The following is a 283,033-nucleotide window of genomic DNA, read 5'->3' as shown; positions in this document are numbered from 1 at the left end:
CCTTGGCTCTGGGGGGTGTGCTCTGGCTTAAGGGAGAAAATGGGATTGTGTTCCCACCCATCTGAGAACCCAGACGAGTTGTCACCTCTTTTCATGGGCCACACTCTCCAAGGCCTGGGACCTCCTTTGCTTCCCCACACCTTCTTTAAAGCATCTCCCGTGACTGCAGCAACAGGACAGGGCGTGGGGAGCCGAAGGCCTCATATACCACATCCCTGTCTCCATCCTAGTTTCGCCCATACTGTAGCAAAGATCTGCTCAGAATTCACGGTTACTGGGGCTCATGAATTATGCACAGAACCAGATCAATTCATCAGCAGCTGTCAGGGAGGAATCAAAGGCCCTGTGTGGGTGACAGCTTTTTCTGCGGAGCCTAGAACCCTTTGTGGGAGTCACCTGAGCCTGCAGTGCTCCACTCTCCGCCCCTCCCAGATGCCCGTTTCTCTGCCGTACGCAGGTTTGATGGTCTGGGAGGGAGCAAGAACAAAAAGCCTGGCCCGTGTTTCTGAGTGCGTGCAGGAATGCTCAGACTGCACAACTGATGCCAGCGCTGTATTTGTGAGGGAAAGTCACCTTGGGTATGGAAGTCTGGGCCACTGCGTCAAAGCCTCCTTTGGTCAGGCCATGCCTGGTGGCACATGCTTGTTATCCCAGTATGTGGGTGGTAGAAGAAATAGGATCAGGAGTTCAGGGTCAGTCTCAACTACACAGAGACTTCAAGGATAGCCTGAACTATAGGAGACCCCATTCAGGGTTGGTAAGGGACCCACGAAAGGAAAGATAAACAGAGCCACAAAACAGAACAAATCCAGATGCAGGTATTCCCTGCCCAGAATGCAGTGGGGCAACTCCACCATCATAGGGCCAGCATTACCCCAAAGCATACCTCACAGGCAAGCAAACAGCCAGCCTGGAAGGACTGGAGGGCCACCTGTGCAAGAAGAGGAGGAAAGAGCTTAGAGAAGTTTAGTGACGGCGTCAGCAGCGGGACTCAGACAGCACCAGACACAGGAGGGAGAATGAGCACATTGGGCTGTGGTGAGGTCTGTCCACCAGAGTGAAAAGGTGGCCTGTGGTGAGGACGCTACCCAGAGTAAGGAGTTTTGTGTAAAACAAGCCTACAGACAAGTCGGTGAGAGTCGTTGATCAGGGTTAGAGATAACCAGGCTGGACAGGCCTTTCACAGAGGCCACAGGATTCCAACACAAGACCTACTGGTCATCAGGGAGATACAGGCACAAGCCACAGTGTGACACCAATCAGAGCCACCAGGATTCCTGACATGGGAAGGACCCGCGGAGGGCAAGGATGAGGACCAAGCAAAGCCCGCTCCCTCCACAGCAGGAGGGATGTGGAAGGGCCCACCCTGTGCAATCCACCCGTGTGCCGGACAGACAGGCTTCAGTGAGGCCAGACATACATAAGAAGGGTCCACCCGCGGGCGTTGGTGGCCCACGTCTTTAATCCCAGCACTTGGGAGGCAGAGGCAGGCGGATCTCTGTGAGTTCGAGGCCAGGCTGGACCGACAGCCTCCAAAACAGAGAAACCCTGTCTCGTAAAAACCAAAAAAAAAAGAAAAGAAGGGTCCACCCTGTGCAATCCACCCATGTGCCAGACAGACAGGCTTCAGCGAGGCCAGACATAAGAAGGGTCCACCCTGTGCAATCCACCTATGTGCCGGACAGACAGACCCCAGGTGGCTTCTAAGGTGTTGGTGGCAGAGGCCCTGGTGTTCAGTCCGTGAGAATCCACACTTGTGCATACTCACAGACAACCGAGCCACATTTCTTGACCCATGCCCCAGCTGGTTTTTAGGAACATTCAAGCGGGGTAAAGCTACCAATGTTTCCCTGGGATCTGAGCAAGGATCTGTGGAGGGACTCATTTTTACCCAAGAGCCCACACTGTACCTTCAGAACATGACACCATTCTGAACCCGAGTCCAGAAGAGTCTGTTGGACGCTGCATGTGCAGAGCACTGATGATGTCACCTTTCCTAACCTCCAATTGCCTCCTTGCCTCCCAGAAATACCCCCTTGAGCCTCCCTGCGGAAGCTGACACAGTCTTGGCCACATTGTACCTCTCTCGACTCTCTTTTGTTTTTTCCCAACTCTGGCTTCATTGACTGTCATCCGTACCACAAGTAAAACAGTCCTGGTTCCCCAAGGCACCGTCATAGAAATGGCCCAGCCCTCATCGCACAATGGTTCCTCAGATACCAAGCCCACCCTGAAGTCATTAGGGTACCAGCTACCAGCCAAACTATGAGACATTCTCAGAGACAGTCTGCCCAGGCCAGAAACTACCTGGGTCTCCAAATGTCAGGAAAGGGGACTCAGACCCCTAGAGTCTAAACGCATATGTTACCCTGTCATGGTTGCCTTTAGATAGCACTACATTTAAACATTTGGGCAGTGAAGTGGGCATGAGCCCAGCTTACCACGTTGGCCTTTGTTCTCGCATACATTATACCCTCTCTCACCTAGGCAACTCCAGGGCCCCTTCACCTCAGCCTGGACACCTCTTGTGGAATGTACCGGACGCAAGCCGCATCCCAGATACCATGCCAACAATAGCTCCACACACTAGTGTGTCCTGATGTCTAACGATGGTTCTGGAAGCACAGGAGGGGGGCTTCGAGGAAAAGAGCATCAGACTGACAGTGATGTCTACTGAGAACAGTAACAGGGGAGCTCTAGCAGGGACCCAGCCCTGACTCAGCACCACCAGAGCTCTGACATTGGAGGAATGGAGGCAAGGAATTGAGAAGACAGACCCCCCAACATGCACATGCACGCACACACGCACACACGCCATCCAGTATGTTTTAAAGAACATCAGAAACTTTATTATAGAAAAAAGTTGCAAATTAAGAACTTAAAGACTACGCAACTCAATGAATGTCTATCATGTTAGAGTGACCACTTGGAACATAAGCTGTGGGCTTCATGATGGATTTTACATTTTCACTATCGAATATGTTTTTACGCACTTATCCACCATTCAAAACAAAAAAAATCCATGAAGCATTAGATCTAGGAAGACAATTATCTTTCTACTCTCTCCAACTCATGTCCATCACCTGCATTTAGACCTTCTTCATCCCCTAATACTAAGTTTCTCTCGTTCTCTTTCTGCGTGTTATACCGCACCAGCACATACATGCATTAGACATGTTTTTTTTCCTTTCTGAGATTGCGACCTTACTTCATGTTATACATTCCAAATTCACCCGTTTTTCTGCAAATGAGTGATTTAATTTCTCTCTAGAGATGAAGCATCTCTTGCTCCTCACACACACACCCCCCCACCATCACTATTGTCCCTTCGGCCTTCACTGAGTTTTCCTGCCTTCTCCACCACTATGGCTGTGAGACCTGGGGACAGAGGCACCGTGTTGTTTGTGCTACCCTCCCAATCCCATGGCTGGCTTCTTCCTGCTGGGAACCAGAAGGCTGAGGCTGATCAGCTGTAGGGTCTGAGCTTAGTAACCCCCGCTTTCCAATGACCCACAGCCTTGGGCAGGGACACAGGAGCTAGGAGGCTGTGGAGTCAGGGCTCAGGAGCCCCCCACTTCTAGGTATCCTCGCTCCTCCTAAGAGACTTTGGAAGCTGTCCGTGGGTGACTGCCAGGTGTTCTGTGTGGAGTGGCAGGTTGGCCAGGGTCACTGCTCCTGCAGACAGGGGCTGGAAAATTCCAGCTGTCTCATGCTCTGAGTTTCTGGACATCCAGAGGACTCCCTGCCTGCTGCTCTCCATCTCCCTGGCCAGTTCCTGTCACTTGGGCTCACAGTGTTCCCACTGGCTAGACCCTGGGAAACTCGGGAAGCTTTGGGAGGAGGAGGTTTGGCACAGGAAGAAAGGGAGGTCCTGGGACTGTGTGACCTTGGCCAAGTCTCCTGTCCTCCCTCTGGAAACTCATTCAGCTACAAACTTGGTTAGCCAGAGCAAGTCTCAAAGAAACCGGATCGGCAGGTATCTGGACACATGTGCCTGTCCCCAGGCCTCTGTTGAGTCCTCTCAGACATGCTCTGGGAGTCAGGTTTCAGGAGATGAATTTGTTGACTGTGCCACCAACCTCTTCTCATAAGAACAAATTCAATGGAGGCAGTGCCCACAGTGCGCCCAATCCCTCTGATATGATGGGCTCTACTGAGGGACCTCAGAGATAAGAATTACCCATTTATTACCTGCGCTTCGGAGACCATGAGACTCAGAGACGTCAAGAGACTTGGACAATGTCATACAATCTGGCAGAGAGAAGCTTCCTGTGGCATATTCTGGGGACCCCAGTTCCTCCAGTTTCTCCTTCCTCCCACCATCCCGTTCTTCGCCCGAAGCTCTTTATTCTCAGTCAGAGCATCTCCAGACTCAAAAGCTCTCCCCACGATTGCCAGTGCTTGAGGTGACCGTCATCACCCACTTTCTTTGTCAAAGATCACTCCTACTGGGGAGTGTGTCTGTCAGGTACCTTAAATCATCAGTTTGTCAGAAGGGCCCGGGAACCCACTTCTAAGATGAGGGGAAAGCAGGGGGTGTGCTTGTAGAGTGGAGATGATGGGGCCAATGCTTTGGAAAAGCAGCACAGTGCAGGGACAAAGAAGAGAAGTGACAATGTCAAGGCTTGCCCAGGGCCAGACACTTTTTAAAAAGACTTATTGTGGAAAGTGTTGGTGTTTCTGTGTGTAAGTGTGTGCACACACATGAGTGTTGGTGTCAGTGGAGGCCAGAAGAGGGCGCCAGGTTCACCTGGGGCAGGAATTACAGATGGTTGTAAGCTCTCTGATGTGCCTAAACTGAGGTCCTCTACAAGAGCAGTAAATGTCTTAGCTAACTGCTGGGCGACCCCAGCCCTGCGAACCATGTGTATCGTCGTTGCACCTGTCAGGGGCTGCTGTGCACCGTGCACAGACAGGGAAACTGAGTGTCTGGTCTCAAGTCTGATGCTCAGCCCCTGCTGATGGTTAGTGCCAGCCAATGACCTAATGACGGGGGAGGATGTGGGAGAGCCCTGAGTCCCCGGAAGCACCGGGAAGGTTTCAGGTCCTGAGGAGACTGCAACTCCCTTTGGTGTTCCCTAGTGTCTGCTGCCTAAGGACACAGTATGGCCAAAGGGGGTCACAGGCAGAGGTCACTCGGCTGGAGCAGAGCCTGCCACCAGCCGAGCCTCGCAAGCCTGTGGCCTGAATGCCTTCCAGGTCCCCACAGGACCTCACCACCCTGCCAGCTCGAGGCAGCTGCTGCGTTGGACAGTTCTAGGGAAGCCGAAGAAAACCCTTCACCCCGCCTCCAGCTGGCCCCTCTCCAGAACCGAGTGGCATTCAGACTGCAGAGAGACTGGCACTCACTAGTCACCCTTGCCCATAGGGCACCTGTGCCAGGTGGGGTCCACAGCCAGGCTCTGGGTGCCAGAGTCCCCCTTTCCTCCTCCTGTCACTTTGTCTGAGATACAGCCGACAACACACACAGGGCAGAAACCCACACGGTTTTCCTAACCAGAGCAAGAGGCCTGGGCAGCCCCAGAGACGTAAACTGACGGTCAGCAACTGGAAGCAGAATGCAGTAGAGTCTTGTGGAGCAGAGGGCGCTTCCTGTGCGAAGGCCCTGGTGCGATACGTATGAGGCACGGGGGCTTCTGGGAACACGACCAGAGTGGCTGGAGGGAACCTGAGATGGGGCCGGAAGGGTAGGCAGGCCAGGCTCTTATGCAGCGTGGTGAAGTCTGCCAGACCCCGGAATCGATGGTGTGCACCAGGGACCCAGAGAGGAGTAGGTGGGTACTGAGATGCCTTGGCTGGGAAAGGCAATAACCACCAAGCCCACGTGTTGGAAGGTGAGAGGACCCACACGGTGCTGTCCTTGCCTTCACACCCACACCCCAGCTCTCACATGCGCGTGCACGCACGCGCACATACACACACACGCACACATATCGATGGTGAAGAAAGTTTTGAAAGAAGGGAGCATCAGGATAAGCAGGTTCATTGATGTCCCGCTAGGGGTTGGTTCCCCTGTGCTAAATGGTTCCCAGAGGCATGGTCCAGTCCCCGCTTCCTTTGTGGGCAGCTTTCATCTGTCTGCCCAGGGTCACCTATGACGGGCGCTCCCAGCAAATCTTTTGCTCATGGTGGAATGGACACAGTGCTCTTACTTACCCTGTAAAGCGCTTGGAAGAGACTTTTGCTACAAAGACTGATTCCTCCCTCAGACAGGCGGTGGAGGCACATTTGCCTTTAACGCCAGCACCCGGGAGGCAGAGGCAGGAGGATCTCTGTGAGTTCGAGCCCAGCCTGGTTTACAAGAGCTAGTTCCAGGACAGGCTCCAAAGCGACACAGATAAACCCTGTCTGGAAAAACAAACAAACGATGAAGACTGATTCCTCACACAGACCCAGGTAAACAAAGGCCAAAAGAGTCTTTGTCTGCGCCTCTGCCCCATGCCTGTCAGTTTCACGTGGGTCATGTGCCTGCAGACTTGTTAGGCACTCACAGAATACCTGCCTAGTCCCAGGAGATGACTAACTTCAAGGCCAACATCACAAAGGTAAGGGCATTGTACTATTAGTTTTCAGTGCCCTGTCCCAGGCACCATAAAGGTACCTAATAGTCCGCAGCCATTGTCCTCAACATGCAGTCACCGAGGATAGTAGAAACAGCAGAGCCCCATAGGATAGAACCCTACTAGATGATGGTGATTGCCCATGAGGGTGAGGATATACCCTGGAACTGAATGTCCAACTCCTGAGAACCGGCTTGTCCCCTCAGGCAATAAGGATTTTCTTCTTGGAGCACCCTGCAGATCTGAGACAGTGATAAGCAAGACCACACCTGGCCAGGGCTGATTAAGCAGGCACACTTTATTTTTTTATTTTATGTGCACTGGTGTTTTTGCCTGTATGTGTGTCTCTGTAAAGGTGTCAAAACTCCTGGAGTTGCAATTACAGACAATGATGAGTTGGCATGTGGGTGCTAGGAATTGAACCCAGGTCCTCTGGAAGGTCAGCCAGTCCTCACAACTGCTGAACCATCTCTCCAGCCCCTGGCACGCTTTTAATAAAAGATTTATTTTTATTATTTTCATTTATGTGCAAGAGTATTCGCTAGCCAGGCAGTGGTAGTGCACACCTTTAATCCCAGCACTTGGGAGGCAGAGGTAGGCAGATCTTCTGCAGAGGGAGTTCCAGGACAGTCAGAGATGTTACACAGAGAAACCTGTCTTGAAAAACAAGAAGTATGTGGCTGAATGGATGCTGCATGAACAAAATCTGTGGGAATCAAAAGAAAACATTGTATCCTCTGAAGCTGGAATACAGGGGTTGGGAGCCACCCATTTTGGGTGCTGGGAACTGAACTCTTGTCCTCTGCAAGAGCAGCATTAACTCTTAGCTGCTGAGTCAGGCACTGGTCTTACGTCTTCTCCCAATTCCATTTGAATCTAAAGCTCACATCAGTGCCCTGAAGATGGACCTGGGACCCTTTATCTGCATTTCACAGTGTAGACACGTTGAGTCAGTGGCTTTTTTAGCTGTCACACTGCAAGTGTTAGAGCAATGGCCTAGCTCAGCCTGTTGGAGCCTCTGGAGCCGGGGCTTTTGCTATCAAAACCACCACCCAGGTCTCATCCTGAGCAGCTCTGCCCTAGCCATGCACATGGACAGTTCTCCCAGCTTTAAAGGGGTTTGCTAACTCCGCTCAAACCTGCCTCAGGGTGGCCACCCTCAGGGACGCTGTCACCTGTCGCCAGCAGCACTCGGGTGACCCAGCCCATGCCCTTGGCTTCAGCAGCTTGTTCAGCCTCAAGCAACCCAGGGACAACTGTCTGAGAGGCACAGAGATTGAAAACGCCTTTCGTGTGTGACCACTCCTGGTGACCCGCCTCGCCCCCCATCCGGTTACGTCAGGAATGAAGCCCAGAGTACCTCCAGGGTGCCAAGTACCAAAACTCAATCAGACACAAGGACAGTGAGGTATCTACTTTCTGTCCCATACAGACACCTGTTGATAAGACCTATTTAGCCTGTTTAGCCGGGGTCCATCCCCTTGCAGATTGCTGCCTCCTGGTCCTAAGCTGGACACCACTGGAGATTCTCTCTGTCCACACAACTTGAGATTCTCTCCAAGGCAGGATCTACAAGGGCAGCCAAGAGGCCTCCTTCCGTGGAGGCAAAACATTGTTCACCAGGACTAGCTGTTCAGTAGATTCATACAAAGCAAGTTGGGTTTTTTTTTAATTGGCCAGAGGCCTAGAAACCGACTGGCAAGGATGGAACAGACAGATGGGATCCTATATGAAGTGACTGACTCATTCGGCTTAGAAAGAGAAGGAGATCTTATTAGTCAGTGTCTCAAAGGGCTGCGACTTCACAGGAAGCCTCTCTGGGTCAGCCAGCTGGGACTGCCTCACCTCCTTGACTGGCACCGTCTGGGTTTGCCAAAGACTCCACAAGCCCGGGCATTGAAGCTGCGTGACCACAGCCCTGCCTTGTCCCGAGGTCGGCCCTACAGTCCCTGTTTGCTTACCTACAGGCTGGACCAAGGCCATCTTTACAGTTCTACCTGGGCTTCTGAAGTGGCGTGTCCCAGGAGGTTCCACATCGCAGGGACTCCAGACCATGGCTTGGGATATGGACATCTGGCCAGCCCAGTGGGGCCGTCTGTTCTGCTGACCAAGGACTGATTCTCGGGCTTTTTCTCTTTCCCACCCGTATCTCCCTGCCAGAGGGTTAGCTGGGCTTGACCTCATCCACCCTGTTACCTTCTAAAAGCTCAAGCCAAAGCCCCAGAAAAGAGCCAGGATCCCTAAATGGGCAGACCCCCGGATCGCCTGGAGTCTAAAGTGTACTAACACAGCCAGCACCTGCATACTGCCCACATCCCAGGCACCGAGCAGCGCCCTGGTGGTGCTGGGATGGATCGGCAGATGAGGTCCCTGTAGCTGTGGGGCTGACAACTGCCATTTTTACATGTTTGCAAAGAAGGTACCTGTGTATGGGGAGGTTGACTCGGCATGCATAGTCCTCTTGCTGAAGTCCTAGGTTCAGTTGTCAATGCCTCCCAGCACCTGTGAGTCCAGCTGCAGAGGATCAGATGTGTCTGGCCTTCCAGGAGTCATGTGCACACACACACACACACACACACACAATTTAAAAACAAGTCTTTGAAGCCAGGCGGTGGTGGAGCACGCCTTTAATCCCAGCACTCAGGAGGCAGAGGCAGGCAGATCTCTGTGAGTTCGAGACCAGCCTGGTCTACAGAATTAAAAAAGATAAGAAAAGAAACAAAACAAACAAACAAAAAAACCCAAGTCCTTGAAAGCTAACTACTAAGAGACCCCACACACCATCACCACCAGTGAAGGTCAGCCTGGCCATATACTCAGTCGGCACAGGGGACAGGAGAAAGGCTAAGACTCACCCAGAGACTCCAATCCCACCCTTAGGACTCCAAAGCCCTCGGTGGCCAGGCTGGATGCCTCCCCTGACCAAGGCTCTGGGGATGCCCACTCTACCAATTCCCAGTGTTTCTGGGTTTTGCTTTGTATGATAACACTGCACCCTTTATGGTAACTAAGAAAACAGGACTTTGCCTGGCACAGACAGAAGCCTCAGGTTGTATTCCTCCAGAGGCTGAGGGACCACTATAGCCCCACCCAATCTCTGTTCATGTGAAGCCACAGACAGACCAAGTAGGATCCAGACATTAAAAAAAAAAAAAGTCCCAAGCCCTGAACTGTTTCAGTTGCAGAGTAAAGACTGAAGAGTCGGAAGGGACTTTCAGATGTGAGCCCCACCCACCCACCTTGGGTGGGTGGAGTCCCTCTATTCCCTCACTGGCCAGGCTCCCAGGAGGCAAAGCATCCCAACCCCCCCTTCTGGAGGAAGCCAGAGCATGTTTGGTCTCCTGCAGGCTTGCTCTCCAGCTCCCACCCCACCCTCACAGGAGGCCCTCTCTGTTCCCAAGCTGAGTTCCTGACCTGAGCTGGCATCTTTCCACTGGTAGTGGATCCATTCAGGTCAACCCAGGCAGCAGGCCAGGCAGAGGGTCACTGCTAACTATATGCTAATGAGAGTCGAGGCCAATCAATCCACCTTTAATCAGGCAACCACTGAGCTTGGCAGGTGAGTGCAATTCTGGCCTGTGGAACGAGCAAAAGAGGGGAGCACAGGGGAAGGGGAGGGGGAGCAGAGAGAAAGAAAGGGAGGGAGGGGAAAAGAAGAGAGGAGGAGAACCAAGAGAGAAGGAGGGAGGGGGGTGGGAGGACAGGAGCCCCGTGGACCCCACCTCTATCCCTTAGGCACAGCCTTGCTCGCCTAGACTGGCTGTGCCCCCAGGGACCACTGGCTGAAAATTGGAAAAAAAAAAAAAAAAACAAGGGAAGAGAGAAAGGAAAAAAAGTGTTAGGGGATCATCTTTTTAATCAACTCTCAAAGCTGCAACAGCTAATGAATTCACAGTCTTCAGGAACCCCAGGGCACGTCTGTGAGAAGCCAGACCTCCTCCCTCCCTGACTCCCAGCTCCCACCTGCCTCCTCTGCCTCCCTCTCTCTCTTCCCAGCTGCTCTACTTCACAGTTCAAAGCTCAGGGAGAACAGAGGAGCCAAGCAGGATACAGATCTCAGTGGTTCCTGGGAACTTAAAGACGGGAGTTCTATGGGTCTCACCCTGACTTTCAGCAATGCATCCCCCCCCCCAGGGAAAGGCTCCCCCAAGGTCATCACTTCTGCAATGCCAAGGCCTTGGATTCCTCTCAGCTCAGAGGATATGGTAAAAGAGGACTAAACAGACACCTTGAAGGTCCTTTTTCTGATGAGCCCAACTTTACAACAGTTGAGGTTATTTATTTAGCATGAGCTTTAACGTTGACTGTGTGGAGAATGCTACCACACAGCCTCTGTAAGCTAGTTACTGTGTTACAGATGACAAAATGGAGACTAGGACACGGACACAAATCTGCCAACATCTCACGGTAGAAGTGTTTTGTGATACTGTTCCTGGGGAAATGTGAACAAACTTACCCCAGTGATCTCAGGATAGAATAAAGCCCAACTTGATAAACCAATGAGATTATTAAGGTTACTCATCAAGCAGAAATAACTCAAAGGCAGTTGTATCAGCCCACCCCAGCATGGAAAACAGAACTGGGACCCTGGAACTCTCTGCATGACTGACAGGCATGACTCAACAGAGCAGAGTCTCCTCTCCTCCGCAGGCCTTACTGATTATGTAACCTTGGACAGGGAGGAAACTTGCCATCTGCTAAGTTTCAGGGATTTCCTGAGACTTACCTGTTGTTTACTTCTGGAGTTCCCCTTCCAGATGGAATGTTTCAATTCAGAGGAAATTGCTATACCTCAGGGAGATGTGAGTCCTCACAGCAGCTCTGGCTACAAGGTCCTGGTGAGGCCGGTTTCTACAGGAATTCTGAGGTACCCTGACCCCCTTGCCCTCCTCCTCACAGCTCCACTTAGCAGAGCCTTTTGTCTTTGAAGCTTTGACTTCACATCTTCTCTGGCAGTTTTTTTCCCCTCCTTTTAAAAAAAATGCCAAGTAGTCAGTTTTGATAGTTAAGCTTTATTCATGTTCGTCCTGACTGGCAATGTGATTAAAAGCAAATTGCTGGCTGTCTCCAGGCTCCTGGGGCGGTATACGGCATGGCACGCAGGATACAAATACCTTCCAAGGCCTTTGTGTACCTCACTTACTACTGCCTCCTCAGCTGACTCAACTAGAACCCAGAGATGTTAACTAACTTATCTGAGGTCACCCAGCAAACCAGCACACACACACACTGCTTTGGCAGCCTCTGGTCTAACCTTAGCACTAACAGTCCAGGTTTCCAGGGAAATCCTATTTAGGTCAGCTCAAGTGGCAGAAGGCAGAGGTTGGGAAGGGAGACAGCCCTATTCTGCAGGGAAGGAAGGGCTGGAGAGTGGGCTGAAGACAAGGCTCCTCTACGCACTTTCCAGGCTTCAGCAGTCACGTGTTGCATGCCCAGGCTGAGGCACGGAAGCAGCTAGCCTTCACTGCTGCTGCAAGCACAGCATCCAGAAAGTTCCGTCGGACCAATGGCTCCCAGAGACACGAGTCTCCTTGAGAATACAGCCCCCTGTGTGTGTGTGTGTGTGTGTGTGTGTGTGTGTGTGTGTGTGTGTGTGTGTCCTTCTTTATATTGCTCTGACAATTGGCCCGCTATGGCCGCCAGTTCCCCCATCCCTGCTGGGCTCTTCCACCACCTCAGTCCTGCTTAGGCCACAACCTCCAGAAGGGCAGCGGAAGATAGTTTATTCCTATCTGCATTGAGCACGTTGCTCCCAGGTCCAGGCAGCTGTGCCGGGCCATCAAGGTGAAGCTTTGGAGGGCTTCCTGGGAACAGACTCGGGGAATATGCGTCCACGGGTGGCAGTCGAGGGCAGTGGTGTATCTCAGGGCTGGAGGCCCTGCTATTTCAGCAGCTGTAGGCAATCCTGATCACATTTCACAGGTAGTAGCCTGAAGCTGAGGAGAGACGCTACCTGACTCGTGTAGACGGCGCCAGGTGCTAATCGACAAGCCCCAGTATTCGACAAACCCCAGGAGAGCTCAAGTTGCCAAGCTTGATGGGCCTGGAGACTGTGATGCCAGCAGGCTGGCACCAGAGCTGGCTGCCCGGGACGTCCTCTCCCCTCTGCCCTCCTTGCTTTGTGTCTTCTCCACTCTGTACAAGAGGCATCGCCCAAATGACAATGCAAGGTCACAGGGTCTGGGTGACCAAGCAGTTCCAGTCTGGCTCCTTCCTGGACCCCGACCTGCAGACGAGTCTCATCCCTGGGTGAGCTGGCTTCCCAGAGGTAGCACCTTGGTGCTCTTCCCAGAACTGGACTTTTAGAGTAGGCTGACCTCAAGATCAGGCAGGTCCCACACCTTGGGACTCCACATGGGAAGGGTATCTTTCTTGCCTATGTCTTGCTCAAAGTCTGCTATTGGAAAGCCAGTACCTCAGGCTCCTTCCAATGCTTATCACGCCCTGGAGCAGCACCAGACAGGAATACCATAAGTATCGCCAGCCAGGTAACAGCAACTACCCATTTCTACTACTATAACAACAGCAACAAACCAGCTATAAATACAACAAGAGGAATTGACACCACCATGTTCCAATAAAGTTTTATTTCCAAAAGCAAGGAGAGGGCCAAGGTGTTAATTTCCTGACTTCTACTCCACAGCCATGAAATCTCTCACCAGACAAGAAAGAGTGATGGGATCCCTGGGAGAATCCCTTCCCCGAGGAGACTAAACAATGCCTACCTCCTCTTCATAAGATCCCAGTGACAAACCAAAGTACAGAGTCACTAAAATTCACCCCGAGGAGAACCAATGACTTTACTGGGCCTGTTTATAGAACATGGGTGGGGGATTAGTGACCAGAGCACGGGGGACCCCGAAGCAGCTGCACTGGAAATCTGTGCTCACGTGATGATCACTTCCTCATAGCAGAACAGAGAGAGCCCCTCAGTGACCCTTCCTCAGACTAGATACCTCGTGGACCTCCAAAGCCATGTGCAGTTAGGGATGGACTGCGTATAGATGACTGGAAGGAGATGCTGGACCCTCAGGAGAGAGTCAGTGACCGTCCCCACCCCTTCATCTATGAGGGCGTGTCAATAGTCAGTAAGCCCCAATTGTGGATGCACTCTTGCAGTCAAGAGTAGCCGACCTGATGAAGATGGCATCCGTTTTGCTTGGACCGCACTGTACAACACGGACTGCGCAGGAGCGGACTGCACCCCAGCCTAGAAGTGGCGTAAGTGCTTTCTACCACATCTTGTTGGCCAGATCTCAGGCTACCACAAAGGAGGCTGGGAAATATCCATTGCATTCATGAGAAATAGACCAGAAGAGGCTTCAGGGGCCACCTGCTCCTCTGCCTCACCTCTGGTCTTCAACAAGTCACTGACATGGAGGCCCCCTCCTCCCTCTTGGGAAGCTTTGTGTAGCCATTTCTCCTCTGTGACAAAACACCTGCCAGGAGCAACTTAAGGGAAGAAAGATTCACATGGGCTCGTGGTGGTTTTGTTTTTGTTTTTGAGATCTACAGCCCCTCCGGATGGTGAAGGCACAGTCACAGGAGTGTGTCAGATGCTCTTTCATTGTGACCCACCAGAAAGGTAAAGATACTGACTAAAACCTCAAAGGCCCACCCCTCAATGACCTCACCCTTCGACCAGCCGGACCCTACCTCCTCAAGGTTCCACCCCCTTCAAAACAGCATGAGTGTGGAGAAACGAGACCTCAAAGCGTGAGCCTTTGGGAATATTTCACATTAAAACCATGACATTTGGACAGCAAGAATGCTTTCACAGCTCGTGCCTGGAGCTGTTGCTAGACTCGATGGTCCTGAAGAGTTGAAGGTCACCAAAGTGGATACAGTTTGACTCTAACCAGGGCCTCCAGCAGGTGAAATATGATGGATTCTAGAACCAGGAGGCTGTATCCCCAGAACAGCTCACCTTAGAGTCTCCCCCTCTCATTTAACAACAAAACCTACCTGGACCTTGTCCTTGTCCAAATCTCCATCCTTTTCGTTTGGTGCCCATTGTTCGGTATTACCAGGAGCTGGTGCGGCACTAAGCACTTCAGAGCGTTCTCCTCTCACCCCTTAGGAGCCCAGAACTGGAAGGCTCAGTAGATGGTTAGAGAGCTGGCACCTCACACAGCCCTGCGCCCTGACCCCTTCGCTGTGCAACTGTGCAGTCCCATCCAGTCCCATCCAGTCCCACTCCAGAACCATCCGAGAAGCTCTCTGTGGCTGACGCAACGCCAGCACGAAAGTCATTTGAAGGATCTGGGCTTCTCACTCCTGTGCCTCTGCCGTCACCCTGAGCACACACCGAGCTAGTCTAATGGAGGATGAAAGATGTGATAAGCAGATTCAGGTCACTCAAACTACCTCTGCTGACAGCCTTCCTGTCCCCAGACAAGAGAGTGGGTCCGTCAAGGCTGCACAAACCCTGACCCTTCCTCTTAGCTGACTCCAGATGTGTGAGAAATAATGTTCACTATCTCAGGCCACCAAGATTTGGGGATGGTTTGTTATGTAGCGCTATTGTGTAGCAATAAATCACTATTGCACTCCGGCTGTCTCCATTTTAAAGGCAAGAAAAAGTAAAGCCAGGAGAAGCTAAGTGCTTTGCTCAGGGTATTATAGCTGGTAAATGATAGCACCTGGGTTTGCCCTGAAGCCTCTTTAATCAGTGCATAGTCTATCAGAGCCCAGCCTCTGCTCAGGCCAGGCTTTTGTTCAGAGATCTGACAACTGCCTGATCCCGGAACTGTAACGGTACCCACATGCAGTAGTCACTAGTGGAAGGACCCTACTTTTGAGTGGCAGCAACTAAGAGGCCCTTCTTGCTCTCAGGAAGCCCACAGGCATGGACTTTCCCAGAGAGTGGGGAGAAGGAAGCCAGTAAACCAGCGATCAGATTTCTCCCCAGCAACAGGAGCCTGGACTCGGGGCAGGCACCAGGGACCCGTTACCGCTCAATCATTCCTTTGTTCTCTGGAAGACCTGGGGGAGACAAGGGCAATATCAAAGGATGTAGAGAATGGTTCTTTAGAAACTACCAGGTCTTCTGATGTGGTGACAGCCCCCATGGGAAAGATGCTGGGTGGGCTTGGGGAACTGGGGCCACTGTGTCAGAACATGAAGCCTGCCTGCTTAGTACTGGCTAAGATGAACCCTGGTTGGCCCAAGAAACTGCCTGGGGGTACATCTCGGGGAATGTGCTCTGTGTGTGTGGGGGGGGGCTGGAGAGGGCAAGCTTTGCTGAGCATCCTGCTAACCCTGCCCACCCATCCTGTAAACTCTGGGAGCTGATCTGTCTAGGGAGCCCGTGTTCCGCCCAGTCTGCTCCAGAGCCACTCAGAGGAAGCAGCGCTTTCTCCCTGGTTGGAGTTTTGCACACACAGAACCAGGGAAGAATTGATTTCCGCTTATCTTATTTCCCCATCAGGCATCCACGCCTCAGTAGCCTTATGATTACCCCGTGTTACTGCTCCTGTTCCCTGTCAGCACCAATATATTTCTAATTGAAAAGAAATGCAGGCACACAAAAACTGTGTGTGTGTGTGTGTGTGCACGCGCGCCTATCACCATACAAATGCATGCATGCACACATGCATTCACACATATGCATACACATGTACATATACACAAGCATACACATTTGCACACACATGTACATACCAGCATGCACACACACTGGTACACACATGCATGCATGCCAACCGGCACATACACAATCATGCATGGCTTTTCTTGGTCTCTGGGTAACATGTCAGATGACACCTTCATAATGCCAAGCAACCCCTAGGTTGTCTCCTGAAAATTCCAGAGCCATAGCTCTGGACGTCCCTTTGTCTCTAGGGAGTCCGTACAGCTTTTAGAATACTCCAGGGTCTTTCCAAAAGAAAGCATAGAAGCTAGTGCCATCTATTGGTGGGGACCCTGGTCTGGAGCTGAGCTGTGACATTATGTGCTAATTCTCTCTCTTAAAGTCTCTGTCATAGACTGACCTGCCAGCTATGTGACCCAGTCCTCATCATAGTTCATAATGCAGGGTAGGCTGTGGTGCTCAATAAGTGTTTGTAGACATTAATGCCATTCCTAAGAAACGAGAATGTTGTTCAGGACAGAAAAGTGATGCAGCCCTCTCAGCTCCCTCCTAGTAAAAACTCAAGACCCATGCACACACACACACACACTCTCTCTAACGCCGGTCCCTTGGTGGCAAAATTTCACCCTAAGTAAGCAGCAGAATGAGTTTCAGTTGTGGGTCATGGCCGTGACTCAGATAGACTAGCTGGTGACTCAGAGCTGGCCTCTGGGGCCAGACAGACCTTCAGCTGAACCCTGGTTCTCATGCCTCTGTGGCTTGAGCAGGCTGCTGGATTCCCCCCCCCAGCCTCCTATTATGATGGTGACACAATAGGACCAGCTTTGCGGATTTCCTGTGAGTCTCCAGTGAGATACAGCGCAAAAAGTGCCTGCACAGCAGCGGCCCTCGCTCGTGGTGGCTGGTGGTGCTGCCTGCCACTGATACTCATGCACACAGCAGCCTTGGCTCTGCTGCAAGGACAGAGAAAGCAAGAGCCAGGTCCCCTGGGAGCGTGCAGCTGGTGGGGAGAAAGAGAAAGCTGAGAAGGAGTGCCTTCAAAAGCACTGCTTGCTAAACTTAGTTCTGAGGTCAGAAGGAGGTCAGAGGAGTGAGAGGCCAGGCTGGGCTGAAGTAGTCAAGAGAGGTTTCCTGGAAGGGTGTGGTGAGGGGGGCACTCGAGGGGTCAGGAGGTGAGGTGGCAGGGCACCGGAGTACGACAGCACAAACCAAGCCGCATGCAAAGAGTTTGCAGGCAAGGGGAAGGAGGGCTGGCCTAGACAGAGGGTGTGGAGACCCAGGCTTATTTGACCTTTGCTTTTAGGATAGCGTCAGAGACATAGTGGGAAAGAGAGTGTATGTTCCCACAGGCAATAATAGTTTAGCAATGGCAATAGAGTGAGAACTAAAATCACCCTTCCCCCAAGAGTCAACTAGCAGCTGTGTCTGATCAACAGCCTCCGTGGGGCGAGTGACTCTCACCCTGACCCCTGACCTCTGCCACTTTCTTCTTCGGGTCAGGACTCTTGAGAGAAGGTGGATACGCTTCCACAGCACTCACGGGGGATCCACACATCTGAGCCTCACCAACAGCAGAGATTCAGAACCATGGACAGCACCATAGCCGGGCAGTCCCGGAAGGTGGCCCGCCTAAGCTACAGGCTCGGCCCCACAAACACTTGCAGTCCAGCACCACAGACAGCTTCCAGAGCCCAGGCCTCTGGGCTCCAAGGCTTCAAAGGAATGCGAGCAATTTTCCCCCACGCCATAGGAGCACCCCCAAGCCACCTTCCAGGAGCCAATGACCACTCCTGTGGCAACTTGCATTCTAGAAACTCTTAAACTACTCCTTCTCCACCTCCCTGCACAATCTACTTCAGAAAATCCCATTCCACTGGCCTGCGGCTCTCACAGGAGCACAAAAGCCTGCACATCAGAAATCTCGTACGGCTCGGCCTAATATCCACTCCTTTGAGAGCAACCCTTTCTCCTGCCAGGCGTCTGCGCCCTCCCTCAGATTCCACGCCACCAAGTCTGGCCAGCAGTGACCTACCACCCTCGACAGACTGGGAGAACTTCCCTTCCAGGGAAACTGCCTGCTCCGAGGCGGCCCCACTGAGCCAGCCCAGACCTCATGACCTCTGCCACAGCTAATGAATACAAGCCACAAAGAGCAAAGAGGCTTTGAAATGATCCAGGACACAGAGGCTGCTCGGCATGGACACAGAGTTCTCATCAGAACGTTCATGGAAGGGAATTAATCAGGAGGCTCGATGGAGTCTCGAGTGGTGGGGAGGGGCAGGAAAGGTGATGGGGCCTGGGGGTGGGGTGCTCTGTCTCAGTAATCAATGCTGGGAAGACTTCTGTGAATGCCAATGATCTAACTGCACATGGAGGCTGGGAAAAGCGAGACGGAGCAGAAAATGCAAGGCCTAACAACACAGCAGCCTCTGTGGCCTCAGACAAGAAAAGCCACTGCATTCATTCATTCATTCATTCATCCATCCATCCACCCACCCACCCATTCATCCATCTGGCCCATCGTCTATGGAGAACCTCTCATATGCTGGGCTCTGGCTGTGGTAGTGACCGGATAGGAATGAACTGCAAAGACGTTGGAATGGAGTTCAAAGAATCCGAAACTCTTAAACTACTACTTGGGTTCCTTCTGTGTCTCCTGACCTTTCTCACTTATGACCAATTGTATGTTTTGTACACACACACACACACACACACACACACCAGAACAGCTACATGGGGCAGGGGGACTGAGTGATACTGTCCAAAGCCAGCGGTTGCAGAGCCTGAGGATAGCAAGGAGGCATAGAAGGTTCTCTGAATCACCCGTTCAACACCTTGCTTATATTTTATTTCTTCCTATTGTTTGGGGCTGGAGAGAGGGCTCAGCAGTTAAGAGCACCAGCTGCTCTTGCTTTGGTGCCCAGCACTAACATGGCAGCTCATAACCGTGTGTCACCTGCAGCTCCAGGGTATCCAGTACACTCTTCTGACCTCCTCAGGTACCAGGCACACATGTGGTGCAGACAAAACACTCATATACACAAAAAGGAAAATCTTTTTTAAATTGCTATTGTTGCTGGGCGTTAGTGGCGCACACCTTTAATCCCAGCACTCAGGAGGCAGAGGCAGATGGATCTCTCTGAGTTCCAGGTCAGCCTGTTCTACAGAGTGAGTCCCAGGACAGCCAGGACTGTTGCACAAAGAACCCCTGTCTCGAAAAAAAAATGCCATTGTTTTGAGTCATGCAGTGTGAGTGGCCATTTGTGACAGTGAGGCTAGAAAATGGAGGTCTGTCCGAAGCTTTGCTGTGGCCTAAGGAATCAGGAGGAGCCCCCTGGAGGAAGTGACATTTGATCAAAGACCTGAAGCCTAAAGGTTGGCAGCTGAGACTATTCTCAGAGAGGCTATAGGTGCAAAGTCCTGAAGCAAGGAGAACCTGAAGAAAGGACCCAGAAGGCTGGCACAGTAGGGGGAGGAAGAGGTGCCAGATGGGTCTCAAAAGGTGGGCAGTGGGGGACTTCGTGCCCAGAGAATAAGATGCAGCTTCAAGCCGGGAATGCTTAAGCCTCAGCCCCATGGAACCAGAGTCCTACTGGTCTTTGCCCTGCACACACGCATGCTATATAAATATTAGTTGATGGGTCCAGGTGTGCACCTGTCTGCGGAGGGCGTTTGACTCTGAGTATCCTCTGGAATGTGCCCACTGCCTCCCTGGATAGTTGAATCTCATTTTTCCCTGCCCCTGCATCTGTCCTAGGTCTGTGTGAGGTGACACCCCCCCAAGCCTGAGTTCTTCAGCATTCCTGTCCCCCAAGCTTCACATTCACAGACAAGCGGCTTTCTCCCTTTTGGTCAACCTCAGACTGAATTAAAATAGCACTGCCACAGAGCGTGTCTGGTTCGCCCAAGGAATTCCAAGTCTCCGGTGACTTCATTAACTCCAGTGCCTTCAGTCATTCAGCCACGGTGCTTTCTGTCCTGCAACCCCCCCCACCCATGGAGGGGTCTCATTAGCTGGGAAATATGAACCACTTAGTAGTTCCATTAACTTCACACTTTCAACACATTTTATCTCAGCCTCTCTTTCTGCACTGCCCTTTCCTGTGATCGCTGGCTCTCCACTCATTAGCTGAAGGGCCACTCACCTCGCCGCGTCTCCCTCCTTCTCTCAGCCCCTTCCCTTCCTTGTCTCTCCTGCCCCTTCAGAATCAGAGCACATGGACTCCTTGAACCAGGACCTTCAGTGAGTATACGATGCTGCTTGGCGGGGGGGGGGGCAGGAGAGGGCCATGGGTCCAGGATCCCAACCCCTCACTGTCTATGGCACCGTGGATTGCAAAACCCTACACAAACTACCAGGGACACCGAAGAGGGCTTCTAGAACACCTGCCCCTTACAGATGCTCCCTTGGCCCCGGGAACTTTCGGGTACTATAGAGCAGGCATGTGACTGGCGGGAAGGTGGGGGCTGCCTGCTCCAAAGACCATTAGCTGACTCTGCTTCCTTCTCCCTTCTCCTTTGAGGCAGAGTTCTCCCCCATACCTTCAACTTACTCTGGGGTCTGCTTTCTCTACAGCAAAACAGAGGCAGTGATATCCACAGGTGGGCTCAGCCTCAGAATGTAGGGAAAGGTGGTTGCGGAAGCGGGGGTAGAAGCTAGATTCTGAGTGAGGACTCCGAGATTCACAGAAAGAGATGGAAAACAGACTCAGTCAAAGCCGGAGGCTGCCCGGTGTGCCTTTAGCCTCACTTTTGGCTCCTGAGCTAGCGCCAATGAGATTGTACTGAGCCAGTGTTTGGGAAGTGACCCCGCAGCTCCCGCATGCCGGGTCCCGTGCTAGGCGTGGTGAACTGGAGGTCTTTGGAAGCTGTAGGTGAGAAGCAGCGTGGTGGAGACACAGATGGAGCGTCATCCCTGTGCTGGATGGAACCGGTGTGGCCTATAGGGAGCGGCACTGTTAGGAAGTGTGGCCTTATTAGAGTAGTGTGGCCTCGGAGGAAGTGTGTCACTGTGGAGGTGGACTTTGAGGTGTCGCATGTGCTCAAGTCATGCCCGGCATGCAGATGCTTCTGCTGCCTGCAGATTAAGATGGAGAACTCTCAGATCCTTCTCTAGCACTATGTCTGCCTACACGCCACCACGAAGATAATGAACTAAACCTCTGAAGCTGTAAGCCAGACCCAATGAAACGGTTTCCTTTGTAGGAGTTGCACGGTCATGGTGTCTCTTCACAGCAGTAGAAACCCTAAGACAGTCCCCAAATTCTGAGGGGCTGGGTGCTCCCTGGCCCCTGTGCTCCAGGCCTGAAGAACACAGCCAGCCCCTCCTCTCCCCCTCCCTCAGGGAGCTCCAGGCCGATACGCAGAGCCTGCACTCGTCCTTGGGGTCCAGCTCAGTACAAGAGAAGGGCGGCTCTGGGGAGAAAAGTCTGCATGGAGAGGAAGAGGGCCCTCACCTCTGCTGCCTTCAGACTGCGTGACCCAAGACAAATTGCTCCGCTTCTCAGGACTGCAGCTTTGTCATTGGAGGCTGAGCCCACAGAGCTCACCCCCACTGGGTTTGAGGCTGAAACCAAGCTCAGGAAGTGTTGGACCAAGTGTGGCCCTGGAGAGTTGGCTGAGCTGGTATCCTTGTTGCATATTGCATATTGACTGAGGTCCCAGCAGGGGACTGGGGGCTGAGGGTGTGGCTCAGTTGGAAGAGTGCTTGCCCAGCATGGAAGCCCTGGGTCTTACCCCAAGACTGCATAAGCCAGGTAGAATGCTTCATGCCTGTTATCCTAACACTTGGGAGGTAAGGGCAGGAGGATCAGAAGGTCAAGGTTGTCCTTGGCTATATCGTGGGTTGGGGTGAGTGGTTGGCAGGGTCAAGTATTAAAGCTTTTGTGGCACACAAGCCAGAGAGGGTCCACTCACACAAAAGCCCAGGGAAGGCTTGTGTGACATATACATGTCCCTAGACTGGTTAAGCACCCAGGACAGCAAAGGATCGTGCAGTACAGACAACCACAGAGGAAGCTTAGAAGTTCCACATCCAGGAAGCCTACAGCCCCGTCCCTGGGAGTTTCTGTCCTCTCCCTGCAGAGATGACAACTCTTGTTGTACTTGAGCTCAAAGGTCTTAGTGAGCCAGGGAAGTAATAAGAGAGGCCACCTAGATTATGACTCTTTGAAGCCAATTAAGCCTCATGCTAATCACTGACCCTGAAGACAACAAAGCCAGGCTGGCTGGAGCAAAAATGAGCTCCATTGTCAGGAAGAGAGTTCTGTCCCAAGCCTGGCTCATATGCTAGCGCCTTCTGGGGAAAGTTTACTGTGCAAGGATTGGGCAGCTGCAGCAAGAATGGGACCACCAAGTTGCTACAGTGTGCAAGCATCCATCCAGCATCAATCAATCATCCATCCAACACTGGGGGTATGGGAGATCTTCTGCACCAGGGGCAGGGACATAGACCCACTGCTGCACAGGGTCCTCTTCTAGCAAACAGATCATACAGAACGCTGAAACAGAGTTGGTGCCCGTGGTAGTTTGAATGGGATTGACTCCCCCACTCCCCATAAGCTCATAGGGAGAGTGTATTAGGTGTGGCTTTGTTGGAGTGGGTATGGTCTTGTTGGAGGAAGTGTGTCACTGCGGGGGTGGACGTTGAAGTTCCCTATGCTCCTCAGGATACCAGCCAGTGTCTCAGTTGACTTCCTGTTGCTTGCAAGATGTAGGACTCTCAGCTACCACTCCAGCACCAAGTCTGCCTTCGTGCCAGCAAGCCTCGCACCGTGATGATAATGAACTGAACGTCTGAAATTGTGAGCCACCCAATTAAATGCTTCCTTTATAAGGGTTGCTGCAGTGATGGTGTCTCTTTACAGCAACAGAACCCCTAAGACAGTGCCACTGAGGGAATGCAAATCCAGAAGGTCAGAGACATGGAATACTACATGTGTTGAAGAGGCTAAAGAGGAAGGGCATCTCTAGTCCCAGTAAATACCTGAAGAGATGAAGGTGAGGGCAGAGACATGCTGGCTCTGTGTGCGGCAGTGAATTTCCATAACACAAAGGAACCACGTTTCCCCACTCAGGAAGCCAGAGGCTCAAAGTCAAGGCACTGACAGGCTGGTTCTCTGAAGACTCATTCATGTGAATCCACAGCATACACATGTATGTGGAGCCAGAGGTCAGAGTACGCAGTGCCTGAAGAGGCCAGAAGAGGGCATCAGAGACCCCTGAAACTGGAGTTACAGACAGTTGTGACTCACTATGTGAGTGCTGGGAATCAAACCCAGGTCCTCTGAAGAGCAGCAAGTGCTCTTAACCACTGAGTCATCCCTCCAGCTGTTCTCCATTTGAAACAGGTTCTCTCAGAGCCTAGAACTCACCAATTAAACCAAGCCAGTCAGCCAATCCAGGGACCTCTGTTCCCAACCCCAGCACTGTGGTGATAAGCATGCTGCCATGCTCATCGCTTACTTGGGTTCTGAGGATGGAACTCAGGTCCTCATGCCTGCACAGCAAGCCCTTTCCTGTCTGTGCCACCTTCGAAGTCCCTACTGTGGCCTCATCTGAATTAAACTAACTGCATCTACAAAAATTCTATTTCTGTTTTTTGTTTTGGTTTTTGGTTTTTCTAGACAGGATCTTTTTGTGCAGCCTTGCCTGTCCTAGAACTAGCTCTGTAGACCATGCTGGCAGCAGACTCACAGAGATTCACCTGTCTCTGCCTCCCAAGTGCTGGGATCAAAGGCATGCACCACCACTGCTCAGTCTAAGATTCTATTTCTGAATGAGCTCATATCCACAGAATAGGAAAATGATAGAACCTTGGCATATCTACTGGGGTCACAGCTCAATCAAAAGCACCATGGCTTTCCTGGGTGTGGTTTCAGTACGACCTGGCCAGCTGAGCATCCCGAGTCCCTGCTGATGGGGGCATGAGGATGATGCAGGCGAGAAGGACTCCATGCTAAGCTCCCCACTGTCTGGACTCAGTGTTCACGGAACTCCCCATGTCTGCATCTCTAGAGAGACAGAATCAATGTCTCCTAGATGAAGCCCCAGTCCCACCACCTCATGAGAGCCTGCATATCAGCCCAGGTCCTGACTGTCAAGGTTTGCAATCATCACCATCACCACTATCATCACCACCATTACCACCCCCACCGCCATCATTACCATCATCAACACTAGCACGGCCACCATCATCACCAAGACCATCACTAACATGGCCATCACCACCATCATCATCACCAAAAACATCACTATCATCACCACTATCACCACCAACATCACCTTTCGGTCTTCTCAGTTCCTGAAATTTGGCTCTAGACCCAGTGCAGCGTGTCAACACTCAACACCAGCCAGACCCCAGTAACACTGACTTCCTGCAATGATGATTTCATCCAGACAACTTGAATGCAAGCCCCTTGAGGACAGGACACGTGTCTTGACATCATCCGTCTTCCCAGGGAGCTGGGTACAGTACGGTGCATAGATTTTTATCAGACAGAACAGGAAGTCTAACGAGGGGACCTCCTTCTCTGTAAACTGGGACTGGTCACGCTGGCCACATTGAGGATCAAAGAAAGTCCTAAACTGTTAAATGAGTCCAAACCCTGGACTGTATGTATGGTGACCTTCGTGGATCCGGGCCCCGTGGGAAGCATTAGGGTGCTCACAGGTGGCTCACACAGGCCTGGCTGCCCCCACACCCGCCTGTGGCATTTCTTACCTCCATGTGTAGAGAGCCTTTCTGGCCTGCATTACCTGGATCAGGGAATGCTCTGTGACTCCACTCAGCAACCTCTGCACTCGCTAAAATCCAAGACTGACAACATCAGACGCTGGTGAGGGGCGGGGCATGCGGACTGCATACACTCTGCCAGGGGTGTGAATGGCGAAACCACTGCACAGAATGCTTTCGCGTGGGCTTTTCTGTTCTTTGCTCTTGAGACAGGCTCTCACACAGCCCAGGCTGGCCTTGAACTCCCCTAGCGGAGGGTGACTTTGAACTTCTGATCTTTCTGCCTCCATGTTCTCAACGCAGGATTTATGAGTGTGTGCCCACCACCACTAGTTTTCTGCGGCGCTGAGAAGTGAAACAGGGACTTCATGAAAGCTAGGTGCTTTGGCCCATACTACATTCAGCCCAACGGATCTCCAGGAGATATGAAACACATACTCCTTCCTGGGGACGGTTCTCAGGGGATTTAGAGACCTTTGTTCAGAATGGCCAGAACCAACAAACAATCCCAAGTGTCCATCAGTAGAGCCATGCGGAAACCAACAGCCTGTATTTATGGGATGTGGCCCAGCTGCGACAGCAGACGGGTTCACACAATAGCACGAATGGCTCTTGAGGAAATAGATATGACTCATCTCAGTAGTACCCTAGAGCAGGCAAAGTGGTCCGTGGTGGTATCAGAGGATGAAAGGGACCTTGCCTAGGATGGCCCATCCCATGTGTATGCCTCCTGCAACCGTGGGCCACATGCATCCTAGGACAGCGACGTATGCAGCCCAACACAAAACTGTACACTTACCTAAAACGTGAGTCTTTTCTGTAAATGTTTATGTGTGTGTGTGTATCTGTCTCTGTGTGTATGTCACATGTGTGAGGGTGCCCTCAGAAGCCAGAAGAGGAGACAGATCCCCTGGAGCTGGAGTTACAGATAGTTCTGACCATATAGGTGTTGAGAATTGAACCCACATCTTCTGGAAGAGTATCTAGTGCTCCTAAGCACTGAGCCACCTCTCCAGCCTGACTTTTTTATTTGTTTGTTTCTTTGTTTAGGTAATTCAATCATATAGTTCTCAAGAGGACAGTAAACTTGTAGATGACAATGTCCTGTGGTGTAAACGGTTAGAGAGACTCTACCTGAAGCTGGAAGGGAGCTACAGAATTTACAAAATTTTGTTGAGCCCTAATTATACCTCCATATTATATGCCTGTAGGTGGGTGTGTGGGGTGTGTGTGTGTGTGTGTGTGTGTGTGTGTGTGTACCAGAGCTCCTCAGGCCTCTCCCCTTCCTTCTCTATCCCACCTGGAACTGTGTCAGGGCCTCCCTCTGAGACCATTTCTAGCAGGGAGCATCTCCTGAAGGAGCTACCAGCCCTGCCCTCAGCCCTAGGGCTTCCCTTGTGGTCACAAGTGGGAACTGCATCTCTTTCGTCTGCTTATCCCCAGAGCCCAGCCTGTCTCCACAGGGCTCAGTATGCATTGCTGAACGGACAAATGAGGAGATGATTGCTCTGTCATTATCTTTACAGCTGTAACTACATGTTTATGTCTATAAATTCCACTTCTGCCTCCCCCAGTGTCCTCTATTAAATCTGTATAGATCTGCAAACTTGTTTTCTTACGTGTGTCCACGGTTCTGCAAGCCCCCTGAGCTCTGGGGATGCCTGTGAAGACGTGACCCCCAGTCAACTCACAGGTGCTCAGGTCCCTTGTAGGGTGACTCACAGCAGCCTCCACCTTGTGTCCCCAACAGAGTGGCTCTCTTCCTGCTTCCCCTGCCTTCCAACCTGGGCTTCCCAGTTCAGGCTCCAAACCCAGGCAGCTGAGCTCTGTTCAATTGCTTAGCCTCTCCAGGCCTCAGTGTACTTATCTGTGAAATGGAATGGTGCTGTTCCAGCTTCACTTGTGTATAGAGCACCAAACCTGGTGTCTTCAAGAGAACTGACCAGCCAGCCAGAGGTTTTACAAGCAGAGAGGGGATCCAGTGGCAGTTATAAATTCAGCCCCACCCACCCCACGCAGGTCAGCCCCCAAAGCCCTCCCCAGATACAAAGATGTTGTCAATGAAGAGGGAGAACCCTGGACTCCCTTGAAAAGGAGGGTTACGTGAGGCTGCAGGAACACATGCACCTTGGACATCGGGTTAACTTGCAGAAGTGCCCCTCCCCCATGCTGCCCGACAGGAGGGGAGGTGGGAATGAAGGCCCAGAAAGGAAAAGGTGGGTTCAGGAAAAGATGGATCGGTTCCATGGGGAGGGTGGCCCTGAACCTGACAGAGGCTACAGCTGCAAAAGCCTGACTCTCTACCAGATCACATCACCATGACTGGGCTCCTGGCACACCCGTGCTAAAGATAGGAAGAGAGCCGGCGACATCAGCCCACAAAGCCAGGACAGGCAGTTGCTCCCCAGGCCCCTTTTACTGACTATGTGATCTTGAGTGAGTGACCCACAGAACATCTTCCTTAGAAAAGGGATGTACAAGTCCCTCCTCCCCAACCCCCAGGATTTTGACGCAAGCTTGGCAAAGAAGGAAGGACCATTCCGGTCAGTCTGTTCTATACTGGTAGGGCGGGCAGGGAAAAAAACATCATGAAGGGATAACCTGGTGTGGCTTCTGCCAAGGCAGTGCAGAAATTTAACACTGGGAGACTAGGGAGATGTCTCAGCCCGAGGACCTGAGTCTGAATCCCGGAACACATGTAAAAATGTTGGGCATGGCAGCACAAATGTAACCCCGGTGCCAGGGACAGGCAGACCTCTGGGGCACTGGCCAGCCAGACTAGCCTAATAAGGCAGCCTCAGGTCCCAATGAGAGACCCTGTCTCAAAAGACAAGGGGGTAGGGTGGCCCTCATAGTGACACAAGCCTCTAATATATATATATAATATGTATATATATACATAAAGAGACATAGACAGATAGACAGACAGACAGACAGACAAAGAAAACCCCTGGAGAACCCTGTTCTGTCTCTCTAGAGAACTCTGACTAATACGAATACATAAAACACAATGTTGGTTTCTCATCAGGGACTCAGGGTCCCAAATGGAAGGCTTCTGCTCCCTCTGGCTCTAAAGCCTTCATAACCTGCAGCAATGACTTCCTGCCAGAGACTGACACACAAGAGATGCTGTATGGAAGAAAGTGGACCACTCATAGCAGACAAGATGGTTAAGTGGATAAAGGGGCTTGCTGCAAAGCATGACAAACTGAGTTCAATCCCAAGAACCCATGTGGTGAAAGACAGAACTGACTTCCAAAAGTTGAATTCAGACTTCCACGTGCATGCTACAGCACACACATCCTACCACCAAAATCAATAAAATGTAATCAAAATTCAGAAACAGAGATTAAAGAATGATTAGCCCAAGTTGCACCATCTCGAGCCACCAGCTAGAGAGACATTGTACAACATACTGCTCTCCTTTCAGGGTGATCAGTATGTCCTTGTGTATGGAAAGCATCCTTTTACTGGCCGTGTTATAGTCCATCATATGGGGAGACGCTAATTGAATCAAACTCACAGCTGGAGCAGAGAACTGTCACCTGGCTACAGATGACCCTTGGCAGCAGACTACAGCTTTCGTGAAATGCCCCCTGGTGACAGGTGCTGACTGCTCACCAAACAGTCATATCCCATTTTCATAAGGCTCTAGGGCATCCTTCCCAAGGTCAAGACTGACTTGTGTTTCCTAAACTTCCCCACACCAGTGTCCATTCTGCACTCAAGGAGCATGGACTGTCAGCTCCTCAGCCACAGCCACCTCATCTCCACCCCAAAGCCCATCTGTAACCACCTTCCCAGCGCCTGGACCAGAGAACAGAGCAGCTTCCCCAGCAGCAGGATGAGCTCCTCAAGTCTGCAGGTGACGGGAGCTTTGCAGATTTTGAGCCTGGCCTGATACCGAGTCTACACAGCAGATCCTGGCTTCATCACTTCCTGGCTGTGTGCACTGTGAAATGTACTGGCCTCTCTAAGCCTGTTTTCCCAGCTACAAAATAGATTTAATGTGAGCATCCAAGGGTTCCCTCAAGACTTTATGCTAGCTTCCTTGCAGACCACTCAGTCCAGGACAAGTTCTGTCAAGGATAGACCAAATGATAGGGAGCATCCCTCTATGGTTACCCTAAGGATAGGCTCTGTGGGGCTCCTGAGACTTGTTGAGGCGTACCCACCCTGCCCCCACCCTGGCTGTCAAAGGCCTGTGTAATCTCATCCCTCATGGACTCCAGGACCCGAGGGAGGGGCCAGAGCTGGAGACTCAGAGACCAATCGATACATTATTTAACAGCAAGAATGCAAATGAGGACAAATTAATTAAGGCACTCCCTCCCCTGCTCCCCCTCCTCTCCCGCCTCTATCCTCTCCCCACTGTCCGATTGCTGACAAATTCTCTAGAAAATATCAAAACAGCCTCTGGCTGGAACCTGCCATGGTGAAGCCCGTTATCTATTATTGATGCAGACCTTGACAAGCTCTCTCTTTAAGGGAGATGCACGGAGAGGGAGAGGGAGAGGGCTGCTAATCTGTGTTTAAAGGCACAGCCTCCCATTCCCCTCCCCAGGACACTGCATGGACACCAGCTGCAGTCTACACTGCCTGCCAGTCAGTCCTCAGAGCTCAGGGCCCGAGGATGCGTCTAGCCACAACAGAACATGAGTAGCCAGGGCTAGGTCTTCCGACTCTGGCCAGCTTTCCCTAGATTGATCTCGGTTTCCCTTTTGGGAGCACTGCTCAAAGCTAGCCATTCCAGGATGAGCAGGAGTCAGGCAGGAATCTCAAAGAAAAGCAGAGTTCTGATCCCGGCCTCGGTTACCCAGAGGTGATTTTAGGGCAAGGATGACCCACAACACATTCCACATCATGAGAGATCCCTAATGTCATCTCTAGACCTTGGGTAATAGCGATATATCCTGTGAGTTCACACTGTACCAGGTCCCACCTTGGCAGGGGAGACCGACCACGGGGGAGGCTGGGAATTCAAGAGACCACAGGAAGCCTCTCTGCCTTCCTGTCCATCTGCTGTCAACCTAAAACTTCTCTAAAAAGGAGGTGTATTTAAAAGCTCTTACTCTGAGTGTGAGGCTCTCACTATATCACGGTAGTCTGGAGGCTGATAGGCAGGACAGTAGAACATTCAAGACCACCCTGGTAAACACAGCAAGTTCCAAGGTAGCCTGGGCTAACGAGTACAATCTTATAATTTTTTTAAATAGATGTGATGAAGTTTTTGAACTCAAGCACAGGCTGAGTTCATCCTTAACACCACATGGAAAGCAAATGCAATCTCCAAATAATTAATTCATAGGTCAGGTGCACTAGCTTATTCCTATAATCTCAGTATTCTGAAGGCTGAGGAAGAAAGATTGCTTCTGGTTCAGGGCCAGCCTGGGCTACACAGTGGCTTCCAGGCAAGCCTGTGTTGCCAAATAAGGACATGATTAATTTATTAAATTGTGAGCTCTGTCACAGACAGGCTCCCTGGTGACATTCTGGAAGGGAAGAAGGACATGGGACAAATGGAGTCTGTGACCAGCACGACTGATGGGACGCAATGGGGGGGAGGGGCAGATGGCAGATGCTGGGAGCTGCAAGGATTGCGGCTGCCGGCACCTGGGGAGCTGTGTCCAGGCTGCGACGCTGTGGGACCACTGGTTTGGTGATGGGAGCAAGTCTGGGTGTTCAAGTTTAAAGCTCCCAAGAGAAACAGAGTCCTTGGGAAGTGGAGGACCCCAGCTTCATTGCCTGCTCCAGCGGAGAATCACGGCAGTGGGCACAGAGGTTAAGGGTCACAAAGCAGAATGCCTTGATGGGGACAGCAGGCCGCCTAAAGGAAAGGAGCAGGAAGGCTCTGGGGGAACAGTAAGGACTATCGCAAAGAGGACCACAGGCCGAGTCCTGAGTGGGCAGCTGCTCCTCATCCCCTGATGGGGGAAGTCCTGTGTATATGTCAATAAAGCACTGTTGGCCAATAGGGAAGCAAGATAGGTGGGACTAAGAGTTGAAGAGAACTCTGGGTAGGAGAAACACAGGGAGTCAAGATGTAACCGCCATAGGGATAAGAAGCCTGGAAACTTCTCCGGTAAGAGAAATACTTAGATTAACAATTATGGGATGAATACTTAAGTCAGAGCTAGCCAGTAAGAAACAAGCAAGGCCAACAGCTTCATAATTAATACAGCGTCTTGTGTGTTATTTGGGGACTACAACACGGCAGAGCCCAGGCAACTGGCGGGGGGGGAGGAGCCAAAAGCGGCTGACGAGGAGAAAGCCTCACTTTATACCCCACCAGTGTTGTGATTTAAGAAAAGCAGCACTCGAAAGAAACACCATGTGCCAGGGTTCAAGTAGAGGGGTTTTTTGTTAGGGAAAGGGGGCATAAAAAGGGGAAGTGGGGAGACCGGCCTATGGAGACAGGAGCAGCAGGAGAGAGGAAAACAGAAAGAGGGGGAGAGAGAGGAAAGAGAGGGAGAAAGAGATGGAGGGAGGGGAGCAGACAGAGAGGGAGAGAAGGAGAGAGAAGGATGGGAGGTGGGAGGGTGTAGTGACGTCTTACCTTGCCAGTGAGCCTGTAGTAGCAGCTCCTCTACCTTTAAAGGGTCACGTCTGCACCTAAAACTACGCCCAAATGGTGTGGCCGCTACTACAAGTTCACTGGCAAGGCAAGATGCCACTACAGCAGGGCCCTTTTAAAGGGGAGCATAGTGAACATGCACGGGTGATGTTCTCAGTGGCTGCAGCTGAGGGTATAGCCTGTCAGAACCCCGAGGACAGGCCAGATGCCTGAATAGTAACAGCCAGTCCACACTGGAGAAATTGGGGCCTCTGGCCTCTGGTTCTTTCCAGTCTTTGAAGAGAAACACAAACTGAATTTTAACCCAAGATTACTCAAATTTAATGCATTGCCAGTAAATCCTTATTTTACAAAACAGTATCAGGCCAAGCCAAACCTGTTGGCAGGCTGATCCTTGCCCAACAGCTATAATAAGCAACTTGGCCTTCATAGAGGTGGGGTGGGGCTCTGAGGGTGCCCTTGACCCTGCTGCCTGGCCCTATGTTCCTCAAACGCATTGGCACTTTTACAGATCTAGCAGAGTCAGGGCCTGGGCACATGATCAGAACACCATGTGGGAAAGGTTCAGCTGGGAAAGTGTTTGCCTTGAGTTTGGTACCAAGAGGATGGGCTGCAGGATGGCTTAGAGGTTAAGAGCACTGGCTGCTCTTCCAGAGGACCTAGATTCAATTCCCAGCACCCACATGGCAGCTCACAACTGTCTGCAACCCAAATTCCAGGGGGGCTGATTCCCTCACACAGACATTCAGGTCAAACACCAATGAACATAAAAAAATTTTTTAACAAAGGAAAGAAGAAGAAACTACATGGTGGTGGTGCAGGTCTCTAATTCCAGCACTCGGGAGGCAGAGGCAGGCGGGGCTCTGAGTTCAAGATCAGCCTGATCTTCAGAGCGAGTTCCAGGACAGCCAGGGATACACAGAGAAACTCTATCTCAGAAAACAAAAAGTAAATAAATAAAGGAAGGAAGAAAAAAGGGAAAGAGAAAAAAACCAAGTGTGATAGTGCACACCTATAATCCCAGCATGCAGAGGCAAAGGTAGGTGGATCTCGGTGAATTCAAGGTCAGCATGGTCCACAGAGTGAGACTATCTCAAAATAAATAAATAAATTTAATAGTAATACCTTTTTAAAGCCATTGTACATCAAGGGCTACGAAGGGGACAAGCAAGTGTCTGACTTACTGACTCTGCCTCAAAAACAAGGAGGACAGCACCTACTGAACACTGGAGGTTGTCTTCTGGCGTATCCTCTCTCTTTCTCTCTCTTTCTCTCTCTCTCTCTCTCTCTCTCTCTCTCACACACACACACACACACACACACACACACAAATGCACAGATGCACACACAGAATACCTTTCCTTAACTTATGTGAGCTGGGTGCTCCCCTTCAGTCGAGGAGGTGGTTCAGTGAGGTCAAGCATCTTTCTAGGAAGAGTCAGAGCTGGACTAAGGAGCCTTGTGTGAAGGCAGAGTAGCCCCCGCTTGGCTCCCAATGCTTTGCTAGGAGAGTCTAGGGAGTGGACTGATCATTAAACTGACTTTCTACATAGCTGCTCAGACAATACCTGACCTGTGACAGCTCTAGGGATCAGGAGGTCCTAAATCACAATACCAGTACCCATGCTGCAGGCCAGGGAAGCTGCCCATACCCTCCCTCGTTCCCCTCCTTCTGTCTTCAAAACCAGCAAGGTCTCTGACCTCTGTTTCCACTGCCCCATCTCCTCCCATTGTTCATTTGTCTTGCTATGAAACTCAGGTTGACCTGGAACTTGTAATCCTCCTGCCTCAGCTTCCCATGTGTTAGGATTATAAGTATATACTACCATCCCAGCTTCTTTCTCTAATTTGACTCCCTGCCACCCCACCCCACCTTTGAAAGAGTTTCACGTAGCCCAGGCTGACCTGGAATTTGCTATTCATCTGAGGCTGGCCTTGATCCTCCTGCCTCCACCTCCCAAATGGTAGCATCACAGACGCTGGCCACAGCGCCCAGCTTTGCTACTCTCTTACAGGAATCTCTGTGTTCCGCTGGGCTCAATTCAGAGCCCAGGAAACTCTCCTGTGTTCGTTGAGTGTCTCATCACTGTGACAAACCGCCAGAGAGAAGTCACTTAAGGTGGAGAAAGATATACTTTGTCTCCGGGTTTCAGGAGAAGGCAGGGAGCAGAAGTGCCTCGGTTCCTGTCACCAGCAGCTGGTCACAGACTGGTAGCTGACCAAGGGCAGAAACCTACCTTTGAAGCCCACCCCTGGGAGTCTACTAGCTTGGTCAAAGTCCCAGAGTTTCATAAGCTCCCAGCTGGGGACCAAATATTGAAACACATAAGCCGGTGGGGAGATTTCACCTTCAAACCAAACCCCACAACTTGACATCCTTGATTTAACCTTTCTGCAGAGTGCCTTCTTCTGTGTTACGAAACACACTCCATTCAAGAAACTAGGACACATTCTGCCTCCCCAAAGCCCTCCCCACAAAGACCATGCTTGTCATCACTGAGGGCCAAAAAGTAACAGAGAACAGAAGGCTTCCAGAAGCCCAGGCAAGTGGCAAGTCCTAGTGACCCCGGGAGCAGCAAGGAAAGCTGGGAAAAGAGATGCTGATGCCAACCATGCTAGTCCCATTCCAGAGTCAGGGTGGCCCTTTGTCACATTTACCCCTAGTGACCTGATAAAATCCCCTCCTGGGGCCGGGCGGTGGTGGCGCACGCCTTTAATCCCAGCACTCAGGAGGCAGAGGCAGGCGGATCTCTGTGAGTTCGAGGCCTGGCTGGACCGACAGCCTCCAAAACAATACAGAGAACCCCTGTCTCGTAAAAAAAAATCCCCTCCTGGGGATTGTACTGGACACCTCCTGGCTGGTGTCCTAATCTGCCTGGCTTCATGGTCTTGGAGGGCTCTGAGATCTACAGAGGCAGGGCTAGAAGAGCCCATCAGCAGGGCACCACATCCTTTCCCCCATCCACTCCTTCATTCTGGATGTGATCATATCCCTCCTCTGGTCCCAGCCCCAGCCCAGGCACTCAGCTGCAGCTGGAAGGTAGGCAGATGGGTCCTGCGCCCTTGGAGAACCTTCAGCTTGGCACAAGACACAGGAACTGAATACACAGTCATTTAACTATAGGTATAGAGAGTGGTTTGAGGACATGGCATGTTGAGGAATGAGAGGCCTCGAACAGTGCTTTTTCTTTTTCTTTTTTAGGAATGGGAGATACATTCTTAAAGGTATAAAATGAAGGTATTGAAAGAAGAGAAGAGGCAGAGAAAGGAGGAGAGGCAGGAGGAGAAGGCAGTGAATGGAGAGGGGGAGATGTGGGAATCTGTCTGAAGTATACCACTGATCATCTCTTCTAAGGAGTCAGCTCTGTGGCCCAGCTTTAACCTCCCATTCAGTCTTGCTGAACCAAGGACTGACTTGTTTCCTTCTGGGACCTCCATTTCTTAGACCTCCTTCTCTTCCCTCAGCCTGTCATGAGTACTTCTCCAGAGAAGAAGGCCTGGTCTTGGGATATGGCCTCCATTATTCTGCTGATGCAACCCAGTCACTGGCCCCAAAAGTTAGCTGGAGCTCGCAGAGCCAAAGGGATCTGGGTGTTTTCCAACACCTTGTTGGAATGTGGCGCTGAGAAGGTCCCACCCATCTCCAAGCCCAGCCCCCTGGCCGGTGGGCACAGACAGTCTCCAGATCTCAGCCACTCTGCCCTGGTAGCATCCTGGCATTCTGGAGAGGCTCCTGTGTGTCTCGGGCTCTTTTCCTGCACTGGACTGTGGGCATTTCAGGGACAGGGTCATCACCAATAGCAGGTCTGGGCCCCGCGTGCTATCCCACAAGAAGGCTGGTTTGAGCAGCTATGGATGAGCTGCAAGGATCCAGGGCCTTGCTGACGCTTTCAAATGGTGCCTGTGGTAGGCCCAAGGCTGCAGGCACCTCACAGGGGTGTACCATCCTGCCACTCCATGGGAGACTGTGGGTTTTCTGTCCTTGTCTGTAGTGGGGAGGGAGTTGATGCTGCCTCAGGACTTCTAGGTCTGACACCATTAATTCCCAAAGTGTTTGTAAGCCAGGTGCCCATTCTCTCAGAAGAGAAACCGAGCACTGGAGACTCTAACAGCTTGTCATGCACAGCCATCTCTCTCTCTCTCTCTCTCTCTCTCTCTCTCTCTCTCTCTCTCTCTCTCTCTCTGTGTGTGTGTGTGTGTCTGTCTGTCTCTGTCTCTCTCTCTATCTGTCTCTGTCTCTGTCTCTGTCTCTCTCTCTCTCTCTCACTAGCCAGTGACCTTAGTCAAGTAGGTAAGTTACCTCTGAGGCCTCTGCCTTCCCATCTGCACACAGAGGGTACACACTCCACAGAGTTATTAAAGTGAGATGCGCATCGACTTGTTTTAGAACTGCCACCCACTCACTCGGTGACCTTGAGAAGTCCCTTCCACGGGGAATTGAGGGAAGTAGTCATAGTGGCCTCTCCTGTTCCCTCCATGCTCATGCTCTGCGACTGACATGAGCTATCACCTTCCCGTCACTCCGTCTTCTGGCACTTGGTAGAGTGTGGCCTTCTGCAAGGCCGGGGCCACCCTCCCCCCCCCACACTGTGAAGAATGGCAGCATGGCCAGCAGAACCCAGTGCAGGGCTGGAATCCACCCACTGAGGAAGGAGTTGTGCAGTAGTGAAGTCCCTCCACCCCAGGTCAAAGGCCATCCCGTCTCAAAGTCAGAGATGGATGGAACCTGCTTTCAGATTAGCCAGGAAAGCTCATGGATTTAGGAGCTTATGGAGAGTTTAATTAAAGAAGCCTGTTATTTTTAAAAAACTTTCCCTCTCCCTGTATTGATCCTGCTTTGAAAGGTGTTTGCTCTGATGAGGCATCAGGGGAAGGTTGGGGAGGTCATGAAAGGGGACAAGAAAAAACGAGAAGGAAGAAGATTCGGCTGCAAAGGTGGGACCTAGGAGAGTCACCAGCAAGCTGCCACGTGACATGACGCATACAGACGCCTCACTCCTCGGGGATCTGCTGCTGGGGTGGCCCAGCTCTGCCACTGGGGATCTTCTGCCAGTGGGCTAGAGACCTCCACCCTGGACGACTGCCCCACCATGTCCCGGTACCATTCTGTCAGTGTTCTCCCCCCAGGAGAAGCAGCTCCGTCTGGAGTGACAGCACAGGCCGGGCCCCAGGCAAGGAGCTTCTGGGGTAGACAGCTCTATCCCTCGGGAAGTCTCCCGAGACTTCACAAATGGCCACAGCTTTCCGCCACTCGGCCGCCTGAATGCTGCCTCAGCAAAGCTGTGTTTGTTCCTGAGTTTTGCAGATGGGGAGCAGACACTAGCTCTCAGTCCTCCCTGACTGCTCCCTTGGCACCTTTTCCTCCACAGGACCCCGCTTCCCCAAGGCCCCTAAACTCCAGCAGCTGCCCACCATCCCCAAACAGAAATATCACCACTTCATAGTCCTGCCTTCAAGTACCAGGATGAGAGAATCAGATTGCTAGGACCTATGCCCATCTTGTACAATCAGTCGGGACCAGAGCAAGAACTCCCAGGGCAGAGACCTCAACCATAAGAGTGAAGGCACAGGGTTCCCAGACTCCTCACCACTTGCCCTGGGGTCCCAACAAAAAGCCCGTGGCCACGAACGAGTCAAGGAGGCTGGGTAGGTGATCCAGTCCCATTTAGCACCTTGGACAGAACAATCAAAGTGGGTGGTGCTGACAGCCCTGCTGCCCTGTCTTCCTCACAGTGAGGTGTGTCAGTCACCACAGAACCATGAGTGGGGCTCATACCTCGGAGTCCCAACCCTTGCTGGGCTTACCTCTCTACTCCTTCCCAGCAAAAGCGGGCCCTTCTCTCAGACTGCCTGTCCCAGGTAGGGGCTGACCCAGGTGTTCCTGATTTAAATGCAAGCTGTTATTGTTCTGGGGTGGTGGGGCCAGCAGATCAAGAGATGTCAGTGTGGAGAAGACGGCTGGTTGCCTTGCGTGTGAGGCTCAGTGGCCTAGCTTGCCTAGCATGCCCGAGGCCCTGGGTTCCAGTCTCACCACTAAAAATCGGAAGGAGGTACAGAGGAAGGGGAAGGGAAGAGGAAGGAGAAGGGGAAATGCAAAGAGAAGGGGAAGCAGAAGAAGAAGGCAGATCGTTGTGCCCACAGATGCTAAGATGAAGGGCTTCGTCATGCAGGACCATAAAGGGAGCAACCAGGGCAGGCCACCGAGGGTAGAGAAAAAGACAAGGGCGAGCCTTCCTTGTGTTCCACCTGGGAAGCAGCAGGTGAAGCAGGATGAGTTCTCCGGATGACTTCAGTGGGTCTCTGTGATTTAGATGGGGTACTCCCACACGGGAACAGTGGAGATGAGAGCCAGACACTGAAAACAAGACGGGCAAGGCTGTGTTGAGACTTCATCCAGAGAACAAAGGGGTCGGCGCTAACCAAAGAGGTCACCAGGCTGCCCTCTAAACAAGCTTTCATTGATCTGCTAGGGTGGGTGATCTGGTCACTTTCGCTGGTTATAGGCACAGACTCCAAAGATATTTTCTCTCTTGTGCATAAACATCTTGGCCTTGGGGGTGGCAGGCTAATGGGCACTGCCGAGTCCCTCCTGTCGCTGCCATCATCATCTGCTTGTCTAAATGTCCTGGCCTTATCATTTCCTCTGGGCCTCATGACAAGGCTGAAGGTGCTGAGCCCCTGAGAGGCATGGGGTAGACCAGGAGAAACACACCGCAGCTGCAATGGGCAATAGGCCAAATTCATCCTTCATTACAGTATTGGTCAAAACATTTTAACTATTATTTTGTCTTGCATATGTTTGTATGCAAGTTTATGTGTGCATGCATGCATGTGCGTGTGTGTGTGAATGTGCACATATGTGTGTGCATGTGGTTTGCATACATAAGGAGGTGCGTGGGTACACACAGAGGCCAAAGAATTCCAGGAGTCCTGATCCATCCCTCCCCTTTATTCCCCGATTTATACAGGGGCTCTCGCTGAACCTGGAGCCAGGCTGGCATCCTACAAGCCCTAGTGATCCTTCTATCTCTACCCCCCATAGTGCTGAGATCACAAGTTCACACGGCTATAACTTGTTCTTTTATGTGAACGTTGGAATTCGAACTCAGGTCCTCATACTTGTACAGCAAGTGTTCTCACCTGCTGAGCCATCTCCCCAGACCCCCAAACATTTTAAACTATTAATTTTATCTATATGCACATGTGTGTACCTCTGTGAGCTTACATGCACAATGTCTGTGCAGGAGTCTGCAAAAGCTGGAAGAGGACGTCAGATGCCCTGGCACTGAGTTACAAATGGTTGTGAGCCACTGTGCAGACACAGAAAACCAAAATCAGGTCCTTTGCAAGAGCAGTGAGCATTCCTAACTGATGAGCCAATGTCTCAATGTCTCTCTGGCCCCTCTCCAAACCATTTTTTAAATGATCATCGTATATACACAGAGCTAGACCTATTCTGACCCAAGGGTTAAGACAGAAACAACCTGGAGGTGGAGATGCCAAGGCTATTTCCAGCACCACCTGGCCCAAGTAAAGTCAGCATTTTTTTTAAAGCAGGCTTTGTATTTCATCAAAGTAACTGAGGCAGCTGTTACCATAGCCCACACACTGGACAATGCTATGGCAGTGAGCTGGTGGGGACTAAGAACTATGCCCAGCTGCGTGGGCGCCAGAGTTGGTGACTTTAAACCCAGTAAGAGCAGGTGAGCTGAGTGCCCTCTGACAGACTGCCCGGCACTGGGGCTGGGTGAGGACATTTCATTTGCCTTTTTGTCCCCTTGTCTCAATTCTGAGCTATCTCTCCCCGCTGTCTGGTACTTGGCCCTTAAAGGCATAAGGGCAGTCAATAGTATCTCAGGGTGTGAGGAAGGGAAAGGGGGTGTTTGGGAGCTTGAGGGTGACTCCATTGGCAAAGCGCTTGCCACACAAGCGTGAGGGCCTGAGTTCAAGCCCCAGAACCCACACAACAACCTGGCATGATATCATGCATTTGTAATCCCAGTGCTGGGGAGGCATGGGGCAGGAAGATCCCAAGGGTTCAGTAGGTGGGCAGCCAAGCCAAGCTCCGTTTGTGAGTCTGAGGGCAGTGAGCGACTCTGTTTAAAAAAAACAAGGTGGGGTGGGCTGACATGGAGTCACAGCCTTTAATCCCAGCACTTGGGAGGCAAAGGCAAGCAGGTCTCTGTGACCTCAAGGCCAGCCAAGGATATATAGTGAGACCCTGTCTCAAAAAAAAAACAAAAACAAAAACAAGATGGAGAGCTACTGAGGAACAACATGCCCCCACACACATACACACACGTGCATACCTATGTACACACACGCATGCACAAAGGAGGTGGTTTGGGTATGGCTCTAGATCGGGGTTCTTAGCTCACTGTCAAGCCTTTAGTGACTAGGAAGAAAAGTCCATCTCAGGGTCAGCAAAATCCCAAGATATCAAAGGATCCACAGTATGGAAAAAAAAACCATTAACACAGAGGGACACAGGTACCAAGCTTGTGGGCAGCAGCTGACCCCTCAAAGGGTGGGTGGAATCTGCAATCTTGTGAGACAGGGTGCTAGTTAGCATGATGGACAGCCCAGCTGGTTTCCAGGCCCACACAGCCTACCTGGTAAACTTTCATCTAGCTCCCTCAACAGACAGCTTCCAGTCCCAGCCTCCTCTTCCCTGATGAGAGGCCGGCTCTGTGGACCCCAGGCCAGTGCTGGGCAGGGCTTAAGGAAAAGAATTTGCATGGCCCAATTGAACCCTTCTTGGGATCAGGAGCTGGGTACCTCTGCTGTCAAACTGGCAGGCCTGAGGCAAATGATAGAGAATTTCAGAAAGTTCTTTTTTTTTTTTTTATTCCGATCTCTTCCGTTTTCCCCTCTCCTGATGTCCAGAGAGGTAGAGACATGCCCCCAGGCTCCAGAACTAATTGGTGCTCCGTGTACCAGAGAACAGAATTCTGGTTCTGAGAATCCACATTAGCTCCTTCCGCTAAAGACTGAAAACAGCATCCCCTAAACTGGAACAGCCCAAGCCCCAGCAGCCAAGCAGAAGGAGTGGAGCCTTCCACAGCCCCTCACACTGGCCTCCGTGGGTCTCTGAGCAGCCTTTGTACCTAGACTTTGGGAGACAGTAATCTCTGCAGGCATGCATATTTGTTGGTCAAGCTTTTGTTTAGATACGTCCTCTCAGAGACAGCCTGGGGTAAACTTAGCATCCTGCTGGTCCCGCCTGAGGGGTCTCCTGATCACAGAGAAAATCGGGGAAGAAAGGCAAAACCCTGGAGGGACCCCGATCCCTAGCAGCCTTCCAGTACAACAGCAAAGCGCCCGTCCAGGCCGAGGTGGGGGAGGGCTCCAACCCGCTTCGCTCAGCGTTGGACGCCACACGGGGAAATACCGCTTTGAGAGAGCAGAGCCACAACCTGGGTAGAGCTCAGAGGCCACGGAAACTCCAGTGCCAGTGGAGGAGGGGAGGACAGACTGGGGGGCGGGGGAGCCTGACATGGCAGTATCCCAAGGTAGATGCCGCTGCCCAGAGTCCTTCCAGCAGAGCAGAGCCTGCTCCGTCAAACGGTCACCTGAAAGGGACGGTGTGTTCTGGAGTCAGGTTGGCTTGGGTTGAATCCTTGGGCATGCCACCCTAGCTACGGGTCACACATCCCCTCTGGGTCACCTCAGCTACCCATCTATGAAACGGGACGCAGGAAGAAAGGATGAGATGATAAATGTAGCCTACTCACGGAGAAGGCCCAAGGACGGCTTCCGCTAAGGTAACAGCTCCAGCCTATTGTTTGCGGTGTCGAGTACTAAGCCCTGGGCTTTCCGCTTGCTAGGCAAGCACTCCAACGCCAAGCTACATGCCCACTCCTCCAGCTGTTTAAGCAGTCTGACTCTTGCATTCTGCACTCTAGTGAGACTCCACTTCCCTCTGCTTCCGGAAGCTTCTGCGCATCCTCGGTCTCCCAGGCTTGTGTCCATGCTCTGGCGTATTTCCCCTCACCCACTCGTTGCCTGGCTAAGTTGTGCCCAGCCTCTAGTCCTGTACCTCAGGCCTCCCTCCCCAGACTCCAGTCCTCCTCTCTCCACTGTATGAGCTCCCTGGGGTGGGTTCCCTTCCATCCGGGAGTCTCCAGCATCCGCTGCCTGAACGAATGCATGAGTTGCACTGCACATGAGTGCAATTAACAAGCTGGAGCGCTCCATCCGGGACATTAGGATCATGGTCACCAAACAGGGGTTGGCAGGTGTTAAAACTATGAGATTTGAGTTCTCTTGCCAGACACAGGCAATGAGACTGGCTTGCTCCGGGGCTCCAGAGGGAGATATGGTGTTCCCCCGGGAAATGTGGTCTTTTAAAAGAGAATTAAAATCCCAATTCAACCACTTCCTCTTCCTGACTGGTTCCCCTAAGATTAAAATATACATCACATGACTTGGGGAAAAAATAACCAGGATACTCTAGTCCCAAGCCCAGGCCAGATGATCAATATTTTAAGACCAACAAATGTTAATTTTTAAAAAGCTATTCTAAATCTAAAACATGTTTTACATCTCTCTGACTTTTTTTAAGCAATCCCCTCTGAGCTGTAGTTCATAATTCCTTCCCCATGGCATTACCTTCATAATAATATTTTCAATTTATAATTTATTGAGTTTTTTCCCCTTGAGATGGACATCTCCCAGTTTTTGATCTAAAGAACACAATCAACAAGATTAATATTTAAGTCTAGAATGATCTAATCTGCAGGAATCGCCTTCACAGAGGACATTGAGCCCTGAATGGGGCATTGTGCTTTATAACTCCCTCTGGGACTGGGGAGGGAGAAGAAATGCCATATCACACACACCCCCAAAAAAAGAACTGGTAGCAATCACTTGGGTGACCTCACAGACAGCACCCCTTTCTGACTAAAGAGTCTCAGTCTCCTTCCTCCTACTCCCCACAGCCACCACCCCCAAACAGTCAGACTCAATCCATCCCACCAATCAGGAAGTCTCTGTCCACTGTGTTTACAGCCCAGAATGAGGCCTGTCACAATGGTAGGCACTCAGGTAACGTTTACACTGGCTTTGTCTACATTGACTCCCAAGAAGCCTCGGTCTGATAAGCATTCTTCTTTGAGTCTCTCTACTTGGCCTTCCAATATATCATGCAAATGAGCGTTAAGGGAGTGTTCCTTCTTGTGCTGTAGAGCAGAGCTGTAAGAACACGGTGAGTTAGTGAGGTCTGAAGAGCTCACTTAAATCCCAGGGCGCCAGAGAAGCCTCCGCTTCTGCCCACTCCTCAAGGAAGGCGTCACCTTCCTCTGTTTGTAGACTTCCCGACTAAAACATGGGGGAGGGGTGCAGATGCGCACATGCCACGGAGCACACGTGCAGTCAGAGGACAGCCTCGGCAGTCAGTCCTAGCTTCCACCGTGCTTGAAGCAGCCTTTCCTGAAGTCTGCTGCATATGCCAGGCTGGACTGAGAGCTGGGGGGTTCTTCTGTCTCGGCCTCCCACCTCGATATAGAGGTGCTGGGATTACAGAGGTGTGCTACTGTGTCCAGGCTTATGTGGATTCTGGGGATCTAGACTTGGGTTTTCAGACTTTATCCACTGGGCTATCTCCCCAGCCCATAAAGGGCTTCTTGCATGTGAGGGTTTATTTACTTATTTATTTGTTTTGTTTGTTTGCTTTGTTTTTGTGGCTTTTTGTTTTGTTTTTAGACAGGGTCTCTTGTAGCCCAGGCTGGTCTTGAACTTCCTGTGTTGCCAAGGATGACCTTGAACTCCCGATTCTCCTGCCTCTACCCCTGAGTACTAAGATTGCAACATTTCAGAGACTCACAGAGGGTTACTTGTCAGAAATAAAATGGGGACTGTGGTGCAACCCAGTGGTAGAACACTTGATTAGCATATACCAACTTGGGGTTCCATCCGCAGGAACATACACCACTACCACCAACCACCACCACCACCACTCAGGCACGTCAGATCCCAATCAGGACACCTGAACAGCTGCCAGGCCTGCCGTCACAGGGCCGAGGTCACGGGAGAGGGACTGCGTGTGATGAGAGTTCCTTTGGGGGATCTGAAGAGATGACCACAAAGACAAGAGCTGGGGAGAAGCCGAGAGCTCAGGATAGAGGGGGGGGGGGCTGGAAGAGTCCAGTGCAGGGGCTGAAGGACGGTGATATAACCAACGATGATGGCCACAGGGAGAGAACCAGGGGAGGACAAGGGACACAGGTACACCTTGGGAGCCAGGACCAGCGCATGGGTGTCATTCTAAACTCTCTTCTAAGCCAGGCACAATGGAGGCAGAGGCAGGCAGACCTCTGGGAGTTCAAGGCCAGTCTGGTCTACATAGTGAATTCTAGAACATCCAGAGCTACGTAGAGAAACCTTGTATCAAAAAATAAAATAAGGGCTGGAGAGATGGCTTAGAGGTTAAGAGCACTGGCTGCTCTTCCAGAGGTCCTGAGTTCAATTCCCAGCACCCACATGGTATGGCTCACACCCACCTATAATAAGATCTGATGCCTTCTTCTCAAATGCAGGCATACATGCAGATAGAGCACTCATGTACATAAAACAAATGCATAAATCTTAAAAAATAAAAATATACTCTTTTCTTGCTGTTCATGCAGGGATTCATGTAACACCCAAAGCTGAGACTGTCAATCAGAGCTGGTCTTTGGTGTGAGTCTATGTGCATGTGTGTTGTATGTAAGTGCCTGTGTTCAGGTAGGTGTGCATTCATGATGTATGTGTCTGTGTGAGTACATGTGTGTGACTGCGTATGTGTAAGAGTGATTGTGTATGTGTGCATGTGAGTATGTATGTGTGTGTAAGAGCAAATGTATGAATGTGTGTGTGTGTGAGAGAGAGAGAGGGTGTGTGTGTGTGTGTGTGTGTGTGTGCACGCGGGCACGCATGGGGAGCCCAGAGGTTGATTTCCTGCATCTTCCCCAATTGCTCTCCACTTTATTTGCCTAGATAGGGTCTCTCGTTGAATCTGGAGTTCACCAGCTCATGGAGGCTGGCCAGCCAGTGATGAGGGTTCACCTGTCTGTCTCCCTAGTGCTGAGACCACTCACCATATATATCACATACATTCACCATGCATACGTTCACCTCCACATATGTTTTTTACATGCACGCTAGAGATCCAGACTCAGGTCTTTGTGCCTATACAGCAGAAACTTCAGCAGCTGAACTATCTCTCTAGTTCCTTGTCTTGAGTTTTTTGAGAGAGAGGATCTCATGTAGTCTAGTCTAGCCTCAAATCTTCTATGCATCAGAGGCTGGCCTTGAACTCCTGATGCTCTTGCCTCCACTTTGCAAGTGCTGTCACAGGTGTGTGCCACGATCGCAACAGACTTATAATTTGGATTTCCTTTACATGGAGAGTAAGAGTTTGTGGGGATGGTACTTGGTTTTCTCATGCTCACCCGCGTGAACACACACGTAATCTTAACACTTAAGAAACAACAGTGTTCCCTGATTGTTTATTGATTGACTAATGACTAGTTGCTTCCCTGATGTTGGCTGACTAACAGTCTCATGCAGGGAAATGTGTGGCTTCCTTCTGGTGGGCACAGAGTCAGCAAGAAAGGGGGACAGGTTGAAGTAATGTCTATAGAAAGCACTGAGCTCGCCTTCCGAGCCCCGCTGCAGGCTGGAGTGCGTTTTCCAGCAAAGTGATGTTTCTCCTCATGATGCATGCTGCTTAATATGCTTGCCGATACGCAGGAGTCAAAACCCACCCTTTCTAATACACCTTGGAAACACTCAAAATGTAGAATTTATTTTTAAAAAATGGGTTTATCTCTGCGTTCAAAGGAGACGCTGGGCAAAGAGGCCCACTGTGGATGAAAAGGCGTGCATTTACGCGGCCCTGCCATTTCTTTTCTTGCCCCAGAGACAGCTCTTTTTCTCTTGTTACTAACAAACGGGCTTCTACTGGGCTCCAGTGACCTGTCCCTGGGATGCCCATGGTCTTCCTGGCGCTGATTCCTTTGAGAGACATCACAGATCGGGTGCACATGAGGCCTGGGGAGATGGTGCTGGCTGTGTGGTAGAGCCCCAGAGAGAGGGTTCCATGCTGATTGGAAGAGGAAACTGAGGGACACACTTGCAACTGGTGAAACTTGAAACAGAGCCCAAAGCAGGGTGGAATTAAGATTTAATAGAAAATCTGGAAGGAGAAAAAAAATCAAAAACAAAAATAACGGGTGGTGTGGTGAACACTTGAAACTGGATAAAAATCATTTTAGGGTTGAAAAAAAACTTTGCCTACTAGGGGAAAAAATGAATGCAACATCTAAAAATATAAACAGCTCCAGAAAGGTCTTCATAAAATATTTAGGACGAGGAGGGGCCTTAGGAATTATCTAGTCTGGTGGTTTAGAATTTTTTGTTGTTGTTGATGTTAAATTTAGCATCAGAATGTTGTTGTTTTTTTTCTCTTTAAGAATAAAACGGCAGAATCTGAGAAGCCCACTCAGCAGGAATGCGGAGGGGGATGGATCCCCTGTCCTCTTGCACCCCTTCCAACTCTCCATTCTTCCGAGACCTCTATTAAGAGGCTACTATTGAGAAGCAAGCCTCTGTCTTCCTCCCCTCACAACACAGAGATGGAGGGAGCCAGAGGGAGCCTAGGAGGTGGAGCGGACTCAGGGTTCCTCGTTCTGAGAACTACAGCACTACAGCACGTGTATGCAAGCCTCAGGCCATGGTGATGACCAGCCAGTGCTGCTTGGTGACTTCACAGGAAGAACTCTATGGCCATACCGTGTGGGATGAGCTGGAGGTCCTTGGCCTGACCCCTGCAGGTCAGCTGGCCCCATTGCCTCCGTCCCTCGCTGTCCGGCCAGTTTGCTCCTCTGCCTAGCTCAAACAGTCAAGAAGGCTGCAGGATTGGAGCAGGCTGTGCCAAGAGCTAAGTGCACTGAGCAAGAAACAGAGCATCTATCTGCTAGGTGTTGACACCGGTCCCATAGGTTCCTGGGGGTGGGGCAACTGAGAAAAACTAGAGGAGAGAAGGTTCTGGAAGCTGCTGATGTCCAGCCTAGAGTAGGTTTCGCTATTCATATTAGCCAATATCATCACTAGAACAGAGGGGAGGGTCATTATTGCTATTTTAAACGTGCAGAAACATCCACAGAGGGGTTGGATTATTTTCCCAGTCTCAAAGCCACTAACTGGCCCTGATTGGTTCTCTGGATCCCTCTCCCTAGGCTCAGACGACCCACCCAGGTACCAGGTGAGGGTGAGGTGGACTCCGGGCCACCCAGCAAGAAGAAAGGCACACCCTCCCCGGTCCTCTCCCAGGGACCCCGGCACTGGAGCCTGGTGGGACAGTGCTTCTGTGGACTCTGCTGCCCTCTAGTGGTCGCACCACCATCACTCTGCCAGCTGCAGGCCATGTCAGCACCGTGTGAAATGAGGGCAGAACCACGCAATGACTCTTTACCCAGAACAGATGAAAGCCACGGAGTGGAGCGGCCAGCGGTTCTCCTATCATCGGGATGAGGATGTAACCGGTGGTGGGTCCAGGGATAGCCTAGCATCTTTGTTCAGGTACCTTGGCTGATGCGTGTGTGCACGTGGATGTTGCTGTTTGTTGGGACCGTGTGCAGGCAGCCTAAAGAGATGTGAAAGAAAACGGAAGATTCGGTCCTAGAATGCACTGTGCACCTTTTTGCCTGCAAATCCAAAGCAACGCTGAGGCGAGGGGTAGGGAAATAGAGGATTCTTTCCAGATCTGTTTTACAGCCATCCACAGCGTCTTTGCACACTGAAGCCCAGCAAGAGGCAGGCGTGCAAACTGACGGAAAACACTGGGCAGCACCTGCAAGAGTGGATTCTTCCCATTCTGCCTGTCTGAACAGGAGTGACTTTCCCAGAGCGGTACCACGACACAGTCCCGTTCTGCAGCCCATCTGCTCTCAAGGCAGTCAATCCAGGACCTCAGCTGTAAACAGTCCTCCCAGGGACTACCCACTGTGGGACAGCTGGATGCAGCCTGCTTGGTGACCCTGCTGACTCCCACCTCCTGCATGTCCTGGTCATCTGTGCTCTGTGACCAATTGTGACTGCCTGGAACTTGGCCTCTCTGCTCCACCTGCTGACCTCAGGACACCTGTTTGAATAAAAACCCTGGGTCCAGTAAAGGCTAGCAGCTGCTGATGCCAACTGAAGCAGCACCAGAAATTGGGGTGTCTGAGCTTAGAGAACCCCCTTACATGACCAGAAGACACAAGGTGGGACTCGCCGGCTGATTAGGCACCCCTGGAGGCCATGCACATAGAGATCATGGAGTGAACACCGAGAGGGACAAGGAGATGAGCCCATGGGTCCCCAGGGAGAAATGGTCTCCACAGGGAGGGCTGCATAAGGCAGACACAGTAGTCAGACACACTGAGGAGCTGGGGGAGGTGGGAAAGGAGTAGCTACCAGGGGTGAGGGAGCTGAGAAATCCCAAAGTCATATAGTAATGGTGATGTCAATCACTCACCAGAGAGAGGGCTCGCCTGGGGTACATGAGTCCCTAGGGTCAGTCCCAGCACTGCACAGACCAGGCATGGCGGGGCATGTCTACAATGCCAGCACTCACCTGGCAGTGGTGGGACACACCTTTAATCCCAGAACTTGGGAGGCTGAGGCAGGTGGATCTCTGTGAGTTTGAGGCCAGCCTAGTCTACAAAGTGAGTTCCAGGACAGCCCAAGACCATTATCCAGAGAAACCCTTTCTCAAAAAAAATTGTTTTCACTTTTGGAGCTTGGAGAGATGACTCAGAGGTTAAGAACACTTGCTGCTTTTCCAGAGGTCCTGAGTTCAATTCCCAGCAACCACATGGTGGCTCACAGTCATGCATAGTGAGATCTGGTGCCCTCTTCTGACCTGCAAGCATACATGCAGGCAGAACACTGTATGCATAATGAACCTTTTTTCTTCTTCTTCTTCTTCTTTTTGTCCCCAAGTGAGAAAGTCCGGGCTCTCAGAAGCTCCCCAGTGCCTTCTCCACACAGCTGAATCTTTTTTTTTAAAGGGTATGTTACAATGTCAGCTCTCAGGAGGTGGAGGCAGGAGGATCAGAGTCCCAAGATCATCCCGTGTTGTATAGTAAACTCAAAGCTAGCCTGATGAGACCAGCACAAGAGAGCTCATGACTGCTTCAGGAACAACAACTTTGCAGCTGATGCGACCCAGCTCAGCCTTGACTTCTTTAGTCCAATTGGAGATTGGCAGGAATGAAGCCATATGTTGGTTTATACTGGAGAAAAGGGGAGAGAATGTGGAGAGTGAAGTGATTGGTCTGGCTCTCCCAGGGAGAGAAGAGGAACACTTATCAGATCTGGTCACACCACACAGGTGGGGTACGCAGGCCCCTCACAAGCTTTGAACAGTAGGTGTCATGACTAGGAATGATCTGTCTGTGACTGGAAGACAGAAACCAAGGTTGGGACGTGTGACCCCTCTTATTCTGTCTCAATCCAAACCTGAAAACAAACAAAATGGCCATAAGAGAGGAAAGAATAAACAAATGACAATCATGTGTATTGCGTGTGGTGGGATATTACACAGGCAAGAAACAGCTACATCCACAGAATAGCCACATAAGACAATCTTACAGATACAGTGTCCAGTCACTGATGTCAAACCCAAACTCTCCGCTACAGGCTGTTTAAAACCAAGCAACCTATGCCTAGAGAAGAAAACAGGGGTTGTATCCAGCAAGGCATGGGGTGCTCTGCCTGGGAGGGGTCTGAGGGAGTCTTGATGTGGGTGGGAGCCTTGGTACTGTTCTGGACTCAGTCCTTAGAGGTGACTGTTTACTTGTGAAAAAAAAGCAACGAAGTGTAAACTTCAAACGACCCTGTTTTATGTCCTCTAAATACACACAAAATCTAGAGCAAAGATGAAAGGCAAGAGCCCAGGAAGGAAGGGAGAGGTGACGACGGCCAGGTGCTCCCACCATGGCAGGCAGACATGTTTCTGGGAGGTGGGCTTGAGCTGTTGAGGGGCCTGGGGGATAACACACGTGGAATCCAAGGCCACTGAGAGTCTGGGTACACTGCCTTTCATCCATTGTTCCCCAAACCCTGAGTCGTCCTCTCGGGTGTCTTCCTCCTATGATCCACGCTTAGGTGATTTCCTGGCTCAACACTACAGAGTAGGATGGCTGCTCTCTCCCACCTTTTCCTTTTTTTCCTACACTTAATGAGTTACCAATTTTGCAATGTGGGAAGGCAGCAAGAGCTGTGTTAATTAAAAGGAGGAACTTATGGGTGCAGATTCTAGCGTGTGCTTTACAGGCAAAAGTAGCTTTGGTAGCAAAGCCAGACTCTGAGAGCATTGAGGGTATTTGAGCTGGGGAAAGGGCTGGGATTTGTCAGGGGCCAAAGCTGTCAAGTGACTGCCTGACCTGTCTAGGAGGCAGTGGGCTTTTTAGTAACACAGAGGCAAAACCCTGGCACAGTTTCTTGAATCATCGCATGGGGGTGCTACTTAATTTCTCATCTAGCTAAGTGCTTCACAGACCCTCCCTCCCACAGCTTCCTACTGAGTTAGAAAGCTGGCAGGAGCTCTTGTGGGTTCCACTTAGAGAGCTTGGGGGTGGGGTGCCTCGGGCCAAGTTCAGTGGCTTTGGTGACAGTGACTTCAATGGCCACAGGCAGGAGTCAGGAGCTCTGCCTTCCCTGCCTGTGACTTCTCTAGTCTAGACGATGATGTTCAGCTGTGGCCCCGTCCCTTGCCTGGCCCATTCTTCTTCATCGGGCCGACAGTGGGTCCATCTATATCCTTCTCGCTGGTTTGTAGTAAAAGTCATAGGCAGAAGAGCATTTAAATAATTAGCCCCAATCACTTGATGTGATGGTGCAAGCCAGCCCGACAACCCAGCATTTGGGAGGCAGAGACATAAATGCTACCGGGAGTCCCAGGCCAGCCTGGCTTACACGAGGAGACCTGCAGAGAGAGAGAGAGAGAGAGAGAGAGAGAGAGAGAGAGAGAGAGAGAGAGAGAGAGAGAGAGAGAGAGAGAGAGATTTGGGAGCCCATTTCCCATGGAGGTATGCTCTCTCAGCCTGGACACATGGGGGAAACACTAGGCCCTGCCCCGGATGACATGACAGACTTTGGAGATCCCCCATGGAGGGCCTCACCCTCCCTGGGGAGCAGAATGGGGATTGGGTGGGGGGCTGGGGGGATTGGGAGGCAGGAAGGAGGGAAGGGATAGGGAGCTGGGATTGACATGTGAAGCGTGTTTCTAATTTAAATAAAAAAGATTTCAACTAAAAAAACAAGAGAAAAGAAAGGAAGGAAGGAAGGAAGGAAGGAAGGAAGGAAGGAAGGAAGGAAGGAAGAGGAGACGTGGTTCAGCTGGTAGAGTTCTTGTCTAGCTTGCATAAACACCTAGAATTCATCCTCGGCTCCATATAAACCAAATTTAGTGGCTCACATCTGTAATCCCAGCTCTAGGGGAGTGGAGACAGGAGGATCAGACGTTCAAGGTCATCCTCAGCTACATGGTGAATGCAAGAAAAGGGAAGAAAGTATAATAGCTGTTCTTGATCGTTAATTTGACTGCAACTGCTTCTAATCCAGATCTTCGAGTGGGAAAACACATCTTTAATCTGGATCTTTAGAGGTGGGAAAAGCCACCTCTAATCTGGGCCACACCCGCTGGAAGCCTACATAAGGGCATGGGAGAAGGAAGCATTTGTTCTTTGCCTGCTTGTTCTCACCTTGCTAGTAAGTCCATTTCTTCACTGGTGTTAGAGCTTGCTTCTTCAGAATTCCATCCCATACTGAAGACCAACTGAGACATCCATACTGGATCCTTGGAACTTTAGTTCATAGGCAGCCATTATAAGATTAGCTACACCACAGCATGTAAGTCTTTGTAATAAATTCCCATATATAGATAGAGAGATTCATTCTATAAGTTCTGTTGCTCTAGAGATCCCTGACTAATACAGAGATCGGGGGAGAGAGAGAGAGAGAGAGAGAGAGAGAGAGAGAGAGAGAGAGAGAGAGAGAGAGAGAGAGAATGAATTGTCCAAGACCAACCTGCTCACAAATGAAGTTGAAGAAGGCCAGAGTGCCTAGCTTAGAGAAGAGCTCCCGCTCCACCCAAGCCCACCTCCCTCTGACTCTGCCTTACGGCTGTTTGTGTTAGACCTTGAGAACCAATTTTTGTCTCCCTAAAATGTAAGGGTCACAGAGTTTATTACAATAAGAAGCAAAGGGAAGCTATATCTCAAAGGCTTCTAGGTGAAGACAGAAGGAAAGTTTGCAGCAAAAGTAGGAATGAGTGATCTTTTTTAAGTCTACAGCACCCGATTTTCGCTGCTGGGAAAGAAAGGGGACTGAAGAGACAGCTCAGGGTTAAAAGCACCAGCTGCTTCTCAGAGGACTTGGGTTCTGTTCCCAGCACCCACAGTGTGGCTCACAACCATCTGTCACTCCAATTATATAATGCCCTCTTCAGGCCTACATGGGCACTGCACACACATGATACACAGACATACATGCAGGCAAAACACCCATACACATAGGAAGGATTCATGAAGGAAGGACAGACAGACATGCCAAGGGCTATGCTGATGAATTTGCTTTTTTAGTTCAGTAAACAAAGGACAGTTATTTTCCTTGCCTACACTACCTAGCTCATAAATGATATAAAATTTGCCCAAGACTCTTATTGGCTCCATTTCTCTATACTGAACCCCAGGCCACAGACAAGTGTCAGTGAGCTGTGTGTCCTAGCCTGGATGTGCCTTTCTTGATGTAAAGTGTAGATTAATGGGGACAGAGGTGGAAGACAGAGCCCAGCACATATGGATACATAGTCTTTCTAGAGGACAAGATAGCAACTCCTAACAACATTCAAGTTGTTCCTTTCTCCACCCCAGGACTTTCACTGCCTGTGATCTCAGCAGGGGAGGCAAAAACAAGAATTCAAGCCCCAGATTGGGAGTATCTAATCCAAACACTGACTCAAAAACAAAGACAGGAAAAGAGACAAAGATGCAGATGTTAGTAACAGTAGCTGCTCCCCAGGAGTGTGAAATTTACTTTCTATGGTTTTCGATTCCCCGGTTTTGTTTTAGACAGGGTATCACTTTGTAAGCCAAGATAGCCTACATCTCACGATGCTCCTGCCCCAGCAGCCACATGCCAGGATCACTGGCATTAAAAGACGTTTGATTTCAAGGTGTTGTAGACTCACATGCTGCTATAAAAGTTCTAATAACAGAGAGAGACCCCTAATGCCAATGGTGACAGCTGTGCAGAACCAGTGTGCAGCTCTTGTTTGTTTGCATTTTCATGCAGACCCTGGGGATGCCTTGGGCAAGCTCTGGAAACCGGTTACCACTGAGTTTCACAGCAACCAAACTGCATCTCTCAGACAGGATGGTCACACCATCACAGATAAGATGCAGAACATTCCATCGCACTGCATTTCCTGTTTTCTTTTTATTGTCCTACCCACTTACGCCTCCCACCCTATCTTTAATTGCTGGCCATGAATCTTTTTTTAAGATTTAAAATATTTATTCTTATTTTTAATGTTATGATTGTTTTGCCTGAATGTGTGTATTACACCGTGTGTGTGTGTGTGTGTGTGTGTGTGTGTGTGTGTGTGTGTGTGTGTGTGTGTGTGTACCTGTTGAGGTCAGATGAAAGTGTCAACTATGTTGGAACTAGAATTTTAGATGATTGTGAGCCACTCTCTCAGTGCTAGACACAAACCTGAGTCCTCTGTAAGAACAACAGGTATTCTTAACTGCTGAGCACTTAAAATTTTTAAGAATTAATATATTCACGAGGGGGATATTTGCACATGAGTGTGGGTGCCTTCAGATCCACACGATCTGGAGCCACAGGCAAGCACTCTTGAGCTGACCCATCCACCTCCCCCTCGTTTCTCTTTCTCTTCTTTCTTTTTGGAGGGGGGTGTTTTTGTTTGTTTTTTATTTTTAATTTTTGTTTTTCAAGACAGGGTTTCTCTGTGTAGCCCTGGCTGTCCTGGAATTTGTTTTATAGACCATGTTGGCTTCAAACTCAGAGATCCGCCTGCCTCCACCTCCTGAGTGTTGGGATTAAAGGCGTGCGCCACCACCACCCAGCTTGTCTTCTATTTCTATAATGTTATCCTCCTTCTCTTCCTCTCTACCTCCCCCCTCTCTTTCCCTCTCTTTCTTTTCTTCCTTCCTTCCTTCCTTCCTTTTTCGGGTTTTCAATACAAGGTGTCTCTCTGTAGCCCTGGCTGTCCTGGAACTCACTCTGTAGCTTGTATATATATCGGCATGAAAGATGACCTGCAAATATATCTAGTGAAAAGCACGGGCTGAGACACATTGGGAAGAGTCCAGCTGCTGGCTCACAGGCCTGTGTTGGACAGGCCCTTGGGAGGGGCCGTGCCCTGGTCCAGGCAGTTACTCAGGATGCCAGTCTCCTTCTCCCTACATCACATCGTAGAAGGAGAAAGAAAAGAGAAGGAGATTAGACAATGGGTCAGGCAACGAAAGGGCACTCATAATTTTATCCACATTCTGTTGTTATCCAGAATTTGAACACCTGGCTACACCAAAGCACCAGGAGAATCAAAAAGCGAAGTCAACTCATGGGATGGATTTGATGAGCATTTAATGGATGAAAAGCAGGTAGAGACCACTGTCACAATCCATGTAAAATGACAAGAGTTTGTGCTTAGAGTTTTAATAGGGAAAAATCTGGGAGGGTGCTCAAAAGGAAGCTTTTACTTTTTGACTCATATACCTATATGATTTTATGTCTTGTTGAATGATGACCACATGTTTTCCATGAGATTTAGCAATTTATAGTTCTTAGCCCAAATGATGTGCTGGTGGCTCATGCCTTTAATCCCAGCACTCAGGAGGCAGAGGTAGGCAGATCTCTGTGAATTTGAGACCAACCTGGTCTACAGAGTGAGTTCCAGGGCAGCCAGCACTACACAGAGAAACCCTGTCTCAAAAAGCAAACAAAAGATCTGTAGGCCAGTGTGGTGGCATACACCTGTAATGCCAATGAGTGAGGCAGGAGGATTGCTTAATTTGAATGATTAGAGGCCAGCATAGGCAATGGGCAACACTGGGGGTGGAGAGAGAGAGAAGGAAAAGAAAGTGCCTGCGGGGGGCGGGGGGGGAGATCGGTATACTTGTAAATGTTAGAGTTCTAGCTGCTCGCTAGGGGGCAGAAGAGACAAGTTCTCAGTGTGACTAGTGACCACAGAGTTTGCTAACTGCTTGCACAGTTCCCTCTGCTCCTCAATCTTGGGGTTACCTGCAGCTATGCTGACTCATTTGAGGAAGTTACAGCCCCCAGGCCTGTCATGCTGGCAGGCTTCAGTTGTGGCACCAAATTTTAACCAATCTCCTTTCAATTGTCTTGACATACACGTTGCTTAATTAAAAAGGACCTCCTCAACCATTATAAATGGGGCAACTCATCAGTTCTTTCTACACAAAGGTCACCCCCGTCTCTAGAGTTCTGACCCTGTGAAAGGTTCCTCCTTCATCCTCAGCCAATACCCTTGATATTGACCATTTCAGACTCTCATTCTGAGTGCTCCAAGTGCCCCACTAGAGTGGAGTCCTCCCGTTCTGTCAGCTTGTAACCAGCATTTCTTTAGTATAACATCCTCCAGGTTTGTCCATATCACAATGTGTCAGAGTTTCCTGAGGCTGGATATTTCATTGTATACATGTGTTTTACTGACCACTTACCTGCACTGAAGTGTTGGATGGCTTCGATCTCTTAGCAGCTGTGAACAGCTCTGCTCTAAACACTTGTACTCTGCTTTCTGTGTTTTGGAGTAAATATCCAGAAGGAGACTGCTGGATCATCTGGTAGTTATGTTTTACTCATTTATACTTAGTTTAAATTTTATTTATTATTCTTACTGTGTGTATGTAAAGATCATAGGACAACTTCCAAAAGCCATCTTACCTTCATGGGCTCAGAGCATCAGATTTGTATGGTTAGGTTTGGTTGGCAAGTGTCTTTTCCTGCAGTCAGCTCAGCCCTGTCTACTGTTTTGTTCGAGCTAGGTCTTACCTGGCCTGAAACTCCTTATGTAGACTGAGCTGGTATTGAACTTACTGCAATTCCCCTTCCTCTATTCCTGAGTATTGGGATTATAGGAATTCCACATCACAGCTGGCTACTTGGACTTTTCAGACTGTTACCCACAACAACCGGGCACTAGGATTCTGTTTACTCCCCGTTCTTGATAATAGTCTTTATTTCCCGGGGAATTTGCTAGCAGCTACATTCTAATGAAGATGAAGTAGAATCTACCTGTGCCTTGACTCATTGTCTCCTAATGATTCATGATGTTGTCCAACTTCCTGCGTGCCTTTTTGGTCATTTGTAGACCTCGTCTCAGAGATGTTTACATAAATCCTTTCCTATTAAAGCTATTCACTTATTGACCTAATTTATTTAATTTTCTTTTTGGTGGATTGAACACAGATCTTTACCTAAGCATATAGTTTACCACTGTGCTACATCTTTGTCCATTTTTTGCCGGGGGTGGGGGGTGGGGGGATGGGGGGTGGGGGTGGGGTGGTTATTTGTTCTTCTGATGTGGTGGTGGTGGTTTAGTATCAGGACTATGTATTCAAGAAAATTCTTTGATGCATAAAACATTTGACATCTCTCTCCTACTCTGTGCTTCCTGATAGTATTTATTCTGCTAGTAGTATCTGTGTGTGTGGTGAGATGCAAGTGTGCATGTGTGTGCGTGCGTGTGCATGTAATGCAGGTGCATGTGTAGAGACCAAAGGCTGTTGAAAGCTATCTTCCTCCATTGACTTCCACCCTTTTTTTGTTTTGTTTTGTTTTGTTTTTCAAGACAGCATTTCTCTGTGTGGCTTTGGAGCCTATCCTGGCACTCGCTCTATAGACCAGGCTGGCCTCGAACTCTCAGAGATCCACCTGCCTCTGCCTCCCGAGTGCTGGGATTAAAGGCATGCGCCACCAATGCCTGGCGACTTCCACCTATTTTAAGTGTTTATTTTAAATGTATTTGTGTGCCAGGGTGTACATATGTGTACCGTGTACATTCAAAAGTCTTGGAGGTCAGAAGACCTCCCCTGGAACAGGAGTTACAAACACTTGTGAGCCTTGATGTGGGTGCTGGGAAGCAAACCACAGCCAGAGAAGGAAGTACTCTTAACCAGTGAGCCATCTCTCTAGCCCCAGTCACCTTCACTTTTGAGACAGGGTCTCTAACTGAACCGGAGTTCATGGATCCAGCTAGTCTGGCAGCAGCCAGCTCTAGGGATCCTCCTGTCTCTGTCTTCCCAGTGTGGAGTTACAGACACACATTGCCATGCCCAGCTTTTTATGTAGTTACTAGAGATCCCGATACAGGCTCCTATACTTGCACATATGTCTGTGTGAGGGTGTCAGGTCCCCTGGAACTGGAGTTACAGACAGTTGTGAGCTGCCATGTGGGTGCTGAGAACTGTACCTGGGTCCTTGGGAGAGCATCAGGTGCTCTTAATGGCTGAATCATCTCTCCAGCCCTGTATTTTTGTATTTACATTTCCTTCAGACACATTTTGTAGTGATACTTGTGTTTCTGTCTTTTGCTCTTCATTTTGATCAGGGTCTCATGTCTCCTGTAGCCTAGGATGGCCTTGAACTCAGTTTGTAGCAGAGACTGGTCTCAAACTCCTGAATCTCCTGTCTCCTATTCCCAAGTGCTGAAACCACTGATGTGCTCCAACATATCTGGCTCAACTTTCTGTGGGTTTTAGTGGGCAAGTCTCTGTCTCTTTGGTTAATTTAATACCCAAGTATTTACTTGTTTGTTTGTTGTTTTGAGATGGAGTCTTGCTCCATAACTCAGGCTGGCCTTGTACTCGTGATCCTCTTACCTCAGCCTCATTCATACTCAGATTGCGGGTACGCTCCAACACATCTCTCTGCGAGTGCACGTTATGAATTGCACACAAGCAAGTGCACACTCGGGTACAGGTGCACATGCCCTTGTGCGTGTGTGGATGCTAGAGGTCCGTGTTGTGTCTTCCCCTATCCTTCTCCTTGTTCTGAGACAGGGCCTCTCATTGAAACTGGACCTCACTGATTGGCTAGACTGACTGGCCAGTGAACCCCAGGATCCTCTTCTCCACCTCCCCAGAACTAGGATCGTAAGCTTGCACCGCTGTGCCCAGCTTTTGTGTGGGTTCTGAGAGTCTGAATGCGGGTCCTCATTCTTACATGACAAGCACTTTACCAACTGAGTCACCTTCCCAGCCCCTCACATCTGAATTGTAAAAATTTACATCGGTAACTTAAAAAACAGCATTTGTATTCTGAGTATATACATTTGTGTGTGCATTGGAGGGTGTCAGATGTTCTGGAGCTGGTGTTATGGACAGTTGGGAGCCCAGACATGGGTACTGGGAACTGATAGACAGCAAGAACCTCCGCAGGGCTGATTTGGGAATTATGGGATTGTCAAGAGGACAAATAACAGGTGTGGGGCAGTCAGTGTCCAACTTTGCTTTTGTCAGTGTGTAGAGTGGTGGCCTGAGCCAGAGTATATAGCCATTGTTCATACATTGGCTATCTGCATTTTGTTCTGACTGTATCCAGAGTTCCTTCTCTTTCTTTCTCTCCTTTCTTTCTTTCCTCCTACTTTTCTTCTTTTTTCTTTTTTTTTTTCTAAGACAGTCTCTTACTGTGTAGCCCTGACTGTCCTGGAACTCACCATGTAGGCCAGACTAGCCTTGAATTCATAGAGATCCACCTGCCTCGTTCCTCTGAGTGCTGAGATTAAAGGTGTGCGCCACCACACCCAGTTCCTGTCTGCATTTCTGATAGCTAAAGCCAGCAGCTGGGTAATAACCAGAAGGGAGCTGGTGCTGGGGGAAGGGGGGGCCCCGTGAGGTGGGGGAGATTCTGAGAACAAATAATAATGAAACTGGGACTCAAAAGATGATGGCGAGGAGGGGCAAGAACACTCTAGGCAGTACAAGTAGCATATGAGAACAAGCTAAGGCATGGAAGATCGAGGCTTCAGCAATGGATTAGTTGTGTCTTAACCCCGTGTGTGTTCTATTGTGGCTATGAACACCTTGGACCCTTAGGAAGCAAGTTCTGTGAGTCTGACTGGCATCAATACATTACTCTTTGTAAATCGCTCACTATCTGATCAGCAGTAATTCTATCACACAGATTTGATTTTTGTTCTCAGGAAACTTAAACTTGACTGTGCCTATATTCATTCAGTTTGATTTTCTACTTTGCTTCAGAATTCGGATCTTGAAATAGTGGCCTTCTAAGCGCAGAGGCCTAACAGACTGAGCACTTTGGGAGGGCTGGGAGGCGGGCCTTGAGCTAAGTACCAATTTCCCCTGCTGATACAGCTTCCACCTGAGCCGAGCACAGCCTTTCGGGCCCTAAGCAGCCATTTGTCAACTCGAAAGGGAAATGGATTTGTCAATCTTTGGCTTTGCCTTTGACCCCCAGAGAGCTTGGACTGATGGCTCTGGAAATTAGGCTGCCGACAGTGGGCAACTCTCAGCCACAGAGTCCGTGACCCGTTAGAGTGTGGGGAGATGGAAACAGAAATCTTTGGTGGTGTCAGTCACCTTCTCCGTCTCCCTGCACACCCCTCAAATTTTGTTCCTACCGCTAGCTGGCATATCTAGAGGGAAAGATGGTCTAGTTATAGTTAACTTTTTTTTTTTTTTGGTTTTGGTTTTTCCAGACAGGGTTTCTCTGCATTGCTTTGGAGGCTGTCCTGGAACTCCTGTCCTGGGTGGCCCTGAACTCACAGAGATCGGGGTCTGCCTTTACCTCCCAAGTGCTGGAATTAAAGGCTGTGCCACCAACGCCTGGTCCTTCTAGTTAACTTTTAATGTTTTAAAATTACTAGTATGTGCATGTGTGTGTGAAAGTCAGAGGACAATTTGCAGAAATTGATTCTCCTTCCACCATGTGGGTCTGACCGGACTCAGGTGGCCAGGCTTGGCAGCAGGTGCCTTTACCTAAGCTATCTCAGATGGTCCCTAGCTTAGCACTGTCTTTGTCTTTCTCTCTGAGATGCTGATGTAAATCCCATCTTAGCTAAAAAAAACACAGCAAGTTTCCCTGCGTCTGAACACACTCTTGAGTTGCTAAAATTCATTGCTCACTAATACTTAGTGATATGATTACACTCTCCAACCCAGCTGTGTGGAGGGCTTGTGTGGAGGGAAGAATTCATTGTGTTTGTCTTGGTAGGTTAGGACAATGTGTAGCTCTAGAAAGTTCTTGGAATCCCCAAAGAAGAACTGTAAATGAACTCATTAGCATAGTAGGAAAGACTGCTCTCTAAGCTATATGTTCCCATGGGAGGGTTGAAATCAGGCTTGCTGTATCCCTCCAGGGTTAGTCCTAGCCTTGGCTTAGAGGATCAGGGCCCATACCTGACCAAAAGGTTCTGCCTTTCAGTGATCTCTGAGTCTCACAATGTGCGCGTGCGTGCGTGCGTGCGTGCGTGCGTGTGTGTGTGTGTGTGTGTGTGTGTGTGTGTGTGTGTGTGGTGTGTGTCCCAAGACTTGGCTTGGACTATGCATGAATGGAGGCCTTGGATCAAGGATATGGGTTGAAGGTGGGAGGGGTGGCAGAGGGAGGTGGCAGAGGGAGATGTCATTCCCTGGAGGAGTCTGGACAGGTGGGAGGGGCTTTAGGGTCACTCCCAGGCCTTTGTGTGCAGGCTCCTTGCATCTTCAGTGAAAAGCTGTTGAGTTCAGGTTAAGGTCAATCCCAGACCCTAGTGTGGAGCCTTGGACCAGCAGAGGATGCTAAACTTGGGTGATAGACACGGGGAGTCCACAGCTTGAGATGGAAAAGTTTGGGTTGGCAGAGGGCTCTGCATCTTCGATGAGGGTCATGCGAGAATCCTGAGTTGGGGGTGTCAGTCACAGACCTGGTCCCCCTTTTAGGAAGAGGGGTGGGGTCCGTGCTGGGCTGTGGCGGGGGACTCCAGGCCGGCAGGGGGCGCTGCGTCTCGTCTCTCGCCAGGCTTAGCTCGGCTCCGGGCCAATAGGGGGGCGCTATGGCGCGGGCGGCGCGGTGGGCTTCCGGCAGGTGGCGCCGTGGCCGCGGGGCCCAGGCCGGCGGGCGAGCGGCGGCGCGGCGCTGCGGCCGGCGGCTCGCTGCCCCGGAGCAGCGGCTGCGCGGGAGGTAGAGCGGCGGAGCGGCAGGCCCTGTGCGGGCTGAAGCGCGGTCGGCGAGCGCACGGGCCGCGGCCGCGCGGAGCCCGCCATGCCGGCGCGAGTGTGAGGCGCGGCGAGCAGCGGCCCAGGAGAGCGGCGGGCGCGCCGGCCTGTTGCCCCGGAGCGGCCCGGCCGGGGCCGGATGAGCAGCGGCCTCGGCCTCCGGCGCAGCCCGGAAATGTCCGGCAAGATCGAGAAAGCAGGTGAGGCAGACGGGAGGGAGGGCGGGCGGCGCGCCTCCTGGCCTCGTGGGCAGGACCCCCGGCCCGGGCCCCAGCCTGGCAGTGACGCCGCGAGGGCCATCTTTGAACCGGGCCCGTCCGGCTCCCCCGGCGCCCGCGATGCCAGTGGGATCCTAGGGGGGGCGGCTGAAGGGCCCGGTAGCCTTGTTCGCTGGAACCTCCCACAAAGGCAGGAACCCTGAACCCAGAGGAGGCCCGGCCCCGACCACATGTGGAAGGGCAAGCGCGCCCCAGAGGTGATCGGCAGCCCAGTTATAAAATGTGTCACTCCTAATGAGCCTCGAGTTTAACCACAAGTGTCTACTTCGGTGGCTTCAAAGGAAAGCAGGCTGGGGTGTGTTGGAGTGATGTTTCAGGGCGCAGCCAAATTGTCCTCCCGGTATCCTGCCTTGCTCTGCAAGCGGAGCGGTGGGGAGCCGCTGGGGTTGCGGGAGAAGGTGGATGCGATCTTGATGCAAACCTCATCTCTTTGTGTGTTCCTGGAGATCTTGGGGAGTCGCCTCCCGATTTCCCCGGCTTGCATATTCTAAAAGGAGTTAGACACTCCCGAGAGTCAATTACTGTTGTGCATATGGGGCCCAGAGCTTAATTAGCCGTCAAGCAGGGACTCCTTATAGGGGAGGGCGGATTCTTGGCTGTTAGGTGAGGTAGGCAGTGGTCCAGGGCCCGTGTTGGGGGTTGTCACAGTGGGGATACCCAGTTAGCCAGGAAACTCCATAAAGAAGGCGGACGTGTAAGAAGCTGGGGGTGTTCGGCAGCACTGATTTTTGGAAGTTCCGATTTCATAGGCAGCCTTGGGGTTACTTGGCAGGGTTGCATATTAGCTTTTGCAGCCCTGGGTTTACGCATAGGAATAATGTTTTGATACTCTTTATTGAACTTCTGCTGCGTGTCTTCACTCTGTGTGTGATCCCTTGGTTGTGTTGTTTATTTAAAAAAAATACTTGAAGGTTGCCTGCGAGAATTTGGTATCTTTTTGAGGATTCAGAGAGGCTCAGTGAATTTTTGTAGCCCACCTAGCAAGGGCCAGTAGGCTGGGTGTTGACTAGGAAAGGTACTATTCTCATGGCTGGACTGTTCGTTTTCAGGTGCTGTTTCTGGGGTGTTTCTCCATGTTCTCTAGCCCTAGGGCTTCGTCTAGTGACTGTGAGTCGCTTTCCTGAATACGTGCTGCTCCGGAAATATCTCTGGTCTATCTGCGCAGCACTGCTTAGGAACTCCTTACAGTGTCTCGTCCGAATGGCACTGTTGGGAAACTTGGATAATTCATTTAAAAATAGCATTAACAGGCTGGGGAGGTGGCTCCGCAGACAGCAGCACTTGTTGCTCTCCAGCACCCAGGTTGGCTTTGCGGCACCCACGTGGCAGCTCAGAACCATCTGTAAGTTCCAGGGGCTCTGACCTCCGTGGGCACCAGGCACATATGCAGTGCAGAGGCTTACAGGCAGGCAAAACAGGCATGTCTGTGAAATAAATACATCTAAAATGTGTGTTAAATAGCATTGACTGAGTTTTCTTTGTCAGAATAGTGTATGTTCATTGTGAAAAATTTGGAGACCATGGGAGAGTAAACAGGATGAAATGAGCTGTCATCTTTTTTTTTTTTTTTTTTTTTTTGGTTTTTCGAGACAGGGTTTCTCTGTATTGTTTTGGAGGCTGTCCTGGAACTCGCTTTGTAGACCAGGCTGGCCTCGAACTCACAGAGATCCGCCTGCCTCTGCCTCCCGAGTGCTGGGACTAAAGGCGTGCGCCACCAACGCCCGGCGAAATGAGCTGTCATCTTACAGGCTCCTTTTACAGTTCAGACTGACGTGATTCTCCACCCCAGTCCCTTTCAGCAGAGGTCATGCTGGGGCCTTCTCTGGGCACTGCCTTCTGCTAGGGTTAGGGCAGTGCCCTCTTCAGAGGAGTTTGTCTGGGGAGCTGGTAGTCATCGTCGTGCCTATGCTGCCAAGCCCCATGGATGTTCTGTGAACACGCCCCAGTTGCCAGGGGTCCTTGATGGCGCTATTCATGAGGCTGGGAAAAGAGGGTTAGTCTTTCTATGGTTTTTCCAGGCAGGGCTTCACTGTGTAGCCCTGATCATCCTGGAACTTGCTCTGTAGACCAAGCTGGCCTCGAACTCAGAGATTTGTCTGCCTCTGCCTCCCAGGTGCCGGGATTAAAGGTGTGGCCACCACTGCCCAGCTTAGGCTCTTTTAATGGACCGAGCGATGGCAGGAAGATGGGTATGGAAGGATGAGAGGAAGGTGCATGTGGGGAGAAGCAGCTAAGGGTGAGAGTGTTGCGGCTGGCCATAGCTGCCTCTTGTCTGGGTTCTGGGGATGACAGTGAGATGACAGGAAGTGAACCCTCTTGTGAAGCTGTTTTGCTGTGGTCCATTACACCTGCCCAGGAAGACTGGGGTATGCCTGGAGTGAGAGCTTGCCCTCTGGAGCTTCTGTGGGTCATCCTAGGTGAACTGGGTGTGCATTCCTCCAGATTTCCTGTTTGGTTTCTGGTGGACTTTGCTAAGTGGACCTGTTGGTAAGCTTGAGAGGTGGTGTGACTGGAAGGAGAGACCTTTATTCAGCCAGGTCCAGTCTCCAGTAACAGTTGTTGCTGGTTTTCTGTGCTTCAAAGTGACATGTGTGTTTTTAAATATGCTTGTGGTCTCATCTCTCTGTAAACAGGACTGCTGTTTTGCTTCTCAGGGTTTGGGTGTGGGGGAAGGGGTTAGGGGTTTTTGAGTGAGCAGAAATCTTACACCCCTACCCTGGTCTTTCTGGTCAGTTTGCCCTCCCTGCTTGCAGCTAGCAGGCTTTCACGTAACCTCTAGATCTGTCACTCAGTCATCCAGCCGCCCCTGCCTGCAGCAGTCATGGGGGCATAGGAAGGGGCAGTCTAAATGTTCTGCTTCAAGTGTCCAGGGGGATCAGGACAGTCTGAGTTGAGGGGAATCTTGCTGGGCTATCAGCTAGGAGGATCAAGAGGAAGCTTGGGGAAGAGGTGCTGTCCGCCTCCTGTGATCAGGTGGTAAGGGCCATTCTCTAGGAAACCGTCGCTTTGAGTTTGCATGGTGGGATTGGGGGTGAGGGGCAGAGGCACTTAGGGGCATATGTTAATGGTTCTAGTTGTGCAAGAAGATATGGTGGTTCTGCTTGCCCATCCCTTCCTGCAAAGACACAGTGAGTTGATGCTCTCAAATTTATGGAGCTTAATGCCAGACTAGGAGTAGTCAACTGGCTTTAGCCCACTGGCTCATGTGTATTCCCAAGGAAGAAAAATCATTGGTGGTTAATGCTTAGAAACCAGGAAATTGCTAAAAAATCTCAGGTTCCTAGTTCTCCCAAAGGATGAGAGTGTCTGGTAACTCAGACTTTTCTCATATCTGTACCCATATGTGGGAGCTAGGTGGTAGCTGTCTCCTCAGTGTCCCTGCCCCTTCCCCTGCCACATCACTGAGTCCCCTTGCCCACTTGGACTGTTGACATTTTTGCTCCTGACTGGCAGAAATGATTCATGTCTGTTTGCTTGTGATCTGGACTTTGACTCTTGCCCCATTCCTTCATTGATTGGTCCCTCCATTCCTTCATCCAGCGGGGATGGAGTGCCTGCTCTCCCAGGTGCTATGTGGCTCTGGAGATTGGCATCCACCATGAGGATGACACTGGCCTGTGTCCCGTGTGCCAGCCAGGGAGTCTACAGAATTGGACTCAGGGTGTTAGTGGTGACTGTAAACTCCCACTACGACAAATGGATACATGAAGGACCTTGCTGATTTCAACTGGGTGGTGAAGCTGAGTGGTGGGAAGTGGTCTGCCAGGCCTCTGTGCTAGAGGAGGGAAGTCCTGGGCTTCAGTCAGCCCTACTCCTGCCTGCCCAGCTCTGCTCTGCTCCTTTCCTTCAGAGTTCAGAATAGGAAGGGTCCTGTGGTGTTCTAATCCCTTTCCTCCCTCTGCCACCAGCTAGACCAAAGTCTGCCTAAAATTTCATTTACTAAACTGTCTGGCCAGTGCTGGCATCTGGGACTGCAGTGAAGTTTGTTGGGACTGATGGGATAGCTCAAGCTCCTGCAACACACAGACTGACAGGATAAACATGGGCCTCAAAGTCCAGGCGCTGTGCTTTCCAGATGTTTATGGGTACTTACGATACGAATGGGAAGGAGATTACAGTGGAACTTGCTATTATGTATCTTCTCAGAGCAGATACTGGGAGTCAGGCTCTGCACTTTCTGTGGCCTGAGGGCCGTGAAACGGGCAGTCACTGGGTGCTGGTCACTCTTAACCACTCAGCTTATACTTCCCTTTCCCCCAAGTTAGGCATCTTTGTGGTTGCAGGGTTTTCATAAATGTTGAAGCCGCACGCTCCTTCACTGACCTACCGATCCAACCCTTTCTGTGCGCCTCATTGGCGGCATCCTGTGATGCGGGGTGGTGTCTGAGAGCCCTCTGGAGCATGGTCTTCCCGAGGGGGTAGGCAGCAGTAACAGCAAATCGGACCGTGTATCCTCCCACTCACTGCAGCTTTGTCACAGGTGGAGACTGAGGGTAGACGTCCCCGTGTTGCTCCTGTGGGCAGCAGAGGCCTGGGGGATTTTGGTACTGCCCAAGATCACTGTGTTAGGGAAGTGAAATGGGGAACTGACCCGCTTTCTGTCTGTACACTGTCTGTCTTCTACAGAGTCCCGTGTTGTGAGGGGCATAGCAGTGTCTGCCCCAATTTTAGTTCGTTTCTACACTTCTCTTCTGTTCTTATGAGGAACAAAATGCCCCAAACTACCAAGTTAGTTCATGTAGACCCAACTTGGCCTTGAGGCTGCTTATGACTTTTGTAATGCAACTTTCACAGCACTATAGGGAGATAAGCGATAACAGTGTTTTTAAACCAGCCACAGCAAACCCTAATGTTTCCTGATCTCCCGTGCAGCTGTTGGCAGGGGTGGTTTGAATGGGATTCCTTGTAGCCAGGAGACGATAGGCTTGGAAAGATGACTCACGTATGAGCTTGCAGAAAAACCATTTCCCAAATTAGCCCAGATTGCAGCTTGCTCTTAGTGCAGGCTGGATCTTACCTCAGTCCAGCCAGTGTGTTGCTTGTTGCCATAGTAAGATGACACAGTGGAAAGAGGAGAGGCCTGGCCACAGTGCCTGCCACACCCACGTGACCTCCACCCCCTGCCTTGCTGCGGGGACAGGTGTTCCACTGACGGTCACCACCACACCCCAAAGGCTGTGTTATGAGTAAATAAACACAGCCCACAGCCTGTGAATTAGAAGAGACCTGTCATCTGCCAGACCTGTCATTTGCTTGCTGGCTTGTTTGAGATCATCTGAAACCTATGTGTCCTCAGGTGATTCTTTCCCTTCTCGGGCCTGGAAGGATTGGGACTCTGAAACTCTCATGTTTCTCTCTGACTGCAGGTCCCTTTGTCCCTAAGAGAACAACTGCATGTGGCTGGGAATGTAGCTCATTGGCAGAGTCTGTCTGTCTAGCCTTGGGTTTGATCCCAGCACTGGAAAACAAGCATGAACTAACAAATCGTGGGGAACCTGCTTTGAGTTCAGTTGCTCTTGCCTGTTGTGACCCTCGAGGCTCCTCCAAGGTCCCTCCACCAACAAAGTGAAAACCCACTTCCTGGACGGCCTCACAGCTTCCTCCAACAAAGCTGACCCCCTCATGGTGCCTAGTGCTTTCTCTTCCCTAGCAGATAGTAAATTCTGGGGAAAGGTATCACGCAAACACTTGAGTGCAGTGATGGTACTACTTAGCTCATTCGGAATCCAGAGCCCAGTTTCCTGTCTGCAAGTTAATAATAAACAGATAAAGCCTTAAATAAATCTCAGTTCCTGGGAGACGTGTGCCTGCCCACCACTTGGTGGCTGCTAGCCAGCTTAGCACACAGTAGGTACCCAGTTCACACTTCTTCAAAGAATAACTGACTGATGGGGTGTGGCTAGGTGGGACAAGTGCTTGCCTAGCATGCACAAGGCCATCAGTTATCACCAGCACTGCTGATCAAAGCAAGAGATAAAAAAGGAAAAAGAAGGTATAAACTTAGTCAGTATCACAGAGCGAATTTAGGTTCCTGCTTTCAAAGCATTGATTGTCTTTAATCCTTTCTGGGGATCAAACCAGAGCCTTCCACATGCTAGGCAAGTGCTGTACCGCTGGGCCACACCCCAACCCAGACTGATACACTTCCCCTGGCTTTCAATTGCTTGCTACCCAGGTTGTTTCTTGGTGAGTTGGTAGGACTTCTTTTCTGATGGGAGTACCCAGTGGGTGGGGTTCTGTGTTAATTAACTGTGTACAGTGGTTTGTGTTTTTGCATCTGAAAGTTGATGATAACATAACCAGATTCCCAAGCTGATGGGGAGGTGGAGGCAAGAGGGTGGAGAGTTTTTAGGCCAGCCTGGACTGCAGAGTGATGCCCAAAAGCAAAACACCCACATGGGGTGTCCCTGGTTGTTGGGAGGCTAAAGAGGAGGATCTGATGAGCCTAGGAGACTAGTCTGGGCAGCATAGTGAGACTTCATCGTGAACACGCAAAGGAGAAGAAAAGCCTGAGTATAGCTCAGCACTAGAGTAGATACTCGCATACACCAGACTCTAAGCTTGGAACTGGAGAGGTGGCTTGGAAGTTAAGCGTTCTGGTTGCTTTTGCAGAGGACCCAGGTTCAGTTTCCAGCACTCAACAATGGCTCACATCTGGAACTCCAGCTCCAGGATTTAAAACCAGATCTCTTCAGGCACAGCATGCACATGCATAGGAACATATGCAAACACCCATATACATAAGTAAATAAGTCTTCTAAAAAACAAAAATAAAGCTGGGCATTGGTGGTGCATGCCTTTAGTCCCAGCACTTGGGAGGCAGAGGCAGGCGGATTTCTGAGCCTGGTCTACAGAGCTAGTTTCTAGGACAGTCAGAGATGTTACACAGCGAAACCTTGTCTCAAAAACCTAAAGAAAAAAAAAAAAGACCCTGAATTCAAACCCCACATTGCAAGAGGAAGAGCAGATTCTCAGAGTGAGGCAGAGCCCCACTTAGCTCTATAGAATACTGCTTCTACAAGTCCCCGTTTTAGTCACTGCTTGCTTTGCACAGGAGCAAAGAACTCTTGGGTAGTGTTCACCCTTCAGGAGCACTCACTGTGCTGGCGTGTACACAGCAGTGGGGGTGCCAACCCTGCACAGGCTGGTACCCATAGCAAGCCCCGTGTAGGTGTCCTGCTTGATGCTCGTTAAGCTTTTCAGTTGCCCTTGGAACATTCTTTAGGAGCATTTCCCAGCTTCTACTCATTGGTGGCTGGAGGTACTTGCTGTTCTGAGTGGCCAGAAAGGGTGGCTCTGCCCCCTCTTTGTTTTTTGTCATTGGTGCCCTCTATGAGCGATGCCATAGGAGGCTGACTGAGTGGCTGGAGACCCTGGGTCCATGGTGGCAATTCCTCTTTCTACCTCTTTCCTTCTTGCCTGGTACATGATTCAGAGCCCTTCCTGCTGCCTTCTGAGCACACTCCTGCCCTGCAGCTAGCCCAGCCCGAATGATGTTTTGCTTTCCCTTGCTTGCTGGAACCACAGTCGTGTCACTACAGATCAAATTTTGTGTCAGAGCTCCACCCTACTTTGAGAGCATGGAAACGGAGCCTGCTGGACAAGAGTCTGTTTCAGTAGTTTACTTTATAGCTTAAAATTTTATAGCCAGGCAGTGGTGGCGCACGCCTTTAATCCCAGCACTCGGGAGGCAGAGGCAGGCGGATCTCTGTGAGTTCGAGACCAGTGATCTATAAGAGCTAGTTCCAGGACAGGCTCCAAAGCTACACAGGGAAACACTGAATCGAAAAAAAAAAAAAGTGTGTGTGTGTGTGTGTGTGTGTGTGTGCCCTTGAACACGTGTATGTGCACCGTAAGTGTGCATACATGACCAAGGAGATCAGAAGAGGGAGTCAGATCTCCTGAAACTGGTTTGAGCTGCCATGTAGGTTCTGGGAACAGAAACCAGGTTCCCTGTAGGAGAAGTAAGTGCTCTTAACCCCTGGACCATCCCTCCAGCCCCCCATTATAGCTTTTATAAATGTTCACCATTGGTGTGACTCTCAGGCACACAGCAAGATGGCTCAGCAGCCAAGGCCCTATCTCCAAGTCTGACACCATGGATTCAATCCCTGGCCTCACGTAATGGAAGGAGAGACCTGGTTCCCACAGGTTGTCCTGTGTGTGCCATGGTACCCCCAAACATGAATAAGTGTAATAGGGATTGAGAAGGAAGCAGAGCGGGAGGGGGATGCTGCAGTGTCTGGGAGGTGGGTGTGGGGTGAGCAGGCAGGACAGCTGAAGCCCCGTGGACTTCACTGACCTGGAGCAAACACACAAGAACCCTGGTTAGAAACAGTGGTGGTATTTATATGCGAGTTATGGATAGCCCCATGTGCCTGTCCTCCTGCAAGTGGCTGGTTGTGAACAGATAGATGGATGATTGTGTGAGGACCTTGGAATTGGTGTCTCTCAGCCCCTCCTTTCAGTAAGTAAAAATAATAGTGGCAGCTAACAGTCATTAGACACCTACCACGTGCCAGTACCAGGCTCTGCCAAAAGCATTCCACACATGTGACTTCATCTCCACAGTGGGGGAAAGGTACTGTGCTGTTCTATAGAGCACTGCAAGCTACAGGCTGTTCTTGGCGATCTGGAGCAGTTCCAGAGTGGGGCGAAGGTAAAAGCCAACGGGCATGCGCACTACTTACCAGGTCTCACTGGTTCTGGACACCTGTCTTAGGTCTGTGACATGGGCGAAGATGGACTTCCATGTTTCCAGGTACTCCTTGGAGGTGGCTGCTGTCAGCGTTAGGGATGAAGTGTAACGGGGAAGAAGCTATCCTGTCCAGGGCCCAAAGCCAGGGAGAAGTTGCCTTCATCCCGACCCTCCCTGTTTTGTTTTTTGAGACAGGGGTTTGCCATATATCCCAGACTGGCCTTGAACTTGCTGTGCGGCACAGGCTGACCTCAAACTTACAGTCGTCCTCCTGCCTCGGGCTCCAGAGTGCTGGAGTCACCCATACTTCTGTGTCTGGTTGAAAGGCCCTTCCTGATGCTGACTGCACAGTGCTATTGGTGGGTTGGACACACTTGCTTTGCTAACCATTTCTCTCTGTGTTGAGCAGGGACCATGTAGCCCAGGCTAGTTTGAATTCATCCTACACTGAGATTCACCCCAAACACTGGGACATAGGCTTGTGCCTGTGGCCACACTTAGCCTTTTACATGGGTGCTGGAGATCTAAACTCCGGCCTTCGTGCTTGAGCAGCAAATGTTCCTATCCACTGAGCTTCCTCCTGAGCCCTGTGGATGTGCTTGGCTCTAGCTGTCCATCATCAGCGGTCCTCTCCAACTTCCCAGGTGTTCCCGATACAAGCTTCTTTGTCGCTGTAGGTTTTGTTGAGTCTCCTATCTAAGGTGTTGGGGCTGCACAGCATTGTTCTAGGGGAGGGAGGTGGTGACCGCTGTTCACTTTCTGTTATGTGCCAGACACCACTAGGAGTTGGACCTTCAGATAGGTGCTTGATTGGTTTCTCCTCTTACTGGGAGAATAGGCAGGTGCTGGGACCATTTGACAGCTGCTGTGGAAAGGAAGGCAGTGTCAGGGGAAGTGGCTGGCTGGCTGGCCAGCCGCAGGCACACGCTGCAGGGAACCTGGTTGTCCCTTCCCTCCCCCCTTGTGTCTGGACCCTGGGTTCAGCACTGGTTTGCTGAGTCACACGGTGTCTCAGAGGCACCACTATTACCATTGCTTGGAACCGCTTGGCTTGGGACTTCCCTGGGGCTTTCCTATGTCTCTCCAGGACTGACACTGGCTGCACATCTGCTACAAACTTGCAAAGCAGCCTGACTCCTCAGTTCAGAGGTGGTTTCCTGAAGGCAGCTTGGGAGTGGAGCGGAGCAGTAGAAGTGATAAGTGGTCCTGGCGGGTGTCACTGAGTGCCTAGCCGGAGTCCACCAGCCAGTGCTTGTGTGAACTGCAGGAGACTGAGCCTTTAACAACAACATTTCTCTATGGTGGAGGCTGGGTGAGCCTGAGCAGGTGCTGAAGAAGACCCTCCTGTGACCTCAGGACTGCGCCAGCGTGCAGGCTCAGTGCCCTGTGAGCTGTTACCTGTCGTCACCTGTACAGTGACAGGCAAACGGGTACAAAGGAGTGGCTGAGTGTGAGCCTTGCGGCCCAGAGCCATGAGGTGGCTGTGGGACCCTCCTCACTTCAGTGGGCCTACCTCATGGTGTACCCGAAGGAAGAGTCAGTGAGGAGATTGATTGATACCTCACGGTTCTAGCTGAGTCTTACCACTTGGGAAGTGCTGAGTAGACATTAGCCTTGTTCTTACTGAGGGTCCTCCTCCCCTAAAATAACATTTCTTTAAAAATATTGATAGAGTACACAAAATTTCACACTTCAGTCCTCAGAGGAAAGGGCGGTCTCTGGCTGTTGAGGTGCTTTGGAGTCTCTGTGCAGGGTGTGAGGGGACCCTGGACCTCACATAAACTAAACACTCTTCCACTGAGCCACACCGGCCCCTCTTCCCCTGCCTCTCTTGAGAAGGCCAACTCCCAAGGTTAAGGTGAAGGGATGGTTAGAGGGGCTGCAGGCTTGTGGAGCTGGGGCTCACCTAAGTCACACACACTGGCCATGCTGCACACAAAGGCTATGGCAGGGCTCAAGCCCAGCGGGTATGTTCTCACTGCCAGGAACACTTCAGTTCCCCACGCAGGGATTTCGAAGCCATTAAGGTCAGCTCTCACAGTGTGTTGCTGTTGTTTTGTGATTGTTAAAATACTGTCACTCAGGCCCTTGTGACAGGTAATTTACAGATGACATCAAGTGCCCTGCCAGGGTGATCCCTGCCTTGTTCTCCTCCCAAGGTTACCTTTCACAGCTGCAGGGACTCAGGAATCCCGTGTCCTGCTAAGCATCTTCCTTGGCCTGCCTGCCATGTGCTAGTGGATATGTAGACCAGTGCTGTCTGCAGGAAATGAAGCTGTTCGCCCAGCCCCTCACTCTCTTCATTGGGCCCTGGGGCCGCAGGACCTCCCACTTCATTAGCATCTCCACAGCCTTCTGTGCCTCTCCCTGGGCTTGTCCAGAGCACCTTCCCACACTGGTTCTCTGAGCTCATCACCGAACCCAAGGCCGGCATCAAAAGCATGCTTTTCTGCATGGTCTGGCTTTGTCTCTCTTCATCACCCTGAACACAGAAGCTCGTAGGAGCTGTTTTTGTGTTTGAAAGGAAAACACAGGAACTGGGCTAGGAACATGCACTGTACTCCCACTGTGGGCTGCAGGCCCCAGCTCATAGGATGAAAGTGCCTTCTGCTGCTCAGTGGCGTAGGCTGAGGTCAGCACAGAGTGTGAGGGTCACAGTCACCACCAACAGACATTCAGGCGGTGCAAAGAGAGTAGACCTGGTGCTGTAGAGTCACTACATCCTCCATGTCCCCTCTGTGACCTGAGGCTGTGGATCTGCTTAGGGTCTGGTCTGCTAGAGACTGTGTGGATGGTCAGTCCCTGGGGAAACTCGATACCCACATGTTCTCTCCTGCCACGAATCTCTCCTCCTGCGTGATGGAGTGTTTGTGAATACGTTGGCCTTTTAGAACTGGGTTCTCATGCACCCCTGAGGGTTGCGAGTTCCCAGGAATGGTGCTTCCATGTAGCCAGGTCTGTGTGAACATAGGGAGCTTTCCTCTTCTGAGTGAGTGCTCTAAACTCACACCATAAACCTCTGTGTTCAACATGAGCAGATATGTTTAACTCCCCAGAAGGCAGAAGGCCCAGCTGCTCCACTACCCTAGGGGAATCTCCCTGCAAAGTCTTTGAATCAAACTCTTCCAACCTCGGTGACCACTGAGCTCTCTTCACCTGCCCTGATGGAACTGTGACTATCTGCTATGTTTGTGGTTTTTTTTTTTTTTTTGGGGTTTTCAAGACAGGGTTTCTCTGTATTGTTTTGGAGGCTGTCCTGGAACTCGCTTGGTAGTCCAGGCTGGTCTCGAACTCACAGAGATCCGCCTGCCTCTGCCTCCCGAGTGCTGGGATTAAAGCCATGCGTCACCAATGCCCGGCTGTTTGTGGTTTCTTTACTCTATACTCTTCAGGTTATTATGCTTATCTCCAGCTTGTTCTTTTTTATTGCTGTACAGTAGTATTCCATTGTATTGACTTGTTTATTTGCTTGAGAATTTGATCTTGGTTAGCCATTTACGTATTTCTGAGGAACAGATAAATGATACCCAACAAAATCAGCTTTTTTTTTTTCTGGTCTCATGTTGTTTTATTTGGGCATTTTTCTCCCCAACATAATATTTTTATTATTTGAGAATCTTACATCATGTACCCCAATCACACTTCCTAGACCTCCCAGGTCCCCAACCTTTGTAACCCCTTCCCAAGAAGAAGAGGAAGGAGAAGAAGAAAAAGAAGAAGAAGCAGCAGCCCATATACTCATTGGTCAAACTCTCAGTGACCAGCCTCTTTTTTTTTTTTTGGTTTTTCGAGACAGGGTTTCTCTGTGGTTTGGAGGCTGTCCTGGAACTCACTTTGTAGACCAGGCTGGCCTCGAACTCACAGAGATCCGCCTGCCTCTGCCTCCCGAGTGCTGGGACTAAAGGCGTGCGCCACCAACGCCCGGCTTAGTGACCAGCCTCTTAAAGATAACTGAGTCCTTCCCTTTCCTACCTGACCCCCTCTAGAAGCCTCAGTTATGGAGAGCTACACTTGAGCATCCTTATCATAATTTTTACAGGTCTCTTAGATGGCTTCTTCTCTAGGCTGTTACTTTGGGGAGGGGGAGGGGGAGACACAGAAGCCTTCTATGTCCCTCTTTCTCAACTGTGAGTTTGCAGTCATCCACAGCACTGCAAAAGTAGCTTCCTTGCCCTTTACAGTCAGCAGAAGCACTTGGCTTTTGGTGACAGCATGGGTGACAACAACCGAATTTTTAAAAATGGACAAAAGATCAGCCAGGCATTGGTGGCACACATCTTTAATCCCAGCACTCGGGAGGCAGAGTCAGGCGGATCTCTGTGAGTTCGAGACCAGCCTGGTCTACAGTGCAAGTTCCAGGACAGGATCCAAAGCCACACAGAGAAATCCTGTCTCAAAAATAAAATGGACAAAAAAATCAAATAGACATTCTTCTCAAAGACACTATAAAAATAGCCAATGAGCTCATGGATATGCACAGAATTATTAATCACTAGGGAAACATAACTCAAACCACAGCGAGAATACACCCCACTCAAAGATGGTTCCTTTCAGAAACCTTGGGAGCAACATCATGGAGAAAGTGAAACCGGAATTGGCAGAACATGAAGTGGAAAACTAGACAGCAGTGCCTCAGAACCAGAATTATCACACCGTGTAAACAGCTCACTTCCTAAGTTCCCAGAAGAGTGCTGAAAGCCAGGACTTGAAGAACCCCCACCCCTTTACAGCAGCATTATTCATTATTGCCAAAAGGTAGAAGCAGCTCAGATGACATCCATGAGTGGATAGTAGGGGCAGGGGCAGTCTGACGTGCTACACGGTGGGTAAATCTGGGGGCAGTGTGGCAAGTAAAGTGAGCCAGGCACAGGAACAAGCACGATGTGGCTTCACCTCCATGGGACCCTAACTTGGTAAAACCACACTGATGAAGCAGAATGGTACAGGGTCTAGACGACCTGCTAGAGCTGGTGGTTGGTGGACAGCTTGTTTTTCAAGGCGAAGATCTTGTGGAGATAGTGGTGATACAGCATGGAGTTTGTGGATGGTGTATGCACAGCATGACTGCCACCAGGTGGTGTTGGCACTCAAGAGGCAGAGGCAGGCGGATTTCTTGAGTTCCAGGACAGCCAGGGGTCTTGAGAAAAAACAAACAAGCAAAGCATGTTTTACCACACTTGTTTTCATGCCACTCTACCACAGAGCTCTACCCCTAGACTCATCAGTGTCAAAACATGCTAAAAATATAAAAGTGTTAGCATTTATTTATCTAAGCAATTAGTTAGTCTTAGACTGCATCCTTATACAATACATTTTATCAAAACAGTTTTAAAAAGCAACTCGTAGTGGCTGTATTAGTGGGCGTATGACTGGACTGGGAGGGGCACTGGGGGAGGGACCTCCTGGGTACAGTGGCTCCTGTGCTGGGCCTGGCCCTTGAGGAAGCCTGTAAGCCAGAGCAGATACTAGACCACTGGGTAGGGATCTTACTACCATGTATCTGGACTTTTCAGCTCTGGTAGACTCCATCCCAGCCCCCACCTTCAGGAACTGCCCAGGCTCTAGGTCAAGCTGTCTGTATTCCTGTCCTGTATTATACTCTGAGGCCATCAGAGCCAAGAATGGCTGACGAAGTCTCAGAGGTCTGAAGTGCCGCTGGGCTTCACCCTGGGGGTGTCATAGTGCTGGGTGCCTTTATGGTCAGTGAAGCCTGTCAGGGGCTGCATACAGGGCAGTCCATAGTGCCGGTGGCAGGCACTGTGAACCCCTGGAAGGATTCCAAGCTGTTGGCCGCATTCCTAAGAAAATATGACTGGCTCATGGGAGGGGCAGAGGGCAGAGAATCCAGACAAAAGCAAGGCCACGGCTTCCTCAGAAATCCCAGCCCTCCAGGCCCTGTTAGATGGACAGCACCTCCGCAGAGCTTCAGCCTGAGGTCACCAAGATAGAGTCTGTGGCCCACGGGTGTCATTACAGTCCCATGGATAACCAGCTGCTGTGTGGACGTTAGCACAGTTGAAAACGCAGGATTGGTTCATAACATTTCTCAGGAAGCATACTAACAGTGGATTGTAAGACAGCACTCTTGGACTCCAAAGTTAAGCTTCAAGAAAGTATATATCCAGGGACACACTGGAGCATGATGACTCCTGCTGACTTCCCAAGTGCCTGTTCTGTAGGAACCATGACAGGAGGAGCTTGGACACCTACCCAGATCTGCCCCCTTCCCCCCCCCCCCAGCCTCTTGTTTGTTTTCAAGACAGGGTCTTCTTGCTTTGGAGCCCAGGCTGGCCTTGGAATTCACAATCCTGTTTCAACTTCTTGATGCTGAGGTCACAGGCACGTGCCATTGTTCCTTGCTGAGACACAGTGTTGATTCAAGAGTTGGGTTCTGAATCTTTGCTTATGAATGTCTCCATTACGGCCTCCCAATGAAGAAAGTTACTGAGGGTCCCTGCCTATGTGGACCTTGACAAATGAAATGCTGACTGCTCCTCCTGGCCTGCTGATTTCCTCAGGGTGACTGCTCAGGACCCCACCCCTCTCAGCATCCTGGGACAGATGGAAAATAGTCACAAGTGTGCCACACTTGCTTTGAGAGACCTGGCTCAGAAATACACTGGCTCCAGTACAGGCTTAGTTCCAGGGAGTTCCCATGAGTCTGTGCATTCTCCGCTAGTTCTTTTCTTCCCAGAAAAGTCTGCTACTTCCCACATCCCATTTATTCAAGCCGGTGAGCATCAAAATATGGAAGAGCTGGGTTTAAGACCAGTGAACATGAACAGACAGTTTAAAACTCATCATCCTTGTGGGACAGCTAAGCAATCTTAGCTTCCTGTTCTTGGGATGGATGGAGACAAGAATAGAATTTGTGTCAAATTACACCTCTTTAAAATTATTTGTAATTTTTAATAATATATGTATAGTTCATTGAGTGTGTGTGTGTGTGTGTGCATACGTCATTTGTTCAGGTGGAGGTCAAAGGACAATGAGAAGGGGTCAGTTCTCTCCTTCTCTTGTGTAGAGATTGAAATCAGGATGGCTGAATCATCAGGGCTTTAGTTTGTCACCCAAATAACAATCCTGCTCTCCTTCCTGGCAACATTATTGGGAGGCTACGAGTATGTATCTGTGTTGTCATTCTGCTATTCCAAGGGCAGTTCCTCACTGCTTAGATCAGATCCCTAGTGCCCTTCCCGTTCCTCTCTGTGGGAACAGTGGCTACAGAATGTGCCCCTCCTCAGCATCATCATGTGGGAACACATTAGGAATGGGTGACAAACTGTAGCCCTGACAGTTCAGTCAGCTGGCCCTGCTGGCCACAGGAGAGCTAAATGGGAGTTCCTGTCTGGCACCGAAACAAACCCTGGCAATGTGGAGAAGTAGCTTAAACCCCCCCCAAAGCCACTGCAGTGTAAAGATGATTCTGAGAGAGAGAGAACAGGCAAGCAGAGGGAGAATTCTGCAGCAGCCGTTTAATTAGCTCTGCACGAAGGTGGCTGGCAGTTTAGCCGCCGTGAAAAAACTGATGGATCTCCCACTTAATGCATAGTGTGCCTTGGGATATTAGCTAATTAATTAGGATGATGTATGAGTCATCATGATAAACAAGACATTTAAAAACTAAGCATCTAGTTTGTACTCAAAGTTTAAATCCGTTTGAAGCCACACAGCACAGCAGCCCTCTCCCAGTGTGGTGGTAAATACTGACAGGCTTCTTCCGGTCCAGATGGTCCCCAGAAAGCAGCCTCCTCCCAGCCCTCTGGTGCAGGGTCTTCGCCCTCTTGAACTCTCCAGTTTGGAATGTCCTGGAATGAGTCTCCGATCAGTCCCTGGACAGTGCAGGCCCTCTAAACCAATGGTTCTCAACCTGTGCGTCTTGACCCCTTTGACAAACCATTATCTTCAAATATAATTACAGTGTGACTCATAACAGTAGCAAAATTACAGTTATGAAATAGCAACAAAAAAGCAATATGGTTGGGGTCACCACACTATGAGGAACTGTATTAAAGGGTCACAGCATTAGGAAAGTTGAGAACCGCTGCTGTAAACAGAGCCTGTCTACAAATATCTGTTTCCAGCCCTTCTTTTTTCCTGGTTCATGGCCAGGTACCAACTGCCTGCTGAGTGTCTCTCCATGAATGTGGTCCTAGCCTGTTTGGGCTACAAGGATGAAATGACTTAAAGAGGGTGTTGCTTATACGACATTCATCAAACATTAGGTGTTGAAGGATGGTGCCTTCTTGCTGTGTTCTCACAAGGAAGGGGCCAGGAGTCTCTCTGCTCACACATGTGGGCTCTGTCCTCATCGATCGATCATCTCTTCATGAGCCACTTACTGGAAATACAACTTGACTGTGAATTTGGGGTACACGCCATACATCCTCAAGAGCATAACAGCCTCCTTTCAAGCTTCCTGTCATAGTCTGGGCTGCTCCTGAACTCGGGTTCTCCTGCCTTAGCCTCCTGAGTTCTGGAGGTTACAATGCTGCTAGTCCTGGGCCCATTACATCTTGTACCCCTTGGCTGAGGCTCAGAGATCTGAGTCATCCTTGCTGTCTGACTCTCCAGGATAGTCCATGAGGCTGCCAGTCTCTGTGCAGGTCCCTTGTAGCCGGTGACTTTGCTTCCATTCTTGTTTCAGAAATGTCCGTTTACCATTCAGCTGCTAGAGGGTAGATTGGACCTGCCTTGTGTGTCCGCAGCCACCTGTCCCTGTTTTCTGCCCTTAGCTCACGCTGGCTTCATGGCTTACCTTCTGCCACTCAGCCTTTGCCAGGGCTGCTCCCGACTCTGGAAGTTAAGAGAGTTTCAGGGCAGGAGCCAGAGGCTAACCTGCAGAGGTGGTAGAAGAGGTGTCCAGCCTCTCTCAGAGCAGCATCACCCCTCAGCGGTTATGGGACTCCTTAGGGTGCCATTGAGAGTGGGCTGCAGAGGTGAGGAGTGAGCAGCAAGTACAGTAGGAGGTGGTGGTGGGGGCCGAGCTTCAAAGACCTCTCAACATGGCAATCCAGACTTGCCCAGATGCTCCAGAAAGCAGTGAAGGCGTGAGGGTTCTGTGTGCTTAGTGCCCCCGCCCCCATAATTTAATACCATCAAAATGTGCTCCATTATTTCTGTTTGGTTGTAAAACTTCCTTCCAAAACCAGTTGTAATGGAGCATATCTGTAACCCTGGAACTTTCGTTGTGGGGGCAGGAGTTCAAAGCCAGCCTTGGCTACACGAGATCCTGTTTACAAATAAAATCCAAAACCAAACAAACAGCCTTCTTTCCAATTCTAGGCAGAACTGAGGAATCCAGGTGGGCTTTGTTCTGTTCTTGGCCTCAGAGCTAGAGGTAGGTCCTGGTGGAAGAGCGGCCTCGGGGAGGCCAGATGTATGTCTGTTGCATCCACAGTAATGTCTGCACGGTCCTCATTTATAGTCTACTTTGCCAAGAGGTCCCCGAAGACTAGCCATCTCAAGGGGTCTGGGGGCAAGGAGCTGATTTTGAGGACTGTGCAACAGGTGAGCTACTCATAGGTGTGTGGTTCCCTTCTGGGTCCACCAGAGAACCGCACAGTCGCCTCACTGGGCACCTCCAGCCCTCAGGACTGAGTTCACAGTGGCAGACAGGTGCTCCGCAGATACAAACCCTGGACCAGCTGCGCTCCCCTGAGACTCATCCATAGGCTCTCTGCCATTCTGGAAACTGTTTGAGCAGGATTAGGAGACGTGGCTTTTTTGAGGACACGTGTCATGAGGGGCGGGGGTGTCTGTGTGGTTTCAAAAACCTCCTACACCATTTCCAGTTAGCTGTCCCCTCTCTCCGACCCTCGCCTCCTCTCCTTCCTCCTCCCCCTCCCCTCCGTGGGTCAGGGTATCAGCTCTCAGCTAGTGCTCCAGTGCCATGCCAGTCTGCCTGCTACCCTGCTCCTACATGATGGCCACGGACGTTAACTTCTGGAACCCCGAGCCTCCAAGTTAAATGCTTTCTTTTATAAGTCACCTTGGTCATGGTGTTATGCCACCACAATAGAAACATAACTAAGACACTCAGTTTCCCCAATTCATTTTAATGATTTGGACCAACTTGATGATTCTTGGCTTTTTTAGAACCTTTAGAGGTGGTGAAAACCATGAACTTCTCTTCCCAGAAAAATGCATGCATATGATTTAACGCCTTAGGAAAAGAACCCTCCCTTACCTATCCAGTGCTCACCACCTTCTCGTGTACTTTCTGTGACGTGGGACTACCCCTGCTGTCCTTCCTTCAGTTCTCATCCTTCTTCTTCTTTCCTTGACCTGCCAATTGGATTAGGTGGCGTGCTTCCCCAGCATGACCCTCAGCATGGCAATTAAACGTCGTTTCACGGTGAATCCTCATTCTGAAGCTGGCTGGTGCTTCTGTGGCACAGTCCGCTCAAGTGCCTTTGCCTCCTGTGGTCCTCTCTCCCTGTGCTGCGATATCAGCAGATGACCCAGAAATTTGGCCCATGAGCTCTGCCTCATGCCTTTGACACCTGACCTCTGCTCTGCTCGGTCCTTTGAGCATGTGTAGAACCAGCCCCCCCCCACCATGGAACATTCCCACCAGGCTCTGTGCTTCCTCGTATTGTTGTATTTTTCTCCAGGAGGGAAATGACCAACATCAGACTTTCCTCCCGGCAGACATACACACACAAAGCTGGGTGTCAGCTCCTGGGCACCACCCAAGAGCCCGGTGCTGTTTCTTTGGCTACCCACACTGGCACCTCCTATAGGGCCTTTCCTTTCTGAGCCGTTTCGGTCAGCGTCCTGCAATGAGCTGTGCCCTGTACAACCCTGACTGACTTTTCCTTCTGCACCCAGCAGTATATGAAGGGAGCTAAAGGGAGGGAGGACTCTCAGAAAAAATGTTTCAAACTTTAGGCCACAGTGTTACATCTCTGGTTTATGTTGCTTCCCACAATCAAAATATCATTCCTATGGCTCAAATATTTGCAAGTGAAGCATTAGAAACTTTTCCTAGGGGATGGATGAGACCTTCTCAGGAGCTATGTTGCTGCCCCCTCTCCCCCAAGTCTGTAGTGTGAAAGAGGCGCTCTCCTGAGTCTGTTTGGCCTCTGCTTCTGAGTCTGGCTTGAGGTTTGTAGCACTGACATTCAAGAAGTAACCATGATGACCCAAGACCAAGTTGTCTGTCTGAGGTCACATGTACTCCCAGAGCCTTCTGGTGTTTGTGGGTCATGGGGGAAGCATGGCCTTGCTGGCTGTGAATAGAGCCCTCCACTCTGGCGGCACTGGCTTTTGTTTGCTTGGGTTTCTCTTCTGCTAGCCCCAACTGGCCTGGAACTCTTGAGTATAGCCTAGGCTGACCCTGAACTCATGGAATCCTCCTCCTTGAGCCTGTTGAGGGCTGAGATCGCAGGCTGGAGCCACCATGTCTGGTTGTCATTCAGGTTTTGATTGGTCCTGTCTGAGCATCTTCTGTGGGCTCCCTGCATGGGAAGTGGCAGCCGGTCTTGATTGACAATCATATTAACCTTTTGGGATGTTTCTGGGGACACTTTCTCTGACTTGGCAATTCAGGGGGAATCCTGAAAAATAAACTCTTCAGCTCATCTTCCCCACTCCATTGGAGCAGCACAAGTTTGAATATTTGGAACCAGGGCTGCCTCAGAAGCCATTGAGCCACCAAGTCCTCAAGAAAAATTGTGCTCTTGAGAAAAGTGTATGTTTGCCAGTGTCATCCATAGATACACTGTTTGGATCTTGGGTTCATTTGCTCCTGGAAACACTGCCACCAGGGTAAAAACAGCTCAGAGCTAACAGGGCAGAGCCTGAGTCCAGCTCTGTATGCATTTTGCTGTTGTTACTACTATTATTGTGTATCTATATGTGTAAGTGTGGGTGTGCACATGCCACTATGGGAGAACACATGCCATGGTGCATGTATGACAATCAGAGGGCAGCTTTCAGGAGTCAGGTCTCTCATCCACCATGGATTTCTGGGGACCGACCAAGCTCAGGTCATCAGACCCAGCACTGTGGATCTGCCACAAGCGGATGCCTGCATCAGAGACTTTCTAGAGCAGGAGGGGCAGTAATGGTGTGGGTGACACACCATGCAGAGGCCCTGCACAGGCTCAGCGTGGTCTCTGTGTGGCCAACCTGTTCCAGTGCGGGGACCAGGTAGGACTTGTCACTGTTCACTCCATCACCTATCCACACCCGTCTACACATCAGCATTGCCAAGCACAACTTCTGACAGGCTGGGCAGCCACTTAAGCTATTTGCCAAATGTTGATAAAATGAAACTTTCTATAAGTGAAAGATGTTAAAGTGCAGGTTCTGACCAGAGCCTCTTGACTGTTAGTTTTGGCATGTATTCAACGGCGCATACTGTGGAAGAAGCAGGATCGGGTAGCATATTTGTAGCTGAGATTTCCCTGAGGAGAGGTGTTCAGGTGTTCAATGAGAAAGAGACAGATGAAGGTACTCCAGCTCATCAAAAGGGTCAGGTGTGGTTAGCAGGGACAGAGCTGGGTTTAAATCAGTCTTGACTAACTAGCAGTTTGCTGGGCTGCACAGGCGTGCTGTTCCTGCGTGAGGTTTGTCCAGTGTGTGGTGGCACTGTGACGGTGGGGGTGGGGGTGGGGTGGGGGCGGGGGCGGGGGCTCAGTGTGCAGTGAAGGAAACAGGGCCCTCCTGCTTCTGTTCATTCCTGCAGCAACCTCGGAAAGATGAACTGGATATGGGTTTGCTTTGCCAAGTTTGGAAGCTCAGGCTGATTTTCTGAAATGCCTTCTGTATTGATGGAGGAAAACACAGTACCTGAAGATCTTGTGGCGATATATCGAGGTCCTTCTCCATCCTGCCTCATTTACCGAGACCCTTCCTCCTCCAGGGCTGGCAGGAGCAGCAGCAGTGTTAGTACTAACTTTTCTGTGGTTTAAGGGTTTGCTTTTGGGTGCTGTCTTCAGGCTGCCTCAGTTTGCTTCCATGTCTTGCCACCCAGCTTCACAGAACATGTCTGCTGGCTAACCTGGAGTCAGGGCTCTCCCGTCTGACCTGTGATTTTGGAGTCTGAGGTTAGGAGACAATCATGAAGAACATGTACCAAGCTTTCCTAGGTGGGTCTAGTCCAAATGACAGCAGAGGTGGACTGGTGGTGTGTCCATTTAACAGATAATAAAACTGAGGCTGTTGACCTTATAGGCAATACCAGTGGCAGAGCTGGGTTTGAAGCTCTGGCTGGGTCCAAAAATGGCATTCTTACCCTGACACCCTTAGCAGCATTTCTAACCCTACTCTGAGGGGCTGAAATAAATTAGACTTGACACTCACCTTGGCTTTTTCTCCCTTTTCTCAGACTTCATGCCCTTGTTTTCTTCCTGCAAACCAGGTGGCATGACGCCTTCTCCAGAAAAATTGTTCTTCAGGCAGAGTCAGGGTTTAGAACTCAGGGTGCATACCCTTAAAGGCTGCGCTTCACTTTGTTTCCTTTGGCAATGAAGACATTACTTGCATCTGAGTGTTTTGGTTTTCCCTTGGAGCCACAGTATTCATGAGATCAGCCTGTTTCCTCTGACTGTGTCATGGGGCTGAGAATGAGACAGGCCTTAAATAGAAGGTGTGACAGGGTCTACGAAAGGTTGCTCACTGCACACCCATTGTGACTTTCAGCTTCTGGATCACCAATCCTACTTCTTCCCCTGGGAAAGCAGCGTTGGCCATAGGAGTGCAGCCCATTCTCTAGGCTGCTGCAGTGCTAGTGATGTCAGAGGAGGCCCAAGGAGAGAGCTGCTTAATATAGTGGATTACTGCAGCCCACCAGCAGGGCGGTAACACCGTTTCTTCCAGCTTCCTTCCAGTACCACCAAAGAATGTAACAGGCAGGAGCCTGAGACCTTTTAGAGCAACAGAGTTCCTGCTTTCTCCAGAGGGTGTGTCAGCGCTCCTGGGGCTCTGCCTGGGGCTTCTGGGTCATTTGGGTTATCCTAGAGATGAATCCCCTTTCCGCCACTGACTTGGTTCTTACTCGTCATTCAGTGAAGACGCCTGGGCTGGGAAAGGTGCTGTGATCTGCTGGCTTTAGGGATGGGCAATGCCGTTGAAAAACAGAAGCCCCTGAGACAAAGCCATCTGTGCCCCTGGAAACAAGGTAAGAAAGTTCTGCCCCATCTCATAGGCAGCAAGGTGGTGGTCTCATCTGGGACCCTCGCCCAGCTGAATCAGCCTGGGGAGCCATCTTCCAGATCAGAGTAAACTCCCCTCTTAATGACCTGTGTAGCTGGTGGGTGGTTCAGCACATGAGTTTCTGTTGACATCCTTCAATTTTTAAGACCTAATTCAAGTCAAGAGTTTTGCTATGCGTGAGTTGGAGTATTTCGTGATTTTTTTTTTTGCTGTGAAGAATGTTGTTGAAAGCTTCTAAGCGTATATCATCTCCCAAGGATAAATATATATCCACCCTGTTCACCTATTTTCCACACTGTGAGAGGCAGCAACCTCTGTCACCACTGCCCCGGACCCTCAGGCTGCTGTGTCAGCTCTGAGGGGAGGAAGAACGGGACTGTAGCACTGCCACGGTGCCCAGGATCAGCACACGACCGTCAGCAGTGCTCCGGGACAGCTTTCTCAGACACCTAACCCATGAGGCTAGCAGCTGGTAGCTGTGCCCGAGGTGGCACCTGCAGGACTTGGGGGCAGGGTCTCACTGCTCGGCCTGTGCTGGTCCTGAGTGTGCCGCCTCGTCAGGCTGGCCTCAGTCCCGTTTAGCCTCCCGTGCTGGGATTGCGGGCGTGCCCCACCCCAGCCATCTTTGCAGGCATGCTTGACTGTGGTTGGCAGTCCCCTTGTAACTGTGGCTGAATGTGTGTTTGTGAATGAAGAAGCAACTGCAAAGAAATGCCTGGAAATGTTAACAATAACTGCTGGAACCAAATTATAGAAAGTCTTTCACTTAAAAGGGAAAACAGAGCCAGGCAGCGGTGGCGCACGCCTTTAATCCCAGTACTTGGGCGGCAGAGGCAGGCAGATTTCAGTGAGTTTGAGGACAGCCTGGTCTATAAAGTGAGCTCCAGGACAGCCAGGAAGGTTGCTACACAGAGAAACCCTGTCTCTAACAACCCCCTGTCCAAAGCGGGGTGGGGTGCGGTGGGGTGTAGGTGGGATGTTAGTTTGCTGTCATGTTCCAGCATTCTCTTGTCGGCTGTTTCTTTGACAAATACTCCACTGGATTCCAGCTTAACAAGGTGGAATAAGAAGTAGCTGGGGACTTGTGCTGGGAACGAGTCTTTCCTGGGTGCTGGGTATTGAATTCAGCACTTGGAACTTGCTAAGCAACCCTGAGCTGCACTTAGCCCCTGACCTTACTTTCCTTGGTACTGAGCAGTGTGGGAGAACACTCTTGGTTTTGGATGGTCACGGTGGACTGTTTAAAGAGCCATGCTTACTGTAATTACCCTGACACAATTCAGCAAAATGACACATTTGAAAGTGAGGACTTCCAGATGAGCAAAATAGGGGAACTGTTAACCAGCACCAGGAGCCAGGTGATGGGTCCGTGGTACACTGGTTATACTTAAACAGTACTGGTGATGCAGCCAGGGCCTCACCCACTCTAGGTAAGTTCTTTACCAGTGAGCTACATCCCCAGCCCTCTTCAATGTGTTTTCAATATGTGTAAAATAAGAGCAAGCAAAAACTTGCTTAGCTTACCTTGTGTAGTTTTGCATTGGAAATAACTGGGTTTGCATACAAAATTACATAAAGGTTTGAGGTTTGCTTGCCTTTGCATACTAACTGTAGTGAGAACAGTGTAGGGCCGTAGTTGACAGTTCATTCATAGCCAGCAGAGCCACTGTCACCTATGCTCTCCCACCGCCCTTTCCCTCAGAGGGCAGGTTGGTTTATCTAGGGTACACCGACCACATTTGTCTCCTCAGAGTCTATCCGGCCCTGACTTCAGGGCCGTTCCTGTCCTCTTTCAGTGAGGTGATGAGAGCCTTCCTGGTGGATGAGTGGTGGCTCCAGGCGAGCCACATAGCTGGGATCTCTGACACACTAGGGAGTGGAAGTGAATGGAAAGTGCGGTGTCCACATTTGCTGCTGCTGGGACAGCTGAAGATGCTCCTGTCACTCTCCCCAGCTTGTTGTCCTGTGATGGCTGGTACTCTGAGTAGACACCGCCAGAGCCAGCCATGATGTGAGGGCCAAGCTTTGGTGCATTCTGGAGGCTATTTTATTTATGTTTTTAATTTTTATTCATTTATTTATTTGATTGAGTTTTCAAGACAGGGTTCTCTGTTAACAGCCCCGGCTGTCCTGGAACTCCCTCTGTAGACCAGGCTGTAGACAGAGATCCATTTTCCTCTGCCTCCTGAGTGCTGGTATTAAAGGTGTTTCCCCACCACTGCCTGGCTTTGAAGGCTATTTTAAAAGATACCCTGTGTACCCTTCACATCAGTCTGTTCCCATATTGTGGGCTGGGGAAGTCGGAAAGTTGAAGGTGTATGATGGTGTGAGTGTCCCAATGCCCTGCCGTCCTGCAGACCCTTCCTTTCTCATATTGGCTCTAGGAAGTCTCGTGCAGGCTGATATGCAGCAATTGAAATTAGTTATTATTTCCTTAAAATAGATTGTATGTCATCTTGTGGGTGCTGGGGACTGAACCTAGGTCCTCTGGCGAAACTGCTAGTGCTCCTAAACACTGAGTCATCTCTCCACCCCACCTCTTCCCTAAACTCCCAGCAGCCCCGTGCCACCAGGCTGGTGAATGGAGTTGCTAGTGATGTAAGTGTTTGCACACAGTGTGGGTGGTAGCCAGGGAAATTAACACCCTCTGAGGAAGGGCTGACTATGAAAAGCTCTGCTCATAGGCTGACTAAGTGGGGCTTGCTGTACAGGGAAAGAACCCTGCAGGCAGAGGGTAGGCGGGGTGGGGGTGGGGGAGTAAGGCTCTGCCTCAGCTCAGCAGGATGGATTTAGAGGTTTGGGCTGTAGCCAGCAGAGGTGTTTAGACCTGCATGTACAGCGGAGAGGCATCTGATGCAGCTGAATGTCCACCCAGAACACATAAGGGCCAGAGTCTCACTCTGACCCCTGACCCAGCTTCATATTCACAGGCCTGCTTCCTGTTGTCTACGGGAGACGAGTGATGAGGCCTTTACTGTGCGTATCATTCACAGATGCACACTGCCTGTTAGGAGTGCTTGTTATTATACTTTACTCACTGGAAAGGAGCCTGCATTTACTGAGTCCATGGTATAGACCTTAGGTCGGCTCTCTCAGAGCCGGCAGCTATGTGGGCTCCTCTCAAAGGGAAGACATGTTGACACTTTTGGGCATTAGTACCAATGTCCATGTGCCCTGGTCGCCATTGTTTATGGTACAAACTCTCAGAATACTGCTCCTGTAGTACTACCCAGGAGACTCAGTTTTCCCCTACTGGCTACTGTTTTTGTTTTGTTTTTTCCAGCTAAGAGCATGCCTTCCAACTAGGGTGCCAGGGTTGGATTCTCTCATTTTCCAGTTATTTGATGGTCAAATACAGAGCATGTACATTTTATTGTAGATGAAATAAACTTACATTATTTGTTATCCCTTCCATCTTCTGGTGCTAGTGATGCAGCACAGGGCCTTGTGCATGGTATGCAAGCACCCTGGCCCTGAGCTCACCCCTCAGCCGTGATGCTACATGATTAAGGAAAACAGTGGTAACACAGAGAAAACACATGCTGAGTACCTAAAACCTTGCAAGATGACAGAAGCCTTAGCTGTTGCTGTTGTTTTCCAGAGCCCAGAGCCCTGCACATGCACACACCCATGTTTTTTATAGTTACAAGCATGTGTGTGTAATTCCCCCCCTTTGATGTCAGGCTTCTGTGTGGCCCCGTAGCTACTGTAATGATGGTGGCGTGCCATCGTGCTAATGTTGCACACTGTTTTAAATTAGCCATCTGCTGTTGAATGCTGAAACTGCTGTTTTGGCTGCTGCAGGTGGAGCAACACTTGAGGAGCTCCAGGACAAGAGCTGTGTGATGCTGTTGGATGGTTTCCTTAGGGTGAGTTCCCAGCATCACATTCCCAAGCCGGGAACACAGAAATGGCTTTAAGAATCTCACCGTGATGTTTTCCCAAAGGGGAAGGGTAGCTTAACATCTCACAAGTGAGAGGTAAACCCCCTGGTTGGTCAAGAGCACATCAGCATCCAGTGTCCCATCTGTTTGAGATTTTCTTAGACACTTCAGCTGCACTTGTAGTGCTGCAGCGATGGGTTATCCGAGGAGATGATCCCAGGGCCATCAGCAGTGTGAAAAAGCTGTCTGTTACGATAACCTTTTTTTAAAGATTTATTTATTTTACGTATATGAGTGCTCTATCTGCATGTATGCCTTTATGCCAGAAAGGGCATCAGATCCCATTATAGATGATTATAAGCCACTATGTGGGTGCTAGGACTTGAACTCAGGACCTCTGGAAGAGCAGCTCTGCTCTTAACCACTGAGCCATCTCTCTAGCCCCTTGTTACAACATTCTTATTCCCCACAGTTCTTTGCTTTGGACTTTCCATGGTTGCATTTAAGTGCCAAATTCCAGTGAAAGAGGAACTTTATTTAAGGATGTCCTTTTGTTGTCATTACTTTTTGTCTTCTGTCTCCCAGAGAGTACTGATTATTAAAAATTATTCTCTTGTGGGGGGTGTAGAATGAGCCAAGGAGTGCTTGCATTGTTAATGTTGGGCTGATGGCTGGGCTGCAAGGCAAACAACCCAACTTGTCCTTTTCTCCCAACTGCTTATAAGTGATGAGGTGCCAGCTCTGATGCCACTAAAATAATAGAACAAGGTGTGGTTTACACATCTGTAATCACATACAGAAGGCTGAGGCTAGGGGAGCTTTGACATCACCATAAATGGCTGTGGTGCTCTTAGTTTACTTGAGAGTAGTTTGGATCAGCAGACAGTACCTCAGAATGTGAATAAATGTTGCGGATGAGGAGGGGTCTAAGTGAGGGTCAAAGCCATGTGTGATGTGATTCAAGAAGTTTCAGGATGGGAGGGAAAGCTTTAAGACAGAAGCACATATCTTGGGCTAGAAGGGTAAGGATCATGTGAAATGGTTACCTAAGTTAACAGTAGAGGGATCGAGGTGGGATGTGAAATCCTTCAGCTCGTCTCTTTCACCACTGTCATAAGTTGGATGGGACAATGTATGCAGTACTGGCAGGAAACAGGACATTGTACAGCTTATTTCATATTTACATGTTACATTTGTAAATATTCTATGTAACATGTAAAGCATTTTACATGTAGAGTGTAATGTCTATAAAATACAGTGTATAGCATGTGTCACGTGTCCATATGTAAGACAGCACAGTAGCATGTATAGCAGTGGCCAGTAGCTGCCAGAATGTGGTATTAGCATTAGGCAATGCCAGTGGCTTCCTGTGGACCACGTGTGGTACCAAAAGGTTGACAGGCACAGTGGCTTCCATTTGCACACGGTTGGCGAATAACTGGAACCTCCCATACATTGATTTTTTTTTTAATTCAGCAGGGATCGACTCTGGGGAATGGAAACTCTAAGTGTGAAGGGATTTTTCTCATGAGAAGTGTGGGGTGTTGTTTTGGGTGTGGGTAAGAAAAGGGAAGGAAACTTGGCTCTGTCATCAGATAGCTCTAAATTTAGAACAATGTCTGTCCTGAGCCACTGGCTGCAGAATGTGTTTCACCCTGGGAATGTGCATAAAATGCATTTCCAGGTTTCTAGACTTCATTTCCAGCTGTGTAGAGGCTGCTGCCATTATCTACTGCTATAGCAATGGCCCGCAGCCACCCAGCGTCTCCAGTTACTTTCCAACAATTGCTCGTAAGACTCTTTGAGGAACCTTATAACACTACAGACTAAAGCTGACAAGCTTGCCTTGTAGTTGGTCTGTGTTCAGGGTCTGTAAACAAGGACCGGGTGGTGTGTTAGAAGAAACAAAATCGAGACTATTATGTAGGTATTGACATAAACAATTAAAATATGAAAAACATTCCCTGGTTGCAGGCTATAAGCAAGGACCCTGAACAAAGGTGGCTGGTGGAATTCTGCATGATAGTTTACCAACCCCTGACCCTCAGAGTCTCTCGGTTTGGATGTTTTCTGTGGTCATTGCTTCTCTGGGAGTCAGCAACATGGTCCTCACCCACACAGGAGGTAGAAGAATCTTGTGATTTCCAGACTGGAGGGGGAACTTGGAATCAGAGGGTGCCCACCATGGTGGTTGGAATGGGTTGGCTACACCTCCTGCTGTCCACATACATCCCAGCCTTTGTTGTCAGAAGAGGAGGCTCCAGAGCCTTGTCCAGACCAGAGGCTTTGGTGTCCCCTTTGCCATTGAATAGGCTGTGGCACTAAGTATGGTGGGGTCATCTTCCCTAGCAAGTGAGTTCTAGCCAAAGTAAAATGTTTTCAGTGAGAGAAAAAAAGTCAGTTTTACTATTCCCATTATAGATTGATGGGTATCCATTGAATGTGTGCCACAGGCACTGTTCTAGACTCAGGAGGTGACTAATGAAAACACAAATCAGTGCTGCCCTCTGGAGTCTACACGTTTGTATACAAACTAAGGAGAGGTGGTGTCCTGTACATGGCACAGAAGGGCAAAGGATGTTCAATGCTGAGGATTCTTAGTTCTACATAGGAGGGAGACAGTGGATGCCCAAGTGTTGTAGATATCCATGCCAGGATGCCCTAGAAGGAATAGTCTGAGAACCTTGACATGGGAGCCCAGGAGCATCCCGGGACAAGCTAGACTGGAAAGTGATAGCATATGAGGCCATGGAGACAATTGCAGAAATATTGTGGGGAAAACTTTGGGGATTTGGGGAGTTTGGGCAAGGATTTGGAAGAGGGAGCCAGCCAGGAGAACTGGAGTTTCTGGCCTGCACCATCTGCAGGGCTGCTACTACAGATAGCTTGAAGAGACCAATGGAACAGATTGTAGGACTGGGGGAAGCTGAGCTGAGTTTGGGATGTTTTTGAGAAAAGACTGTTGAGTATAAGAATTTGGGGAAGCTGGGCAGTGGATCCCAGCACTCAGGTAGCAGAGGCAGGCAGATCTCTGAGTTTGAAGCCAGCCTGGTCTAGATAGTGAGTTCCAGGACAGCTAGGGAGGGCTACACAGTGAAACCCTGTCTCAAAAACAAACAAACGAAAGAATGTGGACCGAGTGACTAAGAATGCTTGCTATGTAAACATAAGGACCCAAATTTGAAACCCAAGCACCCATAAAAAGCCAGGTGTGAGTGTGCTCTCCCTAGCATTGTGGGAACCAGTGGCAGGATGAGTACTGGAGCTTGCCGGCTACCAGTGTAGCTCCAAGTTCTGTGACAACCCCTGTCACAGTTGTCACAGTAAGGCAGAGAGTGATGGAGCAGGATGCCTGGCCTCTGCAAGTATTCCCATATATGCACATATGCCATGTAGCATATGCACATGCACTCGCGCGCGCATGCGCGCGCACACACACACACACAGAGTCAAAAATAGAGAACACGGGATTCAGAAAAGTTGCTTTTTTCGAGTTGTCATCATAAAAGTGGGGAAGCTTACCTGAAAATTAAGTTGGAGGTGGAGACCGAGACAAGAGCTCCGGAGCCCTCCAGCCTTAGAAAAGGCAGGGAAAGACAGGTAGCACCTAGAAAGACCTCCTTGGAAGCAAGGGGCAAAGTGGGAGGCAGGAGCATGTCCGGAAGCCTAGTGTGGAGAGTGCTGCTGTGGAGAGAGGGTGCTGAGGTGCCAGGTGATGCAGAGTAGGGTTCTGGTGCCTAAGGACTGAGACTTGACCACAGGACCTGGCACTTAAGCAGTCACCAGGCCTTGTCAAGGGGCTCCAGTGGAAGATAGGAAAGTGAAGGGAGTCCCAGCAAGGAGGTGGCCACTAGAAATACGCAACTTTTCCAGCATTGCTGCACAGAGCAAAGCTGTGAGGTAGCAGTTGTTGAGCGGAGGGTGGTCCGAGGGAAACTCTCCTGAAGAGTGAGGTGATAGTGTGACTGAGCTGTACAGTAGAAGGGGGGTGGTGGAGGGAAAGTCCTGCATGTAGGACTTGCTAACTGTAACTCTGCCACACTCAACTGTTCCCTAAGGCAGCTCTTGGAGGCAGCCGCCTTTGGCTTACTGAGCAGAAATATAACTAGTATCTAGTCTGTGTTTCTGCAGCTGGCAGTTTAGGCTGCTCTACTGGCTCCTGACCCTCAAGTGCCTGCAGACAGCTGCCAGGAGTTCCCTCTGAGTCTCCAGCTAGTTACCAGATAGTGGCAGACTTCCCAGGGATTGGGAGGCAGAGAGAGGGGAGCAACTTCTGGCTCCTGATAAGAGACTATAAAATCACCTTGTCAAGGTGTGTGGGTGCAAGAATGGGAATGCTTTGGGTCACTGCTGCACACAGTATGCCACTCACTGCTCCCTGGAGTCTTACTGGAACTCTCAGTAGTAGGCTTTCTGGTCACAGTATTAGCCCAGGTCACGAGTAAGAACATGGTCTACAAGTTTAAGACTACAGGTCAGTGTCTCTAGTGTCTGAATACTTTTCTCCTCCTGCACCTTCCCATGTGTCTGTCTCTCTCCTTTTGAGCAGATGAACACTGGTTTGTTAGTTGTCTCATGGAGGACATTGATCTGGAGTGGGGATTATCTTGTTGCAGCCTCCCTGTTAAACTGTGTCTGATTGGGCAGCTGCATTTACTAGAATCCCATCAGGGTCACTGTGGCATGTTTAATTAGGGTTTTGTTCCCATTTCTGCTCTCCGCTATCTATCCCTTCACCTTTGCTCTGTCAGCTGAGTCTCTTTGCCTCCCCAGCTTCCATGCCTCAGGCTTCCTGACTTCCATTATCCTGCCCCATCCTTGCACCTTTTCCTCCTGCCCCTGGCACTGGGGTTAACTTCTCTGTTGAGGCCCTCCTCTTCTAAAACTTGTGTAATTGACACCTTTCTGCTCAGCACACTGGGCTTCAGGCTTCCCAAGGGCAGAATCCAAAAGGTAGGGATATATACAGTGGCATCCAGGAACTCTGGCTCCATTCCTGCAAGTACATCCCTGGGCAAGTCATTTCCCCTCAGCTTCCTGAACTCAGGAAGAATGTGCTAATGGAGCTGTGTCATAGGCTGCAGTGTCCACACTTAAGGCTAGGGCTGCTTTCTTGCGGTGGCTGTGCTTTCCCTGTACCCTGACTTGTGCCTCTCTTAGCCCTTCAGTGTCCTCTGCCCAGCTGGTGAACCACCACTCAGAGCCGCTCATCCCAATGGAAAGCAGTTGGGGAGATGGCTGGGTAGGGCTGGCTCTGCAGTCCCTGAAGAGATAGATGACTTTTGATTGGAAGGCAGAACCTAGACACAAACATGTCAAATACTCTCTTTGGGCAGAGGGAGACTATCAGCAAGTTTGGTCAGGATGCACGACCCTTTAGTCTGTGTGGGGAGCTAAAGAGCATTGCCCCTTTTAGAGGGAGGTTGAACTTTCCTGGAGGAGAGCCAGGGGCTGGGTCCTGAGGGAGCTCTATTGTGGCCTGCCCTGCTCTGAGACAGTTGATGCAGGAGTAGAGAAGGGGTCTTCCTTCCTTATGTCACTTGAAGTCACAGTAAGTAGTCCCCTCTACATACTTATCATGGAACCTGTCAGTCTGGCTTTGTGCATCTGTAGAAACAGCTGACATCACCTGAGGATTGGGAGGCAGAGTACATGAGCCAGTGTTTATCAGAACTCTTCCTTGGGCCAGCTATGATTGTAGTTACTGTATAGACTTCATGCTTTCAGATTTTTTATTACATACACCTCATTTTAATTTTGTGGCAAGCATGAGGCGGGGATGTCTTGTCACAGCACAGGTGTGGAGGTCAGAAAACAGGTCGCCAGAGTCAGTTTTCTTAGACTGTTCGTTTCTGGGAATCAATCTCAGCTTGACACCTAGCATCTTTACCTGCTGATCTTCCTCCCTCTTCCTCCCTCCCCCCACCTCTCTCTAGGCTTCACATGTTGTCTTCTGTGTTGTGAATCACCGACTAACAAGTCCTCATCTAGCACTTTCACAATGGCTCTATACACATTAACTTTCCCCAAGTTTGTATTATCAGACAGCATTGCTATTTCCTTTCTGCCCAGGCTACCAGGAGCTCTGCCTTGCTCTGTGTCTTTAGTTTCCAAGCTACTGTTTGCAGCTTGCTGTTTGCTGAGTTGCTTGCTTAAGATCCAGGGCTTAGTTGGGACCTAAGGGGAGTATCATGGAGTCACAGTCCCTCTGGAAAGTGTCTGGAGCCATCTATAACATACAGTTCACATCAGAATCATCAGGCATGGGTCTCTGTTACACATACTTTATTTTTCTTTTTATATACCTTGAAATGTAAACAGTTAAGCAGCTATGGTGATGCACATGGGAGCGAAGGCAGTAGAATTGTTAAGTTGGAAGCTGGCCTAAGCTATGTAAAAACCTTTGTTTGTTTTTGTTTTTAGAGACAGGGTTTCTCTGTGTAGCCTTGGAGCCTGTTCTGGCACTCACTCTGTAGACCAGGCTGGCTTCGAACTCACAGAGATCCGCCTGCTTCTGCCTCCTGAGTACTGGGATTAAAGGCATGTGCCACTACTGCCCAGCTTTGTAAAAACGTTTTTATTAGACCTGAATTCTTTAAAAAAAATTTTGATCTGCATGAGCTGACTATCACCATGATGGCCCTGCACCATGTCCCTGGTCTTCATATCCAGCTGGAGTACCCTTCCGCTCTGTATCAGCTTGGTTCCTGTCTGACCTCTGCCTTCCTTCTCTTCTGAATACTGTCTTCTGGGGAGAGATTCATCATGCTGCAGGCATCTGAGGCTTCCTGACAAACACACATGGGGGAGCTGAGCTGCTGCTCCTACCCTCCTCTCTCAGCCTCCTAGGAGCCTGAGTCAGCCAGAGGCATCAACTGACCTAAAGGAAATCCTTGTGCCTCTGAGACAGTTACAACATCCTGAGCTTTGAGTTCTAGAGAAATGATAGTTTGTCTAAGAGTGTAAAGTTTTTGCCATATTTGTTTAAATGTGAAATGTCTGTGCAAGTCTGTTACATGTGGGGAGCAATGGAGAGGGTGATCAAGTTCCTGTACCTCATCCCCTCTGTAACCCTCATCAGCGTCAGGATCTGGGTTCCAAGGCCTAGTTTGATGGAACTTGCTCTCAACCCTTCTGAACTTGTGATAGGCATCATGAACTTAGCTGTAATACAGAGCAGTGCTTGACATGTGTGAGACAGGAGGACTCTACACTAGCACTGATCAGCTCCACGTGGCCTTGTTTTCTCTAGTTTTTCACAGCTCTGCCCTTGCTGGCTCATCCCTGGGCAGTTAGCTATTGACCTATGTAATGGCTTTGGGAATATGAGCCATACCAATGGGTTCTAGGTGGTGGACATCTGAGTTGAAGATTACACAGGATAGGAAGCCAGGCAGCCCAGGGGTGCCTTCAAGTCAAAACAGTAATGTTCAGAAGGTGTACTTTCATGTGTTTATGTGACAGATGTAGATTGTGTACCTGCTGCATACCAGGAGTAGCTGTCAGACCTTACTTCTAGAATGGCATCCTAGACAGTATTATTCATTAGACATGCACATAAAACATGGGAGAAGGCAGTAAGTACCATGGACATCAGGGGTCCCGGGGTGAGGGGCAGGTTCGTGAGGAAGGACTTCACTGAGAAGGTATATACTTTGTGTAGTTAGTCTTGGGAGTTGCTGAGGGAGCTGGCTAAGTGGACTTCTACTATGCAACATTCAAGGCTTGGGAATGAGGAATGGCAGGAAGGTGAGTGTGGCAGGTTCAGAGTAGCAAGATTCCACTGCTTTGAAGGCAAAACAAAGACTTGTACATATGCTGTTAGAGATAGGGTAGTGTTGCAGGATTGAACAAGCAGTGAGTCTTTTTCTTTCTTTGCAGTACTAGAGATAGAGCACAGGTCCTTGCAAATGCCATTGAGCCACATCCCAGTTTTAAACAGTTTAAGGGGAGCACCCTTCTTGTGTTGAGACTGTAGTGGGCCTGGGGCAACTGGGTCCCTTAGGCTGGTATAGTAACACAGGTTGGAAAGAGATGTTGGGAATGTGATTGGATCTAAGCATGACTTGGAAGTTAGAGCCAATAGTGCTTCCTGATGGATTGGATGAGGGCTTGAGGGTAAGAAGAAGAACCAAGGATGGATGAGGCTCCTAACCTGCACATAGAACAAGGGTGCAGCTGGTTGGGAGGAGCCCAGCATGTCACCTTTGTCCTGATCCATTGAGAGTGAGTACCTGTAAGATGTCCCATGTATGTGCTGATTGTCAGAAAATGAGATCTGGGCCAGAGATGTGGACAGGGAATATTGGCATAGAATATCATTAGAGCCAAAGAGTGGGTGAACTCCTACAGAGGAGTCTCCAGCATAGGTGGAGCCTAGGACAGAGCCAACTAGAGTGACTGGATTTAAGCCCATGGCTTCCTCCTAGCCCTTTCTGCCTTCTGCTGGGTACCTCTCCTTGGTTCCCAAAGACTCCCTACATTCTTCCAGTCCTCCTTTTTTCTTAAGCAAGAACCTTGGGTTTCCATTCCTTGCTACCAAAGAGCCATGGCTAGAACAGTGTGTCTTTAGACAATGCAGGCAGGAGGCGCCCATTGTTTACCTGACATGTTCCAGGTAACCTAGCAAGAACTGGCTACAAAGTCAGTTTGGCATCTTACTCAGAAGGAACCCAATTCCCTTTGTGAGCTGTTGCTGGCCTCACACTGGTATGGTGTTTGGTGTAACTTGTGTTTTAGATGGTCCTAGACATGGGGAGATTGGACAAAGCTTCATAATGAGATATAATGCAGTGACAGGAAGTGGAGCCCTGAGTGGGTAGTTCATTAGTTAATTCAATTCCTTGTTTCATTTTCACTCAGAAAACATTTGAACAGTATTACTAAGGGGCAGCACTATTAGGCAGAAACCTGGCCTCCTTGTTTGAACCACAGGACACAGAATCAACTGTCTGCTTGTTTTATCAGATGCTCTGGGCATGGCACATGGCTGGTGTCCTGATAAGAGAAATCACTGAGTCACAATTTCAGTAGATGCTCCAGGGCAGCAGCTTTCAGCCTGTGGATAGAGACCCCTTTGGGGGATCAAATGACCCTTTCACAGGGTTTCCTAAGACTATCAGAGAACATAGACATTTAAATCACAGTTCATAACAGTAGCAAAATTACAGTATGAAGTAGCAACGAAAATAATTTTATGTATTAAAGGGTCACAGCTTTAGGAAGATTGAGAAAGACTGCTCTAGGGTCTCAGGGAATCCCAGTTGAGAAGTGGAAATAGCTGGGTCTGTACATAATTACAGACCAGTCAACACCATGAAAGATCAGAGCTGAGATCTGAAGGCCAAGCCAGAGTTAACTAGGTGAAGGGTCAGGTGGGCCCCTGGGGAGGGAGGAGGTGACACTTGTAGGAGGAAATCGTGGGCATAGGCCCTTGTGAGTTAGAGTTGTGGGTAGTTGAGTGGTGACTTGTCGTCCTGTCAGTTTTGAGCTTAGGGCAGTGGCAAGCTGAGTAGTCTTAAAGTGTTTGAAGTGGCACGTATGCCTAAGAGATTGATTGAGAGATCAGGTTCATCTGAGGAGATGACAGGAGCATCCTGGCATGGGAGAAAGCACTGGAGAGGCACTCATGGAATTCACAGATGGCTTACATTGCAGACAGTTCATGTTGGGGGCAGTGGGACACAGTCCCTGGATATAGAGAAGGTAAAATAGAAGCAGGATGAAGGCAGGTAGACTTCATGTTCGAACAGGGCTTATGGGGATGAATGTGGCCCATGGTTTTTGGCTTGTATTGACAGTGACTGGCCAGTGAGATGTGGGGTACTGGAGAAGACCTGTTGCTGTTTGGTTTATCTATCAACACTGAACAGTGTTTCTTGGAAGACTTTGTCAGTTTTCATTACCATGGACATTGAAACTACTGTTTGTAGGTATTCATATACATGAAATAGCGTTCCCCCCCCGCGAGTTCTTAGCTTGTGGGGCTTGGGATTTAATGGGAGTAGCTGGACCAGACAGTGTGTCCAGTTCACCTAGAAAGCTGTCCCTCTTGCTGGCACCGTGTTTCTGCACATCCCTCCAGGCAGCTCTGTCTCCGTGAGAGAACTGCATAGACCAACTAAGAAGGAGTGAGACGCTTCCCTATGGCTCGTTTTTCTTTCTTTTCATGGGCAATTGGGCTCCTAATGAGAATGTTCTCATTAGGAGGTCCTGGGAAGCCTCCATCCATGAGCAACTCTGTGATTTACCAAACTGCTCTGCCAGGTGTCCTCATTCTGTTTAACTAACACTTTCTCCAAGCAGCCCACAGGGTGTTGTCATCAAGCTCTTGGGACCCATGTATATGCACTGTCAAGGCTGAGAAGTTAATTTTCTACTTACGTGAAAATGAATTGTCAGATATGGCGGTGAAGCATTCTGGAGTGTGTGCGTAGTGTGGAGAGAGATGATGATCTTTGACCTGGCACTGTTTTCCAGTGGTGTATAAACTAGTCAGCTGTGTCACCAACCTAGGGGCTGGATCCATGTTAAGTAATAAAAGTCCCCCCAGAGGACAGTTGAGGTAATGACTGTCATGCTAAGGACACCGCACTTTTCAGACATGGCTAGTTTTGAACAGCCTGGTGTAGCGGAGGCGTGAATGGCATGCATGCATGTTACTCTCTTGGTCACTCAGAGCAATTATTGGCAGATTATTCATCAAATCCCTCATCCATGTTTGCCTTCTCAAATTTCCCAGTGCTGCTGAGAAGTCAGAGGCCAGCAGGGAATTAAATTAACATGTTTAATTTAACAGATTGGGTGTAATCAGTTGTTTTATAATTTTGCATGATTTTGAGTCTCAGCAGCTGAAATGTTCAACTTATTTTACCCCTCCTTTGTCACCAAGGCTCCCTTTATAGTGCACCTAAATAATTAGAGTGTGACTGTGGTGTGGCAAAGTGAGCTGTCCCTGCGCACCCAGCAGTCTGCTGATGAGGACTGCCAAGTCTCCAACTCCCAGCTGAGCACTGGAGCAGCACTGACAGCCCTGGCCACCTAGGAGAAAAGAGGCAGGAACCTGACTGCAACATGGAGTTTAAGTGTGAGTTTAGTGGAAAGTCCCTGCCGTGTTACCTGCTGTGCTAGCTAGTTTTATGTCAACTTGACACAAACTAGAAAGGTGGAGGAGCGCCTCAATTGAGAAAATGCCTCCATAAGATCCAGCTGTAGAGCATTTTTCTTAATTAGTTGCTGATGGGGGGAGGACCCAGCCCATTATAGGTGGTTCCATGCCTGGGCTGGTGTCCTGGGATCAATAAGCAGGCTGAGCCAGCCGTAAGGAGCAAGTGAGTAAGCAGCACCCTCCATGGCCTCTGCATCAGCTCTGCCTCCAGGACCCTGCCCTGCTTGAGCTCCTGTCCTCCAGTGATGAATGTGCTGTGGAGTGTAAGGCAAATAAACCCTTTCCTCCCCAGTTTGCTCTTGGTCACGGTGTCTCGTCGCAGCAATGATAACCCTAAGACAGCTAGTCTGGAGGCCCAGAAGTTGTTTCTGTTTTGTTTTGTTGGCTTTTTGTTTGTTTGTTTGTTTTGGTTTTGGTTGGTTGGTTGGTTTTGTTTTTGTTTCTTTTCCAAGACAGGGTTTCTCTGTGGCTTTGGAAGCTGTACTGGAACTAGCTCTTGTAGGTCAGGCTGCTTTCGAACTCACAGAGATCCGCCAGCCTCCCAAGTGCTGGGATTAAAGGTGTGCACCACCAACGCCTGGCCCAGAAGTTCTAAAGAAGAAAAGAATGATTTGAGCCCAGGCATAGAAAAATGGGCCAGATGTTAACTTGACAGTGACTGCAGGGCACATTTGGCAGCTCTTACTATAGACAACCAGGGTTATAGTAAAGTGCATTCTACCTAGGTGGGGGTGGGGCCAAATAAAGGTACACAGCCATAGTGATGTGCAATCAGAGTCACCCTCCAGTCCCAGGTGACAGGAAAGCTGGTCTGTTTCTTCAGAGCAGGGACTGCAAACTGCAGACCAAAACCTAATTGGCTCCCTGTTTTTGTGAATACAATTTTATTGAAAACCCAATATGTGTATCCATACTGCTTTCTCCCTTGCTTAGTCAAGCTAAGTGGCTTTACTATGTGGCTCTCAAAGCCAGCAGTAATTGTTGTCCTGCCTTTTAGGGAAATGCATAGGGCAAGTGAAATCACTCTTGTATTTAGGCACCAGGAGGTAGGAAAATAGTCTGTAACCAGCAGAATCATGCCTGGATGACAGGCATTCACACCACAGGAGGTATAAGGGACAAGGGATGTATTCTACTTCTCCTTCTGACTGACTCTCAGCTGGGCCAGGCTCAAAGACTGGTTTCTAAGTACTATCCGTCCCCCATCCTTCCCTGTCTCTTTGGTCCAAGTGCACACCACTGACCTTGAGTTTGTTGGAGTCCACCGTGTGTTCTGTTTTTCTTCACCAGAGGGGCCACAGAAGAGAGCAGAGTCCAGGTACTAGGTGGTTTCCAATGTTATTATAACTAAGGCTCTACGGTTTTGAGAGACAGCAGAGGGCGTGGGGAGGAAGGGAGTTGTCATTTTGACAGCCATGCATATCGAGCCCCAAGTAACTCTCTTTAGCTCCCACAGCATGATCCACATGCTCTGCCTGACAGTGCAGTCTGGAACACCAGAGCCACCTTGTCCATAAAACAAAACTGTTCATCTGCAGGCTTTGTTTGCATTAATTATAGGTTTGATTTGATGATGATAAAGAGGCTAAAAGCATGTGTCCCCGCGCTGCCCATTTTCGGATGGTCAAGTGTGGTGAGGGTGATGAGACGTAACTCTCACACTGACTTGCTCTGGAGACTCTAGCTCCCTGGCTTTGACGAAGGGGAAGCTGAGGGCGGCCTCCAGTCTGTACCCCCCCCATGCCCTAACCCTATAGCTGCAGAGGGGAGACGCTTCCCTCCACACTCCAGGTTTTCTTCACTGAGCTAAAAATCTAATTGACACAGGGCAGGTTAACAGAAGCCGTGTTTAATTGTATGTTCTCTGGAGCCCTGAGACTGTGGGGCTCCCAGAAGGCAATTGCTTCTTACACAGCGTCTGAGCTCAAAAAAGGGAGCTGGAGCTTGAAGTTTCTCTGCGATGGCATGACCGTGACAGGGACAAGGATCCAGAGGGAAGAACCATATTGTGAGAGGTTGTCTTATTAGTCAGATGAAGTCCATCACTTCATTAAAGTGACCCAGAAGCCTCTTCCCCACAGACCCAGGGTGGCTTTTCTTTGAGAATACAGATGTGTCCCACAAGGACAACTTTCTAGAACCACTCTGGTATACAATGACACTATGCCACAGAAGGCTTTTGGGAGTGGCACCTTCATGAGCTCCCTGCTAGCCTGTGCTACCATCCCTGGCCCTCAGAAACCAGCCAGAGCTAATGTGTGTGGCTTTAAGCTGTGGAAATTCCAGGCCACTATTCTGCAGCAATAGGAAACCAAGTGTGTGAGGAGGTGGAACCAACTGTTAGTAGAACATATTTACATGAAAATCTGAGACAGGAAACAGCTCTAGGACCTCCCCTTAAAAGCTGTCCTCAGGGTTGGGAGTGTGGTTAATAGGGCACTTTATCATTTCTGCCAAGGACAGGGAGGGTAAGACATTCTTACTAAGAATGGGGTTTGTTTTCTCTTTGGCTTTTTTTTTTTTTTTTTTTTTTTTGAGACAGGGTTTCTCTGCATTGTTTTGGAAGCTGTCCTGGAACTCTCTCAGTAGACCAGGCTGACCTGGAACTCACAGAATTCGCGTGCTTCTGCCTCCAGGTGCTGGGATTAAAGGCGTGAGCCACCACCGCCAGTTTGGTTTGGTTTTCAGACAGGTCCCATTCTGCCTGTGTAGCCCAGGCTACTTTCTAACTCCTGTCAATCCTAGTGCAGTTAGTTTCTCAAGTGCTGAGACTACAGGTGTGAGTCCCCCACCCATCCTGGGCTTTCCAATAAGTTCTTTGAGTCATTTCTGTATTAAATGCAGTGCCTAGGGTTCCTTAGGAATATCTGGCATATGATGTTGTCAGGCTGTTAACTCCATAAAGTGCAAGGTAAATCAATCATCATTTAAAGGCCACATTGACTCATAGAAACTAAGCTGAAGACCAAGTTCATAGCTTCTATACACCTTCCTTGTAATTCCATCTAGAATGTTGTGCTAGGGAAAGTTACCCTCTTTAGAGTTCAGAGCTTTCTTAGTGAGCAGAATTAACTCATCTTGAGGAAACTCAAGAGCCAAACAACCACAACTGGTGCAGTCCATCTTTTCCTGCTTCTGCTGTTGTTTGCTTTTAAACTGTCTTGTTAGGAGTTTTGTGTTGCCTACATAAACACCACCATTAGGGAAAGAATTGTTCTTAACTTGGCATATTAGCACTATGGTTTGTTTTGACTTTTGACCCTGCTTTAGAGCTATGTGTGTTATGCTAAATATTAGGTGAGCTGTTTAATGAGTGCTTGCTGACAGGTGAACTCTGACTTTGACTTCTCCCCGGGACAAAACCCTGCCACTGTTTGGATTTAGGAGAGTTTACTTCTGACCCAGAGGGAAAGTGGGATTGGTGCAAACCCAGTCTCTTGTTCCCAACCAACCAGCTCAACAGCAGCTGGGCCTGCGGCGCCCCCTTTCAGTGCCTTCTGCCTCTACTTGGGCTTAGCAGGTGGGCAGAGGAGACAAGAAGCTGACCCCTGATTTATGGCTGTGGCAGCTGGCTTCGTCTTTCCTCTTGGGATGGAGCATTTTAGGATTTGCTTTTGCTTTTGCTTTTGCATTTCCTGTGTGTAACTTCTTAAAGTAAAGTGGGTTGCTGAAAATGTCACTTGGTGTTTGTCATTTTGCGCCTAGAATAACATTCAAGACTTGTGAAACAATGAGTCATTAAAATAGTTTGAGGTAGAAGAAATGCTGTGCTATTGCTGTCCATCTTTTTTCTAGACTATTTCCAGTAGCTTGTCTGTGCTTCCTTGGACATGCATCATGCTGGGAATGTTGTTTAGTGGTGGAGTCCTTGTCTGGCTCATACTCCAGTCTGCATTCCACCCCCAGCACTGTAAAGCAAACAAACAAAAACCCAACTGGATATACATAATCTGCCCCTTCAGTCGGACACTGGGTAGGTCCCACCTCGCATGTCTGTGTGCAAACAGAACCTTGCTTAAAGGTGTAGTGTGTTTAGGAAGATCGTGAGTCAGGAAAAGTGGCTGCATACCAGGAACCAACCAGGCAGTGGAAGCTTGAACATGGCCCATTATGAAGATCTGAGTGTCTTCCATTGTCCTGGCTGCCTGGCTTACAGTAGATACTTTGCGTTTGTTGGGTGATAATGAAGTCAGTAGCAGCACAGGTAGGAAAGGGGCAGAGAAGGATGACTTTGAAAACAGTAGTTAGAGCCAGTGCGTGCTAGCTGGCTCACAGGCAGTGTCTTCTAACTTAGTGGGCTTCTAACTTAGCCCTTGAGGGGCAATTGCAGGAGTTGCCCTGTTCCTGATCAGTATATGTGACTGAGAATGACTTGTAAGAAGACCCTTTAGGAGGCAACTCCTGCTTGCTGGGTCAGAGCTACACTTTGAGAACCCCCTTGTGTAGGCTGACCTTTCCAGATGAGAAAATAGACTTGGACAAATTTTGTCTGCCTACTTGACAAAATGAGTTAGTGACTGGACCAACACTCACATTGAGGCCTCACCTCCTCAGAAGCAAAAACTATTCCAGTGTCCATGACCAGCGGCAGGCTGCTGTGGTGCAGACCATGTGCCCAGCATGTGCCACAAAGCTCAAGAGTGCCATTCCAGGCATCAGTTGCCTGCACACATTCCTTAACTCCTTTAAGGCATCAGTGATGGGGAAGGCCCTTCTGTAAGCTGTGACTATATGTTTCTCTTATTGGTTGATGAATAAAGCTGTTTTGGCCAATGGACAGGCTTTGTTAGAGTAGCTGTGGCATTGTTAGAGGAAGTGTGTCACTGGGCATGGCCTTTGAGGTTTCAGATGCTCAAGCCAGGTCTCTTCCTGCTGCCTATGGACCCAGATGTAGAGCTCTCAGCTCCTTCTCCAGCACCATGTCTGCCTGCATGCTTCCTGCCGTGATGATTATGATAAACTAAACCTCAGAACTGTAAGCCAGCACCAATTAAATGCTTTCCTTTATAAGAGCTGCTGTGGTCATGGTATCTCTTCATAGCAACAGAAACCCTAACTAACACCAAGGTTTAAGTACTCCCTCTGGAAGGCCTTGAGAAAGAGGATCCACAGTGATGGTTTCTTCCACACTAGCAACCTATGATCTCTGGTGCACTGAGGAACTGGCCCAATCTGTGGCAAGAATCTGAGCTCATTTCAGGTTGATCTGTGGATGAGAGGTGTGTAGTGTCCAGAGCCACATGGTGCCCTGCTGGGTTGAGTGGAAGCAGTTGTCTGTTGCGGTGTTTCCAGCCCTTCTCCCATGGCTGCTGTGAAGGTAAAGAGACAGGCAGCCTTCTGAAGCAGCCCAGACCTCACCTAAACACCAGGACACATCACCCTGTGCTAATGTTTCTATTTTGATGAAGTTTGAAAACACTGCTCTCTACCCGCCACAGAGAACATAAAAATATATTAGTATAAAGAAGCAGGTATTTCAGCCCCCGTTCTGTGGTAGTACTTCAATCTGTAAAGGAAGTAGAAACTAAAAATTAACAGCCTCAAAAAATCCTGCATAGCTTAATGGCTGATATTTCTCTGTTGTGGGGCAAAACACATTTGGGGACCTTCTCAAATGTGCACACCAGTGCTTTAAGTACTTGTGATTAAAACATCCTTGGATCTGCAGTCACATGCCTCGAAGACACCACTTACACTCTTAGACACAGTGATGAATCATAGCAAGACCAGTCTTCCTGGAGGAAGAGGAAGTGGTGTGTTCTCTCTCATGGTCACTGCATGGCTCTTGGAAATTTCCACTGAACACTGTGGACTCTCTTGTCCCTGCCTTCCTCCCTGAGGAATGTCTGCTGTGGCCTCACATGCTGGGGCAGGGACCTGGCTTGGTAGGAGTCCTGCTTCCTTCAGATCTGGGGGAGCTGTGCTCTGTGCTGTTGGCCCTTAGCAGACCCTTTCCTTCACAGTTGATTTTGTTTTCCTGTTGAGAAAATCCAAGGTTTTCTATGTCAAATGTAAACTTGGTTTCCTCTTAGAATGTGTTATAGGGGCTTCATATTACTTTGTTTTCCACCAGATCTGGGCAGCAGAGGGTATAGGGTCGAGTGTTCAGTCTTTGACCTCTCCTGCACAAGGCCTGTTTCTTAGGCCTCTTGGCTTTCCCCAGCCAGTTTTGGGCAGGCTAACACTCCAGCTCCCTCGCTTAGTTCTGTGTTGAATACCTCTGGGATTTACCGGGAGAGGACAGCCTGTGTCTGCTTTCTTGATTGCACTTCGGAAGGCGCTTAAGTTTAGGATGCACTCTTGCTTTCCATGAGCCCTGCCAGTCTGACCCACCTTCATCTCTCCGGAGAAATTCAGGACCCAAGGATAATATGCATGCTTCCCCAGCCCAAGTAAGCACTAAGCAAACAACCATAGCTGTACAAACAACTTTCTAGGCAAGAGGGGCAGTCCACAGCCACTTTACACCAAACCGTGTCAGCCATCACCTCTTTCACCTGAGGCAGACCTGCAGGGATGCTGTGAACTGCCCAGTGCTCTGCACTTATCATAGTCTTCAGTTGGCTTTTCTTCCATGCTGGGGTGACCATTGGTGGCTGAACTTTGAGGGCTGGGACTTTTGGATGGACGAACACGTGGTGCTAACGTAGACTTCCTCTGGTGCAGGGTTGTCCCTACCAAGGAGGGTCTCCTTCCTGAGATGAGAACGTCCTTGCCGTCAGGCACTGTCTGCCTTTGCTCAGAGCCCTTCCCCTACTGGCAGCCTTGCTGCTCTCTCTTAGATCTCAGTCTTCTAAAAATGCTGTGGGACTCCGGGGTCACCAGTGAAAGCCGGTGACACTTCCTGACTAAGAGGCCCAGCCCCGTCCCTGCTCGGTTGAGAGAAAATGGAGATAATTTGTCACAGAATTGGTGAAATGGCGACCATCAAGTCTTCCCAGTTGTGGCATGAGCTGTAATAATTTCTCACCGCAGTCCAAAGCCTCCCCCACCTCTGATCTTCCCTCAGGAACAGGTCACTCTTCCCCTTCTCCTGCATGCTCATGGCCCTCAGGCTCTGGGGCCTGAGCAGGAAGTCCAACCTGTGTGGTGACATCTGTCATCTTCCAACCCTTGGTTTAACTGCAGCACCTCGCTGTGCCAGCAGCAGGAGGGGTTGTCTCAAGCTGGTGACTGCTGCAGTGAGTGTCCTCAGAGCATCAGTCCTGCTCCTGCAGCCTTCTGCTCTGCTTCATGGCTCAGCCTGTGAACTGACCTGTGATGAAGGTTAGCTATGGAATAGGCCACACATGCAGGTGGCCGGGGGGTGGGGGGGAGGTGTCTTTCAGGGTATATGTCCTCACCCAACTTAGACCCTGCCCTCTAAGATCCATGTGTTCCTTCCATGAACTTTTTCTAGATCTCAGAAGCCCTCTACCTCTTCAGCATTTAGCTCATCCAGGACAGGAGACTGCTTTAGCCACCTAGGTGCCTTCTGTAGCTGAAAATGGCCGGTGTGGAATATACTCAGTTATGCTCAGTGGAGCGGGCAGAGCCAGAGCTGTTCACTATTTATGAACAAGTAGGGTCTGAGACAAATTCTCAAGTTGGACCCTATGGCTGCCAAGATGTGCCTTAGGACAAATGAGGGGAGCCATCTGCTCTAGGAGACTGTCTGCTTCAAAACAGGCCTAAAGTGTGCTGTCACAAAAGGAGTTAAGTCAGCTCCAAAAGATGCAGTGTCCCCTGTCCTGGAGTTTCATCGTGAAGCCTTGGTGGGATTTTTGGCAGCTGTTGTTTTCAGACAGGGTCAGCCTTGACCCTACTTCAGCCATCCCCTGCCTCAGCCTCCCCAGTACTCCCAGCAGGTGTTTGAAGTTGGGCTGCCATAGCCTTTTACTGAAGTCCTCTCTCAGTCATGGGGTGGATTGGAGATAGAGTGCTAAGGAAGTGGAGGAGAGAGAGCACCAGGAGAGGAGATGTCCAGAGTTTGTCAGTGCTCACAGACCAATGTGGTACACACTTACAACTTGGAACCTGACCAACTTCAGAATCACCCCTTCCCTGCTTTCCAGCCAGATGCTGGCAAATGGGGGCATCTCTGAATTACGTGTTCTCCTCACTAAGATGTAAAAATAAAGTCCTTATCCATTACTCTCTCCTAGTTGGAGAGCAGGGTGTGGCCTCAGCTCCTCCTCCCAAGCCCTGTGCCTTTGATGTGCTGCTGCTGTGAATAGTCATTGGCTGCCTTTCTAGGAGCTGATTCACTTTTACAAGAGCTGCTGGGCAGAAAGTCTCTCCTCTAGTCCAGTAGAGACTTGCTTCCCTGCTCAAGGCTGTGAGTACATTTATTCCACAGCTTCCATCCATGCTGGGCATAAGTTTCAGAGAGGACAATGGGAAGCCTAATTACAAAACTCTCTGTGTGTGTGTGTGTGTGTGTGTGTGTGTGTGTGTGTGTGTGTGTGTGTGTGTGTGTCTGTCTGTCTGTCTGTCTGTCTGTCTGTCTGTGGTGGGCCCTGCACTCTGTACCTAGTAGGTGCTGGCATGTTGGAAGGAAACAAGATCACTCCACGGGCAAACGCAGACCCCAAGCACTGCCACCTTGGGTCTGTTTTGAGCCCATCTGCAGGTGCTTATCACTCTTCCACTGGTAGATACTGCTGGTTGACAAATATACCATGACGGGGCTCAAATCCGGTCACTGTGCTTCCTCCTCAGCCTCGAGGTTTCTGGATGAAATGAGGACACAGCCACTCTGGAAGGTGGCTGTGGATCAAATGGGATAAGGCTGCAGAGAGCCTCTGGTAGGGCAGTGGTCCAGGTTCTATGTTGTTCTTGTCACACCTGGACAGCATGTGGCCATGCAGAACTCCACACCTAACACACTGCTATGTGTGCACAGTGGTGGGAGGGGGCTTGGCATTGTGACTAGGAATGAAGTGACCTTAAACCAGAGAAATCTGGTTTTGCCTAAATCTGTGTGACTTGTGACTGTAATTGGAAAGCATGGGCCCTTGGGTTCTCTAAACACTTGGCATTAGTGAAGAGTCCTCATGAGAGGAGAGGTATCTGTGGTGCCGTTTCAGCTATGAACGGGGAAGGAACTGCTTTTGGCTAGGAGGCTGAGTCTAGAGCTTCCTCCTGGCTCCAGATGTGTGGAGAGCGTAAGTGAACATCTAGCCATGCTACTGGTGACTGCTCTGCGTGGCCTGATGCAGTCTGTTTCCCAGAGGGAGAAAGGAAGTGAGAGGCAGGATTCATGAGAGAACAGAAGGCTGCGTCTCTGATCTGAGCTCTGCCTCCCAGGCTCTGCAGCAATCTGTCCAGTGTTCTTCTGGTCCAGTGCCATTTGCTCGCAGGCCCTGTAATACTGAGCGTAGGAAGTGTGGGGAGGGCTTCCTAGCCTGGAGCCCAGCTAAAGGTAAGCTGATCCACTTGGATTCTACAGCTATGTGCTGCTAGGAGGTATAACCTAGAAACAGTTACATACAGCCAGCCTAGTTCCCGGAACTTCTTTTTATGCATCCTAAAAATGGCTTGTATGGATAGAGCATGCTGGAAGTGTAAACTCCACACTATAGTAGAGTGTAAGAAAAACATGAAGTGGGGACTCAGTGGTTAAGAGCACTGTCTGCTCTTCCAGAGGACCCAGGTTCTATTCCCAGCACCCACATGGCAGCTCAGAACTATCTGTAACTTCAGTTCCAGAGGATCCGATACCCTCACGCAGACATACACGCAGGCAAAATATCAATGCACATAAATAAATAAATAATTTAAAAGTAAAAAAGAAACATAAGCCATAACTCGGGAGCTAGATGGTAATATTTTAGGTGAAATGGACTGAAAGTGGTATAAATTGTATGTGTGGCTCCCATTGGGCTTCTGCTGCCCAGTGAGGACCCAACACCCACCATTCTTGAAGACCTAGAGGAGGTGGAGGGTTGGCTTTTCTCCTCTGTTGCTTGACTAGCTTGAACATACAGCTGCCACTGCCACCTCCAGTCCTCAGAGCAGTGAATGCAGTGGTTGTTCAGGTTACACAATTTATTCATTGATTCTTCTGTGCTTATTGATGAGAATGTATTTACTTGTATGTACTTATACCTGCTACTAAGCTAAGTGCAGGAGTCCAAGGTGAATAAGACTTGGAACCCTTTGGGTCTCAAGGGACAAGTAAGTAGAAACCCCTTCCCTTAATTCTGAAAGCGGGAAGGAAAATGGTAAGAGAGGTGGAGACAAGAATATGACCTCAACTCCTGATGCACCTACTCCTGAGGATCAGGCTTGTGCTCAGAGCCAGGTGAGCTCTGCCAGCATGGGAAACACATTGAAGATAGACCTGTAAGGAACTTGTAGATTGAGATCTGCATCCCAGAAGTGTGTGCCCTCCTGTGTCCCTTGCAGTTACCAGCCTTGCCTCAGACATAACCTCTGTCTTGACTTCCTGAACAATAGCTGTGCTTTACCTGGCATTGTAGTTGTGTGGGTCATTCAGCATATGCCTTTCTTGTGTGCAGCCTCTTTTGTCAGAGTGTGAGTCATCTGTGTTGGGTAGGTGGAAATAGATGGTTTGTTCTCATATGAGGTGGTATTCCATTTCCTGAAGGTGCCTCCATTTAACCCGTCTGCTGTCCTCAAGCACCCCTGCACTTCTACTCTGAATACTCTGGGGTATTTCTTTTCTTTTCTTTTTTTTTTTTCCTTCGAGACAGGGTTTCTCTGTATTGTTTTGGAGACTGTCCTGGAACTAGCTCTATAGACCAGGCTGGCCTCGAACTCACAGAGATCCGCCTGCCTCTGCCTCCCAAGTGCTGGGATTAAAGGCGTGCGCCACCAACGCCCAGCTTCCTTCTTATTTCTTTATCATACTTGTTTTGCAACAAGCTCTCAATCCTTTTGTCTCAGCCTCCCTAGTACTAGGATTTCGAACATGTACCCTCATACCTGGCTTAGCTTTTCCTTTGATCTACATGGGTATACATGCAGTGGAGTCCTTTCATAGCTTTAATGTGTTGTTTCGTGATGACAAATGGGATGAGCACTGTGCTATCCTGGCACTCGCTCTGTAGACCAGGCTGGCCTTGAACTCACAGAGATGCACCTGCCTCTGCCTCCCGAGTGCTGGGATTAAAGGCGTGCGCCACCACCGCCTGATGATTCTCTGACTTTCTAAACCATCACAGTTCTATTTCTCAGAGTTACAGGAATGAACTGTCTGTCCATGCAGCAGTGTATGGAAGTTAGATTCCATCACCCAGCAGAATATTCAGCCATCCAACATGTGCTCATGGGAAACTGCCTATAATGCATCACTATGTTTAAAAAACAAAACAAAGCAAAACAAGGATTGTCTGGGGATGATGGTACATGCCTTTAATCCCAACACACAGAAGCAGAGGAAAGTGGATCTCTGTTAGTTTGAGGCTAGCCTGGTCTGAAGAGCAAGTTCTAAGACAGTCAGGGTCACATAGTGAGACCCTGTCTTGAAAGAAAGAGGGGCAAGGAGGGAGGGAGGGAGGGCTGGGGCTGGGGCTGGGGCTGGGGCTGGGGCTGGGGCTGGGGCTGGGCCTGGGGCTGGAGAGATGGGTCGATGGTTAAGAATATTTGCTGAGCTCTAAAGGACCTGAGTTTAGTTCCTAGCACTCATGTCAGTTGACTTGCAACCACTTGTAACTACAGCTCTAGGGTATTTGATGCCCTCTTCTGGCTTCTAAAGGCACCTGCACACACTTGTACATCCCCCTCACACAAATAAAAACAAATTATTTAAGGTGAGTAGTTGGAGAGATGAGATGGTTCATCAGTTAAGAGAGCTTGCTGCTCTTCCACGGTACCCAAGTCTGATTCCCAGTGCCCACCTTGAACAGCTCACAGCCCTCTTCTGGCCTCTCTGTGCATTTACACACACACACACACACACACACACACACACACACACACACACACACACTGTGTGCAGGCTCAAACACATACACATAAATTAAAAATAAATCTTAAAAAAGCACAAGTGCGGTAATTCCCACTTGATCATATGAGAAGCCATGAGGGTTTCCTACTGTTTCATATTTCTTCAGTGCTTGGGTTTGAATAATGAGGGTGTTTCACTCTCAGTGTTGAGAAAGGAAGATAACACACTTAGTATTTCCATATTCAGCATCCACAGGTATGGATGTGGGCTATCGGACAGGCCTTTGGTGTTGCAAAACTTCAAACACTACCTTCTCTGTCTTCACATGAATGCCTTTATGTTGAGTAAGACAGAGGGTCTTTTAGAATGGAAATTGTTGCTTTTAGCTCTCCTCAGCTGGGGCTGTTTTTAGCATTCGCCTTATTGAATGTTGGCAGAGGCCTGGCAATGTTACCAGATGACAATGACAACTGCTCTGGGTCAAGTCCCTTGGCTCCATCCTTCACCACAGTCACATTTGATCCCACGTCCACCAGAGGAGGAGGTATGCTGCAGTTAGGCCTTTTCTACAGGCAGGGAGAGGTAGAAGAGAAGTGAAAGGCCCAGAGAGGTATCCAAGTTAGCGCCACCCTTAGCTTAGGCCAGACTGTCTCCTGACTCCACAGCTGTGCGTGTCCTGCAGGACCCATGTGCTCTCCACCCCTGCATTACAGTCTCTGAGATCCTCACAGGGTGCACACTGAAAATGATGTCCTATATTCAAAAAAGCTCTTCCCTGTGTCCTCCAGACACTTCTCTATCCAGGTGTCCTTACTCCTAGGAAGTAGATGGAGTAAGTGATCTCTAAGTCCTTCCAGGGTTGCAGTGCCCAGCAAGAAACCAAAGGCCAGCCTCTTGACCGGCTGTGGGCATTGTGGGACTGCTACAGTGAGTCCTGTCCACAGTGACCTTGACTTTGTGATCCCTGGTGTCGGTGCTGCTTGGAGGCTTCCCATCTCAGGGTGGAATTAAGCCCTGACAGAAACCACTACTAAGTTGGGATCCCAGCTGCTGCAGCAAGTGACATTTAAAAGGCCAGTTGATCACACATTTGTCAGCAGCAGACAGACATTGCTAGGCCTGCTGAGGGGCAAACTGAAGATCTAACAATGAAATCCTGGTGCCTAGCAGAGCGCTTTGGAAGAAATGGGCGGGCGAGCTTTGTGTGGTTTGATCTGCTTGTTTTTTTCTGAGTTGATCCTGCAAGTAGGCTGGGTGTTCTCCTTCACCCCTCTCCTTTCTAGGTAGGGGGCATACAGCTCATGGGTTGTCCAAGAAAGTGGCTGTTGTTAGTAGCATTGTTGTCACTTACTCAGAGATTATAATGTCAAGAGAGCTGCTCTTCCCAAGGAGAAAAGGACTAGCATATTAGTCCTTGGGAACCTCTTTGGTGTGAATGCCTCACCAAACAATGAGGGATTCTATCTTAGCTTCTGTTAGTGGCTTCTCAAGCTTTCACAGACAAAAGACATTCTGAATATGTCTACATTGTAATTTCCCAACATGAACCATGGGGAGTAACAGGAGAGCAGGAGCCACCTGAGGCTACTGTAGTGTGGGAGTAGCTCTTTGACACTGCTCTCTACACCAGTGATGGACAGGTGCATGGGAGGGGCAGGAGAGCCTGGTTGTGTGTGCATGAGTGCCTGTGACTGAACTGTGGACAAGACTAGCATCAGTGTTGTCCAAATGCCACCTGCTGCCTCCCACTTACCCTGCCACTGCTGGTCATTACAAAAGTGCTTCATATGTACTTGATGGCACAGTTTGAGGGACCCTGAAAGCCACCTGAAACCTTAGTTGTCAGCCCTCATTTTAAGGGAAATCTGAGAACAGCTCAATTCCTGTTGTCCTGGTTTCCAGAGTTGGGAAGGTTAGTCATCATTAAAAGCCCCTCTGTAGTAGATCAGTATTTACCCCTGGCATACAAATGGACTTTGGGTGCCCATCCCACAATGAGGGATGTTCTCCCAACCTGGACTCTTGGGGGAAGGCCTAGGCCCTGCCCTTAATGAAATGACAGACTCTGGAGATTCCCCCATGGAGGACCTCACCCTCCCTGGGGAATGGAGTGGGGATTGGATGGGGACCTGGGGGGGGGGCTGGGTGGGAGTCAGGGGAGAAGGGAAGGGAGAGGGAGCTGGGATTGATATGTGAAGCAAGATTGTTTGTAATTTAAATTTTAAAAAAAGCATCTCTGTTCTCCACACAATTTGCTGGTTGTTTGTGCCCACTAAATAGCCTGAGAAGAGTGATGTATTGACAGGGCCCTCAGAGTGTCATCAGACCTTCCCAGTTGTATCCCTACACAGACTGAATTCAGGACCAGGCAGGCAAAGGTGGAGTGAGTTCTGTCACCCACTTCCTGGTGTTTGATGGCAGCTGTCAGGAGTAAGTGTCCCTAGAGTCCATGGTCAGGCTTTTTAGAGGGTTTTTGGTGACTCCCACATTTCCTTTCCACATTGACCTTGGCTATGATGGTTGGCTGTAGAGTGTAGTCTTCCTGCCAGCCTGGTTCCAGGGCTGCATCAGTCCCAAATGAAAACACAGGAGGCTATATTAATTATGAAGCTGTTGGCTGTTTGTTTGGTTTATTACTGGCTAGCTCTGACTTAAGTATTTAACCCATAATTGTTAATCTAAGTATTTCTCTTACCGGAGAAAAGGGTCCAGACCTCTTACTCCTATGGTGGCTACATTGTATCTGACTCTGCCTCTCTTTCCCAGAATCCTCCTTGACTCCTAGTCCCACCTATCTTGCTTCCCTATTGGCCAACAGTGCTTTATTCAACAACCAATAAAAGACAGATTTACAGAATTACATCTCCCATCAGTTGGCTGTGAGTCTGGCCAGCTCCCTAACCCCACATCTCCCTACAGAACCCAGGGCAGCAGACCCTACAAAAGAGGAGGTTGGTTCACCCAGCCAAGTCTGAGGAACTTTGACCACCACAGTAAACCAAATGTATGTCCTACCAGACTTCCCCTTCAAGCCTGCTTTCTTTTCTCTGCTGTCAGCCTGTCTTGGACAGATTAGTCTATTGCTATCACATCCCATCCACCCAGAGCCTGTCTGGGCCAGGGTGTGCTGTCTCTTGGGGGGATATTACAAGGTCAGCATCTGAAGGAATGGGATGGATGGAGCAGCAGTGAGATGGATACAGAAGAAGTAGGCTGTACCAGAACAGGTATGTCTCTCTTGTAAACGAATAGGAGAGGGGATTGGTGAAGCTCCCTCTAGTTAGGAGAGTGAGCTACATGTCAGAGCTGCAGAACACCCTGGTACAGATCTGTAGGCAGGTTAGCTTCTGTGTTGAGCAGCTACCCTGTGCCAGGCCTGCTGGTAAGTGAAGCTATGGTCCAGTGTACCCATCTCTAGTTAAAAAGACAAGTCAGAAGTGCATTTGGAAGAGGGCTAATGCAAGTGTTCTGAGCATGTCTGGCCTGGGCTGAGATGTTCTGTGTACTAGGTACCTGTGTAAAGTATACACACTTTCAAAAAAGACTTATTTACCTATGGAACTGAAGCCAGGGAGCAGTTAAGAGTACCTTTTTTGCTCTTGTAGAAGACCTGGGTTCAGTTCCCAATACCCACATGGTAGTTTACAATAACTCCAGTTCCAGAGGCTCTGATGGTCTCTTCTGACTCCCATAGGCATATGTAATATATATACACATAGACAGGCAAAACACTCCTACACATAAAATTAGAAAAGTTTTGTTTTGGTTTTGGTTTTAGTTTTGGTTTTGGACACAGGGTCCTAGATGGCCTGTAACTAGTTCTGTAGGCCAAGCTGGCCTTGAACTCAAGAGATTTGCTTGCCTCTGCATTCTGAATGTTGGAATTAAAGGCTTGTGACATCATTGTTCAGCTTTATAAACCTTTAAAAATTATCTGTGTGTTTGTGTATTTGGAAAAGTGGGTTGGTAGTTGAGGATACTTGCTGTACAATACCTGTAACTCCAACATCAAGGGATCCAGTGCCATCTTCTGGCCTCTGTGTATGTACTCATGCACACACACACACACATGCACACAGACAGATAAATAAATCTTTTCAAGAATGTGTTTCATGCTGGGTGTTGGTGGCGCATGCCTTTAGTCCCAGCACTCAGGAGGCAGAGGCAGGCGGATCTCTGTGAGTTCGAGACCAGTCTGGTCTACAGAGTGAGTACCAGGACAGCCTCCAAAGCAATACAGAGAAACTCTGTCTTGAATCCCCCCCCCCCGAAAAAAAAAGAATGTGTTTCATGCCTCCAGCTCACAAAATATTGTAGCCCAGCCCAGCCTGCCTCACACATGCTCAGAGCACTTACATCAGCCTCCAGCTGGGCAGTCTTCCAACACAAGCATGTTTCCTGATAAGGTACCTTGCCTGCCAAGCATCTCCTATCACTTACCTGAACCTGAGGCCCTCCCGCCACGCAGGGCGCTGGACAGCACCAGGTGTTTCCCTCCCCGCCTAGTCTTCCAAGAGTGCACCATGCCACATTTGCCTCAGCACAGAGCATGATCTGCAAGGCATGTTGTCTGGTGGGTTGGATAGTTGTTTTCATCAGCTTTGCTGACATATCATTTGTGTTTTAGCATTTGCTCACTCAAAGTGTACAGTGACTTACTGGCTTGTGTAAGCGTCATCTTATTCTAATGCTGTCTGTGCTTTCCCGGAGAAGACCCCATGTTCCCTTAGTGATCCTTCTTTATCCTTCTCTCTTCCCTCTGCAGTCATAGGCAACCTCTGATCTTTTTTTGTCTCTGTGGACTTACTATTCTGGACATCTCAGACAAATAGAATCACACAATATACGGTCTTCAGTGTCTGAATGTCATGGACAGGGTGATGCTTTCAGATACGCCGCCCCCCCACCCCCACCCCGCAAGTGCTGGGGCTAAAGGTGTGCACCACCACTGCCCAGCCTCTTTGTTCGTTTTGAGGGTTATTTGTCTGCTGTTGCTGAGTTGTAAAGTTCTATTGGCATTGTTGTTGCTGTTATTTTGCAGTGCTGCAAGTAGCAAAACTAAGGCCATGGCTGAGTTAGACAAGCTCTACCAGTGAGCTAGTTACATCCCTTGGTTTTTTGATTATTTGGGTTTGGTTTGGTTTGGTTTGAGACAGGGTCTGGGCTTTGTAGCCCAGACTGGCCTCGGATTGTGATCTTGGTGTCTCAGCCTCCAGAGCACTAGGATTTGAGGCCTCCAGCTCCCCCAGAATGCTTTTCCTTTCTGGGTGGAGTCCCTCATCAGATAAACAATCTGTGAATATGTTCTCCATGCTATAGGTTGTCTTTCCATGTCCTTGATGCAGTCATCACAGCACAGATTTTAATGTTCATGGAATTCTAATTTATCTATTTTTATTTCTGTTCCTTGTGCTTTTGGTGTTACAGCTAAGAGTACACTCAAATCCAAGGTCATAAGACCACCTGTACTTTCTTCTAAGTGTTTTAACTCTGAAGTTTAGATCTTTGACTTATTTGAAGCTCATTTTAGCATGTGGTGTAAGGTAGAGGTCCCGATTCAGTCTTTTACAGACAAGTGCCCACTCACCCCACTACTGCTTGTTGAAATGACTGTCCCTTCCCCCATCAGTGGCCACCATGTCCTTGTTGAAAATCAGCATGAATATGTAAACTGGAGTTCTGTTCTTGGATCCATGTGTCTATCTTTCTGCTACAGTACTGTGGTGTCTTGATTAATGCACTTAGTTTTTATGTTGAGATGTATTGGTCCTGAAGCGTTGCTGTTTGCTTTGGCTGTTCTGGATCTCTCATATTTCCTTACTGATTTTAGGATTAGAGTGTCACCTCTTACCAAAAAAAAAAAAATTAAACTAGCAGGATTCTTTTGGGTAACAAGTTGTTACTAGGAAATATTACTGTTGTAACAGTACTAAGCCATTTGATCCAAGAGCATGGGTACTTCCCCCACGTATTTTGGTTGTTTCTAATTTCAGCTGTGTTTTATAGTTTGCGAAGTGTGAGATTTCTCTTGCCAAATCTATGTCCAAGGATGTCCTTTTTGATATAAATTAAAGGGTTTTTTAATTTTATTTTGAATTTTCATTGCTGCCGTATAAAAGTAAAAATAGTTTTTATATGTTGATGTTGTGTCCTATGGCCTTACTGAATTTATTAGTATTGATAGATTTTTGTTTTGTTTTGAGACACAGGACACATTATGTAGCCTGGCTAGCCTAGAACCCACTGTAGACCAGAGTGGCCTGGATCTCACAGAACTCTGTCTGCCTCTGCCTCTGCCTCCTAGGTGCTGGGGTTAAAGATGTGCCACTACATGAGGCTGTTACATTTTATTTACTTCTTTCTTTGTTATGGTTCTGAGGGCAAAGCCCAGGTCATGGACACACAAGACAAGCACTACAGTCTCGACTGAGCTGTCTCTCTAGCCAGTATTAACAGAGCTCTTCAGTGGATTCTTAAGAGTGTCTATACACCATCTCTGCAAGTAGAGAGCTGCATGTGTCCTGCAGACCAGTGACCCTGAACTCCAAAGGCTGAGGCCACATCGCTGTGAGGGCATCTTGGGCCACATAGTGAGACCCTGATTAAAACAGACATAGAAACAGAAAGTGTCACTCTTCCTTCTAAGCTGGGTACCTTTTCCCCCTCTTTACTAATTATCCTGTAAGAAACTAATAGTGCCATGTCAACCAGGAACAGTGACAACATCCTTGACTTGCCTTACTCTTAGGAAACCATTCAGTTTTTTGTCTTAGACCAGAAGGGTTTAACACCTTGCTTCCATTTCTGTCTTTGCTGCCACCTCTAGGAACTGGCCTGTGTCATGTCACTTGTACTTCCCTACGCCCAAGAATAGGAGACTATTTGTTATGTTTACAAAGTCCTTCCTGCTACTTGTTAACATCTCCCCCTCTCGGAGTCCGCGAGTGTTCTTAACCGTTTCTCTTGAACATTGACTGGATGCTCATATGGAACCATCAAGGACTTGCTGACATTTTAATGCAAGTTCTTCTTAATACCCATCCTGCCCACCTCTGCTGCTCAGAGTTCTAGTCACCCTAAAACAGGTAGAAATTGCAAAAACCGACACATGTAAGCAGAGTGTAGACGGGATCTATATGTCCTTTCATTTGAATCTTTCCTTTCAAGAAGGAAATCCTTGCGTAAGCACCCTAGTCATTCCCACAAGAGAGCCACAACTTCCCCTGCCTCCTCTTCTAACAGCCAGGCCTCTGTGTTTTCAGACTCTCAGCGTTCTCATCTCTCCTCCTTCACCATGAAGCTGATGGACAAATTCCACTCTCCCAAAATCAAGAGAACACCATCCAAGAAGGGAAAGCCAGCCGAGGTGTCGAAGATTCCCGAGAAGCCTGTAAGCAAAGTAAGCTGCATCTCTAGGTGATCCCCTGGCCCTGGCCTATGGCCAACATTGGGGGCTGCGCTTACTAGGGCCATCTGTGTCCCTGGGACCTGGGACCTCTAGGATGGTGTGTGCCTGTCCTGCTAATCAGTCCAGCCAATGGCTTGGACAGTTCCGTATCATCCTCTGGGCATTTAAAGTAGCTCAGAGTCCTATGCTCACACCTGGTGCTGCCTCCCACCCAGAAGCCCTGGGGTACTCTCACTCAGGGCTCTGATGACCTGAACCAGTCATTCAGCTTCAGGGCCTGGGCTCTGAATCCCATCTAAAGACATCCTCCAGCACTGGTAACCTCAGCAGGGCCAGCTGAGCCAGATGTGTGAGCAGCTGTTATTGTCACCAACCCTCCCTCCAGCCTGCAGCGTCCATTTCAAGCTCTGTAGGAATCCAGGTTTCCTCTCTTCCAGGAGGCAAGAGACAGATTTCTACCAGAGGGCTACCCTATCCCCTTGGATCTGGAGCAGCAGGCAGTAGAATTTTTGTCCACCAGTGCTGTGGCTTCCAGGTCTCAGAGGCAGAAGGTCAGTGTGACATTAAGAACAATTGGGGTTGCCTTGCCTTCCACTGCAGAACTCTGGTCCTTGGTCTGGGGATGGGAAAATACCTATGGCAATGTCATTGTGTCTTAGCTGGGTGGCAACTGTGGGCTCAAGTATTTGATATAATTCTTGAATGAAAGCATCTACCTGAGTGGTGTTGATGGGGAGGGAGCTCAGTCTTCACAGCCAAAGTCTGGGTCCTTTCAGGAGTGGATCCCAGCAGGCACTGGGGTAGTTGGCGAGCATCACCATCCCGGAGTTGCTGAGATTATGGGCGTGGTTTATGGAGAAGGCTTCTAAAGCCTTGGGACGCTGTTGCAGCCAACTGCAAAGCTGTCACTAGCACTGGCACAGACAGGACCTCTTTGCAGCCTTGTGCTGAGTGCTTACCTCTCTTCCCAACGTCCCTGACAGTGAAAACCTCCCCTGCTTAAAAAGAAACTGAGTCTCTAAAGAAGGGGAACATCTAACTAAAGCCACAGAGTAATGGTGAAGTCAGGACTCGAGTGCAGACTGTTGATGACAGAGCCTGACGGGCTTTTTAAGGTGCTGAGGGTCTGATATGGGGCCTTGTGTGTCCTAGGCCAAAGCTTTACCCAGAGCTATGTCCTCAGTCCAGGGTTTTGTTTTGTTGTTTCGTTTGAGACGTGTCTTAAAGTGCAGCTCTCCTGCCTCTGCCTCTGCCTCCTGAATGCTAGGATTACAGGTGTATACCACCGTTCCCCGCTGTTATATGTCTTCTTTAAGAAATCAAGCCCGAATGTGTTTATTAATGTCTCACAAATCTAAATGTTCATCTTGGTGCACTGCTTTAAATTAAAAAATACATGTATCGATGTATCAAACTTTGTAGATGAACTCCTCCTCCTTCCCTTGTGACTGTCAAAGGGCCAATGGATGCAGAACTGTCAATGCTGTCAGTTTACTGTGACTCCCAAACACTGCTCTGTTTATGTGGACAGAGTGTCTTTTTAAGATTTATTTATTATATATACAGTGTTATGCCTGCACACTCAAAGAGGCCACCAGATCTCATTACAGATAGTTGTGAGGTACCATGTGGTTGCTGGGAATTGAACTCAGGACTTCTGGAAGAGCAGACAATGTTCTTAATCTCTGAACCATTTCTCCAGCCCCAAGCAGAGTTTCTTAAAAATCTAGTTAAGAGGGTTTGTAAGCCCAGAAATTCTGTTGGATTAATTGTTGCCTATGAGTAAGAGGACAGTACTTGGCATTTTATCAGGCACACTACCTTCACGTAGAAGAGCCTGAGCCGAGAGAAGTTTGGAGCTCACACCTTTAAGCTGTGCAGCATAACTGGCTTACTGGCAGACCGCTTTGCTCTGCAAGTGAGTGTTGATAGTGAGCCATTTGGTTCTGGAATCTTTTCGTTATGCGTTGTTCAAAGAAAGGCCATGGAGGAAAATTTGACAGAAGCATACCCTCACTTAGTGAGGTGTCTGCAACCCCAGGAATGCCTGGGACATTTTCAGTTGTCACACGGTGTGTGAAGCAGGAGCTGCTGGATGTCCACTAGGTAGGCGCCAGCTGTACTGGTGAACATCCTGTAGCAGCAGGGTGCCCCTCCCAGGCCCTGGGTGTTGTAGTACTGAGGTAGAGCTCAGCCCTTCATGAGTGGGGACAGCTGATTAGTGCAGACCCCAGGAAGGGCCCTGCCACAGCACATAGGTGAGAGGGCAGTGTCTGGAAACCTGTGGTGTGGGAAGGTTGCTGCTGCTGCTGTAGTCTGCTGCTCATTCTCTCTGTCACCTCTCGCAGAGTGTTTGCCTACATAGCTCACGTTATTCCACTTGTGGCTTTCCCTATGAAATCCCGGGATTTGAAGCACACACAGGCAGTAGAAGTGCAGATCCCGGCTATTGCTGCTTCCTGGCTTTCCCTTGCCCAGCCCCTGTCCGTCCCTGTGGTTTTACACCTGTTGTTTTATTTATTCTGCTCCAGCCATGTGGAGAGAGTTAATAGACAGTGTTGGCTATGGCCCAAATTTTCTGATGAAGTCTGTTTTGTCCACTGTCTTCCAGTGTCTTTCCAGCCTGGCTTCATCTAAACACAATAGTCTTCTCTTAGAAAAATGTGTCAGTTATTTTTTAGCCTTCTAGCCAGCCTAGCAGTGAGCTATGGATTGTTGAAAGTGGCAGAAAAAGTTTAGTCACAACCCAAAGCCAACCTTCTCTGTATGATCCATTGCAGTGTCCAGAAGTGGCTCAGAATCCTTGGGGCATCTAGACAGCGGCTGGGTCCTGGGGCCTCCTGTGGACTTCTAAAGGGGTTTCCCTTTCAGGTCTGCAGATCTTATGTGAAGTCAGCAAAGAGATGCCCCTGTCCCAGAGCCTGGCACTACTGATCTCTGTTAGATGTGCCTTTCTGCAGGGCCTGGCTGTCAGGTACAGAAGAAGGAAGGATGTTGAGTTGTCTTTACATGATCCTGGCTCCAGTTTTTGTTGTTCTGCTGTGCTGTGTTGTGTTTTAGTCCTGGCTGCCCTGAAACTTTGTTATGTGACCAAACTAGTCTTCAAACTCACGGAGACAGATTACCTTCAAGTACAGACATTAAAGGCATGCACCATCAGTGCACCCAGATTCCAGTCTTTTGTATGCTGATTCTAATTGCTCCCCAGCCTTGACTTACCCACAACTCCCTAATTGACTGTCCTGCAGTGCTATGGATGCAATTTAGTTTCCATGATGCAGAGAGGCCAGGGCTGCAAATACAAGCTGGGTATCTACTGCTGCTCTGATATGAGGCAGTAGCTGAAGACCCTGGCCAGTTTGTGTCCCTTCCTTTTCCTCTGTGCCTGCCGTGCTGTGGTGTCACCACTACCAGGCAGGAAAGTGACCTCAGCGTCCACTTACCTGTGTCCCCTTTTTATTTATTAAATAAGAGTGTTGAACCCAGGACTCTTATTTGTGTCTGTCTGTCTCTCTCTGAGTGTGCATGCGTGCGTGCATGCGTGTGTGTGTGTGCGTGTGTGTGTGCGTGTGCGTGCGTGCGTGCGTGTGTGTGTGTGTGTGTGTGTGTGTGTGTGTGTGTGTGTTACAGCATTTGTTTGCTATGTTGCCTAGGCTGACCCAGATCTCCAGTTATCTCCCGTGTTGCTGGGACCAGGTATATGAGAGCAGGTCTGTTCTCATACTTGTATTTCTGCCTCTGCTGCCTTCTGAGTGCTGGGATTATGAATGTGCGCTACCATATCAGCTTCTACCACACTTTTGATCGGTCTCTTTTGTACGGTCCAGACTGTGGAATGAAACATGCCACATCTGTACTGTAATTTTGTCACTCAGCTGTGGGATCTTGGGCAGGTTGCCCATCCTACCTACTCCCCACCTGGCCTCAATTTCCCTATTTATGAAATAATAGCATCTGTTGTATGGGGAGGCAACAGCCTAAACTGAACAAATGCATCCAAAGTGCAGAGCTCTGTGGGTGGCTTGGAACACTCAGAGTGGCAGCTGTAGCCTGACCCTTTCTCCCCACTGAGAGTTTTACAGTCTTTGTCCTCCTCCCTTGCTTTTTCCCTAGTAAAGGTCTGGCCTCTGACCCTGATTGATATAGCACCTCTTAAGTGCTATTGGAGACTTCCATACTTGCCCATTCAGCACCTACTTGGGTGTTCTGTGTTTCTTTTTGTTACTGTGACTGTTTTTCAGTGCTGAGGATTGAACCCGTGGCCTTTCTTATGCTAGGCGAATGCTCTGCCACTGAGTTCTAGCATCAGTCACACACCGTGACATAGGGCAGATGCTCTCACCTGTTCCACAGACAAGGAGCTGGAATCTACTGTTCCCAAGTCCAGCCTGGCCTTAGGTCTGGGCCCTTGCCAGGATTGACAGTCTCACAGAGTTACCAAGCTGATGAGGACAGGTGGTAGCAACTGCTCCCTGGGGTGGAAGAGGTATGAAGGTCAGACTGCCACTCTGAGGTGGGTGACTATAGCTTAGCCACAGCACTGAGTCCCCAGGTCAGCTGGTGCCGTATGTTATGCACTTTTCTGACTACTGATCACAGCTGAAGGGCTCAGGAAATGTAGAGCATTAAGAGGTCATTCACTCAGGTATGGAGTTTGGTGGGCAGTAACAGACACTACCCGACCTGCTGAGTCTTACTTAGCTCCTTTACTGAGTCCGGTTAGCCTGGCTGTTGTGTGGCTGCTTTAATCTCTCCTCGGTGACAGGAAGAGTCTTTCTGCTCTAAGGTGCTGCACTTTCAACTGTTTCCCATCTCAGTTCCCCCTTCACCCTTGCCTGTATATGTGCCATGTTTTCCTAAAGTACTTCCTGTTTCCTCACCAAGTTTCCTCACTGCTGCCTTCTGGTACTTTTTGATGTGCCAAGACAGCAGTATCCGTCCTCTTCCTCCTGTCTGCTCCAGCACTGGGAGTCCTGATTCCTCAGGGTGGGGTGGGGTGGAGCTGAGCACTGGTGTCCAGGCAGTAGAAAACCCAGTGCTCAGCCTCTTGGAGACAGACAAGAAACGAGCATGTCAGATAGCCCTAGGAAGTGAAGGTCAGGAAGGGTGGGTCTTGGTGGTCCGCAGAGCACTCCGAGACCTCACTCCAGGCCTTTGGAAGTTAGCTGACCAAAGAACTGCTTGATTCCATCTACTTACAGATATTTCTTTTGGTGTTCCTATGAGATAACCTCCCATATTGGATTTTTTTTATTTTAAATAATATTTCCTGACATCTGGGGATGGGAGAGATTTAGTATCCAAAAGAATAATCACTTTTTATAATATTTCTGCCATACACATATTTATAGATTACTTAAATCAACATTTTTGGTAGCATCTCTTGCCGTCGGTTTCCATTATTTGTTCTCTGGACCTTAGGGAGCCCACTGGTGTCCACATACCTCCTCACATCACCAAATGTGTAGTCTGTTCTTGTATGGATTGTCTGTTTGTGGAATTATCCCCTCTAGATGGCTCTCAATGTCTGCTTCTGCCGCCCCTGGGATCTGGACTGCTGGAGAAGGGAGGTTGGGGAAAGGAATCTAGAGCTCTATGGCCTGCTCGGTATGGATCCAAGACTACCTGCAGTCAAGAAGAAAACAGGAATCTGGGGTTAGGAGGATGAGTTCAGGAAAGCACAGGCATTGTAGAGTTTTGGGTTGTTTGTTTGTTTGTTTGTTCCTTCCAGGTGGTTTTCCTTGGAATCATAATGCCCAAATGCTGTTAGCAGCCAGTAGTCACTGGATCACTAACATTGGCTCTGGCTTCCTCATCTCTTCCTTCCAGCCCTGGGATTAAAGTCCTTTGAGTCACAGTTCTTTCATGGGGAGGGAGCTCCAGGTTTGGGTAGGAGTGTGTGGGGTCCTAGGTGGAGGATGGGCTGTGAATACTTCCAGTCCCTCAACTCCTGAATCTTTGGATCCTGAATCTGATTCTGGGATGAGTATATGTGCCTGTGTCCTCCTGAGCCTCATCACACACTGGGAAATAGGAAGTGCTCTCTCGGGTAGCCATTAGAATGTTTCCAGGATCTCAGAGTGTGGGAAGGGAATCCTCAAGTCTCTGAATGACCCTTCTAATCCTAAACCTGTCTCTCTTCCTGCTAGCCTCTGTCTCCTGATCACAGTCCTTAGAGAAACCATCTGACTTGGTCTCTGCCTACAGAACCTTTTCCATTTGCAGGAGTGTCGAGCTAGCTTATAGATTTTACTGTTTCAGAATAACTCCCTTCAATCTCTTCTCATTCCTTAAGCATGACATTCCCTTTCAGAACTTGTGCTGGCTGGAGGAAAAAGAGAAGGAGGTTGTCAGTGCCTTGCGCTACTTTAAGACCATTGTGGACAAAATGGCCATTGATAAGAAGGTTCTGGAGATGCTCCCAGGGTCAGCCAGCAAGGTGCTGGAGGCCATCTTACCCCTGGTACAGACTGACCCTCGGATCCAGCACAGGTGAGTCCCCTTGAAGTTAGTTGTGACAGCAATGGAAGCTTAGAGACACCTTGGTTTGGGGCATTTGAAGCAGTAAGGGTAAAGGTGTTTTCCAGTTGCCCCCACTTCCCAGCCTTGAGGCTCCTCCAGGGGTCTGTATGCTGGCTGACACCACTGTCCCAGCAGATACACAACCCTCTGAGCTGTGGCTGTACCCTTCACGTTAGCGCTCTAGCAGTGATCGTAGTGAGTTGGACACACTCTCAGAGCCTCCATCATCACTTACCGTGATGTTCAGTCATGTCATACAAGTCCTCAGCTGTGGGATTACCATCTGATAAAACAAGGTGTAGTGAAACCCTGGCCTGTGTCAGGTCAGGACCTCCCAGGCAGCTGTGATTGCTAGAGTCATTTCCTCCTCACAGGCTAGCTTGCCCCATGTGTATTGCTAAGTGTAACAAGGAAAGGGGTGCTAGGTGCAGTCTCCACGCTGGCAGGCACTTTTCTGAAGAGGCCGGCAGGTCTGAGGTCTTGTCAGTGCCTATTCATCTCTGTGTGAATTTCTGAAGGCACTTGGTGTCTGCTTAGCCCCGTGAGACTGAGCTTTTATGAATGGCTTTCAGAACTTGCGGTGAAGCTCACAGTTTTCTTCTGAGAGATACAACATATATGTGTCTTTATTTCCAAGAAATGTTCTGCCTGGAGCTTCCATACCAGCTTCTGCTGGCTGGCCCCTACCTCTCTGTGCTATTGGTGGCTTGGTGCTGCTGTCTATACTGTGGCTCTCCTTTAGTTCACCCCATGGAGGCTCAGTGGTCTCCTTTGAGAAAATGAGCCTGACATTAGGCCATCAGATATGTATATAGCCACCTCTAGATACTGCCATACCTCTGTTCCCATGTGATAGCCCCCACCAGGGAAGAGCTAAAATCAGTTCAAAAGTTGGGCTCCCCACATGTGATGAAGTGCTGGTTGTGAGGTACTCCTGCTTCCTGGCAGAGAAGGAAAAGCTGCTGCTGGAGGAAAGCAGTGACAACAACAGAACACTCAGAGGACCTGAGGCTAGTGTTGCCCCCAGGGCACCTGAGCTGCCAGACAGATGCAAACTGCAGAACTGGGCCAGCTTTCCAGGGGGCACGGCCGGCCGGCTCTTCTTCCTGCCTCATCCTTGTGAGTCCTTGACTCTCTCCAGGCTTTTTACCAGCTCCCCTCATTCTCAGGGCCTGGAGGAGGGTTTGCTTTTCTTCTTGCTGACAGCTCCTGTGGTGCAGTCATAGCTGGCAGAAAGCATAGCTCCTTCCCTTATGCTGATGCACTTGGAAAGAGCTTCAAGACCTTTGGTGTTAGAGCCTGCTGAAGTCACATCTTACAATATTGTGTTGTCTTATTGGTGTTTAAATGTCTGCTTTAGGAGTAAGGGAGTGGTTATTTTTGCTCTTCTGTTACATTGTATAAAGTATGAAATGAGAATAGCAACCCTTTCTAGAATTCCTTAATAAGATTTATGTTACCAACATGGTGGCCCACACCTTTAATCCAGCACTCAGGAGGCAGAGGCAGGTGGATCTTTGTGAGTTCAAGGCTAGCCTGGTCTACAGAGTGAGTGCCAGGACAGCCAGGGCTACATAGAAGGAAAACCCTATCTCAGAGAGAGAGAGACAGACAGAGGGGGGGGGAGATTAACTGGGTTACTGTGGCACTTGCTATAATCTCAGCACTCAGGAGGCTGGGGCAGAAGAATTAAGAAGTCAGGCCAAGGCTAGTCTTAGCTACAAAACAAGACCATGTCTCAAAAAAAAAATGAATTTTATAATAAGAAATGTTCCCTGGACACTGAGAAGCTGGCCTTCCTGAGTGCTCCCTGGGAAGGAGGGTCATGATACAGACTGTTTGCTAATACTCTTTAACCCTCTCCTTCCTGTAGCTCAGCCCTCTCCTCCTGCTATAGCCGAGTATACCAGAGTCTCGCCAACCTCATCCGATGGTCTGACCAGGTGATGCTAGAGGGTGTGAACTCAGAAGATAAAGAGATGGTGACGACTGTGAAGGGGGTCATCAAAGCTGTGCTGGATGGAGTGAAGGTAATGGGCAGGGTTCAGACAGCCCTAACTGGGCAACCAGCCTGTTGGAAACTATGAACTTGATTATAGACCATACACTGGGGTGAATGTCTTCTAGAGCTATGGTATGGGCCAGTTCTGCCCAGTAACTACTTCATTCTTAGGCTGCCAGGGACCATCAGCCCTTCCTGTGAACTGTCCTCTGTGGGCTGTGTGTCCCAAGACTGGCTGAGAACATGCACCAGCTTGCCATGATGCAATGGACATTGTTTGTACTGGCTTTTAGCAAAACTCCGAGTATCTCAACCGTTGCCTTTTCATGTCATAGGAACATTTAGGATTCCTGGTAGAAAAGCAGGATTGAGTGGTTGAAACAGAATGTACTTGATCTCTATGATGTGGTCAATAAATATATTTACTATCTGGACCATTGCAAATAGCCTATAAGAGATTAGGAGTCACAGTAAGTCACAGTTATAGCAAAGCAAAGGCTATAGAGAGCCTGGAATTGGGGCCCAGAAGCCAAACTACAAATATAAATCCTAGTAGGTGAGAAGCAGAGAAGAAAGGAGGGCACAAAATAGAAAGAGGGGCTCTGTTTTCAGTTTGCCTTGTTTATTGTTGAGCATTATCAAGAGCCTCCTGTGTGCCGGTAGTGGGACAGACCTGCACACACAGTAATGAATGACAGTGTCACCGGCCCTAGCTTTGGGGAGCTTATCACTCACTGACAAAGAAATGTCCACAGTTACATAAAAGGATGCCACACGCCACAACGAGGAGTGTTTGTGCTACCAGAGGAACAAGGAGGTCAGAGAACCATCCCTAAGGAAAGCAGGTCAGCTGGCCTGTGGTATGGGAAGCTTCTAGAGTCAAGGAGTGAAATTGGTCAACTTTGGCATTTGTGATTAGAATATTATAGTAATAATAACGAATAATTAATAGATGCTATTTGTTTGTTTGGTTTGGTTTTTCTAAGACAGGGTTTCTTTGTGGAACAGCTCTGGCTGTCCTCTGTAGACCAGGCTGGCCTTGAACTCACTTACTCTTGCCAGCTTTATACTTGTAACAGCCCTCTGTGGTAGGCACCTTCCCTTTTGGACCATAGTCAGTGGCAAGCTCGTGGTTTCCATACATGTCTGTTGGGCCTAGACACTGAGTCGCCCTCTGCTGCCCCCTCATAGGAGATTTACCCAAAGGGTCCTCCTAACAAGGACACCTTATAAGCCCATGTCCTAGTGTATGAGGAAGCTGCCTCAGCCGCGAGGGCCAGGAGTGTGCAGATACAAAGGCTTTAGCTGGCTGTCTTCATCCTGCTTGGAGCAGAAATGGTGCATTCCTACAAACTGACTCACTAGTCCTTAAGGAGCTCATTCAGTTGTTAAATGGAATTCTTTTGGGGGTGGGGAGTGAAGACTGGAAATGAATTTGAAAGGCAGATTATTTTGATTTTGTTCCTACATGAATACTGTCATTTGCCACATAAATCTTCACGTAAATGCCGCTAGCTGTGTAACATTGGACAGGTGAGTCCTCTGAGATTCTTGTAGGTTTTTAAATACCCTGAAGGTGTGAGGGGAGAGAAGATCTTGCCTATGAAGTACCTGGCAAGTGTTGGGTAGCCAGCAGGCAGGGGCGAGCACTGCTGACCGCAGAAACTGTCACCAGAGTAGCTACATTTGCTAGTCTTAGATAAGAATTGTGGCTCCCTCCAGGGCAACTCACCAATTTCTGGACTGTGCCAATTAAATGCCCACTTCCCTTCTGACTTCAGACATTATACCTTTTGCTCTTGGAATTGTCTGGCCCTCCCTTCCAGCCTTCTGTATCCCCAGCCTCCAGCCACTCATATAGACTAAAAAATACTTATAATTTAAAATAATAATAATAATAGGGGCTGGAGAGATGGTTCAGTAGCTAAGAGCACTTCCTGCTGGTTTGGTTCTCAGCATCTATATCAGGCAGTTCACCCTTAACTCCAGCTCAAGTGGACCTGACACCCTTTTCTGACCTCTGTGAGCATCCAGACACTCACACAGACACATACACAGAAAAAAAATTAATGTCTTCTACTGAAAACCTTCAGGGAGCCATAGTTTTGTCATTTCACTGGGCTTGTATAGCAGACTCAGCTTGTGGCACAAAGGAACACCTAGAGGAAAGGACGTTTTCTGACTGTAGCAGCCAGGACAGAAAGCTCAGCCAAGGAGAAGCTGTGGCTGGAGAGATGTCTCAGCAGGGAAGCGTGCTTACCACCAAACCTGATAACAGGATTGACTCCCTCAAATTGTCCTCTGACCTCCACATGGGAACCATGGCACACATGCACATACACACACACAATCAACCCATCAATCAGTGTAAAAAAAATTAGACATAAAACTTTTGGAGGGTTTGAGCACAATCTGTGAAGTGCTTGCCACATGAACTACACATGTAGGAATAAGTTGGATCCTGAACACAATGTTTTGTTTTGTTTTTAAAGATTTATTTTATTTATTACATATACACCAGATTGAATTGTAGATGGTTGTCAGCCTCTATGTGGTTGCTGGGAATTGAACTCAAGACCTCTGGAAGAACAGTCAGTGCTCTTAACCTCTGAGCCATCTCTCCAGCCCCCTGAACACAATGTTTTAAAAAAACAAACAACAACAACAACAAAAAACTAGGTACAGCAGCATGTACCCGTGACCCTAGCACTAAGGGAAGTCAAGACAGCCGGGGCTTGGTTGCTTGGTGATGAGATAGTCTAGTCAAGTAGGCAAGGTCCCAGTCCAAAAGGAGACCCTATCTCAAAAGTAAGGTCGAAAGGTATTAACCTCTGGCCTCCACCCATGACACAGAAATAGAATGTTATGTTGCATATGTAAAGATCAGAGATAGATGAAGGCTAGTGTGTGATCTTCCGAGTGATCAAGGATGTGCCTATCTCACATTCCTGCTGTCGTTAGCACATGGATTCTATCCAGTGATTCAGAGTGCTTGTCTCCTCTCCAGCTACCATTGCTACATTTTGCAAGAGGAGGTGGACATTGTAGCTTCTCCTTTTAAGGAGCCTTCTTAGATCTTCTCGCAGAATTTCTTTTACATTTATTGGCCAGAGTTGCATCAGGCCCCACTAATTCCCCACATGGCCAGTCTGCTTTCTTCTCTTCAGTCACTGGCTCCCGAGACTGCAGGGTACAAATCCCAAGTAATACTTCCTTCCTGGTGTAGGGCATCTTGTTCTGGAAGGGCCACATGGTAGATATTTTAAACCTTTCAATCCACAGACAGTCTGAGTGGCACAGTCCTTGTTTGGTGCTTTTGTTTTTTGAGTCAGTCCTACCTTGAGTGCTTTCTAGAAACAAGTCCCAGGCTGGCTTTGGCCTTCAGGGTGTGGCTCGCTTTTTTCTTTTGGGTGTTTGTTTACAAGACAGGGTTTCTCTGTACAGCCCTGGCTGTCCTGGAACTCATTCTGTAGTAAAGGCTGGCCTTGAAATCGCAGAGCTCTGTCTGCCTCTGCCTCCTGAGTGCTTGGATTAAAGGTGTGCACCACCGCTGCCTGGCTAGGTTTGCTTTTTTAAAAAGGTTTGCTTTCTAAAATCTAGGACCCAGGTGGAGCCTCTGTGTACCAGTAGCAGCAGGTGGATGTCTCCTTGAAACTTTGGGGCTTTGGGTTATTTTAAATTTTATTTTTACTTATTGTGTATGTGCCTGCTTGTCTGTATGTGTGCCACATGTGTGCAGTGCCCACAGAGGCCAGAGGAGGCATCAGATCACCTGGAGCCAGAGTTACAGGCAGTTGTAAGCCGTCCTGTGTGGTGCTGAGAACTGGACTTGGGTCCTCTGGAAGAACAGCCAGTGCTCTTAACCACTGAGCCGTCTCTCCAGCCTCATTTTGTTCATTGAAAAAATTTTAAATTTATTTTAGAGTTATTGCCCCTGAAAGCTGGCAGTGTAGTTATCAAAGGCACCCTCATAGTGCTGGTCAGCATGTCCCTCAGCCCCTTGGAGTCCTGTAAAACTGAAGACCAGAGCCCTGTCAGTCTATTAGTGAAGAAAGGACTAGATAACACTGTGCTTCCAACAAAGGTGCCCCGTTGGTAATAGGTGGTGGTGACTGCTGTGTCCCAGAGTTTTCAGGCTATGACATGTAAAGGGATTCTCTGCTAGTTTTCCATCAATGCACAGACTGTCTGAAAGAGAAAACTCCCCTTCTGGTTGTTGTGCAAAGCTTGTTGTTGCCTTCCTTGCATGTAGGGTTTTCACAATCACGAGTGCTTCCTAGCATCCTCTGTCCCTGTGTTGCTTGTTTTAAAATGTCCATGCAGCTCCCTAGCTGGCCCTGATCCCACCCATCGCCATTACAGGGTGGCACCTGAAGTCCCCTGTTTTAGACCTGTGTAAGGAATGCCAGCTGCTCCTCAAACAGTCTTTACCCATCTCCATCCATGCCTCGTGTGTCAAGCCCTGTGCTTTCCTGGCTGTGTGTACAGCTGAAAACACTTCCTCAACTTGCTGCTTCTCACTGCCACTTTTGATGTGGGCAGAGAAGGTGCCTTGTTGTCTCCATTAAGTTACTCGGGGCTGGATGTGGTGGTGCAGCCTTCAATCCCAGCACTCAGGAGGCAGAGGCAGGAGAATCTCTGGGATGGAGGTCAGCCTGGTCTACAGAGCTCTAAGACAGCCAGGACTACAAAGAGACCCTGTCTAAAAACCACAGAGCAAAACAACAACAGTTGCTCTGTGGCTGGCCACTCCTGTGATCATGTCCTGTAGCTTCTGTCACAGGAATCCACCCCAGTCCTCACTGGCCAGTGTCTGTCACATGTCAGACACTGACCCTCTTCCAAAGTATGTGGCACTGAGCCTTGGTGTATAACCACAGATTTCTTGTGCCCTGGCACCGTACCCAGAGACCATAGTGCCAGAGAGTAGATAGGTGTGGATCTGAGGTGGAATGAAAGGTCCAGGCTGCAGCTAGTGTGCTTCCAGTGGACTAGTCCCTGTGAGAATGAACACAGGGACACCAGAGTGCAATAGTCCCTGTGAGAATGAACACAGACACCAGAGTGCAATAGTCCTGTGAGAATGAACACAGGGACACCAGCAGCCATACTGTCCTTGGGTTCTTTGTGCCAGGACCATCACAGCAGTGTGGCCCCTCTGCCACTAGAGTCTTTGTATCATCCTCAGGAGAAAACAGAGAGGAGGGGACGCTCAAGCTCAGAGCTGGTGCTGACTTGTTAAATCATTCAAGCACTTCCGTCTCTACAGTCATGGTCAATATGAATGGAATGAACATGGGAACATTTCATGTTCTTAGGAAGATCTTCTCCAAATGTATTTTTGGCTTTTGAAAACTGATTTTTGGGCTGGAGAACTGGCTCAGTGTTTAGGAGAGTTAAGAGCACTGACTGCTCTTCCAGAGGTCTTGAGTTCAATTCCCAGCAACCACATGGTGTCTCACAACCATCTGTAATTGAAATCTGGTGCCCTCTGCTGGCCTGCAGGCATACAAGCAGACAGAACACTGCTTATGTAACAAATAAGCCTTTTTAAAAAAAAAGAAGCCGGGCGTTGGTGACGCACGCCTTTAATCCCAGCACTCGGGAGGCAGAGGCAGGCGGATCTCTGTGAGTTCGAGGCCAGCCTGGTCTACAAAGTGAGTTCCAGGACAGCCTCCAAAGCTACAGAGAAACCCTGTCTCGAAAAACCAAAAAAAAAAAAAAAAAAAAGAAAGAAAGAAAAAAAAGAAAAAAACTAATTTTCATTGAACTAATAGTTGATCTCAATTTATAGTTGTTGGTAGTAGAGTCCAGAGCAGTCTTTCTAACTTGCCTCTGCCACTCTCCCATGTTCCCCAGGCAGTAGGCGAGGAGGCAGTCTCCTTCTAGCTGCTTCCCCTTCCCATCCCTCTATCACTCACTCTGAGTTCTGAATTGTGGGAACAAGTAAAAGAAGCCCCCTCCCCTTCCTGTGCTAACCTTAGGCTCCCAAGGATCTTGCTTCCCATATGGCTCCAAGAACAGAATGGGATGAGCCTGGTTTGGTTCCATGGACATGCCTGTCATGGTGTAGGGGAGACAGTTTTCTCAGAATTAACCTAGGTCTGTTTTAGAAAATGTAGAAGATACAATTTGAAAGGGGAGGGTGATCTTGTTTCCAAAATTTGGAGTGTACCCCAGCAAAGCAGGTAGGGCTTTTCTGCAGCCCGTGGTCCCAGAATTGCACCGTTTCTTCATGCTGTGGCCCATGTTCCTGCTGGGTTATATCCCCATTGACTATAGAGTATTGGGTTCTGTCACATCTACATACTTGGTACTTGGAGTGAGTGTTAACTGTGGGCTGTAAAGTCTCATTTTACCAGCAGCTGCATCCTCCATAGCTGAGCTCTTGCATATATCCATGGCAGTTTCCTCAGACAAAATTCTTCTAACAAATGTGAGGCTTTCTATATGTACCAGTAGGTAGGTCATCCACTACTGACACATGTGTGCTGCCAGAGTGATGCGTCATTCTGACACTGTCCCACCCCACATCGCCCCGTGTCTGCAAGTGTCTGTTTTATTGCCATCAAACGTGAGAAGCTTTCATGATCATGACATCCTTCCATTTGTGACATTCCTCTTTAATATTTCTTTTTGTATGTTCATCTTCTTCCCAGTTTTTCTGTTGTCAGAAGAACCTGCTTTGGTCCTGGGCAGGGAGATGTGGCTAGGTGACCCACCTCTGTGTCCTCGGCAGTGGCATGTTCTTCTCTCGTGCCCACAGGTCATCACCAGAATCACCCCATCTAGGGAGGGTGAGGAGGTGGTGTGTAGAAAAGCACTGCCCAGCAGTGGGAAAGAAACCGGGGCTCCCCGAAGTGTGGCAGCTAACTCAAGCGCAAGAAGGTGGATTTCTGAGGCAGGTTAGCCAGGAAGGGGTGGCGGGAACATGAGGGACTGCAGGAAGAGTTTCTGTCCTGAAGTTGACTGTGTTAAGGATTGCACATGGACTCACACACTTGGATTTCGTGGTGTATGAATTTGGCCTCCACAAAGATTGGAAGTTAAAGCTGAAGTGATAGCTCATTCTGTAAAGTTCCTCCCGCACAATCGTGACCTGAGCTCAATCCCCAGAGTGCACAGGAACCAAGTGTGCTGGCCACAGTTGTGATCCCAGCACGAGGGAGTCAAGCGACAGACAGATCACTAGAGCTCTTTGGCCAGCTAGCCTCACCTACTCCATGATCTCCAGGTCCTGATCAGCCTCTTCTTGGTTATTTCAAGTGCCATTGTGTTTATTTTCTCTCTGCTGAGTCATATGACCTTTACTCTAAGTCCATTGACAAGAAGGTTCCCAGCCAGTCCACTGGGTCTCCAGTTCCTGCTTCAACTGAGTCAGTGCACCTGGGGAAAACACTCAAAGCCAGACACCAGATGGCTAAGGGCACCATGGTGCATAACGTGACAGCTTTAGGGAACCAAAAATGTCTCCCGCTCCCTCCCCAGACTGCACAGGAATTCAAGTGTGTAGTGGTCTGTTCATCTAGAGACTGAGACTTGCCATTTCTCCTTTCAAGAGGAAGTGCATGATGTAGTAGGAACTTCACGGTGTGCTGTGATGGTATTTTTAGAGAGAAAGAGACACATTAAGAACTGTATGCATTATCTATATGAAAAGTGTGTGAGCATGAAAGTGGGACTCAGGAAGCCCTGCCTCTTGCTGAAGGTACAGTGGGATCATTCTACCTCTCTCTTTTCCTCCTTTTCTCTCTCATGGAGTACAGGAGCTAGTCAGGCTAACCATTGAGAAGCAGGGGCGGCCATCACCAACAAGCCCAGTGAAGCCTAGTTCCCCAGCCAGCAAGCCTGATGGGTAAGTCTGAGCAGACTTCTGTCACTGAGGTCCCTGTGGGACCAAGCACTTGCTTTGGGTCTGAGCCCACACTTGACAAAGGGTAGGAGCCAGGCAGTCAGAAGAAGCATTTGAGGGACCGTGAGAGTAGCCCCGGTTCCCTTTCCAGTCTAAGTTTTGGTGAGTACCTGATGCTTTAAAGTGTGTATTCCACAGAAGTTTCCAAGTGTTGCCTTGTACTTTACAAGTTCAACTGTGCAAGAGTGTACAAAAGGAAGTGATTGCCTGTTCTTAGGCCTCTGGCGCCTGTCACTGTGCCATGAACTCCCAAGAGCTTGGGTGAGGGGTTGTGGGAGATCGTGGATTGTTTGATTAACTCAGTTAATGGGATATTCATACATGGACTTAACTGCGAGGCCAGTGGCATGGTGTTTTCTGAGTAAGATGAGGACAACCTTACTGTTTTGCCTTAGTTTCAAGGATTAGCCCATGTTAAAAATTGGACACTTTGTTTTAGAACAGACTGGTAGCTGGTCAGTCTTGAGTCCGTGGGAACTCAGGACTGTGTGGAGCTGCTCCTCAGCCCATCACTCCCCCAGCCCCCACCTCTCGCTCTCAGGGTCCACATGCTCTCTGACAGTGTGTGAGCCCGGTTCTTTTTCCATTTCTCCAGCCACCCTGAGCTCCCTCTGACAGACCGGGAAATGGAGATTCTGAACAAGACGACAACAGGTGTGTCACCATCCGCTGAACTGCTCCCAGACTCCACTAGTGAAGAGGTCGCACCCCCTAAGCCCCCCTTACCTGGCATTCGGGTGGTTGATAACAGGTAATTATCCTAAACTTCTGAGGAGTTTTTGTTTTGTTTTTCTAGTGCCTCCCCATTTATGACCTAATGTGGGGAGAAGATGGTAGAATGAGTGAAAAGGATAATGGTGTGCTTGGGGTAAGACTTAGGACTTTGTCTCTTAGATGCCCCAGGGGCTGGCACTATGGAGAAAGGAGTGTCTCTGAGGGTGGCCAGGCTCTGCGCTCTTACAGCTTACCTCTAGTGAAACCGGGCATGATTTACTGCCGAAGGAAGAGAATCTCTTTTGGTTTTGTTCTTTTGTCATTCATGTAGTGATTGGCAAGAGGGAAACAGGAGGCAGTTAAAGTGTGGAAATTAGGTGTGGAGAAAGAGCTTCACTTGTGTCTTGTTCCCTAAAACCGTTTTAAACCCCTCTCCTGTTTGTGATGTGCAGTTTGCCTGGATTTTCTGTCTCTTCTAGTCCTCCAGCATTACCACCCAAGAAAAGGCAGTCAGCTCCATCCCCTACCCGAGTGGCTGTGGTAGCCCCTATGAGTCGAGCTACCAGCGGCTCCAGTTTGCCGGTTGGAATCAATAGGCAGGTAATGCAGTCCGTTTTCTTCTGGGGAAGGGGACTGGAATTGGGGCCTGGACATTGAGTCCAAAAGCTAAAGCTTTAGCTACTAGCTAAAGATAGTCTGGCATCAGAGGTGGCCTCTGAGCCGGTGAGCCTGCCAGTTGCCTGTCCCTGGTCTCTGCTGCCCTTCCCAGGATGACCAAGGCTCCTTTGCATTCTTCCCTAGGACTTTGATATTGACTGTTACTCCCAGAGGCGCCTGTCAGGAGGCAGCCGCTCCTGCGGTGGTGAGTCTCCTCGCTTGTCCCCCTGCAGCAGCACAGGCAAACTCAGCCGGTCAGACGAGCAGCTGTCTTCCCTAGACAGGGATAGTGGGCAGTGCTCACGGAACACAAGCTGTGAAACACTAGGTAAGCCTCCACAGCCCTCCTCCTTCCTCCAGAGCTGCCTGGGTCCTTTGATTCTGGGCCTGAGTCAGCTGATTTCCAAGCATTAACTAGGTGACCTTGGTCAAATCCTTTAAAATCCAAGCCTCGGTTTCCTCCTCTGCAAAATGAGGATGGTGTCTGCCGTGGAAGAGGCTGAAAGTATGTATGAAATCACCAAGCAGAGTCACACAGCAGATGCTCAGGCAGGCACCCTCCTTACAGGTGGCCTGGCAGTGTACATCCTGACTCGGTCCATGTGTACATAGGGTTTTCTGTGAGTCCTGAAGTGACTGACAGAGGTTGAAAGCATCAAGCAGCCTCCTTATCCTTATTGGCACCGGTACCAACCTGTTTGTGTCCTGGGATCCTTTCCCTTCTGAGAAAGTGTCCTAAGCACACAGGAGAAATTGTTGGGAAGGCTTCTGTCTGAGGAGGCTAAACTACAAAGAATTAACTGGTGATACTCTGGAGACCCTGGTAGGAGTCACTAGTGGGAATCAGATGAATGATGGGACATTGCTCTGATGAAGAAGCCAGGAGCTAGTGAAAGTCACATGGATGTTGGGGCATGGACAAACGCCGAGACCAACGACATGCCGTTTTCTTACTTAAATTAAAAAGATGGGAAAAGGGTGGTACATGCTGGAACTTGGAAGGCAAAGGCTAGAGGGTTTTTATAAGTTCCAGGCCAGCCTGTTCTACAGACAGAATTTCAAGGTAGCCAAGGCTACATAGTGAAACCATGTCTCAAAAACAAGCAAACAAAAAAATGTGGGGATAGGATCCTGGGGAAAAAAGGAACTTTAAGACCTTTCACTGGCCAGTCATGGCACATACCTTCTATCCCAGTATTCAGGGAGCAGAGGCTGGCCGATCTCTCTCTGTGAGTTCAAAGCCAGCCTGGTCTACAAAGTGAGTTCCAGGACATCCAGGGCTACACAAAGAGAAACCCTGTCTCAGAAAAAAAAAAACTCTCCCCCCCCAAAAAAAACTTTCGAGAAAATACATCAAGATGTAAACTATGATGAGCATCTCTGAGTTCTTATTTTTCATAATCATTTGCCATTTTCCTGCAATAGTCCTGTATATTTTATTTGTTAAGTAACCAAGTTGGAAAATGCTGGGGATATAGCTCAGTGATCAGATTCATACACAAGCCCCAGAACACCACCACTCCCCAAAAAGAAAAAAGTCACATTTCATATTTGCGTGTGCATGCATTAAAGTACAAGACACAGAGACCAGTATAGCACACAGCCATCTTGCCACCTCTTTAACTGCTATAGTCAGTGGCAGATAAAGAATATCCAGGTAAGGGGCTGGAGAGATGACTCAGTAGTTAGGAGCACTGGCTGCTCTTCCAGAGAGTCCAGGTTCAGTTCCCAACACCACATAGCAGCTCACAGCTGTCTGTAACTCCAGTTCCAGAGAATCCAATACCCTCACACAGACATAACACCAATGCACATGAAATAAAATTAGATAATTTAAAAAAAAAGAATATCTGGTTAAGTAGAAGCTCACAGAAGAGATCAAGCAATACCCTCTGTCCTCTGAGGGAGACCGAGCAAAGCAGGTGGGTGATGTTCCGGAGGCTTGCAGCTAAGGGCTGTTTTCCTGTTTGGTTTGTAGATCACTATGACCCCGACTATGAATTCCTCCAGCAAGACCTCTCCAACGCAGACCAGACCCCTCCACAGGCGGCCTGCAGCCTCAGCCCACTGCCGGAGTCCCTGGGGGAGGCTGGGCCACCATTTCTTGGCCATCCATTGCAGCTGCCTCTGGGCAGCTGTCCCCAGCAGGAAGGGCAGCAGACAGACACTCCACCTGCCCTTCCTGAGAAGAAGCGCAGGAGTGCAGCCTCCCAGACTACGGACAGCTCTGGCTGCAGGGTGTCCTATGAGCGACACCCTTCACAGTATGACAACATCTCAGAAGATGACCTGCAGAACCCAACCCCAGTCCAACCTGTGCCCTACACACCCTTTGCTGCTATCCTGCCCTTTCAACAGGGAACTTCCCCAGCCCCTGTTGAGTTTGTGGGTGATTTCAGTGCTCCAGAGTCAGCGGGTGACCCCGAGAAGCCACCTCCTCTACCAGAGAAGAAAAACAAACACAGTAAGTTCTCTGCACACTCTGTAAGCCTAAACAATTATGTGTTTTGCCTAGCCCAAGCATGAGACCAAAACCAAGCCCATGGCCTCATTCTTTTATATAGGATAGGCTCATAGGTACACATGTGGATGTTTCCAGGGGCCTGATGCTATCACTATTCATGGTCCTTGAAAGTCTGATTAGCTCATCTCTCCTTTGTGGTCTTTAAAATCACAGGCCTGATGCTCCCAAGTGTCTCTCCTCTGTAGATGCAATTCATTGACCCTTTTGGCCTGAAGACGTAGTGACAAAGGCAACTGAGTGCCGTGGCACACAGAGCAGCATTGCTGTAACATGCACATGAAATGGACATTTGGGTATACACAGGGCTTGGCCAGCGTGGACAGGCTGCTCACAGTGACATGGATCAGAGCTGACTGGTGGGAGGGCTGAGATCAGCTCTTGGCCTAGATGTTTTAGTAGATGGGTGTCACTGCTGGGTGGGTCTGGAAGGTAGACTTGTATTTTGGATGGTTTCCAACTGTAATTTTGCCATAGCATTACTAAGTAACATTCTGGACATTCCGTCTTTTCTCCTCCCTCCCCAACTGCTCCACATGGGAGATTACAGGCCATACTCCCATGCCTTCTCCCCCGCATCACTAACACTGTCCTCAGATTTTCTCTGGCAGACCAGATGTCACCATTTTGATGTATGTAGCCACATCAGCTGCAAAACCTGATGGTCCTCTTACCCTGGTATAAATCCAGCAAGAACACCTAAAACTAGATATTGAACTTCTAACTCCCTGATGAGGGCTTCCTGTTCCCAAAGGAAGGCCTGCCTCACTAAACCCAGCAGAGTCATTCTGGGACCAGAGGGCCCTAGTTTGCAACCACACCCCCCACACCCAGGGTGTCTCACAGCTTTGTCCTAGCCTTGGTGGAGTGGTCCCCAGCCAAGAGAGAAGGCTGGCCTGCAAACTGGTGATGTCATTCCATGTGTCCTGTAAGCTGGCTAGTTATAGACCGAGCTCTGCTGAGAAGACACCTAGCAGTTGGGAACACACCCTTGCAGGGGACGGGGGGCTCTTTCTCATCAAAGGGTCCTGTGGACTAGTGTGTGGGACAGGATTGTACCTGTTGAAGTGTACTGCTTGTAGCTCTCAGAACAAGAGTGGGCCGAGCTTCTCCAGCAGGGCCTACAGAAAGGGAAGTAGCTGATAGAGGATGGGGCAAGGCCATTGTTTCTGTTAATCTCAAATCTCAGGGGCTGAAGTGTTTTTTGGAGCTTGAGAGGGTGACTGAAGCTCTATCCTGCTTGACCAGAGTACTTTCTTATGCAGATCCCTTAGGACAACCAAGGGTTCGCATGTAATGGCGCAGAACAAAAGCTTACATAGTTAGTTCTCCAGGCCAGGTTTCAGAGGTGCCAAAACTGGTCCTCAGAGTAGCAAATGAGAGGCAGTGTGGGGTTCGAACCTCACTGAGGTCTGAGTATACTGAAGCCCAAAAGGATGGGCTTTGCCCTCTATCCTAAGACCCACTGTTTTCAGTAGAGGTCTCTTTTTTCCTTTCTTCCCCATGCAGGGGTCATTTTTCTGTGTTCAATGTAAGAGCCCAGAACTTGAAGCATCCTGAGCTCAGTCCTGGTCCAGTCTGTCCTTCACTCCCAGAGGGGACCATGGGAGAGTTCCACCTGTGATGGGCGGAAAGCCTCAGAGAACTGCTTTTGAGAGAAAGAATGAATAAATGTCATCGCTTATATCTGGAGCCTCTAAAGCAAGCTCATACATGGCAGTTCTGATGTCATAATATGTCTTCACTGAGAGCGGTGCCCTGACATCATGATGGACCCTGGCTCCTTGTTAAGAGTAGTCCCTGGGAGCACCTGAATAACCCTGATTGCTCCCAGAGTCCAGGTGCCTGCAGCCAAGCATCCCTATCTTGTAGGCTCCTCTGGCCCTGAGCAGCCCACTGTGGAAAGGGCCCTTTCCCTAGTTCTGGAAGGGTTGGCCTCTTGCTGTGCTTTGTGTGCAGCTAGCAGGCCTCTACCAGGGCCTCAGCACCAGGAGTCCCAAAGGCCTGAGGATACCCAGTTTGATGGCATTGTTGGATAGAGGGGGTTGCTTGGTCCTTCTGGAAAGCCAGTGGCGGGGCTAGAGTCACTCCTAGGCTGTGACCGAACAAGGATACAGTAGCAGCACTATGGGACTCTCTTCCATGTTCAGCCATGGGGAGCACAGCCATGTTCTGTCAGTACGCCGCAGAGGTGGCAATTTCTAACTATCAGAAAAATGTCCACATTGCAGAGCACATGCTCCTGGCACTTGGGGATGCAGAAGGTTGTGTCCCTGTGTCTTCCACACATTGACTTAGGTCCTTTGGTCTGAGGCCCAGGGTCTTTGCGTCACAGCTGTCATTCCTGCTTTCTCTATGAGTGAAATGATACTCAGCCCTAATCAGGTTTCAAAGTACCAACTATGTCCTTGTCTCTACCATCCCTTCTGTGTATTCGGGGATGCCTAGAGTAGAGATGATGGTTCGGGACAGATGGAATGTTCCAGCCCTTTTCCCAGAGCCCTCTAGTTCTAGCTCAGGGCCCTGCACCTGCTGTGTAGAAAGTGCCTGCAAGGATGAGAGCATGAGCTGTAACAGCTGAGCTTTGATTCTCTGGCCTCTCAACTCCCCAAGCACATGAGGTCCCTGCTGTTGTTGGCTGCCACCCTGCTGCGGCAGAGAGGCTGTGACAGCCTTGCCAGGCAGACAGGTTGTAACAGGCAGCTCTGCTGGGAGACATCAGCTTATCCTCCCTGTGCAAGGATGGTGGTATCGGGTGGGGGAGATGTATTAGTTAGCATTTGTGCACTTTCTCTCCCACCCTCTGTCCTCTTGCTGGTCTGCCTATGTCCCTTCAGCTAGAAAGGAAGCCCACTGAGCTAGAGGTGCTTACTGGGAACATGTTTCATTCACCCATTCTACAAATGTTTGTGGACAGATCAAACATGCCCCTGCCCTGCTAGAGCTGGCTGTTAAGTGGAAAGCAGTAATCCTGCTCCATCTTTTTTTTTTTTTTTTTTTTTTTTTTTTTGGTTTTTGGTTTTTGGTTTTTCAAGACAGAGTTTCTCTGTGTAGCTCTGGCTGTCCTGGAACTCGCTCTGTAGACACAGGTTGGCCTTGAACTCAGAGATCCACCTGCCTCTGCCTCCCGAGTGTTGGGATTAAAGGTGTGCGCCACCACCACCCAGCTCCATCTATTTTTTAAATGCTGTGTTCTGCATCACTATCATATTCCTGTCTGTCCATCACTGAATGGTCAGGCCCATTCCCAAGTGCATCCCTGCAGTGGTAGGGGGAGTTGAGAGGGAAACAGGGGTGAAAAGAAGGTTGTAGATGGGGATACCCACTCCACCCCCACCCCCCACCCCCAGCACAGCAGGTCAAGGGCAGGACTTGGAAACATCAGGAGCCTTCTGTGTGTTCATTATCTGAGACTAACCCCAAGGGCAGGCTGAGGCTGAACAGCTCTTCAGAGCCTTGGGTACTGCTGAGCTTGGAAACCCCCAACACCTCTGCAGGAAGAGTGCAAAGTGCCCCTTGTGCTTTCTTTAACAGAGCTTTAACTTGTGTTTATAGAGCTGTTTAAGGCTCACAACAACACTGAGTGGAAAGTACAAAATTTTCCCATATTCACAACCTCCCCCAATGTCGATACCCCTGGCAGAGTGGGACATCTGTTAATAGTGGCAGAACCTAACTGACAGGCATCACACCCAGAGCTTGCCATGCACAGAGGCCTCTGTGAGTGTGTGCAGCTGGGCGATGGCACATGTCCACCTTTGTAGACCCAGAGTAGCATCCCTGCTCTGCGAGGCTCCGAGCTCTCCCTGTAGCATGAGAGCTGGCCGGGGTGGCTCTGTGGGCTCCACTCTGGTGAGAGAACAGCAGCCCCCTCTGTCCACAGTGCTGGCCTACATGCAGCTGCTTGAGGACTACTCAGAGCCACAGCCCTCCATGTTCTACCAGACGCCGCAGAGTGAGCACATCTACCAGCAGAAGAACAAGATGCTCATGGAGGTCTACGGCTTCAGCGACTCCTTCTGTGGCAGTGACTCTACGCAGGAGCTGGCCCCCCCACCCGCCCTGCCCCCCAAGCAACGGCAGCTGGTAAGCAGTTCCCCATCTGTGTCCTTGGCACTGCTGCGGGTGACCAGAGCTTCCAAAACCGGAGCGGTCCTGCTGGGGCCAGGTTGAACCTGCTTTTCACTCATTAGGTGTGTTCAAGTCACTGTGTCCCACGTGGTGCCTGCACTCCCTCCCCAGATACTCTGAGCAGCCTGCCCCCCACACTGTTGCCTTCCTGCCCTGGCAGCGAAGGGCCTCCTCCCCCAAAGCAGCCTGTGTAGCTGGGGCGGACTTGTGCTCAGAGTGTTTGATTTCCCTGCTGACAGTCTCTGTGTCTTCCCTTTCTTCTTTGGCTCTGACACAGACCTCATAGATAGGAGAGGCTCCATCAAAGCACAGAGCGCTGTCTGTGTGCAGCCATCTGTGGACTTGACTTCCATAATGGGCCTAACTGTATGCAGTGACTTCCATCCCAGTCCTGGCCAGGGATGGCCCCATGGGAACAAGTTCCACTGAAGCAGGGTGGCTCCAGACAGAGCCACTTTGTGCGACAAACCCAGCAGTGCCCTCCTTTGCACACCTCTGTGATGGAGCCTGCCTGGCTTGCACACTCACCCCGGTGGCAAAGCACCGAAGCTGCTTCCAACCTTGTTCTCCTTGCTGCTGGTACACACTGGGCTTCAGGGTCAGAGCCCTGCTCCAGCAAAACTCTGTAGAGCTCAAGTCTTAACCTTTCCAGAGCCGTGTGGGTTGCTTTGCTGCTTTTCTGGCCAGTCCAGTTTCTGGATAGAAAAGGGACATGCGTGGCAAGCTAAGCCCTTTTCTGTGCATTGTGAGAGGAAGTAAGCCCTGTTTGCCCTGGTGTCCTGGGACTTGGCCTGGGTTCTGAGCTGTTCAGCCATCACAGGCCATAGCCATCAGTTCACCAGGCATCTGCTTCTCCCGAGAAACTCAGCCTAACAGAGGCAGCCTCCTATAGAGATTAAAGGTTGAACAGGGACCCAGGGAACCACCTGCAACTCTAAACCATTCTGGTTGTTTCCCAGGTTGTCTTTATGAGAGTAGAAATGTGGGCCTGGGACCACTGCTGACCAGTCGTTACTGAAGTTGTTCATCCATGGCTGTGGGTTGCCCTGGGCGTCTCTATACTGAAAAGTCCGCAGACTCTGAACATACATGTGGGACAGAACCATTGCAAGGGTGTAACAGGAAGGCCACCTGACCCACCATACGGCGGGTTGGGGAGAGATCAGCCAACTAGTGACCTCTCCAGGCTGGCTCAGGTGCACAGAGCCCTCATAGTTCCTGGCATCCACAATGAGTAAAGGGAGGCAGGGAACTGGAAGAATTTATCCCAGGCCACAGCTGCCCAAAGACCTAGAAATCAAAGCCCAGCTCCAGGTGAGCCCTGGCCTCCCACAGGTCGGGCTGTGCCAGTTGCTGGGTGTGTCCTGTCTCCAGCACACACATATAGGAGTGTGCACATCTTACGCAAAAGAGTGGTGGCAGTTGAACTTACAGTGATAGACAGGACTCGGAGTGCTAGGTGCATGGTACTTCATTTAACCCTCCCCCAAATGTACACAGAAGCTACAAGAGTTCACTACAGTTTCCAAGTGAAGACCCTGACCACCAAGCTCTCTAAGACATGCCCACGATGTGCAGGGTTGGCCTGTGCCTTTAATGCCAACACTTGGGAGGCAGAGGCAGGCAGATCTCTGTGAGTTCAAGGCCATCCTGGCCTACGGAGCAAGTTCCAGAACAGCCAAGACTACACAGTGAAACCCTATCTCAAAAAACGGAGGGAGGGAAGGAGGGGAGGAGGAGGTCCAAGGCCAGCAGGTAGTCTCTGATGGGGACCAGACTGAAGCGCAGGTGAGGCGCAGATGGACTGACTCGGCTCTGAGCTCGGAGGCCAGAATGACCACACATGTCTACTCCACTTTGAATAGCCCACGTCTGTGTGGCTACAGCCCACTTGTCCTCTGCAGTCTTTCTGAAAGCTGATATTAGAATCCGTCACGAGGCAGAAGGGCAGGGCCTCTGGTCCAGGCAGCCTTTGGCGGAGTCAGGCAGCCTCTATCCCTTTGCAGGGTTAGTTAGACCCCACAGCTACACTGCCTATGCTGACCATTCTCTGCTTTCTCCTCCTCCCTGCCTTCTCGTTCACCCTCTGCCCAGCAGGCCTCCTATGCTGCTTCTTCCTTCTCTGTCTCCTACTGTGTCCAGCAAACTAAAGTGGCCTTCACCCCCGAGGACGGCAGTGCCGCTCAGGGCCTCAGTGTATCCGTGTCTAACTCCTTTCTCAACCGGCACGGCAGCTTGCCTGTGCCCTCGGTGAGTCACTCCCTCCCTGCTTTTCCTCACTTGGAAACGTGTGCGGTTAATGCTTGAAGCCTGTGCCTCCTGGACAACGGTGCCACCCATTACCAGTCCTGTCCGTCTGCAGACCCTGCCTGTCCACAGGAGAGATTCTGAATACTTGGTTCCCTGGGCCTTGGGGCCTGTGGTTGGGGGTACGGGAATGCCGGGCTGTGCTGTCCGGAGCATGACACTGGTACAGAGCACACCCATTTCTGCTCTTGTGTTCTGCTTTCCCTGGGCTGGGTTTAAGGGGAGTGATCCTCACATAGAAAGCAGGTAACTGGGTACAAGAGCGATGATGGTTAGGCGCCTTTGCTTACTTCATGCTGTGTAAACCGCTGACCGCCCATGGTTTAAGGCAGTAATCCTTTGTCTCTGCTCACATTCGGAGGATTCTGTGCTAGTCTGCCCAGGCAGACATCTTTGGGACCTGAGCTGGAACAGTTGGGCTAGTTTGTCACCACTGCCAGGCTGGTCTAGGCTTGTTCTTGTAGCAGCTGGCAGGGTTCCAAGGTAACAAATGGAAAAGCGTCAGGCACCCTGTGGCCAAAGCTCTGAACTGACGTAGGGTCACCACACGGTAGCCACTCAGTGGGGTCACAAGGACTACTTGTTGAGGGCAAGGGGAGGGATACTGACTGTCATCTTGACACAGGCCAGTGTGGGGAGGACTAAACAGTTCCGTGGTGACACAAAGAGACCTGGCCTTTCTGGAGTCTGCATTTGCCCCAGAGCTGAAGGGAAAGAATAGAGCCAAGCTCACTTCCCTTGAAAGCAGCTTGAGCTCAAGTATTAATGTCTTCCTGGGAATCACAGTGTGATTGAGAGAACAGTATCAAATCACATGACATCTCATGTACGTGGGAAGCTTAGAAGCTGTCCCACTGCCCTCTTGAGTTCCAGGCTCTAGTCTTGTCCTGGTTATCATCCTAAGCTCAGGAGGAAAGCAATGACTTCACACACACACACACACACACACACACACACATTTCCCTGGTGAAAAGCTTGGATAGATGACTGTAAAACTTGCCCAGATTCTCAGTTGTTTGTTTTCTGGTATCCACCTTTGTCTAGGGTTTGCAATTCAATGTCCAGGGCCTTCAGGAGGACCTTGTAGTGTGGAGCCTCCCTTCTCATAGCAGCAGTGCTGGGTGTATAGGACAGGCTGGGTTACCTCTGCCCTACCACACAGATAGCCTGGTTCCTCAGAAGGCACCTCTAGCAAGCTCCCTCCACCGACCTTGCAGAACTTGGTTTTAGACAATCCTAGCCCTTGACTGTTACACACACACACACACACACACACACACACACACACACACACACACACCCTAGGAGTAACTACTTCTGAGCTGTTAGTGGAAGACTGTGGATGAACTGGGCTGTTTGCTACAGAATTGCAGAACGTTCAAGGGCATTTTCTTAAGTTTAGGTCTGAGTGTGTCACCCTTGTGGAATGTTGAGGCATTTTGCATTTGTGACTCTGTATTCTTAGCTCCAGCTCTAAGAAAGAGTCCAAGGGGCCACACTTAAAGGATGTGTTGTTTCAATAAAAGGCACCGGGAATAATGGCTTCAATGTTTAGAGTGTGTGTCACCTAAAAGGTAGAACCCAAGGGAGTGATTTAGTGTCATGCCAGCTCATTACACAGTCTCTGGTTGATTCTAAGATGAACCTAGACATGGGGTTTCGCACCATGATCAGCAGGTGTGGGCTAGCTACAAGAAGGAAGGAAGTGGGTGGTCGCATGCCTGAGAGGGACTCATGGTTCAGTAGGCAGTCAGATAAGCTAAGAGAGACTGAGCTAAGCCAAGGTGTGGCTGACATTGGGAGTCACAGTAGAAGGACATGGGGAGAAAGAAGGTGATATGTATCAAAGGACAATTGGTGTCTGGGAGACAGATGACGAGGAAAGAAGTCAAATGTTGCAAGCCCAGGGTCTTGCTTCAGGGTTGATGGCCCGGCAGGAAGCCCAGGAGCCATTCTGAAGAGCCATCTGGCGCACAAGTATGTGCCCTGCGGTCGCGGGTGGGCTAAAGAGCAGCACCAGCTATCCCATGAGTCCTTAGGACCACACAGGACCTTTGTTCCACACGGCCCTTGGTGTTGACTGAGCCTGGAGTTGGTCCCTAAGTGGGCTGCAGCTCAGCTGCTAGGCACAGGGTTAGCCTCCAGCCCACAGCTCCTGTACTTTCCTGATGTGGGCGTCGTTCCCGAAGACGTGAGCAGCAGCCAAGAAAATCGCATGTCTTCAGGGTCATTAAACCTGCTTGTCAAGAAAGGTACTGAAAGCAGTGAGGAGGAGACTAAAGCAAGACATGTGGGAAGCCAGGAGTAGCCTTTGGTGCAGCCCAGGAGGCTGTCCCTGGCCCTCGTAACTGTGGCCTCATCCCACCATGGACCTGCTGTGTCCCTGTGTTTGAGAGGTGGCCTCCCTGCCTTCCCCAAGCTACCCAAGCCTTCACATGTGGTACAGGCCTTCTTCCTGACCTAGACTCTGCCTCTGTGGCTTTCCAGGCTCTGCCTCCCTGTAAGGTGTGTCCTCACTGTAGCCCAGCTGTGGAACTGCCCACCTTCCTCCCAGCTCCCTCCACACTGTGGCCAGCCATCCCCTTTACATGTCTCTTCTCTGTCCTGATCAATAGTGACAGCATTGAGACTCTTGGTGACCACAAGGGTGGCCAGTCCCCTGTATCCTGTGAGGCGGGTAGTAGAGGATCAGTCACTTCTCCCTTCCCCCAGGCCGCCTTGCGCCTCCTCTCTTCACTAGCATCCATTTTAGATGTTACCACCACCAAGACACCTGTTGAGATGCTAGGCTCTGTTGACAGGTTTCTTTCCCATCCAATTCTGGATAAGTACAATAGCTAGCTGGTTCATTTTGAGAGGTTATGTTTAAGTGCCCATAATGATACTAAAACAAAAATGTTTGGGATAAGAAAGCTAAGTACAAGCCGGGCGTTGGTGGCGCACGCCTTTAATCCCAGCACTTGGGAGACAGAGGCAGGCGGATTTCTGTGAGTTCGAGGCCAGCCTGGTCTACAGAGTGAGTTCCAGGACAGCCAAGGCTACACAGAGAAACCCTATCTTGATACCCCAAAACCACCCCACCCCCAAAAAAGCTAAGTGTATGTCATCATGGACCCCAGTATTTTGAAAAGGGCTATAAAGCAGCAGGTTTCCCATTCTGGACTCACACAGTCTTTTCTGAGCAGTTGGATCCAGGTTTGGGGGCTTCACACATGTCCTTCACAGGCCTCGTATAAACACTTGGCTTCTGTGTTGTGGCTGTAGATACAGCTAGAGCCACCTCCTGAGATGTAGGACTGGCTCCTTATACTCACTCCACCAATGCTCCTGTGTGTCTCCTGAGAACTATCCCTGAGAATTCACCCAAAAGCCAACACAGATACTGTGGGCACACCACCTGAAAACCAAACAGGAAGGGGGAGATGAAAGAGAGAGAATGGAGAATAGCAGTGGGCAGGAAGGGGTACACCCATGGTGGGGCATGAAGGCGGGCTCAGACTCACCCTTGCTTGTCCTATCTCATCCTGCCCTGAGCAAAGCAAAAATCACACCGACACTCGAGGAAGGTATGGGGGGTGGGGGCAGGGGCAAAGAGGTATTGTTTAGGGCCACTTCCCTCCTGGGTTGTTCCCTGGGCCTGCCTGGCTTCCCGGGTTCCCATAAAAGGTTCTTGGCATTAGCAGCAGCAGGGGTCTCCCCTTATGGGGGAGAAAGTGCCTGCTCTGTGGAAAGCCGCCTCATAGATCCCTGTCTCACTGGCTACACTTGGCAGTACAGTACAGTCTCCAAGCTCAGGTCTGATGTCCCAGGGTCTCTAGCTATTGTTGTGAAGACTTCTGTCTATCACTAGGCTGAGTTCCCTGAGGCCAATATGTAGCAGGTGATCAGTGAGTGTTCACTCTGCTTCACCTGACCATTTCTTCTCTTCTGTGCTGTAAATGGCTCCACAAACTCATGTGTACCCCCATGTTCATCATTCACCCAGCCCCCAGGTCCTTGCAGGCCTGCAAATCCTTTGGCCTGGAGCTGGCGCATTTCTCTCCTGCATGCTGCCATAGTCGCACCCTGCTCTGCTCTCCCATGCCCTACTTCTGTGGTGCAATACTCCCATCCCTGCAGCACCAGGGCCAGCACTCACATGGTCTCCTGAGGCTGCATCCAGCCCCTGAAATAAGCTATGGGCCCTGCAATAGGCTTACCTTATGCTTTTCTGTCCTTACAAAATACCCAGGCTTCGCAGGCCATCACTGCAGAGTGTGTATGCAGCCTAGACCCTGCTCTGCACCTCATAAAGCCTCCAACAAGGACAGACTTATCTTGCAGATCAGCAGGGTTCCCATGGTTCTCCCACCTGATGAAGGCCCCACTGAATACATTCCCAACTCAGAGAAGGGAGGGCAGGTCCAGTTTGCCTCACTATGCTAGGGACAAGGGAGTAGGATAGAGTCTGACTTGGGGCTTTCCCATAAGCTTCTGACATAGCTTCCCCAGGCTTACTGTTGTCATCTATGCCACAACGTTTTGGCAGGTCAGGGCTGTGGGACCAGCCCAGGACACCGAATGTTGCTATAGCACCCTACTCTATCTGACACCCAAGAGCCCAGCTTCCAGGAAGGTCATGTGATGGCGTAGCCCCTGAGGGCACTGCTCCTCACAGATGCCTACTGCCTTTCTTCTTTGTCACACTGCCACCTGTCCAGGACCTTCCTCACAGATCTGAGACCGAATATTTTTCCCATTCAGGATGTGGAGACAGCAAGGCAGAGAAGCTGAGTCACCATCTGCTTGCAGTCTTGAGCCAGAGCCAAGGTTAGAACTCACATCCCCTTCGTGAAGAGAAAAGTACAGCGTCAAGTTGGCGCTCGTAAACTATTTTGTGGCCAAGTAAATACTGAGATCCAGTATAGCTGATCAGAGATAACTCTTGGCTGGCTTTGGAGGTGTGTGTGTTGTCAAGCACATATGAGTATTCTAAAGGCATGCTAGAGGCCATCAGGTTGCCAGGGCCTCAAGCCCATGAGAATAGTTCCACCAATGCTGGACTGAGCGAAGCTCCCTTCTAGTCTGTAGGAAGTCTTTCTAAGAGCTGAGGCCATTCAGGCTGTACTTGAGTGAGCACTGAGTGCTCTGAAATGCAGTGGAGTTTGGGAGGCAATGTGGCAGGACCAGGGCTTTCACAGGAGCCTCGGAACCGCGGCTGCAGGAGCACGTTACAGAAGTGACTTCATCTGTTTTACACTCGGTCCACTTAGCTGTTCTTTTATGTCTTTGTTTTTAGAGTTTTCAAATGGTTTTTCAAAATAAATGCACCAAGATGTTTGTTTTAACGGAGAGGGTGTTTGGGCATTCTGTGGTGTTAATGTCACCCTTCTTGGTAAGGTCAATACTCATGTCACTGCCTCTCCTTGCCAGGGACAAAGACAAATGGCCTGTAACAGGTCTCATGTCTAGAGACTCGTGGCGTCAGCCTCAATCTACCACTTGGCTTTGCAACTCTGCATTTGTCATTAGCAGAGGAGCCTCAAATGAGAGCCACCCCTGGATAAGACAGCCCCAATATAGGCTTTCGTCAACAGGATGGGGAGCAGGAAAAACAGCAAGAGCACAAGGGGAGTGGGGAGCAGTGTCACCCAGGACATGATCATACCCCGTCTCTGAAGCAGCCTTAGCAGTCTCCCCAGGGAAGCAGCTGAAGCTTGGCTTCCTACCTAGCCTGCTGCTGCTGCTGCTGCACATCCCTGCTGAAGGCAGGGTGCTCTGGGCCCAGGGCCAGGGCTCAGTGCAGCACCCAGGGAGAGTCCAAGGAAACACTCCTAAATTATGAAAACAACATCCTGTTACTGTGTTTAGTGACCTTTTAAAACAACAGCTGTTTGGCCAGGCGGTGGTGGCACTCACCCCTAATCCCAGCACTTAGGAGGCAGAGGCAGGCGGATCTCTGTGAGTTTGAGACCAACCTGATCTACAGAGATAATTCCAGGACAGCCTGTCTCTACCTCCCGAGTGCTGGGACTAAAGGGTGTGCCACCACTACCCAGCTCATATCCATATTTCTAAGAGCATCTAAAACCTAGCCGTCCTGAGCATGTTTGATGCAGGGATGACCTGTCTCTGGGAGGTTCCCTGACCTGTAGCAGCATTCTTGCTGTCGTGCAAGCTGGGAACTCTGCAGGGCTGGATCAGATCCCTGCCTGTGCTCCGGTTCTCACTACTAACTACTGATGTGCAGGCTGCCCCCTCACACCCTAGCTGCCTGGCCGCTGGAGAATTAAGCTAAGTAGCTAGGAAATATGCTATCCTGCTTTCCCGCCAAGGTACCACAGACCTCACCCCCTCTATGCCAGGACTAAGAAAAAAGGTGTCACTGGAGCTTGACCATCATAGAATGGCTCTGCCTTTAATGAGTTGACTACAAGCAAACATAGGTTGCCTATCAGCTTCCACCATGTTTTTTACTACAAAAATCAGTAGCTCTTTTCAGAAGAGCCGGGTGTTGCTTCTATCTTTTCTATCTGACAGTCAGGGCTTTGCTCTGCATCCATCCCTGGCTTATGATGCCTACCCAGCACCATACAGTGCTTGGCGGAAGAACCCCCTGAGCAGATCGGGACAGATAGATGAAGGCCACGCTCAGAACTCAGTGTGTTACAGGCCACCCTGTGCCACCTCCCACCAGCACAGGATATTAGGGAGGTGGTCTGAGTTCCTTCAGTCTCAGAAAGATGGCAGCAGCACTCCCTGTCAGCGCATGAGATGACTGATACAGGCACTCTGAGCGTTGCTGCCCAGGTCCTCAAGTATCCCTTGCTGGCACCACTCTATCCCTCAGCAGTGTGCAGGTCTCAGACAGGAACCCTGAGTGTTCTAGAATCCTCCAACCAAACAGCCTTTCTCAGGCTATAAATACAAATTCCTGCTGCACAGGGATCTCAGAAGCAACACCAAGCACTCCCCAGATCCCAAAATAGAGGACAGGCTGCTGAGGGACGGGTGACTGTGAGATGGCCATCTGTGTCCCTCTCCCAGCTCTGGGGGTGAACATGATCCTGAAGGGCCTGACAGAACCGGGGCCCATGGAAGCAGTGTGATCTGAGCCCAGCCCCCCAGCAGTTTCTGGAATCCCGGGAGCCATCCAGAGCAGCCCAGGGCCAGCAGTGCTTTTTGGTGATTGGAGAGCCTTTCCTGGCACCGCCAGCCCTTGGAAAGGTACTTCTCAAGCTTGGCTCATGTCCCAGCATGACTGCATAACTGGAATGCCTGAGCAGAGGAGCAGGGGCTAAAAGGGAGGAAGACACCCAGGCCTCTTTGTCCCCGAGACACAGACTGCTCCTGCCCCTTCCTTTCCATTGAGTCATCCCTGCTCACTGCTGGGCTGCTGCTAGGGGGCTCGCAATGCTCTAGACATCCTAATTAATAATGAAATCAGTCAGTGTGTGACTCCAGCTAATTGGGAGCTTGAGGCTGGAGGATTGTAAGTTCTAGTCTAGCCTGAACAACATATCAAGGGATCCTTTCTCAAAAAATAAAAACAGGAGCTGGAGGGAGCTCAGCAGTTTTAGAGCACTTGCTGCTCTTGCAGAGGACCTGGGTTCAATTCCCCAATATCCACTTGGCAGCTCACAACTGTTCATAACTCCAGTCATTGGGGATCCAATGCCCTCATCTGGCTTCTGAAGCAAACACTAATACACAAAAATAAATCTCAAAAAAGAAAAAGAAAAGCATGCAGTTATTTAAAATAAATAAAAACAATATCTGGGTATAGTGGTATTCAGCTAGTCCCAGCATTCAGGATATTGGGGTTGGATTACAAATATGAGGCCACCAGGCAGTGGTGGCATACGCCTTTAATCCCAGCACTCAGGAGGCAGAGGCAGGCGGATCTCTGAGAGTTCGAGACCAGCCTGGTCTACAAGAGTTACTTTCAGGACAGCCTCCAAAGCCACAGAGAAACCCTGTCTTGGGGGGGAACCTTGTTGAAATAATCTATCCTGAAGAAAGAAAATAGGAAAAAGAATTTAAACAATTCCCCCAAATCACACATTTACAAATATTGTTATATTTAATATGCTTGAAGACATGAATTAGTGGAAAAGTAGTTTTCTTAGGCAGGCTTTGGTGGCATACGCCTTTAATCCCAGCACTGGGGAGGCAGAGGTAGGCAGATCTCTGAGTTCGAGACCAGTCTGGTCTACAACAACTAGTTCCAGGACAGTCTCCAAAACTACACAGAGAAACCCTGTCTCAAAAAAAACAAAAAATAAAAAAACAAATTTGAGGCCAACCTGATCTATATAGCCTGACCCTGTCTCAAACAGGCCTGGTGACTCACACCTTTAATGCCAGCACTTGTGAGTCAGAGGCAAACAGATCTCTGTGAGTTCAAGACAAGCCTGGTTTGCACAGTGAGTACCAGGCCATTGAAGACTGCATAGTGAGACCCTGTACCCCCAGCTCTCTCTCTCTCTCTCTCTCTCTCTCTCTCTCTCTCTCTCTCTCTCTCTCTCTCTCTCTCTCTCTCTCTCTCTCTCTCTCTGTCACACACACACACACACACACACACACACACACCACACCTCAAAAGAAAAAAAAGACGGCTCAGCAGGTAAAGGTGCATGTCACCAAGCCTGATGACCTGAGTTGCATCCCCAGACCCATGGAGTGGAAGGAAAGGACTGATTCTAACCGCCACACATGTATAGACACATTAATAAATAAATGTAATTTAAAATTTTGTTTAATTATAATTTATCTATTCAGAGCATCTGTTGGTCCAGCAAATATGCGTTGCCTCCTGTGCTCCCTGGGGCAGAAAAAGACAGCGGTGTTGAATATGGGCCTGTTGCACCAGCCATGATGAGAACCGGCAGAACACCGTCTTGTTGAATGGCCACAGCTGTCCCCTGAGAGAAGGGTTGTCCCTTCCACCCCATCATGGGAGGGGAGTCATTTTAAGACAGGGTCTCTCTGTAGCCCTGGCTGTCTTGGAATTCACTGTGTAGGCCAGGCTGACCTGAAACTCTCACAGACCCACCTGCCTGTGTCTCCTTTAGTAGATTACTGGCATGTACCACCACACCCAGCTCACCCCATTTTAAAGATGAAGACACTGGTGCACAAGAACATACTTGTCCAGAGTCATACTGATGGGAAAGTACCGGAATGGGGGATGTCAGAGGCTCTGCAGCCTGTGTTGAAAATCACAGCTGACCCAGAATTAAAGAGTATGAGGCAGGAACCCGTGCCAGGAAAGCCTTCAAAGGCTGCCTGAGTGATGGACCTCGGCTGGCTAGGTTCCACAGCATTCTAGAACATTGCCACCAACTGGAGACCAAGTGTTCAGCACAAGAGCCTGAACTGGGCATTTCATATTTTTGTTGTAGTTGTTGCTTTTGTCTTTTGAGACAGGGTTTCTCTGTGTAACAGCTTTGGCTGTCCTGAAACTCACTCTGTAGACCAGGATGACCTCAAGAAGAGATCTTCCTGCCTCTGCCTCCCGAGTGCTGGAATTAAAGGAGTGCACCACCACCGCCTGGCGACATTTCAGATTCAAACCCTAACATCTGCTTCAGTTAAAGCTTCATTTCTTACTCCTTTTTCTTATTTCCCCGGTGGGTTCTGAAAGTCCTACACCACAGAAAATGCACAGAGCACTCAAGTGAACTGTGTGTGTGTTTCAGTTGGTGCCTGTGGTGAATACATGAGGCCAACAGTACCCTCCTCACACTGTTCTCCCAGGTCCTGTGGTGGTTAGCAGCGTTGATGGCAAACCTCTACCAGGCATGATGGCTTTACACACTCCACATTCCTCAGCTTGGTGGTCAGATCCCCAGCTTGGGGACTTGAAGCATGCTCCCGGGACCTCAGAAGCTGTGAGGACTTGCAGACACTTCTCAGTCTGGCATCTGACTTTTCTGTCAAATGAGAAGTTGGAGTAGAGTCATGCCTGTGACACGTGACATCAGAAGGGTTGTAAACTCACTGCATTTGTTAACTATGCGAAGAGCAGGAGCGAGGAGGGAAATGAGTCAGGGGAACCGTTAGTGTCTGCAGTGCAGCTCCTCCAGTCAGTTTTGAGGCTTGTGCCCCTTTCTAAAAGGACCTGAGACAGCCCGGCAGCAGTCGTGCACGCCTTTAATCCCAGCACTCAGAGGGCAGAAGCAGGTGGATCTCGGAGTTCAAGACCAGCCTGGTCTGTACAGCGAGTTCCAGGACAGCCAGGGCTACACAGAGAAACCCTGTCTTGAAAAAACTAACAAAAGGGACAGGGCCTGAGGCTCATTACAGTATCTAAAAGATGTCAGTTTGCCTTTTAAGGGATAAGCTAGGGAGTCTTCCAAAAGATTCCAAATGAGTAAATGCCTGTGACGGAGAGTTTAGCCCTGGGGTCCCTGAAAAGTAGGGTAGTAGAGGTTCCCTTTCCACCTCAAAGGCACATGTGGTCATCAACATGGTGGGTTGGATGTCCTGTCCTTGGACACAGGAATCCACAGTCTACACCCTGCTGTTGGGAGGGTGCTGGTCGGTGACAAGCCTTCTGAAAGCAGTGTAGGCGTGCAAGTCTGGAAGGGGCTTGTCTGCATGGCTGACGGCTCCTGACTAGGAAAGATAGGGCAGGTCACCGGTGCTGAACCGCAGCTAACCTAACCACCTTTTCTCTTGTCTGTTTTCTCCTTCCCACATTCTTGTTGTGTGTGTGTTCTGCCTGGGTTCTGTAGTACAAATCTGTGTTTAGGTCTTACTCCCAGGACTTCATGCCTCATCACCAAGCCTCCGTCCAACCTTTCCTTCCGCCTACCTCCTCTTCCTCTCCACATTTCCCACCTGTCCACGCGTCCCAGAGCTCGGACTTAGCGGTGCCCACCGTAAGCAGTCCGCCTCCCAGCACCGTGGACGGGCCTCTCTCGTCTTCTCAGGACAGCAGCTCTCATGGGAACCCTGTCCGCCTTCCTTCTGAAACCTCTTTCACTGACTCGGTGAGAACTCGACACAGACACTTCTGTGCACATCTGCACTTAGGCCTGCAGGCTTCTAGAAAAATGATGATGCTGCTCAGTCTGGCCCAGTCTGCTGCTGGCGCGAGCCCGCTCAAAGCATGGCTGGATTGATGTGGGGGCCTCAAAAGGTAGTATTGATCCACCTGTTTCCAGAGCAGAGACCAAATCTTTTATATAGAATTCCCATCATGCTAGGTATTGGACTGGTAACCGTTTAGAACAGTGAATTGTCACAAGGATAAGGTAGAAAACTCTACGAGCTTTCTGGTGTGTATCTGTAAAGAGGTCCAGACTTGTGGAGTAGAAGAGGCAGAGGTAAGGTTGCCTGTGGGGCCAATGCAAGGGTCCCTGTGCTTCACCAGAGCACAGGGAGGAATTGCACCACAGAGCGGAGGGGACAGATAGAGGGGCAAAGGGTCTGATGGGTGGGGACTTTTCTAGATTCTTGAGTTGTCAATTATGTTGCTTCTTGACCACTGTACTGAGACTCCCTACAGGCCCTGCTACATACTGGGGAGCCCCACAGGCCCTGCTACAAGTGGAGCAACTTTCTGGGAGTTTCCAGAATGAGCACTTTGGAGAAGGTCCAGCAGGAGACTGGGGCCGAACTAGCACAGGGACAAGAGACAGTGAGAGCAACTTTGTCCTCTGCCTGGGAAACACGTCCCAGGGATAACTGAGGTAGCTCGCAGGCCTGTTCTTTCTTGTGAAAGGAGCATCCTTTAACCCAGGTCTGCCCTCCCTGCAGCTGCCCTCTCTAGGCTGTGGAGGCTGGCCAGAGGGCCTGGCCCATTGTCTTTCCTCTTACTCTGTCTCCTCCTAGAGTGAAAATGCCACCAGTGAGGAGGTTGGTGGGGATGACTATGTCAATCTGTACTCCTCTGGCCAGACCAGCAAGGAGCCGGCTCCCTCTCGAGGAGTAAGTAACCTCGGGTGGGTGGCCTTGTACATGGGCCGGCCACTGCCCCCTCGAGGTGGCTTTCCTTGCAGCTGCTTCTATTGGCTGAGTCTCCATAAGCCTGCTGAAGCCAGCCCATCCTATGGATTATGGCTTCTGGAAGAGGTCTGCCCTGCTTCTGCTTCAGTGAGTGCAACACGTTTCAGAGCCTGTCTGGACGAGTCTCTAGAACTCTCCAGAAGCCACTGGTGGGGACTCTGGCCACAGCCCCAGATGCTCGCTGAAATTTCTTCCCATCATCCCTCTCGAGTGCTGATCTCCCTCTTCCAAGAGAAACTTTTACTCCTGTCCTTCAGATCCTCCCAGCATGCCTCACTGCCCTCAGTTACTCCCAAAGAAGTAGGCAAGTGATGGATATCCACACTTGTCCTTCCTGAGAGCAGAGTGCTCGAGGTCCATGCCTGTAGTATCCTGCTGCCCAGTGTGTGGCTTCAAGGTGCAAGGCTTCTGTGAAGCAGGAGGCTTTCCAAGTTTGGGTTCAGCAAAACGGGCAAATTGAAATGCTTCAGAGGTCACTTTTCCCATGCCCTAGGAGATGAGGTCAGAGGCACTGACCCCAGGAGACCAGAGGTCCTCTAGAGAATGAGGTCAGGTCTTCAAGGACAGAATCTCTACCAGGGATCACTGCACTGGCAAGGCCAGCCTGAATATCATGGTCCTCTACTAGGAATAGTCAGGCCGTAGTTCCCTGGGACTTTTAGTTGTCCCTGCCAAGGCACCTCCACCCCCTAGATGTCAGCACAGCATAAGGAGCTGTCCCTGCTGCAGAGTTTGGCTCTGTGAGAGCTGAACCAGCATCCCCACTAGTGACCTGTGTCATAGCATCATCCACCTCAGAGTGTACTTGAGGGAGTCTGTGCCCAGCCCCACTGTGGGGTACTCTCTGATGATGGTCCCCGTACTTCCAAGGTCTCTTCACCACCACTCATGACAGCTCAGGGACATTGTGGAATTGTATCGACACTGGGTATGGAGGCAGCTAGTCTGCCCAAGGCAATTCACATTTGTGTGTTTGAGCAGCTGGACTCTTTGAAACTGTCATTGGTTAAGATCATGACCCTGAAAGATTCTGTGTAGTGGTGAAGGAGGCAGACAGCCCTGAAGGGGTCAAGTCTGCTGACTGCCACTTAGCAGCTGTGTGGTGTCCCTCAGCAGGCCCCTGACTTGCTTGTGGTTAGTTTGTGTAGGGGACAGAGGAATGAGGGTGGACGAGGAGAGGTGTGCAGAGCCCTCAGTCCAGTCCCCCTCCTCCCATGCTCAGAGAGGACTTCCTGGGACTTCTTCAGGAAGTGGGTAAGCTATCTATACCCAGGTTGGCAAGTGATAGATGTTAGGAGTGGCACCTCCGCTGTCTCCAAAGACAGTGTTGGTCTCCAGAGGGTGTTTCTGGTAACGAAGCCCATGCATCATTGGCTTGTTCCCACCGCCAGCTGCTCCATAGGCCCTTGCCCTCGGCCACTCCTGCAGGCAGGAGTGCAGAGAAGACAGACCACCCCAGCATGGGCTGTCTGTCCAGCCCCACCATTCTTCTCTGCAGGAGCCACCATCCGGGAAGGACGGGCATCCCAGAGATCCCTCGGTCAACAGTGCTTCTGGGAAGGACAGCAGAGAAAACGGGGAGAGGTAAGAAGTGAGCAGGGAGAGTCCAGGCCCCAAGAGCAGTGTCACTCAGCAGGCCACCTGTGTTTTGTGTTGGGACTCTTTATTTTTCTGATTCTCAAAATTGTCTGTGTTCAGGGTGGAAACTACAGGGAAACAAAGATCGCTAATAACCTACCCTTCAAAGGCCTCCTCAGCAGCCAGCATGCCTTCCTGCTCATACCTGTGCTGTCTGCTATCCCACACCCACTCAGGGACCCTTTTCTGTCACAAGCCTCAGCCCCACCTTCCTTGATTTTGGTTTCTTCCAACTTGAGGTCACATAGGAAGTATAAAAGACCTTCCCATTCACACACTTGTCATTATGGGCATTTCAAGTCATAAACGTGTGTATTGTGTAGCTAAGCCACTTTGAAAGTAAGTTTACAGGTATTATGACCCTTGGCCCCTCTCTTGACAAGTGGAAATAGTGTTCACAATGTCATTGTTGCACCAGAGACAGAAAAGGTTCCCTCATGTCACCTGGAAAACAAACTCAGAAGTTGATCAGTCTCTCCTGCCTCACCCCAGGGAGAACCTAAGGCCTGGTACATGCCAGAAAAGTGCTGTAACTGAGCTACAGTTCCAGCCTCTCCTCCTTGGAGTGTCTTACATAACTTTTGGTTTTTATAACCCAAGCCTTGTGGTGCCTTTAGACACATTGTCTCTCCACTCCTTCTCAGTGGTAGTTAGCCTTGCAGAAGGGTAGCTAGTTCCCTGGAACCACTTAGTGCAGTCTGAAGGAGCTGCCAGTGAGACCCCCTGCTGCCTAATGTGGATGTCACCTTCCTTACGAGATGCAGCAGCTGGTCAGGCTTTCCCTTGTCTTATGTCACCTGAGGCCTCATCGATTCAGCACAGCAAAGCACTGCCCACTTGTCAATGGCAGACATGGGTGGAGGCAAGGTGTCAGAGGCTTTGGTTTGTTGTTGTTTTTTGTTTTTTGTTTTTAATGGGAAGAGCGGCAAAGACCTGCAAGCACTTTGGACAGGCCACCTGCCCACCAGTGTTCTGGCCACTCTTGGGTTCTCACTGCCATAAGTCTGTCTGGTGACTCCCCCAGACCAAGTTTCCCCCCAGGTGTTAGAAGCAGGGGTGGATTTTCTAGTATACCACTTAGTCAGAAAGGCTTGTGTGTGCCAAGCAAAAGCAGCCTGTGGAATGTGTCACCTGCTTCACTGGAATCAGGTGTCACGTTCAGATGTTCAGGTTACCCATCTCCTGAGGGAGGACTCTCCTAAGAGCAGACTTCTGATGGTGGAGTGGCAGAAAGATGAGCACACTGTGATCAGAGAGCGCTCCTGAGACATTGTCTCCCGTGCATAAAGGCCACACCACTGGCCAGCCTTCTAAGGCGGCAGCAAGCATGGCTCTCCCCAAGCCCTAGTCATTCACATTCTTACTGAGACAGAGATCCTTGCAGCTTGGCTGAAGAGAAAATGTGCCCTGAGGACCGAGCAAGGGACTCAGTGGATAAGGTCACTGCTGCCATGGTGGGTCCCTGGGACCCAGTACTGAAAGGAAAAACTGATTCTCACACATTGTCCTCTGACATCACACATGCACTGTGGCGTGTGTGCATGAGCACCCACACAAGATAAATTAAGATGTGATTAGTGTTGTTGGGGTGGGGGTAGTGTCCGTGACAACCCCAAGGCTGGCCAGTGTCCGCTGGATCTGGCCTGAGAATCTTCTTTGAATGCCTTTAGCTGCCCACACTGGAGAAGTCTCATCTCTTCCTTTGAGCAGATGCTATTCAGCGCTTTAAGTCTGTCCAGGACAAGAACCTTCCCTCTTGCTCCAGTGCCATGGCTGCCTGTTTTAAAGGCCATCTCTTACGATATTGAACACTTGATGACGTGGGGCCACACCTGCTGGGTCACAGCATTTTTTTTACTGTTCAGCAGAAGGTCTGCAGAGTTGTACCCCTGGGAAAGGGCTTGGGGATGGCGTGGAGGAACATGGGGCTTTTGCAGCCCCCTTCCTGCACTTCCCTATGTGCTGCCCTTGTGTGTATGTGGTACAGCTGGACAAGTTAACGCCATCACAGAGGGCCACTTTCACACAACAGCCTAGTCCTTCCCATTTGCACAAGAGACTTCCAGAGAACAGAATTGTCCCCAGGCAGAGCCAGGAGGCTAACTGTCACCCTGGCTCTGCCCACCACTCCAACTTGGTGTTATAGTTGCCACTCAGGGCTTGTCCATGAGCAGCTCATACACCCTGGCCTATGTGTAGGCAGACACTTACTTTTTCTGTTACTGTGAACAATGACCTAAGGGAGAAAGGGTTTGTTTTGGCTCAGAGTCCGTAGTGATGGGGAGTCACAGCACAGGAGCTTGAGGCAACCGACACTACATTCGCCATCAAGAAGCAGAGCAGTGAGTGCTGGTGCTTAGCTCTTTTTCAGACAGTCCAAGACCCCAGCCCAGGGATGGTGCCACCCACAGTGAGTGGGCCCTCCCATCTCACCTCACCTACTCAAACATGCACAGAAGCCTGGCTCCTCTGGGTCTCAGTAAGTTGACGGTTAAGATTAACCATCACCTGGATTGCCTCAGCCTCCAGGCCTCCAGGGACTGGGGAACCCAGGCCATGTCTGACACTCTCAGCACCAACCACTTCTCCTCTCAGGTCCCCAAAGTCACTAGATGCTCTGGAGTCAGCCCAATCAGAAGAGGACGTGGATGAACTGTCCCTCATTGACCACAATGAAATTATGGCCAGGCTGACACTCAAGCAAGAGGTAAGGGTTCCCCAGGCTGGACCTTATAGCCACCCAGCAAGAGGTAAGGATTCCCCAGGCTGGACCTTATAGCCACCCAGCAAGAGGGAGGGGAGGAGAGAGAAATGTGGCCTTGGGTACTCCAGCAGGGAGACCCGAGTCAGGCAGCTCCTGGGCTCTTGGGCTCCCAGCTAAAAAGGGTTCTGGGAGAAGCTCACAGTCCCTTTCTTACTATTTCCCAAAAGTGAACTTGGGCCTTTCAAAGTCTCTCTGAGCCTCATGCAGGTGTTTCTGAGGGCACTGAGCTGTGCTCAGTGTAGCCTGCATGGGACGCCCTTAGCAGTGTGCTACATGTATACGCTGTTGATAACATAGCCCCTCTACTTCCTCTGGTGTCTCCTGTTAAGAAAACTGGGGCCTGGACTCTGAGCTGGGCTTTGTTTGAGGAGCCCTATTGATAACAACACCCAGACATTTCATAAAAGAGGAAGAAGCTGGCCCAGAAGCATTGTCTTTCCTCTGTACTGTTCTGGAAATTTAGGGTTCCATGGGACATCTCAGCCCCTGAGTAGCTGTACATCTGGGAACTATTTTGATGGTTACAACATACAGAGAGCAGGTGCTGCTCTGTGCATGTTCCTGGGCAAGCCTCAGTGGCTTCCTAGCACCCCAGAAAGATGTCGGCACTGAGGCCATCAAGAGGCTGGCAGGGTTAGCAGGGTCCAGGCAGAGCCTCTGCAGGAAGAACTAAATGGCTTCTGGAAAGTCAAGTCAGGAACATAGCCAACCTTGTCCCAGATGGGAAACCCAGAACACTCAGAACTCTGGAGTCCAGGTGGAAACTGCAGAGTTAGGCATCCATGGTATACACAGATGGGATATTGGCTCTGTCTCTTTCAGAGTCACATAGTTCAGTTCCCAACCCCACCTACAGCTCTGTCACCACAGCAAATGGGAGCTTGTTTGCCTATGGAAATAGAGCTGATCTTCCACTGGCAGACTCAGTTGGTGGCCATGGACACATCCGATGGCATGAGCAGTCTTGTTATGTTTTGTGCTCTTCTAGTGAGGAACAACCTGCAGGGCACATCCCCACAGATGAACCTGCTTCTACCTGGGAAAGACCTAAGCACAAAGGTGGCTTCCTGTCACCCAGGCTACGGGGCTGCCTGTCTCTTCTGGGATCTCACCTTTCAGTATAAGCCAGGAGGTAGAGGTGGAGTTGAAGCCATAGTGCCCTGACCCCACGTGTCCTCTGAAAGGTGATGTGCTCTGGTACCCACAGCATCTGGACAGCTTTCTCGGTGCCAGTTTCTTACAAGAGTTCTGACCAGTGCCCATCCGCTAAGTCTGTGGCAGCAGGGTCTGCAGAGGCTGTGTGGTGTGCACAGCGCTGCTGCTGAGCCGGAGAATGGAAGGGAGGGACTCGGGGTCCCCGAAGCATGCTCTTTTGTCATCTCAGTCTTCCCTCGTACTCTTCTTTCTCCAGGGTGATGATGGGCCAGATGTTCGTGGAGGTTCAGGAGACATCTTACTGGTCCATGCTACTGAGACAGACAGAAAAGGTATGGCAGCTTCCACTGCAGTGACCTTATGTCCCACCAAAGTCGTCACGTGACCTGACTGCACTGTCACTCCTGGCAAACACTGACTGGCTTGAACTTCGGGCCTGATGGCACTGGGTCAAAGGAGGGAGAGGCCACCTCTGGAGACCCTGACTCTGTCAAAGTTGTGCCTGGGCATGTCCTCTCCAGGTTAAGGTGTTGATGCCCTTGACCCCACGGGCAACCTGAGGTACATCAGTCGTTGGTGCCTCATATGTGCTTCAAGGGCAGCCCACTGGCTAATGACATGTTCAACAGCTGTATTAAAGTTAAAGCAGCCACTGTGGCACACCTATAATCCTAGCGCTCAGGAGACTGATAGAGCGGAGTCGTGAATTCAGAGTCAGCTGGGGCCATATAGCAAGGCTCTTTCTACATGGTCAGCCTCTTCTACATTTCCTTATATTTAAGTTGTTCTTTTCTTTTCTTCCACATATTTAGTTCACATAGTCGACTAGCAAGTTCCTACAAACAAAATTTGTTGTCCAGGAGTTCCCCAACTTCACCGTCCACTCTACATCATGGTCATCTGGGAAGCAGGGGCTTACGTAGGCTCTGCTAGCAAAGAAGCCATCTGTCCCATCAGGTTCTGTAGGGAGGAAACCAGGTCCTTGAGCTGGCCTAGGATGAAGATGCCAATGACCCCCAGGCCAGGCAGAGCCTGCCCCGCCCAGCCTCAACAAGGCTGCTGTCCTAGTAGGGCCTGCTTCTTCCCATACCCATTTTCTTTCTTACTCTTTTTCTTTCTTTTCTTTTTTGAGACAGGGTGTGTATTCCAGAGGTCCTCTTCCTACATTTTTTAAAGGATTTAAAAGGGGAAGAGCATGCTAACACCTGCCTTTAATCTCAAGATTTGGGAGGCAGGAGGATTTGTGAGGCTCCAAGGTTATATGGGGAGACCCTGTCACAAAAAAAACAAACAAAAAAGGAGCTGACATTAAAAGCACTTGCCTAGCAATGAATGAGGCCCTAGGATTAATCTCCAGTGCTGGCAGAAAAAGAAAAAGAAAAATAATAACTCAAAAGTTGATGTAACCAGATAAAACTGTGGATGAAATTACTTCGGACTTAAAACCTTAACCCAACTAGCTTTGTCTTTTTTCATTTTTTTTGACCTGGACCCAAAGTAAATTATACAGAGTGGTTCTGGAAATTTCTGAATTAAATGAAAACTTTTCCTGGCAGAAACGGAAAAGGGAAGTGACTCGTTTAAGCTTATTCCCACTAGAGCCGCTGTTGAGTTCTCCAGCATCCCAGCATCTCTTCACTCATTCCTTTCAGGATAGAAGTAGTCCTAGAGGCTCAGTCCAAAGCCCACCACAGCCTCACTATGGGACAGTCCTTTCCTCCAGGGCCTCGGTTCCCTGACCTGTTGAGGTTGGTGGTACAGGCGGTGCCCAGAGCTGCTTTAGTGACCACTCAGGTCACTCTGGCAAAGTAGCTATTTTCACTTCATTGTCATCCAGAAGTGAAGAGCTAGGATGTAGCTGGCTTCTGGCCCAGCCTATTGAAGCTGCCTCTCCCGTCCTACCAGGCCAAAGGGCACTCTGGACAGGGAGCCCGGGAGCCTTCTGGTCTACCCACTGGGTCTGTGTAAAGGAGACTTTTGAGTTGAAGTTTCAATAGGATTTGGGGTCCCTGCAGAGCCAGAATTGGTTTTACCTGGGATTCTTACCTCAGACAGAGGCCATGAGCCACGCCAGAGGAGACAGGGTACCCAGAGCAGATGGCAAAACTCTTTAGGCTGGTGGCTTTTTTGCACCAGTGGTATATGAGTGATGCAAAGGCCCTGAAAGCCACGGCCCATATGTCTGGGACTCAGCTGTGACAGGTATGCAGGGAGGAGGGCACACTTGTCATTATACAGCTTTTCTCTTAGGTGGCACTGTGAGACATGTGGGACAGAGCCAGGTTGGGTTTGATGTTGGACCCAACCTCAGATCCTGTCCCTTCCCTGGGACCTGTGTGCTAGACCTGCTGCTTGACCCCCAAGCTTCCATTCCTCTGAAGGTCACTGGGGATCTTAATCAAAACAGTCTATGAGCACTGTACAGTTTGACTCAGGCTCCCACTCAGAAGCCCCGTGATACCACAGCCAGCTGTTGCTGAGGGCTCCAGAGGCAACAGACCTGGGCTGTGTCCAGCGTGGTACAGCACAGCCATCCTGGAGTCTCATACATGAATTTCTTTAGCTTCCAGCCTGGGGAGTATGGCTTGTGCTCATCAGCATACTAGAATACACCCTACAAGAGTCCACTGGCTCCCAGCAGTGGTCCTTTGCATTGGTACCCATTCTTCCAGAAACAGGTGTATGTATCGGTCCCATCTCTGTTCTTTTGTCTGGAACTCTTTCTAGAAAACCCCAGCAAAACAGTGAGCTGGTAGATTAGAGTACAGCTGTGAGCTAAGCACAGTGCAGGGAACCAGCTCCCATGCAGCCCAAATGCAAGAGCAAGCAGATACTCCTGGCCACAGTGTGGTGGTACTCTTCTGCCCCAGCAAGTGGGGAAAGTATAAGAGAAGGTCAGGCCGGGCGTTGGTGGCGCACGCCTTTAATCCCAGCACTCGGGAGGCAGAGGCAGGTGGATCTCTGTGAGTTCGAGGCCAGCCTGGTCTACAGAGCGAGTTCCAGGAAAGCCTCCAAAACAATACAGAGAAACCCTGCCTCGAAAAACCAAAAAAAAAAGAGAAGGTCGGGGAGGCTGGTGTGGACCCAGAAAGTGAAGCTCAGTTAGTACTGGTGTGCACCCAGCCATATGGTGAGCTTTCCTAGGTTCTGTGTGGTACAGCACAGCCAACCCTAAGCTAGCCCACTGTGTCTCACATGACATCCTGTGCTAATTAATAATCTAAAGGCATGGGGAAAATAAGTCACAGCAGTAAACAGGGTTGTTGGAACTTGGGAGAGGCAGAAATCCCTTGGCTGGCAATGCCCTTTCCCTTTGAAAAGGCTGGGTGCTGCCAGCCTAAGGCCTCCAGCCACCAGGGCTTTGGTCCTCACAGCTGCCCTTGCCCTTTGTGGGCAGCCAGCCTTCTGCTGAGCCTTCCAGCAGACAGGCAGGCACGTCAACCTCCCCTTAGGGCTTAGAATGGAATTCCCACACTTTTGAATTACTGGACCTGTCTAAAAGTATGGCCTCTGGTTTGACTGCAAGAGCCTGCTGCCAAGTTTGAACTACTATCTCTGCCCATAGCAGTGAGAAGCCATGGAACCCCTGGGCTCATTCAGGGGTGACACAGTCTAGAGCCAGTGTGCCCAGGTCTCTGCCCCTTACCTGCACAAGGTCACTGAGTAATTGAAGTTCATTTTCTACACTGAGCCTCAGACCCTCCCACAGCTTGGTTCCCCAGGCAGCCAGTGCCTGTGAAATGAAAGATGCAGGACACAGTCAGGAAACAAAACCCTGCCTTGCCCTCCCTGGCCTGACCGTCAGAGGACTCAGCGTGGTACCCATGCTGCAGTCCACAGCCCACACCCTGGGCCCTGCCTAAATGGCTCCTTTGTACTTCTGCAGACCTGGTGCTGTACTGTGAGGCCTTCCTGACCACCTACAGGACCTTCATCAGCCCTGAGGAGCTCATCAAGAAACTGCAATACCGATATCCTTCCCACGCCTGCAGCCGCCAGCCTGTGCAACCATTTTTACTTGTGTATACCATTTCTGATGATATCATTGAGGAAAGTGAAGCTGGGCGTGTTACCTGGGCATACAGGTTAACTGATGTGCACAGTATCGCCAGCCCTCAGGGTCTCAGCCCTTCCCCTGCTGGCCTGTTCATGGAGGCCCCACCCCCTCAAGACCCAGGCTAGCACATTCAACTTTGCAGTGGGGCCCAGTTCCCATCCCCAGCTGTGTCTGCTCCTGACTCACAAAATGACAGAAGGAACTGTGAAATGACGTGGAGGGCCCGGAACAGAGCTCTGCTGTACTGCTGAGGATGGGTGGGACCATTAGGTGATTCGGGGGCGAGGGGGGCAGCAGACAACAACAATGCCAACTCTGTGACTTCAAGGCAGACCTGACCCCTTCTACCTGCCCTGGCTAGGTAGTAGACAGCTCCTCCCCCCAACCCAGGCCTCACCCCTGGGGATTGTCATTCCCTGTGTTAGTTAGGTTAGAGACCCTGTAGTCTTGGCAGAAGGCACATATGCTGCCTGTTCCCCTTTCTCTGTCCTGGGCCTGCCTGGGGACCACCCTTACTGGGTCACCTCCCAGCCACATAGCCTCTGACCGCCATCTACTGGGCATCTGCTGTCACTGGGACAGTGCTCTTCAGTCCTCCGTGCCCTGAATCCACCCCCTGTCCTCAGTCTGACCCTGACTAACCGTCCTGGCCTATCAGGACAGATGTGGTCGTTTTCCATTTGTGGGCTCCAAGCATCTGCTAGAGCCTGGCCTAGTGAAAAACTGTCAGCCACATCTGCCAGAAACATGTCAAACCTGACATGTATTTGTACGTGGGATCCCACTTGGCTCTGAAACCATTGTTACTTCCTTTACACCACTTCCTATGGTGCCAGTGAAATGAAGGGTGATAACTGACCCGCATATGCCCACTGCCAACCTCTGCTGCGCCCTCAGTTTCTCAGCTCTTGCCCCTTAGCCTCAGCATTTCTCCCTCCGTCCTGGACCAGGACTTTACTGGGGGCCAGGCAGGCCATCCATGCAGTGGGACTCCCCTTAATTGCCAGCATGCACATAGGTCATGGGCCAACATGCACATAGGGAGAGTTGATGGGGACTGGACAGCAGCAGGAAGCCACAGTCTCCAAAGTAGACCCCGGTGTCAGTGATCATGAGTCAGGTGTGAGGTCTGTCATAGAATGGGGTGGGGAAACACCTGTAGAGTCTGCTGCTCCCACAAGGAAGAACCAGCCTGGCTTTCCAATGTGCAAACGTCCAGGAGTATCCACACCATTGTGACCATGTGCCTGGGGGAATGATCTCCAGATGGAAGCCCATAGAATGGAGAGGGAGGCCTTTTGGGCATGTTCACTCTCTGGGTCCTGGATCTTTGCGGGTGTCTAGATGCACCATGACCCTCAGCATGTCAGCACTCAGGTCCAACCACAAATGCCCTGGCTGGTGCCAGAGTTGGTCTTGCAGACAGAAAGGCAGTGGCCTGGACTGGCTTTGCACATTCCTGCTGCACACAGGCCAGGCCTTTGCTTCCATAAGCTCGGCCTTTACTCGCAGGGTTCCCAGCACTGTAAGTGGCTGCTTATGGGGGCAGTGGGGCTCAAAAGTCACATTCCATGCAGACCCTGCCTTATGAACCTTAACCCACACTTCACGTATGAGAAGTTCTCTCCCTTCGCTGACACATTCAAGAAGCGAGTCAGCAAGAACACTTTCTTTGTGCTGGTGCGAGTGGTGGATGAGCTATGGTGAGTGCCTTGCCCCAGGGCCCAGGAGTGGTTGGCGAATGTTAGGACTGGGCATTGCAGCCAGGCCGCTTAGCAAGCTCTGGGGTGATGCAGGCTTCCTCACCTGGATCGTGCGACCGTTACACTCCACCCTCTGTGGGGATGTGCCCCCAGCACAGAGTTGCCCACTGGTTCCATTGCTTCACCCCAGCTCTGAGAGGAACAGACCCTACAGACCAGGGGTGGGTCCCACACCCTCAAGAGAACCCCCGCCTCATTTGAGACTGTCCCTTCCTGTCTTATCTTAAGGCTAGTTCACATAAGACAGCAGCATAGTGAGGCCAAGTGGAGGCTGGGGTGGGTGGAGAGGCTGCATCTCTACGCGATCACCACAGCCACAGGTCTATCTGGACCTTGGGTGCGCCACGTCCGAATCCTTGCCCTTGGGGCATCTTGCTCTTGTGTGGTGACTGTATCACACTAAGGTCAGAAATGGAGGGCTCCTTGGAGATGAGGGTCTTCTGGCCTGATATCCCCAGGTTAGACCAGGAGCTCCCTCAAGGCCGAAAGCAGCGAGTGTGTGGAGTGAGTTGGCAGGGACCTATTCCAGAAAGGCCATTCCCAGCATTGTCCTCAACTGGGGCCCTGGCCTACCTTTCACCAAGTGCCCTTGACCCTCAGCCTGGTGGAGCTGACCGAGGAGATCCTGAAACTGCTGATGGAGCTGGTCTTCCGCCTCGTGTGCAGCGGAGAGCTCAGCCTGGCCCGCGTGCTCCGGAAGAACATACTGGACAAAGTGGACCAGAAGAAGCTGCTCAGGTGTGCCCATTCCGACCAGCCTCTGGCAGCCAGGGGTGTCGCAGCCAGGTGAGGAGCCAGGGTCCCAGCCCCGTGCTGCAGGCCAGAGCTGAGCCCAGCAGCTGCCTTGGCTCACAGCCCTGTGAGATGTATGCTCAGGGACAGCCCTGGACTCCCATGACTGGGCCTCTCCCCATGCAAAGGGCACTGAATAGACGGGATGGATGTGCTCTGGGCTTTGGTCATCTCTGGACTTTCCCAGCACCAATGTTACCTCCTATGCCATTCTGACTTCCTAAAAGCCTGGGAAAGTCTCTCCTGCCCTCTGCCCAGCTGGTGGGGGGTGTCGGATGGTAGTCATGTAGGAAGCCAGTTACCCTGAGAGCAGCACTATGACCCAGAAGAACCCATGGAGCTAAAGCCTGCATCACTGTCCCCCAAACATGCTTCTCATGCTGTGTTCCAGGCCAGGGACCTTGCATGATTTCCACAGCCACGAGATAGCAGAGCAGCTGACACTGCTGGACGCCGAGCTTTTCTATAAGATAGAGGTATGTGCTCAGTGGCCCTACAGGGAAGCCGCTGCTGACTGTCCCTAAGAAGAGCCCCACCCCAGACCCAGGAACACCACAAACTGTGATGTCATCTGTTCGCTTTCCACCCAGATCCCAGAAGTGTTGCTTTGGGCCAAAGAGCAGAATGAGGAGAAGAGCCCCAATCTGACCCAGTTCACAGAGCACTTCAACAACATGTCCTACTGGTGAGAAGGGGCCACAGCCCTTGCTCAGGTGGTCTGGGTGGAGAGGTTGGATGGTCAGTCCTGAGCCCTTTCTGGGGCCTGTGGGCAGCAGAGAGAGGGTGGGCGGGGTGACTCCTGCGGAGCCGGTTGAGGAGGCACCACAGGCTCTGCAGTGCAGGGAAGAGTGCCAGGATGGGTTGGTGAACCCTGCTGTGAGGGACCGCAGGGCGGGAAGGGCACTTCCCTCAGGTGTTGCTCATTGCCACTCTCGGCATAAGCCATCAGCGCTGCAGCTCACCTGATTGCCCGGAGACACAGGCTTTGATTTCTCCATGAGTTCTTTTCTTTGGGGTTGGGCAGGGTCTCTCTACATAGCCCTTGCTGGCTGTTCTGGAACTTACCATGTAGACCAGGCTGGCCTCGAACTCACAGATCCGCCTGCCTCTGCCTCCTGAGTGCTGGGATTAAAGGCGTGCGCCACCAACGCCCTGCTTGTCTCTGGATTCTTAAAGCAAAGTGAAGACCAGCACTGTGTATAACCCAGTCATTTTGCCTTTTCGAGATGAAAAGTCCTGCCCCATGTGCATGCCTCCCAGGGCCCCTGGGGAAGGTTTCATTGCTTCTCCCCTGCCCGGGAAGCACCCTCCCCTCAGCAGAAGCCACCATTCCAATCTGAGTGTGCTGGTTTCAGGGTTAGAGTAGCTGCTCCCCCCTGAGCCTTGCCTGATTCGGGCTGCTGCTAGCAGCAGGAAGCCCAGAGTAGGCTGGAAGCACACAGCACCTTTGGAGCCATGGCCTCTGACATGTCCCTGACACAAGTGCCCTTTACAGGATAGGAGAGTAGCCCTGCAGTGGCCATTGTAAACCACAAGAGTTGAGGCCACCATGAGGTTAACCAGGCACAGGTGAGGCTTGCCTTGGCTTTCAGCCCCAGTTATTGCCAAGGCTCTAAGTTTCCATCCGTGTGGCTGGCCAAGTGGTTTCCTACTCAGCTGTTGGCTGATCCCTAAGGCAGCATCAGCCCCCATGAGTGAGGCCTTTCCCTGCTGAAAAGATGCTTCAACCCCCAAGGCTTCCCTGAGGTTCAGGGGACACCCTGAGACCAGGGACCAGGCCCGTGCTTGTGCTTCCCTGGTCTCCAGTTGGATAAGAACTTGTGCCCAACTGGCACAGGGGTCACACGTATGTCATCTAGCAGGGCCACCAAGCCTATGGAGGGTGGTCAGCTCAGCTGTTGCTTATCTGGCCCTTTCCTATAGGGTACGGTCCATCATCATGCTGCAGGAGAAGGCCCAGGACCGGGAGAGGCTGCTCCTGAAGTTCATCAAGATCATGAAGGTAACTGTGGCTCAGTGCCCAGGGCTCTCCCAGCTCTGTCTGGGGAGGCTGCAGTCATCAGCCCCGCCCTGCCCCGCCCCTGCTCCTTCCCTCACCACCGCCTCTCTTCACAGCACCTACGCAAGCTGAACAACTTCAACTCCTACCTGGCCATCCTCTCAGCTCTGGACTCGGCCCCCATCCGCAGACTGGAGTGGCAGAGGCAGACCTCAGAGGTGGGTGGTCAGAAGTCTGAGCAGGCTGCGTGGACCCCATCTGTCTCTGGTCTCCAGTCGGCAGGTCCTGGGGCTTTCATGGTTGGTTGTGGGCTTGCCAACTCTCCCTGCGCCCGGGTCCCGGCTGCTCTGGCCTCCGTACTGCATATTAGCACTCCGTAGCAAGTGCGTGCTAGAGGTAGGACAAGTGAGTCCACGAGCAGTGCCTTCTCTGAGGACGGGTACTTACATCACCCACAGGGGCATGTCACACCAGCAGGCCTGAGGCTCTCGGCCACAGGTGTCAGCGGGGCCTGAGTCTGGCATGTTATGGGCACCTGGCTTCATCGCATATCACTAATCCACCTCCATCCTGCAGGGCCTGGCCGAGTACTGCACATTGATTGACAGCTCGTCCTCTTTCCGCGCCTACCGGGCTGCCCTCTCAGAGGTGGAACCCCCGTGTATCCCATACCTGTGAGTTCTCTCCCCTCCCACCTCATAGACATCTCAGCTCCCTCCGCTCAGCTTTAGTGGGGCTTGTTGTTGTTGTTGGTTTCACCTTTTAATATGTATTTGAAGTAAGTGTGTGTGTGTGTGTGTGTGTGCGCGCGTGCGCGCGCGTGCACCATGTATGTACAGTAGCTCACAGAGGTCAGAAGAGGGAATGGGATACCCTGGAACTAGAGTTACAAGTAGTTCTGAGTGGCCGTGTGGCTGGTCTTCTACAGTAGCAGTAAGCACTCTGCACCACTGAGCCATCTCTGGTTTTAGTCCATTTGACTGTTCAGTTAACAGTTTCACATTAGCAGCCACAACTCTGTCTGACCCCACAGCCAGGACTTAGAAGTGCTCCAGGCTCTTCCAGTGCTGAGCTAGTTTTAAGGGGGAGTGCAGAAGGCAGGGATTCATGTGGGTCAAAAGACCACCTAAATCTTCTCTGACTTGTTCCGGGGTTCGGTAGCCGCTTGTCATGGGCTACAGTTCTGGTGGCAAACCAGCTCACAGCAAAAGAGCTGCCTCCTAAGTCTCTCCATACAGTAAGTGGCCTCTGCCTTCCTCCCCTCAGAGGTCTGATCCTGCAGGACCTGACCTTCGTTCACCTGGGAAACCCAGACTATATCGACGGGAAAGTGAACTTCTCCAAGCGGTGGCAACAGTTCAACATCTTGGACAGCATGCGGTGCTTCCAGCAGGTGTAAGTGCTGCCCAGAGGGCCAGGAGCCTGCATCTGTGGGCTGGGGTGCAGTCAGGACAGCATGGGGAAGTCCACATAAAGGGCTGACTCCTTGTCTGCCCTGGGTCTGTCCCTGTGCTGCAGCCAGCTTGTCCTCCCAATTACACACAAGTCAGGAAGAGGTTCTCTCCAGGCCGTAAGAAGGAGACTGACTGATCTACAGAGTTTCAGGACAGCCAAGGCTACACAACGAATCCCTGTCTGGAGAAAACAAGGAGGAGGCTGACAATACAGCCTACCCGGCTGTAGGGCAGTAGGGCCGGCTTGGACATCAGGATGGCACCATGTCCCAGAGGGGTCTGCCCCGAGAAGCCAGGCTTCCCGTGGGGTGCCGCTGCAGCAGTGCGGGTTGGAGGTCCAGAGCTCAGAGTGGGCTGCTCACACTGATGTGTGTTCTGGGGCTGAATGCTGCTGTCCCCTGTCAGGCTGGGTAGCAGTGACACGGCCAGGCAGCTGACTGAAGGCCCACAGTAGTTCGGGTTGCACCCTGTGAGAGGCTCTGGCCTGGCTGTTCCGCTGGCCCTGAACTCACTGACTGCCCCTCTCCCCTCAGGCACTATGAAATCCGGAGAAACGACGACATCATAAACTTCTTCAATGACTTCAGCGACCACCTGGCCGAGGAGGCCCTATGGGAACTCTCTCTAAAAATCAAACCCAGGAACATCACAAGGCGGAAAACAGACCGTGAGGAGAAGACCTAGGAGCAGGCTGGGTGTGAGAACGCCGAGCGGCCCAGAGAGGACCTGGACCATCCCAGCTTCAGAGCCTGTCCACAGCTTGGCTGTGTGGCAGCACCGAGCCTGCTGGCTGGTTTCCTGCCTCTCTCCCTGTGGCTAAAGCCCCAGGGCCCACAACAAGCGCAGGCATCACGACTGGCTTGTGAACTGGCGGCCCCTGGTCTGGTTTTGTTTTGTTTTCTGTCAGTGCTCCCTCCTGTTCCCTACGTCCCCCTCCAGCTGGGGAGCAACAGAGACCTGAGCAGCACTAGGGCAATGGTGGCTCCAGCCCTCAAGGCTGCCCTAGCCTGCTTAAGTGGCAGATGAGAGGAGGCCCCAGGACCCTTGGGTGGGTGCCCTCCAGGGCACCTGAAGCCAGGGGAGATGGGAGGCAGAAGGTGGAGAAGGACCATGGCAGGAATCTTTTGCTGTCCATTCCCTGCCTTTTAAATGCAGAGGAGGGGGCGTGTAGACCTGGCCCAGACAACCAGGTGGGTGACAGACAGCAGCCAGAGCTGGCATTCCTCACAGCACTGGCCCCAGACCTGTCCTGCCGTGCATGACGGCTCACCTGCTGCACTGTGACAGCTCCATGAGCACCTTCCGTCCTGATGCGCCCACCACTGCCCAGCCCCAGCCCCAGCCCTAGCCCACACCACACCACTGGCACTGTGGGGATCAGGAAGAGGAGGCAGAAGGAAGCAGGAGTCCGTGCTGAGCTGGGGCCAAGGCTGTGCTTCTGAGTAGATCAAAGAGTGAGGATCTTAGTGACCTAGGGAGAGGCAGGCAGCCCCTCCATGCTTGCTGTGTGCCTTAAATGCCACCTCCTGTCCCTTCCAGGCCTATGGGCTTCTCTCTTACTTTGCCCCAGTCCTGGCAGCCAACAGGTCCCTAGTCCCCTTCTGCTCCCTGGGAATTCCAGGTGTCCCCGAGAAGACTGAGCAGGCCTGGGGTGTGAGTGCCTCCAGAGCCTCCTGATTCCAGGCAGGTGCTCTTCCCCGACTCGGAGCAACCCACTGCTGCTGAGGTTGACAGTCGAGGGCAAGATGTTCAGAGCTCAGTGCTGGGGCCCACAGGCCGTGGCTCCACGACCATCACCGTGGCTAGGTGGCAGGGCTCGGGTCAGAATCCAGACATGCTGCTGGCCCTGCCCCAGGCCTCCAGTTCACTTTTGCATGAACAAGCAGCCATTTCTTCTGGTCAAGTGGACTCCAGGATCTCTGTGCTTCCTCAACCCAGTCGTCACAGCAGAAGAGAAGGCGGAGCAACAGCTGCTGGCTGGGAACAAGTTTGAAACAACTGTCGCTCTGAACCCCTCCTGGGTTTTTTTTTAGCAGCTTTCATCAAAAAAGGAACTGTGGTCTGTTCTGCCCTCCCTCCTGTTTATTTCTGCTGTAAATAGAGAGGGGGCGTCCAGGAACAGCCCCTTGGCCAGCCCCCTCTGGCAGCAGCCGGGGCAGGTGGTGTAAGGAGTGTGTGGAGTCAGGCTTGTGAGCAGTTGTGTGGTTTTGTTTCTCTGCGGGTCCTTCCATTTCAGTCTGCCTCCTGTCCCTCGCCAGCTGAGTGCTGCTGTGTGAGTGGGGGCACTGTGCACACAGGGCCCTTCCTCCAGCCTCCCTCTGCAGCACAGGCCATCAGGCCAGCCTGCTGGTACCACAGCAGACATCAGGTCTGGGGTCTGGCGCCTGCAGCTTCCCAACCATGAGCTGGACAGAAGGGAAAGCTCACCTTCCAGATGTGGAGAAATGAGGGCCTCCTGTAGTCCTGGGAGCCTTCAGCGCCCAAAGCAAAGGACTGGGTCAGCTCTGGGGCCTCGTGTGGGGACAGCAAGGTGCCATGTGTGGGTTTAACTTATTGCCAGCAGGCTTCCCTAGTCACCTGAGCCCAGTGCTCACTGCAGCCTGGCTTCCACATGTCTGTCTTGGGGGTGGGCAGCTGGGAGAGCTGTGGAGATCAGTCTTTGTAGGCTTACTGAGTGGCATGGACAATCTGGTTCTCAGCAGAGGCCAGCCCTTACCTGTGGGTATGATATGGTCAAGGCTAAGGCAAGCAAATGCCACAGGCTGGCCCTTGAACCGAGACGCCTGCCCAATGCCTGCCTCCCAGTGTGAAGCTGTAATATAAATCCCCCCCCTAACCTGTCGGACAGAGGCATCTTCCTAAGACATTACAAGCGCGTAACTTTTATATGAAAAAATAAACAGACAAAAGCCCGTCTGATGTCGTGTCTGTGTCCAGGCTTTCTGTGCCAGGCTGCTTTGGGGCAGTCCCTGCCTACTTGTGACCCCTCTGAAGAGGAGGGGATGAGGTGGGGCTTGGGACTCTGGTAGGCATTCTATCCTCAGACCCATTCTGTGGTTTGTGGTCGCTCTGGCTGAACAGACAAATAACACCAAGATCTGCCCTCCTTGGAACCTGCCCACACCTCCCTCCGCCGCTATCCCTGTTCATAGCCCCGGGAACACTCAAACTGAAAGAAACTGGAGAATGGCCGAGTGGGTATAGACGCTTGCCAACACTCTGACAACCTGAGTTCAGTCTCTGGGACCCATGGGTTAGAAGGAGAGAACGGACTCCTACAAGCTATCCTCTGACCTCCATATACACATGAGGAAAAATAAAAATATCCCCAAGAGCTGTGCCCTCTGCCCTGGGAGAAGGGATGTGCATGGTAGAGATTCGGGTCCAGGCTTACACTGCGCCCTCGAGGTCCCTTCTTGCAAGTCCTTCCTGTGACTTTCCCAATATGAGCGACCAGGGAAGGGGAGTGGCTTAAGAGCCAAGAAATGTCCTCAGACCTTGGGAATTAAGTACCACACCCAGGAGGACAGCTCACAGCCAGCCCCTGATGCTAGAGATGAAGTCAGAAAGACTGGAGAGACTTTTAACTCTTCACTGGCTGCTCTTGCTGAAGACCTAGGTTCAATTCTCAGCACCCACATGGTGTCTAACAACCATCTGTAACTCCAGTTCTGACCTCTCCCCGCACCAGACGTGCAAGTAGCGCACATGCTTGAAAACAAAACACTCATGCACAAAAATCTAAAAAAAAAAAAAAAGACTGAGCCACACTTGGGAGGTGGTACACTTCTTTAATTCCAGCACTCGGGTAGCAGAAGCAGGTAGATCTCAAGGCCAGCCAGGGATACATAGTGAAACCTTGTCTCAAAAAAAAAGTCTGGATTGAAAGTTACCATCACAATAGAATTCATTTTATAACTTTCCAGTTGATAAATGAAAATCACTCCCAAAATCTAATTTCTGTGTGTTTCCTAACACTTTAAAATCTAGGACTACAGCACTCGGTTGATTTTTTTTTAAATCTTTTTTACAAGATTCACCTTTTTACAAGGTGAAAAATTGAAAACCTTTCCTCTGAGATCAAAAGGCAGCTCACCATCTACACTTCTGCTTAGGATTGCAGTGCTTGCAATCCTGGTCAATGCAATAAACAAGAAAAGCAGAGATTAAACTGTAGGGAGAGACATACCCCTTGGGGCGAGGCTACAGTATGTGAGGGAGAGGGCCGCCTGGATGCTGGCCAAGATTCAGAGAGCTTCCCAGCCTCCCAGCTTCTCGTGTAAGTTACTTCTGTCTGAATAAATATCCTTGTTTCCCCATGGCATTGCATCTTTTCCAGCTGGTGCCAGGAGTCAGAAGTGACCCACCCAGCAATTCAGCCCTGCTGCCAGCTGGCCAGCCAGGGATGGCTTTGGGCACTATTTCTTTGTTCTTTGGCCACAGCCTGTGCAAGTGTACGCAAGCTGCCAGCAGCTCTCCCAGTTTAAACACTGAAAACAATAAAATACATGGATCCAGCATCATGTGAACATGAACCTCAGCAGGTCTACCAGACTTACATGGACTTTAAAGAAAGAAAACAAAGGAGTTTAGTTCTAATAGCATCAAAAAAAAAAAAAAACAGGGATGATGATGAAACATGCTAGATTCCACACCAAACTAACAAGCACTTTGAAGGAAGTGTTGTAGAAGACCTACATGTAAGGGCTGGGTGTGTAGCTCAGTGGCAAGGTGCTTGCCTAGCATGTGTAAGGCCCTAGGTTCAATCCCCAGTACCACACCACATACAAAAAGAACTATATACATAAAAATGAGATATATTTTATCAGGTGATGTAAAGCTGTCAGTTGCCAGGTATGATGGTACACTGTGTAGCCTGAGCTACCTACTGAGACTCCCAAAACAGTCATCTGGCCCTCAGTTAATCACTCGTGTGAAGCAATTACTGTTAAAATCACAATAGTGTGTGTACAATGCACATGCCTAGGTGGGGTGACCAGAGACTGGCATCAGATGTCTGAGCCATCCCCACGGTAACTATATTCACACAGTGTGAGCCATCCCCACTCTAACTGTGTATCCACACACAGTGTGAGCCATCCCCACTATAACTGTGTATTCGTACAGTGTGAACCATCCCCACTGTAACTGTGTATTCACACAGTGCGAGCCATCCCCACTGTAACTGTGTATTCACACAGTGCGAGCCATCCCCACTGTAACTGTGTATTCATACAGTGTGAGCCATCCCCACTGTAACTGTGTATTCACACAGTGCGAGCCATCCCCACTGTAACTGTGTATTCATACAGTGTGAGCCATTTCTATTTCTCACACTCCAGACTCCACTTCCGTGTTTTTCATATCAGCTTCACCTTCACAACAGCGATGACTAATGGACACTGGAGCTTCCGTGTTAAGATCCTGATGCAGGCACTCTTGATAGTTTTATTAATCACCACCCAAGGTGTTCTGAGGCAGCAGCAGAAGAGACAAGAAGCTCGTCAATCATGCAGTGCTTCAGGCTGCAGTTACAGGTCCCACTGCAGTTTAACACGATCCCCTCAGGTGTCTCCAGGCACCTCCAAACCAGCAGCCATCTAGACACCTTTCACGGTGACTTACTTGAAAGGTGTTGAGCGTGCTGTAGTTGGCTGCTGGATGCTATGAGGTACCTTTGAGGCATCTACCAGGCCTCCAAAAATCCTTTCCCTCTCTTCGTGGCTGTCAAGCACTTTGAAGGTCAGGTTCTTGGTTCCAGAACAGCCCTGTGCCCTGAATCTCCACACTGATCCTTGCAGACTTCCTTATTATTCCAGTCTCCGCACCTGGAGGAGGGCTAGGCTTATGCTTCATTACCCACAAGTGCTGTTGGCTGCAGGAAGCAGGGCCTGAAGGAGAGGCCAGCCTGTGTGTGAGCCGCCCATGCTTTCAAACCCATCCCAGTGCCCTCCTCACAGATGGATGGGACTCCTGTGCCAAGTCTTTCTCACAGCCAGCTGGACTTGACCCCAGGGCACGTGATGTGAGGACAACTGTGTATCTAGGTGTCTCACAGCATCTGGGGTGGCTGATCTGAGAGCACTCCCCAGTCAGGACAGCCATCCCTAACTGGGGGCCCAGCTAACCCTTGCTTATTTTTGAGACTCGTGAAGCCCAGGCTTGCCTCCAGCTCTCAGTGTAGCCAAGGATGCTCACATTCCAGAATTGCAGATGTGCGCCGCCATCCCCCATTTATGTAGTGCTGGGGATGGAGCAGGGGGCTGCGTGCATGTCCTCTACCAGCTGAGACACACCCTCAAGCCCTGAGCTGACCTAGGAAGAGAACGAGCAGGGAGCTGGGGCAGGGAAGGCAGAAGCTAAAAGCCACCTCGGACAGGTAGCCAGCAGAAGTCAGAGGCGGAAACGAAGAGACATGCTCACAGAGAAGTGGATCCCGGAAAGGAGGCGTCCTGTGTAAGTGACTCAATGGCAGTGAGCTCAGAAGGGCAGGCAATGGACCTGGGGACTCAGCTGCACACAGATGGAAGCCAGAAAGCAGCAGTGTCCTCTGAAGTGGTGACAGGCAGGTCTGTCCTTGTTGACTGGCCACAGCAGTCCTGATCCCTCCCCACAGGGACAGCACCAGGCAGGAACTCCCAGGGAGAGAAGGGCAGTGAACTCTCCTCTCCACTCTCCCAGAGGAGCATGCACTGACTAGAGCCGTATCCCTGAGCTGGGCTGGAGGTGGTCATGTCCTCTGGAAGGCTCTGAAGACAGACAGTGAGGACTTTAGTCTTCAGTGTTCTCCAGCAGTGAAGGTGAAGGCAGGCATCCCAGGAAGACTTCTAGGCCTTTGTCCCTCAGGTTAGGATCCCGCTCAAAGCCTTGATGGACCATTTCCCCTTTGCCCTTTGTGAACACCAACTAGTTACAGATGGGGCTCAGCCTGGCCGGCAAGGCCTGGGCCTCAGGGGAGGTAGAGGGCCACCACCACATAGATGACCCAGCTGGTCGACACGAACACTCCAAAGAGCAGGCTGAAGAGCACGAGTGAGCGGGCCTTCCTCGAAGCCTCCTCTGCCTGTGCCAGGTCACCCCTGCCCAGGGCTGCTCGAGTCTGTAATGGGATGCATCAACAGTGACCCCCCCTACCCACCCCAGACCCCCCCTACCCACCCCAGACCCCCCCAGCACCCCTTCAAGACCAGGCCCACGCCACAGGCCAGGAACCGACAGCCTGGGAATACCAGGACCCAGGCCACAGCTCACAGAGGTGCAGGAATGGTGGCAGAGGTCCCTCCAGCACTAAGCAATGCCCTCAGACCCCTCTAATGCCACCTCACAGCAGCTCTCAACTGGGGCTCATTGCACCCCACTTGCTGGTGATGACTTGAAAGTCACACAGCTGCTGGTGAAGCTAAAACCCACCTCTGAGCTGCTTGCTCCCCTAAGTCCTGGCTGGTGCTAACCTGGAACTGAGTCCTCTCCCCCAGACCCGCCCCACTTCCCAGCAAGGCTGGGCTGTTACCTGCAAGCACCGCCCCCCCCCAAGGCTCGCCTTCTGTCAATCAGAATGTCATAGCACCTTCATCAATGAGTTCCCCAGGGCCTGACTCAGTGCCAGGCATGTGGACAGTAATGGAGGAAAAGCTGGGGGGGATAGTGAGAAAGAGGGTGAGCGGAGATGAGTAGTACCATCTTTGTTTTAGAACTTGCCAGAACAAATCCTTAGTAATGAGGGTCACAGGTGAAAAGGGAGAGAAAAACAGACAAGAATAGCCAGGCCCCACAACAGGGCTTCTTCCTGGGTCCTACCCAGCTGCAAGTCCCCACAGGAGCAGAGGCTCCGCTCTTAGGGTCCGTCACCTACCTCATGGGAGTAGACGATGGCAATGAGTCCTGTGAGCAGGCAACAGAACAGGGTCGCCAGCACTGACTCCATCATGAAGTCCTTGGGCAGAGGCCTGTGTTCCACCTGCGTGGGGGCAGGCCCACCGGCCACGGGGCTGCCATACTGTGGGGGCAGACGGGCTTGCATGGAGAACCGGGGAAAGCGGGGCTGACCCCCCTTCCCCTCTTCACACCCACCCCAGGCCCCAGGAATCCTGTCATCTCTGCCCCACACACACTGCTGAGCCCAGCGCTGGCCACCGTCTTATCTGCCAAGGAGCAACCCACAGCCTGCCTGCCTTCTTGTCAACAGGGTTTCTCTATGTGGTCTTGGCTGGCCTGAAACTCAGAAATTCATCAGCCTCTGCCTCCGCTGCGTTATTGTAGGCCTAGTGGAGGTGGAGGCAACATAATTAGGCATTCTCAACTACATAGTGAGTTCCAGGCCAGCCTGAGCTACGTGGGAAGGCGGCGGTGCACACCTTTAATCCCAGCACTCAGGCGGCTACAGAGTTGCAGGACAGCCAGCACTGTTACACAGAGAAGTCCTGTCTTGAAAAAAAAAAATTATTTATCACATCCACCCTTTGGGACCCTCACCACTGATATGGCCTTTCTTACTCCTCTTACCAGCCCAACAAACCCAACCTTCCCAGAACAAAATGGCTTGGCCACCCGGCAGCCTGTGCCCAGGCTTTCTCCTGGACAGCTCCTATTCATCCTTAGGAACCCCGTTTGCTTGTCGCTTTTCTCAGCCTCTTGAAATCTCTAGCCACCTGTGTGCAGGACTGCCGTGGGGCGTGCTCTCACCGCGGGGAAGGGGAAGGAAGCTCCGGTGGCGGTGGCTGCCGGTGGGAAGAGCGAGCCAGGCGGTGGCGGGTACAGTGCGGCGGGCCCTGGCGCGGGCTGGAACAGCACCGGCACCTGCGGGAAGGGCGGGTAGAGCAGCGCCACCGCCTTAGGGTCAGGCGGCGCATAGGGTGGGGGCTCGCCCACGAAGCCGATGGGCGGCACGGTGCCGCCGGTAGCCTTGGGCCCGGGTCCCGCCTCGCCCAAGGTAGAAGTGGGTTCTGCATTCCCCCGGGCCGGCTCGCTGCCCTCTGCGGCGGCAGCGACCTGGTCCCCATCCGACCTCGCGTCTTCATCTAGCAGCTGCGGGCGGCGCGGGAGCTGCGGGAGTGACGGCTGCGAGGGGCTGCATGTGTCCTCGGCGGCTGGAGGGTCCCCCGGGGCTGCAGGGCTGTCGTCCCCCTTGGCATTGGAACCTGGAGAAGAAGGCAGAGCTGTGAGGCCGGGCTGCTGATCCCCCAGTCCAGCTGCACCCAGAACGCAGGGGACCCAGTGCGCCCCTCTAGGCTTCCAGAATTCCAGCCAGATGCTCTCCCACCCACCCCCCATGAGGTTCCTTCGGTGATGCCCCCTCTTGAACAGGCAGAGCCTGACACTTTCTCTGGCCTAGGGGACATTAACAAAGCACAAGTCGGAACTTAAAACACTGTGTCTTTGGGTCACCAGAGCTTGGGGAGGGATACTCAGTGGCGGTAGAGAGTCTGCTCTCAGGTGACCAAGAAGTTCTGAATGCGCGGGCGTTGGTGGCGCACGCCTTTAATCCCAGCACTCGGGAGGCAGAGGCAGGCGGATCTCTGTGAGTTCGAGGCCAGCCTGGTCTACAGAGTGAGTTCCAGGACAGCCTCCAAAACAATACAGAGAAACCCTGACTCAAAAAACCAAAAAAAAAAAAAAAAAAAAAAAAAGAAGTTCTGAACGCGAAGGAAGGGAAGCTCACAATGCAGGGTACAGGACTGACTGATAATGACGTCTTGGTTCCTACCATGATCTAACTGATACTGACCTTAGCAGTGGTCTTGTCAGGGCTGGGTAGATGGATTCGTTGGTGATGCGCCTGCTGTGCAACCATGAAAACCTGAGCTCAATCCCCAGAATCTACATAAAAGTCGTGGCAGAAGTTTGCTATCCCAGCTGTGGAGACTAGCGGTTCCCTGGTCCCCCACTTTAACCTAACTGATGACCTGACAGCCATTGAGAGACTCAACAACAGAGTAGGCAGATCCAGAGAGAGAATACTTGAGGCTGATAAGGACAAAAACGTTCATGGTGGAAAGGTTCGTGCTGTGTGCTTTAAGCACACACTTTAAAAATGTGTTTATTTTTATGAGCATGAGTGTTTTACCTGCACGTACATCTGTGTGTCACATGCACACAGTGTCTGTGGAGGTCAGAAGTGGACATTGGACCCTCTGAAGCTGGAGTTACAGTTGATAGTGAGCTGCCATATGGGTGCTGGGAATTGACCCCAGGTCCTCTGCAAGAGCAGCCAGTGTTCTTAACCCCTGAGCCCTAGCTATGCTTTTTTAAAAAGCTTGTCTCTCCAGCTGATTACAACTAAAACTCAGAAAACACAGAAACCGCCAGGGGTCACTGCAAGTGAGAACAGCAGGCAGGCACCTCACCCCCTGCCCCCTCCCAGGCCTGATAAAGGAATGGCCCCACAGGAAGAGCGGTGACTCTGGACTTCCTGAGCACTGTCCCTGAGCTCAGCCACCATGATCCCTTTGCCCTTGACTGTCTCTGGTCCTGGAGGACCCCCAAGTCCTGAACACTCTAGAATTGTTCCCCACAAGTATCAAATGCAGCCCTGAGCAGCCAATATAGGGGCAGACCCACACACTAGCACAGGGAGCCTGAGGGATGAGCCGGCCACGGAGAAGCCACACACAGAAGGTGGACCAGAACTGACCAAGCTGAGTATGGAGCGCATCACCTGAGTCAGGGAATCACAACAGGACGGAGAAGCAACAGACACAACGCAGCAACCCCAGCACCCAAGGCACTAACCCAAATAATCCGCAATGTGAAGAATTAGGACTGTGTGAGCATTCTTCAAGAAAAAACAAAGTTTGTGTGTATTGGGGGAGGGGTGGGAGACAAAACCTGCAATTCCAGCATTCAGAAGGATTGCTGCAAGTTCAGGTCCAGCCTGGGCTACAAGACCCTATCTCAGCCGGGCGTTGGTGGCTCACGCCTTTAATCCCAGCACTCGGGAGGCAGAGGCAGGCGGATCTCTGTGAGTTCGAGGCCAGCCTGGTCAACAGAGCGAGTTCCAGGACAGCCTCCAAAACCACAGAGAAACCTTGTCTCGAAAAAAAAAAAACCAAAAAAAAAAAAAAAAAAAAGACCCTATCTCAAAAATAAGAAGACAGGCTAGTTGTATGGCTCAGCATGGTAGAGCTTGCTGCTGGGTCTTCAGTTCAATACCCAAGATCCACATGGTAGGAGAGAAAAGACCCCTGCAAGCTGTCCTCTGACCTCCACTGTCAACCATGGAATTCTAGTGTTTGTGCAAGCATGCCTGTGCACACACACACACACCGCAGAAAGAGGAGAGGAGGATAAGAAAGACCAACAAGGAGAAATACATAAAAAGCAAAGGAAAACCAAGCAGGGTGTTTGTGGCACATGCCTTTAATCCCAGCATTTGGGAGACAGAGATAGGTGAATCTCTGTGATTTTGAGACCAGCCTGGTCTACAGAGGGAGCTCCAGAACAGCCAAGGCTACACAGAGAAATTCTGTCTCAACTCCCCAAACTCACACACACACACACACTAAAAACCTAACACATACCAACTCTGATGCCCAGACACCGGAACTATAAAAAAAATCCTTGTTCCATAGGTAAAGAGAAACACACTTAAAATAAATTCAGCAGAAAGCCACATTTTAAAAAGAACCAAGTGCCAATTCTAAACTAAGTTTCGAATTATCTGAATTTCATTTATCGAGACAAGTTGTCACTATATATCCCTAGCTGACCCGGAAATCACTATGTAGACCAGGCTAGCCTCAAACTCAGAGACCAGCCTGTGCCCTGGCATTATGGGGGCTTGAGGAGTCTAATATTTGAAAAGAGAAGACAACACACATTTTAATTGGTACATCTGGTGTATCTGAACAATACGTCAGAGTTAAAACATTAAGAAAACTTGCCAAAGCCTGGAATGTAGTTCGCTGGTAGAGAGCTTGCCTGGCATTCCTGGGTTCAATCCTCGATACTCGGGAGGGGAAGGAAGAAGGAATGGAAATGTTTTGGGGGTTGGTTTTTGTTGTTTTTGTTGTCCCCCATCACCAGGTTTCACTGCGTCGCCCTGGCTGTCTTAGAACTCACTCTGCAGACCAGGCTGGCCTCTGGGATGGCTCAGTGGGTAAGAGCACAGAGCACATGTGAGGACCTGGGTTCATATCCACAGCACCCACAGAGAACTCAGGAGTCTGTGGGAAGGGGAAGTGTGCACCAGAAACCTCAGTGTGGTGGATGGATGGATGGGTATAGGAGGATGGCTGAATTTTTTTTTGTTTTGTTTTTTGTTTTTTTGTTTTGTTTTGTTTTGTTTTCGAGACAGGGTTTCTCTCTGGCTTTGGAGGCTGTCCTGGAACTAGCTCTTGTAGACCAGGCTGGCCTCGAACTCACAGAGATCCGCCTGCCTCTGCTGGGCTGGGATTAAAGGCGTGAGCCACCAACGCCCTAAGCCCCAGGTTAGATAAGAAACCCCTCTTGAGGAAAAAAGGCAGAAAGTGCTACACACACCAGAAGTCCCCCTCTGGCCAATATGCCCACTGTGAACCCCACAAGTTCAGACATGTGCATATACAGAAACAGACAGACAGACACACACACACACACACACACACCTCTGGCATGCTGGAACTCCTCCCTCTGTTGTAAGGAAATCCTTGAGCAGCCACTGCCAATGAGCCAGAGCGAGCCTACTCTACTCCTGGACGGGCCACAAACAATGGGTAACTCCAGGACCAGCCTCAGACCCAGGAGCCCCCACTCGGGTGAGCTGGCCTAAGGGCAGGTGCAGGCATGGGACCTGGGACCCACTGCTCGGGGCCTCTTTCCATCGACTATAAAGTAAAGATAGATAATGGCAATCGCAGTATTACAAAAACGACAGGGAGCAGTTGCCCGGTCCCTGGGCTGAGGTCCTCCCCACATCTTAAGATGCCTCAATGCACAGACCAGGGAACCAAGGGCTCAGCAAGCACTTTAGCGAGTTAAAACCACTGCGGAGGGACCGGGTCCCTCCGGGTCGCTGTCACAGAAATGCCAGGCTCCTGACCCAGTTATCAGAACAAAAACCGCAGTTTCCCTGGATCCCGCCAGCGCAAATACCTGGCCCGATGGCACAGAGATAGGGGCCTCTGAGTAAATAAATCTACTGGCTGCGCCTGGCTCTGTGGCCTGGGGTTCTCGAGTTCTTGACACCCGAGCCTGAGGCTATAGTCCAGCCAAGACAGGGAAGGGGATGGAGCTGCTCCAAGGCCTGGGGTGTTCTAGAACAGGGTGGGCACAGTGGAATTCACCCCAGCATCTTCTATAGCTGGTGCAGGGGATGAGAGAGGGCACCGGGGCATCTGATCGCGAACCTGCATGGGTCCCGGCACCACCTCATGCCCCTAGTGAGCGCAAGGACCCGGGGTTCTTCGCTTGGATGTGTGGTCGCGATGGAACTCCACCAAGGAGCATCCACGCCTGCCTGCCCAGTCTCTGATTCCGCCTGCGAAACCTCTCCCAACCACGGCTCTGCATTCCTTCTTGCTGGGTCACCTGAGTAGCCTCAGCCTGGACCCGGGGATGAACAAAGCAAGCACACACTGGATGTAGCCAGGAGAGTCTGGACGGGAAATGCAGAGTCACCTGCTGCCGCCAGGGCATCTGCTGTCTACCAGGGACCCATCCTTCCCCAGATGGCCCCCAGTAGGGCAAGAAAGAGCTAGAGTTCCTGAACTTTTCCGCCGAAGCCTTTTGGCTCCCAGGCTCTGAATGCGGGTGTGCCCCGAACCCAGTGTCGCCTCGTTCCTGCCTGCGCCCTCCGTCTCGGCGCTTTAACCCCTGTACCGGCGCCCCTTACCTGCCTCCATGGCCGGATCCGCGTGGGTGCGCGCTGGCTGTGCTGTTCCCGGCCTCGAGCCTGGGTCCGCCCCACTCGGTTGACGGTGCCGGCTCGGGTTTCCTGGTGCCCACTGCGCCACAGGTTAATAATTGACCGCCCTGTTTGTCCACGGCTGAGTCAACACGTCGCTCCCTCGAGCCCTGGAGCTTGCAAGCCACTCTGCATCCTCCCGGCTTGGGCCAGTTAGCGCTGTGGCGGACCCTGAGGGCAGGATGCCTGGTTCGAACCCTGTAGCGGAGCTGCAGGGCCTTGACGTTGACGTGGGGGTGTGGGGGTCGTCGAATGAATGGGGCAGGCAGGAGGCTGCATTTCCCACAGGGATGAGTAGAGCCAGAAGAGAGACCACGGGGAGAGGGGAGACCTGGGTCAAAGGCAAATTGTATAACAAAGTTTTTTTGCATCGACTTCCGCTCCCCGCCCCAGAGAAGCCAGGAGTGTAGATTTCATCTAAGAGCTGAGGTTTAGAACAACACGTGCCTAACTTTCTTCCCGAGATGTATCAAGGCCAAAGAATGTACAACAGGTCCGAACCCAGTGACCTGAAAATACCATACTTAACAACGAAGGTACGCTTGGCCGCCTTTTGTAAGTTCACAGCTGAGCTCCCAGACTAGGAGGAAAGTTGTGTCCGGTGTTCAGTTCACGCGGATCCTGGAAGAAACGAGGGTCCCTCTAGGCTGAATTTTAGCCTGAGCAGCCTCAGGGGGAGTCAGCCTCTGGCGAACTGACTTATTTTATTGTTATACAATTCACAACTTTAGCAAGTCAATTACCGCATACCAAAACCTCTTAGCTGAAGCTCCCCAAAGAGACAAATATGAAAGCAATTCCCAGTCAAGGGGCATCTCCATTTTCGGAGTCCTCCCACAACCAAGTTTTGCATAGGCTTTGAGCCTTTATGAAACTCTGAGATAAGATTTACATACAACAAATAGAAGATAACGGACACAAAACGTAGCAAGGTAGCAATCACAAAGGCTGATCAAAGCCAGGTGCTAACAATCCCGGAATCAAACCAGAGGCAGAGCCTAAGAACTGAGGATGAGGAGGGAGTAACTGAGAAGGAGGAGCAATTGACCAGGCCTTGAAGCTTGGGTCTGTGAGACACAGGATGAAGAGAAATGGCTTATAGAGTTTACAAAGAAAGCTACTTTGACCCAGTGGAGGCTTTGAACAGAGAAATGAACTCTCTCCAGGAGCTGAGTATAGGGTTCAAGTTCAGCTCATCAACATGATCCAGAAGCCCCTAAGCTAAAGATAGACATTAAAAATAAAAGGGAGAGGTGAAGAGATGGCTCAGTGGTTAAGAGCAGAGGACAGGAGTTTGGGTCTCAGCACCCACTAACTGCAGCTCCAGGGATCTGATGCCCCCTTCTGGCCTCTACAGACACTGCACTCACAGGTGCATACACAAACACAATGTCTTAGCTACTCTTTTGCTATGAAGAGACACCATGACAGAGGCAACTTTAGAAGAACTTATTGGTCTAAGGTTTATGGAAAGTGAGGCCAACCAGAGTTGCAATGAGGCCAAAGAATGAAGCTTCATTAAGATACAAACTGCTAGGCTGTCTCTGAGAGAAGGGAGAACACCTAGACAAAGGGGAGTTTGAGTTTTTATGGGATGGTTTAAGTTGGGTTGGATAGCATTAAGGGGAAAGGGAGCTGATGCAAACAAAGAAACTGTCATAAACAGAAATTTTTACAAGGGGACTTCTGGTCATTAAGATAGCAAGATGAATGCCAGGAGACGGTGATGCACACCTTTAATCACAGCACTCAGGAAGCAGAGGCAGAAAGATCTCTGTGAGTTCAAGACCAGCCTGGTCTACAGAGTGAGTTCCAGGACATCCATGGCTACACAGAGAAACCTTGCCTCAAAAAAAAAATGAATAAATAAAGAAGTGAGATGGGGAAGAAGAGACTTTTTTTTTTTTTTTGGTTTTTCAAGACAGGGTTTCTCTGTATTGTTTTGGAGCCTGTCCTGGAACTAGCTCTTGTAGACCAGGCTGGCCTTAAACTCACAGAGATCCACCTGCCTCTGCCCCCCGAGTGCTGGGATTAAAGGCGTGCACCACCAACGCCCAGCAAGACCATTCTTGAAATTAGAGTTTTGGTAGTCTGAGGTGTTGACAGAGTGCTTGCCTACCATGCACTATATAGAAATGTGGCATGATGGTGTACTCAGGAGACACGGCAAAGAAGACAAGATGTTCGAGGTCATCTTCAGCTGCCTGGAATCTATGAGACTCTGTCTCAAAAAAAAAAAAAAAAAAGAAATTGTGAAACTATGGAAAGCCACTATCTTTTGGGGGAAGGAATGCTGAGAACCTGAGGACAAACTCTCTTAGACCTGAGCTGCCATTCAATAAAATTCCCGTATCACAGAAGAGACCGCAGTAAGCATTTTAGGTGACTGACACTGGAGGCACTCTGATTGACAGCCCCTGCCAACAGAAACATCAGTGGCAATGGTATGCATCATTCCAGAAGTGCTGTACTATCACACCTGCTGATGAGTCCCCACACCAGACTCTGACTGTCACTGAATAAGCAACCCTGCTGGAGAGTTCAGTGGGGTCAGGCTGCACCCAGAACCACAGGGAAACTTCAAGCTGCTGCACTAAACCATGAAATATTGGAGCAATGTGTTTCTAACTGTAGACAGCTAGATTCCACATCTGGAATTCTGTAGCTGAGCAAAAGCATACAAAAGGTACCGAAAAAAGGTTGAAGATTGAGCTAAAAAGATGGCTCAGTGGTTTATTGTGAAATAATCTTTTTGTACACTGTCAAGATGTGTCACTCTGATTGGTTTAATAAAAAGTTGACATCCAATAGCAGGCAGGATTTCTGGGTAGAGAGGACATTGGGAAGGAGAAGGCAGAGACAGCGAGAGACACAGAGCCAGTAGGATGGGCAATACAGAAAGAGGTAATAAAGCCACACGGCAGAAAGTAAATTAATAGAAATGGGTAAGTGTAAGTTATAGGAGCTAGTTAGATATAAGCCCAAGCTAAGGCTGTGCTTTCACAGTTAATAATGTCTCCGTGAGGACTGGAGAAATGGATCAGTGGATAAGAGCACTGGCTGCTCTTCCAAAGGACCCGGATTCAGTTCCCAGCACCCACACAGCAGCTCACAACTGTCTAACTACAAGATCTGACACCCTCACACAGACATACATACAGGCAAACACCAATGCACATAAAACGAAAAATTATATCTCCAGGCAATTATTTTTGTGAGCTGGCAGCCCCCCAAAAAACTTACTACATATATTATTCAACATGGGGTCTAGAATATCCAAACATATAGCCAGGTGGTGGTGCATGCCTTTAATCTCAGCAATCAGGAGACAGAGTCAGAACTCTGTGAGTTCAAGGCCAGCCTGGTCTACAGAACGAGTTCCAGGACAGCCTTCAAAACAATACAGAGAAACCCTGTCTTGAAAAAAAAAAGATAATGGGCATCAGAGAACCCCCATATAGAGTTTCCTTTCTTTGGGGCAAAAGTTAGCCCCTGGGCATGCCCCAACTGCTGATAGTATGCTGTCCAGATTGGACAAGCAGAACACAAGAGAAATCAACTGCTGAATTTTGCCAAGACAAGGCAGGACAGTCCTCCAAAATTCCTGCTTCACAGAAAAGTCTGTCAGGTATTCTAAGCCTGTAGACCAAAGATGGATTCTTCAATGTTACAGAGGCAACTTGGGTGACTGTACAGACAGCCAGCTGCTTCTGTCACTTCTATACTTTTGGAAGTGGTTTGCTCTGCACTTCTTTTTTTTTTTTTTTTTTTTTTTGGTTTTTCGAGACAGGGTTTCTCTGTGGCTTTGGAGGCTGTCCTGGCTGTCCTGGAACTAACTCTTGTAGACCAGGCTGGCCTTGAACCCACAGAGATCCGCCTGCCTCTGCCTCCCAAGTGCTGGGATTAAAGGCGTATGCCACCAACGCCCGGCTTGCTCTGCACTTCTGATTTAGTCAGGTAACATTATATCCTTCTTGGGTCTCTGATGGAGTTGAAGACTAAGTAGTTATAGTTTTCCTTGTCATCAAATTCAGAAAAGAAACAAAAAACTTGTAAAGTGTAATAGGTTGAGAGACATAAAAACTTAAATTGTTTATTTAAGAAAATGTTTTGTGGTCTAAAAAAATAGTTTTGGTTTAGAAATTATATTAGGTACAAAACTTTGGATTCGGGGCTGGAGAGGTAGCTCAGAGGTTAAGAGCACTGACTGCTCTTCTAGAGGTCCTGAGTTCAATTCCCAGTAACCACATGGTGGCTCACAACCATCAGTAATGAGATCTGGTGCCCTCTCCTGGTGTGCAGACATACATAGAGGCAGGATGTTGTATTCATAATAAATAAATACATCTTTAAAAAAAAACTTTGGATTCACCACAATAACATAGACAAAGGAGAATTTTCTCTGAATTTGCCAAATGCAAATGGACTGGACATTGTGAGTGTTGTTTTTCTGTAGCAGAGTTAAAACCTTCCCTTTTTATTTAGACAAAAATAGGGAAATGTTGTGGAATAATCTTTTTGTGCACTGTGAAGATGTGCCACTCTGATTGGTTTAATAAAAAACTAAACGGCCAATAGCTAGAATGGATTTCTGGGTAGAGAGGATGCAGAAGGAGAAGGTGATGGCCCCAGGAAACAGAGCAAGCAGGATGGGCCATATGGAGATATGGAGATGAGGAAAGAAGGGCACAGGGCACAAGGTCAACTGATAGAAATGGGTTAATTTAAGTTATGAGAGCCAGTTAGAAACAAGCCCACATCAGGCAGTTCACAAACTGCCCATATCTCCAGCTCCAAGAGACCTGTCATCCTCTTCTGGCTCAACAGGCACTTGGACACACATGCACGTGTGAACATGCATACACACTCCTCTTTGCCTTTGGGAGGAAACATCACCCAAACAGGGAAGCAGGCTAAGAGGGAGGAAGCCATGGTAAAATCCCAGGGATAACACCATTCTGTAAGCAGAATGACCAATAGCCCCAGACCAGCAGACCCAAGCACGCCATCCTGCAGCACCATGCCTACCAGCAGTCAATGGAGCAGCGTCTTGGAAGTGATGGATTAAACCCTGTCAGGGCTACAGAACAATGAAGGAAGGCATTCCTTGCTCTTTTAATAGCAACTAGTTGTGATTTTTTATTTTTTTTCATTTGTGTGCATTTGAATGCGTCCCGATCCGCAGAATGTCAACCTGGAGCAAGAGACCTAAGGACCGGAGTGAGAGGGCTGCTTTGCACACCAGGTGTGCACGTAGCAGGGTATTGTTTAAGTGCATAGAGCAGGATATTGGCAAGGTAAAAAGCTCAGGAGGGAGAGGAATGGGTGGGCTAACGGCCATTGCCTAGGTGATGGTTAGGGCTGGCTGGGTTTGGACAAGCTTTCTGGGTCATGGCGTTCCTATGTTCTACCTATGTTGTTTCCCTTCTGAGTACCCCCAGAAGGCTCCTTTGTTAAGGCTAAAGACCAATTACGTAAATCTTTAGGCTTTAGAAAGTATAGGTTTGGCTCCAAAAGATCAGGGTGAAAAACCTCAGCATCAAAGCGCCAGGCACTGAACCGAACCCTCTGCCCAAGAACCGGGGCCAGACCACTGGCTGCAAATGCAAGAGGTGATTTATTGAGTACACAGGTGCCTGCGGATGCTACTGCAACTCGGGTGCAGAGCATACCGGGCTTTCAGGGAGTACAATATTTATAGAGTTTCAATGGTTACATAAGTAACAGGCATTTCATTGGCTCATCTTGGGGGCAGGGGTAGTTCCCACTGACTAAGTTTCCTGGTATTACTTTATGAAAGACCCAGGCATACTTCAGCAATTATTATCCTGGTCCCATGACTACTATGGTGATCATAGACACAACTGGGGGCAAGGGTAGTTGCCAAGGACTAGGTGTCCTGGTATTGTCATATGAAAGTTCCCAGCACGCTTCAGTAATTATTATCCGGGTCCCATGATTGCTATAGTGATCAGACACAATTGGGGGCCAGGGTAGTTGCCAAGGACTAGGTTTTCTAGTATTGTCATATGAAAGTTCCCAGCACGCTTCAGCAATTATTATCCGGGTCCCATGACTGCTATAGTGATCACAGACATCCTGTTTTGAGGGTGAGACACCTGGTCTGGGTTTCTTTCATTAGGCAACGGCCTGGCCTTGCTTTTCTTTTCCTAGGGGGTCCTGGGTAGGGGTCTTTCAAGGGTACCTGAGACACTCCCAACATGAATGTGTGCTTGCCCCTTGTGAGGAGAACAAATGCCCTCAGAGTCCAGAAGCGGCATCTGATCCCTGAAGATCAAGTTCAGACATCGAGCCACCTAAATGTGAGTGGTAGGATCCAAACCTTGGTCCTTTGCGAAAGCAGTCGCAGTTCTTAAACCTCTGCACCATCTTTCCAACTCCCCTATCTTAAAAAAAATGTTTTTTTAATTTAAATGGGTGAAAACATGACTGCAATGGTGTGGCCTCTACTATATGTAGGCGTCTGGTCTGTGGACCTGTAACAGTGGTCACACCCCTTTGGGTGTGGTTTCTGGTGGCTAGGCTTTGCTTTGCTGCGCTTTCTGGTAGGTCAGCAGATCTGGTAGGAAGAACAGGGAAATGCTCCAGTGGTTCTTAGTATTTTTCTGTGTAATTGTCCCCAATAAACATCAGTTTATCATTTATCTTGGGTCTAATGACATAATTACATACTTGCTTTCAATTATGAGTGGGTCTGGGCCCCAAGTATAATTTCCTTTCTTTCTTTCTTCTTCCTTCCTTCCTTTATTTATTTATTTTGGTTTTTTGTTTGTTTGTTTGTTTGTTTGTTTAGTTTTGAGAAAGTATTTCTCTGTGTAACAATCCTGGCTGTCCTGGAACTCGATCTGTAGACCAGGCTGGCCTTGAACTCACAAAGATCTGCCTGCCTCTGCCTCCTGACTGCTGGGATTAAAGGCATGTGCCACCAATGCCCAGCTATTTTTGACTACTTTTAAAATGACAGGTGAGTTCTGTTCAAACATAGAGAGCTGGGGAGCAGGGGAGCTGTGAGCTCATGGCCACATTGTGAGCTCACAGCTGAGCTCATAAGCACCTCTCAGACAGGGACTCCAGGTGGGACAGAGATGGCCTCCCCTGGACATAATGTTAGTACTTCCTTTGTGATTCTCATTCCCCAAGAGACATCTGCCAGACAAACGAAATGGGCCTCTGCCTGGCTGAAGGAGAGGGCCCGAGCCAGGGCCACATCCTGCTGGAGTTGGGTATGGGGAGAGGATCGGAGAGAGAGACAGAATGAAGACACTGAACTCGAGCTGGATGATTTTGCAGTCATCAAAGCTGATCCTGGCCAGGTGTTCTGGCCTTCTCAGGTGCTGGGACTCAACTTGTCAGCCCAGAGGTGGCACTTGAGATGGGGGTAGAGGGGTCAGGATACCTGGAAGGGAGGGCATGCCTAGCAAAATCTGAAAGCCACATTTGCTATCTTAAAGGGACAATGGAGGGGTCTGAGGCCTCAGTTTCCTCACTGGGGCAATACTGGTCTGTTCTAGTACTCTCAGAGACCATTCAGTTCAGGTCCTTGTTCTGCAGTTAAAGAAACACACTCTCTTGTGGTTTTAAACTATTTCTGATAATAATGGGTGGCTTCCTGGGCCAGCAAGATGGCTCAATGGGAAAGGCTCTTGCTGCCAACCTTGCAAACCTAAATTCCATCCCCTAGATGGAGCTGACATCCCAGGCTTGGCCATCTGCTGTGACCCTGCCCTTACTATTAGATCCAACCTCCAGGATGCTGCAAGTCAAAGGGCAGCCATTGCTCTCTGCTTTAATCAACAAGCACCCAGTGTGTGGGTCTGGGAGAAGGGAAAGCAGGAAAGCAAGAGGAGAGGGGTGGATGACGACTAGCCCATTCCAGGAACAGGGCCCCTGTCAGGGTCACAGTCCGTGCAGGCCAGCTCTCTGGCTCCTGAACTGGGGCACTTTCTTCTACCTACTGTGGCTACCACAGGTCAGAGCTCCAGAGGGAACAAGGTCCTCGGGTGGTCAGAGCTCCAGAGGGAACAAGGTCCTCGGGTGGTCAGAGCTCCAGAGGGAACAAGGTCCTCGGGTGGTCAGAGCTCCAGAGGGAACAAGGTCCTCGGGTGGTCAGAGCTCCAGAGGGAACAAGGTCCTCGGGTGGTCAGAGCTCCAGAGGGAACAAGGTCCTCGGGTGGTCAGAGCTCCAGAGGGAACAAGGTCCTCGGGTGGTCAGAGCTCCAGAGGGAACAAGGTCCTCGGGTGGTCAGAGCTCCAGAGGGAACAAGGTCCTCGGGTGGTCAGAGCTCCAGAGGGAACAAGGTCCTCGGGTGGTCAGCCCCTGCTTTGAGCTTTGGCCCTTCAAAATGCTACTAAGTGGTCTGAGGCCTGGGCAGGCCATGTCTATTCCCCAGTAGCTCCCAGCATGTGCAACTGTCCCGTGACTGCTGCTGTCCTACCCTGCTTGCCCCATCACCTCATGTCCATGGCAACGAGGCGCCTCGTGGTCTTCTAACCCCCTGCTCTGTTCTGTGACAGGCGCCCACAGACCATACTGCTCCTGCACCGCCAGCAGCTGCTGATGACACTATGTTTCTTGGTGTTGTCCCTTCCCCTGATGCTGACCTCACTAGCATGGCATCGCCTCAGGTTTGTGCTTTCCCCTTTTGTCTGCTGCACTCCTGTCTGCTTGCAAAGGGCTTTACCTTCTCTTCAGGCAGCTTGGTCCAGGTGCTGCTCCTGGAACCTGGCATGGGGAGGTCAAGCTGGGGAGACTTGGGGAGATGGGCATTGATGAGCATGGCCCATCCTGTCCCTATGAGATAATAAGCAGAAGCTGAATAGTGACCTGGTTTATCTCTACCCATACAGAGCCATGATCCTGGCAATAGCTCTAACCTCACGGAGGAGACCAAGTAAGCGTTCCCTACTGAGGGAGTCAGGGCGGGCCTCTGCCCGTGAGCCGGGTTCCCATCAAACCACTTGCACCCCTGACCCTATGTTTCCTTCCTTAGGACTTTCTCATCAACTGAGAGTCTGCGACAACTTACTCAACAACTCAATGGTCTTGTGTCTGAGGTACCGCAGGACTGGGGTCCAGAAAGATGGGAGAGGGGAAGAAAGCATGGTAAAAGCTGAGACCCGGATTCTCAGGAGACTGGCTCACGAGAGGGTCCTGTCAGTCTCAGAGAAGACAGATTTGGGCCACGATGGGTGACGTGGTCCTGGAGTGGAAAGTGCGAGATGACAGCTGTTGAGGGGCAGAGCTGGGCTGTGGTGGGATTAGAGCAGGAGGAACGGCACAAAGACGTGAGAGGAGACGCCAAGTAGACAGGAAAGCGGGTCCTACTGGTTGAGGGGGAAGGAAGGAGGCTGGGGGATTAGACATTGTGACAGAGCATCTCCATGTGAGACATTGTCTCTCCTAGTCTACATCCTACATCAACGGGGAGGGCCTCTCATCTTCTAACATGAAGGAACCAGGCGAGCTGGGAATGTAGCTCAGTGGCTACATTGTTGTTTGCTGCCCCAAAAAAGAGATGCCATGGGTTACAAGAGTGTGATTGAGACACATAGGGGACATCCTTGGGGAAGAAACATTGATGCCTGTAGAAAGACAGACAGACAACAGTGCTGCGGACACTTCTGTACAGTGTGTACAGAAGCCAGACAGGATTCCCTGGACACAAGACTTCCACTTAGTTGGAAAGTGAGTAGGAGTAATGACAGGCAGGCTGGTCCATACCCTTGGTATGAGACAAAAGCCTCACCCAACCACATTCTAGCCAGCCTCTCTGTTTGTATCAAGCATAAGTACTAAGGGCACTGGAAGGAAAACATCTCTAGTTCTGTGTGAGAACAGCTATCTCAAGTGCTATGGCAGGCACCAACCTCAAGGGGGCAGTGTCCACCCAGAGATGTGCCCTACAGCCGCGCAGCCTCCCTTGTGTGGGTCCCCTGGGTTGGGTAGGTGCAGGCCTGCCAGGCTACGGGCCTCAAGTTGGCTCTCTCAGCTTCCTTGACAGGAGTCTGAAGAGACCAGTAACAAGCAGTAAGGAGCCAGCTGTCTGGAAGCTAGAGACTGACAGACAAGTCCTGTACACCCTGACACTGCTCCATTTCATCTAGTGTAAACCCTACTTGAAAACATTTCAGAGCCAAGCATGATGGCTCACACCTGCGATCCTAACTCCAGAGGCCGAGGCAGGAAGAACCAGTCTGGCCTTCCTTACATAGCAAGGCCCTGTCCAAAAATAAAAATAAATGATACCGGCTGAGTGCTAAGGAAGATTGCTTCAGCCCAGAGATCAAGACCGGCCTGGATAGCACGGAGAGACCTATCTAAAAATGTAACAGTCGGGCTGGAGTCCAGTCCAAAGCCCGTAGCCCAGCAGCCCTCTAAGGGGCTGGAGAGGTGGCTTAGAGGTTAAGAACACTCGCCGCCCTTTCAGAGAAGCAGGAGCCTCCCTCCAGCTAGTGGTAACTCCAGCTCCAAGGACCTTGCCACCCTCTTCTGACCTCCACAGGCGCTGAGCTCATGTATACAAACACATATATTTTTTAATTAAATTATTTTCTTTAAATATGAAAAGTTCATGTGTCTCATCCTGAACCTATAGAGCTCAAAACAAAAGTGTAATATAATCTCCACTCGTCCAAGATGACCAGAAAGCGTCGTTTCTGAGTGGCATGGGGTGGGACCGTCAAATCTCACCGTCTGCAGCTTTCCCCACCAGAGAGGTACTCTCCAGCGACAGAAGAGTCCAGGCCAGGCACCCAGGGTCTTCTGGTGAGGAGGAGGAGGAGGTGGTGGAGCCTCCAAGCCTGGCCACTGGAGGCGTGGCGAGGAAAGGTCCTGGTCAGGTAGCCAGAGGAGGTGAAGGGTGACAGACACACAGGCAAGTCGGTTACGAGCCGCAGGTGTCGGCGGACAGTGGGTAAGAACCACAATGACCGACACTTACATAACTCTGCGGCTCACCTGAGCGGCTCACGGGAGGCGTCCCACTGGCCCTAACAGCAGAGTAAGCTCCTTGGAGCACCCCATTCCCAGACTGAGCCAGCTGAGGTACAGAGCATGAGGCCCATCATATCGGACTCCAGAGCTGCCTCCCGCACAGTTCAGGCTTAAAAAAAGAATAGCTGGGTGTCATGGCACACACCTCTAACCCCAGCACTTAGGAGGCCGAGGTAGGCAGATCTCTGAGAGTTCTAGGCCAGTCTGACTTACATAGTATATTCCAGGAGAGTCAAGACTACATAACAAGACCCTTTATTTGATGAGTTATCTTGAGATAGATTTTTTTTTTTTTTTACGATACAGGGTTTCTCTGTATTGTTTTGGAGGCTGTCGGTCCAGCCTGGCCTCGAACTCACAGAGATCCGCCTGCCTCTGCCTCCCGAGTGCTGGGATTAAAGGCGTGCACCACCACCGCCCGGCTTACATTCTATTTTTTTTTAAGTGAATGATTACAATGAATACAAATAAGAAGCATGCGCCGGGCGTTGGTGGCGCACGCCTTTAATCCCAGCACTTGGGAGGCAGAGGCAGGCGGATCTCTGTGAGTTCGAGGCCAGCCTGGTCTACAAAGTGAGTTCCAGGACAGCCTCCAAAACAATACAGAGAAACCCTGTCTCGAAAAACCACAAAAAAAAAAAGAAACATGCTTCCCATTTCCCTTACATGATTAAACATTTTACATATTACAGGTGAAAAACAAATTATCCCCAAGAATCCACATACATTCATATCCAAGAAACTTGTTATAGATTAACAGTCAATAAGCAAGCAAGGTATTTTTCTCAGTCACTTCTTTTACTGGCAGGCTTCATTTTGTGGTTACAAAGAAAGGGTCAATCACTTTATTATTTGTCTCTAAAGGTAATCTTATAAAAAAATCTTAAAAGAATCACAAATCTAAACTCATATATGAAAAACAGTTCTACTTTAAATCCTCAGGGTGCATATCCACTCATCAACAGGGTTTTTGCTTGTTTCTTTGTTTTGTTTTGTTTTGTTTGAAACAGGGTTTCTCTGTGTAGTTTTGGAGCCTGTCCTGGAACTTGTTCTGTAGACCAGGTTGGCCTTGAACTCATAGAGATCCACTTGCCTCTGCCTCCCCAATTATGGGATCAAAAGTGTATGCCACCACCACCCAGCTCATCAACAGTTTTTATATCAGAAACCTGAGGGCAGAAATGGGTACGAGGAATTTATCGCCAACCCAACCTAACAAGAAAGCAACAGCCAGGCTGCCGTTGTTTTTGTTTCCTGACCTCAATGAGTCTCTCACTCAACTATTAAAAGTGTGTCCTCCTAAACTTTAAATTGTTCCCCAAGATTTTCTACCTCAAGCTATTAGCCAAAACATCTTAACCTAACTGTAAGTCATTATTTAAAACTTTGTTTTAGCTATGACGATCACCAAAACCCATGAACACATCTCTCACCATCAACATTAAAAGAACTTGAGCTGGCCGGGCACTGGTGGCGCACGCCTCTAATCCCAGCACTCGGGAGGCAGAAGCAGGCGGATCTCTGTGAGTTCGAGGCCAGCCTGGTCTACAGAGTGAGTTCCAGGACAGCCTCCAAAACAATACAAAGAAACCCTGTCTTGAAAAAACAAAAAGAACTTGAGCTAGCCTAGCTTCTGGGACTCAATTGTTTTCCTTGATTATTAACCTAAGCCACAGTATATATGACTCCTCAAGAGAAACTCATAAGTCCTAGGTGTATGACACTTCGCTGGTCCTATTTTCTACCCTCTTCAGCCTCTGCTTTATCAGGGGTGGGGGCAACACCATATCCTGTTTTTACCTATTTTATTTCCCACTAAACTAACTCCTATCATAATCCCTTACTACATTTGTTTAAAACTCTTGATCATTATAATTCTATTGAAACTAACACTATTATTATATAAAATCATTACTTCAATTAAATGGTACAGTTTAAGAAGAGTTCGCCTTCATAATAATCCACAGGTAAAAATGCCCAGTAGAACTGGATACTTCCGTGAGATGATCACACTACATTAAAAGCAGAGGCGATCCTCCCAGACGCATTCACACCATGCCAGATACCTGAGAAAAATGGCAGCAGGAAACATGTAAAAAGGCACAGCAGTAGCAAGAGACCTTCCTGAGCCGAAGCCGTTGGGCCTTGCCTGTCTGAGACTCACCCATCGGTGCCTTGCATTCTGGTGATCTGATCTCCTGAAGTCAGTTACCGTCTGCTGCTCTTCTGACATGGTCACTGACAATAGCTGCTCTTACAAGGGTACTGAGTTTGGTTCCCAGCACACACACATGGTGGCTCACAACTGCTGATAACTCCAGCTCTAGGGTGTAAACCTTTAGTGTCTGTCTATACATGCTCCCAAACAGGCAAGCACACACACAGACACACACACACACACACACCACACCAATTTGCTTGAAGATTTATTTGTGCGTGCACACGTGTGTGTGTGTGTGTGTGTGTGTGTGTGTGTGTGTGTGATGTGAATGTATGCCATGTGTTTGTAGGTGCATGTGGAGGCCAGAGGTTGGTATCACAGGTGCATGTTGCCACATTGGCTTTTATGTGGGTGCTAGGGATCTGAACTCAGGTCCTCAAGCTTGTATAGCAGGCTTTACCTACTGAGCCTGTCCCCAGTTCCGGGGGTTTGAATCTTTCAGCACTTTATTGCTAAGGTCCATCCCTTTTTAAAGATTTATTTATTTGTTATGTATACAGTGTTCTGTCTGCATGTGTGCCTGCAGGCTAGAAGAGGGCACCAGATCTCATTACAGATGGTTGTGAGCCACCTATGGTTGCTGGGAATTGAACTCAGGACCCCTGGAAGAGCAGTCAGTGCTCTTAACCTCCGAGCCATCTCTCCAGCCCTATTTACTTATTTTTATTACATATACAGTGTTCTGTCTGCATGTATGCCTGCAGGCCAGAAGAGGGCACCAGATCTGATGACAAATGGTTGTGAGCCACCATGTGGTTGCTGGGAATTGAACTTAGGACCTCTGGAAGAGCAGTCAGTCAGTGCTCTTAACCTCTGATCCATCTCTCCAGGTTTCTTAATTTTTCACTTTGACATCATCTTGCTAAGTTGCCAGAACTGGTTTTGAACTCACCCTGTAGCCCAGGCTGGCCTTGAATGTGTGAGACTCGTGCCTTGGCAGGCCAGCTACTGTGGGTATTCGTTTGTTGTACTAGGCATTGAGTCCAAGGTATATTCATGCCAGGCAAATCCCCAGCCATTTTCCCTTTTTCTTTTGAGACTGGGTGGGTCTTGGACTCACTGTCATCCAAGCTTGTCTTGTATTTATGATCCTCTTGTGTCAGCCTTCCAAGTAGCTGAGATTACAGACCTGCGACACCAGGCTCAGTTCGCCTAGGTGTTGATGGCATCTTTCACCTCTGCTGCGTATTTCTTGGTGCCTTTATGGAAAGGCTTCTAGTCACTAGTAATGGTGTCCTGACGAATCCTCCCTCACACCTGGCCGCCTCCAAACACAAAGCTGCTTGATCAGGGCCAGTGGGCCTCAGCTCCCCACCACCCAGAAGAGATCCCATCTGGCTGCTCCCATGCCACCTCACAGGCCCCGGGGGTTCTTGGCTGCCTTCCTGTCCCTGGAGTTGACTTGCTTCATGCTTCACCGCCCTTCCCCTGACACCAGCAAACCTGCCCAGCGGGTTCGCCAGGGAAGGCGGGGAGGCTGCTGTTTTGTCATCTTTGGGGTTCTTCTGACTTCTGATTTAACCAGGACTTGAAAAAGTACGTGGAGGAGGTCAGAAGTGGAACCAGGTTGGAAAAAGGATTATAACACACTCTGCAGACTGCAAGGCGTCTGGGAGGTTCCAGATCAGTACCAGACTGACTGGTCACACCCTGGCCGCCCACTTGAGATGCCTGTCTCAGCCCCCACCACCCCACAGCACCCTCAGCCACCATCTCTGCCAGACCAGACCTCATGTGTGACTAATGTCTGTCCTCCTGTCTCCTAGCCCATCTCTGGGAGAATGCCTGATCTTTGACCAGGATGATCAGAGCGGGGTCAGTCAGGGGCGAGCAGACGCTGCAGGGGAAATGAGGTGCTGGCGTGGTTTGTTTGCTTTTCTGTTTTTTGTTTTGGTTTGGTTTTGGTTTTTCAAGACAACTTTTCTCTGTGACTTTGGAGGTTGTCCTGGAACTGGCTCTTGTAGACCAGGCTGGCCTCGAACTCACAGAGAGTGCTGGGATTAAAGACGTGCACCACCACCACCACCACCACCCGGCTGCTTTTGTTTTTGTTTTTTTTTTTAAGATTTATTTATTTATTATGTATACAGTGTTCTGCCTGCAGGCCAGAAGAGGGCTCCAGACCTCATTACAGATGGTTGTGAGGCACCATGTGGTTGCTGGGAATTGAACTCAGGACCTCTGGAAGAGCAGCTAGTGTTCTTAACCTGAGTCATCTCTCCAGCGCAGCTTTTCTGTTTTTTGAGAATGTCTCCTGATGTATCCCAGACTGGACTCAAACCTATGTTCTCCTGCCTCAGACTCCTGAGTGCTGGAATTACTGGTATGGGCTACCATTCCTGAAGTGATAGTTAATCTTGTCAAATTGGCTAGATTTAGGATTATCATGGAAATAGGCCTGTGGCTGAGGGGGTATTTCCAGAAAGGTGTGTGTGTGTGTTGTTTTTTAAAGTTTATGTAGCCTATTTATGTATATGAGTGCTCTATTTGCATGTATACCTGCTTGTCAGAAGAGGGCATCAAACAGAAGAAAGCATCAGAACCCATTACAGATGGTTGTGAGCCACACCATGTGGTTGCTGGGAATTGAATTCAGGACTTCTGGAAGAGCAGTCAGTATTCTTAACCACAGTTGTCTCTGCAGCCCCTTCCAGAAATGTTGAACTGAGGGATGCAAGACCTACCATGAGTTTGGGCAGTACCATCCCATCTGCTTTGGCAGGGGAGGAGGGGTGAGGGGATGGGAGGATGGGGAGTAAGGAGGGTGGTGTCCAAGACAGGAGAAAGATAAACACAAGCGTTCATTCCTCTGTTGCTGACTGAGGACGCAGTGCGACCCACAGTTCTACCACCATGCCCCCCATGCTATGATGGCCTGCACCCTCAAATTGTGAACAAAAATAAACCTTAAGATGTCTGAGAAAAGGCCTCACAGTGTGTGTGGCCTCAACTCACAAAGCCCGTCCCGCCTCTGCTCTGGAGCTCCGGGGTTGAAGGTATGTACCACTGTGCTGCCTCCTAAGTGGCTCTTCTCAGGCACTTTGTCACAATGAGAAAGACTAACACAGCTTTCAGCCTGTTCACCTGTGGCTCAAGACGCTACTCAGCGTGACGCAGAGACACAGAGACAGCGCTGACGGCTTCATCTCGCCGTCCATAAAAAAAGGTGCCTGTGGTGACTACTTCAGGCTGCCTTAATGACTGCACAGACTCTGGTAAATGTCAGCTCAGGGTTAATTTGGTAACGCGGTATTCGAAGCACATTTCAGGCCCTGGGGTGATGACTGTGGAATCTTAACGAGCCAACAGCCCAGAGCCAGGGAGAAGTGAGGAATGGGCTGAGACAAGGAGCTACGGGTATCCAGTAGCCGTTGGTTCGTTCACCACGCTTCTTAAAACTGTGTGTGTGTGCTTCGTGTGGGTCGTGGTGCCCTCAGAGACCAGAGGCATCAGCTCCCCCTGGAGTTGGAGGGTAGGTAGTTGTAGGCTGTCTTATGTGAGTTTGGGGAACAAAATTTGGGTCTTCCACTAGAGCATAAGTGTTCCTAACCCCTGAGCCATCTCTCCAGCCTCTCATCAAGTTCTGGTCCGTGGAAGAGCAGCTTCAGGGGAAAGGGACCTGGGCTTGCACAGGTTAAGTTCCAGGGGATGGGAATGGACATTAAGCCAGGCTACTGCACATCTGCAATCCCAGCACTTGGGAGGCTGAGGCAGGAGGGTCAGGAGTTCAAGGCCAGCATGGGCTACATGAGACCCTGTCTCAAAAAAAAAACAACAAAATCAACCAAGGTAAAAGAAGAGCACACCTTAAAGCAGTCTGTAGTTGGGACTGAAATTCATGTTGGGAAGGTAACCACACTAATGTTAGAAAGGTCCCAAACCCAGGACCACACCCTTCCTCCACACGTGTGACTGGCAACCTTGGAAGCTGACGAATTTGTTAATGTGTTTGCTGGTGGTTTCTGATTTGTTTTAATATTTATTATTTTTATTTTGCTTTTCAAGGCAGGGTTTCTCTGTAGCTTTGGAACCTGTCCCAGAACTCACTCTGCAGACCAGGCTGGCCTCGAACTCACTGAGATCCACTTGTCTCTGCCTCACAAGTGCTTTTTTTTTTTAAGGATTTATCATTTATTGTGCACACAGTGTTCTGCCTGCATGTATGTCTGCACACCAGAAGAGGGCACCAGATCTCATTATAGATGGTGGTTGCTGGGAATTGAACCCAGGACCTCTGAAAGAGCAACCAGTGCTCTTAACCTCTGAGCCATCTCTCCAGCCCTTGTCTTTTTAAATATTGTTTTCAAGATCTAAAGAATGTGCGTATGTGTGTATCTGTATGGGGTTGTGTTCACATATGTACAGATTCCCTCAGAAACCGGAAGAAGGCACCAGGATCCCCTGGAGCAGAAGTTACAAGTGGTTGTGAACCACTCAAGGTAAGAAACCCAACTTAAGCCAGGCAGTGGCGGTGCACACCTGTAATTCCGGCAGGAAGATCTCTGTGAGTTAGAGGCCAGTATAGTCTGTATGGAAAGTTCGGTCACGGTTGCAGCAGGCTGGGAAGTGGTGGCACACTCCTTTGATCCCCACACTTGGGAGGCAGAGGGGGATCTCTGAATTTGAGGCTGGCCTGGTCTACAGAGTGAGCTCCAGGACAAGTGGGGCGATACAGAGAAACCCTGTCTAAAAAAAAAACAAAGAAAAAAAGCTAGGGACTGGGGAAGTGGTCCAGCAATTAAAGAACTTGTTACCAAAGCATCCACTGTGAGGCTCAGGGTTTGGATCCTCAGAACACGGTGGATATGGTAACCTGCCTGTAATTCCAAGCACTCTCTGAAGGCAGCTGGCTAGACAGACCAGCTGTGTTGGTGGGTTCTGTATGCCCTGCCTTCAGGATCACAGTGTGTGTAGATTCCCTGGCCTCCATAGCAAACTGGCTGAGGTGAGGCTCCACACCCAGGGGGCCTTGCTCATCATTGTGGCCAGGATCCAGCAGCCTCTGAGCTGAAGCTATGCTCTCCTTTGGGGCCTATATATGTAGGAGATACTCGGGTTAAACAGAGGTTAATCACACGGCCTGCCCTGGACGATGGAGTGAACTCACATGATATACAAAAGGCAATTATCACCCACCCAAGGACCTCGCTTAATAACAGCTAGTGTTGTTAATAACAGTGTCTCACCTGAGTGCTCTCCAAGCCACCCCAGCCTGCTGATAACAAGGTGAGCAAGACCCAATGTGTCAGACCCTCGGGAAGAACAGCCATGGGCAGGCTAGCCCTGAGGCTGGGCTCACATGAAACCAAATGCACAGAAGCCACAGCAGGTCATCAGGGCTCCTGAATCAAGCCAAGAGCTGGGGATCCAGGCCACCCTCCACGAAAACAGCTAACACTGGCCCGTCAGGTTTGAAGGCTTCTGCGATCCTCACTTGTCAGCCAGGGAACCAGTCAGCAATAGCTCAGCCTTTCCCAGGTGAATCACCTGAATCTCTTGGCTCTGTTCCTCTTTAGGCCTTTCTCAAAGAATCAGCCTTTAGGACTATTGAACATGGCTACCTTCTCTCCCCACACTGGGTGTTGGTGGTCTTGTGGGTTATACATATTCCCAGAGCCTACAACAGTAAGTACTGACTAAACGTTTGTCCAGTGCTGTTGTATGAACGGACTGGAGCCCAAGCCTTTGAGAAAGTCACTTATGCTAGGGCAACAGTTGCTCAATAGGAAGTTGCTCAAGGAAGGAAGAGGTCAGAGCTACACAGATAGCTTTTCAAAATGGCCCAATTCTCTAATCACCATGAAGGACTTTGCATAAATGATTGCCCAGGTCTGACGGGAAATAACCATGAATTATTGCTAAATCCAAGAAGCAAGTTGCAGTGCACACATATACAAATGATATATTCCATTTTGGTAAAAACAAAACAAAAAGTTGGCTACTGGGGCTGGACATGGTGGTGCATGACTTGCATTTCCAGAGGCAAAGGCAAGCAGATTTCTGTGAGTTCAGGGTCAGTCTGGTCTACATAGCAACTTCCTAGAGAGCCAAGGAAACATAGAGACACCCTGTCAGAAATAAAACAAAACAAAATTGCTATGGGACTCAGGTAGCTCAGGGTAGAGCAAGTGCTTAGCATGTGTAAGGGTATGCATCCATACAACATATGCACACCATACACTTTATTTGTTGTGTGTGTACCTGCATGCCACAGTGAATATGTGGAGATCAGAGAAAACTTGCCAAAGCCATTTTCTCCTCCCGTCACATGGTTCTTGGGAGCATAATCACACTTTGCTTACAGAGCCATCCTACCAGATCCCGCCTTGATTTTTTTCCTTTTTAATCTCAGGTTTCTCACTGAGATGCTCCAAGTACACAGGTAGCTGCAAATGACTTGTACTCCTGATCCTTCTGTCTCCACCTCCCAAATGCTGGGATTACCGATGTGTGCTACCAGACCTGGCCTTTAGGTTGGAGACTGAATCTAAGTTGCCCAAGCTAGCTTTGAATCTGCCATCCTCTAGTCTCTGTCTCCACGGCAGCCTGGGTCACAAGCTGCACCCCTGTGCACAGACAGATTATATCATCTGGACGGGAAAGGGAAGCCGCTCCATGATTGCTGTGGAGTGGAGCGGCCGGATGCTGGACCCCAGGTCACCAGCAACGGGACCCACTGACATCTCGTGCACTGTCTCCATCCCGGGTTGGCCCTCTAGCTGTCTCATTATTATATTTTATTTGTTTGTTTTGGTTTTTCAAGACAGGGTTTCTCTGTGTAGACTTGGCTTTACTGGAACTCACTCTTTGTAGACCAGGATGGCCTTGAACTCATAGAGATCTGTTTGCCTTTGCCTCCCAAGTGCTAGGATTAAAGGTGTATGCCACTATGACCCACACAAGATTTCTTTAAAAACATTTTTTTTGATAAAATGTCTTATGCAGCCTTGGTCCGGAACTCTGGAACTCAGAGTTCATCCTGTCTCTGTCTCCTGGGTGCTAGGATTAAAAGCATGTGCCATCATGATGGACTTGATAATTTTTTGAAAGATTCCTTTTATCAGTATGATTGTTTTGCCTAAAATATATGTATTACACCACTTATGTGCCTGGTGTCCAAGGAGGTTAGAACAGGGTATTGAATCATTTGAAACTCCAGTTTCAGATGTTTATGAGTCATCATGTGGGTTCTGGGAACCAAACCCAAGACTTCAGCGAGAGCAGCACGTGCTCTTAACCACTGAGCCATCTCTCCAAACCCTCATTAAAAAAAACAAAACAAAACCTGTGTATATGTGTGTCGTATGTGTGTGTATGGGTGTTTCTGCCATATGTGTGTGCATCTAAGGAGGCCAGGAGAAGACATCTGATCCCCTGGAGCTGGAGTTACGGTGGGGAGCAGCGAGTGTTTTTTTTTTTTTTTTTTTTTTTTGGTTTTTACGAGACAGGGTTTCTCTGTATTGTTTCGGAGGCTATCGGTCCAGCCCGGCCTCGAACTCACAGAGATCCGCCTGCCTCTGCCTCCCGAGTGCTGGGATTAAAGGCATGCACCACCACCGCCCGGCCGCAGCGAGTGTTCTTAATTGAGTTCTGCTTGTCTTAAGCTACTCAGTTTATGGCACCTTCCTCCATACACCAGGGGGCAGTCCCATTTGACCCTGTAGGGCTATAGTTATCCATCCTTTAAGGGACAGGATCTCATGTAACCCATGCTGGCCTCCAACTCTGCTCACCTGAGGATGACTTTTGGTCTCTTGATCCCTGACTCCATCTCCTGAGTGCCGAGGAGATAGACATGAACTACCACACCCAATGCCCTCTGAGAGAGAGGCATGAGACAAAGTTCAAGTGGAGGGGTTTTTATTAGGGGAAGGGATCCTAAAAGGGGGAAAGAGGAGAGACTGGCCTCCAGGGACAGGAGCAGCAAGAAAGATGGGGGGGGAGGAGAGGGGGAGAGGGAGGAGCAGGTGGGCAGGGCCCTTTTAAAAGAGAACACAGTGAATGTGCACAGGTGGTGCTCTTAGTGGCTGCAGATGAGGACATATCCTGTCAGAACCCCAAGGACAGGCCAGTACAGATGCCGGAATACTAACATTAAACATCCTGAAATCTTCAAAATCAAACTCACTGGAAAAATTTGCTGAAATGTAGGTTTCTAGGAGAAATATCAGATCTGTGTCAGAATCCAAAGTTCAGCACTTGAACCTGTTCTTTTTTGGGGTTTTGTTGTTTTAAGACAAGCTCTCTTTTAAGGTTATTTATTTATTTTTGGCCTTTCAAGGCAAGGTTTCTCTGTGGCTTTGGAGGCTGTCCTGGAATTAGTTCTTGTGGACCAGGCTGGTCTTGAATTCACAGAGATCCTCCTGCCTCTCCTCTGGAGTGCTGAGATTAAAGGTGTGTGCCACCACTGCCCAGCTTTAAGATTATTTTTACATATATATATGTATATATGAAACACACACACATAATACATACACACACAATACATACATACATATGTGTGTTTGTATATGTATGGCTGGAGTTACAGATGGTTCCAAGCAGCCCAACATGGGTGCTGAGAACTGAACTCAGGTCCTCCGGAAGAGCGGACAGCACTAACTGCTGAACTATCTCTCTAGGACTTCAACAGATTTTTTTTTTTTTTAAAACAAAGGCACTGACTAACCTTGAACTCATGATCCTTCTAAGCCCAGCCTTTATTGTAGCCCCAGAATTATGGACACATGTTATTGCACCCAGCTACTGACCTCCTTATGTGATTTTCAGATAATATATTATCTCATGGGTTCGCATGCCTAGGTACCTGGTTTCTTGTGCTGTGGAAATGCATCTGTGGCTGACTGTATCTGCAGGGCACCGCTGGTCAAAGTCCATTGCCTAGTCCACTTCCATAGCTGTGTCTTGCTATCTCTCTTCTCTCCTTCAGCCTCACCCAGGCGGTACTGTACTAAGTCATCTTGTCTCTGGGCCCCTCTTGGCTGTCCCTGTGTTAGACATTGGTCAGATACTTTGCTTGCTGTCTCCACTGGAGCCTTGCCTTTATCTGACGATAAGACAGAGGTTATGGGTCACTTGCAAGGACTGCAGACGGGGCCAGTGTTGTCAGACACTATCAGAGTGACTTATGTCCTCAGCTTGTTGGCTGAGGTTCTACTTATCAAATATCTACCTGGCAGATAGTTGATGCCACGGAAACAAGAGTTGGAAGGAAGGCCTGACTATGCATCTTTCTGTCATGGTGCTGGTTCTGAAGCCGGTGCTCAGAGCCAGTGTAGACAACTTGCATCCGCTGGACCACAGCACCTGACATCCAACTTCATCTGCCCACAGAAACCCCCCAAGATGGGCAAAGTTATCCCATTCCACAGATGGAGAAGTTGAGTGTAGGTCTCCCAGCCAGGAGCCTGTTGAGTACCCATTGCTTGGAGCTGCAAGCCTACCTTGGAGGCTACCATGGAAGGGTAAAACGTCCTGGTGGTCAGGCCCAGTTTCTACAGGTGACCCACAGCCACAGGGACAAGCCACATCCCAGGGCTTCTCTTTGAGGGTGAAGATGAGGGGGCAATGTGGGTGTGGCCTCCTTTGAGACCTACGGGCACAAGGCAAGCTAATGGAAATGAAGTTGATGCAACAGCTCACACCTGTGAACCCAGCACTCAGGACGATGAGGCAGGAGGATTGCTGCAAGTGTAGGCCAGCCTGGGTTACAGAGGGAGACACTGTTGGCGGAAGTGCCCAGCATGCTACCCATGACCCTAGCCCTGAGCTCAGACCCTCACTGTTGTGGTTTTTAAAAGCTGGCAAAGGAAGCCAGGCATTGGTGGTGCACGCCTTTAATCCCAGCACTCGGGAGGCAGAGGCAGGTGTATCTCTGTGAGTTCGAGACCAGCCTGGTCTACAGAGTGAGTTCCGGGACAGCCTCCAAAGCCAGAGAAATCCTGTCTTGAAAAACAAACAAACAAAAATAAATTAATTAATTAAAAATAAATAAATAAAAGCTGGCAGAGGTGTACTTGTAACCCCAGCTCAAGAGAGGTGGAGACATGAAGATCTCTGGGGCTTCCTGGTCATCCAGGCCGGTCAAATTGGTGATTTCCAGATTCATTGAGAGTCCCTGTTTCCAAAAGCAACGTGGGGAGACTTGAGGAAGAGACAATGTGACCTCCAGCATCCAAACACATGTAGCCCTTTCTCCCCTCCCCCAAATAAAGACTTGTTGCCTGCTGATTCAAACTCGCTGTATTACTGAAGAAAACCTTGAACTCCTAATCCGGCTGCCACCAACCCTCAGTGCTGTGACGACAGCTTTCTCCCAATACAAGATATCTTTCCAGTCAAAGAAAGCCAAAAAGTTATGTATGTGTGGGCCCAAAGTATCTATAGCATAGAGAAATAAACTTATTGAGAAAATGGCTTTAAAAAGTCCCTAGGTGATGGGGAGACAGGTCACTAACATTACGGGTATTTGAAAAGCCACAGAAAAACTGACTTTATAAGCTTATTAAAAATATAACTAAGCAGGTATGGTAGTGCATGCCTTTAATCCCAGCACTTGGGAGACAGAGGCAGTCTGATCTCTGTGAGTTCAAGGCTAGCCTAGTCTACAAAGCAAGTTCCAGGACAGCAAGAGCTGTTTCACAGAGAAACCCCTGTGTCAAAAAACTATATATATTATAAATATATAAATTATAGTTATACATAACCATGATAAGACTATATTATATATTAACAATATATTGCATATAATTATATTTATAATCACATAATATAATTATAATATATGTTATAATTAAAAAGAGAGCTTGAGCCAGCTGGTGGTGGCGTATGTCTTTAATCCCAGTACTTGGGAGGCAGAGGCAGGTAGATCTTTTTGAGTTCAAGGCCAGGGTAAGTTCCAGGGCAGCCAAACAGAGAAACCCTGTCTTGAAAAACTGAAGAAAAAGAAGAGAGAGAGTTTGAATGGAGGTGCACTACACAGGGATAAAGCTCTGCCCCAGAAACCACGTTATTAAGGTAAAAATGCTAGTGTCAAGTGTGAGATACCTCCCTTTGAATGGCTGGTCCCCAAGATCAAGTACAAGCTAATGTTGTTGCTTTTGATTGGCCACCAGAACATGATAAGACCTTGTTGCTGAAGACACTACACTTTGGTCACAGGACATGAAGAAACCAATTTAAAACTGACCTTTCATAGCACTGGGAGGTGTTGCGCATGCTGCTGGGGGAGAAAAGCCAACCAACAGTCTTGTGTAGCTGGGAACCCTCAAGTCACAGTAAAAGACCATCTGGGTTGGCTGGAGAGATGGCTCAGAGGTTAGGAGCACCAGCCCTTCTTCCAGAGTACCAGAGTTCAAATCCCAGCATCTACATGGTGGCTCACAACCATCTGTAACTACAATCTCAGTGCAATACCCTCTTCTGGACCATATACTGCACAGATATATACCCATATACATAAAATCAGTTAAAAAGAGAGAGACCATCTCGGCATGATACATATTTGTTAGTGCAATAGTGGCATTACTATTATGGATGTAACTAACGGTTTCCTGTTCAGATGTAAAGCCTACTCCACAGGAAGGACTCATGCCTGGTATTGTAAATCTGACCAAGAATCCATGGCTGAAGATGTCATAGGTCCTGGGAGAGAAGCAGCCACTACTGTCTTGTTCAACTGCCCTCTGAATACGTCTTCATACAAAGATCAGGGCAGCTCTCAGACCACATCAGAAATTCATCACTGTCCATTCAGTGGGCAGCAGTTAACAAGAGACTCACGGATGTTCAAAGTGTGGAGTGACTGTCCTAAATGGGACATCTATATCACACCATCTCCTTCAGGGCTTGGAGCATGTCACAGATGAGAGCGCAGCAAGATGACAGAAGCCAGAGATTGGGGACACCACTGTGAAAATGTCTTCTGGGCATGACATAGTCTCTCAGCAGTTTTGGCTGCCTGCACAAGATGAAGCCAGTCAACCTTCCAGCAAGGGTGGAAGGGGTGTATGGGGACCCACCATCTTACAGGCTGCTGGCGGAGGGAGAACCGTTTTTCTTCAGGGGTGTAGCCCACAGTAGGCTGTTGATGGCCCCACCACACCCATGCATGTGTCCTGCACCAATTGGCCTCAGGGCTCAAAAAATAGATGACTTGAGGTTGAGAGGGACGTGCTGGGGAGGGGGGTCTAGAAAGAGTTGGAGGGGTAATCAAAACATTGTATATGTGTGTGTCCTTCTCAAAGAATACCAACTGATATTTAAGAAAACCCCTTTGTGTCTTCTCTCAGAGCTCCTCCCAGCAGCAGCGTGTGAGAACGGAACCACATTCCTCGGCGTTCTGCTCCGTAGGCAGGAACAACTATCAGCCCGTCACTGTTCAGAGCCAGCGCAGAGGGTACTTACATAAGGCAGACTGAATTAAACTCTGTGTGCTGGAGAGCTGGGTCAGTGGCTAAGAGCACTGACTGCTCTTCCGGGGGACCAGTGGTCCATTCTCAGCATCCCCACGGTGGCTCACAGCCACTTGTAACTCCAGCTCTGCCAGGGCTTTTCTGTCTCCATGATGCATGAGGTACATACATACAACACACATGCAAACAGGCAAATAAAAATAAACATTTTTTTTTTGGTTTTACGAGACAGGGTTTCTCTGTATTGTTTTGGAGGTTGTCGGTCCAGCCTGGCCTCGAACTCACAGAGATCCGCCTGCCTCTGCCTCCCGAGTGCTGGGATTAAAGGCATGCGCCACCACCGCCCGGCAAAAAGAAACATTTTAAAAGTAATTTTGGAGCCGGGCGTTAGTGGTGCATGTCTTTAATCCCAGCGATCGGGAGGCAGAGGCAGGCGGATATCTGTGAGTTCGAGACCAGCCTGGTCTACAAGAGCTAGTTCCAGGACAGCCTCCAAAGCTATACAGGGAAACCCTGTCTCAAAAACAGTAATTAAAAAAAAAAAAAAGACAAAGTAATTTTGGGCTCTTTATTTTGGAGTTAGGGTTTCACCTGGACTCCTGATCTTCCTGCCTCCACCACCCAGGTTTATACTATGACTGGCAGAAGGATTAAATACTGACATGCACTACAGAGTATTCCAAAAAGAGTAGTGCAGGCTGGCCTGAAACTCAGAGCCATCCTCCTGCCTCAGCTTAGTACTGAGACCACAGGTGAGACACCACTTTAAAACACTGAAAAGACTTTTCCTTAAGGTGTAAACACATTCAGATAGCCAGTCATAAGAATCTAAATAAATCACAGGTGGTCATTAGATGTTGAGGTGACATTGCCCATCTCTGTGAAAAGCTAAACATTGGAAGCAGCCCAGACTGGCCTTAAACTCACTATGTGGCCTAGGATGGCCTTGAACCCCGGATCTTCTGCCTCTACTTCCTGGGTGCTGCTATTACAGGTCTGAGCCATCATGCCTGAGTCTGATGTGATTTTTGAGACACGGTTTCACTGTATAACCCTAGGCTGGCCTTGAACTGTCCAGATTCTAGCCTGAGCTTCCCGAATAACCCAGATGGCAGGCCCTGCCACCACACCCAGCTCATCTCCGCAGTGTGTCTCAAGTAGAGAGATTCCCCTTTTCATTTTTGTTTCAGTGGATGGCAGGCGTGGGCACTGCTCATGCCCTTGGCCTCACTCTGCAGGGTCACTAGCTCTGACTTGTGAAGAGCCTTTGTCTTTGCCCACCCACATCTAGGCATTCACTGGCCTGAATAGCTTTCCACCTCCACAGCGGCGCTTGGGTCCTTGAAGCCCCAAGGCTGCCCAGCACTGGGGAGCTGCTGGTGGCCCAACCTCAGTCTCAAGTTCCGTTTCAGCTCTGCGGCCACCCGGGGGGCTGCAGCCTGGATGGCGTCCTGGATGCTGTGTAGATTCCACTGGGTTCTCAGGAGGGCATCATCCAGCCTGAAGAAGCCATCCCGGGTGCGCCGCACTTGCGTGCAGACGGCGGTGGTCTTCAGCTCCAGGCCGATTTCATGCACCAGCTTCCTCAGCTGCTGCTGTGTCTCGTGCATACACTGCACCTCTGGGGGGGAGGGTACAGATGTGATTGTCCGGAACAGCTCCAGGGACTAAGCTTATTTGGAGCCACATCTCTTGGACTCCTCTCCACAAGGAACATCCTTCATGAGATGCCCTTTAGCTTTGCTGGAGGGCCTGGAGCATGGCGGCTGTGCAGGCTGCAGGCCTCACCCACGCCACTCAGGTCAGAGTCCAGCTCTGGATCCTGCAGCTGAGCTGTGGGCAGGCTGGGCTCCCGGCAGCACTGCTTACTCATGCACCGGGAGTGGGGCACAAAGCACCACTTTCATGTAGGGCTTCCCACCAGGGGCTTTGGGCAGTGCTTGGGGAAGAACCCAACAGAACACATTAGAGGCTGGGGTAAAGCTAAGCGAGACTCAGGAAGTGAGAGTCATGTCTGAGTGGCTCTAACAACGTGGACAGCTCTGGAAGGGAGCTGCTAGATCTAGCCTCTGCTTCATTTGCTTCGGGGGTGAGTTTCGAGACACGGTTTCTCCGTGTAGCTCTAGAACTCACTCTGCAGACCAGGCTGGCCTCAAACTCACAGAGATCCAACTGCCTCTGCCTCCTGAGTGCTGGGATTAAAGGCGTGCGCCACCAACGCCCGGCCCAGCCTCTGCTTCTTAAGGCTGGCTTCCGAGGCTTGGGAAGAGCAAAGAGGCAGAGGGCAGCCTTTGTGCTGTTGCTGTGGGTTAGGTTGAACTTGGACCTGGTGGATAGAAGCCAACCATGGCTAGCCGATCAGGGCAGTATATGCTGGCTTTGGCATGCCACACATGACTCCAAACCCAGGCTGCATCACATCACTCCAGCTTCCTGAGTGACTTACCTAAGAGGAACTCAGGAGGTGCAAAGTGCAGGCAGCGGATGCCACAGATGAGCATCGGGGACTTGTTCATGGGCCGGATCACACCTTGCACGGCCATCTCATAGGCCTCCTGGGACTTCAGGTCCAGGTTGGAGTACCTGGCAGACAGGAGGGCCAGAACGGGAGGCCAGTGTGGGGTACCTGTCCCACCATGAAAGGGTTCCTCGCCGTTCACTACATTCCTCACCCATCATCCCCTACTCCCAGCCGCCTTCAGAGCAGCCTCCCTTTCCGTTCCCCAAAGGCATCCTCTGCCGATCCCTGCTTCACCTATCGCAGGCTGAGCAACCCTGACCCTGTGCACTGGGCTCTGCCCCCAGCCACCTTACCTGAGGAGAGCAACCCCGGGGAACTGCACTGCCACCCCCACTCCAGGGCTCTCCCCACGAGTGCCCCAGATTCTCCTGGTTCCCTCTTTCCTAACTGCTCACTCTCCTCTGCCGCTGCTATTCCTGCTGTCTTCAGGCCGAGTTCAGTGGGCACAGGGCGCTGTCCTCACAGCCTGCCTGGCCTTCCTCACAGGGTCCCCATCGAGACCACAGCACTTCTTCTGAACTGTCACAGTCCCCACTGCCCGGGCCAACCTTACCCTGCTTCGCTCTGCTCCTGCCTCAGCTTCCCACCCCAAGCCCTGACTCGGCTTCTGAGCCCACGGTCGCTGCAGTCCTGGCGCTCCTGCTGCAGGTGCGTGGCCCAGGCCCTGGCTCCCACTCACCCTTGGAGAATGCTCCCTGAGCCATTCCTGTTGTCTCACAGCTCTGCCCCTGCTGTGTTCCTGCCCCTCCTGGAACTCTGTGCTCGGGGACAGGTCTCTAAGACAGGGGCTCTTCCTGGCCCATTTACAGACAGCTGGTTAGTTTCCTGGAAGCCACAGGCTGATAGCCGGGAGAGTCAGGAGTCCCAAGTAGCCTGGCTGAGGGCTCTCAGCCAAGCTCTCACCAACTAGGTGACTCCATCATCCATTCCTACCCGCATCCTGTGCCTCAGTGGTGTGGGCTTAGCGGTGAGCTTTCCGATCTACTTACATCACCAGTGCCTTTTGGTGGGAGCCTTGGATTATAGCCAGGATCCGGTCCAGCAGCTCTCTGGTCACATGGTCTGGAAGGGGCATGGTATAGGGGAGTGTCAGTCTACAAATGGCCAAAGACAGACTGGGCAAGTGTCTTTAACCCCAAAGCAGCCCATTTTAAAAATGGCCAGAGCATCCATTGGGGATAGGGGAAGTTACAGGAAGCTGGGTTTGTTCATAGTCCTTTGGAGAGGCCTCAGTAATGCCGGGCAGCCACCTCTCCTGCCCCACCTCTGCCTCTCACCGTACGTCGTCTTCTCTATCAGCCGCCCGTCTTCGCAGAAGTTGTCTGTAGCTTTTCCTAGGAGGCCACGCACTGTGTAATCCTGTGGGGACGGGGCAGGGAGGACCCACTCTAAGCTCTGCAGCTAAGGAAGTGCCAGCCTGATGTTGGGTAGGGGCTTGCAGAGCTCCATGCACACATGCCTGCTGCCCTCCTGCCCTGAGCTTGGGGCAGCACTCTGTGCTCTGCTCCTAGTGACCCGGACATGGCGCCGGCACCCGTCTCCACTCAGTCAAAATAACCAGAGTGTCACCCCACATATGTCCCGGTAGCCCCCCCTCACTTAGTGCCCACATCTAGTCCTGCTGCTCACAGAACCTCCTTCTTCCCACGTTGTACAGACAACCACCTCCTCCTGGGGTGATGGGGACAGAGACAGCAAGGACAGGGATGTTGACTCAGCTTGTGCTCTGTGCCAGGCACTGTGCCAAGGCTTCACAAGCAGTCGCTTCAGTCCTCAAAGTGACTGTCTCAGGGAATGTTCTCTTATTCCTATCACAGGCTTGAGGAAATCAAGGTCATGTGACTGTGGCTGGCAGAGGGGTGGAATATGGGTACCGTCCTGTCTTTTAGTGCCGGGTGTGGAGAGTTTTCTGCATATCAGGCAAGTGTCTCACCACAGCCCTGCATTGGGATTGTGAACTGGAGCTTTTTGGCCCCAGACTCTGTGCTGTTGAGCACTGCAGACATACGCCTAAAGTGTCCCCTCGGCAGACTTCACAGTACCACAGTCTATGGCCCCACCTGGCCCTGGAGGAAGCCCATGGATGGGACAGTGACAGCCACATGTCAGCCTGCAGTGAGAACAGTGTGGGCTTGGACTGTGGTGTGGGACAGATCCAGGCTCAAATTTCACCTCCTAAGGTCTTATGGGAGAGCAGGGAAGGGGGAGGGGCTCTCACACACAGCTCATGGCTGTGGTCAGAGAACAGTGCTGGTGGGCAACGTGGCATCACGAGTCTTTCCTAGTCACAAGTGACAGAAAATGAGTGCTGGGGGCCTAGGTCTTCCCTGTCAGTGTGACCCCGGGAAAGAACAGGCTGTCCCCACATTTTTGGACCACCATACCTTGGTGAGGTGAGCATCATACACGTCGGTGAGCAGTCTGCGTCCATGTCCCACAGCGAGCACTGAAAGGCAGACGGACCCCTCCTATACCTAGCGTCCCCTTCCCTGGAACGACCCCTCCCATTCTTTGCCACCAAAACACTCCCCCTTCTCTTGCTACTGCAGTCAGAAGGGGCACACGGAGAGCTCTGACATCCAGGGTAGAAGCCCCTCTGAGCAGACGACAACCCTGATCTCCAGAGCTCAGGCAAGGATGGAGTCTGGCTCCTGGTGGACAATGGGCCTGAGCACCTGAGGAAGCTCCCGAGGGGCTCTGAAACACCCCCAACACAAGAGACGGCTGTCCCAGCTCCACCAAACTGCAATTACATTTGGGGTGGGAGGGGTGATACACCTGTAATCCCAGCCCTTGGGAGGCTGAGGTTGGAGAACCTTGAGTTCCAGGTCAGCCTTGCAAGTAGACAGACATTGTCTCAAATAAACACATAAATACATACATTTTAAAATAAAATAAATTCAACTCAAGGTGACACATGTCTGCAATCCCAGTGTTCAAGAGGAAGGAGGATCAGAGGATCAAGAGTTCAAGGTCATCCACAGCAGGTTGGAAGCCAGCCTGGGCTCACTGAGACCCTGTCTCAGAAAGCAAGAGTGAGCATCTAAACTTTAATGTCTTTGGCCCTTAAGCTCTGAATCAGTAAAGCAGATAAAGATGCTCAGGCCTGTGTATACCACAGATTGCAGGAGGCAACGCACAGGAAGCTAAGGGCACAAAGGAAAGACTAGAACAGTGGCCTATGGGGCCACTTCTTGCCCATCCCATGATCTGTTTACCCTCTGTCTAAAGAAATGAAAGGCTTTCCATTCACTGTTAAAGGGGAAAAGGGAGGGGACATGAGATCATGTCTGATGCCTGCACCTCATGAAGAAAGACAGGGAGCCAAGACTGTGGAGACTGAACAACGAGGCTACCACATGACCCTGAAGCTACAGATGGCTTGTGACTCGGGGCTTTGTATCCACTTCGGCAATATCTAGACCCTAGCCAGAGGAGACAAAGCCACATGCCTAGGCCGCACCCTAACTTGATGGTGGCTCCTCAGCATTTACTGGCCAGGAGACCTCTGCTCTAGTCTCTCTCTTCACTCACAACACCACATAGATTCTATCACAGGTTTGGTAAATAAATGACCCCAAAAGGCCTTGAACCACATGTCATGCAGAAATCCCTTGACAGAGGTGGGACCTCCCCTTGCACAAGTCATCCTCCCAGCTGAGGCGACGTATGGAATCATTGGAGAATTGGTAGTGAGAAAGAAAGGTCAGATAAAAGGTGGGCTAGGCTCCTGACCCTTCCTTCCCCAAGCCCACAGACCCGCACCAAGGCTGAGCCCATCTCTTACCCAGGACTCCAGAAGCCTGGGCATCCAAGCGATGTCCAACGCCAATCTTCAGGCTGGTGAATGCTGGGCCACGTACTGGAAAGAGAAAGCCAGGCCATTTCCTCAACTAACGAGCCCTGGGCATAGCTTTGGCACGAGGCCCTCATTCCTAGAACAGAGGAGCCAATGGGGCTCAAATTATGATTGGCTAGATTCTCAGCATTCCCCTCTATGGAAGGGGCCAGGACTATTTCTCTAGTTCCCTAAGCCCAGAGAAAGGGCTCTGCCCCATCACCATTCTCCCCACGAGAGGCTCCAAGACCAGACATTACATTGGGATCACGATGTGGGGTACTCTGCACAGCCATTCCCCCACTGAAACGGTGGGCTCCCCAAGGTGGAATCTAGAGCTGTCTGTCTACAACACTGCCCCATGGCTCCAGATTCAGTCTCAACTACTAAAGGCTGAAAACAGTTTATGTGTCCCAGCACTTAGGAGGCAGATGCAAACCATCAGCATCAGGACTTCAAGGTCACACTCAACTATACAGTAAGTTCAAGACCAGTTTGGACTGAGGAGGCTCTGTGACAAAACACAAAAGGGTTGGTTAGGTGGCTCAGTGGGTAAAGGTACTGGCTGCCAAGCCTGATGATCTCACTTTGGTCCTGGACCCACATGGTAGACTCTGACTTCCACCCAAGCCTCGGCATCCATACATACACACACATACATGCAAATACTTTTTTTTTTTTTTTCCAAAAAAAGGACCTAAGCCGGGCGGTGGTGGCACATGCCTTTAGTCCCAGCATTCAGGAGGCAGAGGCAGGTGGATCTCTGTGAGTTCAAGACCAGCCTGGTCTACAAGAGCTAGTTCTTTTTTTTTGGGGGGTTTCAAGACAGGGTTTCTCTGTGGCTTTGGAGGCTGTCCTGGAACTAGCTCTTGTAGACCAGGCTGGCCTCGAACTCACAGAGATCCACCTGCCTCTGCCTCCCAAGTGCTGGGATTAAAGGCGTGTGCCACCAACGCCCGGCCAAGCTAGTTCTAGGACAGCTTCCAAAGCCACAGAGAAACCCTGTCTCGAAAAACCTAAATAAATAGATAGATAAAAATAAAAAATGGACCTACTGCACAGAACTATGATAAGAAGAAAGGTAACATGATGTGTACAGAGCAGGTATTAATTAATTAGTTAATAACCTAGGTCTACCTGAAGTCCTCAGTTTCCATACAGAGTCCTAGAATAATTAAATTAAGAGTCAACACTCTACAGTGCATAGGTCAAATCAAGTCTACCTTGTTCTGAGACTGGGTCTCCCTGTGCTACCCAGGTTGCCAGGGAACTCCTGAGCTAAAGTGATCCTTCTGCTTCAGCCACCCTGGCAGACAGGACTCCGGGTGTGAACAACTGTGTTCAAAAGTGGCTCTGCACTTCAGTCTTTTTTTTTTTTTAATTTTTATTTATTTATTGTGTAGATACAGTCTTCTGTCTGCATGCCAGGGGAGGGCACCAGATTTCATTCAAGGTGGTTGTGAGCCACCATGTGGTCGCCGGGAATTGAACTCAGGACCTCTGGAAGAACAGTCAGTGCTCTTAACCTCTGAGCCATCTCTCCAGCCCTGCACTTCAGTCTTAACTGGAATACGAGAAGGACCCCTTCTTTCCATACTGTCTAGAGGTGTCTACAATGGAAAGGTGAGCAGTGCTGAGGAAACTACATGGCCTGTAAGGCTTAAATGTTTAAAATCTTCCCCCTCTGAGGATGTGGATCAGTCCTTGGGTTAGAAATCTAACTCAGGCCAGGGATTCTTCTGAAAGTCAATACCTTGACTGACTCTGCCTTACCAAGTCTGTGGGTAGTGAGGGTGGGCACACTGGTGGCTGTGAGTGTCAGCTTTTTCTCTTCACTGCCTTCCACAGGGCCTAGCAAGAAGCGAACACGCTGTTCAGGAGCAGGAGGCTTCGCTGCATTGAGACCTAAACACAAAATAACACATTGTCAACACTGTCCCAACACCTGGGAGAAGGGGTAGGCTTATGGTAGTGTAGAAGACAGAAGCTGGGTACTGGGGCTGGAGAGATGACTCAGTGATTAAGAGCACTGGCTGCACTTCAGGAGGACCAGGGTTCAGTTCCTAGCACCCACATGGCAGCTCGCAGACGTTTGTAACTCCAGCTCCAGGGAATCTGACACCTTCACACAGACACAAGACAGACATGCATGCAGGCAAAACACCAATTCATATAAAATAAAAATAAATTATTTAAAAAACAAGCCGGGCAGTGGTGGCTCACGCCTATAATCCCAGCACTCGGGAGGCAGAGGCAGGCAGATCTCTGTGAGTTCGAGGCCACGCTGGACCAACAGCCTCCAAAACAATACAGAGAAACCCTGTCTCGCAAAACCAAAATAAAATAAAATAAAAAAACAAAAGAAGACAAAGCTGGGCATGGGTGGTGGTGGGGTGGTACATGCATTCAGTCCCAGCCCTCTGGAGGCAGAGGCAGGAAGGTCTCTGTGAGTTTGAGGCCAGCCTGGTCTACACAACAAGTTCCAGGACAGCTACCACTACACAGAAAACCCTGTCTCAAGAAACCAAAAACGGAGGTGGAGGGTGGAAGAAGGTGGAGGGGGGGCAGGTCATGGTGGCACACGCCTTTAATCCCAGCACTCAGGAAGCAAAGGCAGTTGGATCTCTGAATTCGAGGCCAGCCTGGTCTATAGAGCAAGCTCCCGGACAGTCAGAGCTACACAGAGAAACCCTGTCTTGAGAAAACCAACAAACAAGCAAAAAACACAAGAGTCATTTAAGAAAGATTGGGCTGGAAACATAGCTCAGTTGATGGGATGTTTGCACAACATTCAAGATGGCCTGGGTTCCAGCCCCAACACCCATAAACAGAGGTGGAGGGACACTGGTGTAGTCTAAACCACTGCAAGTGAAGGCAGAAGTAGCAAAAGTTCAAGACTATCCTCAGCTTACATAGCAAATTTGAACCTACATGTGAGTTGTTTAAAAAACGAAAGAAAGAAGGGAGAAAAAAAAAGAAAGAAATTAAGTGGGGTTTGAAGCTTGGGGTGGTGGTGCATGCCTGTGAACATAGCATTTGCCAGGTGGAGACAGGGGCATCCGACTTCTTAAATCCTTACTGGTTTCAAGGTCGGATTAATTAATTACTCGAGACCCTGCCTCAAAAAGCCAAGAAAAAAATCTAACTCTATAATAGTAATCGTGCGAAAAATCAATGCGTTTCTCTAACAGAAAATAGCGGAGAGTGGGGAGTATCGAAATGTATACAACAGAAAACAAGGCTATGGCTACAACCAGGCGAGTGTGTCACGTGACTTCGTTCTGCAGGATGGCTAATCAACGTTGGACTCCGGATGGAACTAATGCAGAACCGCGGGTCCTCGTCGAAGCACTCACCTTTCAGCAGCTGCAGCTCCACGGTCTCCCGCACGTGCAGCCATTTCGTCCCGGGAGGTTTATAGACCGCGAAGAGACCCTGCAGTCGAGCCAGGCCCGAAGACCCCATGGCTGGAACTCAGCAGCACCACATCATGCACAATCTGGGATGCAAACGGAAGTGCCGCATGGTCCTCCCCCAAATGTGATCCCTACTGTAAGTCGCTGCCATGTTTTTCCTCAGCCGGAAGAGGTTCTCATCTTATTGTCCTCCGGAGGGGGGACATGAGGTGGAGAAGGAAATAGGGCCGAATGTCTATCTGCAAAGCTCTCGATTATGTTCTTTCGGGAATTCCTTTCAGGAGTTTTTGTTTGTTTCTCGTGTATCTCAGGCTGCTCTAGAACTTGCTATATTTCCGAAAGTTCCTGACTTTCCAGTCTCTCTTTCCCAAATGCTGGGTGACAGGTATAATTCACACCGGGCTTTGTTTTTGGCTTCGAATTTACTAACTAGCCCAGGGCCTTGAACTGATCCTCCGGCCTCCAGCTTTCAAGCGCTGGACTGACGGGCATGCGCCACCAGTAACGCCTGGCTCACTCAGAAGTCTTACGTCAGTGGCAGACAAATCCTGTCTTTCCTTCTCATGCCCGCGTCCAGATCACATTTCCGATCAAAATGCCACAGTGAGTGCAGTTCCCGGCGGAGTCTCTTGACTCCTCCCGGCCTCCGTCGTGCCAGCGGAGCCCCGCCCACCCACCGCGGACATCCGCTGCCATGGTGACCCTGCTGCTTCGTTCCCTGCGTCCCCACCGCAGTCTCCCTCTCCGTCTGCCGCTAGTTGTAGGTGAGCGGCCCTGGCCTGGGCGTTCGCGGCGACTGAAGGAAGCCGGCTCCTCTCACCTGTACCCCTTTCCTGCCCCACAGATGTACCCTTCAGGGCCGGGAGCCATGGCCCCCGCCTGCTGTACCCGGGCCACATCCCCACCACCTCGCTGCAAAAGATGTTGCTGGCCGCAGGCTCGGCGGGAATGGCGCTCTACAACCCCTATCGCCATGGTAAAGCCGTTCGTTCCTCGCCCTCGAAAGCCCGGGCCGGTAATGACCTCTGTCAACGCCTTGGCTTCCTGACCGGAGAGTCAGGCAGTCTCGGGCACCGAAACCTGGCTACGTCTATCTCATAGTCCCCAGGAACGTTTATGATAGTCAGGTGCCTGGTTCTAGCCAGAGTCGCTGCAGTGAATCTGTTGGGCAGAGGGAGAAGAGATGAAGGAAGTGTGGAATCTACAGGTCTTCGTTTTTTTTTTTTTTTGGTTTTTTTTTTTTTTTTTTTGGTTTTTTGAGACAGGGCTTCTCTGTGGCTTTGGAGGCTGCAGGTCTTCGTTTTTGTAACTCTGGGGAGACTCTGTCATCCATGCATGTTAATCTCTGGACTGAATGACTTGCAGGCACATACCACATCACAGCATTTTCACTAGGTAGTAAACGTGGTGAGGTCAAGGACCGTGGTCTTCAGCATTTTCTCTGCTGAATCAGTTCAAGACCAGCTTGAGCTACATAACCAGCCTTTGTCAAAAAAAAAAAAAAAAAGAAAAGAAAAGAGAATGGGAGAAGAAGACCTGTGGAGTTGTTTAGACAGGATCACATATATAGTGACTGTACCTGGACTCAAAACTAACACCATTTTTCAAGATTGTTGTTTCGTTGAAATGAGGTCTCATGTAGACTAGGCTGGCCTCTAACTCACTGCTTAGGTTAGGATGACTTTGCATTCCGGATTGTCCTGACTCCCCACCCTGTGAATGCTGGAATTACAGGTATGTGCTGCCATACCCAGTTTATGTGCTGCCGGGACTCAAACTCAGAGCTCTGCGTGTGCTAAGCAAGCACTCCATCCGCTTAGTTACATCGGCTCGTCATCACCATTCAATCCCAAGTCTGGGCTGCACTCGTAGTGGAAACATGATAATGCATTTTGATAATGGGACATGAAGGTGACTCACACACACACACACACACACACACACACACACACACGGTTGGTCAAAGCCTCCACTTTCCAGTAGGCTCTAACGTGAAGAAGAGCTAGCTGGCTGTCAGCGGGTGGCGCATGCCCAGCACTCGGGAGGCCGAGGCAGGAAGATGTCTGAGTGGTTGAGGCCAGCCTGGTCTACAGAGTGAGTCCCAGCACAGCTTGTACTAAAAAGACTGACTGTCTCAAAAAACAAAAAGGACCCTATCCTTCATCTGTGCCCTTTTCTGTTCTTTTAGACATGGTTGCCGTTCTAGGGGAGACGACAGGATACTGCACCCTGAAATTCCTCAGGGACCAGATGAAGAAGGATCCAGAGGGTGCTCAGATCCTCCAGTAGGTCCCAAGTTTGACTTGACATTTGGCAGGGGTCCTGATCTTTCTAGAGTCACACTGTATCAGTGCTCTTCCTGTTAGGAGCCCTTCAGAGGCCCATGGGTGGACGCAATGTCACGTCTGTGGCCCTTCTCTGGCTGGATCATGACTTTGAAGGCACCAGCTCAGCCCTGGTTGGTGATGGTCTCCACTGCCCCCAATACCACAGAGCTCCGTTTGGTCTTGTGGCTATGTGGATGTCCTGTGGCCCTTTGCCTACCCCAGCTTCCTGTATGTGGTCCTCTCACCAGCCTTGGCTGGCACACTCCCAGCCCCACCTCCTGCATTCTGTCTTTCAGAGAGCGTCCCCGGATCTCGCTGTCCACCCTTGACCTAAGCAAGCTTCGGAGCCTGCCTGAAGGCTCTCTGGGCCGTGAGTATCTCCGCTTCCTGGATGTAAATGTGAGTTTCCAGCCTCTACATCTAGCAGTTACCAACGAGGGCCGAGGAGTGTCGTGGGGATGATATCCTGGGGCAGGAGGGTGCCTGAGCTGCCAACCCAGGCACGAGAGCTTCTCCGTCAGTTTTCTGTGGAATGAGCAAATGGGCTGGGAATGTCATCCCAAATACTGGCACTTGTTGCATGCCAGCTGCCAGGCTGGTACATGAGCTGGCCGGATCCTCCCAGTGACCCTGACAAGTATGTTCTATTGTCACCCTCTTGCAAGAGATGAGGACCCAGGCACAGATCGGTGAAACAACTTGATAACTTGACAGCCAGTTCCACTCAGAGCAGGGTCCAACCCCGGTGTGCTCTCTGAACCGCTGCAATGTATCCCCTGCTGCCCCGAGCATAGACAGTGTGCTAACTCTCCAGCACTAGACATGGCAGACGGTGGGAGGAAAGGGGGTTCCCAGCTATTGAAGGACTCACCTTCAGCATCTGCCACCATCATTCCACCTGCCGGGGTGTAGCAAGCCAGGTCCCTGTCCCTATGGAGCTTATGCTCTTATTAGAGAGGCAGTTAATAAAGTAGTTTTTAACAATTCAAATGCAGTGGTCTGGAGACATAGCTCAGTGTGTGCACCATGCCCTGGGTTCAGTCCCCAGAACTGCATGAACTTCGTGTAAAGTGGAAGGACGAGGATCCAAAGTTCAGGGCCAATCTAAATACATAGTGAGTTTTGGGCCAGCCTGGGCTACATGAGACTCTGCTGCATCCCCTTTTTGGGGGTAGAGTATTTCTTGAGGACTTAGAGTGCCCCAGACATCATTCTTGACCATGGGACGCAATGAACAAAAATAGCCAAATGCTTGCTACTGGGGAGCCTACAGCCTAGCAAACGGGCGCTCTGAGGAAACAACATGACGGGGCAGAGGATAATCTCTGGAGGGGTAGAGGAGGCCACCTTTCCTGGGAAACTTGGAAGATGAGGTGTTGTCAGCTAGGTGGAGTTCTGGGGAGAGTACTGTAAGTAGGTGAATCAGCAACAAGCTCGAGGACTGTTGAAAAGGCTGATGCAGGGGCTGGGACCACAGCTCTCCTGGAACAGTGCTTACTGCTTAAGCGTGGGGACCCAAGTTTGGATCCTCAGTGCCCTTGTGCAAAACCAGATCTGGCAGTTCATGCCTGTAACCCTAGCACTTTGGAAGTATGGAAAGCTGACCCCAGAGCTTATGTCCATCCAGCTGACCTGAATCAGTAAGCTCCAGGTTCAGTTGGAAAACTAAGGTGGGAATAAGGACGGCAAGCAACACCACCCCGACCACACACACATGCCTCGGACTTGAGAGGGTGAAGCAGGAGGGTTGCCACTGAGTTCAGGGTCAACCTTTGCTACACAGGGAGTAGCCAGCCCTGCCATACTCTATGGCAGGACCCTGTTTTTAACAGGCAGATGGCCTGGAGAGATGGCTCAGTGGTTAAGAACTCTTTCAATCTCTAACACCCTCATGGCAGCTCTGTAACGGCAGCTCTGTAACTGCAGCTACAAGACATCTCGCACTCTCTTCTGGTCTCTGTAAGCACCAAGCACACACTTGGTACAGAGAACATTTACACATAAAAAAAAATCCATATGTATATTAAAAGAAGAAATTGGCTGGGCATTGGTGGTGCACGCCTTTAATCCCACCACTTGGGAGGCAGAGGCAGGCAGATCTCTGTAAGTTCAAGGTCAGCCTGGTCTACAGAGCTAGTACCAGGATAGTCTCCAAAGCTACACAGAGAAACCTTGTGTCAAAAAAAAAAAAAAGAAGAAGAAGAAGAAATTAACAAACAAAACATTGGAGGGTCTGGGGCTATGAATCAGCATGCATAAGTACATAGATAAACAAAACATTCAAAGGCATGAAAGACAAAGAGTAGGCCAATAGTTGTGCTGGGGCATGGGAAAGAAACCTCATTTTGTAATAGGAGCCATTAAAAGTCATGGGAGCCAGGCAGTGGTGCATACCTTTGATCCCAGGCAGGCGGATCTCTCTGAGTAGAGGCCAGCCTGATCTACCAAGTGAGTCCCGGGACAGCCAGAGCTGTTACACAGAGAATCCCTGTCTCAAAAATAAATTAATAAATATGAAAAAGAAATTAAACAAATAAAGGCATTGCTCCAAGACAGCAACCTGCCACTTGGCCTCTCCTAACACCTGTGTCTTGGCAGGGCAGTCACCTGCCCTAGTTTCACCAGGATGCGGGTTATTTCATAAGTGAGAACCTGCCCCAAGTGCCACTGTGGGAGGGACAACTTCTGCATTCTCCACAGACCTTAGTCCTGTTGCTTGGGAGGGGAGGAGGTCTATTATTGCTGTCCTGGGTGCCTTACCCAGCACCTTCCCTACTGTGCTGGTAGTTTGGAGATGTGGCACTTCTAGGACAAGGAAATCAACTATCACAGAATGGTAAGAAATGCTTTGAGCCTACAGAGAATTAGGTGAAAGTTGAAGGTAAGGTCATAGGAACTGAGGCTGGCATTGCTGGAAGATGTCATCCTTTGGCAAGTCAAAGGGATAGAGGTAGTGCCCTGCCTCTCTTCCCAGTTTCACAGCCCTGCACAAACCCTCCCCAGAAAAATCCTGCATCTTCAGGGCACTAATATGGCCAAGTGATACTAAATGTCAAGGCTGCTGGCTGGTTAACTCAGCCACCTCAGCTGTGTGATCTTGGGTTCCACACTTCACCTGCCTAACCATGTTTTTCTCATTTCTGAAGTTACTAATAGTGTTTACCTCCTAGAATACTGAAAGGGCAAAATAAGCCAGTATATGTAAAGGATGTCATGTATAGTTGGTACATAGTAGTTCCTCAGTGAAAGTAGCTGCTGGTACTGCAATGGCTTCAGCTTCACACAGCAAGAACAAATGAGGTATTGAGACCCAGCAAGGCCATAGGTTAACACCAAGCATGGCACTATGCCAGAGCTCCCCAAAGCCACAAAGAGCTCAGCTCTATCAGCTTCCGGATCAGTGAGGGCATGCTTGACACAGGCCAGCCAGGCTGACTTGGGAGCAGGGTTGAGTAAGTAAGGATAATCCACCTCCTTACCTGTGCTCAGAGAAGTGCCTGGAAATGTACATACCTGTAGCCAGGGCTGCATAGCAAGACACAAAACAAAAAGTTATTCATCTGGCTCCTGGACCAGGCACCAGAGTCACAACAATGACACTTGTCCTCGGGTGTACAAACTGAACTCAAGCCACATGGAAAATTTAAAGCGTCCTAATGGCCCCCTTGAATAAAAGCAAGCAGAATTAGCTCAATAACATTTTAGCATTTACTTAGATTTTGGGAACAGGCTCATGGCCCAGGGTGGCCACAAATTCTCTATGTTGCTAAAGATGACCTTGAACTCTTGAGCCTTCTGCTTTGAAACTGCTGGATAACAGCTGTGTGCCACTGTGACTGGTTTTATGCAGTACTGAGGGTTTGCTAGGCCCACACTCACAACTGAACTACACCCCCAGCTCCCTGTCAATCATTAACTTTATAGTTCAGCAACAGTGTATTTATTTTGTATGTACAAATGTGTGTGCGTGCATACGTGTGGATCCTAGAGGAGTGTCTTCTTGGCCTTATGTTTCAAGTCAGCTCAAACTTGGAGCTCATCAATTTGAATAAACTAACTGGCCTGTAAGTCCCAGGTTGCCTCCTAGCCTCTTTCTGCCTTCCATGTGCTGGGATTACAGCACATGTGCTGCAACTACCCTTTTGATTGATTGATTGACTGACTGACTGACTGACTGACTGACTGACTGTGTGGCTGCTGGGGATGGAATGCTTGTACAAAATCACTTTATTGACCAAGTTATCTTCCCAGCTCCTAAGTATGTTCATTTCTTTATGCGACTAATCCCAGAACTTCCTGTCTTACAAAACAGAATGTTCATACCCACTCCCCATTTCTTCACTAAGGCTGTAGATTCCAACAGGCTGCCAGCATTGTGAGTTGGAGTAGGCACAGAGGGAAATCTTACCCTGTTGGTAGGTGTGGATGGAAACAGCAAAGTTCTCAGATGGGGTGTGAGTTTGCCGGGAATGGCTGGGACTCAACTAGTTGCAGGGCAGCTGGGGCCCGGGACTGATGGGAAGGAGTCCAAGTAAAGGTTGTGTTTGCCAGAGGGTCTCCCCAGATACACGAGCACCTACCCGTTTCGTGGACGATGAGGAGCTAGCCTATGTGATCCAGAGATACCGAGAGGTGCATGACATGCTTCACACACTGCTGGGGATGCCCACCAATATGCTAGGTGAGTGCTGGCAGAAAGCCAGCTGAGTGGGCAGTGGCAGGGTATCCCCCCAGGTCTGTCTTCCAGGCAGGGTCCCCGTTCATACTTCTTCTTCACCAGCTAGCTCACTTCCTGCCTTGTCTTCTGCATTGTGTATGCATTCTGGTAGCATCCCTGCTGTACATCCTCATGCCTACATACCTACCTCCCTTTCTGTGGATTCCAAGGATTCCTGCTTCTGAAACCCATAGCAACTCCTTGTGTACAGACCACTGTCACCCTGGCCCAAAGGTCCTCTGCATGCTGTCCCCAAGACTCCCCGCTTGGACCTTCCCTCACTTCTAGTCAAAAGCCCCACAGCCCATATAGGATGGGACTAGATACCAGCAAACAGGCCCTAGAAGTGTAAAAGGACAACATGCCTCCCTGGGGGCCATTCCAACATCATTGACACCCCCCCCCCAGCCACACATACCTGCCCACCTCTTACCCCATCCCTTACCTCTAGGGGAGATTGTGGTGAAGTGGTTTGAGGCTGTGCAGACTGCTCTGCCCATGTGCATCCTGGGAGCACTCTTTGGACCCATCCGCCTCCGTGCTCAGTAAGTTTTCTGGGAGTGGAAGGAAACCTCAGAAGGTCTGGGGCTCCAGGAAGTGGGGAAGGGCATGCAGGTGCCTGGTGCCTCTCCAGGAAGCAAAGACAGGAAGAATGAAGCAGAAAAGGAAACTGAGGCAATGATCAAACCTAAACCCCACGGTCTCTTGGGGCAGGCCGAACAGTGTCAACATGAAGGTGCAGTTTCTGGAATTTGGACAGCTCTATATTTAAATCTGAGCTGTGTAGTGTTCAGGGTGTGTGCTATGGGGCATGGGAGCTTTCCTCACTTAAGTCTGAGGGAGGGACTGAGCACAGAGTCTGCTGTGCCCTGGGGGATCTTACGTCTTTTCTTCCTGTCCCACAGGAACCTGCAAGTGTTGTTCTCTGAGCTGATTCCTTGGGCAATTCAGAATGGGCGAAGGGCCCCGTGTGTCCTCAACCTCTACTATGAGCGGCGTTGGGAGCAGTCTCTGACAGCCCTTCGGGACGAGCTGGGCATCAGTCCTCCCCCGAAACATATCCAGGGCCTGGCCTAGTCTGAGCCGCTGCACAGGGAGGACTCAGCCCGCCCCTCTGCACACTGCCCTCCTTGGGACAAAGGAGCCCCTTCCGCTGCCTTTGTTTCTTTTTGAACCTGGAACTCAAAGAGCGTCCCTGACCATAATTTTTATATAGTCACTGCTGTCAGGTGCCTTGAGGACCAGCCCAAGAGAGAGCAGGCAGGGCAGTGAGGGGGCTGTGAGCTATCGAACAGGAGCAATATGTATACCTGGAACAGCCATCTGGATCATTCTGATTGTTCAGGTCTGAAGACCCTCCTCTGGACAGATATCCTGACAGGGCATTCTGTCAAGCCCCGTGGCTTGACCACTAACTCATCCTGTTCCAAAGTCCTGAGAAGAGTGACGGGGAAGTGACTGGCATCTCTGCTGTCTGAATAAAGGCTCCCATCAGGCCTAGAGTCCACTGGTCTCCCTTGACCTACTGCTCCCTTTGCCTTAAGCCTAAGATACTGGTTGGGGGATTCCTTCCCAATTTGGACTTCAGTTGCTTGTGACTGTCATTGGGTACATATCTAAGCCAGCTTCTGACATCAACATAGGAATAATGATAGTACCTATGACAAGAGTCAGAGAATAAAGCTGCCCCCCCATAAAAACCAGCAAAGTGAACCAATGAGGTGACTCAGCAGTAGGACGTTTGCCACCAAGCCCAGGAACTGATTTTAATCCCCAGGACCCATATAGTGGAAAGAGAATGGCCTCCCACAAGTTGTCTACCATTGTCTGTATGCATGTGTTCATATACACTCACACAAAATGAAATTTCAAAACTGGAAAAAATAAAACATGGCCTAATAGATGATTTACCAATGTAAAAGCACTTGCCTCCAATCCTGAAGATCTGAGCTCCCCAAAAACCCACATAGCAGAAAGTGAAAAACCCACATCTGCAAGTTATTCCCTGATCACCACATATGTACCATGGTGTGCATGCGCTCACACATGTATGACGATGTGAAACTAGCACTCGGGAGGCAGAGGCAGGCGGATCTCTGTGAGTTCGAGGCCAGCCTGGACTACCAAGTGAGTTCCAGGACAGCCTCCAAAGCCACAGAGAAACCCTGTCTCGAAAAACCAAAAAAAAAAAAAAAAAAAAAAATGATGGGCTAAAGCCAGGCATTGGTGGCGCACGGCTTTAATCCCAGCACTCGGGAGGCAGAGGCAGTGAGTTTGAGGCCAGTTTGATCTACAGAGCGAGTCCCAGAACAGCCTCCAAAGCAATACAGAGAAACCCTGTCTCAAAAAAAAAAACAAAAATGATGGGCTAGGGGTCTGGAGAGCTGGCTCAGTAGATAAGAGCACTAACTACTCTTCCAGAGGACCTGGGTTCAATTCCCAGCACCCATATGGTAGCTCAGAACTCTAACTCCAGTTGCAAGGTACCTACACCCTCACAGACATACATGCAAACAAAACACTAATGCACATAATAAATTAAAATGATGGGTCAGGCCGGGTGTTAGTGACACACACCTTTAATCCTAGCACTGAGGAGGCGGAGGCAGTGGCAGGCAGATCTCTGAGTTCTAGGCCAGCCTGGTCTACAGAGCGAGTTCCAGGACAGCCTCCAAAACAATACAGAGAAACCCTGTCTCAAAAACAACAACAAAAATGATGGGCCAGAGAGATGGCTCAGTGGTTAAGAACACTGTTGCTCTTACAAAGGACAGGGATTTAATTCCCAGCATCTGCAAGGTGGTTCATAACCACCTACAACTCCAGTTCTGTAATATGTTGATCTCTTCTGATCTCTGAGAGTCCCAGGCAAACTTAAGGTGCATATAAATATATGCCCATAAAATGTTCATACACATAAATAAGTCTTTAAAAATGAAAATGAACAATAAGGTGTTGGGAATGTAAGTCAGGGGTAGAGCAATTGTCTATCCTATACAAGGCTCTAGGTTTGATCTCCAACACCACATGTACACATATGACACCATAGACAGCATCAATACTGTTGGTGCTTGGACTCTCAGGCTCCCGAGGCAGGCCTTGCCCCATCACTGACCTCTGCTTCCTTACAGCAGTCTCACCTACAAGCATGTTTTCCATGTTTAAAATGAGTTTGCAACACCTAATGCACACGAGAGGGAGGCTTAGTAACATGGTACATGACAGTACTTGTTACATCATGAGCACTTAGGAAATGGAAGTTATTGTTGGCCAGGAAGGTCTACGGTGCACTCTGAAGTCACCAAGGGCAAAGTCTAGAAGGATTGCTACATCTCACAGTTCCTAGTGCCAAGGAGCAGAATGGGTATGGGCAAAAGTGTGTGTGACTCGTTAACACCTATAAGTCAAGCCCTGGGAGTCCCAGGGAGCCTGAGCTGCCTGTGAGTCCACAGAGCTGTTCCTGATAAGTTTGGTGCTTTCAATGCTCATGCTATCTCATTCAGCTGTTACAGAGAAATCACTATAGGATGGGAGGGCCGAAGAGCCAAGGGAGCTGAGCATGGAGAGAGAGATTTCATAGAACAGGAGCTTTCCCCACCCACCTGTAGCTAAAATACTCTGACACCTTTAATCCCAGCACTCGGGAGGCAGACAGAGGCAGGCAGATCTCTGTGAGTTCGAGGCCAGCCTGGTCTACAGATTGAGTCCCAGGACCGACTCCAAAACAATACAGAGAAACCCTGTCTCAAAAAACAAACAAACAAACAAAAAAACCAAACCAAAAAAAAGCTGCAAACGCAGTGTAAGGGAGAAACGTTTTATTTTAGCTCACAGTTTCAGTCCATCTTGGTGGAAGGTAAAAGCAGCAGGAGCTTAGAAAGGCATCTGGGGGCCCATTGGTGGTGGCATGTACCTTTAATTCCAGCAGAGGAAGGCTGAGCTCTGAGTTCAAGGCCAGTCTATGTATCAATTTCTTCCTTCCTTCCTTTCTTTCTTTCTTTTTTTTTTTTTTTTTTTTTTTGACACAGGGTTTCTTTGTGACTTGGGAGGCTGTCCTGGAACTCACTCTTGTAGACCAGGCTGGTCTCAAACTCACAGAGGTCTACCTGCCTCTGCCTCCCGAGTGCTGGGATTAAAGGCATGCGCTACCGCCGCCCAGCTGTTTTGCTTTTTTTATTAATTTATTTTTTTACATTCCAATCCCAGTGTCCCTTCCTTTTTTGTTGTTTTTTAAATTGTTTTCCAAGATAGGGATTCTCTGTGTAGCCCTGGCTGTCCTGGAAATCAGTTTGTAGACTGACCTCTACCTCCAAAGTGCTGGGATTAATGACCTGTGCCAACACTGCCTGACTTTTAATTTTGTTTCTTTGTCTTTTATTATTTATTTATTTATCTATTTATTTGGTTTTTGGAGACAGGGTTTGTCTGTAGCTTTGGAGGCTGTCCTGGAACTTGCTCTGTAGACCAGGCTAGCCTTCTGAGTACTGGGATTAAAGGCGTGGGCCATCATGACTCAACAGGATTTCTTTCTTAATTATTTATTTCTTGTTTTATGTGCATTGCTGTTTTGCCTGCAAGTATGTCTATGTGAGAGTGTCAGGTCTCCTGGAACTGGCGTTACAGACAGTTGTGAGACACCATGTGGGTGCTGGGAATTGAACCTGTGTCCTCTAGAACAACAGTGGGTGCTCTCAAGCACTGAGCCATCATCTCACAGCCCCCACCCCCGGAAGGTTATCTATCAGTAGGTGCAGATAGGCTCTGGGCTCCTGGAGAGTGATTTGTCAGAGCCAGCTGAGATCAGAGAGTGCATCCTAGCTGCTTCCGACCAGAAGGCAAAGAGAACAAGCCAAGGAGAATGCTAGGGCAGATGAAATGACAAAATGTGGTGATCTGGTCGGGCAGTGGTGGCGCACGCCTTTAATCCCAGCACTCGGGAGGCAGAGGCAGCGGATCTCTGTGATTTCGAGGTCAGCCTGGTCTACAGAGCGAGTGCCAGGACAGCCTCCAAAACAATAAAACAATACAGAGAAACCCTGTCTGAAAAAAAAGTGGTGATTGGTCCACATTTGTCCAGATTTGTCTTCACCCACCCTCTCTGTGTCCAACCACACCAAACATCTTGGAGGCAGAACATCTTGCTCCTCTGTGTTTAGCTTTTTGACCTCAGGCCTAGCCCAGTGTTTTGTGGGATACTGCCTGAATTTAAACAGTGCGACGAGTCTGGTTAGAGGACGGCAGATGGTTCATCAGCAGTCTCCTCTCCCAAACTCACTTGCCCCTTAAAGATGACCTCAACAGTCAGTCTAGAAAGTATCATATTTGCACTCATGGCTCCTGGTTGCCTTAGCCTTTCCTATTCTTCCTTTTAGTCACTCAACAGCATTTGCTGTATTATTTGCTTATCCCTGTGCATGCAACCAGACAAGGTGTTTCTGCCCACAGGTGGGGCTTTTGGTTTTGTTTTGTTTTTGATACAAAGTCTCTCGCTATGTTATATGGCCTACCTAGACTGACCTAATTTCTCCTTTCTTTTTTGAAAAAAAGTGCTTTTCTATTTATATATGTATGTGTATGCATGCTTGTAGAGGCTAACAGACGACTTCAGACCCGCTGGGGCTAGAGTTACAGGCCATCATGGGCTGCTGAATGTGGGTGCTGGGAACCAAACTTGGGTTCTCTGGTAAACAACTGTTCTTTATTGCTGAATCACTCCCCAGCCTCTTGGTTTTGGTTGTTTGGTTAACCTGAAGGCAGGGTCTCTTTGTGGCCCCCTGGAACTCACTATGTAGAACACACTGTCCTAGGATTTACAGAGACCTTCTTGTCTCTGGCTTTTGAGTGTGGGGATTAAAAGTATGTGTGTGCTATAGGGGCCACATACATGGTGGTAGTGGAGAAAGTGTGTGTCATAATGCCCTGCTTGGGTTTGGTTTTGTGTTTTGTGTTTTTTTTTTTTGGTTTTTCGAGACAGGGTTTCTCTGTATTGTTTTGGAGGCTGTCGTGGAACTCACTCTGTAGACCAGGCTGGCCTTGAACTCACAGAGATCCACCTGCCTCTGCCTCCCGAGTGCTGGGATTAAAGACGTGCGCCACCAACGCCCGGCTGTTTTTGTTTTTTGATTGGTTGAGTTTTCAGTGCTGGGTCTTAGGCAAGCCAGGCAGGGCTCTTCCACTAAGGTATATGACCAGCCCTAGCCTAATACTCTATGTACCTAAGGTAACTTCAAACCCCGGGAGACATCATGTCTCCTAGAATTTGACTTATGTGCTCTCTGTGGTCAGAGAACCTATAAACCATAATAATAAATACATTGCACTGCTTCAAATGTGTCCCATAAATCTACACACACACACACACACACACACACACACACACACACACACACACTGTTGCTTTGAGACAATCTCCCAATGTAGCCTTGGCTGGCCTCAAAGTCAGTGAGATCTTTTGCTTCCTAAGTTTTGGAATTCCAGGTATGTTCCATCATGTCTACCCAGTCCCAAAACCTACTTGTGTGTGTACTTTTTGCTTTTGTTTTTAAATAATTTCTTATTTTTATGTTCACTGGTGTTTTGCCTATGTGTATGTCTATGTGAGGGTTTCAGATTCCCTGAAACTGTAGTTTCAGACAGCTGTGAGCTGCCAGGTGGGTGCTGGGATTTGAACATGGTTTCTTTGGAAGAGCAGACAGTGCTCTTAACCATGGAGCCATCTCTCCATCCCCTCGTAGTTTTTTTTGTTTTTGTTTTGAGACAGGGTTTCTCTAGAACTCACTATGGCCTGGCATTGGTGGCACACACCTTTAATCTCAGCACTTGGGAGGCAGAGGCAGGGGGATCCCTGTGAGTTCAAGGCCAGCCTGATCTACACAGCAAGTTCCAGGACAGGCTCCAAAACAATACAGAGAAACCCTGTCTCTAAAAACCAAAAAAAAAAAAAAAAAAGGAAAAAGAAAAAAAAAACCAAAAAACCTCACTATGTAGACCAGGCTGACCTTGAATTCAGAGATCCTCCTGCGTCTGGCGTCTTGAGTGCTAGAGTTAAAGGTGTGTACCACCACTCTCTGACTCTAAAATCCTACTTCTACTAATAAGAAGGAGCTGACATTTGGAACTTTGTGCTGAGAATGTGAATCCAACCTGTTGGTCTGTAATGCCCATGCCATGAGCATGGGTCACCACAACCTTCTGTTATACTCCCAGAGACATCACTTTAATGTACTATCCAGGCCCTCCGAAGGATTAACACCTGAATAAACAGGTCCAAATCACCATCATACCAAAATTTCATCTGTAACCCCTATAAACAGACCTTGAAACTGCCCGCCCCCTTAAGACCTTTGTTGGACTAAGTCATTGAAGGAGCTACTTAAGGGTAAGTGGCAGTACTTAGATGAGGAAGACGCTTAGTCACCCCTTTTCAAAGGCTCTGAACCCCACTGGGGCTGCTAGTCTGGACCCTTGCCCACAGCTAGGCTCAGGGCAAAAGCCCTAGGTTTACGAGGGAACCAAAGTTCTATAGTGTCTTTTCAGTAGAGGTTAATGTTAATTATGGACTTTAAAGCCGTGCCTTCAAGGAGATCCTCCGCAGCCACCACATCTGGCTCTCTCTCACCCTTGAAAAGGTGCTGAAACTGTAAAAGTGCTGAGGGAGCAGTCATACTCAACCGTGGTGTACGAGCACTCTGGCCTGGTCTGGAAGCCCAGTGTCCACAATCTGGGTTTGTGTGGGCTCACCTCTACCAGAATGCAGCCTTCTATTTCAGTGAGTGGTGTTGAGTATTTGTTAAATTCTATTTCAAAACAATTTGGTAGCTCATGCCTGTAATCCCAGGGTTGAATTAGATTGGCTGCAGTAAGTTCCAGGATGGTGTGACTACAGAATAAGACCCCATTTCACAAAACAAACAGGATTGGCAAGGTAGCTCAGGGAAGGTACGTGTTTCCATGCCTGAGGGCCATGCCTAATTTGATCCTTGGAGTCTACATGGTGCAAGAACAGAACCAACTCCCCCAAGTTGTCCTCTGACCACACAAGGGCTCTGGTACAGGCATACACACACACACACACACACACACACACACACACACACACACACACAAATAAGCAAACAAACGGAAAAGACAAACAACTCTATCTAAGGATTCTCGAATGCCCATGTGGGCAGGTATATTCTCCCTGGGTCCTCTGTTCCGGGAAATCGGGAAATTGCAGAGAGGAATGACCCAAAGGGCAGATCTGCACACCTCATGACCATTGCATTGAAAGCATTAAGGCTACTTGGACTACAATTCCCAGCATGCCACGCAGCTCGGCCTACCACTCCCAGAAAGCCGCGGGGCAGCGGAGGCAGTGGCGCGCGCAGGGCTGGCGGGGCTGGGCGGTGTCGGGCGCTCTGGGGCTGGGTTGCGCTGAGCCGCACGAGCTTTGAGTCCTCGCCCTCTGCGGGGACAGAGCGGAAGGCGGTGCTGCGGGCCGGCACAGCCGGTGCGGGTGCGGGAGGTGGGCGGGGTGAAGAGCGGCGGAGGTACAGACCCTACAAGGGCGCGGAGCAGTCCCGGCGTGCTGAGACTCGGCTGTGTGCGTCCCGGGGCGGCCGATGCCCCCAGCGCTCCGCACTCCGCTGCCGCAACCGGGCCGCATCCTGACCAGGCGCCGCGCCGCGCAGCCGCAGCCGGGTGAGCTAAGTCGGGGACGGCGGCTTTCTGAGCGGGGGAGCATGCCAGGCCGAGAAAGGGGATATCGCGGCACTGGCTGGGGCTGAGGGGCGCGCCCTCCCTCTCTGTCTCCCAGACCTGCGCTCTGGTGTCCTGGCTGTCTAAAGGGGCAAGTCGGTCCGCGGCGTCCCCTCCTGGCTTATCTCCTCTCTCAACGGTCTTGGACCGACTTGTAGCCTTTTTTTTTTCTTTCTTTTTTTTTTTTGAGTGGCTATGGCAGGTCAAAGCGCTAAGGATCTAGGCGATCCTGCATTAGTTCTTCCACCCCTGGCTTAATGCATTTCTCCAAAAGATGGTTTCTTTCATAAGGGGTTCTCTGTGGTCCAGGCCGTGGTCCTCCGCTTAGCTTAGAGATATTCGAGCTACTTCATATCTTTGACCTTCGGTTCTTCCCAAGAAAAGGAAAGTCCTAAGAAAAGCAATCCATTAGCTGTCCTCTTGACCAAGTTAATAAAGAAGCAGGAATAGAGCCTGGCCTTAATCTCTGCTCAGTTCTTCAACACAGCCTTTCTCCTTCCCCTCAACGCTAGTCCCCAAAGAGTCATCTGAGTGGCTTGCTGAGTGTGTGGGTGTAGGTGACTATTGTGCGTTTCCAACAGCCATCTCCTTCCACCCTACCCCGGGCTGTCGCCTCTCTGACCCCTTCAGCCTCTAACCCATTTGCTGGCTCGCCCTCTATGGACCAGTAGAGGCACAACGCTTGAATCCGTGGGCAGAGATTGTGCAGGGCACCCTTCCCAGGAAGCTGCCCTTTTGGTGTTGTCATCTCCAGAACCTCCTGGAGTCCCTGGGAGAGGAGTCAAGCCAGAGGCATTTGTACCAGTGCCCACCTCCCAGCCGTCTTGGTTCGGGTATTTGAATATAGATGAGTGGATTTTCCTATTTGTGCTGGAAATGTTCTAAGAACAACCTTGCTAACCCAGTGCACAGAGCAGAGTGCTATGACCTGAAGTAGGAAAGGGGCTAGCCCAAGGTTGCTTGACAAAGTGGCCAGAGATAGAACTAGAAGCTAGACCATCCTCTTGCTTGGGGTTTGTTTGTTTTCTTTTTTAGACAGGGTTTCTCTGTATTGTTTTGGAGGCTGTCCTGGAACTCGCTCTGTAGACCAGGCTGGCCTCGAACTCAGAGATCCGCCTGCCCCTGCTTCCCGAGTGTGGAATTAGATGCATGCGCCACCACTGCCAGGCTAACCCTGGAGCTTTTTACCTCAGTCCCTTCCAACTCGGCATGGAACTAAAGCCTAGAACCTTATTCTAAGCCACTCCTTCTGAGGTGACTAAGCAATCCCCATAGGTTGACCCTTCGGGATCACACTGAAGGGGCTGCTGTGTCAGGAGGTGGAGGCCCCTAAGGAAATAGTCATTTGAATCCACTGACCACCTTGTACCTGCAGGTCACAATGCTGCTTGGAGCATCTCTGGTGGGGGCGCTCCTGTTTTCCAAGCTGGTGCTGAAACTGCCCTGGACTCAGGTGGGATTCTCCCTGTTGCTCCTGTACTTGGGATCTGGCGGCTGGCGCTTCATCCGGATCTTCATCAAGACTGTCAGGAGAGATGTCTTGTGAGTACCATATCTAGCCCTTCTTGGGGTCTCAACTGCTGTTATTCCCACCCGCATAGGACAGCTGGGTCACAAAGGAACAGTTGCTTCTTCATGCCCTTCTCCTGGCAGTCATACCAGGGACATCCATCTCTAAGGTCAGTCCCAAGGAAACACCTAAGCGTAAGACTCCCTGCCTGGGGCAGGTTTTGGAAGCTGAGGCATACCTAGAGCAGGTTTGTTGAAGAGATGTCTGTGAGGAGTCCCGAGGACACTGGTTTATGGCAAGGTGAAGAAGACCCCCAATGGAAAAGGACCTTTCCTCAGAGTGGCACAGGCTGGATGTTAGCACAAGCCCTGAGTTAGCTGTCTGGAAGAAATTGATGCCAGCTGCTCTAATACCAGGTGCTAGGCTGGTTCTGAGACCCAGAGAGGAAGAAGGCAGGCTCCTCCATCTGCTAGTCAGGAGGTAAGAAAGGGACGAGGTCACTCTCTAAGCAGGCTGCAGAGACCCTAGCAGTCCTGCTCACGCCTGTGTTCCAGTGCCCAGACAAGGAAGCCTCCCCTAGAGCAGGCAGCTCAGTGTTTGTCAGTCAGGGCTGCCTATAACAGGAGGTATCACGTGGCCCCACAGGAGCTGTGGGACGTGGGATGCAGGGAGAGGACCTCAGGCAAAGAACTTAGGCCAAGAATGCAGGAGATCTGGAAGGAAAGGACTGTTGGTGAAAGGTGCCGTGCGAGGGACAGGGGGAGGACAGTGCACAGCCAAAGGACCCAACACGGGCAAAGACATAGAAGCAAGAGGTTGGTGGGGTGACGCACGCCTTTAATCCCAGCACTCGGGAGGCAGAGGCAGGCGGATCTCTGTGAGTTCCAGACTAGCCTGGTCTACTGAGCGAGTTCCAGGACAGCCTCCAAAACAATACAGAGAAACCCTGTCTCGAAAAGCAAAACAAGCAAACAAACAAACCAAACAAACAGAAAAGAGTGGAACTCTAGAGTTGAACCCCTGACTTTGGATTGTTGGCTCAGTTACATTCGACCTCTGAAGCCCTGAGCCAGCTGTGGCACTGTGAAAGCCTGGGTTTCTTTTCCCTCCTGCATCGAGAGAGTAACTGTAGGGTCTCTCAGTGAGGCCATGTAGATAGTGCCGAGCCCCCAGGAGGAGCTGACAATCGGGAGCGTTAGAAAGCTGGTTCCTGAGACTCCAGCTGTTAGGACGGCAGCCTAGGTGGCTGGCGTCTGCCCAGCTTTGCGCTCATGGCTTCCTTGCTCTTGCACAGTGGCGGCATGGTGCTCATGAAGGTCAAGGCAAAGGTCCGACGGTACCTTCGGGAGCGGAAGACAGTGCCCTTGTTGTTTGCCTCAATGGTACGGCGCCATCCCGACAAGACAGCCCTGATCTTCGAGGGCACAGACACTCACTGGACCTTCCGCCAACTGGATGACTACTCCAGTAGTGTGGCCAACTTCTTACAAGCCCGGGGCCTGGCCTCAGGCAATGTAGTTGCCCTCTTTATGGAGAACCGTAATGAGTTTGTGGGTCTGTGGCTGGGCATGGCCAAACTGGGCGTGGAGGCGGCTCTCATCAACACCAACCTTAGGCGTGATGCCCTGCGCCACTGTCTTGACACATCAAAGGCACGAGCCCTAATCTTTGGCAGCGAGATGGCCTCAGGTGAGCTCTAAGTGAGAGACCCATGGGACCTTGCATTCTAGCCCCCGTGGGAGGTCATGTGAGTCTCTGGGCATCAGGACCTCTGGACCCTGCTGGGGATACTGGCGAGCATGTACGGTTTCCCTATCTGCAATACCACAAATCTCAAGCAGGTTCTTGCTCTGAGGCACTAGCAACGTGGCCAGTGCTGGCTGGTCCTTGGGTAGATTAGGCCTCATCTGCTTCATCTGTCCACGGGGAACAGGGATGCAGTCCCTACTCTCCTCTCAGACCTGAGTTTTATTTATTGCCGAATGTGCTGAGCATGGTGCTTTGCCCAGCCCTATCTTCACTGAGATTGAGGAGAAATGTGTTGCTATCTTGGTTCTTGGATGATGAGGCAGGTTCAGAGGGAATGAGGCGTTCACCCAGAGTCACACAGTTACACGGCAGGACTAGGGTTTTGTCTTGGGCTGTTCTTTCTGCCCATACTGCTGTGGTCATGGGATAATAGGAACAGTATTAAGGTGCTCCAAGTAGAAAAGGAAGCATACAGCAGGGCAAGAGGTTTGAGTGAGTCAAAAGGAAGCCAGAAAGACTGAGGATATAGTTCATTCCTAGCATGTACAAGGCCCTGGGTTCCACTCCTAACCCTGAAGACAGAATTTAAAGTTAGAGAAAGCAGAACCAATGGGACCAGATCTTCTCGTGCCCAGAGTGAATAGAGTCTGTAGCTTCAGGAGGCCTGAGGAAAAGTTTCCTGGGAATGGGAGCCACAACCTCCTCTTGTCCTCTAATTGGTCCCCCACAGAAAGTCATAGAGTAGGTAAAAATCTTTGTGTGAGATAGAGCCATCTCTTCCATCCTTAGTGCTCACTTTCCTCATCTGTAAAATGGGCTGATGGTAGCTGACATGATGAGTACTAATGATCCCAGCACTAGGAGACTAAAGCAGGAGGATTGGATTACATAGCAATGTCAGACCTGATATATAGCTATAGTTTTTTAAAAGCAGAGGACAGGGAGGTAGGGAATTGATGCTGGTAGCTCTATGCGAACAGGAGGCATGGGTAAGGCATTGTGTCCTGGCAACAGTGACTATGTTTTACCCATTTCTACACACCAGCCAGTCTTCTCTAACAGCATGCTTAACTATGGCATGGCATGGCAGAGGTCCTGGGAGCACAGGGCTTCTTGCCTTGCTGACCTGCACTGTCTACTCTTCAGCTGTTTCTGAGATCCATGCTAGCCTGGACCCCTCACTCAGCCTCTTCTGCTCTGGTTCCTGGGAGCCCAGCACAGTGCCCGCCAACACAGAGCATCTGGATCCTCTACTAGAAGAGGCCCCAAAACACCTGCCCAGTCACCCTGAGAAGGGCTTTACAGGTGGGTTTCTCACCATCCTGGAGGGTTCTAAACTGAGCCAAGCTGGAACTAGGATGGACTCTCTCGGGTTACTGGTAAGGTGGCAGTGTCAGATTTGTGGAGCAGCCCGTGGTAATGCCTGATGTGTAGGACTGTGTGCACCCTGCAACATGCTTTGAGTCTTAGCCAGAAGTTGAGGTGCAGAGGAGGGTAAATGTGAGAGCCTTGGCATATCCTTCCAACTTGTTAAGTGTAGGCTCTGCCAGGTCTCAGCCTTGCACTGAACTACTTTTGCCCCCTCCTCTAGGAAACCTTCATGGAGTCTCTTTTTTTTTTTTTTTTTTGATTTTTCGAGACAGGGTTTCTCTGTATTGTTTTGGAGGCTATCGGTCCAGCCCAGCCTCGAACTCACAGAGATCCGCCTGCCTCTGCCTCCCGAGTGCTGGGATTAAAGGCGTGCGCCACCACCGCCTGGCGAACAGTCAGTGCTCTTAACCGCTGAGCCATCTCTCCAGCCTCCTGGAGTCTTACTCTATATTGGTGCATGCTGTCGCTGTTTTCTTCCCTGAAGTCTCAGAGCCTACTTTATTGCCTGTTGAGCCCTATCTGTTCTGGCTCTGCAACTTCCCTGTGTCACCAGGGCCACTGACCTGCCCTCTGAGCCTCCGGTCCACTGCAATAAAGTTGAGGATAGTAGCAATCTACTTTATGAGTTTATATTAAAGGTTAACCCTGAGGCTAGGGTATTGGCAGGAAGGACTTGTTGACTTGTCATTGCCTATGTTAACTCTCCTATCTCTTATTTCTTAGCTGCTTTTGGAAGGTACTTGAGGGCAGGGACTATGGCTGGTTTACTTTGGTGCCCTTATACTGTCCAAGGCTGGCACACAGCTGGTTCTACACAACCTGAGGTGGTTGCTTTATCATCCAGTGGAGCTCTTGACCTCCAGAGAAACACACACACACACACACACACACACACACACACACACACACACACACACTTCCCTCTCTCAGATATGACAGCCTTCACACACACACACCTCTTCCTCTGATATGACTGAGCCTTCACACACACACACACACACCTCCCTCTGATATGACAGCCTTCACTCACACACTCTCTCTCTCACACACACACACACACACACACACCCTTCCCTCTGATATGACTGAGCCTTGTGGCAGCCCCCATTTGGGATAGACATCAGTGATACAAAGTGGCCATAATACCTGCTTCCTTATTTTATTATTTTCTCTGGTTTTTTCAGACAGGGTTTCTCTACATAGCCCTAGCTGCCCTGAAACTCAGTATATAGACCAGGTTGTCCTTGAACTCACAGAGATTTGATGCTGGGATTAAAAGTTACCATGCCCAGCCTTTGTTTCTTATTTTGTCTGTCATGTAGTTCTCACTATCCTTTAGCTCTCTCTGTCTCAAACTCATGGAGATCGACCCACCTCTGCCTCCAGAGTACTACATTAAAGTTGTACACCACCACTCCCAACTGGTGCTCCTCTTGCCAACTGATAGTCCCCGAGGCAGGCATCCCTTTCTTCCAGAAGACCACATGGCACCGTGACCTTTGCCCCTGTAAGCCTAGCCAGGCATCCCAGGTTTCATCAGCCCTGTGCTCCCATGCTTAGGCTCGATGCTGAAGTCCTGTCTTCATCTGACTATCCCACTCAGCTGGGACCTCAAGGGGACCCACCCTGTATTCATCTCAGCCCTGCTCTTCACTCAGCCTGGGATGGGCAGGTGCTGGTCCCCGGAAGAAGAGCAGGAAGAAGTACTAATGGGCATGCACTTTCCCTCTCCCTGCACTGCCTTCGCTGGCCTCACAGTGACCTGCATGTCTGTTCCCTTCAGATAAGCTCTTCTATGTCTACACGTCAGGAACCACGGGGCTACCCAAAGCTGCCATTGTGGTGCACAGCAGGTAAGGGGCAAGTGCCCGAGGGCAGAAAGTATGCTGCGTGGGACTGGGCAGCTTCCTTCTGCACTCCAGGGCCACTGAGCTCTTTGCCCTGTACCTTGAAGGTATTACCGTATGGCTGCCCTGGTGTACTACGGATTCCGCATGCGGCCTGACGACATTGTCTATGACTGCCTCCCCCTCTATCACTCAGCAGGTAACCCTGGGCCCGCCCTTAGCTGCCCTACCCTGTGTCTTTAGGAGCCCCACATTTCTAGGCAGTTAGAGTAGAAACATGGAAGCTCAAATCTGGGTTCAGATTCGGGGAAGGCCATTGGCTCCACTGCATTCTTCCTGTCCACTGATGGTGACATGAGACTCCTAGTGTGGGTCAGTGTCCCAGGGGGCATCTGGCCTGCTGTGTGTTGGGACTGGTTTCTGCAGATGTGTGCAGCTTTGCCGCTTGGTTATAGGGACATAAGGAAGACAGCGTGAGTATCATTCTGACCTCCAAGATACTTCAGGGATATCTGTGTGTTTGGAGGGCGCAGGGGCTTGTTGGGGACCTACCTGACACTCAGGGAGAGATGACTTAGTGAAGGTAAGGGAGGGGCAGGAAGCCTGAGTGTTACATGTGCAGAGACCAGTGGTGGGGGCGGAGAAGACCTGGAGGAGACAGATGCCAGACAGAAGAGCAGTCATGTTTGGTTAAACGGCAGCTGTGGAGACTTGGGGCAACCTAAGAAGAGGTTGACTCCACACTCTGGAGACATGTTGGTAGAGGTGTGGCCAGTTAGTGTAGCAGGACAGAACAGGAGGAGACGGGGAAGGGCCTGTAGAGAGGCAGGGCTGGGAGCTGGCTGCTATAACCCAGCACTTGGCGAGTGGGGTCCTGTCTTCTACGATACAGCAAGGTTGAGGCCTGCCTGACTATGTGAGACCGTCTCAAAAGAGGCAAGCCTGAATGACAGGCAGCTGTGGGGTTGGGTCCCTATCTCCGTAACCTTCAGGCCCCTCTGACTTCAGGAAACATCGTGGGGGTTGGCCAGTGCCTACTACATGGCATGACTGTGGTGATCCGGAAGAAGTTCTCCGCCTCCCGGTTCTGGGATGACTGTATCAAGTACAACTGCACAGTGAGTGAGAGGGGACAGCATGAGCAGCCCCACCCCTGCCTCCCCCTGCCACCCACATAGGGGCATCTGAACAGCTGTGACTGTTTGGAATGCTTCCTTGTTGAGACGGGAGATCTGAGGCCTAGAGAGGGAAGGGGCTGCTCAGCCCCTGGTGGAGCGGGCTGGGAGGATGGGGAGGTGATGAAGTGGGCACCCCCTAGAGCATGGACTCACACCACATCCACCCCAGATTGTACAGTACATTGGCGAGCTTTGCCGCTACCTCCTGAACCAGCCACCCCGTGAGGCTGAGTCTCGGCACAAGGTGCGCATGGCACTGGGCAACGGCCTTCGGCAATCAATCTGGACCGACTTCTCCAGCCGTTTCCACATCCCCCAAGTGGCCGAGTTCTATGGGGCCACTGAGTGCAACTGTAGCCTGGGCAACTTTGATAGCCAGGTAAGGCCCAGATTGGGGCTAATAGGGCTGCTGTGGGGATAAACCACATAGGCCGTAGGCTTATAGAGGGGTAAGCAGAATTCCAGCATGAGAGTGGATACCAGGGGGTCTCTAGCCCTGCTGTCTTATTGGGGAGTCCTGACCCAAGTCTTGACCTTTGCAGGTGGGGGCCTGTGGCTTCAATAGCCGAATCCTGTCTTTTGTGTACCCCATCCGCTTGGTTCGAGTCAATGAAGATACTATGGAGCTGATCCGGGGACCCGATGGCGTCTGCATTCCCTGCCAACCAGGTCTGCCCCGTGAGGGAATTGGGCATAGGGAGTTAGTCAGCCAGTATGGATAACCGAAAAAACAAAAACAAAAACAAAACGACCTGTTCTGAGCAGTGGGCTCTGGACTGCACATTACTCCCCTCTCTCTTGCCATCACTCCACCATGCACGCCTTCTTCCTGACCAGCCCCAGTCCTGGCCACTTAGGGCTGAATCTGGCTTAGACCCTTAGCCTATACCTCATGCGTGAGTCCCTCCCTCATCTTCACATGGGGCTGATGGCAGCACCTGACTCGGGGTTCGACCTGTGGTAAAGAATGTGAGAGCCAGGGCAGGAGCGGGCTCAGTGGTGCCAGATTGTTCAGATGTAAGTCTGGGCATTATTTGTTCTTTCCTGGATGGTTCACTGGACCCTCACCACTGATGACCCAGCACACCAGAACTGCCCAGATGGGCTTCCGGCTCTCAGCCGCCTTCCCTCTGGGAGACAAATGGGACTTTTTTGTTTGGTTGGTTTTTTTTTTTCAAGGCATGGTTTCTCTGTGTAGCCCTGACTGTTCTGGAACTCACTTTGTACACCAGGCTGGCCTGGAACTCAGAAATCCACCTGCCTCTGCCTCCTGACTGCTGGGTTAAAGGCGTGCACCACCACTGCCCAGCTCAAATGAGGCATTTCTGTGGCAGGCAGCATGCATTAAGTCAGCACAAGATGTAGGGTGCTTTGCGGGAGCAAACAGGTAGAAGAAACCACGTCCAACTGTCTTTCTCGTCCTAGGCCAGCCAGGCCAGCTGGTGGGTCGCATCATCCAGCATGACCCCCTACGCCGTTTTGATGGTTACCTCAACCAGGGTGCCAACAACAAGAAGATTGCTAATGATGTCTTCAGGAAGGGGGACCAAGCCTACCTCACTGGTGAGTCTCTGCTCTTTGCCACCCCTTCCAGAGGAGACAGGGAGAGATGAGGGAGCTTCCCCTGCCTCAGAGAACACATCTCTGGACTCCCCAAAGCCCAGCCCCTGTGATAGGACACACCTTTGAGCGTCACTGATGGCAGCAGCCTGGCTCAGCCTGGGTCAAGAGCTAGGCTGGCCCAGTCCTGACGCACCGTGCCCCTCCCTAGGTGATGTGCTGGTGATGGATGAGCTGGGTTACATATACTTCCGAGACCGCACAGGAGACACGTTCCGCTGGAAAGGGGAGAATGTGTCTACCACTGAAGTGGAAGGCACACTCAGCCGCCTGCTAGATATGGCTGATGTGGCAGTGTATGGTGTCGAGGTGCCAGGTGCGTGTGGGGAGGATGGTGGGTGTGTCAGGACACTGCCTGCCACTCACTGTGTGCCCTCCTTCTCCCAGGAACTGAAGGCAGAGCAGGAATGGCTGCCGTGGCAAGCCCCATCAGCAACTGCGACCTGCAGAGCTTTGCACGGACTTTGGAAAAGGAGCTGCCTCTGTATGCCCGCCCCATCTTCCTGCGCTTCCTGCCTGAGCTGCACAAAACAGGTCTGCTCCTTTATCAGCTCCTGGGTTCCAGGACTGGCTCTTGGTGTAGAATGAGCAGTTCCATGGCTGCTGCACTGTGGTTCCTAGACACGGGTCTGACTAGACATTAGGTTCTCAGAATCCAGTAGACCCGAGGGGGAAGATTCCAAAGGAATGCCAAAGATACGGAATGGGTTTGGTGTGGTAACACACCCTGTAATCCTTATGCTTCGAAACAGAGGCAGGAGGATGGAGAGTCCAAGGCCAGCCTTGGCTACACAATACACAGGCCTCTGTCTCAGCAACTACAACAAAGCAGCAAAATGGACTTCAGAGAATAAACCATAAAGCGCATAGGCAAAGAGGATACCAATAAATTGAGAGGAAAGGAAAAGAGAGCCCCAGGTCTGGTTGCTTTGAAAGTACTGTGCCATGGGGTAAGATAGGAGAGGCCATCAGGGCTATAGGCTCTTCCCGACTAGGATGGGAGCGAGATAGTCTAGAAACATCAGGAAGCCATCAAAGTGTTTGAGTAGAGTAGTAGTGTGGCAAGCTTCATGTCCTGCAGAGATCTCCAGCTGCTGGGTGGAGCATGGCAGAGGACCGTAGGTGTCTCAGGAGTTACAAGACGAGGGAGGGGTTGTTGGAATTGTCCCAGAGTGAGTTGTAGGCCCATTGTCACAAGGTGGAACAGTGATGTCCTATCTATTGGTATTGATGGCTTTCAGGAGTTCCCTGAGTCAGGAGAGAAGTGCCACAGACTCTTGTCTAGACCCACCCATGTTCTCCTTACTGTCCTTCCTGTCTCCATTGCTCAGTCTCCCTGGCTGCTTACCCTTGAGTACATTGTACTGACCCCTCCCATGTGTTGTGTCAGCTTCTGCTTTGACGGCAAGCCTTCTCTGGCCAATGAAGTCTCAGGTCATGGACACCTGTACCACATGAAACAGTGGGAAGGGCCAAGACTTCAGTGTGACACAGGGAAGGATACCGGTACCTCACAGCCTCACGACTGAGACTGATCTTTGTGAGGATTGAAGGTGTGACTTCTGTGCAGGGAAGCTGACAGAATGAACTACATGCAAAGGTCTCTAAAGGTCGCCATTCTGTGGGTTAGTAATTTGGGGTTTGGGTTCAACTGTATGGTGGTTAGTTGAGCTGCAGAGGCCTGTCTCCTAGCTGCCCTCTTCTGCAGCCCTGCCCAGCAGAGCTTTATGTACTGATAGGAATGTTGAGCATCTGTGGTGACAGCAAGTGCTGTGGAGGGATTGAGCATCTGAGATAGAGGTAGCGTGACTGAGGGACTGCGATCTTCCTTAATTTATGTGTGAGCAGTGCTGGTCCAGGGGCCTCACCTGGATTTTCTCTTTCACCTGGCTTCTTGTTCTTCCCAAGGCTTGTCTGGTCTGAAGGCACTCCCAAGAGCATGGTCAGGGCAATCTATGAGTTTGGAGGACATCCAGGGCTATCTAGTGAGTCCATATACAAAAAGAAAGGAAGAAAGAAAACATGCATCTTAGAATATGGTTAAGCACTCGGGAGGCAGAGGCAGGTGGATCTCTGTGAGTTGGAGGCCAGCCTGGTCTACAGAGCGAGTTCCAGGACAGGCTCCAAAGCCACAGAGAAACCCTGTCTCGAAAAACCAAAAAAAAAAAAAAAAAAAAAAAAAAAAATATGGTTAAGCACCTGCCTCAAGGCATTGAGGCTTTTACATCCAGTCAGGGCTCAAATAAAGGGAACCCAGATTCTGGCTTCCACTTTGTTGTCATTCAATGATGGTAGGCATATAGTGTCCCTTCTTCGGGACTCAATTTCCCTAATTGGGCCAGGGGTAGCACAGCTGCCCCTGTGTCCAATCCCACCGCTGTGCCAAGACTGCTTTGAGAAGCAATTCACTACGTGATGGATGGAACGTCACTTATAGACTGTAAAGAGCTATGCCTCTCCTGTACACTTCTCTTTCCCCCCTAGCTCTCTGTTTCTCAGCACTTGCCATCAGGTTTCTAAGAGTTCAGACCCCTGTCTTACACTTTCTGAATTTTCTTCCCTACTCCCTAGGGACCTTCAAGTTCCAGAAGACAGAGTTGCGGAAGGAAGGCTTTGACCCAACTGTTGTGAGAGACCCACTGTTCTATTTGGATGCCCGCAAGGGTTGCTATGTTGCACTGGACCAAGAGGCCTATACCCGCATCCAGGCAGGCGAGGAGAAGCTGTGATTTCCCCCTACATCCCTCTGAAGGCCAGAGGATACTGGATTTAGAGCCCCAGCTTCTGCCCCAGAGGGGTCCTGGGCAATGCCAGACCAAAGCTAGCAGGGCCCGCACCTCCGCCCCAGGTGCTGATCTCCCCCCCCGCAAAACTGCCAAGTGACTCACTGCCGCCTCCCCAACCCTGCTGAGGCTTTCTGTGAAAGTCTCACGTCCTAGCTCTGTCTTCTGGACCCCTGGACCCCAGGCTTACTGACAAGCCTTTAGGATGATATCTTCAGTCCACCAGGGCAGGGAGCGGGAGAGGGGTCACCAGGCTCCCTCCAAATGAGACTAAGGCAAAAGCCTCCAGACTCAGGAAGCCAAGTAGCCAGAGACTACAGTGGCTAGCCATCTGGTGTCCACAGAGGATCCTGGTCCAGAGCTGCGAAAGTGTCACCTGGACTTGCCTGCATCTCTGGGGAAGAGAGGACAGCATGTGGCCACTGACCCTTGTGTCAAGAAGTCATGATCACACTCCTTGTTTCTCCAGGTTCCCTGCGTCCTTGTCTTGGGGAGGGTGGGGAGGGGGGGCGTTGTGTGTCTCAGATGCAGCCTTCCTGCCTGTCTGTGAGTCTGTGTTGCCTTCACCTCGGTTCTAGCCTGACTGGGTGCGGCAGGTATGAGGGGAAGGCTCAGGGGCCAATAAACTGCCTCAACCCCTCAGTCTAACTCCTACCTCTTGCCCTCTGGCCCCTTCACTTAGCACTTGGGATAAGGCCAGTAGCTGCCACACTCCTGTCCCTTCCCAAAGATCTGCCTCCCCACCTCCTTAGGAGCAGTTGCACCAGATCTGACAGGGTGTTGCACATGTGAACTTGACCTTTGTAAGATGCATGTGTCGGCTGGGCGTTGGTGGCGCATGCCTTTAATCCCAGCACTCGGGAGGCAGAGGCAGGCGGATCTCTGTGAGTTGAGGCCAGCCTGATCTACAGAGTGAGTTCCAGGACAGCCTCCAAAACAATACGGAGAAACCCTGTCTCGGAAAAAAAAAAAAAGATGCATGTGTCTTGGGCAAGTACCTCAGGCTCCTGAAAAATGGGGATAATTGGGAGGATCCAGAAGCTACGAGGAGCCATTATGAAGCAGATGGATGCTTGGGGGCTTTGAAGGAGAGCAGTCCCCTGGACAGAACTGTCGCTAAGCTCTTACCCTGGTGTTTCCATTAGCTGGACATCTCAGCTATTTGAGGGTGACTCCATGCCTCCTCCCCACCTCTCTTGCGGCCGTGAAAGTCTCATGTCCAAGCTCTGTCATCTGGGCCAGGAGGCCTCTGTGTCCAAGCTAAGACTGACAGGCCCCTTTAGGATAACGTCTCTGATCCAGACTGAGGCTGCCTGACCTGCCCAGGCAGCACCCAGCAGTCAGCAGCATTTTGGCCCAAAGTATCCCAGCCAGTGAGCTCACAGCAAGTACAAAGAGTCCTAACTGCCCAGGGTAGGGACACTAAGGCTGTGTCTCCACCATTGAACCTTCCTGTACCTGTGAGCTGGGTTGGTTGTATGAGTTTTGAGATGGTTTTATGTGATCCTGACTGGCATTGAACTTGGTGTGTAGTTGTGGATGACCTTGAACTCAAGGTCCTTCTGTCTCCATCTCCCAAGTACTGCATTGAAAGACACATGCCTGGCTTGAGGAGGGTTCTCGTTGTTTTTTTTTTGGGGGGGTAGAGGGGGGGTTGGAGACAGGGTTTCTCTGTGGCTTTGGAGACTGTCCTGGAACTCTCTGTAGACCAGGCTGGCCTCAAACTCACAGATCCGCCCGCCTCTGCCTCCCGAGTGCTGAGATTAAAGGCGTGCGCCACCACCGCCTGGCATTTTGGTTGTTTTTTAATAACATGCATAGTTATGTGCACATGACTCTGCCTTCTGCAAACATGAGGCCATGGGCTTCAGAACCCCCCTAGAGCTGTAATTACAGGCAGTGGGTGCCAGGAGCCAAACAGGGTCTTGAGGCAGGGTGTTCTGTTTGTTTGTTTTTGGAAACAGGGTTTCTCTGTGGCTTTGGAGGCTGTCCTGGAACTCACAGAGTTCACTTGTCTCTCTGCCTCTTGAGTGCTGGAATTAAAGGCGTGTGCCACCACCGCCTGGTAAGGCAGGTTTTTTAAATGGACCATTCAAGAAAAGAAGCAGAGCATTTCGATTCTGGGTCACTCAGGTGTTACACAGGTAGTGGGAGCTGGAATGCAAACCCCAGCCCCTGCTCTTCCACACCACTCTGCTACGAATAGTGTAGAACACAGCAGGAAGCCAGAAATTGCCATTCCGCACAGACCTGTGGAACCTGCTGTGGGCCACACCCTGGACCAGCATCTGACAGTTCAGAGGCTTGGTGGCCAGAAAGAAATCCAAGTGCCTCGGGGGAAATGGCTTTTGATTTTTGGGGTACTCTCGAGGTACATCTGAACAAACCAAATGAGGCCAGAGACAACAGGCAGGTGTAAAGCAAGGCTAGGTGTCATGCCAAAGATGGCCAGCAGAGGGAGCAGGGGTCTCAGATTTACTGTAGGCCTTGCCTTCAGTGCCCAGCCAAGAAAGCCTAGAGAAGGGGATGTGCTTCTGGCCTCACCACTGAGCTGGTGTGAAAGTGACATTGAGTCCCAAGAATGGTCTCTGAGGACTTTTAGACTCCCAAGGTCTTAGGCTTAATGAAAAGTAACCTTTTCAGATGTTAAGATCTCATTCTAGGGGCTGGAGCAATGATCCAGTGGTTAAGAGCACTAGCTGCACTCCCAAAGGACCCAGTTTGATTCCCAACATCTGCAACTCCAAGTTCCTGGGACTTGGATGCCCTCTTCTTGCCTCTGTAGGCTGCACACATACAGTGCACACACATACATGCATAAAATAAAAGATGAAAATGTGCTGATTGGGTTCGTAGCCAGCCTGGTCTACAGAGTGAATTCCAATACACCCAGGGCTACACAGAGACCTTGTATGAAAAAAACAAAGATTTTCATCCTGGAAGCTAGGCCTGATGGTGGCTCATTTCTGTAACCCCACCACTGAGGAGGCTGTGGTGAGAAGATCTCCATGACACCAGGCCAGGCTGGGCTACAGAGTGAAACTATCTCAGAATAAACAAGGTACATGGGTTCAGTTCTAGTAGAGCCTACACCTTCTGCCTCCTTGGGCACTGCACATACATAGTGTACGTACATACATGCATACATGCATGCAGGCAAAATACAAATAAAAATAGCTGGGCAGGGTAGTGAATGTCTTTAATCTTAGCACTCAAGTGGATCTCTGGGAGTCCAAGGCCAGCCTGGTCTACAAAGAAACTCCCAGGACAGCCAGGGCTACATAAGTAGACTCTATCTCAAAAACTGGTGAGATAGTTCAGTACGTAAAAATGCCAAGCTTAACTTTGGTTTGATCTGCAGTACCTACATGGTAGAAAAAAGAATTGGCTCTGTAGGTTGCTCATCACACACACACACACACACACACACACACACACACAGGGAAGATAATAAATAATGTAATCAAAACATCCCAGACCAAGGTGTTTTCTTCATACTCCCACAGTAGGACTCCTCCCAACCCCTCCTTGAGGGCCTGGCCTCTTTTGGGCCTGTGTCTGGTCCAGGACCACGCTCCATGCTGTGTGAGTTCCATACACACTGTACTGTAGTTACGCAACACATTCTTGTAAAGTTAACTAGCAGTAGCTACTGACTTGGGGGCAGTACTTTACAGTTACAGAGCACATGTCTGTTCACCTGTGCAGATTTTTTTTTCCCGTTTTTCAAGTCAGGGTTTCTCTGGTTTTGGAGGCTGTCCTGGAACTTGCTCTTGTAGACTAGGCTGGTCAGGAACTCACAGAGATCTGCCTGCCTCTGCCTCTGGAGTGTTGGGATTAAAGGCATGCACCGCCCGGCTGAAAATAAATCTTTTTAACGTAGGATTATGTTTCAGAGGGTAAGAGGAAGATGCTATCATAGTGGTTGAAAATATAAATTGGAAATATAAGGGTCTGGAGAGACAGCTCATCTATTAAGAATGCATATTGCACAGGGTGTTGGTGGTGCACGCCTTTAATCCCAGCACTCGGGAGGCAGAGGCAGGTGGATCTCTGTGAGTTCGAGGTCAGCCTGGTCTACAGACTGAGTTCCACGACAGCCTCCAAAGCCACAGAGAAACCTTGTCTCGAAAAACCAAAAAAAAAAAAAGAATGCATATTGCTTTTACAAAGGACATGAGTTCAGTTCCCAGCACCAGTATCTTGTGGCTCAAAACTGCCTGTTAACGCCAGTTCCAGAGGTTCTGATGCCCTCTTCTGGACCCTGCGGGCACTGCATGCACAAACATACACATAATTAAAAATAATAAAAACAAATCTTACAAATAAAAACTGGGAAAGGCAGTGGAGCTGCATTGTTGGGGAGAGGGGTTAGAGTTGAAAGGTGAGTAGTGAACACTTCCTGATGGCACTTCACTCTCCTGAGACCCGAGCTCCCTTGGAGGTCACCACTTTCATACAGACTTGTTAAACACCAACCCTGAACAGGTACGATTTTATCCTCATACCACCGATGAGGGACTGGTAAAGCTTCTCCAAGTACCACAGAACCAGGAGCATGCACGCACACCCCACACACACACACACACACACCACACACGTTGCACTGGGCGAGGCTGGAAGGAGCCAGCCTCCTGCAACTCACACACTCTCACACACACGCAGACACGTTGCCTCCTGCATCACACACACACACACACACACACACACACACACACACGTTGCACTGGGCGCTGCTGGAAGGAGCCAGCCTCCTGCATCCTAGGAGGTCCGGCAGCGCTCAGAACAGGCTAGTGGCTGCCCAGGCTAGTGTAGCTATCGCTTTCAATTCCTAGGAAGAAGGTTAAATACCTTCCTGAGGCCCATAGAGGCTGCGGTGGCGAGGGCGGGGGCGATCAAAGGGGCCTGAAAGCACAACCACCCCTCCCCCGGGCTGCGGCTTCCTCCTGGCCTAATCATATTCTGGGCTCAGCCCTCGTCTTTGGCGGCAGTTTAACCCGAGCCAGGGCGGATTTCTTTCTCACTGATCTCAGCTTGACACCCAATTAGCACAAGAATGGGAGGAGGAAGCCTGCGAGAGGCGCCTCCCAGCCTCCCGGGGCGCGGAGGGGGCAGGCGGGAAGACAAAGGGCGCCCGGTAGCGGGGCACTCGGGCCCTCGCCTCCGCCCGCGACCCTGCCATTGTCTCCCTCGGAGCTTCAGAGAGGATGGAGGCTGATGCCCTGGCTGGCGGACTGGGGCCCCAGACCCTCTACTGCGCGGGATACGGGGGGAAAGTTATTTGGTTGAGACTCAGGCCTTAAGTGAGCAGCAGTGAGCGGCAGAATCCCAAAGGCACAGCCTTCTGGGACTCAGTTTTGTCATCTGAAAAATGGGGAGTACCTGAGTGGAATGAATATACAACGCGTATTCTATACGTAAAGCAGCTGGACCTGGGCATGGTAGAGCTCAGTAAACGCCCTTTGAAGCAACACGATGCTGAACCCGTATCGTTTCTAACTGATGAGTTAAGCTTGGACGGGAAGTGGTAGCAGGAAAGGAAGCTCACTGCTGCCAGCCTGAGGAGTTCTTTGCTGAGCCGTCTGTGTTCAGGTGAAGCCTGAACTCAGACTCACCAAGCCCTGATGGGATGACAGATGAGCCCACCACACTCAGCTAATGGGTTCTAGGGATTGAACCCAGAACACTGAGCACGGCCAGCACTCCACCAACATCCCCGGATTTGTTTTTAGTATATTTTTATTTATCTTGAGAACTTGAGAGAGCATTGGATTTCCCAGAACTGGACTTAAAGGAGGTTGTGAGCTGCCATATGATGACCTCTAGAGTAGTAGAATAGCAACAAGTACTTTTTTTTTTTTTATGTGCACTGGTGTTTTCCCTATATACACATGTCTGGTCTGTGTGTGGGTCAGATACCCTGGAGCTGGAGTTACAGACAGTTGTGAACTGCTGTGGATGCTGGGAATTGGCCTTGGTTTTTTATTTATACTGCAGAAAGTAATTTCAGGAGTAGTTAGTATGGAAGAAAGCTGGAGTTTACTCAGCAATTATTTTAGGGCTGGAAGATGGCCCAGTGGTTGAGGGCTTGCAGCTTTTTCAGAGCACCAGAGTTTGGTCCCTAGCACCCAAGTCAGGGCTCGTGGAAGCCTGTAACTCCATGTCCAGGGGATCCGATGCCCTCTTCTGGTCTCAGTGGGTACCCACATGAATGTACAAGAGCACTCACACACAAATCTAAAACCAAAAACAGTAGAAAGTAGGGTTGAGGAGATAACTCAGTCTGCAGCTCCAGTGCTGGGGAGATGGAGACAAGGGAATCCCTGGGGCTCTGGTCAGTCAGCCTACCCTAATCCGCAAGCCCTGAGTCCCAGTGAGAGAGCTTGATTGAAAAATCAAAGTTTGGGATTTCCCCTTGGAACTCCCCCCACACAAGGGAGTTTTCCTTCATACACCTTTTTTTTTTATTCTGTAAACTGGGCAGTGGTGGTGCATACCTTTAAATCCAGCACTTGGGAGACAGAGGCAGGCAGAACTCAAGTGAATTCAAGCCTGGCCTATAAGAGCTAGTTCCAGGACAGGCTCCAAAGCCACAGAGAAACCCTGTCTCGGAAAAAAAAAACCAACAACAAAATAAGTATTTTATGTATATGAATTTTTTGCCTGCGTATATGCACGTGTACCATGTATGCACCTGGTGCCCAAGGAGGTTAGAAGAGAGCTGTAGGACCTCCTAGAACTTGAGTTTGGATAATTGTGAGCTGCCATGTGGGTACTGGGAACTGAATTCGAGTCCTCTGGAAAAACAGCCAGAGCAGCTGCTGAGCCATCTCTCCAGCCCCTCTTTAATATATCTGGAAGGAAAGCCAGGCAACGGCACATGCCTTTAATCCCAGCACTTGGATCTCTGTGAGTTTGAAGCCAGACTGGTCTACAAGAGTGAGTTTCAGGACAGCTAGGGGCTACACACAGAAACCCTGTCTCAAAAACCTAATCAATCAATCAATTAATCTGGGAGGAAGGAGGGAAGGAAGAAGAAAGGAAGGGAGGGAGAGAGGCAGGGAGGGAAGAAAGGAAGGGCCAGGTTTAAGAGCTAGTCCAAACCTTTAATCCCAGCACTTGAAAGTCAGACACAGGTAGAGATCTCTGTGACTTTGAGCCAACCTGGTCTACACATTGAAGACAAGGATACATAGTGAGATCCTGACTCAGAAATAATAACTAAAATGGATGAGGAAGAACACGGAGATTAGCCAACACAGAAGTTAGAAAGAGGGTGGGGTTGCAGTGCAGTATTAGAACACTTACCAGGCATGCACGAGACCGGGGTTCAATCCCCAGCACTGAAGTGAAAAGGTAACCAAACATGTTAAGTTTAGCATGATGGTGCAGACACCTGTAATCCCAGAAGAAAAATAATTCAAAAAGAAAAACCTTTACAACTGGGGCTGTAAGATGGCTCAGCAGCTGTTGCCCTGAGTTCAATACATGAGACCCTCAAGGCAGAATAGAAATTGTCCCCTGACTTCCACACAGGCTATGACATGCACAGCAACACATACACACACACAAATACATGTAATAAAAAGTATATAATTATGCCAGGCGGTGGTGGCGCACGCCTTTAATCCCAGCACTTGGGAGGCAGAGGCAGGCGGATCTCTGTGAGTTCCAGGCCAGCCTGGTCTACAAAGCGAGTTCCAGGACAGCCTCCAAAACCCTGTCTCGAAAAACCAAAAAAAAAAAAAAAAGTATAATTATAAAATAAAAATCCATAAAGACTTCTTTAATATAACCTCAAACATAAGAGTTCAGATAAAGATACTTTAAAAATGTATAATCTTAGCCAGATGTGGTGGCGCACGCCTTTAATCTCAGCACTCAGGAGGCAGAGGTGGTGGATCTCTTGAGTTTGAGGCTAACTTAGTGTAACTTTGGTTTTACAGTCAGATCTTCATAGAAATACTGTCTCAGAGAGAGAGGGAGAGAGAGAAAGAGAGAAAGTCTGTGGGAGCTTCCTGAGTGAAAGTTACATTTAATATCTTTATTTATTTTTACATGTGCCAGTATTTTTCCTGCATGTATGCAGTATGTATGTGTTCCATGTGAGTATCTAGTGCCTGTGGGGGTCAGAAGAGGGCCCTCCTGGAACTGGAGTTACAGATAGTTGTGGGTCACGATAGTACTGGGAAGTCCACATTTAATCTTTTTATTTTTTGAAACAGGTGTAGGCAGAGTTTTTCTGCCCCATCAGTCAACTCTGCCTCACCAGCTGGCTCCCCAAAATAACCACAGAGACTTATTATGAATTATAAATGATCAGCTGATAGCTTAGACTTGTTGCTAACTAGCTCTTTCAACTTAAATCTACCACAGGGCAGCACCTTTTTTCAGTATGGCATGTTCCTCTCCAGCGTCCTGAGTCTTTCTCTTGACTCCTCCCTTCTTCTCTCCCATGCTCTTTTTGTCCACAAGTCCTGCCTAACCTCTACCTGCCTATCTATTGGCCATTTAGCCCTTTATTAAACCAAAGAGAGTACCACATCTTCACAGTATACAAAAAGATTGCTCCACAGCAGACTCAATCTCTGTAGGCTTGGTAGTCTTGAAACATTATATAGACCAGGCTAACTTAGAATGCACGGAGATCCATTCACCTCTACCCCGAGTTCTGAGATTAAAGACTGAGCAACTACCACACCTGGCAACATTTAATATTTTAACAAGAGCTATCTATTCGTGGAGTTGTGTTGTGGTTTTTTAAGTCACATTGTTCAAAAGATTGAAGATTAAGTAAAAGTGCAGAGTGATGGCTCACACCTTCATCCCAGTACTTACCAGGCTAAGGCAAGAACATTGTTGCAAGTTCAAGGTCAGCCTGGGCTACTCTCAAAAAATACAAAACTAAAGGTGTTTTGATAAACTTTTTTGTTGTTTTGTCTTGTCTTGTTTGAGACAGGGTGTCATTGTAGCACAGGATGGTCTCAAACTCAATACTTTTTGACTTTGTTGTTATTTTTGAAACAAGGTTTCTCTACATAGCCCTGGCTTCCAACTCATAGAAACCTGCCTGCCTCCGCTTCCTGAGTGTTGAGCTAAAAGGCCCTTGCCACCACACTGGCATGTAACCCATTTTAAAGGCTGATGAAAACAGTGGTCAAAGGAGGCCAAAAGCATCTTACTATACGGGGGAAGGAAGCATGACAGCATGGCACATATTTAGGCTATAAATATGATTCATATTGTTTTGTGTGTGTGTGTGTGTGTGTGTGTGTGTGTGTGTGTGTGTGTGTGTGTGTGTGGTGTTTTGTTTTGTTTTTTCGAGACAGGGCTTCTCTGTGGCTTTGGAGGCTGTCCTGGAACTAGCTCTTGTAGACCAGGCTGGTCTGGAATTCACAGAGGTTCTCCTGTCTCTGCCTCCCAAGTGCTGGGATTAAAGGTGTACGCCACCAATGCCTGCCAGTTTTGTTACTTTTTGTTTGTTTTTATTTTTTACTTTTTTTGAGACAGGGTTTCTCTGTGTAGCCCTGTCTGTCCTGGAACTCACTCTATAGACCAGGTTGATCTTGAACTCACAGAGAACCACCAGCCTCTGCCTCCCAAGTGCTGGGGTTAAAGGTGTGCTCCACCACCACTGGCCTGTTTTGTTGCTTTTTCAGGTTTTTTTTTTGTTTTGTTTTGTTTTTGGTTTTTCGAGACAGGGTTTCTCTGTATTGTTTTGGAGGCTGTCCTGGAACTCGCTCTGTAGACCAGGCTGGCCTGGAACTCACAGAGATCCACCTGTCTCTGCCTCCCGAGTGCTGGGATTAAAGGCGTGTGCCACTAATGCCCGGCGCTTTTTCAGTTTTTGAGACAAAGTCTTAGTTTATATAGCTGACATGTGATGTCACAACACCCTATTCTCCCAGGGCTATGCACCATCACTTTCAGTATGGGGTCATACTCTTGTTTGTGAGCTCCTCTAAAATGGGATTTTTCTTTTCCATCTTTTTTCCTCTTAAACTTTCTTTTTACTTTTTTTCCCACATTATGTATTTTGATCCCGTTTATTTCCCGTCCCTTTGTATCCACCCTTTACCCTTGCAACCTCTCTGCTTCTTTTCCTTTCTTTTTCTAGACAGTATCTCATGTATGCTTTACGATTACTTCTACCTTTGAGTACTGGAATTACAAGGATGCAATCTAGTGGTTTTTGCATTGCTAGAGATCAAATGCAGGGCTTTGTGTATGGTAGGCAGGTATTCTGCAGACTCAGTCATATCCCTAGCTCCCAAAATAATTCATTTTAAAACAATCCCATCCCCTCCTCCTCAAGTCTTCAATAGCCTCCCATTTCTCTTTAACTCTGAAATACTCACCTAGCTTATAGGACATGGCTTGGCTCCAGCCTACTTTTTTGTTTTTGTTTCTCTGTGTAGTCCTGGAACTCACTCTGTAGACCAAGAATTCAGAGAGATCCGCCTGCTTCTGCCTCCCGAGTGCTGGGATCAAAGACATATGCCACCACAGCCCAGCCTCTCGACTACTTTTTCAGCCTCATCTTTAGTCAAGCCCCTTGCTCTCCAATTTCCTCCATGTTTGTAACTTATGCTGTCCTCACAGCCATCTGGTTTACTCTAAGAAAGCCATATATATATCCCCAATCACCTGGAACTATGGACTGATCCCAGGCTCTGTACAGGGACAAGCATAACACTACTGGGCTACAACCCCACACGACATTTCCTTTTGTCTTCCTGGAGTTCTTTTGCATGTGGATGTCAAGGACAGACATTGGGTGTCTTCCTCAATCATCATTTTCCACCATATATATATATATTAAAAAAATTACTTTTAAGCATATTAGTTTTGTTTGTAATGGTTTATTATTTTTACTTTATTTTATGTGCATTGGTATTTTCCCTGCATGTATGTCTGTGTGAGTATTGGATTCCACTGGAACTGGAGTTATGACAGTTGTGAACTGCCATGTGGGTGCTGGGAATTGAACCTAGCTCTCTGGAAGAACAGCCTGTGCTCTTAACCACTGAGCCATCTCTTCGGCCCAGTATACTAGTTTTTTTTTTTTTCTTGCCTGAATATATGTAAGCGTGGAACTAGTTACAGACAGTTGTGAGCTGCCATGTGGGTGTTGGGAACCAAACCTGGCTCCTCTACATAGTAGAAGCCAGTGCTCTTGATCTCTGGGCCCTCTCTCCAGACAACCATTTTATATACTGATGCCCATTGGGGTAGTCTAAGCACAAGTACTACAGGGAGGCTGAATGTCTACCCATTCACTGAAGTGGGTGTTAGGGAATGTAAGATGTAGTCTTCCTGCCTGCAGCCTGGGCCCTGCCGAGCTGTCTGAACCCCCAGATAACACACAGGACACTATATTAATTATGAAGCTGTTGGCCATTTGCTATCATTTCTCATTGTCTAGCTCTGACTTAATTTTTTTTTTTTTTTTTTTTTTTTTTTTGGTTTTTCGAGACAGGGTTTCTCTGTGGCTTTGGAGGCTGTCCTGGAACTAGCTCTTGTAGACCAGGCTGGCCTCGAACTCACAGAGATCCGCCTGCCTCTGCCTCCCGAGTGCTGGGATTAAAGGCGTGCGCCACCAACGCCTGGCCTAGCTCTGACTTAATTATTGACCCATAATCACCAATATCTATTTTTATAAGGACTTATCTTTCTGAGAATGCCCGACTTGTGTCCCCTCTTCCCGGGAATCACATGGTGACGACTCCCTTCATTACATTTCCCAGAATGCTCCTAGACTCCTAGTCCCACCTATCTTGCTTCCCTATTGGCCAGCAGTGCTTTATTCAACAACCAATAAGAGAGACATATTTACAGAATGATATCTCCCATCAAGGGATCTTTTTTTTAAGACAGAGTTTCTCTTTGTGAGCTTTTGAGACTGTCCTAGAACTTGCTTTGTAGACCAGGCTGGTCTCGAACTCAAAGAGATCAGTCTGCCTCTATCTCCTGCGTACTGGGATTAAAAGGTGTGCACTACCATGCCCGGAGTAAATTTTTTTCTTATTTTGGCTGGTGTACAGGAAAAATTAGCAGAATCATTGTATTTGGAGTAAATGTTAGAATGAAATAGTTGTTTTTCGTTGTATCTATGGTAAACATTAGAATGAATAGGTTTTTTTTTTTCTAGAAGTACTTAGACCTTGGAGAAATCATTTTGTTAAACAGTGACTGTTTTCTATTATCTATAGAGTTGTTTTTCTGAAGGAGCCTTACAGTCTTTGCATGACTTTGGTCACAAGACTATCCTGCCAACCTGGAGGTCTTGAATTATTGAGTACTGCGGTATACACAAGGACTAGTTTCAGGGGTGTGGTGTTTTCCCTCCGACCAGGAGCTTTGGTATGAGGAACTTGTTTTACCTCCAAAAAACCTTTTGTGTAACAATAAATAAACACGAATTTGCACGGATATGCGAGGTTCATTTCACAGAAACTATTCCTCTCTGCTGCCAGAGAATGTAAAATTCATCTTGGAGTGATTCTCTTTCTTTGATAGTCTCAGGCAACACCGAACAGCCGACAGTTTGGTTTCGCTTCTGAGACAGAATCTTAACTAAGTAGCCCAGGCTGTCCTGGAATTCCCTATGTAGACCAGGATAGCCTTTCACTCACATGGATCCGCCTTTCTGAGTACTGGGATTAAAGGCGTGTGCCTGTAATCAACGAAAGATCAACAAACAATAGGAGGCTCACAATCGTGTCGTCGGACTAGGGTAAATTTCTTGCTCTTAGCTGTCTTTCTTCAGGAAGTCGCTTCCTTGGGTCTCCGGAAACTCGGTCTTCAAAAATCGTGGACCATCAGTTCCCCAGCCCTCATTGCCCGCTTTTGTCCATTAGCCCAGAAGCGCCTCATCCCTAGGTACCGCCCCTTCCGCTCACGCTGCCAGGCGGCGACCGGAAATAAGCGGGCGCCCCGGAAGTTGAAGGGCGTGTTTTGCTAACTTGGCTTCCTCAACATGGCGGCGCCCTTGTGTGTGGAGGTGCAGTTCGGGTGAGTGAGAACTGGGGCGCCGTGGGGATGGAGAAAAGCTATAGGGCCTGAAACTCGGACTTCACTCGACATGCCGAGGTTACTGATGCCCTGCGTGAGCGGGGCCGCTCGCCTGGGCTCTCCACAGGCGCCATCTCCCTGGCCGACGAGGCCGTAAGTCCGAGAATAGAGGCGCACACATGGGCAGGAAGGTGCGCTGACAGCCCCTCCTTGGTCTTTAACGTATGGGACTCGGAGGCGTTGATAGTGAGCAGGTCATCTTCCAGCGTATTTTACCAGTGTCATTCCGAGCCCTACCCACCACGTCTGGTATTTGGACTCCTAAGGAGCCCATGAGTCTCCCTGTTGATAGTCCTTCAGTTCTGTCTTCCGGCGGCAATTTCCGCCTAGTTTCTTCCTAGATAAAGGTGTGGCTAAGGCAGCCCGTCCTCCCTCCCTCCCTCCCTCCCTCCCTCCCTCCCTCCCTTTCTTTCTCAAACCTGAGTTTTAATCCGACTCGAATCTCTTTCAAAGTAGTTTGATGAGTGCCTTCTGCAGACCTGGAGCCCAGATAACAACCGCGGAGGGAACCGCCACCATTGGCAGTGTGGTGTGCACAAGATGAAAAGTCCCGCAGTTGGGATGCACATTATTACTTGAAGGAACGCAAGGGAAATCGAAAAGCTTCTCAAATCCCTACTGCTTGGTTCTTCCAGCACACAGAAGGTCTGTCATAGTGTCAAAATCTGCAGAAGACAGACTTCGGAACTGAGAATAAAGAATTGAGCCTGTAGAGATGGGTGGGCGTGTCTCGAATATATGGAAAAGCTAGTGTGTGTGTGTGTGTGTGTGTGTGTGTGTGTGTGTGTGTGTGTGTACGTACGAACGAAGTGAAGGGGAAACTCTAGGGTAGAAATGTAAAATTCTTTCCAAATGCCTTTCTTCCCGTTGGATGCCTCCCCTCCTTTTATGTTTTCCCTTCACTGGGTAGTTCATTCACCAGTCACTTATTGAGTGCCTACCATGTGCCAGGCAGTGAGCCAGATACCAAGGATACAAAGATAAATAGCACTCTTGTCTGTTCCCTCCAGTGTTCAGTTTTTCTGTCCTTTGGAAGGGGGTAGTCTCATGAATGTTAAGTGCAGTTTAATTGATGATATTGTCTGGCTGCTTGGATTCAATTAGGACTACGTTGGTCTGGCCTCCTGACGTTTTTTTTTCCCCTCTGACCCTTAGCCCGGCTCACACCCTGCTCTCCCATCTCCCAGCCTGGGGAGAAGAGGAGGCTTCCTGATGCCTTGATCAGCCTTAGCAGTACTGAAAAGGAAGAAGCTACCGACTCTCACTGTTAATATTTACCCGTAGCCGAATGGCCTTTCCTTCTCAGTGAGTCAGACATGGTGCTTATTGATCAGAGATGTAGCCTGCCTGCCAGACACTGTGCTGCCAACAGTGAGGAAGTCCTAAAGTGAATAAGACAGTTGCCCTCCAGAGTCTACAGAGCTACGCCGTTGCTTCAGCTTCCCTTGCTTCTAAGAGCAATACTGAGCTCCAGCAGGACAGGACAACATTCTTTACCCACCTGTCCACCCTCTTCCACACTCCCCACATAAGTGACCCGTCAGAATCGTAGCTCGCTCTGCAGGGCTTAGTGTCTCATGGAAGGCAGCGGCAGTTGGATCTCTGTGATTTTGAGGTCAGGCTGTGTTACATAATGAGAGACCCTCCGTAAAAATAAAATGTTTGCCAAGGCCAGAAGCATTCCCTCTGTACTCCAGATCTGGTTTTATTTGGAGACAAGAGCTCACGATATAGCTCATGCTGACTTCAGACTTTCTGTGTTGCTGAGGCTGACTTGAGCTCTTGATCCTCCTCCTTTCTGAGCGCTGAGGTGACATGCATGTGCAGCCTTGCCTATCATCTTACATGTTTTCAACTTCTGACCTTTGGTTGACTGTGTCACTTGACAGCTGTGCTGCCTCACATTTACTATGAAGATGAGAAGATTTTCAAAGGAGCTGCACTGCCTTTTATTCTCTCCCCTCTGGTCCTAGAAATCTAGAAGCCGTGGCCTGTAAACCCTGAAGAGAAGTGATCCTCAGTACCACCAGCTCTGTTAGGTCCTTTAAAAGGTTTCCTATCTTTTTTGTGGGAGTTTTTCTCAAGACAGTTTTTCTGTTTAACAGCCTTGGCTGTCCTGGAACTCACTCTGTAGACCAGTCTGGCGTTGAACTTACAGAGATCCACCTGCCTCTGCCTCCTGAGTGCTAGGGGTAAAGATGTGTGTGTCACCATGCCTGACTCATCTTTTTCTTGTTAGGACCAATTCTGTCATCTTTTGACATGCCTTATGAACTGTTGTTAATAGAGGTTGTTAATAGAGGTGGTTTTATTTATGTATGTATGTATGTATTTATTTATTTTTTGAGACATGGTATTCAAGATGGCCTATATCTCAACTCTGTAGGTGGTAGGGGAAGCCGTAGAACTTCTGGTCTTTCTGCTTCCGTTTTTCCAGTGCTGGGATTACAGACATATACCATCATGATCAGTTTATGCTGTGCTGGGATGGACACAAGGCTTCTTGCATGCAACATGAACATTCTACCCACTGAGCTATACTTCCCAGCCCTAACAGAGCATTTTTTTCAGGACACACAGAATTGGAAGTATAGTAGTATAGTATAGGTGTGTTTGGAGTACCTCCTTTCCATGCTGTAATTACCTAGATTTGATTCCCTTTCCATGAGTTTGGGGAGGTGTTGGAAAGCCTGGATACACTATTGAGACTAGAGAAGTAATCAGATTAATTTATGTGGCAAATATTTTCAAAACCTCTGCTGTATGCCAGACTTTATTTCATGTAGAGTCTGTTTATGTTCTAGAAGGTAGATGGAGACTAAACATGCATGGGTAAATTTTTTGTTGAAGCAGGGTCTCATGTAACATAAGCTGGCCTTGAAGTCAATATGAGGCTGAAGTTGACTTTTAATTCTTGTTTCTCCTGCTTCTACTTTCCTAAGTGCTAGAATTATAGGCATGTGATATCATGCCTAGCTTTTAGATGGGTATATATTTTAAAGCAACTAGAAAAAGTGACTGAAATGTAGACCTGTCACTGATATTAGCAGACACATGCATCGAGAATTGGGGTATTGAGAGAAGATGGAGGTATCTTGGTTGAGATTGAATGGCAGGAATATCCTATAAAACAGAAGGTGTCCCTGGGGCCCAGACAACCCTCATGTTTGCCTCCCTGAGTCAGTCCTGAGGTTAGATGTGTGTCTTCTCTCACTCCAGACTTGCTGACAGAGTAACTGCCCCCAGCCAACCCAGCAGTGATGGGGCACTCAAAGCCTCATTGGTTCATTCTTCATCTGTTTGTAAGTGGAAAAACAGGCTTGGCCTCAGAGCCTGGCACTACCAGGTTTGACCACTCTTGATTATTTGCCTCTAGTTCCCACCCCACTTCTCTGATGCTGACGTCCTGAACCCCTGCCTGTCACCCTCCCCCAGCCCAGCTGCTGCATGTGCCAGCCCCTACCCAGCAGAAAAAGAGGCTCTTGGAAGGGGATAAATGGAAGTCCTGTGTGGACTTGCAGCTGAACCGCCCTGCGCACAGCCACAGATGGGCCCTTGCTCCCCCTCCACATTTTTGCATCAACAAAGCGTGACCTTGTTTGGATGACAGTCCCCCATGTTCCCCCCATGACAGTGTTTGCCTTGCCTTTGCCTCCTAGTGGGCTGCCTCAGGACATCTCTGTTCCCTGAGATTGGGAAAGGGTGGTAAGGTGAGAAATATCACATCCATCAAAATTCTGTTAAGGCCTTCTCAGTTCAGACCCATGTGAAGTCTGAGATGGGAATCAGGAAACCAGAGGAAGAAATAGTGTGGAGTACTGAAAGATCTACTGCCCACACCAGAAGTCCTGGTTTCTGAACTTGGCTTTGCTGGGACACAAAAAACAAAACAAAACAAAAAAACTGAACTGAACTCTGCTCTTGGAGAGCTTTCTGAAAGAGCTCCGGGGTTACCTAACTTCCCTGGCCTTCTACTATGTCAGATGGAATTAACAGTGTCTGCCTCCTCCCTGAGATGGCCAGTCGATGAAATGGGATGAGGGATATCCTATAACTGACATCACCTTGTGCTTAGTCAGGGCTAAGCCCAGTGGGTTCTCTCTGCCTCCATTGCAGTAGTACATAGAAGTGAGCAAGAACAGGGTTATTTCTTCACTTACCTGGCCAGAAATGCAAAGGGTCTCTAAGGTACCCCAGAAAGGGCAGCTTGGTGATTTTGGGAATAAGACCAAGGCTTGAAAAGGTGGGTACATGGCCAGGGGATGACTGGCAAGCAGAGGTAGAGCCTGATTTCTTTCCTGGAGACGGCAGCTCTGAAGCCTGAGTTCTACTGCTGTGTACTCAGTCAGCTGCCTCTCAAGAAAGCAAAGTTAAGGGGACTGGAGGCTTGAGTCCTCCCTAATAGTGAGAATTGTTTCTGTCTTCTTTACCACAGCAGAAAGTCGTTTTGAGAGGCAGTTCCTAGTAACGAGGCTGTTCCTGAACCCTGGCCTCTGCATCTCATCTTTCACCTCCAACTCTGCCCTAGGTAGCAGACTCATCTCAGTTCTGTTAGCAGTAACTTACCCTGCTGTCTTTTTTTGGCCTTCCTTTGTAGAGGTGGTGCAGAGCTCCTGTTTGATGGAGTAAAGAAACATCAAATCACCTTGCCTGGGCAAGAGGGACCCTGTGAGTATTGGATTTCCTGACTGCTTTCTGGGGCCATTGGGCATGGGTGGGTCAGTGGTGAAGTGGAAAAGGTCAGGATTGTCCTGGCCAGTAGCAAAACAAGAAACTGGAGAGGATATTTTGCCCTCCTTGCTGGGGCTGGCCAGCTCTGCAAGAAGGGCTGGAAGGTTGGTCTTTACATGGGGAATGGCTGGAGCAGTGGCTCATCTGTTAGGAGCACTAGATGCTCTTGCAGAGAGCCCAGGTTTAGTTCCCAGCATCATCTGTAAGTCCAGTCTCAGGGGATTCAAGACTCTCTTTTGATCTCTGGACACCAGGCACACATGAGGTGCACAGACCAACATATGCAGGCAAAACACTCATACAAGCCAGATGTGGTAGTGTACACCTTTACTAGCATTTGGAGAAGCAAAAGCAGGAAGGCCCAGTGGATCTCTGAGTTTGAAGCTAACCTGTTCCACACAGAGCATTCCAGGCTAGCCTGAACTACACAATGAGACCTTGTCTTTTTTTTTTTTATTGGGCCTGAGGGACTTGAGACAGTATTTCTCTGTGTAGCCCTGGCTGTCCTGGAACTCACTCTATAGAGCAGGCTGGCCTCAAACTCACAGAGATCCACATGCCCCTGCCTCCCAAGTGTTGGGATTAAAGGTGGGTGCCACCACTGCCCAGCTTGAGACCTTGTTTTAAGAAAACAAAACAAAACCGAGTGGTGGTGGCATATGCCTTTAATTCCAGCACACAGGAGGCAGCGGCAGGTGCATCTCTGTGAGTTCGAGACCAGCCTGATCTATAGAGCGAGTTTCAGGACAGGCTCCAAAGCTACATAGAGAAACCCTGTCCAGAAAAACCAAAAGACAAATAAATGAATAAATAAATAGATAGATAAATAAAAATAAAATGCCAGTTTGGGTTGGGCAGTGGTGGTGCAGGCCTTTAATCCCCGCATAGAGGCAGAGGCAAGTAAATGGGATTTTGAGGTCAGCCTGGTCTACGAAGCTAGTTCCAGGACAGCTAGGGCTGTTACACAGAGAAACTGTAAACAAAAGTAAAACAAAACAAAAAAAAAACATTTTGGCCGGGCGTTGGTGGCGCACACTTTTAATCCCAACACTCAGGAGGCAGAGGCAGGCGGATCTCTGTGAGTTCGAGGCCAGCCTGGTCTACAGAGCAAGTTCCAGGGCAGCCTCCAAAACAACACAGAGAAACCCTGTCTTGAAAAACCAAAAAAAAAAAAAAAAAAAAAACCATTTTGGGCTGAAGGTGTAGCTTAGTTGACAACAATTTGCCTAGCATGCAAAAGCCCTTTGTTCTGTATCCAGCACAGAATAAACCAGGCCTAAAACTGGGTGTGGTGGTGTGACCCTGTAATGTCAGCACTTAGAAGGTAGACCAGGATGACCAGAAATTCAAAGTTATAAAGAGTTTGAAGCTAACATAAGAGTCTATGTGCAAAATAAAATAGCACAAGTTGCCGGGCGTTGGTGGCACACGCCTATAATCCCAGCACTGGGAGGCAAAGGCAGGTGGATCTCTGTGAGTTCGAGACCAAGCCTGGTCTACAGAGTGAGTTCCAGAACAGGCTCCAAAACAATACAGAGAAACCCTGTCTCGAAAAACCAAAAAAAAAAAAAAGAGCACAAGTTATGTCTTATTTCTTCTTCTTCTTTTTTTTTTTTTTTGGTTTTTTGAGACAGGGTTTCTCTGTAGCTTTGGAGGCTGTCCTGGAACTCACTTTGTAGACCAGGCTGGCCTCGAACTCACAGAGATCCGCCTGCCTCTGCCTCCCGAGTGCTGGGATTAAAGGCGTGCGCCACCAACGCCCGGCCTCTTATTTCTTCTTTTTAAGTGTGTGTGTGTGTGTGTCTGGGTGAAGGTGTTGGGTCCCCTGGAGTTACTGACAGCTGTGAGCCACCATGTGGGTGCTGGAAATGAACCCAGGGATTTATTTCCTCTTAAATTTTGCTTGACACAAAAATATACACATTTTCACAATCCCATCCCCATGTCACTCACTAAGTACTCAGCAAGTGTCCCTTGAGAAGTAATCTTTTTATTCTTCTTAACGTTAGCATTGATGCCTTCTTTGTTCTGGTTCCTGCTTGTGACTGACCTAAGAGGTAGCTGCTATTTCCACTGGTTGATTAGTGGGTTTGTTGACTGCTTGACACAGGAGCTCTCTCTGTAGCCCAGGTTGCCCCTCTTCCTCTGCGTTCATCACAGGCATGCCCCACTCCTGCTCAAGTCAAGTTACAAGGTGGCTGGCAGGGAGGGCAGGGGCTGAGCAGCAGTTCCTGGGCGCTTTAAACTGCTTAGCATGCATTTCACAGCCTCCCTGGGGCCAGCTGTTCCTTTCTCTGCTCTCCAGGCCTGTTTGCTGATCCCTTTCCTACCTCCCTCCTCTCCCCTCCCCTCCCAGTCCCTGTGCAAAATTGCTTTTGAAAAGATCCACTTTCTGCTTAATTAAACAATGAGGAGCGTCCCCTCACACATCTGTAAACCTCCTTCTGAGGCCAGTTTAGCCCACAAACTGCTCCATTCTTACCCCCATTCACTTGTAAATGGAGCCTCTGAGGTTCCCTCCACCCCTCTTCCTTTCATTCCACCCATGCCAGCTCTTTCTTCTCCCTTTAGCTCAGGCCTGGGGTGGGAATCCCAGAAGAGCCCTGCCTTAGAACTGGAGCTGATAGACTCGGTAGGGAAGGGACAGTTTTACTTATGGGCAGGATTTAGGGGCCCAGGTAGAGGTGAGAAAACACTTTTGTTGGCGTGGGCCCTGTGCTCCCACAGGCTCAGGGACAGGAATGCCAGAAAACACACTTTACGTGGAGAGAGCAGTTAAAAAAAGGTGCAGCCCTTGTCTCCTGTGTGCTCACAAGCCAGGGCGGTATCTCTCAACTCGAGGTAGTGGGTTCTCAACCTTCCTAATTCTGTGACCCTTTAGTGCAGCTATTGCATTGCTGCTTCATAACTAGTTCTGCTGCTACTGTTGTGTATTGTGATGTCAGTATCTGATATGGAGGACTTCTGATATGCCATCCCCCAAAGGGGATGCAACCCACAGGTTAAGAACAGCTGCTCTAAGGAACCCTGCGGGTGTAGGTTGTCAATATCTCCTCTACTCGGGCAAAGGATTCTGGGTGGAGGTTCCATTTTCTTTCTTATTTTATCATATAAGGTTACTCAAGACCATTTTTTCCCCCAAAACTATTTTCATGCCAAGTGTAGTTTGAGTATATTCCTTCACTTTTGTGATCCTCTGTAAGTCTCTTTGAGGTAGGTGCTCATGGAACCCAGGCTGGCCTATAAACTTTCAACCTCCCAATTGCTGGGCTTGCTGGCCTAGTGAGAGGTTTCATGCTTTTACTCTAGGATGGGCAACCAAAGTTCCTATGCCACAGCCACTTTTAGGTCAGAGATACGGAATCAAGACTTGAGTACACAGCTTAGAGCCCCCATCTGTTGAGTGTTCCCTGTGTGTTTGATGCTGATGCCCTGCTGTTAGCATATTGCCTTAATCCTCACAGCAACCTTTAGAGTGTGGATTATTATCCACATTTGTCAGGATAAATGATACCAATACATTGAGGGGAAGTGACTTGTCTGAGGCTATCTAGCCTCAATGCAAGCCTCTCTATTTGACCTTTACCTGTCCACCACAAAGCTGCAGCACCTTTCCCTGCTGTTCCCTGTTGGGCCAGCCAGGCCAAGGCCTCTTACACTGCAACCCTTGCATTAGAGTACCCTTTTCCTCCCCAACACTGAGTGCATGGCCAGCTATGGCATGCACAGCCTTGGAATGTGAATCTTCTCACACAGCTTGCACCAGGAGCTGGACCAACCACTGGCATAAATGGGAGGAAGATGGCAGGAGTGATGGCATGTACCTGTAGCCCCAACAACGAGGGAGGCTGAGACAAGAGTATTGTTTGAGGCAGGAACTCAGGCCAGCCTTGGCAACCTGGGAAAGAAAACCAATGTGTGGACCCCACACCCTTTCTTCTTTCTTTCTTTTTTTTTGGGGGGGGGGTTGAGACAGAGTGTCCTGGAACTAGCTCTTGTAGACCATGCTGATCTTGAACTCACAGAGATCCACCTGCCTCTGTCTCCCGAGAGCTGGGATTAAAGGCGTGCGCCACCAACGCCCGGCTCTTTTTTTTTTAATTATTTATTATGTATATAGTGTTCTGCCTTCATGTCAGCCTACACACCAGAAGAAGGCACCAGATCTCATTATAGAGGGTTGTTAGCTACTATGTGGTTGCTGGGAATTGAACTCAAGTCCTCTGGAAAAGCAGCCAGTGCTCTTAACCTCTGAGCCATCTCTCCAGCCCCCTTTCTTATTTGCTTGTTTGTTTTGTTTGTCAAGACAGGGTTTCTCTACATAGCCCTGACTGTCCTAGAACTCGCTCTGTAGACCAGACTGACCTTGAACTAACTCACAGAGATCTGCCTGCCTCTGCCTCCCATGCTGGAACTAAATGTCTACACTACTACCTCCCTGCTATACTCTCTCCTATTTCTTTTTTTTTTTTTTTTTGGTTTTTCGAGACAGGGTTTCTCTGTGGCTTTGGAGGCTGTCCTGGAACTAGCTCTTGTAGACCAGGCTGGCCTCGAACCCACAGAGATCCGCCTGCCTCTGCCTCCCGAGTGCTGGGATTAAAGGCGTGCGCCGCCAACGCCCGGCTTCTCCTATTTCTTTTGCTTCCATCTGGCTTCCAATGAGCACATACCATATCCCACAGAAAGCCCAAGACCTACCTGATTAAGGCAGGGTTCTGGGCGATGGGCAGAGCATATAGAAAACCAACATATTTGAGAGTCGAGTCCAGAGGAGATAGTTTCTTTCCCTGGATTCAGGAATAATTGATAGTCTAGGCACAACTCTAAGATTGTCTTATTTGATCCTTATAACAGCACATTAAAAGTCTTTTTAATTTTATTTTTATGTGTATGGGTGTTTTGCCTGTATATAAATCTGTGTACCATGTGCATGCCTGGTACCCATGGAGATAAGAACAGGACTGGAGTTGTAGATGATTTTGTTTGGTTGGTTGATTTTGTTTTTTTTCAAGACAGGGTTTCTCTGTGTAACAGCTCTGGCTGTCCTGGAACTAGCTCTGTAGACCAGGCTAGCCTTGAACTCACGGAGATCCACCTGCCTTCCAAGTGCTGGGACCAAAGGCATGCGCAGCCACCACCCAGCTTTTTTTTTTTTTTTTTTTTTTTTCTTTTTTAGAGAAAGCTGAGGCTCTGAGAATCCCCTTCCTGAGGTCATATTGCTAGGAAGGAATGGAGTCTAACTTAAAACTAAAACTGGCAGGCATGCTGATGCACACCTGTAATTCCAGGATTTAAGCGATGGAAGTCCCAGGCTTGGGATTTCTCAACTACATAGCAAGTTTAAGGCCAGCCTGGCTAATGAGACTCTTGTCTCAGATAAACAATTATGACCATCACCGTCTCCCTCCCTGCTGGTGTACCACTGGCATCTTAGGTTAGAGCTGTGAGGGCAACATCCCTGAGCTCTCAGACTCCACTCTGGGAACGGCTTACGGTGCCATATTATGTGGCAGGACAGAGAAGCTTGGAGACATGGGACTAGGAGGCACTCACAACTGCCTCATCAGTACCACTAGGGTTTAGGAGGGAGCAACCTCGTTTGGAGCAGGCCTTCCCCAGGGCTCTCATGCTGTTCTTCCTGCCGTCTCCATTTTGCTGCCTTGAACCTAGCAGTTGTATGGTGCCTCAGCTCCTCCCATATGTGCTTCCTTCTGTCCAGAATGCTTCCCCCACCCAAGCCCATTCATCCTTCAGGCCTAAGCTTCAGTGTTAACACTCTTGGAAAGGCTTTTTCTGGTCCCAAAGGAGTTAGCACACACCACAGCTAATTAAGTAATGTCTGCCACCTCTGCTGCCCTCTCACAAGGAAGGCTCCATATCCTTCTTGCTGGCCACCATCACCCTAGTGCATGGCACGGGATAGTTGCTCAACAAATGTTTGTCTAGTGAATGGCGGCTACAGGAGGGAGAACTTGCTCAGGATGAGTTGGATGGAAGGAAGAAAGATAGTGGGAAGGTGAAAGTAAGGTTCTTACCCTCCATCTATCCCAGAGCCACCCCAAACCACCAGTCCCTGACTCTGCTTAACCCTTCCTCCTCCCCTGGGCGCCTTTGGAAGCCGACCATCTGGCTTGGAGCCTATTTGCATATTGTCTGGGCCTCAGCAAGCCAAGCAAGATGTCCCCGGGGGTGCGTTTCAGGCCAGGCTGAGTGGCCCTTGCAGCCTGAGAAGGGAGTCATGAGTTCCACCTCTCCCCACCCCCAAATCCAGGCACAGGGACAATACTGGCTGCTGTGATGCAGCAGCCTCACCATGGTAACAAGCTATCAAAAATGTAGGCGGGCCTGGAGTGGGGGGCAGGCAGAAGAGGGAGGGAGTGACCTCAGCAAATAGGAGCATCATGATAAATGAGCCAGCACTGGGCAGCAGATTCATCCCCCAGCCACATCTCTGGGAGTCCATGACAGTGTCATCATGTGGATGACCCCAACATGACCACTATCCCTCCTTTATTCCCAAGCTATCTAGAGTGGAGCAGAAACATCCTCTTGGAGGGAGCCAGGGCTATTCCCCCAAGAACCCTGATTCTATACCAGCAAGTCAGGACTGTCAGATATAGTCTGTGGTCACTGGGTCAACCTCTTCCCAGTCCTTCGTGTCCAAACACAAGCACGGCCCTGGCTGCTGAGGCTTTTGAGGCTGGCTGATGGATGTGTCAGACTCCAGCAGTTCTATCGAACAACCAAAGATGTATGGGCTGGCGGCCCACCAGACAGGGCCAAGAGGATTCAGGACCAAGGAGAAGCCTCTGCAACCTGGGCCTTGGGGAAGAGTCCACCAAGAGTCCAAGTTCAGCTTGAGGGAGGCAGCACCCTCCCTCCTCTCCTTGGGGACTACATATTTGCTTAGTTAAAAAGGAATTTTAGTCAGACTGTTGTGGCACACACCTTTAATCTTAGCACTCAGAGACAGAGGCAGGTGGATCTCTGTGAGTTTGAGGCCAGCCTGGTCTAAGAGTGAGTTCTAGGACATCCAGGGCTACACAGAGAAACCCTGTCTCCGAAAGCTATAACAAAAGGAACTTTAAATTGGGAGTTGGCAGCTTTAGTCCATGAACACTGCTTGTTACCCTGTGGGATGTTTGTGTCCAGCAAGAAAAGGACTAGTCTATCCATACTGCATCTTCCCATTCCTGTGCGAACCCAAGGCTAGGCTTGCATGTGCACTGCAATATGGAGCTCACACTGGGAGCAGAGTGAGACTTCCCGTGTCCTAGCAGTCCTTTATGCCAGGACTTTGGCCTCTAGGAGGATAGCTCAGGCCACATTTTCACCTTGCTTCAGCTTAGCCTCAGAGCTTTGTCTCAGGTGCCTTCTACAACACTGACTCAGGCCAAGCCTCCTATGGCTTCCTAAATGGTAGTTGTTTCTCGAGGACCTTTGTTCTCAAGTCACCTGTGAGAGCAGGACCTCTAGGAGAGGAGCCTCAAAAACAATCTGAGTGAAGAGTGGTAGAGGTCCTTGGTACCATGGCCTTTATAGATGCAAGCCAACCCCAGTTTGCTGTGGGCTGGTCCCCTACTCCTGAGAAAGGCTAGTAACCCTGAAAACTACCTCCTCCATATTCTGCACAAAGAGACTGTTAGCCAACCCAGAGCCCTGGGTGTTCCGCAGCCCAGAACCTCTTGCTTAGGCAAGGTGGCCACCCCTTGGGGCACTGCGAAAGTGGGGGTAGTGAGCAGTGATTTGTCAGTGTCCGCCTGGTGAGGAGCCTTCTCTCCCTCTGCTAGAGGAAATTAACTGATGTTATCTGCTCAGCGATTGTTTTTCTCCCCTCACAAAGGGAAATATATGCAGACCCTGCCTGTGAGCAAAGCTGAGGCCTCCCTCGCTGGACTGGCAAGAGAGATAAGATGGCAGTGGCTCTTTGATGCCCTCTAAGCAGCCTCGCTGAGGGGACATCAGCCCAGCTCTGTCTCTGAGTTCTTTTTTTTTAATCCTTTTAAACTATGTGTACGTATGTGTGGGCATATGCATGTGAATACAAGTGCATGCAGAGTTTAGAAGACAGTATTGGATCCCTGGGAACTGGAGGCGTAGGTGTGGGTGCTGGGCACTGAACGTGGGTCCTCTGAAAGAGCAGTACCTCCCCTTCACCACTAGGCCGCCTCTCCAGGCCCTGTCTCTGAGTTCTTTGTACTTCTTCCCACTGTGCCCTCCGCTGTGCAGAGTCCACTCTCTCTGCAGACCCTTCCAACGTCACTGTGCAGTGTCCACTCTCTCTGCAGACCCTTCTGACTGACGGTCACTGTGCAGTGTCCACTCTCTCTGCAGACCCTTCTGACAGTCACTGGCCTCTCCTCATCAGGTTTAGGAGCCTGGGAATGAGTTGGGTTTGACCTTGGTTTGTTCTATGCCTCCCTCTCTAGGGGACGTCCGGAACCTCCTTGTCTGGATCAAGAAGAACTTGCTGAAAGAGCGGCCAGAGCTGTTCATCCAGGGAGAGAGTGTGTGAGTTCCTATCCCCCGTGCCTGAGCAAGGCAGAGAGAGGGAAGGTTGTCTAAACCTACATCTCAGGGTTCTGGATATCTTATCCTCTTGAGTCCTCTGGCCCCCTATTTTCTCAGACTCCTGTGAGGAAAAAGCCGTGCTCTAGTCTGTTTCTAGTTTTCTTCTGGTTGAGGTTCTTAAAAGCCCATATGAAAGGAGCTTGGTAAATTTTCCCTAAAAATTTGAATTATGCTTCTAGTTACCACCAAATGCAGAAACTTAGGTGAGTTTCTTTGCTTCTCCTGGCCTCAGGCATCCTCTGTACAGGAAATACTAAGAAAGCCATTTTTATCAGTGCTGTCTGGTGGTAGCTGCTGCCACTTGTGCCTGGTTAAACCCTCAAATTCATCAGTGTGACTCAGAAACTACATACTCCATTTTAACTGGGTGTGGTGGTGCACACCTTTAATTCAGCTCTTAGTAGTCAGAAGCAGGTGAATCTCTAAGTTTTAGGCCAGTCTGGTCTATAGAGGGTTCTAGGACATCCAGGGCTACAGGCTGGACATATGGATCATGGATCAGAGGTTGAGAGCAAGGACTGCTCTTCCAGAGGACCAAGTTTACTCGATCCCAGGTAGCTCACAACTGCCTGTCTCTCTCTGCCTCCAGCTCTGCACCCACATATACACACATGCACAGAATTAAAAATCAAATAACACTCAAAACACTCCCATTTTCTTTCTTTGTCTTTGAAATGGCTATGTGTGGTCAGCAGGTACAGTGTGCGGCATCACAGAGGAGGTTCCAGGTCACTCCATGCACCTTCCCACTCAGACACACACAGCTAGTTCCCCAGCTGTTCCAACCTGCTAGCAAAAACCCAGGCTCCTCATGCCAAGCCATTCTACTTCTAAACAAGGATGGTCTCCTATGTAAAGGAGGTGGGCCATGAAATTGGGAGACTTTTGTCTGCCTTCAAGAATGGATCAGGACTACTCTCCAGTCTGCAGTTTCTGGCACAGCAGTCCTGGAAGCCACCTGTATGGACATCAGTGCTCCCTGGACCATTTCCAGTAGGAACCAGGACTGACTCCAGTAGGAACCAGCATTTAGGTGCCTGGTGCCACTGACAGTTTTCTTTGGCCCCAAAAACTGAGCTTGTCTTCTCCAGAATAGGCATCCTGGAGACCTAGAAGCCAAAGCCCTTCCTTTCCAGAGCCTGGGAGAGTAAGATTTGACACTGGGAAAATTAGATTCCTTTTGCTGGTTACTGAGACATAGTGGCAAGCAAGCCCTGCACACTATTTGTTATATCTCTCCACGGTCCTTAGAATTGGCTCTGTTTTCACGTGGACAAAGCTGATGCTAAAGAAGTAAAATGCCTTGCCTGAAGTCTGGGTGATGCTGACCCTTGCCCTCAGAACCGTGATTATCTGTCCTGGTTTCCTGACCATGCAGACTGTGGTTTTGACTTGTTGGGAAATCAGGAGGAAAGTTTCCCCCATACTCCTGCAGCCACAGACTCTGAGCCTCCTGCCTTCCATTTCCTGCCCCTCACTCCCGTCTTTCCCACAGGCGGCCAGGAATTCTGGTGCTGATTAATGATGCCGACTGGGAACTGCTGGTCAGTACCTCTAGTGACACTCTTCCCCAGCCCCTGCCTTCAGTGGGAAACCCTGGGCCTCTGATCAGTCCAGGGCCTGGCGGGGCAATCTGTCTCATTCATAACCCCCACCCCATCCCTGGGCTATTCCTGTCTTCCATCTCAAATGAGGAGGGATTGAATGGCTGCTGGGGAGGGAGGCAGGGAGCTCACCCATCCTGGAGATTTGAGAGTCGATGTGTAGAGTCTCCATTTTTCTGGTGAGGTTTTTCTTTCATTCCCAGAACAGCTACCTTTACCCTGTCCCAATGCCTGGCAATTACCTGGACCGTGCTCTGATGGTCCCTGTCCCTCTTTCCTGCCCCAGGGGGAGCTGGACTACCAGCTGCAGGACCAGGACAGCATCCTCTTCATCTCCACACTGCACGGCGGCTGAGGGCTCCTCTGTGAGCCTAAGCACCTTTGCAAGGGGAGCACAGCACAACCACACCTCTCCTTGGACACTGCTTCCAGGTCCTCAGTCCCCCCTTGGCTGCCTCCTTCTCTGCTGTATCCCTGAGCTCCCTCTAGGCAGGGAAAAGAGGCCAGGTGCTAAAAATGAGCCTTTCTGGGCAAGGCACATGAGCAGGGAGGGAGAGCAGACGCCCGAGCCCAGCACTCCCTCCAGCAGCTGAGGTGGGGGAGGGTGCTCCTGTGACATGTCAGCAGTGGAGCGCTCAGTGCCCAGGTGACCCAGCTGCTTGCCACTCCTGTGTCTTGGTATATCTAAGCACCAAGTGACTGCCTGGAAGGTACTTCAATTCCTGAGACATCTTCATGGGGAAGATGGATGAACTGGAGTAACTGATGAGAAGCTCCTTCCTCTCTTTCCAAAGATTAGACTGGCCTCCGCCTCAGTTTCCCCATCTGGACACTGAGGACTCTGCTTGTCCCCCACTGATGTCATTATGGAACCCCAGCTGGGGTCCCCTATTCAGTGCTCACCTCCCTCCCCTCCACCCAGCAGCTGCTCTCCTAGCCACACCCCTCCTCCTGTGCCCCCCATCCCCAGCCCTTGACCCTGGCTGGCCTCCCCCCCACATAGGCAACCAGATGGGCTCCTGAGACACTCTCCAGGCTGCCTACGACTCATTCTGCTGAGGGTAGAGAATGGAAGGAAGGAGCCTAACCTTAGACAGAGGGGGCAGGACCTCAGTGTGTAACTCCCAGCTCCCTGAGACAAGCAGGGTAGATGGAGACCTGTGCTCCCTTTCCTCCATCCCTTCTGGGAATTTGGGGACCTCGTGCCTACAACAGCTGACTTTGGGCAAATAAAAAGACTAGGTTGTTTACTAGCCTTGTTTGACGCTTCATCCTTAGAAACTGGAGGTACTCTGTATCCCTAAAATCTAGGTCTCTGTCCTGAGCCAGGGGCCAGCTGGCCTTCACCTGCAAGGCTAACACATGAACTGTTCCAAAGAGAGAATGGTTCAGTAGGGCCATCTGGAGAAGAGAGTGTAGACCTGTGACGATCAGTATAGATCCTAAGTCATTCTCACCAACCAGTCTAACTCTAGGCATTGTTCTGCCAACTGCAGTCAGCAGCCCCAGAACCCAGAAGAGGGGTGTCCTGAGTAAGACTGCTGAGCTCCATGGCTTCCATGACTTGCATTAAAAAGCTTCATCTGACCCTAAGTGTTGCTTTTCATGAAATGTCAGTGAGGCGGAATTTCTTACCTACATACATGAGAGTGCCTAATGTAGGCCAGTGTTGGGGAGTGGAGAGCACTGGGCCCATGGTTGATGAGCTGCTTCCCAGCCACTGCCACAGAGCAGACCCCTTGAGCTTGTGTGGGTGGGAGCAGCCATGTTCGGGTTACCGGTAGGGACTGGCTGGGTGCAGATTAAGGCCAGTGTTGAGTCCAAATGCTGTTGAGGCTGTGCTGATGTCAGGCTTGTCATTTTAGAGGGTCAGCCTGCCCTAGTTCCCGTCACGCTCCCTCCCTGCAGTGCCTTCTGCAGTTGATGTGTTAGGGGATTTCCCTTCTGCTATGGCACCCCAGTTAATGCTGAGCATTTAGGAGGATGGGTTGAGGAAAGCAGCTTTCCCCATCCCGGGTGCCAGTGCCATCATGCAAGGAGTCCATTCACCCTAGTCCACTCAGCATTTCAGAGACAAGTGACTCAGCCCATCAGCCCCGCTCCCATGCAGCTCATGACCCTTGCTTTTGAGGAAATAAACAAGTCCCACTACCTTCGAAGATTTTTCTTTAATGAAAAGGATTCGTTTGTCCAAGTTCTTATTTCCAAAGCCAAGGCGGTTGCCCGGCTGGAGCGCATCATTCCCCAGCTTGTCGGTTTCTGGCAGCAGTGGGAGGCTCAGCCCATCAGTCGGTCCAGAGGAGCTTGTGGGAGGGGTTGGTTGGCTGGTTTGGGATATACGGGTTGATTTCGGATTTTTTTGTTGGTGTTGTTTGGGAATGCTGGTTAGGGGACAGGTTGGAACAAATTCAAAACGAGTTAGTGAACGAATTCTGCTGGCATCTGCCTTCACCCCTGACTAACTGCGGCTGTGATCAAGGACTGGCTACACGAACCATATTCGGGTCCCGCCGCTGTATGCCAGCTTCGTTACGGCTGAAATTGGAAAACGGAAAATCGGTGCGATCAACTGGAGGACCCTGCCAGCCGACACGGGTCATCCTAAGAGGAGTGGACGAAGGAAGGAGGCGAGGATGAGGATGGAGGCTCTGCTCGCAAGAACTAGTGTCCCTTCTTTGCGCGCCAGGCTGGGGCCACTATGCCCGTGCTGGGACCTGCTGGCCGCCGCCCGGGGTCTCCTAACCCCAGCGCGGACCCGGTTTCTGTTGAGCCCGGAGCTCAACCACAGATGTCCAGCCACAATTCTCGGTTGGCCGCAGACTCGTACAAGAATTGCGTTTGGACAATCAGTGGCGAAGCCCCTGAGTTCAGGGCCCCGGTCTCCTGCGGGGTTCTGCCTGGCTCCTTAAAAGCGCACACCAGATCTCGGGAGCTGTGCGTCGAATACCTTGTAGAAGCTCATCAGTCTCAGCCCATCCCGCGGTAAGGTGGACAAGCGGGCATGCAGATCCCAGCCTTGCACGGGCATCCCCATCGCCCCCAGCGTGTTTCCTTCCACCGTGGCCAAGAGTCCCTAGAGTAACCCGCGTTGTGTTTATGGGCCACCCCAGCTTGGAGGAATATCTGTCAGGCCCAGGGAGGGAACCCTGACTCCCCTCTCCCCGCCCCCAGACCGGTCTCTCCGGGAATCCAGAAAACTGGGGCCCGAGGCTGGTGGCGTTTCTGAGCCCGGGGTCTAGGGTGCTGGACTCAAGGGGCCCCCTCCCCCGCCCGGCCCCGCGCACGCACCAGCTCGGGCGCTCTCTGCTTCCTTGTGGCTGAGTCGCGGGTGGCGGTAGCCCGGGCGGCGGGGAGCGCCGGAATGCGCCGCCGGGTCACCTGCAGCGCCCAGGGAGCCCGACCGGGAGCCAGCATGCTGGCGAGGTGCAAGGCTGAACCCGAGCGGGCGCCTCTGGCGGCTCGGGGCCGGGGCGGGCTTTTAGTGGGCCGCTCCAACAATACGGGCCTGGCGCGGAGAAAGGGGCTCGGCTGCAATTGGTACTGGATTTGAATAACGCCACGGGGCCATCAATGGTCATTGTGTCGACGGGTAATGAATCTCCGCTGTCTCTCGGGCTGGCCAGGCAGCTGCAACCTGCGCTCAGGCAGCTCTTAAAGACATAGCATGCCCCTCCCTGGGGGCCACCCCCCCTGCACCGGCCGGACCCTGTGCCCTCCCACCCCCACTCAGCACCCTCCACTCCTGATGCCCCGCCTGCTCCCTCAGCCTGACCCCTTTGCCGGTGGCCCCCTCCCTCCAGGGCCAGGCACCCACATCTCGGTCCTGGACTCTGGACCTGAATCAGTCCTCTCTGAGCTTGGCTGAACTCCCCAAGAGTGCCTAGAGGACCCCAGGATCTTTTGAGGCCCAAGCTGCCTCCCAGCTACTTTATCTGTAGTTTCTGGAGTCCTCTCTCCTTAAGGTTCCTTCCCAGGGGTTTCTCTGAATTGTGAAGGGGTAACAGTCTGGAGGTCAGAGGGTCACCATTCCCCCCTTAGAACGCGCATCTGAAGAATAAGTCCCAACCAACACTCAGAGGATGCAGTCTCCAGAGACCACACCCCCAACAGGGATCTGGAGGCTGTCCCTTCCCCTCCCCAAGGACAAGGGCTTGATTCCCAAGCTCCTGAACACCTAGCAGCAGCACCAGCACCAGCGATGGGGGAAAAGGTGTCTGTGAAAGGGCTGGCCATCTGTTAACACTTGTCTGCTATGTCTTCCCTCGGATGGCCCACCCTCCCGAGGCTCAGGAGCTCTAATGTACCCTGAGCAGCTCTGATCCAGGAAAGGTCCAGTCTGCTGGCTACAAACCACAGATTCTCATCCCAGAGCTCAGCCTGGCTTCCCCTAGTGAGTGTCACACCCCAGAGGAGAGTGAGTGGCTGGCGGCTTCTTGCATCCTGCCTTCTGTCCATTCCAGGATTCCTCAAGCATCCTAGCATCCTACCTCCTCCGTGGCAGACTCGGCACTTTCATCCTGAAATATTCTCTTGTTCTTACCCTATGGGAAGCCCAGCGTGTGGTCAGCTTCACTGTGGTTGTAGATTTGTCCGATTTTCCTCACTAGCGCAGGAAGTGGGTCCGGTGGATCTTTGTGACTCTGGCTCTTACCCCCTATGGCACCTTTCCTCAACCACTCATTAAATTTGTGTAGGTGTTTGCTTGTCCTTTGACTTAAATGTCAACTACACAGACTTTTGGAGTTTTTCTTAACAAAACTATAACTTCAGGGTTTATAAAAATCTCAACTCTGGGAACGTTCCCCTTAATGTTGATAGTAAGTGCCTGTAGTCTCTGCTACTTGGGGCAGCGGAGGCGGGAGGATCACTTGAATCCAAGAGTTCCAGACCAACCTGGGTAATATAGCAAAACATCTCAGATAATGAGTGATTAAGAAAGGTGGCATCTTGCTGGATTCTGGCAGCAACCTAGGAAGTAGGTATATTATCAGCTCCATTTTACAGATGAAGAAACAGACCTGTGACTAGGAGCCAGCTGGGAGATGATGGAAGCAGGGTTGGAACCTAAGATTGTGCAAACTATTTCCTAGTCTTTCCTTACTTAGCAGATGCAGAGGAACAGACTTAAGTGTGCTCAGAGCAGTGGCTTCTAGGAGACACTGCTTAAATTATAATCCACTGCAGTCTGGTGTGAACACAGCCTGTGTGGGTTGGGCATGAAACTCCGCAGGAATGGAGAGCAAAAAAGGGCTTTTCCCTTCTGCCACCTTCTCCTCACATCAACACTGCTAATTTGGTTTTGTTTGTCGTACTAGGGATCTAACCAAAGCCTCCAGCAAGTGTTCA

The 283,033-nt window shown here is 50.1% G+C and overlaps 6 protein-coding genes and 1 long non-coding RNA gene across 28 annotated transcripts; 5 read left to right on the top strand and 2 right to left on the bottom strand.

The window, feature by feature from the left end:
* Window positions 1-9,951: 9,951 nt before the first annotated feature.
* On the top strand, window positions 9,952-16,093 carry LOC110343798. 2 transcript variants are annotated; one of them, XR_002386131.1, is made up of 3 exons: window positions 9,952-10,119; window positions 11,318-11,427; window positions 12,483-16,093. It is a non-coding gene; the product is annotated as an uncharacterized LOC110343798 (long non-coding RNA). The 2 variants fall into 2 exon arrangements; XR_002386130.1 differs by having other exon boundaries at window positions 11,306-11,427.
* A 44,528-nt stretch (window positions 16,094-60,621) lies between these two features.
* Rapgef1 (Rap guanine nucleotide exchange factor 1) lies at window positions 60,622-175,480 on the top strand. Of its 20 annotated transcripts, none has more exons than XM_040745091.1 (27): window positions 60,622-60,891; window positions 118,037-118,173; window positions 118,620-118,733; window positions 124,496-124,674; window positions 126,578-126,734; window positions 134,473-134,561; window positions 135,214-135,369; window positions 135,785-135,932; window positions 136,134-136,317; window positions 137,968-138,453; window positions 142,394-142,596; window positions 144,736-144,891; window positions 155,667-155,924; window positions 156,769-156,864; window positions 158,441-158,526; window positions 161,176-161,287; window positions 162,756-162,831; window positions 166,386-166,470; window positions 168,167-168,259; window positions 168,920-169,105; window positions 169,503-169,587; window positions 169,702-169,796; window positions 171,035-171,113; window positions 171,227-171,328; window positions 171,687-171,784; window positions 172,377-172,505; window positions 173,098-175,480. In XM_040745091.1, the coding sequence occupies exons 1-27, from the start codon at window positions 60,831-60,833 to the stop codon at window positions 173,246-173,248; spliced, it is 3,801 nt and encodes a 1,266-aa protein (XP_040601025.1). In that variant the 5' UTR covers window positions 60,622-60,830; the 3' UTR covers window positions 173,249-175,480. The 20 variants fall into 20 exon arrangements, with proteins under 20 accessions (XP_040601025.1, XP_040601036.1, XP_040601034.1 ...); XM_040745093.1 differs by lacking the exon at window positions 60,622-60,891 and adding an exon at window positions 82,847-83,795 and having other exon boundaries at window positions 118,037-118,164; XM_040745090.1 differs by lacking the exon at window positions 60,622-60,891 and adding an exon at window positions 82,850-83,795.
* An 855-nt stretch (window positions 175,481-176,335) lies between these two features.
* On the bottom strand, window positions 176,336-186,502 carry Prrt1b (proline rich transmembrane protein 1B). Its single transcript, XM_005085524.4, has 4 exons — window positions 186,372-186,502; window positions 181,247-181,701; window positions 180,417-180,560; window positions 176,336-179,663 (listed from the first exon to the last, which is right to left on the bottom strand). Exons 1-4 carry the CDS (start codon window positions 186,379-186,381, stop codon window positions 179,514-179,516), a joined length of 759 nt encoding a protein of 252 aa, XP_005085581.1. The 5' UTR covers window positions 186,382-186,502; the 3' UTR covers window positions 176,336-179,513.
* Window positions 186,503-212,645: 26,143 nt separating this feature from the next.
* Trub2 (TruB pseudouridine synthase family member 2) lies at window positions 212,646-221,944 on the bottom strand. The gene is made up of 8 exons (XM_005085468.4): window positions 221,807-221,944; window positions 220,224-220,355; window positions 218,400-218,474; window positions 216,997-217,058; window positions 215,890-215,971; window positions 215,602-215,674; window positions 214,538-214,674; window positions 212,646-213,712 (listed from the first exon to the last, which is right to left on the bottom strand). The coding sequence occupies exons 1-8, from the start codon at window positions 221,913-221,915 to the stop codon at window positions 213,387-213,389; spliced, it is 996 nt and encodes a 331-aa protein (XP_005085525.1). The 5' UTR covers window positions 221,916-221,944; the 3' UTR covers window positions 212,646-213,386.
* A 470-nt stretch (window positions 221,945-222,414) lies between these two features.
* Window positions 222,415-230,412, top strand: Coq4 (coenzyme Q4). Its single transcript, XM_005085469.4, has 7 exons — window positions 222,415-222,630; window positions 222,711-222,842; window positions 224,055-224,151; window positions 224,490-224,592; window positions 228,745-228,874; window positions 229,362-229,455; window positions 229,816-230,412. Exons 1-7 carry the CDS (start codon window positions 222,561-222,563, stop codon window positions 229,985-229,987), a joined length of 798 nt encoding a protein of 265 aa, XP_005085526.1. The 5' UTR covers window positions 222,415-222,560; the 3' UTR covers window positions 229,988-230,412.
* A 7,043-nt stretch (window positions 230,413-237,455) lies between these two features.
* Slc27a4 (solute carrier family 27 member 4) lies at window positions 237,456-250,349 on the top strand. Its single transcript, XM_005085470.4, has 13 exons — window positions 237,456-237,592; window positions 239,025-239,191; window positions 240,454-240,848; window positions 242,055-242,213; window positions 244,063-244,132; window positions 244,234-244,325; window positions 245,135-245,244; window positions 245,474-245,683; window positions 245,847-245,973; window positions 246,730-246,867; window positions 247,076-247,240; window positions 247,312-247,458; window positions 249,496-250,349. The coding sequence occupies exons 2-13, from the start codon at window positions 239,031-239,033 to the stop codon at window positions 249,651-249,653; spliced, it is 1,932 nt and encodes a 643-aa protein (XP_005085527.1). The 5' UTR covers window positions 237,456-237,592; window positions 239,025-239,030; the 3' UTR covers window positions 249,654-250,349.
* Window positions 250,350-262,624: 12,275 nt separating this feature from the next.
* On the top strand, window positions 262,625-278,940 carry Urm1 (ubiquitin related modifier 1). Of its 2 annotated transcripts, XM_005085471.4 has the most exons (5): window positions 262,625-262,721; window positions 267,379-267,449; window positions 275,942-276,023; window positions 277,579-277,627; window positions 277,974-278,940. In XM_005085471.4, the coding sequence occupies exons 1-5, from the start codon at window positions 262,687-262,689 to the stop codon at window positions 278,040-278,042; spliced, it is 306 nt and encodes a 101-aa protein (XP_005085528.1). In that variant the 5' UTR covers window positions 262,625-262,686; the 3' UTR covers window positions 278,043-278,940. The 2 variants fall into 2 exon arrangements, with proteins under 2 accessions (XP_005085528.1, XP_021091845.1); XM_021236186.2 differs by lacking the exon at window positions 277,579-277,627.
* Window positions 278,941-283,033: the final 4,093 nt, after the last annotated feature.

Source organism: Mesocricetus auratus, unplaced genomic scaffold (genome assembly GCF_017639785.1).
Source record: "Mesocricetus auratus isolate SY011 unplaced genomic scaffold, BCM_Maur_2.0 Super-Scaffold_100004, whole genome shotgun sequence".
In the NCBI taxonomy this organism is placed as follows: Eukaryota; Metazoa; Chordata; class Mammalia; order Rodentia; family Cricetidae; genus Mesocricetus; species Mesocricetus auratus.
This window is presented reverse-complemented; position numbering and strand designations above follow the sequence as displayed.

Excerpts from the sequence above, each read along its gene's own strand:
- Slc27a4 (XM_005085470.4), top strand. The coding sequence starts at position 239,031 with ATGCTGCTTGGAGCATCTCTGGTGGGGGCGCTCCTGTTTTCCAAGCTG. Across the intron at positions 245,245-245,473 it reads GTATCAAGTACAACTGCACA|ATTGTACAGTACATTGGCGA; the intron begins GTGAGTGAGAGG and ends CATCCACCCCAG. Across the intron at positions 247,459-249,495 it reads GCCTGAGCTGCACAAAACAG|GGACCTTCAAGTTCCAGAAG; the intron begins GTCTGCTCCTTT and ends CCTACTCCCTAG.
- Urm1 (XM_021236186.2), top strand. The coding sequence starts at position 262,687 with ATGGCGGCGCCCTTGTGTGTGGAGGTGCAGTTCGG. Across the intron at positions 262,722-267,378 it reads TGTGTGGAGGTGCAGTTCGG|AGGTGGTGCAGAGCTCCTGT; the intron begins GTGAGTGAGAAC and ends CTTCCTTTGTAG. Across the intron at positions 276,024-277,973 it reads TTCATCCAGGGAGAGAGTGT|GGGGAGCTGGACTACCAGCT; the intron begins GTGAGTTCCTAT and ends TTCCTGCCCCAG.
- Prrt1b (XM_005085524.4), bottom strand. Across the intron at positions 180,561-181,246 it reads CTTCCTTCCCCTTCCCCGCG|TATGGCAGCCCCGTGGCCGG; the intron begins GTGAGAGCACGC and ends CTGCCCCCACAG. Across the intron at positions 179,664-180,416 it reads CCATCGTCTACTCCCATGAG|ACTCGAGCAGCCCTGGGCAG; the intron begins GTAGGTGACGGA and ends ATCCCATTACAG.
- Trub2 (XM_005085468.4), bottom strand. The coding sequence starts at position 221,915 with ATGGGGTCTTCGGGCCTGGCTCGACTGCAGGGTCTCTTCGCGGTCTAT. Across the intron at positions 218,475-220,223 it reads CCTCACTACCCACAGACTTG|TACGTGGCCCAGCATTCACC; the intron begins GTAAGGCAGAGT and ends TTCTCTTTCCAG. Across the intron at positions 215,675-215,889 it reads GATAGAGAAGACGACGTACG|ACCATGTGACCAGAGAGCTG; the intron begins GTGAGAGGCAGA and ends TGCCCCTTCCAG.
- Coq4 (XM_005085469.4), top strand. The coding sequence starts at position 222,561 with ATGGTGACCCTGCTGCTTCGTTCCCTGCGTCCCCACCGCAGTCTCCCT. Across the intron at positions 224,152-224,489 it reads GAGGGTGCTCAGATCCTCCA|AGAGCGTCCCCGGATCTCGC; the intron begins GTAGGTCCCAAG and ends TCTGTCTTTCAG. Across the intron at positions 229,456-229,815 it reads CCCATCCGCCTCCGTGCTCA|GAACCTGCAAGTGTTGTTCT; the intron begins GTAAGTTTTCTG and ends CCTGTCCCACAG.
- Rapgef1 (XM_040745090.1), top strand. The coding sequence starts at position 83,732 with ATGGGCAATGCCGTTGAAAAACAGAAGCCCCTGAGACAAAGCCATCTG. Across the intron at positions 135,370-135,784 it reads ATTCGGGTGGTTGATAACAG|TTTGCCTGGATTTTCTGTCT; the intron begins GTAATTATCCTA and ends TGTGATGTGCAG. Across the intron at positions 169,588-169,701 it reads AGCTTTTCTATAAGATAGAG|ATCCCAGAAGTGTTGCTTTG; the intron begins GTATGTGCTCAG and ends CTTTCCACCCAG.